The following is a 275000-nucleotide window of genomic DNA, read 5'->3' on the forward strand; positions in this document are numbered from 1 at the left end:
GGCCAATCAATAGCTACAACTCTTTTGAATATTTAATCCTTAGTTTTCCTCATCCAAATTGCAAAGCACTAAAACCTCTTCTGTTTGTTGTTTTGTACCGTCCACCAGGCCCTTACTCTCAATTTTTAGATCAGTTTTCAGACCTTTTATCTGATTTAGTGTTAAATACAGATAAAGTTATTATAGTGGGGGATTTTAACATTCATGTTGACGCTGAAAGTGATAGCCTAAATATAGCGTTTAATGCTATCTTAGACTCAATTGGCTTTGATCAAAACATTAACAAACCTACCCACCTTTGTCTTCATTCTCTGGACCTTGTGCTGACATATGGCATTGAGTGTAAAGACATAACAATATTCTCTCATAACCCTGTCCTGTCTGACCATTTCTTAATAACCTTTGAGTTTAATTTAACAGAGTACTCCACACCTGAAAGAACATTTCATTATAGTAAATCATTATTAGGCGATTCTGTAACAACCTTTAAAGAATATGTTCCACTTTTAATTTCCTCATTATCACTGAAAAGCACAATGCAGGGCAATAATTCTGTTTCTGCCCCTTCATAAATTGATTCTTTTGTTCATAGTGTTTCTTCATCATTGCGTGATGCTTTAGACAATGCAGCCCCCTTGAAAAAGAAGGTAATCATTAATAGGAGGCTAGCTCCTTGGTTTTAATTCAGAGCTACGTACTTTAAAGCACAATGTTAGAAAATTGGAGAGAAAATGACGCTCTACACACCTAGAGGATTCCTACTTAATCTGGAAAAATAGCCTACTGTTGTATAAAAAGACACTTCGCCAAGCTAGAACAGCTTATTTCTCATCATTAATAGAAGAGAACAAGAATAATCCTAGGTTTCTCTAGTACAGTTGCTAAACTTACACAGAGTCATAGCTCTGTTGAGCCATCCATTCCCTTAGCTCTCAGCAGCCATGACTTTATGGGATTCTTCTTAAATAAAATTGATTCTATTATAAAGAAAATCTTTGACATACTCCCGAGGATGATTACTTCATCCTCAGCAAGTGAGACAACATTGGAAATAACTGCAGAACCTGATTTGTGTTTGGACTGTTTTGATCCTGTGAAGCTTCCTGAGTTATCAGAAATATTAGTTTCATCTAAACCTTCAACTTGTATGTTAGACCCAATCCCAACCAAATTATTTAAGGAAGTGTTCCCTCTGATTACCAGCCCCATTTTAGATATGATTAATCTATCTTTAGTAAATGGATATGTACCACAGGCTTTTAAGTCAGCTGTAATTAAACCTTTACTTAAGAAACCTTCGCTTGATCGAGATGACTTGAAAAATTACAGACCTATATCCAATCTTCCATTCTTATCTAAAATTCTTGAGAAAATAGTTGCTAATAAAATGTGTGAGCATTTACACAGCAATGACCTGTTTGTAGAGTTTCAGTCAGGTTTCAGAGCTCATCATAGCACTGAAACAGCTCTGCTGAAAGTCACTAATGATATTCTTATGACCTCAGATAATGGACTTGTGTCTGTTCTGGTTCTGTTAGATCTCAGTGCTGCATTTGATACAGTCGACCATAATATTCTCTTAAAAAGGCTGGAATATGCTGTAGGGATTAGGGGAACAGCACTAGGCTGCTTTAAATCTTATCTGTCTGACAGATTCCAGTTTGTTCATGTAAATGATAAATCATCTTTAAACTCCAGGGTTAATTGTGGAGTACCACAGGGTTCAGTACTTGGGCCAATTCTCTTTACTATATATATGCTTCCAATAGGTCAAATTATCAGGCAGCATAGGATAAATTTTCACTGTTACGCTGATGATACTCAGCTTTACTTATCCATAAATTCTGATGAGCCCAACCAGTTAGATAGACTACAACCATGTCTTGAAGATATAAAAACTTGGATGACTTTAAATTTTTTGCTTCTAAATTCAGACAAGACAGAAGTTGTCGTCTTTGGACCGGAGTCTTTAAAAAAGAAACTGCTTAGTCAATCACTTAACCTGGATGGCATTAAATTGACCTCTGATAATAAAGTAAAAAACCTTGGTGTTATTTTTGACCAGGACATGTCATTTAAATTCTATATTAAACAGGTTTCTAGGATTTCCTTCTTTCACCTCCGGAACATTTCCAAAATTAGAAATATCCTATCCAGGAGTGACGCTGAAAAACTAGTCCATGCATTTAATACTTAAGGCTAGGCTTAAAACTTTCCTGTTTGATAAAGCTTATAGTTAGAGTGGCTTAGGTTATCAGGGAGGGAGCCTTCCTCCCTCCGTGTTGGATGGAGTAAGGGGGAGTCAGGTTTAGCCTCAGTTATGGTTGAGGTGCAAACACACCCTCCATTTCTGCTACCTGTGTGACCCCTTCTCTTTTCCGATGGTTGTGATCAGTCTCACAGAGGGAGGTATCCCATTCCTTGTGGTTTTTAGTATAACAATGACCATCAGTGGGACCCTTTGTGGGGTGCCTTGAGACGACAATGTTGTAAATAAGCGGCGTTTAACTAAATAATTTGAACTGAAACTATCTGTGTAGTTATGCTGCTATAGGCTTAGGCTGCTGGAGGACATAATGACCACTTTCACCCTCTTCGCTACATTCTCACACTACTCTCCAATTTTGCATTATTTGCTGTTATTTCAGCTTTTAACCTTGTTCTCTCTATTCTCTTCCTAGAAGCTACACCTGGCCTGGCTCTGTGTCTACCTGTGACACCTTTCTGGAGAGGGGAATCGTCCGAGCTTCTGCTGGCAACAACTTAATGCTCACCCTCTACCAATGATCCACATAGCCCTGTCTTTTAGTGTTTAACCCTTTCTCTCTCCTAGACATGGCGATTGACTGAGCTTAACTGTAACAAACTCTATGTGCTCTCTTTCAGACTCTAACCTTGAAAACTGGCTCAGAGTTTATCTGTTCTTTCTTTCTAGGTGAAACGACTAAAGGAGCTACATCCATTAACATTTACTTTTCCTTCCCATAGAAAGTACTCCTGGATCAGTGCTTCTGTGTTCTTTTTGTGTCTCTGCTCTGTTCTCTCAAACCCCCAGTCGGTCGTGGCAGATGGCCTCTCACACTGAGCCTGATTCTGCTGGAGGTTTCTTCCTGTTAAAAGGGAGTTTTTCCTCTCCACTGTCGCTACATGCATGCTCAGTATGAGGGATTGCTGCAAAGTCAACGCCAGTGACTGTCCACTGTCTCTACATGCTCATCCGGGAGGAGGGAATGCTGCAAGTCTCTGACTGGATGCAATCTGCTGGGTTTCCTTATAGAACAACTTTTTATCCAATTTGAATAAAAAGCTAACTCCAACTGTACTGTTCAATTGTTAGGATTAATTGGAATGTATCTACCTGACTGTTGTGAAGTGCCTTGAGACAACATGTGTTGTGAATTGGTGCTATATAAATAAGCTGAATTGAATTGAATTAAAACACAACAAAATACACACAAGTTTGTAGTTAGAAGCTGATTTAAATGTGGGAAAGTTCCTGAATACTTCTGCAAGCCTCTGTGTTTTAAAATGTTTTCTCTCGTCGGGATGTCGCGTTAGTCAGAATGAGGAGGGGTCTTTCTCTGAGGACCACACTCAGTGCTGACTTTTAAATTTTTAATGTGGATGTTCGGATTAGTGACCCTCAGTCCTTGTTTACACCCTTCTGGTGTTACAAGCTTCATCTCCAAACATTGTAATGCAGCTCAGCTGGGGATGTGGCCCTATGCATGGAACTGTATGTAGGCTGTGATGGGACAGGGGCGACAGGGATTTCTCAGGATACAGGACTGTAATAGGGGGGCTCACTTTGTTAGGGTGGGTGGAGGCGGTTGGAGGTGTATCAAGGGGGTTGGGATAATTGCTGACTCCATTCTAAGGACACAAAAACCAGCCCGCACCAGCATCTCTGGTCTGAACCTCACCCCTCCTAAATGAAAATGAAATTCTATGATCCCACTAGCTCATTAACAGCAGGCCTGTTAATGAGCTTTCAACAGGGTGGGGGGCTGGGGAGATGAAGAGGAAGGTTAGGTGGCTGGTAATGGTGGTGGCATTGGGGTTATTGCACCAGATGCACACACCCCCACCCCCACCAATTACCACTGTATGATTAAAAACAAGGAGGAAGTGAGGACAGCAGCCCCTTGGTCCGTTTCTGACCACAGAGACAGAAAAACAAGGAGGCAAAATGATGTAACGTAGGGGTTACATCGTCTGTCTCTCCCCGCAAGCTCTTCAGTTCAGTACACTGGGCGCCACAGTCAGCGCCATTTGGTGCTCGTATGGACCCAATTATGTAAGGTAAGGTGATATGGAGCAGAATGCAGCACGCCAGGGCCTGCAGCAAGTGGATATCTTCTTCCCTGCCTGCCCTTTGTCTTCCTACCTTCCACACCTACCTGAGCTGCTCTCAGACCTTCACAGGTCAGGATGTGGGCGTCCAACGCAGCCAATCGTGGCGTTAACAGTTGAACGTGTCAGCCAATGAGTGCGGGGAGTTTCCTCTGACCAATGACTGCCCCTGGGTGGTGGTAATATGGACTTTGAGATGTGTTAGTCTGTGTGCTGATTCGGTGAGGAAGCTGCAGGCCCGTCACATATACTCGGCTGTAAAATGGGCATGTGCTGCTCACACATTAACAGGTTATTGCATTAATGGACGAAGTGAGATTATTGTGGCTGCTTTCATTGTACATGTTGCATTACTGTGGCTGCCTTTTAACTGAATAAAATGCCTGTTTTCACCTCAAAGGGTAAATAGTCTGATTATTATAGTTAGTTAAAGCATTTTCATTTTTAAATGACTGATATGTTCACATTTTAAAGCAAACCTTTACAAACTGCATAGACTGGACTACACATGGGAGGAAGCAGTTGAATCAATGCAGATCAAACTGTAAATAATAGTGTCTACCTTTCGATTAATTAAGCCACTATACTGTTTATGCAATAATAGCTTTTATCATTAGTTGTCTTAATTGCTCACTGATGAAGTCTTGAGATATTTCCCAAGTTCATAATATTTTCTTCCAAGCAGCTGGAGATTATTGAGTAATATTTTAAAGTAGCCTTTATTAACATTTCTTGAAATTTTCCCTGGCTGCATTTTTACCCATTTTTATTCCACTGCTTGAAGATTTTCAAATTTTTATTTCTTTGGCAAGATACCTAACTGTGGCATCTGAATCATCCAGGCCTACAAACTTTAGACAGTGCTCCTTCCTTCATTTAAGAGCTTTTCTGTACTGCTGGGTCATATATTATTGACTGATTGATTTAATTCAGGCCCAGTTGCCTTCAAAGACACATGTCAAAAAGAAAGATTTAGATCGTTCCATCCTCCCAAACTTTAGGCCTATTTCCAAGCGACATTTTCTTTTTAAAGTAATTCAGAAAATGTTTTTTTTTCTTTATTTAGTTGCAAACCTTTCATTAGGAATACTCCATTAATGAAAAATTCCTTCTTTGTGAATTACAACAGCCCTCTAGGAGCTATTTCAGTCCTTTTAGACAGGAATGCTGCTTTTTTATAGCATAGCATCCTATTATCACTACTGCAACATTGGGTAACTATTAAAATAATTGAGCCATAGTGGTTTAATTTGGTCTTGTTTAACCAGGAGAAGCTTCTGAGTTCACGTAGACAATTATTAGCAGCGGCCCCACTTAGGTGTGGAGCTCATTAAAGCTTCTCCTTTTCTGCTTTTAAGCAGAAAAACTCCCCGCAACATGATACTGCCATCCCCAGGCTTCACAGTTGAGTTTAGGCTTGTGAGCTTTCCCCATTTCCCTAAAATGTAACAATGTTTGTTGCGGCCAAGCAATGTGGTTTCACAAACTGTAATTTGGCCTTTTATGCATTCTTATGAGTAATTGCTTCTTCCTTCTTGAGTAGTCTTTCAGCCCGAGTCAGTCATGTGCCTTTTTACACAGCGTGTGTAAATATCTGTTTGCACACTCTTTGAAAATGTAATTTATCATCTTGCCTCTTTAAACTTATCCTTTCAAAAAATGCTGGAAAAAACATAATCATCACATAAAACTGTTCCAGTGAGACAAATATTCATGTCCCTCGGCATCAGACATAATCACTATACTGAAGATGCACAGAAGCCTAAATCGGATTAACAAAGAAATATTACATGCAGCTTCAAGAAGATGAGGACAAAGGGTTTCATCGACACCTTATGTATGAACATCACCTCAAACAGGACAATAAAGGGAAGGGATTGAAACACTTCTTTAGATATAAGCTTGACTAAAACAAGTGCGATCAGGCAGCGGTGGAAGATTCAAACTGAAAACATAAAGGTATTCCCTTTGAATGTTCCTCTGGACATTCTGGATAAGAATCAGAACCAGCTTTATTCGCCAAGTTTGTGCACTCAAACAAGGAATTTGGCTGGATCACTGTCCTGGGTCAGACCAATACCAGTGGTATCATCTGCAAACTTCAGGAGTTTCACAGATGGGTCCACTGAGTTGCAGTCATTTGTGTAAAGAGAGGAGTGGGGACAGAAGAACACACCTCTGGGGGGCGCCGGTGCTGATAGCTCTTAACTACAGATGTCAAGAGGTAAGAGGAGGAAAATGCGTATCCTCCTCTTGCTTTATATTACAGGAAGTGCATAACTTCAATGTAGTATTACCTAACTGAGATAATGTACATAGTAATATGTATATGGAGTCTAATGCAATTAATGATGAATGAAAGTCCGGTTTTCTGTTTTTTGTTCAGTTTATTTTAAATAAAAGAGGTCCTTCTGGTAGGTTAATTATTTGTAGATATCTGCTGTATAAGGTAAAACAGTAAGGACAATATTCTTCAGAAATAACACAGTTAATGCATTTTCTAAGCAAGTTGGGAACATTTTAAATGTTTAACATCATAACACTCAATAACAAAATCAGCCCTACAGAGGAAAAAACCTCCTATGAAATCAGCATTAGAAATATAAAGCAATCACATCTAGTTCAGATTTAAAACTGATTGTTCCCTGAGCCGTCTTCTTCTCCTTTTATATGAATACTTATGAGAAACTGAGAGCTTTTCTAAGACCCGACCAGAAATTCAGATTAAATTTAACATGATTAGCTCTGAAAATTCAACAACAAAGGGGCTGCATGTGTTTGCTTCGCTATGGGGCAGGCCTGTGGCAGTGAGAGGCTTTCACTCATGTATGAGAGGATGATGCTTTATCTTGTAAAAAGCCAATTAACTGTGTTTTTAATTACATTTCTCATGGTATGCTGTGTGAAGGTTCCAGTTGTCTCTGCAGACCTTGCCCTGTCGTCTTCTTCCTCCTCCTCCTCTTCGGAATAGCTGAAGAGGAGGAGGAAGAAGCTTAGGATTAAAGGAGGGAATAACAAGAAGGGAAAAGATGCATTTGTGTGCGGTCAGACAAGCCACAGGACTCTGCTCTTTATCCTTGCACATTTCCCACAATTCCCACTATCTTCCAGTCGTTCCTCCTCCCACAGTGACCGCAGTGTGAAACTTGAACCAAGGAATTACACCTGCATTGTCTCTTCTTCTTCTACAGAACCTCAGCCACTTTACATCTGGTGCGGAAGGAGGACGAGGTGAGAGGTGACAGGGTCCTGGGCAGAGACACATAAATCCTGTTTATGTCTAGTAATGAGCTCTGAGGTCACTGCAGTTTGTTCAGTGGTAGATCTGTTGACACCACAGACAGGTTGCTTATACGAAAATAAAAGAAGATGGAGGGTCCCTGATTTCCCTTTTTTTACCTGAGCAAACTGATGCATTTAACAGGTGGGGACTGATGTGAAAAAGTCAGTCAAAAGACATGATAAAAGGTAAAACATAGGGAAAGCCATTCTTGGTTTATCTAACTGATCAGTTTAACATTGTGTTTGGGCAATGTCAAAAACAGCTTTTATACAAAGAAATCACATTTCTTGAATCAGGCAGATTAACTGACTTTGCTGTTATCAATACATGTAATGATTCAATTTTTCATGTATATCTGCAAAGATCACATTATTAAGCCTTAACTTGGATTTTGTATTTGATAACTACCGTACTGTAAAACATTGACAGTTTTCTCTATGTTTAAGTCTACTTTGGGGGAGGGGTGTCAATTAATCCACAGGGGTTGGGAGAAAAATAAACTATATTTACATCTTTGATAAAAACAACCTTTTGTAGTTTTCAGTGCTTTTTTATCTATCTTAAATGACATAACATAGAATAAAATAACACATTGTACACCACATATTCAAGCTTCTTCTGCATGTGCAACAACAGCTGCAACTGCAATCTGCTTCAGTTGCAACAACTACAAAAATCAACATTGCAACACCTACAATTAAACATGACAGGATTTGCTTCACATACATGTTTGATGCAATTCTATAAAGTTAAAAAAAAATTTGTATGTTCAAATAAAGTTGTTTTACATTATTAAAACATTTTTAACAACAATAATCAACAATTATATTTAAAATCCTTATGAAGTGATTTAACCAAAGTTATTATTTAAATTCCTAGATTAAAAACTACTAAAAACTACTAAAAACTTAAAAAAAGAAAATGTATGCTGTGTTCACAGATAATTAAGGGTAAACAAATTAAAATTAAACAACAAAAGATTAATAAAATGTAAAAGATCTAAACATCCAGAAGTCTGTTGTTGTTTTTTATCATGGATCTTCATTCATGGATGCATATCACTCGCTGACCTTCCTTGTGAATGTGACACGGAGACTTTCTCAGGTGAACACACACACACACACAAAAACTCTCTCGGGTCAGTCAGTTCCTCAGCCTGCCCATGGGGGCTGGTCTATAAATGTTGGAAAACTGGATTCTGACCACTCATCACATTGCTGCCCTCCCCTTTCACTCCACACACCAACCCACACACACTCCCACTCAGACTGCTGGTGTTAGAGGTGCATTCTTAATGGTGAACATAGTAAGTTTGGGATGTAGGGTTCAGTCCTGTGACAGGTGAAAGGCCTGGGGCAAGGTGAACTCCATCACCTAACCGCCTGCACAACAGTGTCCACATGCATCTGCAAACCGTTCTACATTTTTCTCCTTTCTGTCCAAATCAAATTAATTGTGACTTTAAGGAGAATACATGCACTGCAAGCAAAATTAGTAAACCAACGTCTTTGGGGTTACAATTTTTGCTGAACAAATAGTATTTTGTTGTCATATGCACAGACATATGTAAGAAATGCGTAAATAAACACACAAAATACAGGTATAAAAATGTTCTCGCTATTAGAAATCAGGCATTTCTTTTTTCTTCAACTAGCCTGAGTCTATGGTTGATAAATTATGTCAGTTTCTTGATGTGTTAACCACCAAATGTTACAGAAACCATCAGGAGTCCCATATGCCAACCAAAAATGTGTATCATCCACTGTATTCACTTTCGGTAAGAAACCACAAGTTATCAAAACCATGTAAGAACGGTAGGGACGTCTTTACATCCGCTTTTGCTTTATCATCAGCAAAAGTAATTAAAATACTGACAGTTTAGGCAAACCTAAACTTTGCTGCAGGTTAGATGCTTTTTCAGCTTTTCTTCCACTTTAAAGGATTGATGATCGGGAGTTTCTGTAGCTCAAATTCAAATCTTGCACACAGGTGACTTTTGAAGGTAATTGGTTGCATCAGAACCTTTTAGAGGCTTCGTTGTAAAGGTGCTGGCTACATATTTTCAGTTTTTCCTTTTCTTTATTCTTTTTATATATATTATTTTCTCATTTCACTTCACCAACTTATTAATTTGAGAAGATCCATCACATAAAATATGATGAAAAACACTTAAATTACAGGTTGGAATGTAACAAAATAGATGTATGTCTGCATGTATTTTTGTTATTTTCTTGTTTTTACTAGTTTAGATGCTTGTAACAACTGCTGGCAGTGCTATGTGAAGCCCCTGGGGACCTAATAAAGTACACTGTTTTGCTAGAGAAGGATTCCTGTTTAATGAATATTTTCTGTAAACACAGAGATCCATGGGAGTATTATGAAAATGTACACAAAAGCTGAAGGATTGTGGATGGTTACTACTTTCATTAACAGACCATCAAATAAAAAACATTTCGCAGACAGAGTAACAACAGCGACGTTATTTGTTTACTAAATGAGAGAACAAATGTTTACCTCCTATATTTAATATACTGAGAAATAATTTTATGTGAATTTAAAGCAGGTGGTGCTTCCCAGGGAAAATCAGTATTTATCTATGGTGCAAATTCAACAGATGTGGTCGCATGAGATTATTATTTATAAGACTGATGATAAAAAATGAATTTCAGTCAGCACAAAAAGAACAGCGACTCCTCAAAACAGTTTTATGAATCTCAAACTGTGTTTTAAGGAATCTCTGTCAAGGGTAGAATTGTAGGTTTCAGGTTGAACCGTCTACATGTTTTAGATTTTAAACTGGAGTTGATCAAGGTTAGTGTCATAATCAAGTCGATCAGGACCTTGATCAAACCAAAATAACTACAAGAAACCTTTTTATTTACTGGTGTTACATAACCCCATTTCCATAAAGCAGAAAGATGTGTAGATTATTGAAGATTTGTTTTCCATCTATTGTGGAAGCAGCATGAAACATTTCTAGGGTGGGTAGATCTTAGTCCATGGTTGAAATGACTAGCATCCTTTAAACCCCATCAAAGCATCAAGCATTACAACAAATTCTTTGTTTTTCATCATATTGTGTTTGTCACAATTTTACTTGAATTTTATATTGCAGACTGTAAAAGTTCACTGAAAAGCTCTGAACTCAAAGTTAAAACCAAAATCTCTGAAAACTGATATGAAAATGAAATGTATTTTAAACCTGCATGAAGTAAAAAACAAAAAAGGGTTAAATAGGCTTCCACGAGACAATAGAAAATAAACAATGCAAGAAAAGGTTAGGGTTGATACACTGCAAAAAAAGGAAATTCAGCTAATTCAGTCACATCAAGGGGGTAAAAGATTATAAAATAGGATATATATACTGAAAACATTTTCTTGATGTTTTTGTCTGTTGATTGGACCACAGCATTACTAAGCCAAGGTTCAGGTTTCCATCTCCTGATTGTTCACCCTGCTGTGATGTGTGTGAGTGATACGGCAGAAAACGGGTCAGGACAAACAGGACAAAGCAGGTTAACCAGCAGGGAGGGTAAGTGGGGTTCGGGTGTGGGGGCCCGCTGGTGCCGAGGTCGTGGGATCAGAGCAGGTCATGGAGGTGTGGGAGTGCCTGCTCAGCCCTCTGACCTTTGTGACTGAGGCTGCCTATAATCCTGTCCACAAAGAGTGAACAGACATAATGGAGAGCAGATGAATGGAGTTAAACGGTGACCATTAGGCGGTTCTGTGTTGCTATTCTTCGTGTTTGTTTAGTCCAGGTCAGTCTCACGATTTTGGTGCAATCAGGCGAATGATGGAGGGGTCTGCTCAAGACGCCTGAAGAGGACAACAGTTTGTACTGGACATGGCTATCCACCCTAACTTAAAGAGGGGTATTAATACGATGGTCATTGGCGGTTTGTGCAAAAGTGGTACCTCTGGTGAGACTGTCCCACATGCTACCATACATACACCCACTTCCCCAACAAAGCCCATTCTGCAAAAAAAAATTATTTATGTCTCTTATTGGTAACATAATGAACTAAAACAATCATATCATATAAACTGATTTGGACAGGCTGATTTCACAATCAATCCGAAGTTGTGCAATGCCAAAAATTCACTTAAAATACTCCATTTTGCATGTTTTAAAAATCCAAATAAAAGATTCATAAATCTCTAACTGGAGTTTTAATATTCTCTGTTCAGTGCATGCAAAGGTCTGATCAGTCTAAATACGTAAGATTTTCAACTAGAGGTGGACCAGGCGTCTTAAAAAACACAGAAGTAACCCTGTAATTACCTACTAAATCATCCGCTACAAATCAATTTTAATTATTCAAATTTGTTATGTTTTTTTCTCTTGTGGTGCCCACAAGCAGTGCTGCCCTGGGCAGAAAGCCATGTTGCCCATATCAAGAACTACCAGTGGCTATGGTAACTGAAGATGCACTCCAGATCATTTCAGTCCAGCACTCAGCGCATACATTTTCCCATGACTGCTTTGACTATTTACAGAGTACTTATGGTTACTCTGATCACGGGCTGGTTTGATGTCCAAAATTACTCCAACTGTTACATCAGAGACTCTTGATGACTTTGTCTTTATTTGTCGAATTTGATTAACAGACGAAGTTTAAAAGTTTTCAAAGATTATTTTATAACAGCTGCATATAAATTACAATACTGTATTCTGTAAATGTCAGATAAAAACTGCCTAGCCATGTGTTATTATTGTTATCTTAATGTGGTCTCTCTTCGTATAAAATGTGAGGTTTGACCTCATTGTAAAGAAAACCTCTGAACATTTGCATTAGCCATAACTCTAATAGTTTATACGGCTCTTAATTAGTGCTTCTCAGCTGTTTGTGACAGGCACCACCTCAGTATATGCTAGGTTTAGCATAGTGACAGGGAGTGACAAGAAGCAAAGATTAATGAGATTCACCTGCTTATCTTGGTTGTTGGTTCTTATAAGCTCTACGTCAAATTTAATTCCTTTTTGTTTACCTTGCAAACAACTACTACTAAACTTTCTTCTGGGTATCAGTAAAGCCACCCCAAGAACCACCTTGTAGCACAGTTTGAGAACCTTGGCTCCAAATGGTTTATTATGAAGCAGAGTTGGTGCAGCAGGTCTTATTTGTAATAAGTAGTCAAAAGCCAGGCCATAAATGTTGATATAATTTGCTCAACTTTTTACATATTATATTAAGTGTATTGTTCTGTTAATTACCGGTTTAGTTTTACTTTGCTTCCAAATAGCCTTTGGAAGCAAAGCAAAGTACTTTTCAAAAAATATTTTACGGTGGTTTTGATCAGAAGTTTCAACGATGTTCTCTAGATGCTTTTTTTTTTAATTAGTCCAATATCCAACCATTTCAGGTATTTCTTATTGTTTTTAAAACACTTAACTCTGACATAATGGATCATTTAGGCTGTAAAAGTTACTGAAATCAACCCAAGAACCATTTTTGAGTAATAAGCTGAACTTGACTGCATTGTTTGATAACTATGATCAAACAGGAATGTATGTATTTGACTTGGAATTTGTCTGTATGATTGGATCGACCTGATTCTTTTTTTTTACGTGCCTTGAGACGACATGTGTTGCGAACTGGTGCTACATAAACGGACTCCATTGTAAAAAAGCAACTTAACAAAAAATATATTCTAAATAGGTAATTTTGTCACAGCAGCCTGTCACAAAGACACTGTTTATTCCCCTTACTTTGGGAGCTGAAGAAAAATAGCAGAGAAAAGTAGGTTTGACACCAGAGAGGTGATTTTCAAATAGCATTTATGTGGAAACAATGGATGTAATATAGTGGATGATCTACAGAAGGGTGGTGCATCTCTCAGCTTCTCCGTCAGGTCCTTCATGCATTTTTGTCTTTGTCTTAGACACAGCTATTCTGTAAATAGATGTGTAAGACCTGGTACATTTTCTCATTTTGTTCAGTTATTTTAAGCCCACAAATAAAGTTTTGCCGTGATGGCCAGTTACAGGATGGAGATGAATGAAAAAGCAGCCACTATCCAAAGAAAACGAGACCTTCAGTCCGAAGAACTGATCACAAGAAAGTCTTTCTTAATAAATTAGGGCTGGTATCAAATTACTGTACAGAGACATTTAAACAAAATTGGCTTAAAGGAACACTAATTTATTTATATTTTTACTTGTGCTGCATGATCACTTTATCCCAATTCAAAATGAATGCTTGATGTAATATTTGTTAGGCTCACTGCTATGCATTCATACTCTGCATGCAATCAATATATCAAACCAGTCTGACGGACTCTCACTGCCTTTGATGAACACTCCTGAAAGATATTTTACTGACTTAGATGCTGAAGATCACAGAAAATGGTCAGAGCTTTGTGATCATGGAAGAGAAAGAGAAGAGTGAAGAAAGTGTAGGTCAATCATAACTAAATCATAATTAATAGAAATAAAATATCATGCTTTAATAAATTCATGCAGCTTATATCTTTCCAATTCAAAATCCAACTAAGAGTAAGCGCTTTATAATAAGCAGGTGCTGTGTAGCATCTCAACAGCAATGCTAATAGAAATCAGAATCAGAATCTGTTTATGATGTTTATTCCTAGTGTTTTGTATCAGATATGCCGTTATTCAATAGCAAAAATAAAAGTATTTCCCACATACACTGCTGTACTGAAATTAGTCATGTCACCATTAACGGCTATGTCCCACCACATGGTGCAGGTCCTGCAGGTGGAGTAGACTGCCCCCTAGTGCTTGTGGTGAAGAACTGGTAGATGTATTCTTGTTTTTGGACATGATGTTGTTCTTTTGGTTATCTGTGAAATATTTTACCTGTAAATGTAGAGGATTTTGATTATGTTTGTTTAGTTGGTCGCTCTTTGGGAAACTTGTTTCAATGTCTTTAGAACTATTAGAAGTGCTGATTTCTTTTTTACATGTCAATGACCTGGAGTCCAGATGCAAGTTAAACTAAAATCAAACTTCATCCTGGGGGAAAATAATCAAATGATGAGTAGTTTTAAGATGCAGACAATTGTGAGCCTTTTAGAAGGTGGAGAGTTTCCTAAGAGTTAACGGTGGATTCAGGTCCATCCATATCAACTGGTTTATTCTCAGGACTTTCTCTTAATTTAATGGCAGAAGCAGCTCAAAGTTCTCAGCTGAGAAATGACAACAACAAAAAAACACAAAACATGTTGAAAAAATGTTCGCTGGATTACCTTGTCACCTCCCAGACCACTCACAATGCTTGATCTTTGGTGATCAGCCACTCCTGGAGGAAATCACATTACCTTCCAAACTTGTTGGTACTTATTGGTATTTCTACAACCCTCTTTATCAGCAGGGCAGCATTAAGTCTTCTCCTCTAGTAGTTCACCATGCTGGAGCATACTGAAATAGGGATCTTTGATCACTCCTCTTCTCTCAATCTCTCTAAATAATCCAGTGTCCTGGGTCCTCTCTTTTGCTCTTTTCTTTTCTGTTCAGCTCATTGGGTTTCTCAAGTTCTGGGGACTGAGATGGCAGTGGAAGAGAGTTGATCATGCATCTGTTCAACCATTTCTGTTTTAATTTGGCCTTTTGTTTTTAAACTTTATACTACTGAAAGGCCCAATGAGGAGCCATTTTCAGCTTTATGGCAGACCCCACCAGATTTTTGCTTCAAATGTCCTGTTATTTACAAGACCTCTGGATGCCATGCACTTTAACAAGGTTCCTAGGGTCTTTGGAAAATAAAAACACGTGCACCGCATTACAGATCCTTCATTAACAACAGGCTTTATGTGCTTTTCTACATATTCATTAGTTGTTTAACAGCAAAACATCTTGGAATATTTGTTGCTGATAAGTCTCATTTGACCACAAAACAGAGTTCAGGTTTTTTTTTCTGGCGATCAATAACTTATTCACTTTCATTTTACACAACTTCCCAACTGAATTAGAATTGAGGTTGTATTTCTAAATAAAAGGATCAAATAAAGGAAATTAAATGACAGAAAAACTAAGCAGTGACTCACATTCTGTTGCCACTTAGCAAATCTACATAAATTAAATGTTAAAATAATAAAATCATTGGCTTTTGGATGCAAACTATAAATAATAATGGGCATGCAAAAAGATGATATTTATTAGCTTTTCAAAAGTTATTAATTTATTTTTGACTTATTATAGCTTCGCCTTGGTCTTTTCAGAGGTTGAATATTGTCCAGCAACCATTTTGCAGGTGAACAGGCTGTTCTAACATCAGTTCACAGCTGTTTCAGGAGGAAAACACACAATGAAACTTTCAGCCTGTAGCCACAGAACCCACCTGCTAACATTATTTAGCTAAACTGTAACTTAAGGAACATGCTAGAAAGGTTAGTAATTACTGCAAATTCATCCAAATATTTCTCTACATACTTATGTAAGATCAGCGGATTGTAGTGCATCTGTAGGAAGGCTCAGTTTCTACTTTTCAGACCATTTAATTGACAGCCTCGCCGAGGGTTTCCTTTGGAGCTCTCCAAGGTTCCTCCAAAGGTTCCATCACAGTTCTCGAGATTCTCGTTAAAGGTTCTTCCAACTTCCACGATGTTCTCCAGAGCTCCTTCGTGGGTTCAAGTCTCCAGAGCTCCATTCTGGTCACAAGTCTCCACCCCAACTTCCAGAGAAGAATCTTCGAGGGTCCGCCACAGCTCCTGCCCAGCGTCTCCATGGCTGACCTCCAGACAAGGTTCACAGAGGGTCCTCTATGCTCCATGGTCGACCTCCAGACAGGGTTCCCAGAGAGCCGTCTACGCTCCACAGCTGAGCTCCAGACAAGGCTCCCAGAGGGTCCTCCACGCGTCTCGGCCGACTTCCAGACAAGGTTCTTTGTGGTCATCCTTTCATGGATTGTCCCAGTTCTTTGGGCAATCTCCAGACCCTCTGCGTCGACGATGGACACTCCATGGGTTCTCCATGACACATGATTCACTTCTACTTGAGTTTTGAGTTCGTGTTGGTTTCCCTGCATGTTTTCTAGTTGCAGTTATTTCAGTTAATTCATGTTAGATTAGGTTCATGGTTCATTCTTGTGTTTAGTTATTTATGTTTCCTGGATTTCTATGTGTTCCCACTCATCTGTGTTAATTAGCTTCCGTCCTCCAGCTGCTCCACATTTCACTTGATTAGATCTTCTTGTTCTTCTTGGTCATCTCTCCACCCTGCCTCTGTATTTCTACTCTCTGGTTTTCATTTCTCATCACTGGATCCTACTGTTTACTACCCGCTCGACGTCACAGTGTGCCTCCCTGCAACATGCCTATAACTCAGCCCATGTTCCCAGCCCTACGTCTCTGTGTAAGTCATCCATTCTGTTCTTATTAAATAATTTTAACTCACCATGCAACTCCAATGCTCCTGCTTGCACGCTCCTACAAAACCCCAGCATTCCCTGAGAGTTTTGTTTTCTTGTTAAGTTGTTGCAGCTCCCCCTTCAGCAGCTGGTTCCCTAGGCAACCGTCTATGTGTTATGTGCTGAGAAAATAAGTATCTAGATTTTCTGGGAATCTGGGAGTGGATTATCAAACAGCAAAGCCCTGAAATGCATCTACATGGAAAATATATTTGTTAATTGCAAAGCTGTCCAGTTGTATGAGTGCTGTTTTTACACTCTTTTTCCTGTTTGCTCAGGTAGGACTGGTGCTGATGGAGGATAAATTAGAAAGTTCAAAGTCTTCTTTGGCACTATTTCATTTCTAGGACTCCCGCAGCTTGGGCCCCTGGGCGCTCTGCATTCCTTTCTCGTCTGGACCAAGCCAGGGAGGCGCTCCTTGGCTCATCCTTTGCTGTTGGGTCTGGTGGGTGTGTGCTTCTATTTAAATGCCGCCTGCTCTCAGTTTGCATCTTTCACCCATTGTGTTTCTCTTCATCTGCAGGCGACATGGCTTCTGACAGTCTGGCCCCTCTGGGCTCCATCGATAATCCAGTAAAGTTCCTGAACCAGGACTTTGACGCTCTGCTACGGATGTGTCTGAAGAACAGGGAGCTGTTTTCAGATCCCACCTTTCCTGCTCAGCAGAAGTCCATTGGGATGCCTCCAGATCCAAATCCAGGGAAGGAGATAAAATGGAAGAGACCCAAGGTTTGACAGCCATAAATTAACTTATTTTTCAACAAATTAACCCTAAATTGAGAGTATTTTTCTAATATTTTGCTTAGATTCTTTTACATGAAAAATACCCAAAGTTTTCAATTAAATTTGGCAAAAGTTAGTTTGTTTTTTTTCCTCATTTTCAGTATTTTAAGGAACACCTTCAAATCTCTCTTTTTCCTCTGAAACAATTCAGCAGTTTCTTACTAAAACATTCATTTGTTCAGTTACTAATGTTGCTTTTTTTAAGGAAATCAGTGCAGATGCCGTGTTTGTTGAGGACACCATTGGGACCACCGATATCTGTCAGGGCCAACTGGGTAAGTGCATCAGAAAAAGAATAATGATGATAACACTTGCGTCTTCAAGTTTCTGTTGAAATAGATTTTTTATAAACAAGAATTGCATAACACCATGGAGGCTTAAATCTATTAATTACATTTTTAAACAGGCAAATATTTTAAGCGCATGCAGCATGTTTTAATTTGGAGTTCAGCTCTTACTGGCACAGCAGGAAACAGAAATATTTATTGGACTGGACCAGTCCCCTGTGGTCCCCTGTTTTATTATCCCTATTTTTCCAGACTGTGTTTTATTAACGATTAACAGAAAAAAGAATTTCTGCGCGAAAACAAATTATCTCCAGCCGTGGGATTTTTAGATTGAAGAGTTTTCTGTCTATTTATGTGTAAATATCTAAGAGTTCCCAGATTAAACACCTCCTACAGCCTTTTAAAACCAAGATTTATGCAGCTGCAGATGGTTGCTGCAACATCCCTGGACACAGAGCACAGAACAGATGTTTGTTGTTGGGGAGGAATGTGGCTTTCTGTTGTATAACTGTACCCTGTATACTGTACCTAGAAAACAACATTGAACACTTAAATAAATAAAGCATGCAGTCACTTTAGACTAATGTCAGAAGCTTGTGTTATTCACCAGGTAACTGCTGGCTGCTGGCAGCCCTGTCATCGCTCACCGTCCATCCTACGCTCTTTGTTAAAGTGGTGCCCCCCAACCAGAGCCTGGCTGATTCTTATGCAGGGATCTTTCATTTCAGGGTGAGTAAAGAGAAGCATGTCGAGAAGCGTTGTCCACACTGGTCTCCAACATTCTGCAGAGACAATAGCTACAGACGCCCAACCTTCCTGTGGTCTTCAGATTAGCTCAAGGAAAGTGAATAGAGAGCTTTGTTTAATGGTTTCCATGGCCAAGCAACTGCAACCTCATCACCAGTTCTTCCGATTTTACAGGAATGGACAGAAAATAGGTTAAAAAAAATAGGAAAATAGCTGCCCAAAGTCAAATAACAACATTGAAAGAGAGCTACATCCATTAACATTTACTTTTCCTTCCCATAGAAAGTACTCCTGGATCAGTGCTTCTGTGTTTTTTTTGTGTCTCTGCTCTGTTCTCTCAAACCCCCAGTCGGTCGTAGCAGATGGCCGCTCACACTGAGCCTGGTTCTGCTGGAGGTTTCTTCCTGTTAAAAGGGAGTTTTTCCTCTCCACTGTCACTACATGCATGCTCAGTATGAGGGATTGCTGCAAAATCAACGCCAGTGACTGTCCACTGTCTCTACATGCTCATCCAGGAGGAGTGAATGCTGCAAGTCACTGACTGGATGCAATCTTCTGGGTTTCCTTAGATAGAAAAACTTTTTATCCAATTTGAATAAATAACTGAATCTGACTGCACTGTTCAATGGTTAGGATTATTTGGAATGTATGTACCTGACTGTTGTGAAATGCCTTGAGACAACATGTGTTGTGAATTGGTGCTATATAAATGAAACTGAATTGAATTGAATTGAAATACCTTCTGAAATGATCAACAATAGCTTTATAGGTTATGATATAATTTAGATCCATGGAAATAAAATCTACATAATTGGAGATGATTCAAGACTTTTGCACAGTACCAAACATAAAGCCAGCAGACTGTTTATTCCTAAACAATAATGTTTGATTTATTGACCTAATTTACATCTGTTTGCTTCATGTAACAAAAGGCAGATTCTTTCAATTTATTCATGTCTTATCAGATTTGGCTCCATCTTTTCAGACTGACACGATATGTGTTCATTTAGCTGCCATTCCTCAGCTCTGACACTTTGAACAGCAACTTTGAACAGGTATATCATCTTTAAATGATCGCTCCCTGGTGTCACAGATCAGAGGAGAAAAGCATAAACTCATATCTTTATCAACTCTTTAGACTGATTAAAATGTACTTTTACTGGCTCTGACCTGCTCATATCAATAAAATTCATCTCAGTAGACATCTCAAGTTCACAAAAACAATGGATGATTCAGGGATGACTTTACCCTGGAGCTTTGGACCTTCAGAGACTGTGAGAGAGAATGTGGCGTGACTGAACAAGCAGGAAAGAGACTTGTTTTATCCCCAGAGAGCAGTCCAGACATGCAGTGAAAGGCTCCTTCTGGAACATATCCACACACACATGCATACATACAGTTTATTCTAATTTGCATTTCACTTCTACTTCTGTTTTATTCAGAATTTCATCACCTAAACAGATTTATATCCCAACAATATGAGTAATACCAGAACCACACTGAGGACCCAGGCCTGCTCCTAGAATACCAGTTAGCACCATGAAACACACGAGCCCCAGATCACAAACAAAATGCAGTAATCACAAGAAAAGGCGCAGAAAACAATGAGACATCAGAAACCTTTAGGCCCAGAATGTATTTTTTACCACGCATATAAAAAAAAAATACAATCACCAACCAAGACTAAAAGCATGTTTTTCTATTATATACTTCCTGCCCCTCTGCAGTCAGACGAATTAACATGCAATGACATGTTATTACAATTACAGAACTGTTGTTCTGAACCCCTGATGCAGGTGCAACTCTCAAGCGTTCTCCTCTCTTGTCCCAGGTCAAGTCTAAAGTCAAAATGCACAAGTTCCCAGTGAAGTGTCAGGTGCTAAACCTTCAATTTTGAGTCTTTAACAACATGGTTTGACCAAATATGTAACTTTATTACAGCGTGATTTCAAAAATGTATGAGTGTTTAATGGGTATTTATTTTTTCTGTTTATTCTAATGTCTTTATTTCTATCAAAGAAAAAAAGAAATAAGATGTATTATTATTATTATGAACACACCATCCCCAATCTGAAACATGGTGGTGGCAGCATCATACTTTGGGAATATTTTTCTTTACCAATGACAGGGAGGCAGGTGAGAACAGATGGGAAGATGGATAACTACAGGACAACTGGGAAAACCCTTTTATTCTTTGCAGATATACCCAAAAAATCAATAAGTTTTGGTGAAATGCTCAATGTTTGGAGTAAATGTCCCTCAGAGTTTCTCTACAAACTGTATCATACACAACTCAAAAATCAAATTTTTTTGATGAAAACAAAGAAAAATAAATGAGTGTTATCTTTGTCTGGCAGATATCCAACTGGGCAACTATTAGATAAAAATGTTTTATTAAATGTTATAATGAGGCATCGCTGTCAATTTGCAGTAATATGGGAACATCTCGGGCTATAAACAAAAGGTTCACACTCTGCCCTCCTTCCTGCATAATTCTTCCTGACTCATTACATCCAGTCTTCCCCTCCTCTCACCATGTCTCTCCTCTTCCTCTTCCTCTCTCTCTGTCTGTGTCCATGCAGTTCTGGCAGTATGGTGAGTGGGTGGAGGTGGTTGTGGATGACAGACTGCCAGTGCGTGAAGGCCGTCTGCTCTTCAGCTACTCTCGCACCCGCACCGAGTTTTGGAGCGCCCTGGTGGAGAAGGCCTATGCCAAGTCAGTTGCCACTAGCAGCATATGTTCCTGGGCTGTAATGACTGTGATCACCCACAGTCTCTGTGTGTGTTTGTCCCTTCAGCAGTCAGACTGAAGCTCTCAGCTGGTGGAGATAAATGTCTCACCTTTTGTGCAGGTTAGTGGGATCCTACGGGAGCCTGAAGGGGGGAAACATCTCAGAAGGCATGGAGGATTTCACAGGAGGCATCGCATACTCTCTTCCTGTTACATCCCGTTCCCCTCCTGTCCTCTGGAGGATTCTCACCGCTGGTCTGTCTCGAGGTAGCCTGCTCAGCTGCTTCATCCAGGTACGTGACACATGAACCTCTAAGTGTTTTACGCCACACAGCTGGAGGTTAAGAAATTTCCTGCAGAGAGACTTTTATCTTCCTTCTAACAGGCCTCAAACTATAGTGAGGTTGGTAAAGTAACAGCAGATGGGCTGATAAAGGGCCATGCCTACGCCATCACTGACACGAACAAGGTCAGTATAACCCAGAGCACAATGCTGTCTGGATTTATTTTTTATGCAGTTTCTTTTTAAATATATACTTACTCAGGTTCAATTCCAAGTCCTATTTTCATCACATATCTTCTGAAAGAAATGGATATATAGTTCTTAAAGAATTTAAGAAATAAAAATCTGAAAAGTGCGGAGTGTATTTGTATTCAGCCTCAATGAGTCAATACTACCTTTTCGCTGTAACTACCTACCTACAAGGGCTTATAGCTGTATGTTTTTTTGGGGTAAGTAGCTTCCAGTTTGTCCACATCTAGAGATTTTGGATATTAGCTGAAGCTCCAACAGGTTGGATGGAGAGTGTCACTTGAACAAAAACAAATTAGACTATATGTTGAGGATAATTGTCCAGCTAGAAGGTGAACCTTCACCTTTAGTCTTTTGCAGCCTCTTTTTTCCCTGTGTGTATCTTCATCAATCCTCTCATCAACTCTGACTAAGTCTCCTGTCACTGCTGAAAAACACCTTGCAGCATGTTGTTAGCACCTATCAACAGATACTCCCTCCTGAGCTGTGAATCTCTGCAGTTGATGAAGAGTTATCATGGGTCTGGATTTTGTTTAGGGGTTTCAGAGTGAAGAAGCGCTGAATGCAAATGATCGTCACACTTTCCAGAGTTTTATTTGTAAAAAACATTTTGCAAACCAATAATCCCTTCCACTTCACAACTACGCACTACTTTGTTTTGTCTACCACACAAGATCCCTATAAAATGCACTGAAGCAATTAATAAATGCTAATGTTAGAGTCTCTGATTATAAAATAGAACCACCATCTAGCATTTTTCTTTTGTTCTAAAGCAAAAGTTTGAAAATATAATTTCCCATTTATCTGTAAATCCATCATCAGCCACAATGTAGAGATTATGATCTTAAGCATGAAATTCTACTTAAATTTGATGCAATCATCTGATGCTAAATCCTGGTTATCCCACATGTTCAAATATCATTTGATTCATATCATTAATGTGACCTCTCTAATGCATTTAGATTTCATTTATTCTCACTTGTTATTTTAGGTAAAAAAAGGATCGTTGGAGAATTTGCTGCTGAAGCTGAGGAACCCATGGGGTTTTGTTGAGTTTTGTGGATCCTGGAGTGATAAGTGAGCAAGAGACAAATCAGAGAGGAACAGATCATCAAATGTTTGCAAACCCTGAGTTTTTCTCTGTATGTGCTCATCACTGCAGGTGTAAGGAGTGGGCGGACACAGAGCAGTTGGAGAAGGAAAGGATCAAGCTCAAACTGGAAGAAGATGGGGAGTTCTGGTATGGCGGAGATACTAAAACCTCATCTGTAAGAGCAGCAGATGATCTGATTTTAATTACTTCTGTTTTAGGATCAGCGTTGATGACTTCAGCAGAATGTTTAACATTGTGGAGCTCTGCAGTATGAATCCAGACTCTCTGGAGGAGGAAGACACCTCTGTCAGCCAGTCTACCTGGACTATAAGTGAACATAAAGGCTCCTGGGTACCAGGAAGCTCTGCTGGTGGCAGCCGCAAATACAACAGTATGTCTAAGGGATCAGATCTTCCCCATTATCTACTCATACCCACCACAGTTCTGTTTACTTTACTCTTTTTAATTTGATACCAGAATCCTTTTGGAAGAATCCCCAGTTCCAGTTAGTGCTTAGAGACCAGGACGAGGAAGATGATGATGAAGAAGAAGTTGAGGATGATGATGCTGATGATGAGGATGAGATTGATAAGGGTGAAGAGGTTCTGACACCTGAGGCGAAGAAGAAAGCAGAAAAACAGAAGCAGAAAGCAAAGCACTGCACGGTGCTGGTGGAGCTGCTCCAGAAAAACCGGAGGCAGAACGACAAAACTAACTTCCTCTACATCGCTTTCTACATCTACAAGGTCAGAGATAAACTCACAATGTATTAATCAGTCACATCCAGGAGTTCTTCACTAATATTTTCCCAAGAACATATCTGTTTCTGTGCTTCTTTTTTCCAGGTTCCTCCTGAGGTAAGTTATAAACGATCTACTTTAAATAATATTCAAGTATTTCCAGAGAGTGTTTTATTCATTTTTATCTGTTTCTCTACATAGCTGCAAGGAGGCTGTCTGGACCTCAGCTTCTTTATGAAAAACCGTCCCGTGGGTCGTTCTGGAAAATACACGGCCCAGAGGTGAGAGTCTTTTAGTTTAGTCTGAAAATCTGGAGCGGATCTTTATTTAAACAGAAGCAATGAGGAAAGACTTCTTCAATATTAGAACTTCTACGTACAATATAACCTGAACGCCCACAGCCAATAACATTTTCTAGAAACAATTCTAAATTGTTTGGGTTTTTGTTAAAAAAAACGAATTACAGATTATCTATTTGAACAACAAAAGTTCAAATAAAAGTTAAATTAAGCTAATATTACAAAGATTTTCTCCAAATTCAGCCTCCAATCTGTCTTTTAGGATTTGAGCATACACCTGTCAACCTGGGTGTGGTCTCAGACACACCTGATGCAACCAATCAAGGGCTTCATCAGGTGTGTCTGACATAGAGCACCACATATACCTCAACTGTTGACAGTAATAGTCTTTAGGTTGTTTTGTTGTTACACAGATTCCTTTTTTGTCTCTGAGGACATACCTGACATGTTTCGGCGGAGACCTCCGTCTTCATCAGAGGTGTCACTTGATGGTTTATTGTATATTGTATACAGACACAATGAACTTTATAGGAATGTTGACTGTAATGTTTTGTTGCATCTTAGAAATTTGACTAAAACAAGGGAAAACTTGTCAGAGAAGAAGCTTGCATGAACAAGCAAATAGATACAAAAAGAGATAGCAAAGGCCCTCAATGTTCGTAGGGATACAGTTCAAAGTAATGTTCGCCAGCCTAAAGGAACAGGTGGTGTGTTACATTGTGCTGGTTTTAATGGTTGGAGCCTGGTGGCAGAGAGAGAAAGCTGTTAACGGCTGCCACCAGATTCAATAAGACTTGGTGGCAGCAGACACTGAAGTTTTAATTTTTATTGTAAGACACACATTAAACACTGAAGAGCGTCATGTCTAAAAGCTTAGATGTCACTGGGCCTTCAAACAGCACAATGATTCAAAGTATATCTCAAAGTCCACTCAGGCTTGGTTTAAGGAGAAGTCATGGAAGATATTAGAGTGGTCATGGTAGTCACCTGACTTGAACTCTATTGTAAATCTATGGTAGGATTTGAAAAAGATGGTTACAGCATGCAAACCCATGCAAATTAGTGATATAGAGACCTTTGCCCATAATGAGTGGTCTAAGATTCCTCCTCAATGCTGCTAAAACTGGTGTTTGATCATGAATCATGTTCACAGCAGGTCATAACAGAGAATTGCTGCTCTACTAACAAGTGAAGATACTTGTCATGAAAGGGCCTAAACATTATGAGACTGCAGAAGTTGTAAAAGTGGCATTTAGTGTTTAATTTGGAGAAACCCCTTGTAATGACCATATTTTTGAGCTATTTAAACTGATCTTGTTTGGTTTGTTTAATGTGTATTTGTCTGCAAACAGCTGCTAGTTTGTATATTTTACCAATAAACCTAATTTGTTATATAAATTGAATAATTTAGGTGGAACTGTAAATGCACAGAAATCATTTTGTCTACAATAAAGAAATGATTTGCTTTTAAAATGTTTCTATAGCAAAATCAAGAAAAAAAGTTGCTGAATCTCAGGCAGAAATGTAGCACTGTAACCAACTTTCTGGATCCAGCTTGATTACAGTACTGTGCTGTGAGTCTTGAGTCATCCATATTTTCTGTATCTTTCAAGGAGACAGACTTTCTTTACACTTTTTAAGGTTTTCTAAAGGTCCTTCTCCAAACATTTGCTGCTTCTTAAAATAAATTATGGCTGACCTAAAACTTTTGCACCATAATGTGAACTGTTATACAAATGCTTCTTAATTTTGGATATGGAACCAACTTTGCCCCCACAGGGGTGTTTCGAGGAAGCTGCGCCTGGACCCTGGTCACTATGTTATCGTTGGATCCACTTATCGGTCCAACCAGGCGGGAGAGTTCTTCATCCGTGTTTTCTCTAAGACAAGAAACACTCTTGGGTGAGTTGGAGGAAATGTTTCGTTATAGACAAGAGAGAAATACCAAGAGACTAATTAATCCTCAGCTTCACCTTAATAAAGCACTAACAGCTTATTGTCAGAAAAGTGATAAGATCCTCAGTTTATGAGTTTATGCTCAGTGACTTTACATAATAGGCTACCTTTTGGTTTTGGTTTTACTTGAGCGGCCTGAAGATCCACCGGTTGATTCGGTCAACGTTATAAAGATGGATACACACTACACAACTGTCACAGTGAAGACCTGAAGCACATTGGTTCCAGCAGATCTGCATCTGGCGATGCTATGTGACTACACATGACCATGACAGACTACATGGTTCACAACAGTTAAAAGGTCAAACATACCAGGTGTATTGGTAATCAGTTCATACAACCCGATTGGGCCCAGATTTGGTTCAGAATATGCAAAGATGTTTGACTGACTGCCATTGACTGAGTCTGGTCTATTCCCCTCACACACTTGCAGATTTTTGTCATAACTAGCCATACCAACGGTCTGCAAGTAGTGCAGACTTTGCCCAACTGGAAACTTGTGGGTAAAATCTGAAAAAAAAAATCTTGTAGGGTATCCTAAGCTGTAAAGGAGTATACATTTGAAGAGATTCACTGGAAATGTGTTGTTTACTTTCATTTCCAGGGTTCAAGACTTTCCCTGCTCCTCTGACTACCTTCCAGTAAGTTTACACACATTAAACTTCAAGGGATTCCTCATGACTGATCCACTATATTATTTTACAATGTGTATCTCTCTCAGGTTATGGCTGATCCTGTCCTTCCTGAAGACCAAACCAGAGTTGAGAAAACTTTTGATGAGAAGGCCGGCCCAGTAAGAATGACCTCCCTTCATGACCTCAACCATAAAGGTCTATTCTAGGATTTTATTGTGATTTTTGTTTGTCCTTCTGCAGGATGACAGGCTGAATGCTCAAGAGATTAGGAAGCTGATCAACTCAGGTTTGATGTCTTTTTTGTGGCATGTTCAACATTGTCACACAAAGGAAGCCGCTGTGTCACCTTTTGACCACTAGATGGAGCTAAAGTAGTAAAGTGATCAAGTGTATGAACAGTGGAATTACAGAGACCATCAGTCTTGACTAGCTTGCTGCTGTAATAAGTTAAATTAAACTGGACTTCGTTTGTGAATGAAAACATAGAGACTTGTCTTTTTCTTTCACCACTGTCCTGTATTTCTGTCCCAAAAACAGTGTTTGACAAAAGTTACCATCTGCCTCTGGAGACATACAGACAAATAATCTTAGGAGAGGATGTATCCTTTTGTTCTCCACTCACTCTCCTGTCTATTTCGAATTTCTGTGCCACTGATGGTTTACTCAGCTGCACAAACTGTCTCTGTCCTCATAACATCCATTCCTCCTGTCTTCTTAACTCTGCTGGCAGACCGAGGGGCGCTCCACTCTCAGTCGTGAGCAAGCAGAGAACCTGCTGGCTGATCTTCGCACTCTGCAGGTGAAGCTCACAGTTTTAGTTTCAGTGTTTAAGGAAGAAAAAGAAGGCTGTCTTTCTGTCATTGTTTCTTTCCTTTTCAGTCCATCTTTGTCCAGTTCGATGAGGACTCATCTGGAAGCATCAGCCCCTTTGAGCTCAGCTTGGCACTGGAAGCTGTCGGTATGAACATGCACTCACAGATAACTACATGCATCCAAACATGCAGATTGTTGCTGTATTTGCATCTGTGTTTGTCCATTTGTTTGCCAGGAATGACATGTGACAACAAGGTAGTTCAGCTCCTATCTGAGCGCTTTGTGGCCAGAGAACCTCACCTGTCCTTCCATGGCTTCGTGTCCTGTGTTTCCAGGCTGCGCAAACTCTTCGGTAGAACACAAATGTCAACATAATAATAATACATCTGAAAATAATAAAACTCTCCTCTCTGACCCATCAAGGATGAAACATGTTACATGTCCTTGTTGGAAACTCTAGGAATAGATTGTGCTAGATGTATAAGCTATAGCTTTCATTGCCACTTAATGTGACAAACTTTATTTACATTATCTAACTAGTAGTGTCAACTAAGATACACTATCTCTTCTGCCAACGGATCAAAATGAGCAACATACATTTAACTCGCTTTTTTAAAGACAATACAGTAGAAATCAGATATTTATCAACGCTGCTCAAAGACACTCCTTTTCTTATCTAGTCTAATCTTTTAACTTGGAAAAAAGGACAATAAATAAACTAAACTAAAAAACAAGCTATGTTCTAAGCCTTTTCAGACAATTATCAATATACAGTACAGACCAAACGTTTGGACACACCTTCTCATTCAAAGAGTTTTCTTTATTTTCATGACCATGAATATTGTAGCTTCACACTGAATGCATCAAAACTATGAATTAACACATGTCAAATTATATACTGAACAAAAAAGAGTGAAACAACTGAAAATGTGTCTTATATTCTAGGTTCTTCAAAGTAGCCACCTTTTGCTTTGATTACTGCTCCACACAATCTTGGCATTCTGTTGATGAGCCTCAAGAGGTAGTCACCTGATGTGGTTTTCACTTCACAGGTGTGCCCTGTCAGGTTTAATAAGTGGGATTTCGAGCCTTATAAATGGGGTTGGGACCATCAGTTGTGTGTTGCAGGAGGTGGATACAGTACACAGATGATAGTCCTACTGAATAGACTGTTAGAATTTGTATTATGGCAAGAAAAAAGCAGCTAAGTAAAGAAAACAGAGTGGCCATCATTACTTTAAGAAATGAAGGTCAGTCAGTCCGAACAATTGGGAAAACTTTGAAAGTGTCCCCAAGTGCAGTCGCAAAAACCATCAAGCGCTACAAAGAAACTGGCTCACATGAGGACCGCCCCAGAAAAGGAAGACCAAGAGTCATCTCTGCTGCGGACGATAAGTTCATCCGAGTCACCAGCCTCAGAAATTGCAGGTTAACAGCAGCTCAGATTAGAGAACAGGTCAATGCCACACAGAGTTCTAGCAGCAGACACATCTCTAGAACAACTGTTAAGAGGAGACTGTGTGAATCAGGCCTTCATGGTAAAATAGCTGCTAGGAAACCACTGTTGAGGACAGGCAACAAACAGAAGAGACTTGTTTGGGCTAAAGAACACAAGGAATGGACATTAGACCAGTGGAAATCTGTGCTTTGGTCTGATGAGTCCAAGTTTGAGATCTTTGGTTCCAACCACTGTGTCTTTATGGGGCGCAGAAGAGGTGAACGGATGGACTCTACATGCCTGGTTCCCACCATGAAGCATGGAGGAGGAGGTGTGATGGTGACACTGTTGGGGATTTATTCAAAATTGAAGGCATACTGAACCAGCATGGCTATCACAGCATCTTGCAGCGGCATGCTATTCCATCCGGTTTGTGTTTAGTTGGACCATCATTTATTTTTCAACAGGACAATGACCCCAAACACACCTCCAGGCTGTGTAAGGGCTATTTGACCAAGAAGGAGAGTGATGGGGTGCTGCGCCAGATGACCTGGCCTCCACAGTCACCGGACCTGAACCCAATCAAGATGATTTGGGGTGAGCTGGACCGCAGAGTGAAGGCAAAAGGGTCAACAAGTGCTAAGCATCTCTGGGAACTCCTTCAAGACTGTTGGAAAACCATTTCAGATGACTACCTCTTGAAGTTCATCAACAGAATGCCAAGAGTGTGCGGAGCAGTAATCAAAGCAAAAGGTGGCTACTTTGAAGAACCTAGAATATAAGACATATTTTCAGTTGTTTCACACTTTTTTGTTCAGTATATAATTCCACATGTGTTAATTCATAGTTTTGATGCCTTCAGTGTGAAGCTACAATATTCATAGTCATGAAAATAAAGAAAACTCTTTGAATGAGAAGGTGTGTCCAAACTTTTGGTCTGTACTGTATAATGTTAAAGGGTAAGTTATAAAGAAAGAATCAACTTCTCCAGATGAGTACCATATAATGTAGTACCTGAAGGGTTAGTAACTAAAAGGCAGAATTGTGTGAAAACTATGCGTACTAAGTACTAATTTAATCTTGGCTTCGCAGCTTTAGAAATGGTTACACACTGATTGACGAGATTGTTATTGCTGCTTTTAAAGATGATGCCACAATTTATAAATAATTTACTAAAGTGAAACATAGCTGGATCTAGATCTGTCACTAGATTTGAAAAAATAAAAAAAGCATTGATCCCAAGACTCAACCTTGAGGAACACCCGTCTATACCCATCTTGTCTATACAAACACACTGGGTTCTCCAAGTGTTTTCCCCTTTCCCATAACTGATCAGTGCCTGTGGTTAAGAGTTTTCTATTCAAGGTACAATCTGATGTACGCTCCATTACATTTGTGCTTTTCGTCCTAAAACTAGATGGTTTCACTGAGTTTTCAGAGTTGAAATAGACAACTGAAATGTGTTCAAATAGATTAGGATCTGCAGATTCATCTGTTCAGCGCCACCACGACAACTTGCATGTTCAAGTCTCGCAAACTCCCAGATTATTGTATCTAAATATACAGTAATTTGGAGTTTGGTTGTTTACAGTGTTTATATTCATGGTTTTGATCATACGTTCGGGGCTGTATGTTGGCACAGTGGTTTGCACTGTTGCCTTGCAGCAAGAAGGTCTTGGGTTCAACGTTACACCCTCCTTTTCCATAGATGGCTGTAAGCAGACCTCAGTCATTTAAAAAATATTAAAGTTAACAGAAAACATGACCTGTAGATTGTTTTAAACAGAGATGACTCTTAGATAATGACACACAAATTATTAAAAAATGCTTCAGAAAACATCTTTGTGAATGAAAAAGTACTAGCTTCCCACCAAGGTCTATATCCTGGGCTGATTCCTACCCTAGTAACCTAATTTTACCCTGATAAATGCAGTTGAGTTTTTTCCTTCTATACCCTCTCACTGTCGATTATTTTTTTCAGCCGTTAATTACAAATTGTTTAATGATTTATCTAATTAAATTATGCAAATGGAACATTTGCTTAGTGCTGTTGACATGATTAACATGTCTTCATTTTTTGTGAGCCTTTTATAGTAAAACATTTTTAAGAAGACACAACAAGCCTTCATGCATTCTCTTCTCTTCAGCTCTGTTTGAGTCCGAGACTAGCAAAGAAGTGAAAGACAGAGGCATCAATTCTGTGAGTAAACAAATAAATGCTTTCCACATATCATGAGTTCACACAGATCTGGACCTGACCAAGACGTTTCTTCTTCCTGATCTCCTTCTGCTCCTCCTCAGTGGCTGCTTCAGTTTCTGGCACTGTAGAGATGCGGCATGAAGATCAGCAGCAGATGGAGCAAGATGAGCCTCGACATAATAAAATAATCACAAATATAATGTGCTCTTGAAAAAGAAAAAAAAGCTCTCTTCTTTTGTTTCATTGCTGTTTTCTTGTTGAATATTATTCCAATCATTTTTACCTATTTTTACCATTTACACTTAAAAAAGGCTACTTCACACCAACGTGTGGTTAAACAATTCAACAATCCTTTTAAACTTTTCATTCTCCATTATTTCCTCTGAATATGTCATTGTTTTTTTTACTTGCTGGTGTTATTTTGCCAAGTTCTGAACTGACTTGAATTTAAGTTTTCATTATTTTGTCAGTTAAACCTGATGGATCTTGTTTATACTCATCACAATGTTCTGTCCACATCTGAATAAAAGAGATAATTAGGAAATGTCAATTCTTACTTACTTGCAGTACCTAAGGAACCACGATGGAACCATTCTACTCTCTAATCCTAAAGAAGAATGGCTGGCTTTCAGTTTGTGACTTTAAGCTCAAGATCTTTTAGGTTGTGATAAATGACTTAAAGCCCACAAGTTCAAGTAAGCTCTAAGTGGTCAAAGAAAAACGATTTTGTGCGGCCCAGTCAAAGTACAGATTTAAATCCGGTTGAATTGCTCTGGTATCACCTTAAACAGGATGTCCATGTTTGAAATTTCCTCAAATTTGGCTGAATTATGATAATACTACAAAGAAAATCTAAACTAAATTCGCAAACAGCGATGTAAAAGACTCATTGGCAGTTATCGCCACCAAGGGGGAACCAGCTACTAGGTTTAGGGGGTGAAAGGGCCAGTTTGGTTTAGATGGTGCTTAATTCAATATAAATGAAGCCATTATTTTGTACATTATCAGGTTATCTCTGTCTGATATCTGTATATGTTTGATGAACTATAACATGTAAATGTGTGACAAGAAAAGCAAAAGCAGAAGTAGAAGTAGAAGTAGAAGTGCTCTGCAGATGTTGTTTTATTGTGCTGTATTTACAGTTGTTTCTCTCTTTTTCCAGTCATGCTTCATGTCGACCAATCAGGTGCATAAGCTCCTTTCATTACTTCTATCTGCGCACTAATTTGCATATTAACTCTGGTGCAGTGTCTTTTAGTTGTTAAACTGACTTGATATTATAGCACTAATTAAAATAATTGGAATGCAGGTATTTTTTGTAACACAATTCATTCTAAATTTTAAACTTTTTAGCTTCCAGAGAAAACGCTGACTTAGCATTCTCCAATAATTATGATTTCCTATTGTTTGGCCGCAGGCTGGAGTGGTATTATTTTTATTCAAAACGGAATATTGTGTTTCAGTCTTGTATTCATTTTATTTACCCTTAGAAAACAGTGTCCAGTGGGCTTTTTTTTTATTTAAAAACTACGTCATTATGAACCTGATGCAGGATGTTAGAATTTTCAATAGAAATGTTTAATCATTTTATATTATAGTTGAAAAAAAAATGTGTTTCTATACATCTAGTGGAGAAAACGGTCACATAACTGCACTTATATAACAGGGAAATAAATAAATAAATTTGTGTAACAGTTTACTCATCCATGTCCACATGAACATACTGGAAATATCTGGGTGCACACATGTATCCACTGACACACACACACACACTCACACACAGACACACACACACACACACACTCACACACAGACACACAGACACACACACAGACACACACAGACACACAGAGTGAGTACTGCCTGCCCCACAGAGGGTGTGAGGGTGATGTCTCAGCTATACGCACCATCTCTATTCTTATCACGCTGACGCCACGTACAGCGTCAACAAACGCTCGCCCCCTCCTCCACTGCATTCCCTCACTCCCTCCATCCATCCTGCACCCCCCCCTCCTGTTCTCTCTAGTAACTGTCTGAGTCTCACAATCTGCATCCTCCTCCTCCCTGTTACATACTGGCTGCTTTCTCTCTCTTGTACACACAATCACAGGTGCTTCCATCTATACACACAGACACAGATGCATAAGTGAGCCAATGTCCTTTCTACACATGCTGCTATTAATAGCAGCTTTAATCACACAGCACTTCCTGTTCATCGTTAGGTGAGTACGCACAGGTTGCCCTCAGCAACCGTCCATCTACATTGTGATGGAGCAGAGGGAAAAAAAGAAAAGGAAGGACCAACTGTGAGTTTTATGAGTCCTTTCAAGAGTTGGAGCCTTTTTCAGATGTAAACATTTTATTATTTCCTGTGTTGGTCTCAGAACCTTCGCCTTTCTCCTTATTTTCTTGTCTGTGGTTCACATGAAGTGGACTTACAGATGTTCTCAACATTGAACAGCCTCCTCCTGATTTAGCATGATACTTAACAATAAGCGAAAGTTGCAGGTGATGTCATTTATTTATTTTGCAAGTACTGAATCTCAAACCGGCAGATTGGACAAATAAATATTTGGCCGACACCTCAAAGAGTAAATTAAATGAGTCACAACATCTGTTTATTGATTAACATCTATTTATACCTAATGAAGATCAGGTGTGTGGGATTCCCTGCATTTATATTGCCAGGTTTTCAACCCTGCACCTTCCAAAAACAGAACTTTAGAAGTGTTATTTTTAGGTAGGACTTAAATTTAGATCCAAGAAAATCTCTCGCTTTCAAATACTGTAACTCTCTATATTTTTATCCTAATCATTTGAGAGTGGGGCTCGGAGTGAGTGACGGACATTTAAAAAAAGTGGTACAAGAAAGCCTATTAATATTAATGTAAATAAATAAATGTTAGAACTCAACTTAAGTGAACTCAACTATTCAAACTAAAATGAAAGGTCCCTCTATTAAATTCATGCATTAACAATATCATGCATATAAGAATATACGATTATGCAGCCTGACTGTGTGTGTGTGTGTGTGTGTTCCTGTCTTGGCATCACAGTGAGAACCATTTTCCGGATTTCACCATCAAATTGAGGACCGTTTGTACCAAAGTGAGGACATTTTGCTGGTCCTCACGACCTATTTTGCTAACGGTTAGGTTTAGGACTAAGATGTGAATTGAGTTTAGGTTAAGGTTAGGGTTAGGCATGCACTGGTAATGGTTAGGTTTAGGGTTATTGTCAGGGTTAGGGCATAGAAAGGGTTGAAAATGACTGAAAATCAATGGAAGTCAACACATGGTCCTCACTACATATAGCAAAACAAGAGTGTGTGTGTGTGTATGTGTGTTCTTGTACTTGCCGCTGAGTGAGAACCATTTTCCGTATATTACCCACAAAGTGAGAACATTTTCATGGTCCTCACTTTTTTTATGCTGTTCTTGGGTTATTGGTTAGGTTTAGAACTAAGGTATGAATTGAGTTTAGGTTAGGTTTAGGGTAAGGGTCCATATAAGCCCATATAATTAATTTAAATGAATAGAAGTCACTGCGATGGACTGGCGACCTATCCAGGATGTCCCCTGCCTACCGACCATAGACTGCTGGAGATAGGCACCAGCTTCCCTGTGATCCACTATGGAAGAAGCGGTAGAAAATGACTGACTGACTGAATAGAAGTCAAGGCAGAGTCCTCATAAAGATGGTAAAATACAATTGTATGTGTATGTGTGTGTGTGCAACCATGCTTGTCCCCATCCACGTAAACGTGTCATTTAGAGTTACCAGCTACAATACCTTACATATTTTTGGACGTTGAGATAAAACCTGAGTACCCATAAAAAAGCCATGAATTCAGTTGGAGAGCATGCACACTCAACATACTACAAAGGCCCTGATTGGGTTTTGGAGCGTTCATTTTCACTCTCTTTATGGAGTCATCATGCAGTTCAAAGAGATAATATAAGGGTATACTTTGTCAGATTAATATAAGAAAATAGTTTATTTTACTGTGAGCCACACCCCCTATCTACTATTAAATCTAGTCTATAAATGTATAGGCTTTAATATACACTGCCCAGCCACTTTATTAGGTACTCCTTATTAGTTTATTGAAAATATGTGGTCTGTGCTTAATATCTGGGTCTGTGCTAGTAAACCAAACCAGTTTAAAACAAATCTACCAACAGAGTGGGTCAAATATCCAGGCAGAATTATGCCGGAAGCTTGATGATGACTGCAAAAAGTGTGTATTCATGGTTCAACTTCTCAAGAGTCATTTAACTAAATATTAATCTGGGTGTATGTATATATTTAAGGCTGTATGCATAATGTTTACCCTGTGTTAATCAAAAATAAAAACTTCTAATGTGTGTACCCAAATCTTGTTTTAAAATCCAATAACATATGTTGTATGATTATTTCGTACTGGAACAATAACCATCCAAATAAAGGCTTGTATCTTTGCCACATTATGCCAACTATATAGAGGATGAACTGAAGATTTACTTAAAATTATTAAAGTTTTCTATGATTTGGTATTGAGGTGACTGCAGATGACTTTATATGTTGTTTTGTCTTATAAGTGAATCAGAGGCCTGGCGCAAGCTGTCTGAGAATAGGGGAGGTGTTTCATATCAAAGGGAAGAGGAACAGTTTGCATCAGATCTGCCTGGATAACGCCACGAACACAAAGTCGGAGTTTCTCTGTTGATACTTTATTTCTCGACAGCAGCTGTGTTCTTTTCTCCACCTGTTCGCTTTCCTTCTCTCTCCTTCTCAGCTGCCAAGTGGGAAGTGATGATGCTCTGACGGGCTTGGCATCTGTTCTTGGAGATGCTGGTATTTTTGTGCTGGAGGTTGCTACAGGAATAGTGTCAAAGTTGTAGCGTGTATTGTGGGGGTGGGATCCTGGGGAGGGCTGGGATAGTTTGAGATGTAAGACTCTGAATCCATTGTACAGACAGGAGGGAGACCAGGGAGGATTGCGTAACTTGGCTCGCTTGGCAGTAAATTTAGCCTGGGTTTGCTCACACGCATAAATTTGATAAGCAGTAATATCTCAGTCGTCAGAGCAGCAATATTTTAGGATGTGAGTGTGTTTTGGCTTGGGAACATGGGGGGTATTGATTGGACGTTTATTTACATGTCGTGAAGACTGAGGGCTGATCTTTGGAGATGCAAAGAGCACTATTTGCATCTACATATTTGTGTGTCTCTCTGTTTCACTCTGCTCTCTGTTCCTCATCCTGTTGTTGCTATTTATCATCTCAATGGCAGATTGTTATAAACAGTGACTGACCACAGAAATACACAGTGATGTACGTACATCTCACTGAAACTCTTCTACATGGCTACATTTTATCACTAATCTTAGCACAAAGTGACAGCAACAAAATGCTTTACCTGTAATCTGTAGATCTTTTGCTTGTCTGTTTTGATGTATAGAGATTTGTTGTTGAATGTTGGTAGCACTGATGCCTTGCAGCGAGAAGGTCCTGGGTTCAACTCCCGGCCTGATACTTATGTCAAATACTTTTGTCATACAATAAAAAGGAAATTAATTACTTAAAGATTACACAATGTGATTTTCTGGATTTTTGGTTTAGATTCTTTCACTCACAGTTGAAGAATGCCAATGATAAAAATTAAAGACTTCTACATGCTTTGGAAGCAGGAAAACCTGCAAAATCGGCAGTGTATCAAATACTTGTTCTCCCCACTGTATGTGTAGACACAACACTGGTTCATCCCTTGAGTTTAGGAAAGTTTTTATGTCTTAATGATGCATAGGTGTAGAGTTAGGTGATTTATTAAACAAACACACTTGCATGCAATACTGATTGAAGTGTTTTATGGTGAGCTGTGTTTGATTTGCTGTGCAAGTGTGCTGAATCGTGCAGCGCGGATGGATCAGCAAGGTGTGTGTTCATGTTTTTGTCCGGCTGATCCCAAATCAGCCAGGAGTTAGAAGTTGGACTTTTAAAGTTTTCCATTCAAAGCAGCAGCGGTCTAGGTGTCGTGGCCTGACCACTCCTTTGTCCCAGTTTTATGACTGGAGTTTTTCCATTGAGTTCCCGCCTCTGAGTTTTATCACCCTTTGTTCGAGATTTGAGGCAATCAGCTACCAGTGTCTAAGGGCGCAGCCCACCATCTACCAGCTGATTGCTGCCATCGAGACATCTTTCCAAGTAAACCCAAATTGCACATTTTTTCCATAAAACTGCTGGTTTGATCTTCATAGACACTCAATGTGCATATATTTTATTTTATTATTGTTGTTAGGTAGTTATTTTTGTCCCCTTTGTGTAAAATAGTGCTTGTTAGTAAGGTGAAGGTTTTTGGACCAGAGTAGTAATTATATCAGAGATACACACACACACACATATATATATATATATATATATATATATATATATCTATATAAGAGAAGTATCTGTATATATTTCGTGCAAGGGTGATTTTTCTGTCAAAATAAGGTCAAAGTTTCCCCACCGATTGGTGCAGCGGTTGATTAAACAGTGACATTTAGTGTGGTTTATGATTATGATTTTTTATTATAATTTTTGATAAATATTCATTCATCAATAATCATGATCTTTACATTTTGTGTTTTGTGCACATTTATTAAGAGTCCAGTGCAAAATACTGTGGTAAAGTACATTAACATATTTGTTTGTTTTTTGCATATTCAGGTATGATGCTTTTTGTCTGAACAGCCCTACCTCCTTTACATGTATGAGTCTGCAGCCTGAAGCTCACAGTCAGCGCTTTACAGTCATCTCAGATGCTCCACTTTGTGTGTGAGTTTCATTAAAATAAATAATTTTAGAGAGGAATGCTGGTTTTGACCCTGACTTATAATGATCTAGCACTAAACCTTGCATTTTAAACTTCTGCATGAACTTTTCTCTCAGAAAAATGCAAACTATAAATTAAGATTCAGGAATACTCAGTTTAGCTAAACACATCATTCTTAAACATTATGAAATGTCTTACTGTGGCAACAATTGCAGTACACAAAGGAGAGCTGAATTGCTGCATGTGCGTGCACAGAGAAAAATGCACTGACATAAACACCAACCTGCTTTCGTCAGTCATTTACGCCTGCGTTCCTCAATCGCCCCACAGCAAAAAACATTTGAAATTTCATTCATAGCTTGAATTCCATGTCATGCTGCGCTATGAATGTTTGTATACTTATCATACGTATGTGTGGTTTAAAGCCCATCATCGTCTTTCGCACAGTTTACATAAAACCTGCTGGCCTGTTGACAAGTATGCTTGATCATAATCCAGCTGTGATCTAATTATTAACATGTTTATGTGCATGAGGGCCTTTTCTGTGAGACAACCGTAGAATCAAACAGTTGTGGCTGCTTTTGAGGAAGGCTTAGTAAGAGAATATGGCTTCAAAGAGAGAAAATCGGTTGAGAGTGCATCTGTATGCTGCTGCTTTTAAAAGATAAAATCTAACCTCCAATGACAAAAATATAAAAAGAAGTATTCTGACCTTTTATTCCTGTTTAACTGTTAAACTTAATACTCAAAATCCACAGGTTGTACACTATCTGTAATCAAATCAACTTAATCAAGGGTGAACGTTCAGCAGCACTAATCATACATAACTGCTGTAAAAGACCTGTATTCAACTCTTGTTTATCACTGCAGGCCATCTAGATGCAAATTGCCTTTGCAAAAATACCTGAAACTTTAGGTTTTGTAACATTACAGCCAAAAACTTCACCTAATGATATTTGGATTTTATGTGGTTGACCAAAGCAAGAGCACTAATCAGAGAAGCAGCCAGGAGGTCCATTGTCACTCTGGAGCAGCTGCACAGATCTAAAGCTCAGGTGGAAGAATCTGTTTACAGGACAGCTATTAGTCATATACACAAATAGAAGTTTGTAGTGGTGACATGACAAAATGTGAAAAAGTTAAAAGGGTATTCATACTGTTCCAAAGTACCCTAGGCATGTCCTGAGATGATCCCTCTGCTTTGGGCCCAGTGCTGGGATTTAAACAGGGGCATCATGCAGCTGGGAGGTGAATATGGGACCCAGACGGATTGGAAGTTTGCAGAATTAGATTGAACCTCTGACACGCTGGAGGACACCTGGAAGTGTCAGAGGAAAGGTGTGAATTGAAGTGGAACAAGTGTGTCACGAGGAGGAAAGGATGCAGTGAGGTGCACAGAAGCAAAAAGGAAGGGTTAGGAGCAGAAAGGTGAGTGGGCGGGGAAGGCCAGTGAGGTGAGTGTGATGACGGGGACGTGCAGGTTTGTCTTCCTGACGTGTGTAGCATACACACAGTCCTCTTTTCTGCCCCCATGACTTTCTCTTCCTCTCTCCTCATCAGGTCCCAACCCCACATCATTCTCTTCTCCTCACCCACTCACTCGCTTTATTCCTGCCACTTACTGGGCCCTGAAAAAAAATAGGGCAGTCCTTATGTAAGGAGAACAGAAGAAGCGGGGAGGGGGGACTGTGAGCTGAGGGGAAGATTTAAACAAAGAGTTTTCTTTATTTTCATGACCATGAATATTGTAGCTTCACACTGAAGGCATCAAAACTATGAATTAACACATGTCAAATGATATACTGAACAAAAAAGAGTGAAACAACTGAAAATATGTCTTATATTCTAGGTTCTTCAAAGTAGCCACCTTTTGCTTTGATTACTGCTCTGCACACTCTTGGCATTCTGTTGATGAGCTTCAAGAGGTAGTCACCTGAAATGGTTTTCACTTCACAGGTGTGCCTTGTCAGGTTTAATAAGTGGGATTTCAAGCCTTATAAATGGGGTTGGGACCATCAGTTGTGTTTGGCAGGAGGTGGATACAGTACACAGCTGATAGTCCTACTGAATAGACTGTTAGAATTTGTATTATGGCAAGAAAAAGCAGCTAAGTAAAGAAAAATGAGTGGTCATCATTACTTTAAGAAATGAAGGTCAGTCAGTCCAAACAATTCGGAAAACTTTGAAAGTGTCCCCAAGTGCAGTCGCAAAAACCATCAAGCGCTACAAAGAAAATGGCTCACATGAGGACCGCCCCAAGAAAGGAAGACCAAGAGTCACCTCTGCTGCGGACGATACGTTCATCCGAGTCACCAGCCTCAGAAATCGCAGGTTAACAGCAGCTCAGATTAGAGAACAGGTCAATGCCACACAGAGTTCTAGCAGCAGACACATCTCTAGAATAACTGTTAAGAGGAGACTGTGTGAATCAAGCCTTCATGGTAAAATACCTGCTAGGAAACCACTGCTGAGGACAGGCAACAAACAGAAGAGACTTGTTTGGGCTAAAGAACACAAGGAATGGACATTAGACCAGTGGAAATCTGTGCGCATAGATTTCCACTGGTATTTTACCATGAAGGCCTGATTCACACAGTCTCCTCTTAACAGTTATTCTACAGATGTGTCTGCTGCTAGAACTCTGTGTGGCATTGACCTGTTCTCTAATCTGAGCTGCTGTTAACCTGCCATTTCTGAGGCTGGTTACTCGGATGAACTTATCGTCCGCAGCAGAGGTGACTCTTGATCTTCCTTTCTTGGGGCGGCCCTCATGTGAGCCATTTTCTTTGTAGCGCTTGATGGTTTTTGCGACTGCACTTGGGGACACTTTCAAAGTTTTCCAAATTGTTCGGACTGACTGACCTTCATTTCTTAAAGTAATGATGGCCACTCATTTTTCTTTACTTAGCTGTTTTTTTCTTGCCATAATACAAATTCTAACAGTCTATTCAGTAGGACTATCAGCTGTGTACTGTATCCACCTCCTGCACAACACAACTGATGGTCCCAACCCCATTTATAAGGCTTGAAATCCCACTTATTAAACCTGACAGGGTACACCTGTGAAGTGAAAACCATTTCAGGTGACTACCTCTTGAAACTCATTAACAGAATGCCAAGAGTGTGCAGAGCAGTAATCAAAGCAAAAGGTGGCTACTTTGAAGAACCTAGAATATAAGACATATTTTCAGTTGTTTCACACTTTTTTGTTCAGTATTTTATTCCACATGTGTTAATTCATAGTTTTGATGCCTTCAGTGTGATGCTACAATATTCATACTCATGAAAACAAAGAAAACTCTTTGAATGAGAAGGTGTGTCCAAATGTTTGGTCTGTACTGTACTTTGCCTGAGTATGATTGCTATCTAGTCATAACAGTCTAAGGAGTTTACCTAAAGGTGTCTATATGTCAATTTACAGTTGAAACCATATGCTTATATACATAAAAATATATAAAATAAATAATGTTAAGAGAATTTATTTTATTTTATTACATACCTTAGTATTGGTAGAATTGCCTTTTAAACTCTATATCTTAGGTCAAATGTGTAAGGTGTCCTTCCACAAGATTCTAACAATAGTTTGCTGGAGTTTTGGCCCACTCTTCTGGACAGAACCGGTGATATCGAGTCAGGTTTGTAGACTAATGGTTTGTTTAGAGTCAATGCCCATTTGAAAGACCCATTTATGCCCAAGCCTTACCTTCCTGATTGATTTCTTGAGATTTTGCTTTGATATTTACATAGAATATTTTTTCCTCCTAATGCTGTATATTTTGTGAAGTGCACTGCAGCAAAGTGTGCCCACATAACATAACTAGTTTCACTGTAGATAATGACACTATCTTAACAGCTTCAACCAGCATCTTCACAAGCTATTTTCCATTTGTTCATGAGTTGATTCACACATTTCACATCAAAAGAGAATCATATTTGGAACAAAAAAAAAAAATCTCCTTTGTGATTGATGGCTGGACATTTACATGCTGTTATAATAGGGTATAATTGTATGAATAGATAAATGTGGCACCTTCGGGCATTTGGAAGGTTGCACCCAAGGAAGAACCAAACTCCACACTTTAGAAAAAGCTATAAAAAAGTTGAAAATTTTCATTCATTATTCTGGAAATCTAAACCTTTAGGAAATCCTAACTGGCCTAAAACAGGAAAGGTGTGGTCTGATTTAATGGCAGTTGGTAAGAAAAAAGTGTCTTTTTCTATAATGGTTGTAAACTTCTGGTTTCAAATATATCTATTAAATGTCAGTTGTCCTTCAATTCAATTCAGTTTTATTTATATAGCGCCAATTCACAACACATGTTGTCTCAAGGCACTTCACAACAGTCAGGTACATACATTCCTATTAATCCTAACAATTGAACAGTGCAGTCGGAGTTAACTTTTTATTCAAATTGGATAAAACGTTTTTCTATCTAAGGAAACTCAGTCACTGGCGTTGACTTTGCAGCAATCCCTCATACTGAGCATGCATGTAGCGACAGTGGAGAGGAAAAACTCCCTTTTAACACGAAGAAACCTCCAGCAGAACCAGGCTCAGTATGAGCGGCCATCTGCCACGACCGACTGCTGGGGGTTTGAGAGAACAGAGCAGAGACACATAGATAACAAAGAAGCACTGATCCAGGAGTCCTTTCTATGGGAAGCAAAAGTAAATGTTAATGGATGTAGCTCCTTTAGTCGTTTCACCTAGAAAGAAAGAACAGATAAACTCTGAGCCAGTTTTCAAGGTTAGAGTCTGAAAGAGAGCACATATAATTAGTTACAGTAAAAGCTCAATCAATTTCCATGTCTATGAGAAAGAAAGGGTTAAACACTAAAAGACAGGGCCATGTGGATCATCGGTAGAAGGTGAGCATTAAGTTGTTGCCAGCAGAAGCTCGGACGATTCCCCTCTCCAGGAAGGTGTCACAGGTAGACACAGAGTCAGGCCAGGTGTTGCTTCTAGGAAGAGAAAAGAGAGAACAAGGTTAAAAGCTGAAATAACAGCAAACAATGCAAAATTGGAGAGTAGTGTGAGAATGTAGCAAAGAGGGTGAAAGTGGTCATTATGTCCTCCAGCAGCCTAAGCCTATAGCAGCATAACTACACAGATAGTTTCAGTTCAGATTATTTAGTTAAGCGGTGCTTATTTACAACAATGTTTTCTCAAGGCACCCCACAAAGGGTCCCACTGATGGTCATTGTTATACTAAAAACTACAATGATTGGTATACCTCCCTCTGTCAGACTGATTATAACCATTGGAAAAGAGAAGGGGTCATACAGGTAGCAGAAATGGAGGGTGTGTTTGCACCTCAACCATAACTGAGCCGGTTTAGGCTAAACCTGACTCCCCCTTACTCTAACCAAAAGGGAGGGAAGAAGACGGAGGTAAAAAATAAGGAAGATAGCTCAGGATAAACTAAGCCACTCTAACTATAAGCTTTATCAAAAAGGAATGTTTTAAGCCTAGACTTAAAAGTAGACAGGGTGTCTGCCTCACGGACTAAAGCTGGGAGCTGGTTCCACAGGAGAGGAGCCTGATAACTAAAGGATCTGCCTCCCATTCTACTTCTAGAGACTCTAGGAACCACCAGTAAACCTGCAGTCTGAGAACGAAGTGCTCTGTTAGGAACATATGGAACAATTAGATCTCTGATGTATGATGGAGCTAGATCATTAAGGGCTTTATATTTGAGGAGGAGAATTTTAAATTCTATTCTGGATTAAACAGGGAGACAATGAAGGGAAGCTAAAATAGGAGAAATATGATCTCTCTTTTTAATTTTCATCAGAACTCTTGCTGCAGCATTTTGAATCAGCTGAAGGCTTTTAACTGCATTTTGTGGACATCCTGATAGTAACGAATTACAATAGTCCAGCCTTGAAGTAACAAATGCATGGACTAGTTTTTCAGCGTCACTCCTAGATAGGATATTTCTAATTTTGGCAATGTTCCGGAGATGAAAGAAGGAAATCCTAGAAACCTGTTTAATATGGGATTTAAATGACATGTCCTGGTCAAAAATAACACCAAGGTTTTTTACTTTATTATCAGAGGTCAATTTAATGCCATCCAGGTTAAGTGATTGACTAAGCAGTTTCTTTTTTAAAGACTCCGGTCCAAAGACGACAACTTCTGTCTTGTCTGAATTTAGAAGCAAAACATTTAACGTCATCCAAGTTTTTATATCTTCAAAACATGCTTGTAGTCTATCTAACTGGTTGGGCTCATCAGGATTTATGGATAAGTAAAGCTGAGTATCATCAGCGTAACAGTGAAAATTTATCCCATGCTACCTAATAATTTGATCTATTGGAAGCATATATATAGTAAAGAGAATTGGCCCAAGTACTGAGCCCTGTGGTACTACACAATTAACCCTGGAGTTTAAAGATGATTTATCATTTACCGTACATGAACAAACTGGAATCTGTCAGATAGATAAGATTTAAACCAGCCTACCGCTGTTCCCCTGATCCCTACCGCATATTCCAGCCTTTCTAAGAGAATTTTGTGATTGACTGTATCAAATGCAGCACTGAGATCTAACAGAACCAGAACAGACACAAGTCCATTATCTGAGGCCATAAGAATATCATTAGTGACTTTCATCAGAGCTGTTTCAGTGCTATGATGAGCTATGAAACCTGACTGAAACTCTTCAAACAGGTCATTGCTGTATAAATGCTCACACATTTGATTAGCAACTATTTTCTCAAGAATTTTAGATAAGAATGGAAGATTGGATATAGCTCTGTAATTTTTCAAGTCATCTCGATCAAGCGAAGGTTTCTTAAGTAAAGGTTTAATTACAGCTAACTTAAAAGCCTGTGGTACATATCCATTTACTAAAGATAGATTAATCATATCTAAAATGGGGCTGGTAATCAGAGGGAACATTTCCTTAAATAATTTGGTTGGGATTGGGTCTAACATACAAGTTGAAGGTTTAGATGAAGCTAATATTTCTGATAACACAGGAAGCTTCACAGGATCAAAACAGTCCAAACACAAATCAGGTTCTGCAGTTATTTCCAATGTTGTCTCACTTGCTGAGAATGAAGTAATCATCTTCGGGAGTATGTCAATGATTTTATTTTTAATAGAATCAATTTTATTTAAGAAGAATCCCACAAAGTCATGACTGCAGAGAGCTAAGGGAATGGATGGCTCAACAGAGCTATGACTGTGTAAGTTTAGCAACTGTACTAAAGAGAAACCTAGGATTATTCTTGTTCTCTTCTATTAATGACGAGAAAAAAGCTGTTCTGGCTTGGCGAAGTGTCTTTTTGTACAACAGTAGACTATTTTTCCAGATTAAGTAGGAATCCTCTAGGTGTGTAGAGCACCATTTTCTCTCCAATTTTCTAACATTGTGCTTTAAAGTACGCAGCTCTGAATTAAACCAAGGAGCTAGCCTCCTATTAATGATTACCTTCTTTTTCAAGGGGGCTGCATTGTCTAAAGCATCACGCAATGATGAAGAAACACTATGAACAAAAGAATCAATTTGTGAAGGGGCAGAAACAGAATTATTTCCCTCCACTGTGCTTTTCAGTGATAATGAGGAAATTAAAAGTGGAACAGATTCTTTAAAGGCTGTTACAGCATCACCTGATAATGATCTACTATAATGACATTTTCTTTCAGGTGTGGAGTACTCGGTTAAATTAAACTCAAAGGTTATTAAGAAATGGTCAGACAGGACAGGGTTATGAGAGAATATTGTTATGTCTTTACACTCAATGCCATATGTCAGCACAAGGTCCAGAGAATGAAGGTGGGTAGGTTTGTTAATGTTTTGATCAAAGCCAATTGAGTCTAAGATAGCATTTAGCATTTAGGCTATCACTTTCAGCATCTACATGAATGTTAAAATCCCCCACTATAATAACCTTATCTGTATTTAACACTAAATCAGATAAAAGGTCTGAAAACTGATCTAAAAATTGAGAGTAAGGGCCTGGTGGACGGTACAAAACAACAAACAGAAGAGGTTTTAGTGCTTTGCAATTCGGATGAGGAAAACTAAGGATTAAATATTCAAAAGAGTTGTAGCTATTGATTGGTCTGCGGCTAATCAATAAATCCGACTGAAAGATGGTTGCTACTCCTCCTCCTCGCCCAGTAATTCGAGGAATGTGAAAATTTAAATAATTAGTAGGAGTTGACTCATTTATAGTAACATAATCCTCTTGCTGCAGCCAGGTTTCTGTGAGGCAAAGTAAATCAATCTGATTGTCACAAATCAGGTCACTAACTAGCAAAGTCTTTGAAGAGAGAGATCTTATGTTCAGTTAGCCACATTTAATTGTTTTATTTTTCTTTTCGGTCTGAGTTGTGTTTATTTTTATTAGATTTTCCTGATTTCCTCCTTTTAGATTATTTTTTAATCTATTAAATTTTTGCTGTGGGCGAGACACTGTCTTAATAGGGTAATGGGTGGGTAGCAGTACAGAAGCTGCAGAGAGGAGTGTTAAACTACGACCCTGCTTCCTGGTGTGAACCCTGGGTTGTCAGAGTTTTGGAGAACTAATAAATTCGGCCAGATTCCTAGAAAGAAGAGCAGCTCCATCCAAAGTGGGACGGATACCGTCTCTCCAGATCAGACCAGGTTTTCCCCAAAATGTTCGCCAGTTATCAATGTAACCCACATTGTTTTCTGGACACCACCTAGACAGCCAGCGGTTGAATGACAGCATGCGGCTAAACATGTCGTCACTGGTCCGATCGGGGAGGGGACCAGAGAAAATGACGGAGTCCGACATTGTTTTGGCAAACTTACACACTAAAGCAACACTAACTTTGGTGACCTCCGATTGACGTAACCGGGTGTCAGCGTGAATAACAATCTTACTGTATTTGCGCTTATCCATAGCCAGCAGTTTCAGGTAGGATTTGATGTTGCCCGTTCTGGCCCCTGGCAAACATTTGGTCGCTGGTGTCTCTAGTGCCACGTTTCTGACTATGGAGCTGCCAATTACCAGAGTTGGCTTCTCAGCGGGTGTGTCACTGAGCGGGGAAAATCTGTTAGAAACGCAGACGGGTTGGTGGTGACCTGTGGGCTGGGATCTAGGACTACAGGTCCTTCTCAAAAAATTAGCATATTGTGATAAAGTTCATTATTTTCCATAATGTCATGATGAAAATTTTACATTCATATATTTTAGATTCATTGCACACTAACTGAAATATTTCAGGTCTTTTATTGTCTTAATACAGATGATTTTGGCATACAGCTCATGAAAACCCAAAATTCCTATCTCACAAAATTAGCATATCATTAAAAGGGTCTCTAAACGAGCTATAAAACTAATCATCTGAATCAATGAGTTAACTCTAAACACCTGCAAAAGATTCCTGAGGCCTTTAAAACTCCCAGCCTGGTTTATCGTTTAGAAAACGCTGCACAACGAGAAGAGGTGACCGGACCCTGAGGAAGATTGTGGAGAAGGGCCGATTCCAAACCTTGGGGGACCTGCGGAAGCAGTGGACTGAGTCTGGAGTAGAAACATCCAGAGCCACCGTGTACAGGCGTGTGCAGGAAATGGGCTACAGGTGCCGCATTCCCCAGACCTGGGCTACAGAGAAGCAGCACTGGACTGTTGCTCAGTGGTCCAAAGTACTTTTTTCGGATGAAAGAAAATTCTGCATGTCATTCGGAAATCAAGGTGCCAGAGTCTGGAGGAAGACTGGGGAGAAGGAAATGCCAAAATGCCAGAAGTCCAGTGTCAAGTACCCACAGTCAGTGATGGTCTGGGGTGCCGTGTCAGCTGCTGGTGTTGGTCCACTGTGTTTTATCAAGGGCAGGGTCAATGCAGCTAGCTATCAGGAGATTTTGGAGCACTTCATGCTTCCATCTGCTGAAAAGCTTTATGGAGATGAAGATTTCATTTTTCAGCACGACCTGGCACCTGCTCACAGTGCCAAAACCACTGGTAAATGGTTTACTGACCATGGTATCACTGTGCTCAATTGGCCTGCCAACTCTCCTGACCTGAACCCCATAGAGATTCTGTGGGATATTGTGAAGAGAACGTTGAGAGACTCAAGACCCAACACTCTGGATGAGCTAAAGGCCGCTATCGAAGCATCCTGGGCCTCCATAAGACCTCAGCAGTCCCACAGGTTGATTGCCTCCATGCCACGCCACATTGAAGCAGTCATTTCTGCAAAAGGATTCCCGACCAAGTATTGAGTGCATAACTGTACATGATTATTTGAAGGTTGACGTTTTTTGTATTAAAAACACTTTTCTTTTATTGGTTGGATGAAATATGCTAATTTTGTGAGATAGGAATTTTGGGTTTTCATGAGCTGTATGCCAAAATCATCCGTATTAAGACAATAAAAGACCTGAAATATTTCAGTTAGTGTGCAATGAATCTAAAATATATAAATGTTAAATTTTCATCATTACATTATAGAAAATAATTAACTTTATCACAATATGCTAATTTTTTGAGAAGGACCTGTATGCTTTCTACGTACTGTCACCCAGCCGGCCTGAAGCCCCAGCTGCGCGGGCTCTGCTGGAGGACTGCTACGGGGAGCTACCCTCGGTGGCTCCGCGCTGGCTAAGGGGCCTCGGCTATTTGCTGGTTTTTCAACAGCCCGGAGCCAGGCCTCCAATTCCGACACCCTCGCCTCCAAAGCTACAAAAATGCTACATTTATTACACGTCCCATTATCACTAAAGGAGGCAGAGGAGTAAATGAACATCTGACACAGAGAGCAGGAGAGAGGAGAAGACTCAGAGAGAGAAACAGCAGAACGGGTAGCCATGATGGAGCTACGCAAAGCTAGCGACCCCTTACCACTACTAAAAAAAACGTGTAAACAAGGAGAGTCCCCAAACGTTAAAAGTAGCAACAGAAAGTAAGTGTTTTAACATGCTTATGTATTAGAACAAGTAAGAGATATCACAGTAGAGAGAAATCAGATCAAACGAGAGCCTTCACACACCAAACAATCCACCAACAGCGAAAACAGGAAGTGACGTTACCCAGAGCAATGGAGCATTTCTTTTTTACAAAATAATACCAAGGTTGGAACATTTGCAGTAACCTATTAAAACCTTCTTTGGCATAAATTGTCTGTTTTATGTTTTTCTTTAAAGGGTATTATCATGATTTGTTGGTTTTTAAGTTTTGTTTCAGATCTTGCTCATGACTGTTTATGTTCTCCAGGTGGTGCTTGAGTTCATTCCTTTAGATTTAGTTTCTGTCTGGTTCTAGTTATGGTACATTTTATGTTCTGTTACATTTGTGGGATTATTCTTCAGTTAGATTGTTTCCTGTATCTGTTCATCCCAATCATGTTTTGGTTACCTTACTCCCCGCCTCAGTCGGCCCATAATCAGCTTCATCTGGTCCACCTGTTTCATACCAGTCAGTTTCGGTTTTCACCTGTGCCATGCTCCACATATACTCTGCTGTTCTGTTTACTCCTCGCTGATTTATTCTGCTCAAACTTATGCCGTTTATACTGCTCTTCATGCCAAGCCTGTCCACGACTGTTTGTTGCCAAGCTAAGCCTGTGCATGCCTGCTCCTGCCATCTTAAGCCAAGCTGATAGTTTTATTTTTGTAATTAAATCTCTCTGCACTTACCATCCTGCTTTTGGGTCCTTCGTTGAAGGGTATAGTTTTTAATAAAACAGAAATGATTTTAATGTTAATAAAATCGTGACATGACCGTATCACCCACCTCTGGGTTATTTTAACTTGGTAACTCCATGTAATGTTCACATTTCCTTAATATTTTGTGACAAAACCACAAACAAAAGACAATAAACATCTTATATAGTATTTCCAGCTACTTTAGAAGTCAGGCCTCCTCCCTCATTCCAAAAACAAGAAAGTCCGGTTAATTGTCCTCGCTAATTGGTCTGTTAGGTGTGAGTGTATGCCTGCTTGGTTGCTTGTCCTCTGACGGAGTGACGACCTGTCCACGGTGTACCTTGTCTCTCGCACTCTGATCACTGGAATAACAGGAAAAAGACACCAATCCGCCCACCACCCTCCAAGGCAAATTTCTGTCATATAAAGTGCCCGAGATGAATGGAAGCTGAAAGTCTCTGCAACTTTGTATTAACATTTATTTGATGCAATCATAACTACTTGATTTCATTCAGTTTTACAGAACATCCAGTTTTTTGGAGAATTGGGTTCTACGGGGGGAACATTTCTAAAAATGTTCTCAATGTTCACCTCGAGGAACGTTAACTTCTGGTCCATTACCTACCATCGTCTTCACATTATTTATCCTAAAGAGTCTAAACAAAATAATGTACAAACATCAAGAGTGAAACCGTTTGTAAGGGTCCATGTGTAGCCTTTTACAGTGTACTGATTTCTGCCTTGTCACAATGATTCATCAAATTTGTATTACAATAATAATAATGATTAAAGCTGCAAGCAGCATTGAAGGCCCTCGCAGCTCAGCGCAACTCAGCCTGTGCAGCAACCACGAGAGCCTGGCATCGCCGCCTGAACGCCTCCAACGAGGCCACCGTTCAATTCCAAATGTCGCCACTAAGGGGGACTGTGAGCGACATGTCATGTGATCTTCGGTCATGCAGAGTTCTGGTCTGGTGAGAAGCATTTAAAATTTGGGTGAAATCCAACCTTCCAGATGGAAGCTGGACTAAATTTTTTATCAGTGGGCAAAGCTGAAATTATGTCATGAACTGACCGTGGCAACGTGTTCAGCATCGATCCATGATGATGTATACTACATTTCAAGTGGATTCGATGATGTATGAGGGAGATAGAGCACCTGAAATATCCTAGGGGGCGCTGTTGATCCAAATTCCAATGTAATCCAATAGAGCTGTTTAGGGGCTGACAAAGATCAACCATAATCAGTTTGGAGTAAATCTAACATTCCTATTGGAAGCTGCACTCACTTGTTTGTTTGTGGGCGGGGCTAAAATTATGTCAGTTGACTGTGTCAACATGTACTACATTTCAAGTGGATCCAATGATGAGGGAGATATAGCCCTTGAAGTGTCCTAGGGGACGCTATTGATCCATATTTCAATGTTTGTTCCTGTGTGTTTTAGGGCATACCCCCAACAGACTTTTTTTCATGATTTGGGGGGGTCTACCTATGTAGCAAATTTCAACTCTCTAGGACTTATCAGTTGGCCTATCTCACTTTAGGGGGCACTGTAAAGCCGTTTGGCCGCACCCATTTTCAAATCCATAAGAATACAAAAATTTCCTTTGGGGGACAACTTTCTGTGAAGTTTGGTGAGTTTTTCAATATGTTAAGGCCTCCTAAAAGCCAATTCATTTCCCGGATGAATGATAATAATAAGAAACATTGGAATTACAAAAGGCCTTTGCTGCTCGGGCCTAATGATAAAAATGAATGCTATTTGCATGCAAAATTCTAATGTCAAGTACTGCATATTCATAGAAATAATTGTGACAAAAGCAATCTCTTGAATGATGTTGAATTACGTGTTATGTGCTGTTTTGTTGCTTGCTGGCTCATTGTTAGTCATGGTTTCTTGAAAAGGTTTGAATGAAGCAGAGTTATCTGTAAAGTTTTTAGTAAAAATTTACTCTGTGTGAGACTAAACTCAAACATTTATGAACAGATGTTGCAAAAATGTCTTTCTCTCGACACCCTGCATTTAGGTCTCAGACTGAGGACATTAAAGAGTTACTTTGCACCTCTGATCTCTTCCTTGTTCTCGATCTCCTACTCTCGTCCCTCCCTCTCTCTGGCTCTCTGCCTCGGTGACTGGCAGTGAGCCTGCCAAAAGTAGGCTAGGTTTGACGCGCTGTTTGTATCTGAGTCACAGAGAGCTGTGGAGCACTGAAACCCACTGATTGCATTTAACTTTAGGCATCTGACTCCCATGCAGTACATGATACAATAGAGCCATCCACTCCCGTTTTCTCACCTCAGTGCTGACGTTTGCGGCTGAAAGTACAGCAATAACATAAAAAAAGAACTCCAGCGGGACTGAAGATATGCAGTACTTATTTAGAGTTACTACCAGTGTTCCTATGAAGTGAAAACCTTAACACATATAATTCTGATTTAAGACTTTTAATAAACTTTGGTTGAACTGCCGTGTGTTCAGAAAGACAGCAAACTATTTTTATTTTACATGATAAGCTCTCCTGCACAAAGCATCCTTTTTATGAGTTCTTCATCATAAAGTCCTTCTATTTAAAAAAGGTCAGCAATGCCACGGGCAAACATAGCCTTGCACTACTTGTTTACGATTAAAGATTAATTTGTCGTGTAAAAAAACCTGGCGCAAGTAAAAACATATGTGTTTAAGCAGAGCCTTCAGCTGAGGCCATGTATGTTACCTTCTGAACGTATCGCTCTAATTTACCCCAGTGAATGTGTGCTCGATGCATTGAGAGGCTTCGTGTAAACACAAAAAGTTGCTGCTGAACTGAGAGTCAGTCACATGGATTATACCGTATAAACACAAGTACACTAACGTAAACAAGAAAAAAAATTATGTGGGCTGGAAAAGGAAAAAAGATGCTGGAAAGTTACAAGAGTATGTTACATCATGCATCCAGAACTTTGTCTTTTGTTGCCTAAAGTTAGTCCTTTGGTTTTGTTTCGGGCTTACAAACATTTCTTGAAAAGAGAAAAAAAGAGCAGAATAAAATCAGCTTTTTACAGTTTCAGACCCAAACCCATCTCAGACGCGGGTGGCCTGTAGTGGCACTGTGACATTAAAAAGCATTCTTTGGATTCTGTAGCTGGCAGACTTTAGTGGATCTGGTTTGATCAAATAAACTCAGAAGAAGACTGAGGGCCCATTTGTGACTTCCTTAAGCCATAAAGCCAAGCTGATGGTAGGTAAAAACTCAATTTACCAGTATTGTAGAAATATGGCTAGTTTCGGGAAAAAATCCAATCATGTCTATACAAAATCAAAGTAATTTAGAGGGAGATTCACGTTTGAAGATAAATATTTGTGCTTGATTAGTTTAGCAGTAAGGCTGCACAATGGTAGAATGTCATCTGATTGGTAAGAATTGCAATTATGACATGTGCGATTCTTTTCTTTGTTAACATTGCTTTCAACACTATATGTGACTTTTAACATTTTAGGCATTGTAATCTGTGTCAGGTTTGGGCATCTGACACAATGAGATTCAATCTAACTCACCAAGTATCTTAGTGCCATGCATAGTGTGAACCCATGATACAGAATACACTATATTGCCAAAAGTATTTGTCAACTTTTACATGTAAATGAACTTTAATAACATCTTATTCTTAATCTATAAGGTCCAATTTGTTGACGGACCCGTCGTTGCCAGCAATAGCAACTTTTCCTCCAAACAGTCCTTCACAATATGAGTATTGCAAAATACCTGATATTGCAAAGATGGTATATTCTCCAGCCCTATTTGACAATGCTTCAAATATTGATGTATATGGTTGCAAAGAACTTTATGCTTTAAATATACAGTACAGACCAAAAGTTTGGACACACCTTCTCATTCAAAGAGTTTTCTTTATTTTCATGACTATGAATATTGTAGCTTCACACTGAAGGCATCAAAACTATGAATTAACACATGTCAAATTATATACTGAACAAAAAAGTGTGAAACAACTGAAAATATGTCTCATATTCTAGGTTCTTCAAAGTAGCCACCTTTTGCTTTGATTACTGCTCCGCACACTCTTGGCATTCTGTTGATGAGCTTTAAGAAGTAGTCACCTGAAATGGTTTTCACTTCACAGGTGTACCCTGTCAGGTTTAATAAGTGGGATTTCAAGCCTTATAAATGGGGTTGGGACAATCAGTTGTGTTTTGCAGGAGGTGGACACAGTACACAGCTGATAGTCCTACTGAATAGACTGTTAGAATTTATTATGGCAAGGAAAAAGCAGCTAAGTAAAGAAAAACGAGTGGCCAACATTACTTTAAGAAATGAAGGTCAGTCAGTCCGAACGATTGGAAAAACTTTGAAAGTGTCCCCAAGAGCAGTCGCCAAAACCATCAAGCGCTACAAAGAAACTGGCTCACATAAGGACCGCCCCAGGAAAGGAAGACCAAGAGTCACCTCTGCTGCGGACAATAAGTTCATTTGAGTCACCAGCCTCAGAAATCGCAGGTTAACAGCAGCTCAGATTAGAGAACAGGTCAATGCCACACAGAGTTCTAGCAGCAGACACATCTCTAGAACAACTGTTAAGAGGAGACTGTGTGAATCAAGCCTTCATGGTAAAATAGCTGCTAGGAAACCACTGCTGAAGACAGGCAACAAACAGAAGAGACTTGTTTGGGCTAAAGAACACAAGGAATGGACATTAGACCAGTGGAAATCTGTGCTTTGGTCTGATGAGTCCAAGTTTGAGATCTTTGGTTCCAACCACTGTGTCTTTGTGGGGCGCAGAAGAGGTGAACGGATGGACTCTACATGCCTGGTTCCCACCGTGAAGCATGGAGGAGGAGGTGTGATGGTGTGGGGGTGCTTTGCTGGTGACATTGTTGAGGATTTATTCAAACTTGAAGGCATACTGAACCAGCATGGCTACCACAACATCTTGCAGCGGCATGCTATTCCATCCAGTTTGTGTTTAGTTGGACCATCATTTATCTTTCAAAAGGACAATGACCCCAAACACACCTCCAGCCTGTGTAAGGGCTATTTGACCAAGAAGGAGAGTGATGGGTTGCTGCGCCAGATGACCTGGCCTCCACAGTCACTGGACCTGAACCCAATCGAGATGGTTTGGGGTGAAGGCAAAAGGGCCAACAAGTGCTAAACATCTCTGGGAACTCCTTCAAGATTGTTGGAAAACCATTTTAGGTGACTACCTCTTGAAGCTCATCAACAGAATGCCAAGAGTGTGAGGAGCAGTAATCAAAGCAAAAGGTGAAGAACCTAGAATATAAGACATATTTTCAGTTGTTTCACACTTTTTTGTTCAGTATATAATTCCACATGTGTCAATTCATAGTTTTGATGCCTTCAGTGTGAAGCTACAATATTCATAGTCATGAAAATAAAGAAAACTCTTTGAATGAGAAGGTGTGTCCAAACTTTTGGTCTGTACTGTACATCCTGAGCCCAAAAGCACAGAGGATTCAATATTGGTTATTTGTTATCAACCCTTTATAACAAGTACCACCTCATTGAAAATCAGGTTTTACAAAAACAACCAGACAAATTTAAAAATGCATCACAAAAGTACGTGGACGTCTTCAATTTTTTGGGTTACATCATAAAAACAAAACTTTCTTAATCTTGGGCACTGTAAGAGTTACAGTTTTTTTGTTTGAAAAAGTTCCCAGAAAAGTCAGATTTTCATTTGGGTAAGTTGGAGGTTTCTCACCAACCCAAACCTCAAAATCCAATATGGCTGCCATGCACATGACAGCTGGAAAAACAATGCATATCTGTTGCCTTGTATCTTATTAATTGTTCACACACATGTAGTACTATGGAGCCTTATTTATACCCATTTTCAACTAGTTCTTACTCAGCATGCTTCGGCATGGTTCTACTCGCTTTTTAGGCTTTTCTATTAGTAGCGATTAGCTGGAAGCATTACTATTTTAAACACCTGCTTGGATGCAGTTTCAACCTTACTGAAAGCGCAACGTCAGAAGACTGTCGGTCATTGATTGGGTAGGGGGCGGCGTCACTAGTCAGCATCGTTATTATCTTCAACCATTAAATTGTTTTTTGCTGGGCTTATTCTGTGTACATGGCCACTATAGCAAGCTACCATTAGGTAGCTTTAGCTTACCCTCACACGTCCTCTAGCTTGTACCCCTTCAGTTTGATACCCCTCCATGGCTTCCCTTTCTCTCCAGTACCTTCTATACTGTTTCGTCTTGCAGCTTGCAGCCCGCAGCCTTCTCTGGCTCTCTTCTTTCACTCTGAGTCTGATAACAGCCGTTGACTGAGCAGCAGTCGAGGCTGTTCGTGTGTTTGTGTCTCTACAAATCACATCATGTTCCTTTTTCGGACTATGGGACTACGATCCCACATTGCGATAGAGCCGACCCAACCCGAGTCAAGTTGAGTACTAATGGAAAAGGGGCATATGCAAAGAAAGAAAGAACAAAATGCAGATAAATAGATTGTTGTTAGCTTGCATTGCAGATAGCTGTTAGCCCAGTCAGTTTGGGTGATGTCTGATGAAGCAAAGATCAGCTTGTTAAAAGAGCTAATGTTTTGGCTGTTGGAGCTTATGGGCTTTGCATCGTGGTTGATTTGTTAATATTTAACTTGCAAATGATTACTACCAAAATGTATTCTGACTTCTAAAAAAACAGCCTAAGCACCACCAGTGGTAGTTGGACCATGGTTTATATAAGTTTTAATATTAGACAAAGATAACCCGATTAAATACAAAATGCATTTCCAAATGATTATTCCATTTATCAAGTGGTGAAAGTTACCCAAACCAACTTTTTCACATAGGGCCAGGTGGGTTTGAATAGTTTTTTTTCCACTTAATAAATAAAATCTGTAAGGGGGCAAAATACTTTATCAAAGCAGTGTAAAATGTTCCAAATTCAAGTGTTCATGGTTCAACTTGATGCATTAATATAAATAGAACTTTGTGTTTTTAATTTTACATACAGTTCATACAAAAGCCAGTGTTTACAGAGCCAGGCAGTAAGGCCTTTAGCTGTACAAAAAAAGAATTACAGGATTTAGACAAGAACTGATGTGATATAACAAATTTACAACCCCCACCTTACAGATCACATAACAACTGGCCTGACCTGAAAGACAAAATGAAGCACATCCTTTTCAGAAAAAAAGCACACCACTCTCGGTTTCAGTTTGGTTGTGCTGAGTTGGAGGCAACTGCGACTAACAAAATGCTAACCCAGCAAAAAAGCTTCAGCTGCTGAAAGGGAAGCTACAGTATAAAGGTAGGGAGCACTTTGGTTGGCTGGAGTTAAAGACATATCAGATTTCGTTTAGTGGGATGACGAAAGCCTGGGAGAGTTATGCAATGTTGTTGGGACGTGGAGCCAGAATGGGTGTACACAACCCAGTTATGGGACAGCCCTACTCGTTGCCTGGCAACAAGTATTTTGGGCCAGACCAGCAAACACGGCCCGCCTTCCAAGAGGAAATAGGAGCTGGCCTCATGAGCGCAGAGCACGTTAGTGGCTTCCCGAAAATACACTAAGAGACCGAAGCAAGCAAAACAAAGCACACGTCGGGCATCAGATAACCCTCACTGCTATATTTTCTAACCTGAGTCTAGACTACCAGAGGTTGTAAATAAACAAACTGTCACAAAAACAAAGCAGTCTGGAAGGAAGATTAGTCTCACATGCACCACATTACTCCAGAATGCAGCAGTGAGTCTTGGGGCCATAATGAGCCATATAGCATGTAAAAAGAGATCAGTTATGTTGATTTCTCATACAGGGCTATCTAAATAACAATTATTTCTGCAAATAAACTGAAGAAAGTACACCAGTCTCTACTTGCAATCCCTCTGGTACACTTAGGAGTTATATAGATGTTTTGATTTACAATCAAAACATCCCAGAGTTCATTTAAAACTGTGTAGATGCTAACTGTGTTCATTTACCTAAGATAAAAAGCATTAAACGGTAATGAGAAGAAATCTGATCATATGATTTACTAATTTAATTGGCTTGAATTGGATTCAACATAGTTTCATATGAATTAGACTTGTTTACTATGTGAAATGTCTTAAGGTTACTTTTTTTTTTTTTTTTTTTTGGTGCTGTATAAATAAACTTAACTAAATCGAACATAAAAAAAAAACATGCAATTTGTTAATACATTTTAAAACGTTTTTCAAATATTCAATCTGGTACTTTTACTAAAAGTTTATTTTTCCTGTGTTCGCTCTAATGTGTTCGTTAGGTGCATTTTACTATAGATAGTCAAATTCATGATACCTCAAAGCTTCAATTTACGTTTGCGTAAGGTTTACAAAACAAAACAGCCGCCAGCGGTTGTAACAAAAAAAAAAAAAAACACATTAGTTCTATGTAAGCGCCTCCCTGTATTATGGCAAGACATTACAAGATATAATCAAACCACTCTGACAGATTCCTTTTTCCCCCCTTTCATTTATTAGCAGTATCATTGCTCGTTTGGAAGCCACCCAGTTTAATTTGTTAATTAATAAATTATATATATATATATATATATATATATATATATGCTCAACCTTATTATTTAACTCCTCATGCTTGTTACTTGTTACTGATTAGATACTCTCTTTTGTCCCTCAGTGAGGAAATTCATACAGTTGCAGTGGCACTGTGATAGATCAATGTACAAGAGAAAAAAACAGACATTCTGTACATAAGTTCTGAAATGTTAATTAAGTAAAGACAAATTTGCTTTTGCATGGATTAACTGTGTGACAGTGTATCAAGTTAAGCAACATGTTTTACATTATATCCCAAACAAATATAAACAAAAGCATTGAAATCATTTAATAGTATTTATACTAAAAGAGCTGTGGAAAAACATACTGCCTAAAAAAAATTTCTAAATAATGATAAAAATGATTTTCAGCTTTGCTGAACCTGTTTGGTTAGTATATAATAATATAGCTTTCCATACTCCTCTGTTCTCAGAACAGAAAGAATCCGGAAGCCACATTGTGTGCTGCTGTCCGGAGCGTGTCGCCACGGAAACCGGTTGCTAGGTGGCATAACAAAAAAAGACCACATTTATACGCGCTTGCGTCAGAGGGAACGCCGTATCCATGGTGACGGAACGCCACACACACACACACCGTACATACAGTTCCTATCCCTTGTTTTAGCGAAATTAGCTTTTTAAAGGTTGCAATACTGACTTTTTTTTTAATGACGAAACGCATTTGAAGGGATACCTAATGTATTATGGAAGCGTGGCGTGTTCTATGATATATTATACAGTCAAAGGTAGCAGTTTCTTTAAGTTGTTGCTGTAATTCCAAGTCATCATCTGGTAAAATGCTGAATTTCAGGTCGTTTTACTCTCCGTGAGTGTGGGTTGCTCTCGTACGTACGTTATCACCCATTCACTTTAATAACTCCCAATCATGAACAACTTACATCGTCGGAGTTAGTCATCCCGGTTCAGCGGCGCACGGCTCCGTTAACGGCAGTCCGGGACACAGCGTCCTCCGTGAATCCTCGTCTCTGACGTGGTTGCAGCTCTGACTAACAACTTGTTATCCCCAACTCTTCCCTTTTTGCTCACGCCTGTTCACACATCAGCTGCAGCATGGAGCCCTTTCACAGCAGCATGTCCGCCCTCTGACACGTTGTCTGACATCACAACCATGAACGTAGGACTTGTAGTATTTTTGATGGTTTTTTTTTTTCATTCATTCATTCAGGAATTTTTTTCCCGCCTCGTCTTCCCGCGTTTAGCTTAGGGTGCAAGTCCCCCAAACATAAAATACAGCCTCCCACGTGGCACATTCCCGCTGATGTCCGAATGTAGGCTTCTCAATGAATCACTTTCTGTTTGGATTGCAGCGACAGGCTCAAATTTCGTCACTGCTGCCCACTGTCCAGTCAGTAGTTACACACGTTGATTTTACTCTAAGCAAAAAGGTTGTGAATGATGCTGATGTTCTGAGCAATGCCCAAGACAAGGTGTATAGTCCTGAGCAGAGCATTGAAAAAGGGCTTACAAGGCCCCTACTGCCCCTGAGGGGCATTGCTGTCCCTCAAGATTTGAGGTAAAGTAGGCGGTACCTACTTTACCAAAAAAAAACACAAGACATGACATAATAGTGTTTTCAATTTGTCTCTGAAATCAGGGCTCAGATCTGGAAATGACGTGACACCTGGAATGAGCATGTTCTAGCAGCAAGTCAGAAAACTGGCACATTTTGCTATTTCTTCTGCTGCTAATTACTACTAGCAACATAAGGACATTTTATAGATTCAAACACTAAAAGAACACATTCATAAATGGAGGTTGTACATTACCATGTGTGCCTCTGATTTAATGTAATTACAAGTACTAATGAATACTTTATAGCTGGAACGTACACTATGTTTTATGATGTATGGCAGTCACTTTTAATACAAAACCCGGGGGTTATCAATGAAGTATCCAGCAGGCCCCACCACTCTCAGTCCTTTTGCACTTTATTTTTGCTTGTAAGCCCTAGGATCTAAACTCACCCTAACCTTGACAACGAATCCTAACCCTGACCTCTTTCCCTAATCTTAACTTTAAAACCAAACTATATTCATATGGTGGTAATTTACTATTAAAGGCATCGGTGTGAACCGAAAGAAAACTTGCACAGGTTTTCCTTTCACAAAGTGTGAAAGAATTTGTGCATTGGAAATGGTTTCAGACTGCATGGTCCTAAAGTGGTGTTCAGAGTCTGCAGCTGTATGCCACTGGTCCAGCAAATGTTTTGTATTTCCGACTGGGAATTACTACCGAGAGCAAAGATAACGAACCAAGCCTTAAATGTATGCTACACACTACCTTCTTTTTTGTTGTTGTGTTTCAGTGACTGCATTTTACTCCCTCACACAATCCTGGCATAAACCCTACAACATTCTGGGTCATTTTTGAATGGATGGCATTTCTAGAACTAATGTGGTGTTTATAAAGTTTTTCTTTTGAGAAAAGACAATACAAAAGTCATTGAAATATTCTATTTTCACGTGGTCAACTTAAATTTCATGTCTACCTAACTAGCAATCTATTGTATTTTGCATGCATAAAAGACACTTGTATGGGTAGTGCACCAAAACTGTCTCTGGCTCATAGTCTCCTAGGCCAAAGCCCTGGTAGCAAAGCTTTGTTTTCATGTTGTCTCTCAAACTACAGGTAATCCATTCACTTCCTTAATCTGACTTCAGGTTTAGGGAGTGTTCCTGTACTGAGATGAATAGATGGCTTTCCTCTCTTTAGTCATGATGAGTCCTGAGGGTGTGCCCTAATAAACGTTTAAGCAGGATTTCCCTTGCAGGCTGACAGGATTCTGTCTTGGGGAACAACTATAGGCTGCCTGGGCGTAAATAAGTCATGGCGGCAATAACGTTTTGGTGTTTTCCAATATATTTGTATCTTTTGTGGCATGTGTGAAAGCCTATGTAGACTGGTAATAAACAAGCTTGCACCTTAGTCAGTAAAGATTGGGCCAATCTTGGGTTTATAATACATGATTGTAACTTTCTCCAAAACAGGAAAAAACATTTTAGGTATTATAATATGCATATCCATGACCTAATAATGTTCCTATCTCAGACGCATTTTTATGGTCCTAAATAGAAACTTTCCATATTTATCACCCTCGTTCGTCTTAAAATTTCCTCTCAGACATTGTCAGACGGTGAGAAATATTTTTTGCCTGTGATAATATAAAAAAAATATAGAAAAGAAAGTCTATTATTATCCGTCGGCGAGGTAAGCTTCTGGTCCATTCAGTGGGAGAGGGAATCCCTCAACTTCACCAAGGATACCAAACACAACATCTAGTCAAATATGGGCATGTACGTCAGCGGAACTCCGAGGCGGGACTTCGTAGCTAGAAAATGCCTTGCTTATACTCGCGGCTTCATTCATGAGTACAAGATCTACTACGCTGCACCGTGAAAAACCGGCCGGCGTCCACCACAGGCTTTCCGTTAAAGGACAGTACATGGATCTATAATCGCTTTTTTTTAATGAAGAGCGGATAAGTTAGAGCACAACAAGGATTTTACAAACAAACAAATCAACGTAAAGCAGAAGGAGTTCTTCAAAATTTTTAACTGGAGCGATTTCTCCGTCAACGCGGGGAGTTGGATTAAGTTTCTTCATGCAACTGTTTTGGAAAGAAACCAAGACCATCTCACCGGGAAACAACAAGAAGATTAACGGTAAGAGAAATAACATAGATGTAGGAAATGACTGCGTTAGAGTGCGGTCCAAATCAGCTGTCTGCTGCTGCACAACAGCTCTTTAAGGAGTTCTGAGAATTATCCCAATAGATATAAAAACGGAGACTTGTTTTAAAGAAAGATCATCAGGCTTAGGTTTTATTTAACTTCCCTGCCAGTAACATCAGATGTTTTCTCCCAACAGTACCCCTCCCTTAGTAACCTTCTTGCTGCCCTGACGCTGCAGGTGACACCGTGCGCTCTCTGGTTACCGCAGGTGCCGCCTTCTCTTTCAGTCCCTCCGGGGAGATGTACCAAGGGTTCCCCGGCGAACCCGACAGCGGATCCCGTGGAAGCCCGTCTCCGTCCATAGAGTCCCAGTACCTATCCTCCGTGGACTCCTTCGGGAGCCCGCCCACCACTAGTGCTCCGCAGGTAAATTCATGTTAAAACAGAATAAAGCTTGCTGTTTGTTAAGATGGGATGCAACAGATTTGATTTTAACATGGGCTATTATTATTAATATTATTACTATTATTATTGTCTGCATGAATCCTTGTATTTTTAATCCTGTCGTAATTTTTGTCAGTTGAGACAATAGTGGGACTTTAATACCATCGTATATTTAGAAATACTGCAATGGAAACCCGTTTTAGCCCACTGGTGTAATAACGTATAAGCCGGAATTTACTTCAAAAGCCTTATGTTGCTTGTGAGAAGCGTGGATTCAGGCTTAAGTTTCCCAGTGGTCTGTTGCTTGCGGCGGCGGAGCTGCAGCGTTCTCCGACTGCGTGCTCCGTCGACGGCACGCCGCGCCGCAGCGCTGGAACTCCCTACGTAAGCTCCGCTCTCTGCTCGCCGTGACGTAAATGCGTGTTCTATTTTGGAGCGATACGTCGCGTTGCCAAGGGGAAGACGAGGGGGTGTGACGAGGCAGGAGGAAGGAGGAGGGAGATGTTCAAAGAAAGGAACGGTTGGTCGGCGTCGGCAGCTCTCAGAGCCGCCTCTCCCAATGTCTTTAGACGCTTTTAGATGAATATTAACGGCAGTTGCAACTCCTCACGGCGCTAAAACAAACCGGAAAAAGGAGAAGTGACAAATCTGAACTTTCCATCTGCGTTTTGACACCCATATATAGTTCACTTTGTGCAACTTAAATAGAATAAACTGATCCATGTCCCAAACAAAACATGCTTTTTATCCCAGAACTGATTTATTGCAATCCGATTATCTTCATAATCAAACCTTGAGATTCTGTTTTCTAAACCAATTAAATTGAACACAGTACATTTATATAGCAGCAATTTACAGCAAATTTCAAATCAAGGCATTTCAGAGAAACGACTCACATCCAGTAGCAAACATACTTGATCCTTGTTATAATAAATTGCAGTCAAATCCAGTTTATAATGACAGCTGGTTAAGAGTTATCTATCTAAGGAACCCCGGCTGATGGTGGTTCACTTTGCAGCAATGCCTCTTCCTAAGCAGACATGTGGCGAGACTGGAAAGGAACAGCTTGTTTCCACATATTTTAACTATGCTCTTGCATTTTATTTTGACTCACTACTCTATTCTAAAGCTGTTGTAGGCTACATGCTTTTATTCGATAAGATTGCTGATGCATCTGTATCTCTTTTTTTGTTTTGTCTTTTTTAACTGGCCAGTATAGTTTCATGATAACTGAATTTTAAAATCTTCACATTTCTTTGTCAGGAGTGTGTGTCAGCAGGCACTGGCTTGAGCATTGTGGGCAGCGGGCCAGGGAGCATTGTCGGAAGTGAGATGCCCAGTTCATTTGTGCCCACCGTCACCGCCATAACTACCAGTCAGGACCTGCAGTGGATGGTGCAGCCGACCCTCATTTCCTCCCAGGCCTCTGGGCAAAGTAGCTCCACTGGCTCCGCAACCATGACCCAGCCGGTGTCACTGGTGGACCCCTACGACATGCCAGGGCCCAGCTACTCCTCGGGGTCCTGTTTCACCCCTCCCAGTTCAGAAACTCCAGTGCCGGCGCCGGGCCCCATCCGGCAGTCCAGGCCCCGCAGTCGCCGTGCACGAGACGAGTCTGTGAGTGACGATGGCCATGTTGGTGTGTTAGTAAGTCTGTGTGCTTGAGAAGATGTGTCTGTTGAGTGAACATAAACGGCTTACATGAGAACAAAAGACTTCTGATCCAGTCATTGTGCACTCTTGTTGACTTTGTGGGTTATGGTTAATGAATAGAAACCTATCCTGATGGCACTTTGTATAAACATACAGAAAAAGGGTTTTGTAAAACAAGAATCGAAACACTTTGATTTGTCAGCTGGGATTATAATTAGGTGTGCTTGGCGTTATCAATGCAATGTGTTCTTCAGTCAGATGATAAATGAGGTTAATGTGAAGGAAATTCGGTGTGCCCATTACAGGGAGTCCAATACTAATACTTATATTTTAAAGTATAAACAAAAACTTCTAGCCTCTAAATTTATTCTGTGATTACAGTTAACACCTGAGGAGGAGGAAAAGAGGCGCGTTCGCCGAGAGAGAAACAAGCTGGCTGCTGCCAAATGCAGAAACCGCAGACGGGAACTGACAGACAGACTGCAGTCGGTGAGTTCAGCCCTGTATTAGCAACCATGAGTGATGATGATAATTACACTGTTATTCTAAACTCCCCTTGCATTGTGAAGTATGTTAATAATGGTTTACAATGCTACATAGGGACTAGGATAATACTAACTTGTGTTTTAACGGTTACGGGAAAGAAATTATGCTTTAAAGAGGGACTATCGTACCTGCGGTGTTTATGGCCCAATTAGCAACTTATGTGTATGGCAGTTTGCATATTACCTACAAGGGAAGAGAGCGTTCCTGCTGGGAGAATATAATTCCAGGAAGACATTTTCACACACCAATCATGGGAATGAATGTGATTTCAATATTGCTCCTGCCCCCACACTAACTCCTTCAAGCACGATGGAATGAGACAAAGATTGGGCTATTTGGCAACAGTGACAAGAGGGTTGCTTGGAGGAGTCAGGTTGAGCCTTTCAAACAGTATATAAACTGTCAAGCACGAGGGTACTGGTGTATTTCAAAAATTCTTTATCATCACGTCAAATGAACAGCTTTAGGGTTACAACCTTGACACGGCTGGAAGTTCCAGCGGGAAAATGATCCCACACACATGTTAAAACTAACATCTAGTAATGGTTTTTATTAGTGGTCAGAAATCTAGCCTGACCAATTATTGTAAAAGGCTACAAAAAGTCTGTGCGTCCTCTGTAACTTGCAAAGAGAACTTTAATCAAATATTAGTGAGGTATGTCTAAGTATGATTTTGACCCTTTGTGGTTTACATAAAATCCACAGTAAATTTAAACTTGTAGACCCAACTCCAGCGTTTAAAAATTAATGGAAGTTGCTTGTTACTTCACCATTCCACCTTGGGAAATGAAGGATTCAAATGCATATCTGAAAACCCCAAATTATTATGGAAATAATATTGACGAGTGAATGAAAACCTCTAACTATCTAACTGGAGTTGTAGATCTTCTCACAGAGATATTTAAGTAGGTGTTGAATGTTGCTCACTTTTTGTGTTTCTTCTCATCCCCCCCTTCACCCACCTTTGTCCTGTTCTCTTCTGCCCTTCCCTTGTATTTTTCCAATCCCTGTAACTCAAAACAGGAGACTGACATACTCGAGGAGGAGAAGGCGGAGCTGGAGGCTGAGATCTCAGAGCTGCAGAAGGAGAAAGAGCGTCTGGAGTTTGTACTGGTGGCCCACCAGCCAAACTGCAAGATTTCATACCAGGAGCAGGCTCAACAGGCTTCAGCAGCACTCCCTCAACTGCAGTCCCAGCTCACTCCTCAGAGCATGCAACCTCCCATCTCCATTGTGGGTTTGACAGTGAATGAGGACTCTTTCTATCTCCCTCCTGCTTACACGGCCCACCCGACTCCCACACAGCCCCAGCCTCCGGTGCAGCAGCAGCAAGTCCAGCAGCAGCAGCCCCAAGCAGGGATGATGCAGGAGGTAGAGTTTTCTAGTTCTTTCTACGGCTCAGCTGAGCCAGCACCTGGTGGGCCATGCCTTATGGCCAGTGACAGTGGTGGTGGTGTTAACCATGACGATGCGGCCATTGGCAGTTACAACACCTCATACACATCTTCATTTGTGTTCACCTACCCAGAGGGAGCCTGCGGGGTCAGTGCCAACCAGCGGAACAGCAGTAGCGAGCAGTCATCTGATTCCCTGAACTCGCCCTCGCTGCTGGCGCTCTGACTGACAGACAGACACATGCATGCATAGATTTTCACTTGCATCCCATGCTCACTGGATGCAGAGGCTGACACGAGTGCACACACAGTACCAATCAGTCTCCCAGATTGAGGATAAACAATGTGCCTATCATTTGAACCTGATTGGGTGGCAGTTTACTTCACCAGAAATACATTCCTATCAAAACCCATAGAAAAAAAACACATGCGACCGAACCTTTACCATTGAGCTACAACAAAGAATACATTCTTGTTTTGTATTAGTCTAACATTTGTAACAGGGCATGATTAAAAAGTTAAACAAGTTTGTTACAAAAGTCTGCAGAGCCTTGGAAGAGTATTCAAACCCCTTTAACCTTTCCACATTTTGTCACATTAAACCACAAACCTTAATGTGTTTTTATTGGGATTTTATGTGACAGGACGTCGCCAATAATTGCTAAGTGCAAGGAAAAGGATTTGTGGTTTTCAACATTTCTTACAAATCAAGATATAAGAAGGGGTGTGCATTTATATTTAGCACCCCTGAGACAACCCATTGGTGGTGATGCTGTTGTATTTTAGGGTATGTCTCTGACAGCTTTATGCATGTAGATACTATAATTTTTGTCCAGTCTACGTTTCATAATAGCTTGAGCTCAGTCAGATGGACAGCTTCTGTAAGCTCTGGCTGGATGTTTAGAATTACTGACCCGAAGGTGAACCTCCACCCCAATCTCAAGGCGTTTTGCAGCCTCGGAGATGCTTTCCTTCAGGGTCTCTATGTATTTAGCCCCATCCATTTTTCTATCAACTCTGACTAGTTTCTGCCACCCTAAAGATAAACATCCCCACAGCATGATGCTGCCACCACCATGTTTTCTAGTTGGAGGTAGAGTTCAGAGTGTCAGATTTTACCACATGTTGGCCAAAAAGTTCAGTTTTGGTCTCATCTGAACTGAGAACCTGCGTTAATGCGTTTGCTGTGCCCTCTACATGGCTTATGGAAAACTGCCAAGGTGTCTTCTTATAGCTTTCTTTCAACAATTCAACAATCTTGCTATTGTTCTATAAAAGCCAGATTTCTGGGGGTCACAACTAATGGATATTCTGTAAACAGATTCTCCCACCTGAGCTGTGGATCTCTGCAACTCCCCCAGAGTTATCATGGGCCTCTTGGCTGCCTTTGGTTGTAAAGTGACAAAGTGTTAAAGGGTTAAAGCAGTACAAAAACTTTTGTAAGGGGCTGTGTTACCAATCTGAAGTGTTCTGAATTGAAGAATTGATTCACAATGAATTTCTTTATTAAAATACTCTCATTGAGTAAAATACATGTCAATGCTGCACCCCAACACGCACCAGTGCCCCTACCTTGTTCCCTCTGTCGGTTGTTCTTCTGCTAGTGCTCTTGCTTTCATTGTTTTCCATTATCTATTTTTTTCTTGTCTTCCCTTTTGTTGAATGTATTTGTGCAGATCTGAAATAAGGGACCAAGGACAATATGTTCGGGGTCTTTTCTTGTGAAAGACAGACCGCTCGCTCACCCGTAACCCTTCATCTGCTCTGCTGCTCTATATGCTTCTTCATTTGTTGCTTGGACTTGGCAAGTTGAGGATCTGAGTATCACAACCTTCTCTAAATCTTGTGCTTTCTGTAAAAAAAATAAAAGTAAAAAAATCCTTCCACCGTCTGCCTACCTGCCATGCGACCCATCTCTACCCATCTCTGTTTTTTTCTCCTATTCTGTCTCGTTTATTTCTCCCTCTCTCTTTGAAGTCTTCAACTACTGAGAGCCCGGAGAACCCCTCCAGCCCCTGGGACCTTGAGTGAAAAAGCCGGCGCAAATAACATTCCCCATTTTTGCACTCCTGTCTTTCAAGGATCTGGACGTCCAAACAGAAGAACCTCTCCTTGGAGCTCATTGCTTAGATTCCTGTACAATTTGGAACAGCAGCTATTTAACACGCACACGGATCCATAAAGGGCAACATGAAATGCCACTGTCTTCTGCTGAGCCATTTTTCATATTTTTCACACAATGAAGATTAGATACATCTGCTGTGCTGGAGTGTTAAAAGCAAATAGAAACTGAGGAACTGAGTGGAGGCAATGAGGACAGATGCTTACAGAGGGAATCTTGTCATCCGTTTTGGGTCTTAATACAATTAAGCAAAGAAAAAGAAAGACAAAAAAGAGAGGAAAACACTTCTGTGGAGATTTGACCTCAGAAAAAACAGCTTCACATCACAGAACCTTAACGCCCAGGGTCGACACGCAGATACTCTCACCGGCGCTTTCAAGTCTCTGAAATCCGAGGTTTCGCTGCAGCAGCTCAGAGTTTTATCAGATGTGAACCAATGCCTTCATACAGAGGAGGGACTTTAATTATCTTTTTGTTATTTTTAAAAGGTCTTTTAGACAACCTCTAAATATTGGGCTCGGTGGTCTCTGCTTCCTGCCCCCATTCTCTCTGTGCAGAGTTGAGGTTTTGAGGGGGGAGAGGAGGCGTTTATTGTGAGTGGGTCCACTCTGAAGCACCTGGCCCATTTATTTCTTTCTTTATTGAGGTTGAAAAAGTGACCCGGAAGACCGGGAAATGAAAAAAAAAGCAAATGGAGAAAGAGAACACATGGGCGGATGTTGTGGAGTGTCTTTCGCTTGTGAATTTGTAAATTTTTTTCCCTGTATTGCTTGAGTGAAAACTGTTATATATTTCAATGTTTGTTTATGTGACTCATTGTTCTTGCTTTCTCTTGTACTGTTGCCATATTTTTTTTTATTATTTTTTATTTTCCATTTTGTTCAGTTTATTCGGGAGATTTCCTCATAACTGTTACTATTACTGTTGCATTGTAAGTATTTTTTTTTATTTTATTATATTTTTATTTGGCAACATTGGAGGCAAAATATGTGCACTACACAAAAGAAAAAAAAATCAAATTATACATCTATATACATTTAAATGGTAACATGTATAGGTATACGTGTTATGTACCATGATTGTATTGTATGAATGTCTGCCGATATAAATGGGATATTTTTGTCGATGAAGAACAAGGTAAAAGTACAAAAAATAGTATTTGAAATACATATTTTTATAAAGAAACAAAAAATATATTGAATTTAAAGTACTCCCCTGTCCCAGAAAATGAAGCACGATGTCACTGTTGATATGTATTTATGTTTTACAAACAATGTAAAAGCACTATCCAATTTACATTTATTGTATGGTAATAACAATGATGTTGAAAGGTTGTGATTTATGTTTGTGAGGCCTGTCCCAAAGCTACTGACCCCTTAATGCCACCAGCGAGTGAATGTCAACAGATATATTTGTAAACTGGTTCATTTAAAGGTCAAAGTTTCCACACAAAGTATGCATATCTGTCCTGCATAATCTCTTAAACGTATTAGTAGAAATGTTTGTTTGAAGGAAAGCATTTAGTCGCACTTGTTCTTAAAAAAAAGGTTTGAAAAAATGTGATTGTGTTTGCTAAAAAAAAGAGGCTTTATTTTCATCTAATAAACCTGCTTATTGAAAAACAATGGCAAGATTAAAGGGTTTCTGCAAAGTCCTAAAAGGTCATTAAAAATCCTAAGTTTAATATTTATTGTTTAGGCCTTAAAAAGTCTTAAATATACACAGTTTTTTTTTCAGACTAGGTCTTAAATTACATTTAGTTTTGCCTTAAATTTGTATGTTTATTCATTTGTTGCTTCTTTTATGCTGGCAACATTCCTTTCTTCTATTAATTGTTGTTATAAAACTACAAATCCCATAATCCATGGAAGCAGTAGGACTTGTTGAAAGAAATTTATTATTCACTCATTCAGCTTTCCCTGCTTCTGAAAGTGAATTATTGTAAGTTTAGGCAAAGAAATTCAAAATGTTCTAGTTAGGTTAGCCACTATATAAACAGAGATTTCAATATGGCTAAAATCTATTGTCAGCTCCCGTTATAACGTTTGCTATATAGACTAGTTAGGAGGGGATAAAATCACACCACTCACATACCAGAGCCAAAGAAACTCTTAATATAAGTTTATAAAGTTAGATTTGTCTTGTTTAAGCTATCAACTAAGTAGAGTTAATAAAATAAAAACAATTATTACATTATTTTTCAGAATCAATTCAGATCCTACATTTGGATCAGCATTGTCTTAAAAATGTCTTAAAATGTCATACATTTTGCTGAAACTTGCAGAAACCCTAAACAACTAACATGAATGTTTGCTCCAACTTGGCTTTCGGTGGCCAGAAAAGGGGAAGACCTCATGGTTTTTTTTTTTTCTCTCATCTTGACTAAGGACTCTGGAAAAAACCTGGAGATGCCTTTTGTTGACTTCCCCCTAAAAATGCAAATGTGATGAAATGTACTGGTGTCAGAGTAAGCATCAAACATATTCAATAGTTCTCATGTACATAGGTTTTTCGTGGTGCTACTTATGCTATACGAGGCAGATCAGAAAACATTTAGTGGTGGAAATGCTGCCATTGCTTGAAGTGAATGGGAAACCCTGCTAGTCTAATGTTTTTATTTAGACCGGAAACCAGTACTGGGAATTTGCTTTAAAAGAGAACAAGTTCTAAGAGCCAATAGTTTCTTATCAACTGCCTGCTTCATCTTTAAGTGTGATAAACTGCTCTCTGAAGGTGCTTCACCTCAGCTATGCCCCCGCCCAGTCACCACACGTGATTTCATCTGTCTGAGTTTGTTTTAAATATCTGTAAGTTTACAGTGGAAAATTGCTTTGCCAGCCGATTGGAAATGCTGATGTTATAGAAGGAAAACAGAGTTTATAGGCAGCTGAATAAACCTGAGACAGAGAACCCGCCTGCATCTATATGTACTGTAATGCTACAACTGCATTAATTGAAAAAGAGCTTTCCTATTTTTCTATGATGAGTTGAATGTTGCTATGTGTTTCTATTTTTCCACAGTTCTCCGTACGCCGCTCGCATTATCCCTGGTATGAAATGCAATACTTACAGTCTGAACATAATGTAGCATAACCTGCAGTAATTAGACTGACTGCTACTATGTGTCAAGTGTGATGATGTATTGCTTTACCTATCAACTTTTGTTACAGTATTAAATATGAATAAGTTAATAAATATTCAAAGTTACATTTATTTTGAGACAATCTTGGTGAAAAAGAAAAAACTTGGAGATATGTATATATTTTTGCATTTATTGATGATGAATGGAGGGGAGAAACACTCCAACATGTGGGAAAGCTTTTGTTAGAGTCTGTTTTTACTATTTCTATTTCTTTTTTAGGAGCAAAGGTTTACCATTTAGTGCTTTCTGAACATATAGAAATAAAAGCAAATGTGAAATATTTTTGAAATTATGGCCAGAGAAGATGAAATTAAACATGTTATTTGAGGTGCATGGATAAAAGTATATCGGGGTTCAGGAGCGCACTCCAAATTGATTTGTTTGTTACTCCTGAAGCAGACCAGAAATATGTGACATATTTACAGTGTTTCCCTACCTGCTCCAGCCCTCTGACCCTCTGTGTGCAGACTTTAGCCTCTGGTCCTGTTTACCGGTCTGAAAAGTTTACATCATAAGGTTTTTCCTCTCTTCTTGATTGTAAAAGCTGCGGGAGCTTTAACTTTTACTGATGTTTTCACCACATACCATTTAAAATTTGTTAAGAAAAACATAAATAAAGGTCATATTATAAAGTGAATTTCTCTTGATGTTATACACTTTTTATTAATTTATTTATTTTGCACTGTCATTAAATTAACCAGTTCTTGTTAGCTCTGATGTTTTAAATGGCATATTCAATATTTTCATTCAAGATCGGAAAAAAAGCTTTAAAAAATCTTGTATTTTAGCGGCATAATTTCACACAGCAAACAAATCTAGCCTTTAATTTGAGCACATGTATTCACAGCTTCTATTAAATAAACGAGACTGATGGTTTTTTCCTTATAATGTTACTTTTTTAAGTTGATTGGAGTCTTGTTTTTTTTTTTTTTATTATTTTATTTTATTTAATAATAGATGATGTTCTGTGCCCCTGGGGCATATATGATAGAGCGGTCTCTTCCTCTTAGACACTCTTCAAAATTGGAAAGAGAAGAGAACATGCCATTCAAGAAAGGCAGATGCGTTTATCTTCACAAGAGAGAAGAACTACTCCCTTACACTTGCACATATTGTCCAAGCAAGAATTTAAAAGACCAATTTTTGTAACTGTAACTGTGAGTGGGAAGGTAAAGGAGGTTAAAGAAAAATACAACTGGTTGTGCGAGAGGCATGCAAGTTAAAAAGCCTTTTCCATCCTACCATAACAAATGTAAATGTGGGGAGTTTGCTGGGACTTTAACTAGAACTGATATGCATCAGGATGTTTCACTGTTGGCATATCACAGAACGCATGGCTGTGTGGATCTTTTACTTCCACACAAACTGTTTTCCAGATTTATGAAACCTTTAGAAAGGTGACCCATGGTAGAAATTAACCGTACCACTCCTCAGCTGTCCATCCTAGTACTTCCTAGCAAAATAATGGTCTCTCCCCAGTGGACTTGCCACAAGACACTTGGTGTTCTCCACATTCTGTGTGTAGATTCACTCACACCTGCCGGGGGAAGCCTTCTTCACTGCAACTGAATCGCTCATCTTAAAGTTCTTCATAATCAAGGTACCTTTTGAACTTTTGACTTTTAAGTATTGTATTACTCCTAACAATAATCTCACAGCAAGGTCAAGGTCTCTCGGTAAAAAGTGACGATGCAAAAAAGCTCCACGCCTTATTTGTGTAACTGTTTACCTTTCCACATGGCAACATATCACTGGATTCGCCATTGCTGTTCAGCAGGTCCGGGTTGTTTTCGTGTGAATCAGGAGTCGATATCGCCATCTATCGTCAACAAATAAGAACTGCACTCAGTCTTAAACCGTTCGCGTTATTGTACCGGAAACTGCGTCATCCTCGTTTTAAACATGGCGACTGTGACAACAGGTGAGAGCCTCAAGGCCCGGCAAGATAGACACAATACTTGGTAAAAACAGTGAAATATTTATAGACGCGCTTGTGAGATATCACCTCCATGCTAACTGCTAACTTTGCCACGACAGTTGGGGTCTGTGTTGGTTATAGTTTGCACCGCTGACGGATGTTTCCAGCTTTTATTTTGCGGCTACACGATGCTAACAGAATGCTAACGTAATTCTGCTGGTGGTGGGGTTACGTTGTTGTCTTAACGTCTGGTTTCATCTTAATGGACGAAACAGAAGACAACATAGAGCTGTTTAGTCTTTGGTTAGGTCAAGTTGGGGATCTTTTTTATAAGTCATACAGTATTTAAGGTGTTAACTAACACAATTTGCTGTCGACTGGCGAGATTTTCCTCAGTCTAGCTCAAGGTAGCGCAGCATAACAATTATAACATATTTATGTTTTAATTTTGTTTTCACTTGTTCTTTAATCTCACGAGTGTTCATAAATTACTTGGTAACTCAGTAATTGCTACTTATTTCTTGAGCTTTATCTCTTTACCTGCCTGGTATTTTCTTCTGGATTAGTTTGGTTGTAGCAGAAACGCATCTCATAAAGTCTAGACGTAGTTGTATGATCAGAGCTTTACCTGCTTGTCTCACTGTGTGTGGATTTAAACCAAATCTTGTGAAAAGTGTCTGCCCTGTGGCGTTGAATTTTAAAAACTTGAGCCAGCCAAAATGTGGGACAGTGTCTTAATTGTATCTGTCATGTAAGATAAGGACCGGGACACTGTTTGGCTTGTTAGAAAGTGCCCAAGTGTCAAATGGAGATTTAGCCACAGTGAGAGTTTTCTCTCCATCTTAGTTCATCAGTAAGAGTCAAAGTGTGTTGCTCGGTTATTGTTTTGGCAGCTGTTGTGCTTCCTTCACCCTGTATCTGTAACTCAAGCCACAAAATGTTTCATCGTTGGTGGTATAAATAACCTCCAGCTGCTTATGGTCAGCATGTGTTAGTCGTCCCCACGCTGCTGCCTGCTCAAGTTTACATCTTCCTGCTGGTGTGTGGTGAGAGCCAGCTCCCTTGCTGTAGTGTCCAGTAATACTGGCAACCACCAGCAACTTTTAAGGAAGCAGATCGTTAGTATGAAGTTAGAACCGTTATAGCAATAAATTAGATTTTCTTTCCCCAGATAGGGGAACAACAATACAATAATTGTCCATCCCTAGTATGAACATAAACGGCATGGAAAATAATGTTTTAGCTAAGCTTTTTAATTCGTTACAACATTCAAGAGTTCAGCCGATGACTGTTTTTTAGTCATTCTTGTGGTCTTTTTTTGTATAAAATGAAATTAAACGAAATCTTTCAATTCTGTTTGTTAATATTGAATACTGTTTTTTTTTTTTTTTAACCTAAGCCACCTCAGAGTGGATTCAGTTTTTTAAGGATGCCGGGATTCCAGCCGGCCTCGCTGTCACCTATGCAGTTTCCTTTGTGGACCACAGGTAACTTAAAGCCTTCATGAACTCGTTATTAAAGATGTATTGATCAAAAATTTGGTGCCTACTTTCCTATCAATAATTTTCTAAAGCTCTAATCTTCCTAAGCCGATTTTAACTGCATATTTTTATGTGGTTTGTTGCTATATTGAAAATTTGAAAGGTCTTTACAAAATTTCGGCTTTAAAATTAAACAAGGATTTTTCCAACAAATAGGAACAGTTTACAGAGCTCGCTCGCTCTCTCTTTCTGCATCACTCTTATTCTTATACAGTGAAGTCCTCCAGCTTGCGGGACAGAGGAATCTGATTAACCATTCTGAAGCAAATGACAGCAAAAAGACACATTATAGTTTACTTTTTTACACTCCTGAAAAGATTGAATTGCACCTTATAACAAAACATTCATTTTCTTTCTACAAGGTCTTATCAAAATAAATGACTGCTTTGTCCAGCTTAGGATTTAAGAGGAGATAGGCTCAGATTTGCTGTCAGATGAGTAAAATTGTCAAATGATTAATTTATTTATTCTAAATGTACACCGTGAAGAAGCGTGTCTGTGAATGTTCATTGTTTGTATATACTAGAAGCAGATAAACAGGATTTCAGAACAATGACAAAAGGATTACACAGGGATGACATTTTAACATTTTCAGCGTTTAGATTTAGTATATTGCTGATTTGCGTGTTTAGAATTGCTAAGTGTGTACAGTGGTGTTCATGTATTCCTTGTGGACTGAGTCGATCTTTCCGTTAACTGGGAGATTTCCAACAAACTGACATTTTGAAATCCAGAATGTTCCTTAAAAGAAAGAAGATACTTTAAAAGGTTAACAGATGAACTTTGGTGCCTTGCCTTGCCTAAATGAACTTCCAACATGGCTCCATAGAAAACAGTTTCTTTTCAAGAAGTCTCTAATAGCCTTTTTGCTTCCTCGCCGACACTGAAAGCAGCTAATGAGTCTTCCTCCCTCTGTATCAACTTCCCCACTGAGGTATGTTGTTTTCAGCGTAACCCGATGGTCAAAATAAAAGGTCAGATAATCTGTTTCTGACCTTCCAATGACCTATCACAGCCAGTCAAGTATAAAATCAGCCCATTCCTCTATGCAGCCAATTTTGCGTTGCATCTCTGCCATATATTAAACATCTTATGCATTTATCATCTCACACGTTTGCATCCGATGCTTTTTGCGCTGTCATTCCAGGATTCAGAAGAACATGCTGATGGACCTCAGTAAAGATATCATGATGGACCTCGGCATTACAGTCATTGGAGACATCATTGCCATTCTTAAACACGCCAAACAGGTGTACAGGCAGGTGAGGCCAGACATTAAAGGTGTCTTATAGGTTCATGTTGTAGCTGTTCACAGTTTTAATTGACCAAGTACTTCCAAACATAACAATTTTACCAGGGTTTAGGTGACAAAGAAGGCTGTGAATAGAGTTTGCCTCTTGTATATTTCTTTTATTTTTGCTTTTTTTTGTCACGCTGAAATGTTTCACACATGAAACAAATTTGACTTCCAGATTAAAAGCACAATGCAGTTTTTAAATGGCTGCTTTTTGTTAAGGGGGGGAAAGACATTGAAACCCACCTGGCCCCATGTTAAAAAGTAAATTACCCCCTAAACCTAATAATTAGTTGCTGAGATGGAAAACTTTACCAATTGAAATAATAAACCCAACTTGTCTACGGTGTTTAATTACTATAATTAACTTTGAATCTGTTTTTATGATTGTATTTAATTGTATTGGATGTGGTTTTTTTTATATTTATTTAGAATTTGTGCTAAATAAGTAAACTGAATTGAAAAGTGCCAACTTTGGCGCCAGCAACAACCACCAGGCGTTTGTGATAACTGGCAGTGAGTCTTTTACGTTGCTGTGGAGGAATTTTGACCCACTGTTTTTTGCAGAGAGGAGGGTTTGCAAACATGAATGGCCTGATTAAGGTCATTACACAGCATCTCAGCCAGACCCAAGTTCAGGTTTTTAGGTAATGCTAAGATCCCAAGATCATCACACTACCCCCACCATGCTTGACTTAAGGTGTGATGGGAAAACGCACAGCACTAGCTTTGTTTGTTACCTGCTCTTAAAGTCCTTTAGATCGGAGCATGATGTCCTGTGTTTCAAAATCTTTAACCTACTTCATGTTGTCAGACAGGTTCTGTTTAAATGATTTCTAGATCCTACTAGTCAGGTAGTAATCAAGGCCTGCATGGCAATTGAAATTGGGCCAAAACGATCTGATTTACCCCCGTTGAATTTTTATTTGGTAAATGGACTGAACTTTAAAGGGGCTTTTCTGGTTTTACCAACCATTCAAACGCTTTATACTAGAGCCACATTTACCCAATCGCAAACACACACACATTCAAACTGATACACAGATCAGTATGTAACTTGAGGTTAAGTGCCTTGCGCAGGGACACATCAACATGTGGCAGGAGGAAGCTGAAATCTAACCCCAATCGTTCGGATTACAAGGCGACTTCACTCCCCGGAAACGTTTAAGTGTTACAAAAACAAAGGAAATCTGTAAGGGGACAAATACTTTTTCCTGGCTTTGTAGCTATCAACTTTACTCTCTACAACGTTGATACTTCCTTACCATAAAATATAAAAATACATTTTTTACTAAACGAAATTTTCTTGTTTTGGTTTTTTGTTTTTGTATGTGGTTGCTGGTCATTTCGCCATTTTGTAGTTTCACAGTAGCCGGTTTTGGTCAAAACGTTTTTGTGACCTCTTCAGGTTTGAAAACAGCCGCCTGTCGCTACACTTTGGTCGCTGACTGTGTATCAATTTCTTCCCAATCCACATGTAGCGAACTGTAGATAAATGTGGCTCTAATAAGGAATATCGTCCAGTTGTAGATGGTTTACAGTTACTCTGCTTTCTAATACACCGCTCAAAAAAATAAAGGGAACACTTAAACAACACAATATAACTCCAAGTAAATCAAACTTCTGTAAAATCAAACTGTCCACTTAGGAAGCAACACTGATTGACAATCAATTTCACATGATGTTGTTCAAATGAAATAGACAACAGGGGGAAATCTTTGGTGATTAGCAAGACACTCAATAAAGGAGTGGTTCTGCAGGTGGGGACCACAGACCACTTCTCAGTACCTCTACTTTCTGGCTGATGTTTTGGTCATTTTTGAATGTTGGTGGTGCTTTCACACTCGTGGTAGCATGAGACGGACTCTACAACCCACACAAGTGGCTCAGGTAGTGCAGCTCATCCAGGATGGCACATCAATGCGAGCTGTGGCAAGAAGGTTTGCTGTGTCTGTCAGCGTAGTGTCCAGAGCCTGGAGGCGCTACCAGGAGACAGGCCAGTACACCAGGAGACATGGAGGAGGCCGTAGGAGGGCAACAACCCAGCAGCAGGACCGTTACCTTTGCCTTTGTGCAAGGAGGAACAGGAGGAGCACTACCAGAGCCCTGCAAAATGACCTCCAGCAGGCCACAAATGTGCATGTGTCTGCACAAACTGTTAGAAACCGACTCCATGAGGATGGTATGAGGGCCTGACGTCCACAAATGGGGGTTGTGCTCACAGCCCAACACCGTGCAGGACGCTTGGCATTTGCCAGAGAATACCAGGATTGGCAAATTCGCCACTGGTGCCCTGTGGTCTTCATAGATGAAAGCAGGTTCACACTGAGCACATGTGACAGACGTGACAGAGTCTGGAGACACCGTGGAGAGAGATCTGCTGCCTGCAACATCCTTCAGCATGACCGGTTTGGCAGTGGATCAGTAATGGTGTGGGGAGGCATCTCTTTCCATGTGCTCGCCAGAGGTAGCCTGACTGCCATTAGGTACCGAGATGAGATCCTCAGACCCCTTGTGAGACCATATGCTGGTGCGGTTGGCCCTGGGTTCCTCCTAATACAGGACAATGCTAGACCTCATGTGGTTGGAGTGTGTCAGCAGTTCCTGCAAGATGAAGACATTGAAGCTATGGACTGGCCCGCCCGTTCCTCAGACCTGAATCCGATTGAGCACATCTGGGACATCATGTCTCGCTCCATCCACCATCGTCACGTTGCACCACAGACTGTCCAGGAGTTGGTGGATGCTCTAGTTCAGGTCTGGGAGGAGATCCCTCAGGAGACCATCCACCATCTCATCAGGAGCATGCCCAGGCGTTGTAGGGAGGTCATACAGGAACGTGGAGGCCACACAATACTGAGCCTCATTTTGACTTGTTTTAAGGACATTACATCAAAGTTGGATCAGCCTGAAGTGTGTTTTTCTACTTTAATTTTGTGTGTGACTCCAAATCCAGGCCTCCATTGGTTAATAAATTTGTTTTCCATTGATGATTTTTGTGTGATTTTGTTGTCAGCACATTCAACTTTGTACAGAACAAAGTATTCAATGAGAATATTTCATTCATTCAGATCTAGGATGTGTTCTTTGAGTGTTCCCTTTATTTTTTTGAGCTGTGTATAAAACAAGGTGGAATATAAAATCTTCATTAAGTTGTGAATAAATTGTATTTTAGATTTGAATGTTATAGTGTTTGTCTCCATAATTCATCAACATACCTAACTACCTAGAGGAATAAAGTGATACTGAGGATCATATATGAAAATGGTTTCAACATCGAGGTAGGAAGGAAAATGGGAATATGAATCACTTGTTTTTAATGTTATTCAAATATTTAAACTGATATATATGTGTGGTTCTGTTGGTCTTTTTCTTCTAAATTTCTGTGAAATTTCCTGTTTTCTGCTGGCATTTCTTCAGGACATGTGTAAAATGGCAACTGAGGCCATCTCCTCTGGACAGACAAGTGTCCAAGCTGAGCTCAGAAGAACCGCCAACACTCGTAAGTAACAACGATTTTAGTTAGACGGCGTTTTATACGAGGCAGAGACCAGCACACTATGAGCTTCATATGATAACAGATTGTGTTACAGCATTTTAAAGAGAGAGAATCAATGAAGACACAAGGTTACAGAAAGACAAAGGCAAGGATTTGCAATACAAAATCAAACAGACCTAGACGTGGCATTCAGCCACTGATGGTGACATGAAAGGGTCAAACAGCAAATGTTTATGTTAAAGTGCTTTATATTGTTAGAATTTATTAAAAATAACAATTGTTTGAATTTAGCAGAAAACCAGATTTTAACAGAACCTTGTCTTCTGAGTAAGCCTACCTCAGGCTAAATCACAGTAAAATTGATCATTTGTAATAACCGGAGTGATTGAAAGTTCACCCACTCAGTCCAAACATTGCTCTTGTACCGCCTCCCATCTGTACCAACGCTGCAACAGCAATGGCAGCTGCAGATGAGCGGGAGTAACTGCTCTTCTCAGACCACTCCTGTCCCAACATGCAACTCTGCGTAATGTGACTTCACATTCGTCTCGAGAAATACAAGGATGTGATCAATTGGTATGCCCACCCAGAGGCCAGAAAAATAATTGCTTGAACCATCATGTATTGCAGTAGCAGGAATAACACAGGCACAGATGAACCACACGCAGCACCTGTTATAATTTAGGATTGGGGCTAGATAATGTGTTTGTATATGCTCACCGGCCACTGTATTAGGCACACCTTGCTAGTACCAGGTTGGACCCCCTTTTGCCTTCAGAACTGCCTTGATCCTTCATGGCATAGATTCAACAAGGTACTGGAAACATTCCTCAGAGAGTTTGGTCCATATTGACATGATGGCATCACACAGATGCTGCAGATTTGTCGGCTGCATCCATGATGCGAATCTCTAGTTCCACCACATCCCAAAGGTGCTCTATTGGATTGAGATCTGGTGACTGGAGGCCATTTGAGTACAGTGAACTCATTGTCATGTTCAAGAAACCAGTCTGAGATGATTCGGTTTTTATGACACGGCGCGTTATCCTGCTGGAAGTAACCATCAGAAGATGGGTACACTGTGGTCATAAAGAGATGGACATGGTCAGCAACAATACTCAGATAATCTGTGGCGTTGACACGATGCTCAATTGGTACTAAGGGGCCCAAATTGTGCCAAGAAAATATCTCCCACACAATTACACCACCACCACCAGCCTGAACCGTTGATACAAGGCAGGAAGGATCCATGCTTTCATGTTGTTGACACCAAATTCTGACCCTACCATCCGAATGTCGCAGCAGAAATCCAAACTCATCAGACCAGGCAACGTTTTTCCATCTTCTGTTGTCCAATTTTGATGAGCCTGTGTGAATTGTAGCCTCAGTTTCCTGTTCTTAGCTGACAGGAGTGGCACCTGGTGTGGTCGTCTGCTGCTGTAGCCCATCCACATCAAGGTTCGACGTGTTGCCCGTTCAGAGATGCTCTTCTGTATGCCTTGGTTGTAACGAGTGGTTATTTGAGTTACTGTTGCCTTTCTATCACCTCGAACCAGTCTGGTCATTCTCCTCTGACCTCTGGCATCAACAAGGCATTTGCGCCCACAGAACTGCTGCTCACTGGATATTTTCTCTTCTTTGGACCATTCTCTGTAAACCCTAGAGATGGTAGTGTGTGAAAATCCCAGTAGATCAGCAGTTTCTGAAATACTCAGACCAGCCCGTCTGGCACCAACAACCATGCCACGTTCAAAGTCACTTAAATCACCTTTCTTCTCCATTCTGATGCTCGGTTTGAACTGCAGCAGATTGTCTTGACCATGTTTACATCCCTAAATGCATTGAGTTGCTGCCATGTGATTGGCTGATTAGAAATTTGCTTTAACAACCAGTTGGACCGGTGTACCTAATAAAGTGGCCGTTTAGTGTATTTGTTATAATTAGGCTGAATTTGCTTTTGTTTCCTGTCCTTTGTGTCCCAGCGAAGCTCCTGTAGATCCAGTTATGAAGGTATTTCAGCGTGTTGACTCTTCTTTGAGTCATTCCTGATTGCAGTGACGTAGGGTGTGTTGTAGTGCTGGGCGATATGGAAAAAACCATATATCACGATAAAAACTATTTTATATCATAATAACGATATATATCACGATATACCCCCAATTTTTTCTGTTATTCTCTGAAAAATATGACAAAATAATATCATTGCTTACTTTTTTCCAACTTTATTTTAAAGTGACATGTTACGGAGCCCGCAAGGGGACATGGGGGATTTTTTTAACTTTTGCGTCCCCACGCAATACTTTTGATTTCGCTCGCAAAGGTTGTTAATCGCCTTGAGAAAGCTGTGCATTTTGGAACAGCAGCACAGATGACAAACTGCTCTCAAAACAAACAGCACTGATATGGCATTGATATGGATTATTTGTCATATGCAGGTTCACATGCAGTCAACAATGCGATTAAATGCTTAGGATAAGAAGAATCGTTCAAATCACGATAAAAACAAAAGCACTAATGGTTTGCAAAAAAAAGTACACATCATGCAGCAGTAATAAGCAAAGTCTCACAGATCTGGTTTCATATAGTATTATTGTCCAGAGTTCAGTAGTTTCACAGCTTGTGGATAAAAACTGTCTTTAAGTCTGATCGAAAATCCTTTTATTTAAGGCAGATTTCAAAATAAAACTCAATAAATCTCAAAAAAGAGAAAAGGAAAGAAATTCCCCCATGTCTCCTCGCGGGCTCCGTAACATTTAACTGAACTGTCACAAATGAGAAAAATACATTTTAGTGCAGCAATATATGTGTATCAAATGACAACAGATGAGGCAGAGGTAGAGCTGCAGTAGCAGCTTCTTGAACCCAAAATGTATCCAAATCACAGACGTACCCCCATCTTTGGTAAAAGAGCTTCTTCTTGGGTTGCTTGCGTACCTGTCTCTGTTTGTTGCAACCCCGGGTATGAGACTTCAACCTCTGGCGCCTCCATCTTTCAGCACTCATGAGTTAAATAACGTAAAGCATGTCACAAACCGGCGTGTGAGTCACATAACGTAAAGCAGCGTCATGTCGCAAAACCACAAGACGGAACTTCTTTGCGAAAAACCTATTTTTTATTCTTGTTTATCACATATATAAACTGAGTGTATGCAAAGTGACAACACTAATACATTCATCGTAGCCTACTTTATGAAATATTTGCTTGAATAATTGATAAGATTATGTTAGAAACAATAGGAGAGAAGTAGCACAATAGACACTTTTCTATCGTCCCCACGATATGTATCGTCTTTTCGCCCAGCACTAGTGTGTTGTTCTGCGGTGGGCAGATAATTGGAGTTCAGATGTTTGGTATGTGCCAAACCTGTTTGCGACAACCATAATCCAGTGTTGTCGGGTTGATCACTAGAATGTAATATGATGATCATTTTGTCAGTTTGTTTTGCTCTGAAAGCTGAACCTTCAGTTTACTGCTGCAGCAGAGGTCACTGCAGCAAAGGTTTTAAAGTGAGAGATTTTTTTTTTTAAATGAAATAGTCGGGAATCAAATGACGATACAAGATGAATCCTTATATTGTCAAACTATATGGGAAACAGATAGAAACAGGGATATTTTTTTCTTCAATTCATTTGAAAAAGTGACTTTGCCTTGCATCCAAGAAGGAACTTGTGCAATATTCTGTTCTCTTTATGTAAGGTTATGGGTATTATTAACATGCATGAACTCCTGGTTATTGTCCCTGGTCTTTTATTTTATTTTTCTTTATTTTTATTTCACCATTATTTACCCAGGAAGGGTCTCATTGAGATTAAAAATCTCTTTTACAAGAGAGTCTTTGCCAAGACGGGCAGTGGCGAAGTTGCACGTCAGTCACAACATACAGCCAACACATAAAAATACTCAATTACAAACATTATTATTGACCAGAAGAATATCATGCAACATGTGTTCACCTGCAGCAGTGATCATGTGGTGTCTGTAGTTCTTTGAGGCATTGTTTTTCCCAGGGGGACTTCATATTGTATTGGATTTAATCAGCCTGTTGTATAGTCTGTGCCAGAAATGATAAAAAGCCCTGCCTGTGTGAGTTTAATGCCACACAACTTAAAAGGTGAAGCCTAAACAGTAACATTCTCACTCTCAACTTGCACCTTGTTGTTCAAACATGTCCAAATGACAGTTGACTTTCTGGCTTTTCCATAGTTACAATTCATTTCATAATTTAGAGTTATAATGAGGATCCATTGGCAGTCTACTATAACTGTCTCTTTTTCACAGCTGCTACTCGAATGATTGCCAACGCTTTGAGCCACGACTCCCCTCCTGCCACTCCAGCCCGTCGACCCGTTGACAACCGGCTCTCTGTCACAGTGTCCAACTCCCAGGCGACCAAGAACAACAAAGCAGGTAGGTGACATGTGGGAACATATTTCACATGTATCACATGTTCAAAATATTTTCTCTGTTATCCGTTCGTTCTCCTGAGGCGCTGTTAAATCCCTGTGTCTTTTGCAGTGGTAAGCCAGCCGGCCGATGAGGGGAAGCCTTCCGCAAAGCGCCGACGTGTCACAGCTGAGATGGAAGGCAAGTACATCATCAACATGCCAAAGGGCACCACGCCTCGTACACGTCGAATCCTGGCCCAGCAGGCCAAGAAAGGTAGGCCTGACCCCGTGGTCTCGCCGACAGCTTAGTTAACACCGGTACTCAACAAAACTGGTCAACATGAAATTCCTCCTGAGTTTAACCAAAGCTTCACCTGACCCTATTTAAATTCAGTTTACCATCTTCACTAATACGCACTTACAAAACTAATTCTCCTTCCTTCATGATTCATTTCTCTGACGTCACAAACTGTGTCTAAATCTGAAACCTTTCATTTTGCTTGAATTTTGACTTAATCTGAAAATGTCTCATAAGGAGTTCTTCATGGGTTTAAAGAATAATTATGTAGGTTTAAACCTCTTGGGTTTGGAAACTAAAACTGTAATATGGCATCGTAAGTATGTAATAACTCAATAGGTAAAAATGGCTTGTGTTAAATTAAAGCTCCAGAGCTGATTATTGGAGAATTAGAATCAGTTTAGCCCTATTTTAAAATATTTTGCATAGAATTACTCTTTTATTGTCCGTTTTTACTTTTTGCCCTCAGCTGGGCTTTAAAAACTGCATTTCTTTTTACTCCTAATGACATTTGGAAAGACTTTCCTTTAGAAGAGGTGCACCTTTTACGCAGTGGCTTGCAAAAACATTCACACCCTTAAACATTTCTACCTTTTGTTACATCCACACACTACTATGTGTTTTAATGGATTCAATAGGATAGACCAACACGATGTATGATAAGGATCCAAGGTTTAGTAATTATTGTTTTTATCAAATCTAAAAATTGAACCGTGCGGTTGTATTTAGCCTATTGCGTTAAACGTTTGCAGAAAACTGCTTTGCTACAACCCCAGCCGCCAGTGTTTTTGGGCTTCCAGGGACTGACATTTTTGCTCATTCTTATTTGCACAATAGCCACTCTTTCAGATTCAGGATTTCTGAAATTAAAAAGCCATAAAAGTGCTTCATTTATTCATAGAAATTCTAGGCTCTAAAATATTACTTTTGAAAAGTCGACATATAATTAATTTCCACATTTTTCGGTATAGATCTTGAATTTGATTCAGTTATGTCCTAATTGGTGTGTGTTGCTTCTTGCTTTCATTTTTTTTAAGTTACATTTTTGAGTAATGTGTTGATGGCATTTGTTCGTTCTTTGCATCATCGCAGTATTTATTTTTGCAAAGGAATCGCTTGCAACTCTGCATATATTTGGTTTGTTGGATTGACCTTCCCTGCCCTCAATGCTCACAATTATTCGCAGTTACAAGTTGTCAATATATTGTGGAGACCTAACACTTAACAAAAACAGGAATTTTAACAGTTGGAAACCCTGCAGGTCGAATGAAGAGAATCGGTGAACATCAGTCGTCATTTTTATTATTTTTTTATACATTTATTTATTCTAACGTGTCCTGTCTGGCAGAGTAGCACTCAGAATTGTTGTCGGAGTGCCAAGAAGAAGCCCAACAGCCACACAGTGGAGCTTTAGGGCTAACGCTATACATCAGTTTTCAAGTTTTGCCACAGCTTCTCAATTGGATTTAGATGTGAACTTTTTCCATTGTAACACATGAAAATGCTTTGAACTAAATCACTCCACTGTAGCTGTATGTTTAGGGTTGTTGTTAACGGGTTTTCTTCCAGGCCTGCCCTGTATTTAGCTCCATTCATCTTCTTATCACCTCTGGCCAGCTTCTCTCTCCCTGATAAAGAAAAGCATCCCCCACAGCATGATGCTGCCACCACCATGTTTTGCAGTAGGGATGGCGTGGACAGAAATTTTCCAAACCCTGGAGTTTAATGTGTCCATATGAAACAAACAGTGCTAGATTTCTTATCTTGGTAGTTTTTGATCAGATTAAGTAAATAAAAAGGTGTTTGTGTACTAACTGAAAAATAAATGCTGGTCTGTAGTGAAAGAAGAAAAAGTAGGAAAGTTGTACAGTAACTTCGATAAGAAAAAAGGGTAAATAAACTAAATCGAGCCCCTATCTTATATAACTAATAAAAAACAGAACCTTGCATAAGCAGTAACTATTTTCTGAGACGACATAAACCTTTCATGCTTAAGCCGTGGCTTCTGTGTTTGGCTGAAACGGTTTCTTCTCCCAAAACAGGTTTGAAGCGTACCTCAGTCTTTGAAAGACTTGGAGCTGAATCGATGGCAGATACAACAACCAGCAACAGCAAAGTGAGTCTGGTCAGTCTGGCTTCAGCTTCCTACTGCCTGTAATAATGCTGTGATCTAAACCTGTTGTGTTCTGGCAGCCCACTGGGGTGTTTAGTCGCCTTGACGGGGGAGATGAAAGCGAAGAGATACCGAATCAAGCAAATACAGATGCAAACACGGATGAAGATGATGAGGACAGCGACGAAGAGGGCTCTGTCCTGCAGTATGCAGGTGTCCTCAAGAGACGCAATACCTTAAAGAAGAAAGCATCAGCCTCAAAGACACCCCCTACCACCCTGCGTCGCCTGGGTGGCAAATTCAAGCCTCCTCCGTCTGATACTCCCACATCCTCCTCTACCTCATGCCCAAATGGTCTCCCACCTGCCAAAATTAGCGTTCTTCAGAGACTGGGCCGGCCCCCTGCCACCAGCACAGCTGTGACACCAACATGCGCTGACACTCAGGACAACAGAGTGACAAGCACCAGATCCAGAGCGCTGGAGAAATCAACTATAGCCAGTTCAAAGGTCAGCAGCAGCAGCAACAACTCCGGGGTCGGGGTAGGAGGAGAGTCCGTGGGGGCCAAGATGGACGTCAAGGCTGTCAGTGTTTTCAAAAGACTGGGCAGCAAGAAACCCTAACATCTTGATTCAGACTCCTACTCGACGTATAAGATAGTTTTCAGTCATCCTTTGTTTCCTCCATGCAGGAGAGCAAGTTGGTGTTGTTATTATTATTATTAAGTTAATTTTTTTTTTTTTTTTTTACTTGTTTCACGCTGCCATTGACATGTCACTTTTATGTAGTCTTGGGATTTTTATTTAAAAGCTTTAGTGATGCTGTGTTGTATGTTGCTCAGCCTGTAGGTTTTGTATCGTGTCATTTCAGCCAGTTTCTGTATTGTAGAAGTTAAGGTAAGAACATGAGCTCAAGTGTAGTTCTAATTTTCCCTGATTACTCCACATACAGGTGCATTGCAATGAGTTAGAATAGCATCAGGAATTCACTTCAAACAGAGAAGCTCAGGTTTAGATTATTTCCACAAACGCAGTGATCAATTTCACTCCTTTTTTTCTGTTCATTTAGATGGTTGTAATTTACAGCTAATGAAAATCCAAACTTCAGTTTCTACAAAAAATGTGAAAATTGATTAAATGAGACCAATTAAAAATATTTTTATTGCAGAAACGGTGGCCTACTGAAAAGAAAGCCCATGTACTGTGCACTATCTTCACTCAATACTTGGTTGGTCTCCTTTTGCATGAATTACTGCATCAATGCGGCGTGTCATGGAGGCAGTCAGCCTGCAGCACTGTTGAGGTGTGATGACGGCCCAGGTTGCTATTATAGCATCCTACAACTTGTCTGCAATGTTGGTGTCTCTCATCTTCCTCTTGGTAATACCTCATCACTTCCCTAATGGGGTTTATTTGTAAGTCAGACCGGTCTGCTGACTCAGTAACACCATGGTCATTCAACCAGATTTTGGTACCTTCACAGTGTGGGCAGGTGCCAAGTCCTGCTGGAAAATGAAATTGGCATCTGCATAAAGCTTGTCAGCAGAAGGAAGCATGAAGTGCTGAATTACTGTCCTGATAGATGGCTGTTCTGGACACAGTGGACCAGCACCAATGGATGCAATGGCTCCATAAATATCACTGACTGTGGAAACTTCACACTGAACTTAAAGTAACTTCTGTCATCCCCTGAGATATTTCAATTTAATTTTAAAAGGACTTTGGACCACACAGCTGCAATCCAGTTCCCTTTCTCCTTAGCCCAGCCAAGATGCTTCTGACGTCTTTGAATCATAACTTAACACAAGGACCGCGACAGTAGCAACGCATTCCCTGGATAACTTCTGTGTGTGTTGACTCTTGAAGCTCAGACTCAAGCTGCAGTTCACACCTTGCAAATCTCCACCAAACTCATGGATGGACTTTTCTCCACTATCCTTTTGCAGGTACTGCAGGTATTCCTGTTGTTTGTGCACCTTTGTCTACCACACTTTTTCCTTCCACTAAACTACCCATTAATATGCTTGAATACGGCACTTTGAACTGCCATTTTCTTTAGCGATGTCCTTTCGTAGCTTTCCTTCCTTGTAGATGCTGCCACTGACTGTCTGCTGGATGACTGTCCAGAGAGGAGTCTTTTTCCATTACTGTGTAGGCCATAACATGTCTGCATTAAAAATACTTTTTAAAATTAAAGCTATGTAATATTCTCATTTTCTTTATAAACTGAATTTTCTGCTTCAATTAGCTGAGATTCATAATAAATGCTTAAAATATACAACTTTAGTGGTAATGGATAAAAAAAAAAAAAAAGGCTTCACCTTTTGAATTGAATTCATAAAATAAATCAACTATTCAGTGATATTCTGGTTATTAGAAATGCACCTGTATAAGGACTCTGCTGTCTATACTTTATACATCCATATGATCATTTTGTAGACTTTCCCTTAATGTTGAATATTTCCTAACAAAAACTTGTCCGTTATCTGGATAAGTTTAGATTACAAGTCAGCCGTTGGACACAGCACACATGCTGATATGATTGGTGAATAGAATCATGTAGTCTTCACCTGAAAATACCTCCTGTATCATGTTTATCGTCAAAAGCTTCTGAGCCTCGGAAATATTCTTAAGCAGAAACAAAATAGGTAAAAAAAAAAAATCATAGGTGGTTCAGTCCTGAGGCTAGAAAAGCAACATACCTCTGCTTCAGTGCTTTGTCACATGGTAGTAGCACCTTTTACCCTTTTGACCACAAAGAGAGCGTTTTCTAGAGCCTACTTGAAGCCAGATTTGTAGAACACCTGGTCTGCTTTTTATATTTCTATTTGGACCTCTAGTGTAGAACTTCAGAGGTGCCATCAGCTCACTGTAGATAATTCACCTGAATCCACTTGGAGATCATTCAAACCTCAAGTTGGTTGCACTATAAATATTTTAAAATGTTTAAAGAAAAACAAAGAGTGACAACATCAGCATTGATGTTTTTTTTTAAATATAAAATATTGAGGAAAAATGTGGATTTGAACCAAGTGTGCTTGAAATATAATAGAAATGTTATATTTAATGTCTGTGTCTACACCTGTAGAGCACCTCATTTATCAGTAAACCTTTTCAACCTCCTCTCTGCACACAGTGATGTTAAATGGGTGGAAACATAACTTCAATAAAAGATTGCTGCCACCTATAATGTTTCAGTCATGCTAAAATACTCAGAAACATTCAGATGTAGAAGATAAAAACATCTGACTGTTTAAACGGCGAATACCTTCACTCAAAGTCAATATTAAAATTAGTCGGTTTTACCGTGGATTGAATTCATCGCTAAAACATGAAACAACCAATGTTTAAAGAAGAGAAAGTTGCTCAGGGGAAAGACTTGTGTGCATTGTTGCTGCTTCCATAGGACTTAAGAGAGAAGGCATCAGCCAGCTAATTAAAAGCACTTGAATAATTGATTATCTTAAGTTGTGATCACCTCAATGAAAGCAGGAGATTTGCAGTTTGCTGGTTTGTGGTATAATGGTATGTGGGCTTATTTTGTAAGTAGAGAGCTAATTTAAATGATACAGAATCTTAAGATGCATAGCATGAGTACCAGCAAATAGGAACCAATGTATTTATTTACACAGTAAAATTAAACGGTTCTCACCAATAACAAGGAAAACGAACTTGTGTTTCTTTCCTTCTGAACCAACCATGCAATAGTTCAGTTTCATTTTTCTCTTTTTGGTATAGAACATATTAATATTCACTCTACAAATTCAAGCGCAAGCTAAGCTGAAACAACAATAAACATTGATGCGTTCAAATAACAGTCCACCATCAATCAATTTAGGTGTGGTAGAGTAATAGAAAAGCAACAGCCATCAGTTGATGAGAGTCGAAGGCTCAAAGGCAGTAAGGTGTGTTGATTATGGTACATTCCTCTGAAAATCTGAGTAAAATGGGTCAGTCCTGCTTCTGATTCAAAACTTAGTTGGAAAGAGGGGGGGTATGGGAAGTTCAGAAAATCTCGAATGCTTTAAAATGGCAACCAAGACTAGAAGGATGTGGAAGAAGGAAGAACAACAAAAACGCAGAATGGTCCGACTTCAGTAGATCACAGGTGGTCTGCGCCGTACAAGTTGAAAGACACCTATGTGAAGGCCAAACTGTCAGCAAGACGTTACAGTTTGCCAAAACCACATTGAGTGGCCTAAAGAGAACTCATGCAACATTTCATGGACTGATGAATACAGGATTGTTCTTTTGGGTCTAGAGGCCAGTTTGTCAGATGAGCCTCAAAAATTGTATTCAAGCAATAGTGCCTTGTGGGGCATGGTGGCGTAGTGATCATGATATTTGGAGACTTCTCATACTATGGTTTTGGGCCTATTGATTGATTGCCATGGATCAGTTTCAGTATATCAAAAGATTTGGAGAGGTCATGATCCCTTATACCAATGTGTATATGCCCTTGAAACTGTTTCAACAAGACGGCCCCAAACACATCAGTTAATAAGCACCTCCTTGGTCCCAGATAAACAAGATTAATGTTAAGGAGAGACCAGCACAATCCCTGGCGAGAAAAAACAAGAAATGCAGAGGAGTTATACAATCATCCTGGGCTAGAATACCTGTTATTATGTGCTAGAAGCTGGTCAACTACAGGGGTTGGACAATGAAACTGAAACACCTGGTTTTAGACCACAATAATTTATTAGTATGCTGTAGGGCCTTCTTTTGCGGCCAATACAGCGTCAATTTGTCTTGGGAATGAAATATACAAGTCCTGCACAGTGGTCAGAGGGATTTTAAGCCATTCTTCTTGCAGGATAGTGGCCAGGTCACTACGTGATACTGGTGGAGGAAAACGATTCCTGACTCGTTCCTCCAAAACACCCCAAAGTGGCTCAATAATATTTAGATCTGGTGACTGTGCAGGCCATGGGAGATGTTCAACTTCACTTTCATGTTCATCAAACCAATCTTTCACCAGTCTTGCTGTGTGTATTGGTGCATTGTCATCCTGATACACGGCACCACCTTCAGGATACAATGTTTGAACCATTGGATGCACATGGTCCTCAAGAATGGTTCGGTAGTCCTTGGCAGTGACGTGCCCATCTAGCACAACTATTGGGCCAAGGGAATGCCATGATATGGCAGCCCAAACCATCACTGATCCACCCCCATGCTTCACTCTGGGTAAATGGTAAATGGACTGAACTTATATAGCGCTTTTCCAGTCATACAGACCGCTCAAAGCACTTTACACTAGAGCCACATTCACCCAATCGCACTCACTAACGCTCACACATTCATACACCAATACGCAGATCGGTAGGCAACTTGAGGTTAAGTGCCTTGCCCAGGGGCACATTGACATATGGCAGGAGGAAGCTGGAATCGAACCCACAAACTTCTGATTGCAAGACAACTACTCTTCCTACTGAGCCACAGTCACCTCTCTGGGCTTGCAACAGTCTGGGTGGTACACTTCTTTGGGGCTTCTCCACACCGTAACTCTCCCAGATGTGGGGAAAACAGTAAAGGTGGACTCATCAGAGAACAATACATGTTTCACATTGTCCACAGCCCAAGATTTGCGCTCCTTGCACCATTGAAACCTACGTTTGGCATTGGCATGAGTGACCAAAGGTTTGGCTATAGCAGCCCGGCCGTGTATATTGACCCTGTGGAGCTCCCGACGGACAGTTCTGGTGAAAACAGGAGAGTTGAGGTGCACATTTAATTCTGCCGTGATTTGGGCAGCCGTGGTTTTATGTTTTTTGGATACAATCCGGGTTAGCACCCGAACATCCCTTTCAGACAGCTTCCTCTTGCGTCCACAGTTAATCCTGTTGGATGTGGTTCGTCCTTCTTGGTGGTATGCTGACATTACCCTGGATACCGTGGCTCTTGATACATCACAAAGACTTGCTGTCTTGGTCACAGATGCGCCAGCAAGACGTGCACCAACAATTTGTCCTCTTTTGAACTCTGGTATGTCACCCATAATGTTGTGTGCATTTCAATATTTTGAGCAAAACTCTGCTCTTACCCTGCTAATTGAACCTTCACACTCTGCTCTTACTGGTGCAATGTACAATCAATGAAGACTGGCTACCAGGCTGGTCCAATTTAGCCTTGAAACCTCCCACACTAAAATGACAGGTGTTTCAGTTTCATTGTCCAACCCCTGTACATGCAACAGCAATGTGTAAGCAGTTCTCAGTTATACAAGTGAATATTAGCTCAGTAATGCAGAGAAAGACTACGCCTGCAAGCATTTTCTTTGGTTATACAGTAAACATTTGATTTTGTAAAGACGAAAGCCTAATGTTAAACAGCTTAATTATCTCACTTTCTGTAGAGTTATAACAAATGTCAAACATTTTTCTATCATCAGGTTTTTAAACATACTAATTTTATTTTAAACACAACTGTATACAATGTGTTTTGTATTTATTTTTAAAGACAAATCAAATAAAAAGAAACAAACAATCATAAAGACAAAATAAAAGCAACACCAGAGACATTAAGAAATATGAGCCAATTTGTCTTCCTAAACTTAATGCATAGTCTTAATCTTATAGTCTCAAATTACCGTACTACTGAAAAAACAAACCAAAAATAGGAATTGGAGATTGGAACAGTTTTTCTTCCCCCAAAATAAGGAATATCAGACATAAGGACAATAATAACAAAGGTAAAACATTCCCAGAATATGACCACAAATTGAAGATAACAAGCAAATGGTACATAAAAAAGCAAATATTTGTAACACACAAAGAAAATACATTAGTAAATAAACATTTACGGAGAAATCTAAAATGCCAACAAAAGACCACAATATCCTATTAAAAACCCACACGCAGAAATTTCTTTCACAAGTGCCTTTAGTAAATTTAAAGGCAGGATCTTTCATTGTTTCCTTCTGTAAAGCAATTATACATATTTGAGAAAGGGGGCCAATGTCTGAACCAGACATTAACCACCATCACCTTTAAGCCCACACCATTTTAAAGTTGGAGATATTACTGGTTAGTGGGCTCCCGTAGAACTACAAACCATAAATATGTGTAATTTACTCAAAGTCCAGCAGAGGTCGCTGTCTTTCTCTTCATTCTGTTGCATGCAGCCTCCAGCTGTTTCTCAACCTCCCCTTGAAAACATAATCAGGTGAAGTCATAAAAGTTAAATCCTAATTATGCTTATTTTGTTTTAGAACTCATTGTGGGGCATAATTATTAACTAAACAAGGAGGATTTAATGACTATGGTAATAACATGTTATTAGCAGACATCAGATTCGGTTTGTAATAACAATAATAATCGATCTTGTTGAGGAAGTTTTGCATTTTGTTCATTTTACATTAAAAATCTACCGCAGCATCGCCTCACGACTTATTTTTCTCTCCCATCATGCTGTGCGGCTTGAGGGCTTCGTGTGCGCGCGCTGTCTGTGGTGCTGAAGCTGCGCGTGCCATCCACAAGAGCATCCGTCCGCGAGATCAGAACGAGGAATTCTGTTTTCGACGGTTGCAACATTTGGGAATTTCAGGATGTTTACTCCTGCTTCTTTTAGCGCTTTTTCGCGTTTTTGAAGCATTTAAAGTGACAAACACAGCAGACGCGTCTGGAGCCCTTTCCCGTCACTTCGGTGCCGCCTGCCTGCCCCGCAGATACCGCATCCTTTATGCACAGCACGCTGCTCCGGTCCTCCCCGACGAAACACACCGAGCACAATGGCCCGCTCCAGCTGCGTTCACTGAGGGATATGGAAGCCAAACAGCACCCGATAAAAAGCCTCAAGAGCTTCCCGGAGACCGGCGGTCGTAGCCTGGTAGCGGCCGCCGGAGGAGGAGGAAGTGGTGGAGGAGGTGGAGGAGGAGGAGGAGGAGGAGACGGCGGATACCGAGCCGGCTCGGCCGAAATGGAGATGGAGCTGAAGATCCAGAAAGCCATCGACTTCAAGGCGGAGGGTCACCGCTGCTACAAGGAGAAGAAATTCCGGGAGGCGATCGGCAAGTACCACCGTGCCCTGCTCCAGCTCAAAGGGGTTCATTTGGTGGACGGGACGACGGGCTCCGAAGTCAACCTGCTGAGTCAAGCCGCGGCCAAGCTGACCGAGGAGCAACGGAGAGCCGTGGAGATCACCGAGATCGAGTGCTACGACAGCCTGACAGGTGAGCTATGGTCGGCCCGGTAGATGCTGCTGACGGTTCACTGGGTTCATACCGGGCTGAGCTATTTTTGCAGTTTCTCTTGCGAAGCGGAAAATGAAATCACAGTGGGAGCGCAGAGGTGGACGCTGTTGCCTATTGTTTATATCCAGGAATGAACAACGTGTACTGATTTAATGGAAGATAACAGGTTTACCAACCAGTGCACCCATTTTCCGATCAAATCCGTTTTAACCCATTCATTTTCAGTCGAAATTATTGCTATATGCCAACGTATGAAAATTATTGTAACGTGCACGTCTTAGTTTGATTTAGTGAGCGCATTTGTGTAGAAATAGTCAATATTTTCTAAGCAACAAGTTACATATGCTTGAGACAACTTCAGCCCGCACTGTCCTCTACCATCAAGCATTTTAACCTAAAGGAAAAATGTTGAGAATCAAATCAAACCATGCCAGGAACAGCTAAAAACAAGTAGGCATCCTTTGTTTTTTAGTGCGCAGTTGAAGACAGATATTTATATTGACTGTATAAAAATAAACAGCCTTTTATTTCTCACTGTCTGATATTCAATCAAACCCAATTTTTCCTGTTTTTGGTTGGTTTGGGTACATTAATTATTTCTGTTTTCTAAATAACAAAATAATGAGGAAGATAATTTTTAACAAACAGACATGCAAGCCTTCTCCCTTTCCCTCCAAATGTAACCGTTGTCATTCTGGGCAAACACTTTAATTCTAGCTTAATTAGACCACAGGTCGTATCTCCAAAAATTAAGGTCTTTGTCCCTAGGTGCATTTGCAAACGGTAATTGTGGACTTTCAGCCTATGTCCGTACAGGATTTGTTTAACTAATACTCTGAGACCAGCTTTAGCAAACATAAACACAAGGTCTTTTCCTTTTGTTCATGGGTTTATACGCACATTTTGCACCAGAACCTCTGGAACACCAAACCTGTATCTGATGGCTGGATGCTGCTGTTTATCCTGGTGCACAGTTGTTTGAACAGATGAATGTGGCACCTTAAGACATCAATAAATTTTACCCAAGGATGAATCAGACATGTGGAGGTCAAATAATAAGAAGAAGCGTATGTTTCTTTTTATACAGTGTATGTAAATATCTGGTTTGAACTCTCGATCCGAGCATACGGTCACCAAGGGATCTTAAACTCACAGGAATTTACAATTCACCAGCCAAAGTATGGAAGTTGTGGTAACAGAGTCATAATGTAAAGCTCAGCTTTAACTGAAAAAAGATAATGTTATTCCTTTATGAGCTTTTATCCTTAAGCAAGCTGCAGAGGTTAGGTCAAACCACTCATGAAGTTAAAAGATAAGATGAAACTTATTCCTAGACTCCAAAGAAACTTGAATGCGCCTAAAGAAGAAGGAGGAATCAGAAAGTGTATAGCCATTGCACAGAAGTCCAACTCCCATCTTCCTACTTTTAAATGGATCTCAGAGCGGAAAAGTTTTGTCCTGCTTGAAAAGATCACCTACACTCCCAAAAACAACTTTGACACTTTTAATAAGATTTGGGCAGCCTTGCCTGTCCTATATGGACACTACTTATTGGACTCTGCATAAAATCATCATGAATGCCAAGTATTTTTACCTCTCCTTTTTTGTTTGTTGTTGTTTTTTTCCCTTCTTTATGTGGGTAGAGGAGGAGGAAATGATCGTGTCTGATAATTTTCCGTCTTTGTAAAGCACCATTTGTTATATACTCAGTTAAATATGAAAAACATTACAAATGTGAAAATGATTAAACAGAGCTACATATTAATAATGCAAAGGGACTGATGTACTTATCAAGCAAAATATAGTATCACACAGTCAATTGATTTTATTATTGGCTTACCAATTAATTATTAAACAATTAGTGTTGAATGTTAATTGCAAAAATGATTTAAAAAATAGGACAATACATAGGAAAGACGGTCAGTGGTATTCATTGTATAAACTAGACTTATTGTATTTTAACCTCATGATTTATTTTGAATTCCTTGGTGTTTGTTTTGCATTACACAAAAAATGACAAAGAAGAAGCACTGAAAAAGAAAAAAGCAGCAATTGTTGCCAGAGAAGCTGCCAAGCTTAGACAGTGCAGGATGCAGCTTGAATAGTAAGTTGTGTTAAATGTAAAGATGAGGACAGTAGTGATTAATGGTGTGCGTTTCAGCAGCTGTATTACAACATTTTTGAGGACTGCATAAACTAACTTGAGAGTGACAATGTTGTGTGTTGTTTCTGTGCCAGGCATCCCCCACCAGTCAGTTTGCCATGATACATTGAAGGTTGCATTCAGGGCCTGTCTGGAGCCTGTAGGGAGGCCACTGTGGCGTGAAAGAAGGATCGCGGAGGGAGGCGGGGAGGACAGGGAAAGAGAAACACAGAAAAATATGAGAGAAAGTGAAGGGAGTGGCAGGGGGAAACTAAAGACTGAAAGAACAGGCGTCATGTAGCTCAGACTAAGAGAATAGAGGAAAAATGAAGTGATAAGAGGCAAACGAGTGGACTGCTAGCACCTCACAATGTTTTATATTCACCATGGCAACCATCAGTATGATTGTTCCCTTTAATTGTGTTATTATCGCTCATGCCTTTTGTTCTCTGCTGACTCATGGGTGAGCAAATGCACAATAACAGTGGAAAAACCTCAACCGAATGTTTCTTTGCTCTCCCAAAATCTGTTCATGTTCAACAGATTCTCCAGAGCTCCACGGAGCTCTCTGCAGAACCATCACCACTATTTTACATTTTACCTCCAAGGAGACAGACAGTCAAATAAACAAAACTACTCTTTTCGGATTTTTATGATCTTTAGTTGTATTTTCAGTCATCCTCAGTCCAGGTACGTTATGTTCTTTGCTATGAATCATTAAGGCATTAAAAAGCTCCTAAAATCAGTGTTGTGTCTACACTTGAGACAAATTACCAAACAATCAATTTGGAATTAAATTGGATCTTTGGTCTTTTTATTACCTGCAGTCGCAAAGACAAGATTGGTTCTTATTTCTTTATCTGGATCACTAAAATGTGTCAAAGATAAATATATTTTACACATAAAATGTTATTTTATTGCCAACATGGTCTGTCCCGAAGAGCGATCAGCTACGAAACTCAAACAGTAGATGATCAACTGAAAGACGGTCCCTCGTGTCCTGTGTCAGATCTTTTTTTCTGTCTGCGGGAGACTGTCTGTTTGACTTGAGTCTTCTTCTTTTGTTAAGCATCCCACACAATATGCTGCCACAATCAGGTACAATAAGAGTTAGAAAAAGTCAAAAACCACCTAAAAAGCTTGTGATATTATTATAAATAAAATTAATAAGATCTCAGCCTGTGATCTTTCTGCACGAAGTTTTCATGTTCTCTCCAGGTACGCCAGCTTCCTTCCACAGTCAAAAAACATGCAAGCTAGGTTAATAGGTCTCTCTAAAATGCCCTTAGGAGTGGGGGCACACCACCACTGATACTAGGATCGGGTCAACTAGACTACAAATTATGCTCAGCGACGTTGCTCAGAGGAGGATAGAAGTCCAGCAATTTATGAAAACATCAAAATAAACAACATGACGATAAGCTTAAAGACTTTGCTAGCAGCAAGATGTCCAGGGACCACCCCCGTGTGTCTGATAATAACAGAGGCGCTTACCCAGAACATTGCCCTTCATGACCAGGCGTTGTTGATAACACAGTAGCCGAGGCATATGATCTCAAGTTGCCATTAAGTCACTGGCACAGTGTCACCCAAACTACACAACTTCGTGACGAAACACACCCAGCACCTGTTGCAAGGGCTTATTTGCATTTAGCTTCATCACTAATATTTGGAGCGTTAGCCTGGTGTCCCTCATCATTGTAGCTTCACACACACAAGCATACGTTTAGTTTAATATTTAAGTTAAATTTAAGAGCGGTATTTAAATGAAAGGTGTGGCAAGCCTGTTTGTTAAAAAAGAAAAGATTTAGTAAATGTTGACATTTACTTACAATTAGTTCCAATAAACGTTCAATTGTATATATGGAAAATACACTAAAAAGTGCAGTGTACATACATGTGAATGAAGATAAACCATTCTCTAATTAATTACAGGAAGTCTCATAGACAATGGACGGATGGTTCCTAGGAAGCAAACTGTAAAGAAAGTATAACCTGTGATCTGTGCATTCATTCACCATCTCCTCTAAACGTTGATACTGACTAAAACCATCAGTGAGTACAAATGACAATTTGGTTTCATAGCCAGTTTGCTGGGATCTACTGAGTGTTGTTGTACGAATGTGGGCGCAGCTCCCACTCAAAGTCAAACAACGGTTCTCTTGCTATTTGTTAGTGCATGTTCTCATAAAATCAAGCCATAAGAAGAGGTTTTCTGCCTCATGATTAACGAGTGACAGAGGATACTGTGCACGATTCTTCAATGCAGGATTATACCACACCCTGTTACTTTATAATGGTTGCAACTACATCGGCATGTGTTTCAGTAGATTCTGTTCTCTAATAAAGCTCCATGACACTGAAGATGTATATTCGGATGCATAAATAATACTGTTAGTTTGAGTTAAGTGAACAACAAATTAAACATAAGTCTCAAAAGCTTTTATTTAGCTTTAATTAAGAAATTTTCAAACAGTCAGTCAGTCATTTTCTACCGCTTATTCCATAGTGGTTCGCGGGGGAGCTGGTGCCTATCTCCAGCAGTCTATGGGCGAGAGGCAGGGTACACCCTGGCCAAAGTTTCAAACACTTCAATTTAAATTTAATATGAATTTCCAAATTAAAATGTTGCCCATACCTATTTCAAATATTTTAATCATTTTAATCATAAAGTTTGTTATGTGACCTTTTTCTCACCAGAATCAGGTATTAGGTTTAAGATGACTTTAGCACAAAAGACTTAAATACAGGAATATGAAAAGTAATTTTTGTGTTTAACTCAGTTGTGTTTCTCCTTCCCGAACATATACTGCATATGTATTTTTTTCCTGTATTTTCCTGTTATCTGCACATATATAAAAAACTTAAAAACACAACAGACATTAGAGGAGAAAATAAAAAATAATAAATTGGTTTCATGGATTGAACCAGAATATTTAATAAATTGTCGTTAAAATGTGTGGGTTGTTTATACAGAGTTACTGATATAGAAAAATAAAAAGATTCACAATTTTTGGACTAAAGGACAGTAAGGTTTTTAATATATAAAGACATTGGAAGAACTTTTTAAATGTTATTACTCTCACACATTTCTAATTTAAACTCTGGGTTTTGGTTGTAAGGCATATAACTGATTTCCCAGAGTTCTGTTGGGTAGATGCTGCTGACAGTGGTTAGGAGGGCGGAGCTGGCATTTGATTGGCTCGCTGTCTTTGGTAATAACGAATGGCAGAAGGCATGTCAGCAGTTGTGAGTGAGGGCATGTACTGGTGTTCATGCATGTATGGAAGCGTGTTGGTTTATCTCTGCCTTCACTGGCCGCCCGAGGAACAGCAGCTGGCTCAGAGGATGCAGAAAACGTGTATATGATGATGTGTGTGTGTGTGTGTGAGCCTGTTTATCTTATGTTCCTGATGTTATCATGATGAGGACATGCTCTTCCTGTTGCCTATGTGTGTGTCTGGCATTCAAAGAAAGAGAAGAGACACATCGACTCGATTGCCTTAATGGGAAAATGTAATTTTCTCATACTTGTTATACTCAGGATATATACTCCTGTGTGTGTGTGTGTGTGTGTGTGTGTGTGTGTGTGTGTGTGTGTGGCTACAATTATTGTTTGGCTTCATCTGAGCTAAGGTTTCAAAATAAACATGGTTGATAAATCGTCTGATTACTGCCCAAAGCGACTGGTTATAAAGGTTTTCAAAGGATGCAGTTGTCTCAAGTATGGAGGAGATTCATTTTAATCAACGATAAATGAGGTTTGGACGCTATGTAATGTTTTATTCCACATCACAGCAGCACAAGCACTATGCGTGATGAGCAGCTGAAGAGAAGACACTCAGAACCTACTGACCAGCCGACAGAAAAGACAAAGCACTGTACGGTTTGTTTTTAAGCTCCTGAATTCACATTATAAACTTAGACACAATATCTGTCTGATAAGATTTACTCTACATCAGTGTTTATTAGAACGTTTAGAGTGATATTTGGTTGATTAACTCTGTTCAAATCTTTCATCTACAATTTACCTTGTGCTATGCAATAAATGCAAAAATTCATTGTAGAAAGAAATCTTAAAATGGCTTTTTAGGGACCCAAATATATTTATACACACTTTTACCTTTGTGCATACTCATTGTCATGTCTGGGAATGTTTATTCTTCTCAGTATAAAAGGATAAAAACAGATCAGGACAGCTTTGGATTGATTTAAAGTGACCCTTACCCAAAAGACAACAAGCACAACAATCTAAGTCAGCAAAATCTCTAACAGCATTATGGAGCCACTGGATCACTTTGAGGGTCAATCTTCCAGCTGTGTATTACTTGCTTGCTCTGCACCACACATACATTCAGATAAAATACCCCCCTCCCGCAAGTGTTTGTGTTTTTACACAAAGCTAAACTCTGAAATGTACATTCATCTTTCAAATAAGGTGTGTGTGCATTGCATCCATGTTAAACTTTCTCTCTTTTTAGCTTCTCAGTCATCAAATATGCAACCTTGATGACAATTTCTAGCACTATACCCTTCTATGTACTATTAATCATTCTCAATCACTGGATTAGAACAAAGGTCAGGTGAAGACATCTGTCTGTATAGCCACCTGGTAATAAATTACACCACATTCATTCGTTCATCCATCCATCCGTCCGTCCATCCATCCATCCGTCCGTCCATCCGTCCTTCCATCCGTCTGTCCATCCATCCATCCATCCATCCATCCATCCATCCATCCATCTCACACTCAATCATTTACAGACCTAACAGAGCTGATTGCAGATTGTGAATAGATTCAGTAACAGGAGAAGCAGTTTTTACTGGCATCAAACAGTTGTACAATTTAAGAAAGCTGTGACTGAATTAAATGTATCTCAGAAAATGCACAGAGGATGAAAAAGGGAGCATGTTGCTGTGATCCTTTGAAAAACGATCATCATGATTTTTTCATCAACTCCTGCTCACAGATCTCTGCCTTTGTTCCTCCAGACTGCCTCAATCTGTGCATGAGTCATAAGTCAAAGCTTTGAGGGAGACTCAGCAGGAGGTGATGTGTAAAATTGTTTGTTTCATAACACACCAGCCACCTTTTTGTTCCAGTCGTGCAGCTCCATGTCGCTCCTCTGTTCATAATCATGATCCAGCCATTTCTAACCTGCTTGTTCTGGTGAAGTCAAAAGTTACCTAATTGAGTAAAATTTTTAATGAAAACAACATGCAAGAACATTTTAGTTTTACATGGGAATACTGACAATTAGCATCAAACGCATTCGGTCCCACTTAAAGCTGTACAAAGTTAATATTGTACAATCAGTCCACAGAGGTAATTTCCTAAGGTTAAGATAAAACTAATGGGTGTATTGAAAAATGTCAAAGAGATTCTGATTGAAGTCACTGAGTGAGCTGTGCTGTGGCAGCCAGAGTAACATTTGGTATATTTTTGAAATGTAACTAAAAATGTAAAGGGGGATTCATACATACAGGGGTTGAACAATGAAACTGAAACACCTGTCATTTTAGTGTGGGAGGTTTCATGGCTAAAGTGGACCAGCCTGGTAGCCAGTCTTCATTGATTGCACATTACACCAGTAAGAGCAGAGTGTGAAGGTTCAATTAGCAGGGTAAGAGCACAGTTTTGCTCAAAATATTGAAATGCACACAACATTATGGGTGACATACCAGAGTTCAAAAGAGGACAAATTGTTGGTGCACGTCTTGCTGGCGCATCTGTGACCAAGACAGCAAGTCTTTGTGATGTATCAAGAGCCACGGTATCCAGGGTAATGTCAGCATACCACCAAGAAGGACGAACCACATCCAACAGGATTAACTGTGGATGCAAGAGGAAGCTGTCTGAAAGGGATATTCGGGTGCTAACCCGGATTGTATCCAAAAAACATAAAACCACGGCTGCCCAAATCATGGCAGAATTAAATGTGCACCTCAACTCTCCTGTTTCCACCAGAAATGTCCGTCGGGAGCTCCACAGGGTCAATATACACGGCCGGGCTGCTATAGCCAAACCTTTGGTCACTCATGCCAATGCCAAACGTCGGTTTCAATGGTGCAAGGAGCGCAAATCTTGGGCTGTGGACAATGTGAAACATGTATTGTTCTCTGATGAGTCCACCTTTACTGTTTTCCCCACATCCGGGAGAGTTACGGTGTGGAGAAGCAACAAAGAAGCGTACCACCCAGACTGTTGCATGCCCAGAGTGAAGCATGGGGGTGGATCAGAGATGGTTTGGGCTGCCATATCATGGCATTCCCTTGGCTCAATACTTGTGCTAGATGGGCGCGTCACTGCCAAGGACTACCGAACCATTCTTGAGGACCATGTGCATCCAATGGTTCAAACATTGTATCCTGAAGGTGGTGCCATGTATCAGGATGACAATGCACTAATACACACAACAAGACTGGTGAAAGATTGGTTTGATGAACATGAAAGTGAAGTTGAACATCTCCCATGGCCTGCACAGTCACTAGATCTAAATATTATTGAGCCACTTTGGGGTGTTTTGGAGGAGCGAGTCAGGAAACGTTTTCCTCCACCAGTATCACGTAGTGACCTGGCCACTATCCTGCAAGAAGAATGGCTTAAAATCACTCTGACCACTGTGCAGGACTTGTATAAGTCACTCCCAAGACGAATTGATGCTGTATTGGCCGCAAAAGGAGGCCCTACACCATACTAATAAATTATTGTGGTCTAAAACCAGGTGTTTCAGTTCCATTATCCAACCCCTGTACCTGTCCAAAAGATACATTATGGCTTTGCTACATGGCCTTAAATATTGTGTCACCTCTAGGCTACAAAACTTAAATGATGCCATTAGTCTGAGATAGTGTATTACAGGATTTTTTTACCACTTTATCAACAGAAAAAGCTGATGGCACTATCACTCTTTAGGCTGATGCAGTGAAAATTAACAAATTACTTCCTTACAAATTCAGCAAACAAAGCTAAAACATACTGTAGGATTATAGCTCTGTAGTCTCTAAATTGATCCTAAAACGTTAAAGGACATTTCTGTGTGTGTAAAGCCCGCAGAATAACCTGAAACAGTTGTCAGGGTTTGAAACACTGCATATAAACCTGAGAACAACAGCTGCAGAAAGCTACATTTGCTCAAGTTAGCAAACCATTGTTTTACGAATGTGTTTTAGTTGGTGTAGCGAGTTTAGGAAGTTCCAAAGACAACAACTAATAATGCTTGATCAAGTCATCTGTTTCAAAGATCAGTGAAGGGCACCGAGATTGCCTTCGAATAATCTCAGTGATGTTTAATAATAAAGACAGAGGGATTTTTAGCCATCCACTCTGACACGCTGCTCGAGAACATTCAATGCCTGCTTACAAAGGAACACTAGAAAGCTTCTGCTTGTCATCCTCTGCCAACTCAGTCACCAGGGGATATGGTGGAGTGCTAGAGATAGAGACAGAAGAAGAAACTGTAGAGGAAGCAGATGAAGAGAACTGTAAGATCGAGAGGTTAAGATGCGGGTTGTCTGAGCAGCTGGGAGTAGGAGGACTCCTACAGCAGGAGGAAGGAGGAGAAGGAAGGGAGATGCCATGTGAGGGTTAGCTAGGAGAATGGGAAGAGGTTTGGGTGGTATTTTTCCTCCCTCTGTGCTTGTATTGCTGCCATTGGAGGGATGGCCAGAGCAAAGCTGTGAGATGGCCAGAGCTGCAGATGGCACCCCCTCTACTGTACTACTTCTCTGAGTTACCTCAGAGCTGGAAGACAGAGAGATTAGGAGAGCAGGGGAGAGAGTGAGGTCTGCAAGGAACCGGACAGCACTCATAAATTAGAAATGATGTTCTTGCCTCTATGACCTCTAAGCAGTGAAATAAGAGTTCTCAAGCTGCTTTTTGTTTATGCTCATTACTCTGAAAGATCCAATAAAGGCCAGACTGATTTATATCATATCCTTTTACAGGGCTAGATACCTGCTGTCACCAGGGTAAAAAAAAAGATTTAGTTGTTTTTTTGTCAGAAAGAAAAGATAAAAGAGGAGAAAAGATGTGTAAAAATCGAGAGGAAGAGGAGGTTAGAGTCTTTGGCATGGTTATCATTGGCGTGATATCAATTAGACCACAGGTCCACAGATGGCAGTCTAGATCTGGATCCTAATGTAGATTAACTGGAACCAGACTTATTCTAGACTGTACAGCAGCCATCTTATTACGGCAGGAGCTGCAGAGACACTTCTTGTCTCTGCAGCCGTGTTGTGCAGTCAGGTAAGCTCATCATGACAAGTGAAATACTAACAAATACATAATAACATGGTCTGTCTATTATATTCATTGAATGTGTGTGACATGTTTAGGCTTTCTAATCAGCCATGAATGCACAGTGAAAATGGACAGAGTGAGGCAAAAGTACTGTAACCCCATAGAGCCCCATAGACACAAACAACTAACAGGACGTCCCTACCGTACTCTTCAGCTACGCAGAGGGCAGAGGTGTTTTCACTGAGAAGTGCTCTAGCATTACTCTTATTAAATTTGGTGCAACAAAATGGAAGATTACTTCTCAAAACCGGAAAAGGATGTTTCTAAACTGGGTTTTTTAATCGAAACATTAGGTTTTAGAGAGAGGAAGACTACCTCCAAAGCTGAAAGATCTGCTTCAAACAAGTGGGAGAAACTTAATCTGCTCTTTTCAACTGGAGTGGTTCACCTGAAAACAGTGTGGAGTACACGGATTTGACTTGGCATTGAATGGGCAGCACAGACTGAACATTAGCGTACACAACGTAAAGGTGAGGGAGAACCGGGGGATTTTAAAAGACTGATTAAGGCAACCTGCTTCCATGGACTTATATATAAATAAAGATAAGATCATACACAGTTTTCAATTTTAGTTGGAAATCAGCCAAAATGAAAAAAATATTTTAAATAATCCATTCTTTTGTTTTTCTTGCAGTACCATTAAAGAAAAGAAAAACAAACGAATGTTTTATATACTGTCATGGAATTGATTAAAGCAGTAAAAAGCTTTTAAAACAATTGAATGATTCAGTTAAGGTCATAATTGAAATATAAGCCCTTTATTTTAGGTTCATATATTTGTACATCCGACTCCAGATTCTGTGCCTCGCCAGTCATGAAACCCCATCGCATGTCACTGCTCCGCAGAGAAGAAAAAACTGAGGGTAAAGAAGAAACTTTGCACGGCTTTCTCTAAAATGACAAGAAATGAGACGGTAGAGAAAGCTTTCAGAGTAAATGAAGTTTGACACCAATTCTGAAACTTCATATGTTCAAAGAGGGAAAAGTATTAAACTCCTCAATGAGTTTCTTGCAAACTAAGGAAAAAGTAATAAGATGAATCATACCCAACAAAATCTAAACCTAAAACACAGAAAATTTATATTAAACAACCAATTTTGACAGGTACTCCATGATATTGTTACAATCAGACTGCCTATCAGCAAATACATTCACTCTGACAAAGGAGCCTCTTTGGAACGCATGTTCTAATTTATTGAATGAACGGACTGTATAGTTTAAATATGTAAAATAAAAAAACAAGCAGGTTGTCATATAATTTTTATAAATGACTTTATGGTTACAATACAGCAGTCACAATCAGTTAAATCCAGAAGGTCATTTAAAGGTTGTAAAAACAGGTCTCTTGCTTATCACGCTCCTGTTTTTTCCAAATTACCATTAAATATGATACTCTGGTTTATTTTGGAGAAGTTAAACCAGACCAGGTTCTTCATCTTGGTAAATAAATCAGTTGCTTCACTTTCAGTAAATCTCCTGAAAGACACTGAATAAAGTTAAAACTGTAATTGGCCGACTTCCAACCATCCCGATATGACTGCTCCTCAGGAATTTAACATGAAAACTTTTCCTGTGACCGTGATGGGTCCCGCGTGCCTAACGTTCTTGGATTGCGAATTCATATTTGACATAGTCTGACAGCTGGGTGAAATAATGCATAAATTGAAAGTGTTTGTCAAAGCTTTTTTTAGTCCCTAGTTGAAAGTCCTGACATCAACTTAGGGGGAACCAAGACATTTGCCCTTTCCCTGACATCCTCGAAGTGAGAGAAATAAGCCATCTAATAAGCCCTCCGTAATGAGAATTTGCTAAAGCTATTTGCACACATCTAACACCCCAAATAAACCAATTGACTGCTTATATTTTTCCAGCAGGGTTCCCTGTTGATAGAAAGCCGTGGTCGCGGCCATCTTTGCCTTCTCTGCTCGTCCTGCTCTGCTCTGACCCTGAATGCTTTCAAGCCTGCTCTGCTGGAGCTTGACATTGAAAACTCGCTCTTGCTAAATGCTGTTGGAGAGAGCATGGCAGAGAAAATGTTGTGTCTCCAGCATTTTCTATTTGGAAAGGGACTGCATATGTTGATTTTGACTATTGTGGGTTATCGTATTAAGAAGAAACATTAAGAACTTAACATTTATAATTTGTTACCACAGTGGCTTGCAAAGGTATTTCAGTGGTGTGAAATTTTCATCATTTCATGAAGTTACAATAACAAACTTAAAATATTTTATTTGGAATATATGAAATAGAACAATATGAAGAACATAACTATAACATGGAAGCAAAATGATTCATTTCAAAACTTCTGACAAGTATGGCATGTCTTTCTATTTAGCACCATTTACACTGATGCCACTAAAGATATTGAGTGCAACAAATTATCTGATGAAGTCATCTAATTAGTATATAAAGTCAATCTGTGTGTAATTTAATCCCAGTATAAATTCAGCTGCTCTGAGCAGTTCTCAGAAGTTTACTAGGGAACATTAATGAACAAACAGCATCATAAAAGAAGCCACCCAAATTACTCTGGAAGAGCTGCAGAGATCCACTGCTCAGGTGGAAGAATATTTTAAGGGACAGTCATTAGCTATAACACTGCACAAATCTGGCTTTTGTGGAAGAGAGGCAAAAGCAAAGTCATAACAAATCCCACTTGCAGTTTGCCACAAGCCACGTGGAGACAGCAAACATGTGGAAGGAGGTGCTCAGGTCAGATGAGACCAAAATTAAACTATTTTGCCTGCATTCAAAACCCTGTGTGGCAGAAAACTGACAACGTACATCACCCTCAACAAACCTTCCCACTTCGAAACATGGCAGTGGCAACATGATGCCGTGGGCCTATTTGGCAGGGACAGGAAAGCTGGTGAGTTGTTGAGAAGACTGATGGAGCTAGAGAAAGGCCAACCCACTTTTCATGTTTTTATGGTAAAAGGTTTTGAAAACCAAGTATAATTTTCCTTCCACTTCACAATAATGCACCACTTTGCGTTGCTCTATTCGATAAAATGTAGATAAAATACATTTAAGTCTGTGGTTGTAGCTGAATGAGTACTTCTGCGAGACATTGCAGATTGATGATAAATCCATGACCATATATCTGTAGTTGACTCTGCTTTGTAAAGCCTAAACAAATAAATGTCTTGTTTTTCTGTTTGGCTTCATGGTAATTTTCCTGTTCCCATGGAAGCATCAGATAATAAGACAAAATGTGTTATTGAATATGATTTAAACATTTTTATTAAGATATTCATTTTGTTTTGAACTGTCATCTTATAAATTCACTGAATAAATATGACTTAATAAGTAACAACCAATGAAATACTTTATCTGTTGTGCAGTTAGGCCTTCAAAGCTTAAAAGTCCCACATACCAACACGATAAATAAGAAATATCTTATAATCCTGAATTTGTTAAGCATCATGGGTGCTTCAGATGAAAAATCCACAATTTAACCTAAAAGCAGTGCAGCAACCAGGGTGTGAGTGGGACCTGTTTACAGCCTGAGAGTTTCACATCTAAAATTAGCCTGCATCTGTTAAAAGTGGAGGTGATGGAATAAATGTAACAGAGGTCCAGCTGTTACTATCATGCTTTCCTTACCCACGCTCCTAAAAAGCGATGAGAACTGCAGCAGTTTGCTGGTATAAGCACCTTTGTTATTGTTTCACAGCACACATGATGATGTTTTGTTTCTGCACAGGTCAGTCATGCAGTTAGCCGTCAATAACTTGAGATGGTTACTTAACCATGAAGTCAGTCTGATTACTCTAAACAGACCACTGTTGTGTTTGTTTTATTTCCTATGAGAATCAGAAGCTTAAAACATGTTGATTTTCTTTAGAAACCATTTGTGCTCCTGGTCCATTTCTGATTTTTACTGAACTGTAATAACTTATATTTACAAATATTTATCCTGGAAGCACTTTCTTCTTTATTCAAATCAGATTTCTCCCGTTCTCTGATGCATGCAGGCAGAGGGCCGACAAAGCTGTTTGCCAACATGAAGTGATGACCTTTGTGACCTGTACAAGACTGCAGGTGGAAAGTATATCAGAAGTTCCTGGCCCACAGGGATTTCTTTACTTTTCTTTTACTCTTTTCTCTCTCACTTCTAGATAGTAAGACGCTGCCAAACATGGGACTCAAAGACAAATCTCTTTTTGTTGACCCAGAACTGAGAGAATCCTTCAGTCGTTCATCCTTATTCCTTTGCCACCATTGGCCCGTTCTCGTGTGTTTAACTCTTGTGTAATGTGGGAGTAAAGTTAATCACCTCCAACCCACTGGATCACCTTTATCAGCATGCTTGATCTTAAATTTTTCTTTGGATTGTGACAGCAATCTCAGCAATGGCACCCTTATAGAGGCTCCTATTACCTCGTCTGCTCAGTTTGGATGAGCATGAGCGAGCATTTCTCCTCCCGGCCACCTACGTATGTTATCTGTAAATAGATGCAGAACGTTTATACATGACTAAACAGTTACTTTTAATGAGCGCTTAATCCAAATATAAAACTGCTGTGATTCCTCACAGCTGCCAGTGTTGGGCTCCTGAAGGTTAAAGCTGTTTTCTGGCAAAATGATTGGTGTAAATATGAGAGGCTAAAACTTATGGAGTGTTTATATAGTTACCTGATGTTTTCTATGTACACAACTTTTCTAACATGTTTTCAGCAATGAGTAACCAGACATTTAACTTAATGGTACTCTTTACCTTAGTTTCTACTAGTTTGGTTTTAGAAAAATATCATTCATGAATAGTAAAACCTATGGGGAAATAGAGGGCATATTTCTTAATATTTATGCCTTTGCTTTTTCAAATCTGTTTATGCATGTAGAGTATCATAGTTGTAGTTGAATATCTGAAAAACAACCTGCACAGAAGGCAACCATACATACAGAACCCATAACCCAGGCATCAATGTGATATACAACGGCGTCCCATGAAGAAAAGGCTGATAGTAAAGACAGCAGCTTGAATTTGAGCTCAAGTGATGAAGATTTATAGAGTAATTTGTCCAGTAAGGAGGAGAAAGGGAAGAGAAATGTCTGAGATACAGTAGCTTGGGGGCCTGCAGTGCACACAGGGATTTAAAAGCGCTCTGTAGTAAACCCAGTATGACTGCTGTGACAAGCAATCAAACTAAAAGCATTCAGGTACAATTTGTAATTTTTACTTCATCCTATGCCACCTGTCGATGTCGCCTTGGGAAAGGCACAAAACTCCAAGTTGCCCACAGGATCTGGGACTAGAAAAAAGCTCTATAAATTCAGACCATTTACAGTTAGTTTTCCCAAAACATGCAGACTTTCATTTTGCTCAGACACAGAGAAAAGACAACTTGTTGCTGCAGGTGATTGTTGTGAATAAAACCATGCCTGACAGAGCAAACATCTTCTCTTGAAAATGATCTATTGGAGTCTTTTGTATTTAAAAACAGCACATAATTAATGCCTTCGCTCAACCAACATCCGCGGACACATCAGTGGTCTGGTTGCAGATGAAGGCTTACCTCCACATGCTGTCGCTGTGTCAGAAAGTGCAATTTAAACCTCTTGCCTGCTTGGAGAAAGAGCAAAACGGCCACCTGTGAATAATTTATGTTCTTTTATAAGTAAGATTTGTAGATTTTCTGGCACTTGAATATGTTGAAATATGCCCTTTCAGTTTCCTGTGCAAATACTCCCTAAGAGGTGGTCTATCAGAGTGGGATGTCAGCCAAGCCATTTGGCTGCTTTTCATGTGCACCCTTTCTTATCTGCCTTCTTGCTAATATTGTGAACAGAGCAACTTTACAGCCTTTCTTCATAAAGTCAGAGTAGAACATATTAATCTGCTGATATCAAACTAAATGTCTGCTGAGTTTCCACAGATGACATCACCAGTCAGATTACGGCGGCAAAATTATATCAAAGTCAGGGAGTTCTAATAAGGTTGACGTTTTTTACGCTGTATAAAACATCATTTATCTACCATCAGAAAGTCTGTTTTTGCTCATAAAACAAGAGTAATGATTAAGTTTCTTGATTCTTTTTTGGCCGCAAAAACAGAAATCAAAACACAGACAAGAATACATAATCAAAAACTAAAATTGGAGGAAGGGAACATTAAATTATTTCGTCTTGGTCATGTCGTCTAGACCAATAGCTTCTTCTACTGTATAAATATTTAAGTAGATGGGCATTAATCCTGAGAAACTATTTGAGGAGAGTGGAGCAATGCAGCAGGGTGGTCAACTGATAACAAGATAAAGATATTTGTAATGCATACAGAGTCTTTAGAACAACATTGTTTTGTGTCCATAAAGCAGCTGAACAAGTAAAATCTTGTCCGTTAGTTCCGGATCTCTCCTCTCGCTGGAGCAGAGTCACACATTTAACAAGAGCTGTAGAAAAATGTTGAAGGCAGCTGAGTTTAGGAGCTTTGCTTGTTTAAATGCCTCCCTGTGTGCTTCCCCACATATGTCCTACAGAATAACCTGATTGCTCTATTTCCTTTATCTGGTAGGACTAGTGACGCACTATGGATAAACTCTGCAAATATACCTGATGTAGCAGCAGGTCTTATTCACAGTGACCCAATGATTTCCTGAGTGGTCAGAACAGAAATGGTGAAGTGGTCACTGCAAACAGAAGGATTATTTTTAAAGTATTTTAAAGAAATGTTTGTTATTTGTTATGGTTTGCGAGATATAGGACCCCAGAATGCAGACGAGCAGGCAGTGTGATGGTAAGTGCAAAAAGGTTTAATAACAAAAACTCACTCACAGCAGGAGGCAGGATCAAAACAACAAAAGGGCAGGCAAGACAGGCATGGCATGATTAAAAAACAACAAGACTTGGTTTGAGAAATGTTTCCGCAATGACTAACTAAACAGGTGTGTATATATGGAGTGAAAACCAGGTGGTTTTACTCCATATAATTTTAAATCTAAATTGTGCCAGGGTTATAAACAAAATCAGGCTTAACTGTATAATTTTTAAGTCAAATAAACATAAAAGTGTTTTTTTTTTATTATCCACAAAAAATTAACACAGCAGCAGAATATATCTGGATCTAGAATTTCAAAATATTCCTATTTCTCTCAACAAACACAAAACTCATTGATAATGGACTGATTTTCCACAATAAAAAACCCTAAACTCTTAAGCCCAAAATTATTTATATCCCTGTCTCAGGATCAGAAGGATTTTGAGTTTAGTTTGGTAATTTTGGTCCGTTTGTAGAATCTTATGTTTCAGTGGTTTACTAGTATTACTTGTCTGGTTATTTACTCAACTAGTAATCGGTTTTCAGACTCCCCTGTTTAAATACTCCTTGGTTCAGGGACTCCATTGTCAGGTCGTCCTCAGCCTGTTGTTGCCAATCCATTCTTGCCTCCTGAGTTCTGTTATTAAACGCCTTTACTCACCATCCACCTGCCGTCCCCGTCTCTGCGTTTGGACACCAAAACACGACACCCTGACAGATTTAGATTTTAAATTATTATTCAGATAGGAAGTGACAATGATATGTCTCAGAAAATATTAACATAATTTAAAAGGGATATCACTTTTGAAAAAAATTGTTTGTTTTATTTACATTTTTGGCATGTCAAAAATTATTTTTACCCTTCTCCATAATTAATAGAAAACAATCTTGACTGGCTTAACAGCAGTCAAACCCTTCTTATGATTGCTGACCAGCTTTTTGCATGTTTCCACTGGTATTTTGATGATTTATCTTTAGTGAAGAGCTCCAAGTCTTTCAGGGTTCTATTTGAGGCTCTCCAAATAATTAATATTTCTTCCAGTCAGAAGAAACATGTTGGTAAAATTAAAATACTATTTTACACCTAAATGTGCCAGGGGTTTGGATAATTTTGGACCTAACTGTATATTATTTTCAGAAGTGAGAGGCTACGTATTGATGCTAAAGCTTTTTCTGGCCTGCCTTGATCAGGAGTGACTAAATGATCTTGGAACAGGTTTAATGATGACACCCGGTCTTACATCTCTGACTTGTGCCCAGATACTTCGGAAGACTTTATGGGTTCAAGAGTCCATGCTTTAATGGATGAATGAAATCTTCATTTCAAAACTGCATTTTGTCTTTTCCCAATCATCTTTACTTTATGTTCAAATAAGTTTAATCTGAAACATCTAAGTGGAACAAAAAAGCAAAATAGAAAAAATCTGAAATGGGGGAAAGCATCTTTTCACAGCACTATAGTTCTAGTTTAATAACGCAGTATGCCAAATGAGAGAGAAAAATGATGCTACATATGTCCGATGATAAATGACAGTGCTGCTGGTAAAAGCTTTGTCAGTGCTGAGGAGAGTTATGAACTGTGGCCCTGTCCCTCTCAATAACAGCAAGAGACATTTGCAAAAACTGCTTTGGGTGGAGCTATTCTTAGGGAAAGATGAACTGTGACGTCAGCTTCACACGTTTGGGGCACTTTCACAATGATGCATGCTTCTTTTGACTCTAACTAACTCTGTTGAGGCAGTGTGTCATTTATAAAAGGAAGGAGGACATGATGCAGGAAAAAGGTTGGTGGAGAACTTTGGTCTGAGGTGAACAGGGAGGACGTGAAGGAGCAGTAGGTGCCAGAGAGAGTGATGGGCCTCTCCTTCTCCCATTATCTTCCAGCAGAACTAATTGCAAAGTGATGGACAGCAGACTAATCACCGGGGCCACCAGTGGCTTCAAATTAGACTGAGAGTGTTGTCAGGCCTGCTGTTATGATGGAGAAGAGGCAAGGCTGAGGGAAGGACATACGTCCACAGGGAATACATGATGAGATGCAGGGAAAGGAAGTCAGGCAGGATTGAAACATCTAGGACTGGAGAGCTGAAAAACAGGAAATTGAAGTGAAAACAGAAGAGAGGAAAAGTCTGCAGTTTCTGGATTTTTGTTACTTAATCTGTTTCTGTCCTTCATCTTTTGTTTGTCTTGCTTGTTCTTGGTTTTTTACTTTGTGTTCTGTTTATCTGTTATTTCAAACAGTCTTTGATATTGCTTCATGCTGCAGGCAACCTGTGGGGCTCCTGAACTCCTTCAGCTCTATATGCTTCTTATTTCTCGTTATAAGCAATAGGAAACAGACGCATGGCATCCCAAAGCAACCTACAGACAGTCTTTTAGCCCTTTCTCTTCTGAATTTCTAACACATGCTGAAACTTTTTACCCGAAATACCAAATGAGTTGCCCCTTTATATTGCCCCTCTTTGAATCCCTCTGAGCGAACAGCCTTGCATCCTCAGCTCATTCTATTATCCCCTACATGAAGCACCTCATTAAGATAAATCACCTCTGTCGGCACCACAACCCAAACCTCCACAGAGGAGTTCTGTGATTGTTTTTAGTTGGGCTTTGTCCCTTGTTTACAACACTTAATGGCAAGGTTTGCTTGATCTACACCCAGCATCCGGCAGGGTTTTGTGTGAGAATAAGTGTGTGTGTGAATGAGAAGGACAGAGGCACAACAGTAAAGCGGAGTCTTGCAGAGAGACAGGTCAGGTTGAAGACAAAGTTGGAGAGGCAGGCCTGGGATGATTTGGTCATGTGCATAAGAGGGATGTTGGATTAACAGTGACTCATGTCACATTTTGTCATGTTACAAGCAAAAGTTAAATGTATTTTATTGGAATTGTGTGTGACAGACCAACAAAAAGTAGAGCTTAATTATGAAGTTGAAGAAAAACATTTAAAAAGTGGTGTCAGTGTTCGTATGTATTTTCTGCTGAGTCAGTGTGTAGAACTAACTTGTCTTATAATTACAGCTGCAAATGGTTTACTGCATGTCTCTATCAGCTAGCGTGTATTGAAAGTGACATTTTATGTTTTTTTTCATTTTTCTTACTTCAAAACAGCTAAAACTCCATCAGATTGAATAGGGTAAATATGTAATCAACAGGTTTTAAGTCTTGCCACAGATTCCCAATGGGATTTAGCTCTGGACTTTGACTGGGCCATTTGAGCACATGAATGTTTAGGGTCAGTGTTCAGGTGGTAGTTGAACCTGCATTTAGCTGCATTCATTTTTCCCATCAACTCTGACCATCTTCTCTTTCTCTGCTGAAGAAGCATGAGCTGATGCTGCCAGTATGTTTAACTGTAGCAATGATGGTTTCAGGTTGATGTGTGGTGTTATTTATTTCTCACATGTGGCGTTTTGCATGTAGGCCAAACGGTTCGATTTCGTTGAAGTTGCTTAGAGCACCTTCTTCCACCTGTTGCCCTGTCCTCTGTATGGATTGTAACAAACTGCAAACAGGACCTTGTATGACTTTCCCTCAGCAATGATTCGTCTTGCATCTCTTCAATGAAAGCCAGATTTGTGGAGTCCATTACTAATAGTTGTCCGGTCAAAAGATTGCCACACCTGACCTGTGGATCTCTGCAACTCCTCCAGAGTTACCATCAACTTCTTAACTTCTTGACACCATGTCTAGGTAAGCTTGCAGTTCTGCATACTGTTACCATTTTTAGATGACGGACTCAACAGTTCACTTTCAGAGGTTGAAAGTTTTATTGACTGAAGGTTCCTCGTTAAGTCAAGAATTGTGGTGGTGTGGATAAACTCAAGCACAAAAGATGCAAAGTTGGGAGAGCCATAGGGTGACTGTGGCTTAATGGGAGGAGTAGTTGTCTTGCATCAGGAAGGTGTGGGTTCGGTTCCACATATCCAGGTGCCCCTTGGCAAGCTCCCTCCTGATCTCTTAATCGATGTATGAATGTGAGTGTGGCTGGTATAAAATGCTTTCAGTGATCAGTTTGACTAGAAAAGTTTATTTGGTTTAGTCCATTTACCATAATTAACGCTTAAAATCCGCTAATCCTGTGCCAAGTTAAATCAGTCAATTTGTTTTGTTTTTCTAGAGCTTTTTGTCAGTCAAACTTGACCATAATTAAAATGGAAAAACCAAAAAGGATTTCCCATCTTTCTCTCCATGTCGAACACTTTCCAACCTTTTCTCTTAGTTAATGGGAGCTGTTGCCCAGTCGCTGCACCTGCTGCCACATGTCTCCTATAATACCAGACACAGTCATGTCTTTTCTAGTGACAGAGACATTTTGGCTCCTGTTAAATCGTTCTGCTATGTTTCTAGGGCCTGGGCCCCTGCCAAGCCTGGTTTGATGGTCCCATCATTATCATATCCTAATGCATCACACCACACTCTACATTTCCTCTGGCTTTCCATCCATCTGGCTAATGGGCCAACTGGGTGCGGCCAGCCAGTCATCACTTGCACACACTGTGGGTTGTGTATGTTAGTGGCGCCTCACATCTTATCGCCCATCTTGCGTGAATTCAGTTGCTTTGTGTGGATTTTGCTGTTGAGTCTATATTTTGGCTGACCCATTTTGGCACAGGTGGATGTTTTCACAGTTTCGTTGTGTGTTTTCATTATTTCTAACTGCTGTATGCACTGTAGATGTGTGTTGGTTATATATTAGTGTGTCTGTGCAAGTGAAACCTCTAAGTCAGTCATTAAACTATAATGGGCTGTAACCGAATCCTCTGAAAGCTCAGCTCAGCTCCCGGTCCCTGCTGAAAGAAAGATGATGGATGGGCGTGAGGCGAGGAGCACTCTTGCGATTGTTAGGTGGTGGTAGAAACAAACAGAGAAGCAGAGTGTGTAGCTAGGTGTACAGGACAGGTAGGGGGCAGGTGAGGTGAATCATGCTGTAGTAAATGTGAGCAGGCTTTATGTTCACTAAAGAGGGAAAACAGCTTTGACCTTCCTGCTCTGCTCCCGGCTGAGTCGGAGCCTGACTGAAAATAAGAAGTGTCAGGTTTTCTTATGGTCCAGTTATTATTAAAGCTGAGTGTGTGGCTTTTTGTACGCAGGCATTCATTTTATAATAACCGTCTCATATGAGCAACAGTGCTGTGCAAAAATCTTGACTCATCTGTTGTTTCTTTATTTTTAACCTCCAAGGAGCCAGGGCTCCTTCTCTTTTGGGTCTTTTTAACGTTTTCTATGGACTTTAGCTGCCTTTTGTGATGAAACGTTAAAATGTTATGAATACTTTTGCAAGACATTGTATATGTTTTAATTTTTAAAAAATCCACATTAACTGTGGATGGTGGGTGAAGGCTCATCGCCACCACAGGTGTCACCTCCTCTCCCCTGATTTAACCCCACCCTCCCACACAAACACCTCCACATCCCTCCCTGCCCACTCTCTGCCTCTCACTCCTGACTCACCGTGCCTCGCAGCTAACGCTCCCTGACTCATGATTTTCACAGAGATGTCAAGGACAAAGTCAGAGGAAACCAGGAAGATGGGTGGGACTGCTGTGGGGAACACTACAGTGAAAGTGGCAGAAGTACATCTAGGGACAGAGGGATTTCTTTTATTACATCTCCTCAGATTAATTGGCAGAGACAGAGGGAGCAGTGGAGGGTAAAAGCCTGTGTGGTTGTGATCAGCAGAGGATATCTGAGCCATCAGCGCCATTTAAAAGCTCTGATGGACTAAAAGCTGTGTTTGACTTTTCTTGTGTGTCTTTCATAATACAGTTACTCTGGCCTGAGCCTATGTAAGAACTGCTGAGAATTGCTAGTTTGATTTGTAGGATTGATGACTACAATAAAACACAAAGGTTATTTCCTGATGTGATAATCCACTGAGCCCTTCTTCTTCTTCTTCTTTTTCTTCTTCTTCTTCTCTTTTTTCGGGTGCCTGACTCTGACACTATAACATCCTCACTGTCTGCATCGTTCTGTAGCTGCAGTTTCACTCCATCCCTTTATTTTGCATGACAAGTGCAGTTAAAGCAATAAATAAAAGAGACACTATGCTCCCGCCTGGGGGATCTAATTGTACAATTTCTTGTCTTTTCTATGCTCTGTAAGACATTAGAACAGACTATTTATAGTCAGCTCACCGCTACCCAACTGAGGAGGAGAAGTTTTACAGTGGAACTATGGAACAGCATTGCCATCTAATAGGAACTTGTTTAACCTTTGCACAGAGAGAATGACTAAATTGCTAAAAAATATTTAGTCTTTTTTCTGTCATAAACATTTTCTGTCCTCTTCCTGCAGCATGTCTGTTGCAATCTGAGTTGGTAAACTACGAGAGAGTGAAGGAGTACTGTCTGAAAGTGCTGAGCCATCAGAGGGACCACTTTAAGGCCATGTACCGAGCCGGCATCGCCTTCTATCACCTGGGAGATTATGAATGCGCGTTACGCTACCTGCGCGATGCTAAGAACCGCGAACCTACAGGTGAGACTAAATAGAATGACTCAATTATAAGTACATGATCAAGAATAAATAGTTAAATGCAAATAAAAATATTTGAATAATCAAAATATTTGTCCAAGGTTTTTGAATAATTAGGCTTTCATATGAGGATCCTGATAGTTTCTATCACTTTTACTGCTGTAAGATATGTGTTCAAACTATTTTATTTTCCACATAAAGACCTCAGGTAAAAAGATCGCAATAAAGCTATATTTATTTTTTTTACATGGGTAAGAGCAAATTTAAAGTCATCCAAGTTTTTAGGTCTTCAAGACATGCTTGTAGTCTATCTAACTGGTTGGGTTCATCAGGATTTATGGATAAGTAAAGCTGAGTATCATCAGCGTAACAGTGAAAATTTATCCTATGCTGCCTGATAATTTGACCTATTGGAAGCATATATATAGTAAAGAGAATTAGCCCAAGTACTGAACCTTGTGGTACTCCACAATTAACCCTGGATTTTAAAGATGATTTATCATTTACATGAACAAACTGGAATCTATCAGACAAATAAGATTTAAACCAGCCTAACGCTGTTCCCCTGATCCCTACCGCATGTTCCAGCCTTTTTAATAGAATATTATGGTCGACTGTATCAAATGCAGCACTGAGATCTAACAGAACCAGAACAGACACAAGTCCATTATCTGAGGCCATAAGAATATCATTAGTAACTTTCAGCAGAGCTGTTTCAGTGCTATGATGAACTCTGAAACCTGACTGAAACTCTTCAAACAGGTCATTGCTGTGTAAATGCTCACACATTTGATTAGCAACTATTTTCTCAAGAATTGTAGATAAGAACGGAAGATTGGAGATAGGTTTGTAAATGAGTAATTTTTATTTTAATTACAAAACTAGCAGGTTAAACTGTAACATTTTAGGCTCTTTTAAATAAAAAACTGTATTTGTAATCCCTTCTTTAACTGCTGACCAGCCTTTTGTGATGATTTATCTTTGGTGATGAGCTCCAAGTCTTGGAGAATGGAAGGCCTCCATGCCATCACCATAATCTTTAGCTCAGATTCTCTATCAGATTCTAGACAGGGCTCTGGCTGGGCCACCACAAAATGTTAATAGTAGTTTCAGTCAGAAGAAGCGTGTTGGTAAAAAGATTACTTTAAATCTAACTCTGCCAGAGGTATTATTAATTTAAGGCGCCACTGTAAGTCATTGTGTTTGTTTTTAAATTGTATTTTAGGATGCTGCATTTGTTAGAAAACATTTTTCAATGAAAGCTGTTTTTTCTTCATACATTGGGTCATAGACGTTCATTAGACTGACAGCACTGGCATTTAGTGATTTATACTGTTTTGTTGGATTTTACAGAGGGTAAACAGGTGGTTTAAGGCCAAACATATTATGTAATTCAGAGGATGAAATGTGTATTTTTGTTATTGGCATCTTGACAGAAGGCTGGAGTTAACAGCATTATGAAAAAAGCAGCCTGGCTTTAGTAACAGAAGCTGATGTTCTTGCTCTCATGCATCATGTTGTCTTTTCCTTGCAGACACCAACGTGCTTAGATACATCCAGCTGACAGAGATGAAGATGAGTAAGAACGGACAGCGGGATCGAGAGAGCGGCAAGGAGACCCAGGGCTAATCTATTCCAACCTTCTGACCCTGTGTTCCCTTTGACCCTTTTCGCATTCCTACTCTGACCCCTCCTCTTTCCTCCTCTCCTGACAGCAGCACAGACAGAACAGACCCAATCACCCAGCTGGTGGTGACACACAAACAGGGCACATATCAAGCACTGGTCTGCTACTTTCTCCTCTTTGCTACTTTTGGTTTCTCCCTCAGGGGCTTTGGTTTTCCTCCCTAGACACAATCAGCAGCCTAACATGAAGAAAATCAACAAAAATCAAACAAAAGACGAAACTATATTATAATCATAGAAACTGTCCTAGTGCTGGAGTTAAAAAGGAGCTTCAAAAACCTGCATATGAACCACGGACATTCGGTTGATTTAGGAAATGTTATCCCTTTTTTCTCTCTGCCTTCTTTCTCCAAACTCTTGAGGAGAATTTTGGGATTGGGAAGCTGGACCACACTGGCAGGAGGGCAGGGGTGTGTGTGCATGTGGGCGGAGACCGTTTGAAGCATAAGGGATGGGTGTGTGTGACACATATCATGACTGCAGCCCATTGTGATTGTACATCCTAAATGAACAGGGCTCACGTCTGGCCCTTACACAGACTATAGACAGACCAGCAGGAGAATCTTCATCCAGAAGAGAAAAGAAACTGCCTCTGTACTAAATCTGTCATTACTCTGTCCAACTTCTCTGCCATGCATCTCAGTTTCTAGACTGTTTTTTTTTTCAATTTAAGGGCTAATTCAAGCGTTTGTAACTCTTCATTAGGGGTTTCAGTTTGCTGTCATGCTCAGTAGTATGTGAGGTGTTTGTTTGCAGCAAAGAGGCAAAATTCACAAGCGGTTCTTGTCATCATCCTGTATGCTATTGTGGCGAGAAAAAAAAAGTCTACGTGTCTTGAATCTGTCGTCTGAAGCCGCTCCCGGATCGTGTGTTGTGTTCATGTTGCTGGGAACATCCAGGCCCCTCGTCTTCCTCCCAATGACCCCCCCAGTTCACCTGTTAATGATGTCACAACGGAAAATAGCCAATGATTTTGGGAGGTCCACCAAACCTCCGTTGGCTCGTTGGACTCACACTTTTCCTAATGGTCCAACCTTTTACCGCTAATGCTGAAACTTCCCAGTCATTGCTGAGACACTGAGGAGACTCTGGGCAGTGTCAGTGCAGGGAAAACATTCTCTCACCCTCATATCGGTCCAAACCACAACCCTAAAGCACTCTGCTTCAAACCAGAGAGCCATTTGAGATTTCTCTTGCTTTCAGTTTACTGTGTGCTGATAGACAAACACGGCTGTAAGGGCACGCAGTTTAGCATCAGATACTACTGACAGTGTAGTTTTTGCATATCCATTACCGGCTGTCAAAACTCCGCTGCTGCTTCTGTTGTGACTCGTGAAGCTTAATCATTGAAAATGCAAATCTTGTATTTTTTTCTGATAGCTTTTCTGCAGGTTTAGATCTTTCTGAGTTTTTCTGCAAAGGGTTGGAATGATCATAGGTGAAAGCATGACCTTAATTACCCATCGACTCCAATTTAATGAAACCCAGTTTTTCCTTATTCCTTTTGTGCAAGCCCACGTTCTGCATGTAAAGTGTGGCTCCTGAGGGTAATTTCAGAAGTTTCTGATGGAGAATTTATTGGCTCTATTGCTTACTGTCATGGCATGCTGCCACTCAAATGTTTGCTCATGCAATCTGTTTAGCTCTTCTCTAAACTAAGAAGGTGGTGACTGATCACAACAGTAGAAGAGGTATACAATATCTCTGCATTGTATTTGCTAATTTACAAAGGTGGGAGATTATTTTATTTTCGAAACCTGGAGTTAGAGGAGAAAATCAGATGCTGGGACAGAGTTTAATTTATTGGCCTAGTATAAGGGAGAAAAGGACCTACAGTAAGTGTGTCAGTGGCACTCTGGAGAGACGACACCATGAGTTGAGGAGACCAGCATGATACATGGAGGCTCCAGGGGAAGGAGAAGTAGGCCATCATCAGCTCAAGATAAGCAGCTGCACCCCTTAGAAAACATGCAGGGAGGTTTGAAACTTAATGTATCATTTAAAATTGCATGACCAAAAATAAGTGGGTACATGACAATTTTCACAAAACTGATCTGCAGCTAAAGTATCTCAGCCTCTGCTGAGCAGGAAACATCTTTAAAGAGCCTGACTGCTGGATAAAGATTTGTTTTCAACCATGAGACCTTTTTCAGATGTTCAATTAATAGAAAAACTGAGCTGTTTTCCTTGTCAGAAACAAGTATTCATACCCCTTGAGCTTTCTCACGTTTTTTTTTTTTGCATTACAACCACAAAGTTTAATGTGTTTTAGTAGCACTTTATGTGATAGAACAACACAAAGGAGTGTACAATTGTACATTTAAAAATAAAAACGTGACCCATATACGGAGGCTTCAGTCCTCAACACACCTGTCCTGGGTTTGAGTACCAACCTCAGACACCTGTGCTGCATGTCTTCCCCTTCTCTCCATCCCACTTCCTGTCTGCCTACTTTGAAAAAATAACAAAAATAAAGGCCACTAGTGCGGCAAAAAAAGCAACAGTCCGACTTCAACTGGACCATTCTAACACATAGATATGTTGTGATCTAAACCACCCTTGTGTGGCTCTGGCTGTATGTTTAGTGTCGTCCTGATGGAAGGTAATTAGCTCCGTCTATTTTCCCATCCACTCTCAGTACACAGTGATACTGCTTCTGACATGTTTCTCTGTAGGGTGGTGTTTTCAGGTTGATGTGCAATGCTAGCTTTTCTATTAAAGTTTCATCTTACCCGAGCAGCTCCTTCCACGTTTCAGCTGTGGAGGACATTACAGCGCTTGTAGCAAACTGGAAACAGGACTTTATTTTCGATCGCTGTCTTCTTGGTCATCCATAAAAAGGCAGATTTGTGGAGAGCATGACTAAATGTTGTCATGTCAACAGATTCTCCCAACCGAGCTGTGATTATCTGCAGCTCCTCCAGAGTTACTATATGCCTCTCTGATTAATAGCCATGCAGGGAAGCACCACTCTTCGCATTTTCACATGACCACTGAACAGTTGCTCAATGACATTTGCAAAGCTTAGGATATTGTTTCATAATCCTGCTTTAAACTTCTCCACAGCATTATCCCCGACCTGTCTGCTGTGCTTCTTGGTCTTCATGATGCTGTTTGTTCACTGATGTTCTCCACCAAACCTATAAGGCCTTCATAAAGCAGCTGGATTTGTACTGAGAATAAATTACCCAGATGAAGAGTAGAGGTGACTAAAAACAAACGCACACCACACTTTTTCAGATTTTAATCTGTTAATATGTCCTTTTCCTTCCAGTTCACATGTATGCACTGCTTTGTGTTAGTCTTTTACATAAAATCTCAGTGAAAAACCATGAAGTTTATGATTGGGATGTGACACAAGATGTTCAATGGTTATTAATCCTTTCTGAGGGACGTGTAAGTTAGAGCGATAACATCCAAACAGAGGGCTGTTATCGAGCACTTGACATCGATTTGTAGCTTGTTAGGGATAAGATATGAGATGCAGAAGCATTTCTGTGCCTGTGCACTCTCTGCTGTATGTTTGTGCCTCCCTTTTTACCAGAGGAAATAAATCAGCAGCGAGGGAGGCACCAGCAGGCTCGGTCTCCATGGCTGCCTGAGCTGAGTCTCCTCATCCACGGGGCCCCTCGGGGATCAGTGTCCCCCTCATGGTCGTCTCTCCATGGCACCGGCTCATCGTCTTGTTTTTGTCTGGCTGTGCTGAAGTCATTCTAGCTCATCATAGAAGTGATAGGTTAACTAGCGGCACACGGAGCAGGTTTGTTGATCACTGACTGAGCTGACTCTGAGGCTGTTAATGGTAATTAAAGCATAATCCAACAAAGAGCTGTGTGTGCAGAAAGAGATTCCTCATCTCTTTGTCAGTGTAGCTTTGAAAACAAACAAAAAGCACAACAAAAAAATAGACAAAATAAATGGCTGTGTTATTTATTCATGTATTTTTATTTAATTAATTTCATTTCTAATGCTCTTTTTACTTTTGATGTCATTTAAGGTAATGTTTGTCAAATGTCAAAGTAGTTTTTGTGAATATATAATACAAATGTACAAAAAATTACAAAAATGGAAAGTTTTATGGTTGTGAAAAGCTTTACTTTACTGAATTACTTTATAAACAGAGAAGAAAAGAGATAGAAAAGAGAATTTTACTATAGCTCCTCCTCAGAGCTGCATCGTGACTGTGTCTGTATTTGTTGGTATTTCTCTTCTCGTCGAGGGAACCTAAAACGGCTTAGAGAAAGTGCAAAGCAATCAGAAGCCCCAGCTAAAGGACGATCCACGGTCAACACAGGAGCGAAGGAGAACTGGTGGGCCTCGCACCTTCAACCTGTGTGTTTTAAAATGATGGACGAGAAGCTGGTTGGGACAAGGCTAAGACAGTTTTTCATTCAACAATCAAACATCTGAGAGGCCTCCATCACAGGTTTTACTGAACTGTAAGGCCGGGAATGCACTAATAACTGGTACATGAGGATTATGAATAAAGTTCAAAACAAAGAGGACTCCTTGTTGTTGTTGTTAAGGTGAAAATATTTTCTCATTTGACTCATTTAAATCTCTAGAATTGGGACTAGAACTGTTTGTAATGGCCACTCAACTTGCACCATGTTTAATTTATTTATTTATTGGCAGTGTTGCAATAATGCAATTGCGAAAGTGACCTTTAAAGGAACAGTGCAGACATCTGGTAATTCAACATTTTCTGGACCCATTTCTATTAATTACATTACATGATCGACAGCAAAAGTGCAGACATCTTGAGTATCTCCAAGATGTTTTGCTTTCAAGCAGCAATATTTTCCTTTAATATTTTAGAATAGTTTAGATTTGTTGTTCTTGGGTTCCTTGAAGTTCTTTCTTTTGTTTTTTTGCTCCAAATGTTCTGGCCACTTTATTGTCATCAGTGAGTCATTCTTGTCTTAAAAAAAGCCTCCCAAACCTAAACTGTAATTCAAAGCTTTCAAAGAATTGTACAAATTAGCTTCTCCAGAGCCTCACATCAGCTGCTACACATTTGTTTATTGTAATTACTAAAATTTTGGACTGGTCTCAAGGACTATCTCTCCTTCTCAAGCTTAATGTTTTACTTCATGAAGATGATACATGTTTCCTATTTTAGGTCAATTAGGTGTACCAAAATTATTTCTATTGCTATTTGCTAACCACCATGTGAAGTCAAAGGCAAATTTGTATGTAGGAAATAAATATTATTATCATCATTATTATTAAATGCAAGAATAATGAGAAAGAGAAAAAATTTCAAAGACATTTTGGGAATTGGAAATTTGGAAATTCACAAGTTTCTGTACATTCCCTGAGTATTTATTGGCATTGCTTTAAACTGTATGACTTGGGACAAACGTTGTCGATATCCTTCCACAATAGCTTGCAGGTGTTCTGACCCATTCCTCCTGACAGAACTGGTGTTACTGAGTCACTTTGTTCTCACACACCTTTTCAACTCTGCCCAAATATTTCCTATCAGACTGAGATGAGGCGTTTGTAATGGCCACTGCAAACCAATTTGTTTTCTTAAGGGACTTTGTAACTAATTAGGTGGTAAGCTTGGCATCATTTCCCATTGTTTTGAGATGTTGCTTGACTATTTTGTCATGATGTTCTTTCCTCATGATGCCATCTATAAGTGTACCAGTGCCTCCTGCAGCAAAACACCCCCAACAACTTGTGCTCCGAACCGCATACATGACAGCTGGAATGCTGGTCTCTGGCTTACAAGTTTCTGTCTTCTTCCAAATGCAGATATGGTAAATTTGGCTAAATGCTTCAATTTTACTTTCATCAGACCACAAGGCATGTCTGTAAAACTAAGGTCTTGTCCCTGTGTGCATTTGCAAAACATTACCTGGGCTTTTATGTTGCTTTAGGATGTAATGGCTTCTTCCTCTCCAAGTGCCCTTTTAGCCCATGTCAGTACATGACTCACTGTGTATAATTTTATGAATAGATAAACACCTTCAGGCCTCTGGAAATTGTGTGATTATCCAGACTTGTTTGGTTCCACATTTCTCCTCCTGATATTTTGGGAGATTTCTTTTGATTTTCAGAGGTGTTGCCTTAAAATACATCCACAAGCTAGTCTCCATTTAACTCAGTTATGAAATAACATGAAGTTTAGTCTGATTAAATGTATGGAAGAGAGAAAAAAGGTTACGTGTCTTTTTATCTGGTATGTGTAAACACATGATTTAAATCTGAATACTGTGTGGGTTAGAGAAACTCCACAATAAAGTCAAACGTCTGGGCCAAAATGAAGCTTTAAAATCCATTTAGGTTGTATGATTCATGCACTTCCAACAAAGAAAGGAAATGGCTCCATGACTTCATTAAAAGGTGATGGGTATGTGCAAACTCCTGACCAGAACTGTTTGTGTCAGTAACAAAGAGATGGGCCACATCAGTGTAGGATATCTTAATTTAATCAAAACACACCAATCAGGATTGAACCTAGAGACATACATTGATAACATTTAATGACTGTAAGACCATGATTTGTCAATAAGCATTTACTGATGTTTCACAACAACCAGATTTTTGCCTCTGTTAACTTGTGGTCTGCTTTAGCTTCAGTCCCTTGAAATCATTTGAGTTCTGAAAATGTCTTCTCTGATCTCAGATTCTGTTCATTAACATACAGAGTATTTCCTAATAAAATTGCATTAGCGGTTTAATGGGCTACTAAAGATTCAGTAGAAAATGAAGCGAGCCCTTCTGCAGATCTGAGGACACACCAACTGGCAGGCAATCTGGCAAGCCATTTCCTCCAAAGCCGAACAGAAACACACACTCGTATTTTTCTTTGTGTCCAACTAGCTTTTTCTGTGTATCACCATCTTCTGCAAACACTGTCGCCTCCTGATTCTGCCTGCTTTTTGTTGCTGCTAAAATATGTTTTCACTGGCATAAAACATGGGGTAAAATGGAGGGAAATTAAGATAAGAGCTGGTGGAGATGACAATGGAGGGGAAACCAGAGATGGTGATGAATGTTAGAGTGGACGATGAGGATAAAAGACGACAAAGAAAGTAGGTCCACACTGTCCTCCTCTTATAAAAACAACTGTAACCTTTTTGCTCGCACTTTATGACCTCCCTCTCACTTCATTTTCATCTATTTTCCACTTTTTGTTGAATGTGTGTGTGTGTGTGGTGTTGCTTTTAATAGCATCACCATGGAAGTGAAGAGGGGTTGCTTAGTAACAGGCTGGCGTCTGAAACGGTGTTTGATTGGCGGTAACAAGGACAAGAGCAGCAGTGGAGAGACAGAGAGAGCAGGATTGTGTGTCCCCAGCATCTGTGCATGGACAGTGTCTTTACATCCTGAGGTCGAGCTAAGCTGCAGCTGCTACTCTTTATTATGGGAGAGTCTCAGATTAAATCTTGATGTTTCTGTGTAAGGGGCTCCTCCATGTGCCTTAATGATGGCTGCAGGGTCAGGGAGCCACTACAGGAATGCATGACTTGGAGAAAAACAGCAGACTCGGAAAAGAGATGACATCATAGGGCGCAGTGGTGACACCTGGTGGATTGAGTCGGTTACTGCAAGCGCCTTTGTCTGGTGATATAAAGGATGTTGGCAAGAGTAGAAAATGCAAACTAGATTTATGTTTAAGGAGCAAGGTGCTAATATCGTACTGTGTGAGTATTTAGTCATTCCTTATTTCCTCACACGCTCCTCCCAATGAGCCAGACTTTCTTGTAATCTTTTAAAGCGGTCTTGATTAAAACGTTTTCAGGCTTTTTGAGATTTTCTTTGGACTTTGACGGCTTTTACAAATTTAAATCTTACCACAACCTTAAGAAAATAAAATTTTATATCCATTAGACTGAACACGTGACCAGAAATATGCATCATTGCATGCATTGTTCTTTGTTGTGTGAGCATTTTTACCTTCAGGATTCACCTTGCAGACATCAAAATATTATTTTATAACTTCCAGTCTTGCTTATTTTTGGTATTTTTTTACATTTTAATGGAACAAAATGGGAACAAATCATGACTGATGGTCACAAAGTGCCTAAATATCGTGTTTAAAATTGATTCTTTGAAGCCTAAACAATTGATCAGAGCTACGTTCTTAACAATGAAACAATAATATTCAGGTATTGGACAAAAATTGAGTTAAAAACAACCCAAATAAAAAAGAAATTAGGTAAAAAACTTTGAAAGATCTTCAGAAAGTCTGGAAAAATGTTGATCAAGACTAAATGATATCATACAGTGGTGTATTGTTTCACTTACAAACATACACTGAAAAGCACACTGATGATAAAAGAAGCAAAAAACAGCAAATCTTGTGTGTATTTGGGTCAATGACATAATAAGAGGCACAATAAATAAACTGTTTAGATGTTATTAGTAAACATTTTGGCTGCTGTCAATAGTTTTGTTGCAAAATGTCCCTGAAAACTCTGCAGTGCTCTGACATACAGCTCACGTGTTTTAATGCAGCTGTACAGAACACTGGTAAACACATAAAAAATACAAATAGACTTACACTGAAGAACCCTGATCAGTTACCTGTCATCAGAGGTGTCTAAGGGTAGCTTTTATCTTGATTAAATAACAATTTACAACAAAAGAGCAAAACAAATACAATAGAAAACCCAGCCATGTTGTTCTATAAGGGGCAAACTACTGTTTTTCTACAATAATTGGACATATGTGTATTTAAGATCAGTTTTTAAAATATTGAGAGGTTCAAATAATATAAATTTACAATAAAAAAAGAGAGAAGATCATAGCAACTTATGAGTCTGGTTTGGCGGAGCTTTGTTGCAGAAGAACCAGACCAGTTCACAATCATTGAATCCACCATAAAATCAGTGAATCCGAGGTTGATTGAGGAAACTGTGAGACCATCTGTAAAAAAAATACAGCTGAAACAGAACTGGACTCTGCAATATGACAATGACCCAAGACATACCAGATAACCCACCAAGGACTGGCTGAGAATGAAGAAGGTCATGACCAGAGTCAAAACCTGGATCTTGATCTCCATGAGATGCTGTGGAGTGATTTAAAACAGGCTGAACATGCAAGAAACCCTTCAAACATCTCACAGCTGAAAGTGAAGAGGGGGGTAAACATTCCTTAGATCAGTTAGAAACTGTTAGATGGCTACAAACACGTGGTCTTAACCAAAAGGGGTAACAATAGCTCTTAGAGGTAGGGTGTCCTAACTTTTTCCTTAGTCAGAAACCTTTTTTTTTTCATATTTATTTAGTATTAAGTAAAACTAGCTCAATTGTTGGTGTCCTCCTGTAATTAAACCACTTTCTTTTCCAGAAATAAATTAAAAAAAGATTAAACATCATATGATATGTGATCATTTTTCAATAAAGTGAATATTTCATGGGCGTCCTCATTTTTTTTCAGATTAATGTATATCCAATGCCAGTTTGACTGATTTTAGAGAAAGGTCTGGCTCCTTTAACGAAAATATCTTAAATATCAACCATGGTAAATCTGGACTGCTCCCTTTGGGTCGGAGTTCAGTCTTTGTCTCAAGTGAAGAAGTTAAAGTACTGCTATTACTAAAGTACCAAGTAACAAGTCTGAAAGAAAGGGAAGGCTTCTTTGGCTTATTAGGTTATTTGATTCTTACCTCCACTCAGACATGAATAAACAACATGACATTTCTTTATTTTCTTTATTTTATTCACCTCTCATTCGTCACGTTTCACACAGATTCCTCACAGGCAGAGACAGAAGACAACACAAATATTCCAGTACGCAGATTCCCAGGTTGTTTTCTTGTTTACTTTTTCCCGTATTAACAAGTATATACAGATATCACCTAGGGAGAGCACTGAAATAATAATAATAGTAATAATAATAATTAATTCTTTCCCACAATAACAACAATTTTAATAAATAATCAGTGTTCTAAACCGCACAAAAGGAGAATGAGTTTGGGCTCACTCTTGTAGCAAAGGGATTGTCATAGATCCCAAAACAGTCGTACAAATCAACTCTCTCTCACACACACGTACACACACACTAGTCACCTAAAGAAATTTGCACAGTCAAGTAAATACCGTCTGCAGCCAATAAACCATCCAGTGTATGAAAACAACCAATCAGTCTGATGTGACTGTGATTTCACCGACGAGTTTCAAAGAGTTAAGTGCAGCCGATGCTGAAGGTCAGAGGAGCACGGGGCTGACGCTAGAATCAGGGAGGATGTTTCCAGTTCTGCATCGCTGGGATGAGCAGGACTGATGAAGGAGGAATGTTTGCATTTTTAAAGATGACGATATGCGAAGGAACTCAGAGAGAGACAACATGCAGCAGGAAAGCATCCACACAGGTACTGTGCTGGCTACGTTTGTTGATTCCCCTAGAAAAAAGTTTAATCTGTTACCACAGCAGCATAGCTGAAAAATACAACCTTTAATTTCACCTGGGAATATATATCGTATTTTGCCAAGAGGACAGCACTTAGTATTTCATAAAATTTCACAGGGTTACAGCACGCAAAGTATGTGATCTTTTGCCATTTCTCTGGAGCATGCAGAGTCCTTGGTCCTCTGTTATGCTATGCTGTCTTCAGTTTACCCAACAGGTTTTATTTTTATTTAGGTCTGAAGACTGAAATAGCCTGGAACAAGGTTGATTTTGTGTCTGATGAGCCACTTCTGTGTTGATTTGGACCAGCATCCTGCTGAAAGACCAGTTTACTGGAAGAGTCCACAGTATTTTTATATAAAATGTCCTGATACTTCTAAGAATGTATGCTTCCATGCACTCTTTCAAGATTCCCAGGGCTTTTGAAAAAGAACCAGGCCCAAAGCAAACCAGATCCTCCACCATACTTATAGGTCGGCATGAAACTCCTTTCAAATCATAGTTCCTCATTAAACACACAACACGAACCCCCTATCGTACAAGTCAATTGGCTGAGATTAGGGGCTTTGCATGCTTCCAGATCATGCATACGGGGTAGGGGAATTAAAGGGGCGTGGCCTACTGGTCACAGCTTTCATCTGTGGAAAGGAAAACATGTATGAGATTTCCCCTCAGGGAAACCTCACACGCAGTCGCAGTAATGAGATTCTCATACAGGCAGGTGGTCCGAATGCTTTCTGCACTTTAAATACAGATGCTGTTGAACACGATTTATTATCGTCGTTAGATTAAGATCATACCGACATTGGAGGATGATACAATGTCTTCGCTCTGTCTCACAGACTGTGCTGCTCCTGCTATTGTCTGTGCTTTGCACTACATCACACTCTCTCCGCAATCCAGTATTTAACCCACGACCGTTTGTAGAGGGTACATGTCTATGGACCAGGGTCGTAGTATTGGTAGGTCGAATTTAACCCCTGTTCTGTGTCAGGATCTTTCAGATGATCACAAACCATAACAAACAATCTCAAAGGGGCTATTGTTTCACGCCCAACAAGAGCTTCAACTTGTCCCAAGAACATTGAGCAAACTCCACTTGTGTGTGATAATAGGACAGATATGGCATTTTTTCTGGCGTACCTCTAAAACAACCATTTGGCATGTTCATAGCATCTAATGGTCGGTATGGAGACTCTTTGCTGTGGTTCTCTAACAGTGACCCTTTTATACCTGCCTTACCAAATTCCTTACTTTGTCTGGGGGCAAGATAAACCTGGCATGATCTCTTGTTTTTCCCATTTTAAAGAGTGGCTAAGAGAAATGGGCATCTGTTACATGTATCGGTACTCTAGGGAAATGGAAAGTTATGGATTGCTAATAAAAAGTTCCTAGAAACTCTGATTAATTAAAAAAGTAAAGTATAAATTAAAAAAATGCTTCTGTTTCATTTTATTTTGAAAGGATTGTACATGGGATTATTATTATTATGGGAGTATTTGTTCTGAAACTAATATTTGGATATTTTGACTCTTTTCTATGTAAGACTATGCTGCTGCAGGAAAAACGTAATTACAACTTTTCTACACATCTTTACCAGGGGTGCCAGTAAATATGGACAGCTCTATATCATCCAGTATAAACATTCACACAATAGAAGCCCGGTGGGATGTTGCAATCGATAAAAACAGCCACCATGTTGCTAAAAGGTTTAATGCACAAGGCTGAAAATGTAACCTGTCCACCAAAGTTGAGGGGAAAAGGCTTTCTGTCCTATTAGGTTTCGAGATATGAGGATGAAGACCACCATGCAGAAGATGTCTGTGCACCAGCAGAACAAACATGCGCAATGAAACAAGGAGACCCTCTCTGCTCAGAAACAGACCCGCTCCAAACTACAAGAACAAACAGGAGACAATGATTTCTGGTCTTGTTTTACGTGGCAGACAGGAAAGATGAGAGAAGAAATGTGTTGAACTACGCAGACAGAAAACAGCACGAGAAGATGGGCTGAGATGACAGTTGATACCTTTAAAAAGTGGCTTTTTTAGATGCTTTAATGGCTTTAGAGAGAATCAGTCACCCAGCCTAAAGCAGCAGGTGGAGATGGCCTCTGAGGAGATGAAGAGGTTTACCTGGATGACCACACTACAAGGCTTTCAGAGGCCTATTGGACCCTCGGTGTCATGCAGATTAGAGACCAAAAATTGCTGGAAGGTCATGTGATCTTAAAAGGTTTCACACCTTTTAAGATCACATGAGAGGAGCGACTTTCACTAAGTGCAACATCATTAGAAGTGGGATTTACTGAGTGCACTTTGCTCAGCTCAGACAGGAGGCTGGTTCCATATTGATCCCCGGATCTCTGACTTGAACCTTTAAAACGTTTCATTACAAGTACTGTTGTTCACACACAGCGGCCGTCTGTGACTGTCCGCAAAGAGGAATCGTTTGGTCCAAACTTTGGCCCTCCATGTCCATGTCCATCAGGTTGGGCCGTGTGGCGCTGGCGCTGCTGTCTCCCGAACCGAGGGGGCTCTCGCAGCTGCTGCCCGGTGATGAGCTCAGGGTCCGGCAGACAGAGCCCAGCTTCCTGTGGTCCGGTTTTATCCGGGCCGGAGTGGGCCGTGGGCGAGGAGCAAACTCCAGGGTCTTGGGTCTCTCTAGGGGGCTAATTAGGAATGGAGGAGCCGCGTCGGGGACTGGGGGAGCGGGGGCTTTACGCCGATGGGTGACGGGGTAGACCACAGCGGGGTCCGGGAGACGAGGGATGTCCAGCGTGTCTGGTGTTCCTGAGAATTAACGAAGAGGATTCTTTTTGTCATACAATAAACAACATTAATTCACTTGTCTTTAACTCATGTTTAATTTGACCAAAATAGAACAGAATAGAATAGAATAGAATAGAAACTTTATTTGTCATTGTAGGTGCTACAAACATTGACGTTGTTTGGCCACAGACCGTCCATAAGCAATTGTCTACACCTGCCAAACTAGAAATCAGATTTATCCTGGCAAATACTGATACTGATGCTGATTTCTACTTATTTTAATGACTATAACGTATAAACTTAAGCCCAAAATTATTCAAATCCCTAACAGATTAAGGGTAATTTGAGCAGCATGTTTCTTCTGACTGCAAGTGCAGACTCGAGTATGATCAAATATCAGAGGAAAGAGCTATAGATGAAGGCCTTCTAACCTCTAAGACTTCATCACCAAAGAAAAATCGTCAAAATAACAACATGCAAAAAGCTTGTCAGCAACTATAAGGGATTGACTGCTGCAATAACAAGATTATGCAATTGATTATTGGGTAGAATAAAAACAATTTTAATTATTAACATAACATTATTTAATACTATTTAAATAAAAGCAGATCTGCATTTGCTGCCAGATCTGAGATAAAACAGTTTGTAGTCTCTTGTTAATGCTCAAATAAAACACACTGTTTGGTTATTACTTGCATGACTTTTTATTAATGTATTTTATTGGTTTTCTGCTTTAATTACTGCATTTATCTGAGCCTTGTGTTTTCCCAGTGCATCTATCTATGAATGAAACCTTTTATGACTCATCTTGACCAGGACGTCTTAGCAGAGGAGACAATGTCTCAACGGGAACATTCCTGGTTAAAACTCTGAAGTAAAGCAGTCTTACAGTAGTTAAAACAGAAGTGTTTAAAGCATTTATTTGCATACCTTTACGTGTCATGATGACAGGTGGAGGCGGCATTGGCATGCTCCCATCGGACGGGGTCCTGCGGTGTCCCAGAGTCTGCGCTCGGGGTCGGATCGCGCTGTCCGAGGGGGTCCGCCTGTGTCCTCTGTTCAGAGCCATTGCTGCAGACACGTGGGTGGGCGTGAGCGACTGGTTGGGCTCTTTCTTGAAGCTCTCCGCCCGCAGGTCCAGGAGTGGATTGAGGGCGGGAGCCGGAGCAGGCGGAGCCCCAGACGGCGTTTTGATGCTGGCCGACGGGGTCAGAGGGTAATCGTCCGAGTCCGAGGGAAGGAGGGACTTGGTGGAGTTGCAGTCAGACAGAGAGGACAGAGAGAGGAGTGTGACGGAGGGAGACGGGTCCAGGCAGGCGAGCCCAGAGTCATGATGTCTGGAGAGCGTCAGGGAGAGGTTTCTGCTGGTGGGAGAGGTGCTGCGACGGAAACGGCCCGTCCGCTGGAAGAGACCATCCTTCTTCTTCCGATGCTCCTCACGGAGGTCCTGCTCATCCTGAAGCATCTGGGAACAACATCAAAGTTTCAACAAAACTGTACTGAACTATTTTCATCTGCTTTTTTCATTTCTTCTATTCGATGCATATGGAAAATGCTTGGTTGACTAGACTGTGAACATTAATGTTGCTGTTCTGTACAACTGCTTGGAAAAGTATTCATACCCTTTTCCAAACATTATTATAAGCACAAACCTAAATAAACTTTAATGTGATTTAATGTGACAGTTCAATACAAAGTAGTGCATATTTGTGAGGTTGAAGGAAAAGCAGGCATCTTTTTTTTTTACAAATAAATATATGTGCTTGTGCACCCCTTACTTTGATACCCCTAAATAAAATGTAGTGCAGACAGTTACCTTTAAATGTCACCGAATAAATATAGTCTACCTGTGGAGCTTAATCCCAGTATAGGTCCACCTGTTGAAGGTCTCAGACGTGTTGTAGAACACATTAACTCCAAAAGTCCAATTTACAGTTTGGTTTAAACCATATAGAGAAAACAGCAAACATATGAAAGAAGGTGCTCTGGTCAGACAAGAACAAAATTTATCTGCTTTGCCTACAAGAATAACCTGGTGTATGGTGGGAATCCACATCGTTCTCGCATTGAAACATGGTGGTGGCAGTATCATGCTGTGGGAATGATTTGTGTTGCACTAGTTCGTGTTGGTCTGTCACATAAAATCCCAGTAAAATACATTGTCTTGTGGCCCAGTAACATCGCATAATATTCATACACATTGAAAAGTTTGAAAAAGCGCCATCAAAACATTTGCAAGGCATCACATATCTTTATATTCTCACAGTCGTCACAGCAATTCTGTTTTTCAGAAGCTGCTGGTTTAAAGCCTTTTTAGAGAAGATCTTACAAGTTTCGCTGTTCGTTGCAGAAATAATTCAACCAGGACAGATGGGCAAATCAGTGCACATTTCAGGTCTTAGCATTTGTTTTTCAAAATGAAAGCTCAGTCATGAGTTTCACCCTGTTTGATCCATCAGATTATTATCCTGTTGTTCGCACCCACCTGCTGTTTTCCCAGCTGCAGCAGGTCCTGTCCCAGACCAACAGAAGCGAGCAGAGAGGCACAACCCAACAGCAACATGTCGCTTTTCTTCCTCTGGTTGCAGCGGCGAACTGAGTCCTGGTTACTCACGCCTATCCACAGGCCTCCAGACGCCGGACAGGGGCTCGCACTGCAGACAGGGGGCACCGCGTTTGGCCCCAAGCTGCCCCACAGGGGCCCCGAGTCCTCCATGGCCCCGTTGCTGCTGGTCTCTGAGGACAGTAAGAACCCCGGTGATTCCTCGAAGTCGGAACACTCCTCTGTTGTCCATAGAAGGAAAGAAAGAGTCAGACTGAGCAGATTTCTGATCAACGTTCTGCACAGAAGAGCTGAGACTCACCCATCTCTGGCGCGCTGGAATAAACTTTGCCTTTACCGAGAGATTTCAGCCTGCAAACACAAACGCATTAAAAAGTATTCACACCTCTTCAACTTTTTCACAATTGGCCACTTCGCAAGCACAACCAGCAATGTGTTTATTTTATTTGATAAAGTAAGTCAAAGTAGCTCTAAAAATAAAACAAACGGTGGCCTGTAGGTGATTGCAGCCCCTCTGAGTCAATACTTTGTGGATCCCTCCATTTTACTGAAGGTACAGCAGCAGGATTTCAAGGATATTTCTGTACCAGCTTCATGTATCTAGACAGAGACATTTGTGCTCATTCTTCATTGTAAAACAGCTCAAAACATCTGTAAACATCAATTTTCGAGTCACTCTGCAGATCTAAGCCATTCGTCTGGCTGTATGTTTAGGGCCGTTGTCCTGCTGGACGGTGAACCTCTACCCCAGTCTGGGGGTTTTCTTCTGGGTTTGCCCGGCTTCTATATATCCTCTCATTAACTCTGTTGATTGCATCTGATCATTAATGTTCTCCCTGACCAGCCTGTCAGTTCCAGTATTCTCTAACAAACCTTCACAGAATCGTTTTAGTTATGATGAGAATAAATTACACTTAGATGTGCCCTATTTAAGATTTATTTACCTGAAGGAAACTGGTAGCACTGGATTTTATTTAAGGATTTCGGAATGAAGGAGGACCTTTTTTAGATCTTTATTTTTTTTTAAACATTGTGAAGCATGTGTCCTTTTCCTTCCACTTCATAATTATGTGCTATTCTATTACATACAATCCCCAAAAAAACCCAATGAAGGCTTATGAATATTTTTAGAAGGCCCCTAATTCTCTTTAGGCTTGAACAAAAAAAGTTTGTTTGATATTAATTAAGATCAATTTGTAAAGTGAGACCAGAGTAATTTTTTAATGAATTGAGTTGTTAACTTTAAACCATAAAACAAACACAGATGTGTATTATAATCTTTACATTTCACAGCTACGCCCCATTAGTCAGATCAGTTTGAAGCAGCTCTTACTTCTCTTCTCCACCCACACGCTCCCGATATAGGGTGGAGCTCGGTCCCCAGGTGCGCCCTTTCTTCTTATTGCCTGTCAGGTCTTCCTTCCTAGACACAGCGCTGCGGCTCCACGTTTTACTGCCATCGCTTGGGGTCACTGAGACACACAACAAAAATCACTTAGGCAACTTTATATTTGTTGTTCTGTTCTTCTCAGACTTGCAGGTGGTTGAGCTCACGTCTGATGGCTCGCAGGCAGAATAAACCCCTCGGACTGGCAGGCAGGGCGGTGCTCTCGCTCCCCTGGTTCTTCCTCTTGTCAACGCTGGGGGACGCCTGCACCGTGATCTTGTGCTCGAAACCTGCAGAGAGAGACATGCTTCAAGGTTTACTTTAGATTTCTCTATACAAACACTGAAGTTGAAATTTAAATGTCAAGGATGGTCATAAAGCTAGATAACCTTCAGCATATATTTATCTGCAGCAGAAACTACTGAAAATAGGCAAAAGACACAAACCAAGTCTTTAAAACAAGCTAATCTCCAAAGAGCAGGATTGGGTCATCAGAGTAAAACGTTCAGGTTGAGAGTCAAGGAAAACTGAACCATTGACTGCTTGACAGAAAGATAGCTTGATTATTATCATTATGGTCAGAGCTAAGATTATTGTAAAAAACACATATAGTGCTGTGAAAAAGTATTTGCCCCTCTCAGATTTTCCTTGATTTTGCTTAAATATTTCTGATTATCAAAATATCAGACCATGAAAACATGAGTAAATTAGAAATTCAGTTTTCAAATGGTGGTTTCATTTTTTAGTGATAAAGCTATCAAAACCAACTTTACTCTATGTGGAAAAGTAATTGCCCCCTCTAGATGTACCACCGTTGGCAGCAACGGCTGCCATCAAGACTTTGTGATAACTGGCAATGAGTCTTTAAACATCGCTGTAGAGAAATGTTACCCACTTTTCTTTGCAGAATTTTGAGGATGAACTAGCCCGTTTAAAGTCATGCCACTGTATTCCAACAGAATTTAAATCTGCACTTCGACTAGGCCATTCCACCACCGTGTTTGAGTGCTGGTATTACGTTCCTTTCATGAAAGTCTGTGTTAGTTTTATGCTGGAAGGTAATGGCTCTCACTGTGGTCCCAAAGCCTTAGAAATTTCTATAGATCGTAGCATGTTGGGTTGCTTTTTGAAAGCTTTCAGCCTACTTCTAGTTGTCAAAAAGGTTATATTTAAGTGATTTCTTGATTTTGTGGGTCAAGTAGTAATCAGGTCTGGGCATGGCTATTAAAACTTAACCACAAAAATGTGGTTAATCACTGTTAATTCATGATTAACAAGGTGTGAGCTGAGATCAGGTTGGTTTTGATCATTTTTTCCCTTAATATATATATAAATAGTATTTCTCAGTATTGTAGTAGTGATAACCCACCTGGCCTAAACATGAATACATGTATACTTTAGTTTGGTTTGTGTTTATTTATCTTCTTGCGTTGTAAAACACACTATAACAAGAAGTGTGATAAAACCAGTAGACCTATGAGGTTTGTGGACCTGCTTTAATAAACCAGCCAGCAGTTTTCTTCTCCACCCACCAGAGGGCAGACTGATGCAGTTGCTGTCCCTGCCCAGCTTAAGCACCCGGCTCTTCTTGAAGTGGCCCTTCCTCTTCTTGACACTGGGCTTCTCCTGGTACATCTGGTGGATGATGATGTTCAGCTCCCTCTCCACAATGTCAAACTCCCTCTCAGCCAGCTCCTGCTCCCTCCTCTTTAGCTGCTCCTCCTGCAGCTTCTGCTCCTCAGCTGCCCGGGCTAATGCCTCCTCCCAGGACCTCAGCTCCTGCAGACAGGAGCGAAAGGAAATGGAGGAGAAGAAGATGTGTGTGGCATAGCAGCATCCCGATTTAAAACCCTTCTGGAACAATCATCATTGCTGAGACATTTCTAATTAGCAGAAACACCTCCGACTGACTGTGAGATGCTATGAAACACAGCTTCTCCACTGACATTCAACATACAAGCTCACGAGACAGAAACAGCTAAAAACTCTTAACAAGTGTCTGTAGTATTCTTTTATTCAGTATCTGGATGGATGGTTTCAGAGTTCTCACCTTCTCCTTGGCCCTGAGCTCATCAAACATCTGCTGGATCTCCAGCCTCCAGTCTTCCTGTAAGGAGTGGAACGACTCCAGAGGCATCTGAAACATGGAGGACTGCTCGATGGCCTGCAGCCGCCTGAGGATGCTGGTGAACGAAGGCCTGCTGCGGGGGTTGGAGCTCCAGCACTCTGAGAGATAAAATTGTTGGAGGGCCTTTGATAATTACAGCAGGAAGATGAGAGAAGTCACTCTCATCTGATATGGCAGCTTCATTTAGTTGCTTTACAGAGGTACACCCAACGTTACAAAAAGTCATGTCAAATTAAATGTTATAATGTTTATTATAATAACAGATAATGTTTCACATCCTTGAAATCTTCTCGTAAAACTGTACATTTGAAACAACCTTTAACCTTTATATTGTTGCTCATTTTAAGCATCAGACTGTTTTTGTTATTTTGTTATCATCAGAATAATTTAGTTTGTAAATTAAAAAAAGGTAATATTTATTTATGGATAGATCAACTATATAAAGGAAAGGTTTATTTATGAAACAAATTCAAACACTTGAACACAGAAAACGTTTCACCTCTGGTTTGTAGCTAGAAAGCTTTGCAAACATTTAATCCACACAACAAAGGTCTCCTTTTGAAATAAATTAATCTTTCCTGAAAAGCATCTGAGATGAAAATCTCTACCTATGATTTCTCTATCCTGTTACAAAATGACCTGGGAGAAAGGCAATGGAAAAAACAAGTATTTCTAAAGAATTATGGGGATGAATTGCCACAAAATGATCAAATCTCACATTCATTTTAATAGTATTTTATTCTGTAAAGATTTTGCACAACTCTCCATTACTATTTATTTTGGCTCTGATCCCCAGTTTTGAAAATATTACAGATTATTATCCCCTGATAAAGCTGACATATATCTAATAAATAACTTTAATAATTATTAGAGCAATATAATATATTTTTCTTTATTACTACATTGTATGCAGATCATAGAAAATTACCTAAATGTGTTGGCTATCGAAGTTGATATAAAACATGGCCCTTGGCAGGTATGAATCAATGCATAGTGGGAAGAAACCATCCCAGAGGGGAAAAGACCAAAACCCATAAAACAAAACTAAACAAAAAACAATATAAATAAATATTTTTAGGCCGTAACCACTCAGGTCTCTTAATGACGGCTTCTTTGGAGAGGGTTTAAGCAGTCAGTATCTTACCAACAGTAGACTTCAATCAGCGTAGCCTCAGTTTGGGGAAACAGAACAAAATTTAGTTTGAAGGGTCGAGCAAACACAGAGTATTACGCCTGTGGTTATTATCCTTGTTTCGTTGAGGTTTTCTTTACACTGCTGTTTTTTTCATCAGATACTTAACTTGCTTCAAAAAAAATATATTTTTGAAGGTAAGATACTGATTGTTGATAACACCACAGAACTCCAAACTATCCCTTTAAAACAAACCAAACCCCAGAAAATATAAAAAATAATGATCAGAAGAGGAAATAAAAAAAAATAGAAATAAGAGATGATCTGGAACAGTTGCAAGCGAGTAACTGAGCCAACTTTGTTTCAGTTTCACTCATATTTCAGCATATTTTATTTGTTTCAGAGCTTATTTTGAAAACAACTATATGTTGCAATTGTTACACGAAAAGCCCTAAATGCTAATTTTCTTGCAAAAGTATTTAACCTCATTTATGCTCTGAATGCACATGTTTATGGCAAAACACACAAGGTTACAAATTAAATACAATTTTCAACCCCAATTCCAATAAAGTTGGGACATTGTGTAAAACGTAAATAAAAACAGAATACAATAATTTGCAAATCCTGTTCAGCCTATATCCAATTGAATGCACTACAAAGACAAGAAATGTAATGTTTAAACTGATAAACTATAGCTTTTTTTGCAAATATTCAATAATTTTGAATTTGATGCTTGCAACATGTTCCAACAAAGCTGTGACAGGGGCTTGTTTACCACTGTGTTACATCACGTTTCCTCTTAACAACACTCAACAAGCGTTTGGGAACTGAGGACACTAATTGTTGAAGCTTTGTAGGTGGAAGTCTTTCCTATTCTTGCTTGATGTACAACTTCAGTTGCTCAACAGTCCAGGGTCTACATTATTGTATTTTATGCTTCATAATGTGCCTTATTTTCAATGGGAGAAGGTCTGGACTGCAGGAAGGCCAGTCTAGTATCTGCACTCTTTTACTATGAAGCCACGCTGTTGTAACACGTGCAGAATGTGTCTTGATGCTGTCTTGCTGAAATAATCAGGGAGGTCCCTGAAAAAGACATTGCCTGGATGGCAGCAGATGTTGCTCCAACACCTGTATTTACCTTTCAGCATTAATGGTGTCTTCACAGACATGCCAGTTACCCATGCCATGGGCACCAACACACGCCCATACCTACACAGACGCTGGCTTTTGAACTTTGCGCTCATAATAATCTAGATAGTCCTTTTCCTCTTTGACCCGGAGGACACAACGTCCATGATTTCCAAAGACAATTTGAAATGTGGACTCGTCAGAGAGGCCAGCAACATTTCTGGGTGTTGTTTGTGGATAGCTTTCATTTTGCATGGTAGATTAACGTACTCTTGTAGATGTAGCGATGAACAGTGTTAACTGACAAAGGTTTTCTGAAGTGTTCCTGAGCCCACGTGGTAAAATCCGTTACAGAATGAAGTCGGTTTTTAATGCAGTGCCTCCTGGGGGATCAAAGGTCACGGGCATTCAATGTTGGTTTTCGGCCTTGCTGCTTGCTTGCAGAGATTTCTCCAGATTCTCTAAATCTTTTGATGTTATTGTGGCCTGTAGATGATGAAATCCCTAAATTCCTTGCAGTTGTACGTTGAGAAACCTTGTTCTTAAACTGTTGGACTATTTGCTCGCGCAGTTGTGACAAAGTGGTAAACCTCGCCCCATCCTTGCTTGTGAATGACTGAGCCTTTTGGGGATTCTCCTTTTATACCCAATCATGACACTCACCTTTTTCCAATTAATTTGTTCACCTGTGGAATGTTCCAAACCAGTGTTTTTGGAGCATTCCTCAACTCTCACCGTGTTTTGTTGGCCCTGTTCCATTTGTTTTAATATGTTGCAAGCATCAAATTCAAATTTAAGTGACTATTTGCAAACAAAACAAAGCTTATCGATTTGAACCTTAAATATCTTGTCTTTGTAGTGTAGTGTACTACACAACCCCCCAACTTCATTGGAATTGGGGTTGTAAACACTTGTTAATAGAAGAAATGCAGAGAATTGAGGAGTAAACCAGCCCTGAATTATTCCTAAAGGAAATCATATCTAGAAACCCCATCACACTGCCCAGTTGATAATGTAATGCACAAAGACAGGGTGGTGGATTGTTAGACTGGTCATATTTCTCATTTCTGGCAATCGCAGCAGACAACAAGGGAAGAGGAGGAAGCAAGATGGTGTCAGCATATGGCGACTATGATGAGCCAAAACCCTGACTGACAGTGCTACAGACAACATGCTGCACACCACACTGATCAGAAGCGTCCGTCAAAGACTAAACACATGCAAATCTGCTAAAAGTTTATTTAACAAAAAGTCAGCTGACAATTGTTAATTAAGGGTGGTATAAAATGCCTAGTTGGAGGGAGATAAAAGGAGGCTGAATACATCAAGAAACAGAAGAGAGCCGTGAGTGACAAAAAGGAGATTAAAGGATGAACATGGATCAGATGAAGAGGAGTGAGGAGGCAGAAAGAGGCTTTAGGAGTTGAGAAACTACTTCTTATTTGTTAAAAGTTAAAACCTAGCCTCAAACTTCCTCATCTGTGTTTAAGATACAGCACATTAGGTCAGGTTTATGCTGCAGGTGAGTGTTTAAACAGAGATGAACCGAACTGTGAAACAAGAGCCGGTTAATACTCCGCCACGGCTCACAGGTGTTGCTTTCAAGGTGAACAGCAGGAAGATGACCCAAGAGACACAAAACTACCAAGAGATCTACTCTTCACCTTTTTTAACTCATAGCTCTTGTGTATTGCCAGAAAACCTATTTTAAAATGAACAACTCCAAGCTTAAAAAGCTCCAGAACAGTAAGGCCATGTTCAGCAGCAGCAGGGTTTATGTCTATGTCCCTTTCTGTATCATCAGCGACATGCTTAAGGTCATGTTGGATGACTGGTGTAAAGGAAAATCAGAGAGACAAGTACAAGGACAAACAAAGATCTGCTACAGCAACAATGCTCTCTCTCCACATGATTGGGGTAACTTGTTCACAACCACCTGCTAATTTGACATTTTTTGGGAAGGTGTCACCTTGTGTTCAGGTTAGCGCCTGCTTACCTTTCAGCAGCTGAACAAAAGTTTCAGGGCAGGTTGAAGGGATGGGAAGGGTCAGCTTGTTCATGGCGACACCGTAAGCTACCGCCAGGGCATCTATCTCCCGGTAGGGAACCTCTCCAGTCAACAGCTCCCAGAGCAGCACTCCAAAACTGTGATCCAAGATGGCGAGAGAAAGGGTTGGTGAGGTTTTCAATAATACATACAGCTTCTTTTACACATTTTTATACCCCTTGAACGTTTCACATTTTGTCAACCACAAATTGTAACATGGGATATGTGAATACAAAGTGTTGCATAACTAATGTGGAAGGACATAGCATTTGGTTTTCAAAGTTCCCAGTGGCAGTTTGCTGATAGCAAAAGACTCGAGACTAGGGTGGAGGCAGGACAACAACCCTAAACATACAGCAAAAGCTGCAAAAGGATTTAGGTCAAAGTTTATTCATGGGCCTAGTCAAAGTCCAGAACTAAATTCAATTGATGATGTTTGATGAGACTTTACAGCCACTCTCCATCCAATCTGAGTAACTCGAGCTATTTTGCAAGGAAGATTGGGAGAAAATATCCATTAAGATGGTCGAGAGAAACCCCAAAATACATGAAGCTGAAATTGCAATAAAAAGGTGGCTCTGCAAAGTATTGGCTCAGATGGGTAAATGCACTAATATTTTAACAAAATACACTAAAGTTTCTGAATGTAAAGTGAAAAAAATCAACCCTGAACAGAGATCCAGACTTCATGTAGTTGAGTGACCATCCTTCCAAGTAAACTAAATTTATTTTAATCTTTTACAGTGGTTTTGACCAACAGGAATCCTTTCAAAGCACTTTTTTGGACTCTGGCTGCTACTTTACTCATCAATAAAGACCACTTCAACAGATTACAACAATGTCTGGCTCCTTGGAAGGAAATTATAAAGAAATGAGGGATGACTGAAGACTTTCGCACAATACTAAAAATCCAATAAAGAGCAGTAATACAGACAGGCTGTGATACCTCCACACGTCGCTGCTTTTGGAGAACAGAGAGTGCTTGATGACCTCCGGGGCCATCCAGGCGTAGGTCCCCGCCGCGCTCATCTTGGTGGTCTGGTGCCACTCTCTGGCCAGACCAAAGTCCGTAATCTTCAGGGTTTTCCCACTCAGGTCGTCCTGTTCCACCGGCTGCAGGATGAGGACTGAGGAAGAGGAGAAAGGGACAGAGAAGGAGCAAAAAGATTACATTTATAGTTTGGTAAATATCTTTAAGTTATTACCACAGAAAAAAACATTTAACAAAAAAGGACAACAACTACGATTAGACCAAAATACAATAACTTTACTAGTCACCATACCATTTAGCTGAAAACATTACAAATGCACTATAAAAAATAAGATTTGGATAAGATATTAGAAAACATGTCCAGTGAACATAATGTTCTGGAAGTAGACGGGTTCTGTTGCAAAATGTATAGATCAACCCCAGAACAAAAGCAGAAGACCTTGTGAAGATTCTGGCTGAGGCCGACATAGATCGTTATTATTTTAACAGAAATTAATCCTTTACCAACATGAGCTGAAAGGCCACTCAGTAAGGAAGAAGCTATTACTCCAAAAGCAACATAAAAAGCCAGATTTCAGTTTGCAGATGCTCTCAGGGACAAAGATCTTAAATACGTTAAAGACATGTCCTGTGGTCTGATGAAACTAAACCTGATGTTTATTTTTTGCCATAATGACAATGTTTGTATCTGGAGGAAAAAGGGGGACCATAATCATCCCAACTGTGAAGTACGGAGGTGGCAGCATCATGTGCGACTGCTTTGTTGCAGGAGGGACTGGTGCACTTCACAAAATTGACTGCTTCATGAGAAAAGAACAATATTTGGAAATATTGAAGCAACATCACAACAACAAAGACCTTAACCAGGAAGTTAAAGCTTGGGAACAAATGGGTCTTCCGATTGGCCGACTGACCCTAAACACACTCCAGAAGTAGTTACAACACGGCTTAAGAACAAAATGTTATTGTTTTGGAGTGGCCATCATAAAGCCCCAATCTCTGACCCAAAAAAGATTTGTGATCAGAGCTGAAAGGTGTGTGAGAACAAGGCAGTCTACAAACCTTAATTTGTTACATCAGTTCTGTCAGGAGGAGTGAACCAAAAAACAGCAAACTATTGTTAGAAGCTTGAAGAAAGATACTTACAATGTTTGACCCAAGTCATACAGTTTAAAGGGCAATTCTACCAAATTCTAAGGTAATGTATGCAATCTTCTGAATTTTCAGAAAATAAAAGCAGATTTTCTCTTCTTATTCTGCCATTTAGCAAACAGAAATAATTTTATTAAAAGTTTAGTCTGATATAGTTTAGTCTTGTGAGGGAAGAATGGAGCGGGAGATCGACAGACGGATTGGTGCAGCTGCCACAGTAATGGGGGCGCTGTGCCGGTCCGTTGTGGTGAAGAGAGAGCTGAGCCGAAAAGCAAAGCTCTCAATTTACTGGTCGGTCTACGTTCCTACCCTCACCTATGGCCATGAACTTTGGGTCATGACCGAAAGAACGAGATCACGGATACAAGCGGCTGAAATGAGCTTCCTCCGTAGGGTGGCCGGGCGCTCCCTTAGAGATAGGGTGAGGAGCTCGGCCATCCGGGAGGAGCTCGGAGTAGAGCCGCTGCTCCTCCACATCGAGAGGAGCCAGTTGAGGTGGCTCGGGCATCTATACCGGATGCCTCCTGGACGCCTTCCTCGGGAGGTGTTCCAGGCACGTCCCACCGGGAGGAGGCCCAGGGGACGGCCCAGGACACGCTGGAGGGACTATGTCTCTCAGCTGGCCTGGGAACGCCTTGGGCTCCCCCTGGAGGAGCTGGAGGAGGTGTCTGGAGAGAGGGACGTCTGGGCGTCTCTGCTGAGTCTGCTGCCCCCACGACCCGGTCCTGGATAAGCGGAAGACGACGAACGAACGAACGTTTAGTCTGATATAATGTCAGATAGTGAGAAAAAAATGTTATGTGTAATTTATAGTGTATTTAAAATCTGCTTTCCACTATATCCATATATGTATTTGCAGTAGGTTCTAGATGTGTTTGGCTCAGTCCAGTTTTTTTTTTTTGTCCAGCTGTGTTTCAGAGTCAATTCTGTCCACTGACAACTTTCACATCCAGCCTCCTTGTAAATGTCACTCTCAGCTGATCTCCCTGTGACTTCCTCCTCCGTTTCCGCGTGAGAGACGGCTTATGGAAATATTTGGAGTGCTCACAGTTCTGCTGTAGTCAGGTAAGGGTAGCTCTCTCTCTCCCTACCTCACTTATCTACAGGCATATGCAAAGGGCGGTGAAACAAGTTCACACACACAAAATACACAGCCGTGTCATTGTTTACACACATGCACGCCTGCACAGACACACACACAATAAAGAAAACCCTCACGTGATGAAAGGTGTGCCTCCATTTGAGTTTCTCCATCCACAGGTTTGCTAGGAGACCAGTTTCAGCAACAAAACACTAATCTCAGGTCAGGCGATGCTGACAGCAAATGACAACTTATTTATTTAACCAACACCGTACCACAATTCACCTCTACACTGTTTTTATATATTATAAGGACACCAATTAAATATTAATTTCTGTTTAAGAAATGGTTACATATAAATGTCTGGTCTTTTTTCATCTTTGGAAAACAATATTATTTAATTTCTGTTAATGAGAAAAACTTTACCTTGTTTAACTCATTTAACAATATTACCAAAAATGTGTATTCTAAAAAAAAAAAAAAACGTTAGGACACCCTAACCCCCTAAAGGCTAGTTTTATCCCCTTTGGTTGATATAACGTTAGTTGTTGTAGCTAACTACCAGTTTCTGACATGAGTCCGATGAATGTTTGCCCCGCTCCTCACTTTGAAGCTGTGAGATGTTTGAACATGTTTGCATGTTCAGCCTGTTTCAATTCACCCCACGGCATCTCACTGAGATCAAGATCCAGGTTTTGACTCTGGCCAGTCCTTGGTGGGTTAACTGGTATGTTTTGGGTCATTGTCATGTTGCAAGGTCCAGTTCTGTTTCAGCTTTAATTTCTTTTACAGATGGTCTCACATTTTCTTCCAGCAACCTTTGATACATGGTAGAAACCATGGTAGATTCGGTGTTTCTGAGTTGGTCAGCTCCTGCTGCAGCAAAGTTTCCCCAAACCATGACACTTCCAGCTCCATGCTTCACAGTTAGTGTGATATTAAAATGTTGTATTAAGCTTCAGCCAAACAATTCCTCTATTCTCTGGTCCAAATAATTACATTTAGAACCCTTCTGTCCAAAGACAGGTCTTTGCCTATTTCCACCAACAAACTTCAGTCTGGCCTCTATGTTTCCTCCCTAGAAAGTTAAACCCTTGTACTCTGATTGTACAGGCATACACTTTGAGATCAACAATAGTAAGAGTGCTGAAGATCATTTGATGACATTTTAGGCTTTTTGTAGACTTCTTTTAGCATCTTCTGGTCTACTCCTCGTGTCAAGTTGCCTGAATGCTCAGACCAGGAGCCCCAAACTAAATATCTGAGGTTTAAACAGGGCAAACCTTCTTTAAAATGCTGAGTAATGATGTTCTGATCACGTCCACCTGTTATATGTCTGTGTGTAATTTTAGCAGTTTTAGCTGGGAATAAATGTGGGCTTGTCTTAAGTTATTCCTCAACAAAAAATGTACATTAAACATCCTATGTCCAAATACGTTACAAAAACACACAAGTTGTTGAAGGGCGTCCTATGTTTCACTCAGTCACTTTCACTTTACGCTCCATGATTTGAATGATTTCTTCCTCTTTTTTTGACAAATAACCAAAACAAATTAAACGTCTGTTGCCCCACTTGAGCTACCAGACCCTACGTAAACAACTGGTTGTCATGGTGATCAGCAACTCGTAAGGCGTTGTATGCTTCTCGCTCTGCCGCTTGTCACAGTGGCTAAAAGTTAATTGAAATGTTTGACCATTCATTGACTGACGCTACCACTAAGCCTCCATTCACTGCCGATAACACTGTGACCGTTGTAACAGCAACAGGCTCGCCTATAGAGAAGGGGGGATAAATGACTGACAGCACAAGAAAGGCATAGTCAGGTAGGACAGAACCACCTCTGCTTTCTGTAGCTCTGTGACACATCCGACAACAGCCATGACTGAAGCCCTGGAATGTTTTACAGCTAAAGATACAGTAACTTGATAAATTATTTAAGTACTTCAAGGTATTTTATCGGAATTTTATGCAAAAGCCCATGAGAAAGTTGCACAAGACTGTAAAGTAGAAGGAAAATAGAGACTGTGGTTCATTACCTATTCCTGCAATTTCCCAAAACGTTTATACTGATTATATTTGGTACAAATCTCAGATATTGAAACATCAGACAAAACTATGTTAGCCCCAAAGCTGTCAAAATGTCTAAAATAAAATATTTTCATATTTCCAGAGATAGATATTTCCAGTCCTCTTCTGGATGTCTTTTGTGTTCAGATACTTTCATAAGTGAGTGACAGTTATCTTCTTGGAGTTGACTGTTTCTGTCTTTGTGTCTCAGAGGAGCAACAGCTAGAGGCAGACCTGTCCACGTAGACAAATGTTGGGGTGCGTTCACATCCCCATATGGGAGTGCTTTTTTCTCTCACTCTTCCTGTCCTGGTTTGCTTGATGAGGACCATGGGGCCAAACAATTTAGGAGAAGAAATTTACATTTATCAGCAGAGGGTGACAAAAAAGAAAGGAAGGCAGTGTAAATGGAGCAAATTTCACCAAAGCAAATGCCGTGAAACTGACTGGAAACAGAAACTGAATGACTTAGTTCCCACTGTGGCGCTCATATGTAAGTAAACATCATTATCTTCTGTCCCCATATATGCTATTTAACACCTCCTGCATGTGTTCAATCATTCAGCCTCAAGTTTTCCCTCCTGACAGCATCTCTTCCAGATCGGCATGTTTGAGCTCAGCTGACAGCTTTAAAACCTAGACATAAGGCCTCCGAAGGCATGGGAAGGAGGAGAAAACAAAAAAAAAAACGACCTCGAGGAAAGTGTGGCTTTTAAACAACGCGCTTTAAGCACTGTTGGAAATGTTACCTCAAAATAGACTTAGACAAAAAATTTGAAAAAATCCTCCCTAAAACATGTTTTGAAAAAAAGTCACAATCAAAAAAATTTGTCTCACTAATCAGTTTCTTCACCATAAAGATGCAACACAGTCTGATATGCATGTTTCGGCTGCTGAACTGCCTCAATTATGCATTTATGAGATCAGTCCAAACAACCCTTTTTTGTTTACATATAAAGTATCTAGTAGTAAGGATTTTTGTTTGCGCAGTGAATATGGAGGAACGTCATCTTTTTAATTCCTAAACTTGCTCTGCTTCTGCATGCAGGCCCCTTCACACTGGACCAAGAACACACAGTAACGCTAAACATCAGTCAGAATGTGAATGGCCTGTGCAGTGTCTAAAAGAGATCTTCTGGGATGCATCAAGGACAAAGTGTAATGCCAATTACACTGGAAGCAGCATGTGGGTTCTGGACAAGATTTTAACATGCAAAAAAGGTAAACATAATGAGATCATGGTAGCCAGTTAACATTGTGGCTCCTACCGCCTGGTAGGAACAGTAATAGCTCATGCGTGACGTGAGGCCAGCTTATTAATCATAGAATTTGAAAAAGATGTGGCAGCGTTGCCATGGATTCAACCTTATCCACCCCTCATTGGGTAGGCAGCCCTCCATTTATTGTAACCCTTTTGGCCGTGTGCATCGTGTCTGACCACGATTCACACTATTAAATACCGCACCACTCAGGCTCCATGCACATGGAGATACACATGTTCTGCTCCATGTGAAATAGGTCCCCCAGCCGGGGAGAAGCACAACACATTCAAATTACACATGTAGTCTGGGTCCTGGAAAACTCAAAGAAGTTGTGAGTTTTGGTATATTTGGAGAAAATGTAATCATTTTGTTGAATGTGGCAATGGCAATATGACTTGCAGAAAATTAGAAAATATTTATTTTGGTTCATTGCAAACATAGATCCCACATAGTGAGTTATACATCCAGCTGCTGGGGGAAAAAAACCAAAAAACATTTATTTCCTTCTCAACAAAGCAGTCTTATTGAAGAAGTTACATTTGACAACATCTCATGTTTTAGCAAAGAAACTGTTTAGTTGTAGCTTCTTAATGACTTTACCAGAACATCCTAGTACCCATCCTAAAACACTTTCTGCAGTATTAAACAATAAGCATAACCAAATATTACCAGCATAGAGAACCATAATGAATGGTATTTATTTAACTGGCAAATATCTAATGCAGTTCAAGCAATTCTTTGAGATATTGATATTGTGTACAGTAAGTAGAAAGCTTCAGAGCCTTGAAGTGATCTGTTCAGACTGGTGGATAAATGTGGGTGATTTCTATAGACTGAACTTGCTGAGATACACAATATTGCCAAAGTATTGGGTCCCACCACCAAATCAATAAATTCTGGTGTCAGAATAATTTCAATGGCTGCAGGTTTATAAAGTTGGGTGTCATGGCCTGCACAGAGTTCTGACCTCAACCTTCTTGAACACCTTTGGGATGAATTAGATCAGAGGCTGCAATGCTGGTTTTCTCATCTAACTATAAACACACTCCTAAACCTTGTGGAAGATGCTGACAGAAGAGTTAAAGTCCCCGTTGCTGGCATCAACAAACTGGACCTTATAGACTAAGAATAGGATATCATCAATATTAATGTACATGTAAACATGGACAGACTTTTGGCACTATAGTGTATGTGCACAGAGTTCTGTGACTGGTAAAGATGAGTACAGAAAATGGCATGTTCTGCATCTGTAAAGAAACCGTCCCAACTGCTTTCAGTCCCGGTGAAAATACTGATGGTGATACTGATGCTCCTCCACAGCAAGACTGAAACTGATGGAGGAGGCACGGAAATCTCCCAGGGGTCTTGCAAAACGCCACCAAATAAATACAGAAAAGATGGACAGGATTTAGTACTTATCAAGATAACAACTATGTAAAGCTGGCAAGGAAAGCCAAACAATATAGGCTAAAACCTGGGGCAGGGATCTAAGAAATTGAAAAACCTGGGCTGATTCAAAGCCCAGCTCTTGGTCTCAGTTGTGGGGAAACTTGGCTGAACAATCAAGAAACCCCTCAAACATCTCAGAGCCGACAGTGACGAGTGGAGCAAACTTCCATTAGACTGATATCAGAGACTAGTAGATGGCTACAAGAAGCGCCTCACTGAAGTTACTGTAACCAAAGGGAACAGGTCAGACTTTTTTCTCCGAATATACATTTTTATTTTATATCTTTTGTTTAATGAATAAAACAAGATCAATTAAATTTCAATTTCAGAGGAATGATTTTTGAGCACGTCTTTCAAAAGAAGCGAATATTTAACGATGTGTCCAAACTTTTCCACACAACTGCATGTTTTGATCGGCTATCACAAACACTCCAGCCTGTCCCTCTGGCAGCTATGCAGCAGGGGTTGTTTGCTTTTCCTGCTGCTGCTCCTCCCTCCATCCTTGGACCATGATCCTGTCTGAGGGTTGGAAAACGTTCAAACACCCACAGACCATCGCCTACCAGGACTTTAATCTCACTAATAATCCCCTGCACTGGTTAGTCAGTGCTTTAGGAACAGGTGACACAATCACTCACAGCTCCCACAGCCTTGTCGCAGCAGAGGAAGGCAGATACAGGTCTTCTGACAGTTACCAGAAAAAGTTTTATTAACAAAAGAAAACAACAAATCATGTTTGGTATATGGTGGTTATGCTTTGCAAACCTGAGCAAAGGACCCAAACAACTTTAATTAACTTATTTAAACCTACATTTATACAGTTTCCATAATTAAAAATGAGTGACAAATAGTTAAAAATATGGTTTCTAGCAGATTTAAATGATTAACAATGGCTCTACAAATATCCACTTCATCTCTGAAAAGCCCCAGGCAAAGTGCCAGTCTCTCCGTGAGGCCTCGCCTTAAATAAACAATGTTAGAGCCGTCAGCTGGAGCTCTGGGCGTGGCCCTCTGAGGCATCAGCTAAGAGATTTTCATCAGTGATCAGCTGATCCGTTGCTGCAGGTGGATCAGTCTTGTCAGAGAATGATGACACTTAAAGTCAAACTACAAGATCTTCAACCAGCCTATTTCAGACATATGTTTGCAAAGGGATGATAAATGTAGTTTTACCACAATTTAAGCTTGGATTTTCATTTATTTGTATATCTATCAACTGAGGACAGGGGTAAAAGCCAGAGGTAAACCAATGTTTAACTCCAGACAAATGAGGAAGTTAGATGTTTTCTATATCAGAAGATGTGGTCCTGCTGATACCTGGGAGATAAGGATCTTACTCAGTACGTGGAAATAATTACCCAGCTGAGTCTGTGTGGTCCCATTGACAAGCTCTCAAAGAATAACGCAAGGGATACTTCCAAGTTGCCCCTTTCTAAGTAGAGGGGTAATATTTCTTCTTCTGTTACAAATTCCCAGGGGGTCTTACTGGGTGAGTGAACAGGACAGGATCCCAGCATGGGAGTGTTTCCTTTGTCCTGGTGGATTTCACAGCTCTAACACTTGAACAAGCACTGTTCTTCTCTCACATCCAACAGCAACCTTCACATGTCATCCATCCATCTAATTATCTATCCATACATACAGATAAGCCCAAAACTATTCATACCCCATGATAGATGTAGAGTTGAAATTGTTGTCATTCAATCAAGAAGTTTGTTTCTGATAAAAAATTAGACGGGCATCACCTAAAAATAAGAAAATACTATAAAAGGAGAATCAGTTTTGAAAACAAAAATAGATGTTTTATGAAAAACGACATCTTGAAAAATATTTATTCCCTTTTCAAAAGAGGTGTGGACTTAAAAAGACTTACGACTCAACTTTGACTTGAATACTAATGACTTGTGACTTGACTTTGACTCAAGCATCTTTACTTGAAATTACTTGATTTTCTCAATTAGGTCAAAAATTTACCAAGCAAAATATTAACAGTGAAAATCAAATATTTTTCTGCAGCATTTTGTCGCCTCATTTTTTATGTTTCCACTGGTTTCCACTGGTATCTTTGGTGATGAACTGCAAAGTATATATGGCTAGAAGGCCTCCTTGCCATCACCCTAATCTTTCACTTCTTCCACAGATTCTGTGTGAGACTGAAGGCAGGACTCTGGCTGGGCCAGTCCAAAACATTACTTAAGAGTCAGAATAAACATGTTGGTCAAATTTAAAGCTTACATTAAACCTAAATGTTTTCACTGTACTTTCGTGTGACTGTCCATCCGTCCATCCATCCATCCTGAAGGCAACATACTCATGAGTGAAATCAGAAAACAACCCACAGACACATTCCACACCTCACCCCAATGGCTGTCTCCAGTTCTACCTTTGGGGATCCCCAATCTATCCCGGATCCAAACACGAATTCTGATTAAAATCCGGACGGCAAAACCACTTCAGCTGACCCACTTTGATGCATAGAAGCAGTAACTCTGCTCTGGGTTGCTAATAATATGTTAAAGCAGAGCCCAGTCACTCAAAGGACAGCAGTAATTTGCGTTCTTTAAGCCATTGTCCAAATCTCAAATTCAGCTCAGCTAAGCTCATACTTCAACTCAGCAAACCTGTAGTGCTTCATCAATAATGCAGACAAAGCCCTAATCCTTCAGTCCATGTCCCTACACTAAAATACTGTATGTACAAAGTGGAGAGTGGTACTGGTTATGGGATTTTCCATCTTCTTTATCAGACTTGTTCATCCCAGCCTTAACATTTTTTGTATGACACCAAAGAAAATGAAAAACCTGTAAATCTCAGATTTAATCTTCTTCTCCACTTTAATTACTAGCACTATCATTTTGGTGAAAGCCAAATTATTACCAAAGAAAGGAGTTCCTCATTACTTCTTTCCATAGATGATGTTCACATGTGAAATCCAAATCAGTGCTGCATTCTTCACTTGTTCTGAGATTTTTAGAAGAAAGTAAAGTTGAAGATTTCATCTTTGACAGATGAAATCCTCAGTGATGATGGACTGCTGTTCATGTCAAAGAAAGGAGGAACTAATATATATGTAAATGTCTGTGTGACGAGGCGCCATAATGCTGCTCAGTCTTTACCTGGACCGTGATGATTAACTTAGACTAAAGCGGTCAATTCACACCTTACAGTTGTGTTGTTTACGAAAAAGATCCAGTTCAGACTGCTCTGTCATTAACTTGTTGTTATGGTAACAAGGGTGGAGGTCACAAAACAAGATGGTGACTCTGGGAGACAGCTGAGATCTGAACGCCCTCGTGCCCCTTTAAGGATTCACTCCTCTGCTGTCTTTTCCCATGTTCTGATGTCCTGTTTAAATAAAAGGGACACACCGCAGGGTTTCCTCCTGACATTTTTATTTTATTTTGTTTATGTGACAACTGTCCTGTGCCTCATCCTCCTCCACCACGACCTCCACATGTTACACAGCTAAAACAAGATATTTACATATCCCGTACAAAAAGAGATACAACCTGCTTTTTTTCCTTGCTGTTTTCACATTAAATCAGAATAAACTTTTCCTTTTTTAGATCAGTTAGGATCAAAATCATTTCTATTAGGCATATTATCAGTACCATTGTCAATTTGGAAGACCAATTTGTGGATGATTCTGGCTGATGGCCTTGAGATGTTTCTTAATGATCTCCACGTAATGTTCTTTCTTCGTGAAGCCATTTATTTTGTGATGCATACTAGTCACTTAGCGAGCAAAACACCCACACACCATGACCATGATGCTGTCACCCATTTGGCATGGTGTTCCATATTTTTCCATCAAATGTAACTTTAGTCATTATGGCCAAACACTCTTTTTATTTTCCATGATGTCACACAAGGAAGCAGTGTGTCTGAGGTCTTGCCCTAAAATGCATCTACAAGCACCCTCAACTTAGCTCAGCTGTTTTGAATAAGCCAATCAAAAGCTTGAAAAGCCATGACATCATCATCTGGGCTTTCCAACATTGTTCAACGGCATACTAATCTTATAATAAAATATTCAGTTAAAACAGCTCAGGTTTTAAATGAATCTGTTATGTTCTTTCTGAGTTAAAAAAAAAGTAAGATTTTTCATAAGAAATACGAAATGGAAATCTTGAATTTCATTAAATAAACTAGTCTGAAGCTGGGAACCTTTGTATAATTTTACCACTACAATTAAATTGCCTTGAATTAATTGAAGTACAAAACATGAGCTGCTGATACAGAACAAGAAAACAATTCAAACAACAAAACAACTGATCATAAAAATGACCATATTACAGGTCCTTCTCAAAATATTAGCATATTGTGATAAAGTTCATTATTTTCCATAATGTCCTAATGAAAATTTAACATTCATATATTTTAGATTCATTGCACACTAACTGAAATATTTCAGGTCTTTTATTGTCTTAATACGGATGATTTTGGCATACAGCTCATAAAAACCCAAAATTCCTATCTCACAAAATTAGCATATCATTAAAAGGGTCTCTAAACGAGCTATGAACCTAATCATCTGAATCAACGAGTTAACTCTAAACACCTGCAAAAGATTCCTGAGGCCTTTAAAACTCCCAGCCTGGTTCATCACTTAAAACTCCAATCATGGGTAAGACTGCCGACCTGACTGCTGTCCAGAAGGCCACTATTGACACCCTCAAGCAAGAGGGTAAGACACAGAAAGAAATTTCTGTACAAATAGGCTGTTCCCAGAGTGCTGTATCAAGGCACCTCAGTGGGAAGTCTGTGGGAAGGAAAAAGTGTGGCAGAAAACGCTGCACAACGAGAAGAGGTGACCAGACCCTGAGGAAGATTGTGGAGAAGGGCCGATTCCAGACCTTGGGGGACCTGCGGAAGCAGTGGACTGAGTCTGGAGTAGAAACATCCAGAGCCACCGTGCACAGGCGTGTGCAGGAAATGGGCTACAGGTGCCGCATTCCCCAGGTCAAGCCACTTTTGAACCAGAAACAGCGGCAGAAGCGCCTGACCTGGGCTACAGAGAAGCAGCACTGGACTGTTGCTCAGTGGTCCAAAGTACTTTTTTCAGATGAAAGCAAATTCTGCATGTCATTCGGAAATCAAGGTGCCAGAGTCTGGAGGAAGACTGGGGAGAAGGAAATGCCAAAATGCCAGAAGTCCAGTGTCAAGTACCCACAGTCAGTGATGGTCTGGGGTGCCGTGTCAGCTGCTGGTGTTGGTCCACTGTGTTTTATCAAGGGCAGGGTCAATGCAGCTAGCTATCAGGAGATTTTGGAGCACTTCATGCTTCCATCTGCTGAAAAGCTTTATGGAGATGAAGATTTCATTTTTCAGCACGACCTGGCACCTGCTCACAGTGCCAAAACCACTGGTAAATGGTTTACTGACCATGGTATCACTGTGCTCAATTGGCCTGCCAACTCTCCTGACCTGAACCCCATAGAGAATCTGTGGGATATTGTGAAGAGAACGTTGAGAGACTCAAGACCCAACACTCTGGATGAGCTAAAGGCCGCTATTGAAGCATCCTGGACCTCCAGAAGACCTCAGCGGTGCCACAGGCTGATTGCCTCCATGCTACGCCGCATTGAAGCAGTCATTCTGCAAAAGGATTCCCGACCAAGTATTGAGTGCATAATTGTACATGATTATTTGAAGGTTGACGTTTTTTGTATTAAAAACACTTTTCTTTTATTGGTCGGATGAAATATGCTAATTTTGTGAGATAGGAATTTTGGGTTTTCATGAGCTGTATGCCAAAATCATCCGTATTAAGACAATAAAAGACCTGAAATATTTCAGTTAGTGTGCAATGAATCTAAAATATATGAATGTTAAATTTTCATCATGACATTATGGAAAATAATGAACTTTATCACAATATGCTAATTTTTTGAGAAGGACCTGTATATTTTACAGAAAACCATGATTTTGCAAGTTCAATAGAACAGCTGTTTGTGGTAAGTAATAATGAAATAACGGGCAATCTTATCTTTAACTGTCTTTATATGAACTTGTAAAAACATCACAGAAAGCACAACAAAACGTCATCTGTGGTAGATCAGGAGAACAAATTCTCCTGAAATTATATCCGTCATGTGAATAATCAGAGCAGCAGATTTTTATTGAAAAATCCCATTCAAAATAACATTAAAATGAAAAGTTTAGTTTTCTGGACGAAGTAGTTTTGGGGATTTATTTACCTTACCTTTAAGGGCATCAAATAAAGTAGCAAAACATTTTAAAACTTTGCTTAAATGATAAAACTGTTGGCACAGTTAACAATGAGAAAAATCTATTTAAGTAGGATAATCTCTTAATGTAAAATATTAGAAAAATCCAACCATTAGTTTTAGCATAGTTATTCATTGGGGAAATAAAATCTGACATTAAAAAATGCAATAATTCTTGGCACCTTTGAAAATACCTACAAAAAAAGGAACATTGCAAAGATGTATTTTTTAGATTTCCGTTCATTGTCTACACCGGTTTGTCCTTGCTGGGTCACAGGGGGCCTGGTGCCCATCTCCACCCTGGATATGTTATCAGTCCAGAGACTGACAGGACAGGCACCATGCACACACTCTCATTTGGTCAATTTAAACATGCAAACATGCAAACTCCATCCCTTGTCAGGATTCAAACCCAGGACCTTCTTTCTGCAAGGCAACCATGCTAACAACTATGCCATTACGCAGCCAGTCAAGAAAGTAATTACTTGGCTAAAGTTGCTCATCTTTACAGGATGTGACAATCAAAACTGGAGAAGGACCTGAGTTTATCTTTCCACCACACACAGTGAAGTAGATGGCAAAGGAGGTAAAAACATATTCAAACCTCACTGTGAACTGCACCAACAAAGATTCGACAACATCTATGTAGCAGAAAGGAAAAATCCATTTCTGTCCCACCATCACAAATATAGACATGTGGAGTTTGATAAATGACACTGTGACTTAAACCTGTGTCATTTATGCGTGGTCAGGACTGCCTAACAACAATAATAACAACAAACATTAAGGTGGGATTAACATTAAAAACAAAGGATGAACATGTACTCACTGGTAGGTATGGTGGAGGGTTAGTGATGCTCAGCCAGTTTCTCTTCCAAAGGTCCTGGAAACTTCATTAAGGCTTCAAGAACTGTTTGTAATCTGGGGAACCTTTAAATAAGAAGCAGCCGATAAGCTGAAAATTGGTAACTGGGTCTTTCAGCAGGTAATAATGGTCCCTCGGACACAATATCTGCTTCCATAGCCGGAACAGACACCAGACCAAATCCTATAGAAAACCTGTGGGCTGAGTTGAAGAGGAGAAGGCAAAACAGAGGGTTCAGGACTGTGGGCGATAGAGAGAGAAATGGTCAAATATTCCTCTCTCTGTATGCTCCATCATTCTTCTAAAAGGTTCTAGGAGAGGACTGGATGCTGTCCTACTGGCAAGGAGGTCAAACAATTATCAGGTGGGGTTCCAATAATTTTGACGCCAGTGATTTTGATAAAAACAAGTGAAGTTTCTAGAAATGGATATTCTTTAAAAATTTCCAAAATGTATCTGAATAATTTTGACCCTTGTTACCTTTGAAGCAGGGATTTCCCTTAAAAAAACGTTGGATGGTCAGGTTGACGAGCTTTTGTGCCTATTATTTTTCACAACATTTGATCATTTAGAGAGAGAAAAGGGCATATGGTATATTTTTTACCTCTTTCTAATCCACCCTCCAACATTTTTGCTTCAGTTTAAATTTGCAGCCACCCACAAACGAGTACAACCTGCAGCTGCTTTAGAAGAGCAAACACATCATATCAGGACCAAAAGATGCTTCTCTGAGACATCTCAAATTCTGTTCCCCACCTTGTCTTTCTGCACAATGAAAAAGCTGCTGGTTGTTTAGGTAAAGCATCTTATTCCTGGCCCCGGCTGTCTGTCTCGGCACATTAACGAGCACAGCAACTTGACAGACACGACAGGAGGCCTCTGTGGATCAACACAGGCAGGATTTAGGCCTGAGGGACGCTGCGTAGTCCTCGCCGTCTGGTCTCTGTTTTGTGAAGATCAAAACCCAACCAGAAACAAAAGAGATAGAACCAGCTCCTCTAAGATTTCTCCTTATGACTGCCTCTCTTCATCCTCCCATCCCTTTTTTGCCCCCATTATCATCATCACCCCCTCCCTCCCTTCCTGCCTGACTGTCTGCTGTTGCAGCTGTTGCCAGCCTGACTACAATCACAGCACCCTAAGACGGAGAAATGGAAGAGTAGATGCTGGCTAAGCTTGACTGAACCGTGGTTATAAAAACAAGGAGTAATTCAGAGATAGATGGTGACTGAAGAGATGAAAGGGTGAAGAAGCAGCAACAGTGATGGTTTGAGATGAAGAATGGGGGGTTGGAAGAGCTACAGAAATATAGAGGCAAATTTTAAAAATTAGAAAAAAAGAAGCAAAAAGTGAACGAGAACGAGGCAGGAGGTTCAAAAACGGGGAAGAAAAACGAGAGGAGAGATGGAGGTTAATAAAAGCTGTGAGAAAGATAAAATGCATGGATGAAAAGATGCAAGCATCTCAAAGTAAAGAGAGATGACTGGAGGGAACGCTTCGGTCATTTTCTTGGCAGGACACACCACATGTCTTTGTGTCCCAGCAGATCCCTCCATTCTTTTCTTTCTACCATTTTCAAACACTCATCTCTAAAAAGACTCATATCAAAGGAAGTTGTAAAGCATACACAAACATGAAATGCAATAAAATCATCCAACTGGCTCAACTGCGGACTAAGTATATGAATATTTACATTTTATGCACATTTCAAATCACATAATTTAGATTAAAAACTAAGGCAAAGATGTGCATCAAATCCCTTCATGCCTTCGATTTTCCACTGTGCATTGATACTGCAGTAGTAGTAAGCATGCTCCCATGTCATCGATACCTCTGCTTGGCTCTGCTCGGACCACCACGGGCCACAGAGGCTCTAATCCCGAGCCGCTCTGCGGCACGGTTTCCCCCTGCAGCCACCGACTTTGTCTCTGCATGAAAGCAGCTGCCAGATTCGTGTGACCAGGCAGGCTGTCTTTCAGAGGAGATGGTTATTTTAAATGAGCCGGCTTTTAACTGTACGAGGAGGGCACAGCTATCTGTATGTGTGTGTGTGTGTGTGTGTGTGTGTGTGTGTGTGTGTGTGTGTGTGTGTGTGTGTGTGTGTGTGTGTGTGTGTGTGTGGTGTAAATATGAGAGAAGTTTTTAAGAGTGTGGGAATTCAGGGAGAGCCTTCAGCTATTTTCACTCTTCTCATATTCTAGCTTTCTTCTTTTTGTTTGGTAACCGCTGTTTTTTTCTTATTGTTGCTGTAACAATATTGTACGTATTTGCCTTATTTTGAAAGCCTAGCAACTTAATTTTAAGCATCTATGAAGTAGAAAAAGGACATATCCATAGCACTCTACCTGGGATGTTTCTTCTCTTTCAGTCGTCGAGTGTGAGTGTTTTCTGAACATTTTCATTAAAGCCTTTCAAACACAATTTAGTTTTTTCAGTGAGAATAAAACGTGAACACAAATCCTGCTACTGGATCGTCAAATGTATCAGTCTATATCAGTTCAGCTGTCAAACCTATACATTATATGTAAAACTATATGTGCTTTTCTAATTATCCCCCACTGTTAAATTGATATTTAACCATATTTTGTTGGTTCCATTTCTTTAGCCCCATCGCTGTCTGATTAGTGGCACTACTGTAGAATCAAGAAATCACTTGAATCAAACTTATCTGACAACATGAAGCAGGCTAAATCCTCTCATAAACCAACACTTCAGGCCCTGATCTAAAGAAATTAAGAAACTGATGAGAAAAAGACACTGACATCTATAAGTCTGGAAAGCATTACAAAGTCATTTCTAAGGCTCTGAGATTTTAGTGAACCGTAGTTAGAGTCATTGCCCACAAATTAAGAAAACATGAAACAGTGGTGAACCTTCCTAGGACAGTGGTGTATGGAGCTAAATTGGGGCCATAAAGTTTGTTCAAACAAAAAAAATGTAAAACTGAAAAATAAAAGTTTGTTCAAAAGAAAAACATTTCAACCTGAAAAATTATTCTGAACCTCCCCCAAAAAAATCTGAAAACTGGAAAAAAGGTTTTGCAACTGAAAAAAAAAAACAGATGTGAAACTGGAAAAAAAAAAACTACTTTTCAGATTCAAGTTTTTTTTTCGAACTGGCAGATTTTTTTTTTGGCTTCAAACGTTTGGCCCTGTTTTGGCGTGGGGGGCGGGGCCTCAGATCATGGGGGTGCGGAATCATGACTGACAGCTCAACACAGCGGCTGAAAAACATATTCACAGCTGTTGCATTCAGAGACCGTGGGAACTGGAATTATCTGTAATACATCATCGATATTCTATATATATGTGATTGGTTTTGAAAGATAACATGCTTCACCGATAGAAGCAGCTTACGTAAATACACGACGCGCATCTTCAGAGGAGAAAATATGATCTTGACAGATTTGCACAGCATTTTAAGTCCGTGTTGGAGATTTTCCATGCTCTCAATATAAAGCAGAAGAACCGCTACACTAAGCGACGGTATGAAACCAGATGCAAAAAGAGCCAGTATTTTCCGAATATCCTTGCATAATTAAGCCTGGACTTGTTTTCACATGAACTGGACTCTGGTTTCGGTTTCTGGTGCATTTTTGATTAAAACGGGTTTGGTCTTCATTCATTGAAGTGACTCACAGCCAAAGTTCATTATTTTCCATAATGTCATGATGAAAATTTAACATTCATAAATTTTAGATTCATTGCACACTAACTGAAATATTTCAGGTCTTTTATTGTCTTAATACGGATGATTTTGGCATACAGCTCATGAAAACCCAAAATTCCTATCTCACAAAATTAGCATATCATTAAAAGGGTCATTGAAGCAGTCATTTCTGCAAAAGGATTCCCGACCAAGTATTGAGTGCATAACTGTACATGATTATTTGAAGGTTGACGTTTTTTGTATTAAAAACACTTTTCTTTTATTGGTCGGATGAAATATGCTAATTGTGGGAGATAGGAATTTTGGGTTTTCATGAGCTGTATGCCACAATCATCCGTATTAAGACAATAAAAGACCTGAAATATTTCAGTTAGTGTGCAATGAATCTAAAATATATGAATGTTAAATTTTCATCATGACATTATGGAAAATAATGAACTTTATCACAATATGCTAATATTTTGAGAAGGACCTGTACACACATATATATATATATATGTATGTATATATATGTGTGTATATATATATATACACATATATATATATGCATACACATATATATATATATATATATATATATATATATATATATATATGGGGATGGCCCCGGTTTGCCAGTTTGCCCCTGGCTGTGAGTCACTTCACTAAATGGAGACCAAACACGTTTTAATCAAAAATGCACCAGAAACCGAAACCAGAGTCCAGTCCATGTCAAAATACGTCCAGGCTTAATTATGCAAGGATATTTGGAAAATACTGGCTCATTTTGCATCTGGTTTCATTCCCGCCACTTAGTCTGGCGGTTCTTCTGCTTTATATTGAGAGCATGGGAAATTTCCAACACAGACTTAAAATGCTGTGCAAATCTGTCAAGATCATATTTTCTCCTCTGAAGATGCGCGTCATGTATTTACGTAAGCTGCTTCTATCGGTGAAGCATGTTATCTTTCAAAACCAATCACATTTATATAGAATATCGATGATGTCAGTCAGTCAGTCAGTCATTTTCTACCGCTTATTCCATAGTGGGAGCTGGTGCCTATCTCCATGATGATGTATTACAGATAATTCCAGTTCCCACGGTCCCTGAATGCAACAGCTGTGAATATGTTGTTCAGCCGCTGTGTTGAGCTGTCAGTCATGATTCCGCACCCCCATGATCTGAGGCCCCGCCCCCCACGCCAAAACAGGGCCAAACGTTTGAAGCCGGAAAAAAAATCTGCAAGTTCAAAAAAAAAACCTGAATCTGAAAAGTAGTTTTTAAATTATTTTTTCCAGTTTCACATCTGTTTTTTTTTTCAGTTGCAAAACTTTTTTTCTAGTTTTCAGATTTTTCTGGGGGAGGTTCAAAATAATTTTTCAGGTTCAAATGTTTTTCTTTTGAACAAACTTTATGGTCCCAATTTAGCTCCATAGTGGTGAACCTTCATACGAGTTCCAGCCTACAAAAATCATTCCACGAGAGCATCAGCTACTCATCCAGGAGGTAAAAAAAAAACTTAAAACCACATCTAAAGCACTGCAGGCTTCCCTTGTTGCAGTTAAGGTCATTGGTCTTGATTAACCAAAAGACTCATTACCAGGTGACACAAATGGCTGATGGCAGCTGTAGCTGTCATACGTGGCACAGGTTTAGGGGGCAATTACTTTTTGCAGGGCCACAATGCTTCTGTTCTGACTCTTAGGCCAGTAGACTGAAACAGCTCTTCACCTAACTCCATTATCGAATTGGGCGATGACCAATAGGCTCTGTACGGGGGGGCGTGGGGGGCACCCAACGCCCTCTCTGCCTGGTCTTCGCTCTCTGTGTGCCAGGCTGCTGCTGCCGCTGCTGGCCAACAACAATGACCCTCTAACTGCAGAGTCAATGGCCGCAAACATACAGCGGGCCACAGCTCCCATCACGGTTGTTTCCAGCTCTGCCTCCAGGATCTGTGTTTAACGTGGTGCTGGAAAACAGTCATGTGATGCTCATATGGGAGCAGTTTTGTAACATTTGCTTCTGCAAGTGGAAATTAAAAGTCAATCTAGACAGATAAATTTGTTGCTTTTCATGGTTAATTTTCTGCTCCTGTTGCTCCTTGATCTTTTGAGGTTTTATAGCAAATAACATTTTAAAGACTCAAACAATGCTGAGGAAAGACACAGCCATATTTGCTTCAATAAATTTCACCTGGCTGCTGACTCAGAGCAGAAATGCTCTTCAGACCTGCTTTGCAAACAGGTTTTTAGAAAGACAAAGATGATAAGATGTCAGCCTGTCCATGCAAATTTGCCACGATTATGTAATAGGATGTTTACATGCAGTCATAGAAGCAGTTTCAACCAAACTTTTGAACAGTAAAATTAGTAGACAAACTGCAGGTTTTCATCCAGGATGTAAATATTTGGCTGAAACTGTTTGTGAAACGCACGCATTAATTTATGGTAAAACTGTTGCAGTTATCCGACAGAGAGCAGAGCATTTCCACTGTTCACTGGACTCAGATCAATCCTCTATTGACAGATTGTGTGGGTGCTTGTCTGTGTATTTTTAAAGCAGCGATCTGACTGGTGTCACTGTCTGGTTTGGTTTCTCTCAGCAGCTCTCTCAGTCATGGTTGAAAATAAGCAGGAAAACTAACCTACTGACAGTGAGGCAAAGGTCACACAGCGAAAAACACAGTTCAGAGTCCTGACAATCAGAACTGTCATAAACTGTTTTATCAGGACAGGATAGGCTTCATAATGTTATGAACCACCAATAAATACCTCATACACTCCTCCAGAAATTCCTTAAGCACAAACTTATTGTTTCTATGATAAAAAAAAGAAAACATTTATTCTGTAAGGAATTGATTCAATATTTCCTTATTCAGCGTGATTTTGTGTAAATAATTTAGCAGGACCTCTTCCTCTAAAATCCTTAATAACATTAAGATCTGTAGACACAGAACCACATTTCAAAAACAAATTGGGTCATTGAGCCAAATGTAAATAAGAAGATCTTTATATGGACCCCATTTAAATTCAGTAACACAAAATGTCTACCATTTTAAGTTCAATGAAAACCAAACATTTAAAATTATTAGAATAAAGCTGCCTAGAATACATCAACATAATCTGATTAAACAAAATTCGATAGTTTCTAGAAAACAGAAGAGAAAGTTAATATATGGAGGTTTAATGTTCTTGTTCCAACAGGAAGCCATAAAAGGAAATAAAAAAGTACCGGTGCTTAACTGGTCTTTTTTCTTGAAACCATTTGTGGCATTTTAAAATGAAAAACAGAACAGAAATATAGGAAAACTTCACATTTTCCAACACACAGCAAGGAGGTGAAAACAGTTCTCTTCAAATGTGCCATAAAGACTTTGGTCACATGAAGTATAGTTTAAGTAAAAAACGTTAGGTTTCTATTTACATCTAATTTCTCTGCTGATTAACTTACTTACAAGTTAAAGGCACAGATTTTGGGAACCAGGATTGTTTTGTTTAATATATTATGCAGTGTTATGTGTGTGAAAGCTAAAAGTAGGCTTACAAAATATTTTACTTTTGCTGATACTTTACAAATACTTTTGGCAAGTTGTCAGTCCTATGAATACATGCATGTTTTTCTCCTAATTTCTGAAACAATAGTTGATGTTTTTTTATTATAATCATACACCATAAGGGCCATACTAACATTAAACAGTAGTAATGTGTGACAGGTTAACTGTTTTATAATATAGGTAACAAAAACAGATAACTTTGCCACATATTTTTCCAAACAAAAACCTTCATCATCTGTGAAGCTTGAATGATTTGGTAATAAAGACACCTTCACACTACTCAATAATAATTATGATGTTCTACAGACAAGAGCCTAATATATAAGGCAGGAAACTGACCTCTTCTGTTCTGTTTTATTTGTATGCGATTCAATAGAAATATCAACAAGGCATATCAACACAGAGAGGATGAGAGCAAATGTTAGCCTGACGTTTCTCCAAACTTCTCCCTTAGAAAAGATCTTCAGCAGAGCAAGATGGGAGCTTTTTATAGCCACATATGCAAAGTCAAGATGGTTCTCTAAAAATACATGATAAAACTACTCGTGTGGTAGGTGAAATCTTGTTAAAACGTGTTGGGGCTAAAAAGACAGAAGAAACTCTAGAACGGATAAAATATCATTTATTATTATGTAATCTTTTCTACTGAACTGTTGAAATCCTATACTTTAACCCTATGATGAGATTATTTTTAACTTGAATAATGTGTTTACTTTGTAAAGCCTAGATTTCTGGAAAAAAATTAAAATATAGTTGTGAAAACAAATACATGAGTTTTATAGGGCTGTCAGGAACTGTTAAGCCCAAAATTATCCATATCTCTGGCAGCTTTCCTGTCGGTTTAAATTATATATATTTAATTTAACCAACATGTTTCTTCTGACTGGAAGTAATATTGATGTTTTGAAGTGACCCAGCTAGAATCCCAACTTGAATCTGATAGAGAATCTGTGAAGGAAGTTAAATATTAGGGTGATGGTAAGGAGATCTTTCAACCCCAAACACTTGGAGCTCTCTGAGTATCTGTAAGTGTTGGCTCAGTGATCTTGATGTCAGCCTTTTCTCCCCTTAACTAGGTTAATCAAATTTAGGTAATTTTTTCTAATAAAAACAGCATGGTCATTACTGTCAAAAATTAGAGCTGCTTAAGGTCACAAACATACAATTGTAGGGATAAAGAGCCACTGGCTTTGCTTGTAATGCCCACAAACTGAGCAGTGCAATAAAAATATTTGGGGAAAAATGAAAACCAAATCACTCTACGAGATTTGCAATGGGTGCATCATTATCTACTGTAGTACCAAACATGCATAAACTCCTCCTCATATGCCTGCAGTTCCTGCATTATGTGTCCATCTGACTTGAACATCAATGAGAATAATGAGGACTACAGTACAGAAAGATGTACATAAAGACTGCAGCCTGCAGCGGGTTGAGGATGTTGACCTTAATCTGTAGCACTCTCACTGTTTTGAAGAAAAATGGTTTGACCTCCTCTTCTAACTAACTCACCCTCCACCCCCTTCTTTTCCAGCATCCATCCCTTCCTCCTCTTCTCTTCTGGCCGGTTTCCCTACTGAACCTCCAGGGTTTTTTTTCTACAACCATTCTTTTTCTGCTCCTCTCCCCAACCGGCCTTGCCTCCATCCATCTCTCTATCCAGTCATTCACAGCCTACAGTCGCCCCTCACTGCATCCATCTCCCATTCTTCACCGCCCCTCTCCGCTCCCTTACAGTGACTCCAGCCATTGTAACCCCTGCTCCCTCTCTCTGTCTTGAGCTGCTCTGTGAGAATGGCTTCGTTGTTGCTGCTGTGGCAGCGTGCGAGTATGTGTTTGTACATGTGTGATGGAAGACGTCGCAGATCTCTGCCCTAAGAACAGCATGTTCTGCTGCATGACCTTCACTAACACACAGTCCTGCATACAGGCTAAGAACATGAACCAATCCTTATACATGATATCATTACCAAACCAAGAATGTTGACAACAAGTACTGTGCAAAAGACTTTACTCACCTAGCATTTTTATAGCCTTTCTCCCAAGGGAGACTTTCTTACAAATGATTAATAGGTTTTCAGGTTTGTCAGAGATTTTCTTTGGACTTTGGTTGGTTTTTTTTCACACACATTCTATGTCTGGTGCCTAAATATTTTCGTATAATATTTTCTTATTTTGTTAAGCCACCCAGCTCTAAACTATGTCTCATTCAGGCACAAAAAGACAATCAAAGTCTCTGCAATTAACCAGTGTGGAGGCCCCAACATAATAAGCTGGTTAAGAACCAGTTCCACTGCATTTAGCAGGGTAGAAATTTCACACAGAAAAGGCTGTTTTTTTTAGTTCGCAGTATGTAAATGACCACATTTCTCTTCAGGTATGGATTTCTTTAATGTATTCTGTAGTAAATTTTTTTGTGTCTGAGATATTAATTTCACAGTGTGGCTGTTTGGGTATGGGTAGGTGGGGTTGGGTGGGGGTGTCGTGCAACGTCAATATTGGGTTAATAATCACATTGCAACCTTTTGAATCGCAATCACATCAAATCATGAAGTGACCTAAGATACCCAGCTCTGTCTGAGATATGGTTAGGCCATTCCTTTTTTAGGTAAAACACAGAGACTGCTGTTTACACTTAGCTAACAGTGCTAATTGCTAAAATAAGAAGCTAAGATAATCTTAAAAGGACAACTCTAATAACGTTGCCATTGTTTTAGTGTGCAAACAGACAGGAGCTGGATCGGCTGGTCAACTGGTGCTGTCAGAACCACCTGGAGCTTAACCTGCTCTAGACTGTGGAGATGACGGTGAACTTCCAGAGAACACCTCCTCTCCTCATCATCCTCAACAACACTGTGGACACCATACGAACTTGAGATGGTCCTCACATATAGACACTGCTCAGAAGAAGAAGACCCAGCAGAGACTGTACTTCCTGCGGCAACTCAAGATGAACAACCTTCCACAGGAGCTGCAGGTCATCTTCTATACTGCCATCATCTAGTTTGTCCTGGTGTTTGTTCATCACTGTGTGGTTTGGCACAGCCACAAAACAGGACAGTTTGAAACTGTAATGAACAATCAGGTCTGCAGAGAGGATCATCCGAACTGAGCTTCCCTCCATCCAGGACTTATATAGGTCTGTGGTCAGGAAAATGGCAGCTAACATCTCTCCAGACCCCACACATCCTGTACAGAAGCTGTTTAGACTTCTACCTTCTGGTCTGTACTACAGAGCACTGTCTGCTAAAACCAGCCACCAGAGACAGTTTCTTCCTCCAAGCTATCTCTCTGATGAACACAATGAAAACCTTACAGCCTGAGTAGTCAGTTACTCTCCTGTGAAACAAAATCAGCATATTTCACAACCTGCCATTCCTTTTTTATTTTTAAAAATACTGTACATAGTCATACATGTATTGTATATACTATTATTTCTATCCTTTATTTTAAGTTTATATATTAATCCTTAATGTCTACGCTGTGAAACCAAAGTGAAATTCTTTGGCACAAAATCATGGCCAATGAAATAATAGTTAGCTATCGGTGATAACTGCTAAAATATAATGCTAAGAATATTTTAAAATGTCAACTCTAATGAATTTTTCTTTTACTCTTGGGAAGAGCAGTCGTCTTGCAATCTGGAAGTTGTGGGTTCGATTCCAGCTTCCTCCTGCAACATGTCCAGGTGCCCCTGAGCAAGGCACTTAACCTCAAATTGATAACCTAATGAATGCGTGGAGGTTTGTGAGTGCGATTGGGTGTATGTGGCTCTAGTGTCCAGCACTTTGAGTGTCCGGTATGACTGGAAAAAGCGCTATATAAATTCAGCTCATTGTTTTATAAAAGCATGTTTTACATTCACACAACCAGCCACTGGTGTAAAATCTTGATTTATTTAGTTAGTTCATCTCTATCCAAGTCCTCTATAGGTCCTGAATCAAACCTGTATAGGTAATTAATATGGGGCCACTAGCTTACCCATGGTAACTCTCATCTGGGGCCTATTTTTCAGTCCATTTTATACTTGTACGGGTCCCACACTTTGAAACCAGCTACAACCTCTATGAAAAAAGCCAATGTTGTCACCTTCATCCACATTATTCATATCCAGATTACAAATAATCTAAATCCATTTAAAACAGTTTATCCGCAGACACAATTTGAAACAAAAACCCAAAACGCAAGCAGTGGATAGTTATTAATTTTTAATGTTTTCTATCACTTTTACCTTTAGTACTCCTCATCAGTGTAATATGAAAGCAAACTGAGTCATGATTTGTCAGGAGAAGCCTAGTCAGACCACAAACAGGAAGAAATGCTTCCTTTGACAACTGACTGACTGACCGTTTGTACTTTTTGTAATGTAGCTAAGTGTCAAAATCCCAGACTGAAAAAGAGACAAACAAAACTTAAAACATACTGGTTTAAATAGGAGCCAGCACTAGTCATGGGAGTAAAGTCAAAAATGTATTCCAGGTTTTGTTTTTTGTTTTTTTTGTATATTAACATAAAAGAAACAATTTTGTCATCTAGTTTACATTTTGGAACACTCAGATATACATACACCTATAATTTTATGTAAATTTCCAATACAATGTCTACTTGTACATATAAGAATATAATAATAATCCACAAAAATAACAAACATCAGTCATTTTGAATAGGAAACAGAAGTCATAGTTTAAGTTTATTTAATTTAGCTGCCAAATAGTTTTCTTTTCCTATAAACTTACATCAAAATAAAATGCAATTATATTTTTATGGTCATATCTGTTTGCTCAGCCCAATAACAGATGTGTTTCCTTATATCTATGCTCATGAAACCCTTCCACCCTCAGGGTCAAAGTTGGTGTGATAACAGCATTCCCAGTATCCAGCCCAGTTAGTAACAGTCTCTGCCTCCGCTCTGTCTCTGTGGGGGATTAGCAGCCGGCACTGGCCACCGCTTTAATCCTTTCCTCGACAGACTCGCTCTCACGTTCTCAAACACAGACTTTTCACTGACAGCAACCACACACACCAAATCTTGGCCTGCTAATCATGTTAAGTAGCTATTACAGCACTTGTGTGCAGGACTTTTATTGGTGTCACTGTGGCTTCACTTTAATAAGTCAACTATAGTAAAATAAAAAGTTAGACAAAATCAATGGAAATTAATTTATTTAACCTTGTTTTTAATGAAAATATCTGCCTACTTATCAGGCCAGCTGCGAGACTCCAGGCTCGATCTTTTCAGAGGATTGTTAACTGTGTAAACATTGCCTCCATTTGAAGCTAGAGTGGTCAAAACAGCAGGTAATGTCAACCGGCCTCTGTATTTATATACTGTGTTTAAGGTATTTGCCTGCACATCACAGAGGCTCCATAAAACTACCACTTACACAAACTCAGTTTTTATAGCAACATTAACCTGGAGGCATGTTACCTGAGTTTTTTCACACCAGGTTGTCGTTTCACCTGTAGGTGACTCACTGCTTCTACAGATCTCTATATAAAGTTACACAGACTCTTTTTCCAATGTACTATGTTCTCAACAACTATTTGTTTAAAAAAAAGTATTGCCATTATTTTGGATGCTGTGAAAATTTGGCCCACGAACACGCCCACAGCAATACAGATCCTCTGCCATGCAAAACAGTAGGCATGAGGTTATTTTTCACATTTTCACCCATTGTTTCATGTCCGACCTACCTGGACTATTTGATGCCACAAAACTCAGTCTTATCCGGCCGTTCCAGTTATAGTCCAAGCAGAGTTTGGCAAACTCACTTTTACATTTGTGATAGTCATGCAGAAAAAGGTTTCTTGTTTGCATCACGCCCAAAAAATGTGTTGCAATCTAGCAATAGTTGTTATGGAGACATGGATCTCTGGTGAGATTTGGTTTTCTTGCCTTACCATCCTCCATAGTGCATGGTGGTAAAATAAAAAAAAAACTGCTCCTCACCCAACATTGTTTGTCACAGTTCTAGATGTTTTAAATGATTAAATTATTAGTCTAACTCCTTATATGGCCAAGCTAGCGGTCATTTTCTTATAGAGATGTCCAAACCTCTGAAGATCACCACACACTTGCCTTACTCGAACAACATGTTTTTAAAAGCGGATAGGAGGAATGAGCCGCTGTCTCATGTCATATTTAGACCCCAGGACAACTGAAGCTTTGGATTTCTTAAAAAACAATGAACTTACAAAGTAAAACATTCTTTAAAAATCCTTTAGTTACATTTATTTTATTGGACTTGTTAGAGGTTTCAAAAAGTAAATAAATATACTCAAATTAGACAAAGACAAAGACATAATCTGTGCAATATTATGCTACAGTGATAAAAGACTACATTATTTTGATGCTTTTTTTCCACATTTTTACTTGTAAATGCCGAGTAAACTTTACATGTAACTCAAAGAATGAGGCAGGGAAACAACTCAAGGTCTGCAGACCTGTTTGCTCTGGAGCCTTTGAACCATACAAACAGTCCGCGTGAAACTGCAGATGTTAAAAATTTCCATGACACTGAACATACCCTGGAGTCGTTATTTACTTTGATACAAAAGACTCAAAGGACAAAAGCAACAAAGCTGCTGTTTGGTAAACTGCTGATTCCAGCAGTTAGGAGCCATGTTATATTTGAGTTCTGGTTCACAATAACTGATTCTTCATCGTGTTGTGATGGGATGCAAAAATCTGTGGTAAAAATATTTTTGAATGAATGAATTTCAAACTGAACAAGGCTATTTATAACAGTCATGGTGTACTTGTAGTCTGTAGGCTCTCCAGGTGCTGCGGAGATATCTTTATATTCTGTTTGGGTCATATTTTTCAATCTGTTCAGTTTTCCCGATCCTCTGTTACATATTTCCAACAGTTATATCACAGTATTTGTTGCAGAACAGCTAAAAAGGTCAAGGAGCAGGCTTAATATACCGAAGCTGCAAGTGGATAAGTCTAAATGTTCAATTGTTGGGTTTAATAACCCACACAATTAATTGCACCGTCCCCCAGCATTAAAACCTCTTCGAAGTGCCTGGTTAAATTTTGTTTTTCATGGAAATGTACCCACATCAGTGGGGACATTCCTCTTTGTTTGGGCGAAGCACTTAATGGACAAGTTATTCAGGAACTTCCCCCAGTATCAAGAAGGATTTGCTGAAAGACTTAATCTGATTAAGGAATCAGATCTTTCTGTCTATGGAAACGACGGATGCAGCAAAGTAGTAAGCTGCAAATAATGCTAAAATGACAGCAAACTTTATTTTAGACATGAATTTATTTTGTGTTGATATGACGTCCTGGCCATCGTTTTGATAGCAGAAGCAACGTGCGTTCTGCTTATGTTAGTGCTGTACTGCGTGTTTTGAACAGTATTATTACATAAACAGCTTTGAATAGTTCTTGTCTTGTTTCTGCACCAATAGATAATTGTATCTCTGTTATCAAACTGCAAAAATGCCCGAACGGGTTGAAGAGCATCGCTCTTTGCCCTGGAAGGGTGCGGGTTGTGAAGCCCCTCAATAGCATTTAAAGAGACCACACCAAAATGAGTTGCCCTCAGACGCATCTCAGAACAGGGGTATAAGAGGAGCCTGTGGAGCTACAATAACAAGGAGTTCAGACCAAAGCATTGCAGTTCCACTTTATACACTCACCGGCCACTTTATTAGGTACACCTTGGTAGTACCGGGTTGGACCCCCTTTTGCCTTCAGAACTGCCTTGATCCTTCGTGGCATAGATTCAACAAGGTACTGGAAACATTCCTCAGAGAGTTTGGTCCATATTGACATGATAGCATCACACAGATGCTGCAGATTTGTCGGCTGCACATCCATGATGGGAATCTCCCGTTCCACCACATCCCAAAGGTGCTCTATTGGATTGAAATCTGATGACTGACATTCGAGTCTAGTGAACTCATTGTCATGTTCAAGAAAACAGTCTGAGATGATTCGGTTTTTATGACACGGCGTGTTATCCTGCTGGAAGTAACCATCAGAAGATGGGTACACTGTGATCATAAAGGGATAGACATGGTCAGCAACAACACTCAGGTAATCTGTGGCGTTGACACGATGCTCAGTTGGTACTAAGGGGCCCAAATTGTGCCAAGAAAATATCCCCCACACCATTACACCACCACCACCAGCCTGAACCGTTGATACAAGGCAGGAAGGATCCATGCTTTCATGTTGTTGACGCCAAATTCTGATCCTACCATCCGAATGTCGCAGCAGAAATCGAGACTCATCAGACCAGGCAATGTTTTTCCAATCTTCTATTGTCCAATTTTGGTGAGCCTGTGTGAATTGTAGCCTCAGTTTCCTATTCTTAGCGAACAGGAGTGGCACCCGGTGTGGTCTTCTGCTGCTGTAGCCCATCTGCCTCAAGGTTTGACGTGTTGTGCGTTCAGAGATGCTCGTCTGCATGCCTTGGTTGTAATGAGTGTTTATTTGAGTTACTGTTGCCTTTCTATCACCTCGAACCAGTCTGGTCATTCTCCTCTGACCTCTGGCATCAACAAGGCATTTGTGCCCACAGAACTGCTGCTCACTGGATCTTTTCTCTTTTTCAGACCTTTCTCTGTAAACCCTAGAGATGGTGGTGTGTAAATCTCAGTAGATCAGCAGTTTCTGAAATACTCAGACCAGCCCGTCTGGCACCAACAACCATGCCACGTTCAAAGTCACTTAAATCACCTTTCTTCTCCATTCTGATGCTCGGTTTGAACTGCAGCAGATTGTCTTGACCATGTTTACATGCCTAAATGCATTGAGTTGCTGCCATGTGATCGGCTGATTAGAAATTTGCGTTAATGAGCACTTGGACAGGTGTACCTAATAAAGTGGCCCTGCCCCTCCAGGTGAGTCAGTGCAGTGTAAAAAGGTGGAGAGACTGTGTCCTCTTGAGATCGGTTTTCCTTGTACGCAAACTGGTGTTGGTCTAGTGTAACTGAGATGTAGCTTTTAATTTGAGAGAGGACCCATTTTTCAAAGCACTTCATTACTGTTAGTGTGACTGCCACAGGACAAAAGTCATTCAGAGAAGTTGTGTTGGTTTTCTTTAGTACCAGCACCAGGGTGTACCTAATAAAGTGGCCGGTGAGTGTATAGGCCAAGTGTGAAAAGGAAGGATTTAAAACCACATGTCTCCTTAAACGTTTATTAATTGTCTAGATTTAAATGTTAACAAAACTGTTATTTCAATTACCTATGTATTATTACTCATTTTATTATTGTTATATGATTCATATATATTTGTTACCATTTTTATTATTATTATTAATTTAGATTATTCATTATTTATGCAAATTTTTATGCATGTAGATAATAATGCCCTGGCTCTCAGTATCGTTTTGATTTGCTTTAGTTGTCCTTATGAGCCAATTTAAGCAGACTGGAACCCTTTGCTTTGGGAAAACAAAGGCTGTTCAAGGATCAGAGTGGCAGGTAAGGCATGACTCAAGGGCTAATGACCTGCCAGCCAAAGATGCTGTGAGATCACTACAAGGCAGTCAGATTGTCTCCGTTACACAGCAAGACGCTCCGCTGCCGCCGTGAGCACAAACCGTTGGCAGCACTCTGGAGAGCAAAAACGCCCAAATATTAACAGCCAAGAAACATTGAGTGAGATGGGATAAATTTAGAAGAAAGAATCTGAACCGAGCTGAAAAGAAGTAGTCTTTGTTGGGAGAGTTTAACAAAGCTTCAAAGACATGTGGAATCTAGATGTCACATTTTGGTGTTTATTTTTTTCCTTTCAGGTGCTTAAAAACTGTTTACTGATCAGAGCAGCCAGCTGATGGGAGACAGAAGAGAAGCTCGGGGGGCTCTGAGCTGCTCTGTAGCTACACTGATGCCAAGTCGTTGGCGGTTTGAAGGGGACACCTGAGACCGGCGTACCTGAACAATGCACCAAGGTGTAACCCTAAACTTAGACGTACCCGCTGTTTATCCCCCACGCTCTCCTTGCCTTGTTCTTTCCCATCATTCTCCTCTCATACGGCTCCACAAGCTCGTTTTCTCTCCATAACCTGATCTATTCCAGACAGATATTCTATCAATCTTCTTACTCATTGGTACCCTTGTCCCGTGCTTTCACCTTCTGGGCATCACTAACGCACAGTCAGAACATTATGGTTTGAACTGCATTTAATCCCATTTCCATCATTTAGGGGGAATTGGATTCCTACCTCACATATTCCTGCATTATTTTCACACATGCAACAGCTTAGAGGAATTGTCCTTTATACAGCAGCTGAAGACAGCAAGCAGTACTATGACTCAGTGACGCAAAAAGCACCCATGTCACCATGGAAAGGCAGCACTATGGTGCTGTTGCCTAGGCTGTGCTATCCAATACAAGTAGGACTACAAATTTTTAGTGTTAAAGCTGCAAAGGGAGAAAGAAAATGAATAAAATGGAAGAAGGGTAGGTTTAAGAGCAGCTACGCCTTCAGAGGCTTCACTTCCCTCTCCTGTCTCACTGTCTGAGAGACCTTTAGTCAGCATCTTTAACACTCCACCTATATTTGCACTCATGTCGCTCCAGCCGAAAAAGCACCCTGCAAGGCCTGCACATATTCCCAGAAACATGTACTTAGATTCTCATTGTGTATCATCTTTTTTTGGTGCACCAACAACTGTAACTGTGTCTTTAAACAGCAAGTAGCACAAAGCACCAAAAATAGCACAACGAGTTGCAAAGCAGACCTGCACTATTTGAAGAGAAGAGCAGAGAGGAGGACGCCGACGGAGAGCAGTAGGAGGTACAGAGAGAGAAAGAGAGATGACAGGGAAAAGATGGCAGAGGGAGACCAGTTCTCCAGGATTTAGGCCTCCCCGCTGTGGTTAAATTCAAGTTTCTCCTGCAGTGTCTGCAATCTGAACCCAAAAGCGAAAAAGCTTAACATTTCCATATCTCATTTCTTGAAAGTCATTTCTTGTTTGCTTAAGACAATCTCCCACAAAGCAACCATGTACCATAGCTGTAACTACAAATCAAACACCTGTAAAGCAAATACAGGGGCTTTCAAAACTGTATATAACCTTAATAGGAGGTCAGGGCTTTGTGATGGAAAATAACACAGTCAAAAATTCACATTTAATGTGACATCTATCCTCTACAAATAAATTGAAAATCTGTTAGAGGGAAAATATATAACATAAAAACTGCAATAACCTAGTTAAATAATGGTGCACACTATTAAACTAATACCTTGCTGAAGCAAATTTTGATTTCATTTCAGCCTTCAGTCTACTTTGATATGAGTCTTTCAGCCTCCCAAATCCTAACTAAGTAATATTTTCCCTTTCTGCTGTGCAATGGTTCTCCATATTTATCAGAATGTGACAAAATCTCTTGTTCAGAGCCCTCTTCAGGTGACCTGGCAGATTCTCTGTCAGATTTTGTTCTTACATTTTTCTCAGATTAAGTTATTTTTTTGTTGATTTGAATGCATATTTGACTCACTGTAATAGAAAAATAAAACCCCTCTTTAACATCTGTTTTCTAACGGACACCTGAAGGTTTTGGTTCAAAACTGATTGGTATTTAGAACAAGATTTTATCCACTTTGACAAAAATGTTAGATTAATCTGAAGAAAACTAACCCAGTGATGCTGCCACCACCATTTTACACTGAGGTTATGGTGTATTTTTGGTGATGAGCTTTGCTAAATGTCCCTTTTGGAAGTTCAAGTCTGATATATTTAACCCTCATATTTTCTCACAAGGTTTTGAAAGAGTTTAGGTGTTTTCTTTGGAAGCAACAGACCTCTAATTTCACCCTACTCCTTCTTCCAGACATACAGGAGAAAATTGTCATGTATAGAACTAAATCAGTGCTAAACAGAAATTCCTCCAGCTCATTTTGTGTAAATGTCAGGCCCTTGCCAACCCCCGTGGCCAGTTTCCAGTTTGTAGTTTTATCAGTTATGCACAAATATCCAGTTTAAGTATTGCTGCATTTTTGTACCCTGCTCCTGACTCATACCTTGACAGAAACATTCATTTGACCCTTTGTAACTTCTCTGCCCACTATGGCTTTTGCTAAAAGATGCACATGAGCAAATGTCAAGAAGATCCTCCTTGAACAGCTGAACTTTTTTTTTTAAGTGAAACAGATTCACTATAAAGGCTCCCACAGAGTGGGACATACCTGTCTCTGTGGACATTCACACATACTCGAAGCAGACTCAATGACTGTATAGTGCTTTATCAAGTCCCCATAGACCCCAATGCGGTTCACACTACATTCAGTCATTCATTCACACATTCATACACCGACAGTGGTGAGCTACATTGTAGCCACAGCTGGCTCGGGGTGCACTGACAGAAGTGAGGCTGCCATACACAGGCACCACCGAGCCCTCTGACCACCATCAGTAGGCAAGGCGGGTGAAGTGTCTTGCCCAAGGACACAACGACTGAAACAGACATAGTGGGGGCTTGAACTGGCAACCCATTGGCTACAAGACACCTGCCACCATCGCCACGGTTGCCCAACCCTACAGATGTATGCCGGACAAGTCCACACGAAGCTCAATTTTTAAGACAGCGTCCAAACTGTTTTATATGTAACACCAAGCAGATAAGGATTGAGTTCTCTGCGCTGCACTGACAGGTGTGCAGTGGGAGACTTGGAAGAGAAGAAACTAGCCTAGGCATCTGGCTAGCTCATCATAGTTGCTACTATCCATTCAGAAGTCTTCGAAGTGTTTCTCGCTGTCTGCATGTCCTTCACCAGCGTATTGTATTCCCCTTCTTCATCCCTAGCCTGGTTTAATGACCTCATATACCACCTTCTTTTCTTTGTTTTGCTAAAACTACCGGGCAAATTAGCTCTTCCTCTTTGTCCAATGACACCATGGCAAAAAGTGTAGAAAATGTAGGAATTTGTCACAGGAAATGTATGAAATTGGCACGCTCGACAACAAAATCTCAAACGTCAAGTTCGTACCGAAGAAGATTGAAAGCTGAAATTGAATGAAAAGGTGCTTTAATAACATGTTATTATAAAGATATGCAGATTTGCAGTTTAAGTTCAATTGTACATACATCACAATAAAGATAAAAAAGTTCTGAAATTATATTTTATGGTCTCATTTTCTTAAAATCACTAAGACCTTTTAATGGCCACTGTATGTGCACAACATAATGCAGGTTTATTGCTGTAAAACAGGAATAAAAACAGAATACATGATTTGTAAATCTTGATTAACTTACATGCAATTGGATATACTACAACGACAAATATTCCAAATATTGTAAATATTCACTATTTTTGAATTTGATGCTTGCAACACGTTCCAAATAAACTGGGACAGGGGCATGTTTACCACTGTGTTACATCACCTTTCCTTTTAACATTCAATAAGCGGGGAACTGAGGACACTGATTGTTGAAGCTTTCTAGATGGAAATCTTCCCCATTCTTGCTTGATGTACAACTTCAGTTGCTCAATAGTCCAGGGTCTCCATTCTCATATTTTGCACTTCATAATACACCACAAAATCTCAATGGCAGACAGGTCTAGACTGCAGGCAGGCCAGTCTAATACCTGCACTCTTTAAGACACACTGTTGTAACACTTGCAGAATGTGGCTTGGCATTGTCCTCCTGAAATAAGTATGGAGGTCCCTGAAAAAGACAATGCTTGGATGACAGCAAATGTTGGTCCACAATGTGCAAGTTACCCATCCCATGGCCATAAACACACCCCCATACCATCACAGATGATGCCTTTTGAACTTTGTGCTGATAACAATCTAGATAGTCTTTATCCTCTTTGGCCTGGAGGACACGACGTCCATGATTTCCAAAGACAATTTAAAAAGGTGGACTCGTCAGACCAGAGCACACTTTTCCACTCAGTCCATCTCAGATGAGCTCAGGCCCAGAGAACCCAGCGACGTTTCTGTGTGTTGTTTATCTATGGCTTTCACTTTGCATGGTAGAGTTCCAATGTACTCTTGTAGATGTAGGTTCCAACTGTGTTAACTGACAATAGTTTTCTGAAGCGTTCCTGAGACCACGTGGTAATATCCGTAAGAAAATGTCAGTTTTTAATCCAGTGCCTCCTGAGGGATCAAAGGTCTTTTGATGATATTATGGATTGTAGATGATGAAATCCCTACATTCCTTGCAGTTAAGAAACATTCTTAAACTGCTGGACTATTTGCTCACACAGTTGTTCACAAAGTGATTAACCTCGTCCCATCCTTGATTGTGAACAACTGAGGCTTTCAGGGATGCTCATTTTATACACAATCAAGGCACTCACCTGTTTCTAATTAACCTGTTTACCTGTGGAATGTTCCAAACAGGTGCTTTTCTGAGCATTCATCTACATTCCCACTCTTCTGTTGACCTAGTTCTAGCTTTTTTAGAACATGTTGCAAGCATCAAAATTCAGAATGAATGTCTTTGAGTGTATTCAATTGCATGTAGGTTGAACAGGAATTGGAAATATTGTATTCTGTCTTTATTTACGTCCCAACTTCATAGGAATTAGGGCTTTAATTCTTAATAAATCTTCATAGTTTAATAAGAATTTAATAATACAAACTGCTCTCATTTCAAACTGTCTCCTGACAACAGCTTCATATTTGTTTACAGTAAAGACTCGAGAATCGTGTCAGTGTACATTGCTCTCGGAGAGAAAGAGAACAAATATGTGCTTTATTGCTCCACTTCAACTCATAATGTAATATGTAGCAGAAGAGTCTTGCAAATAAAAGTGTATTTTCAACCCTCTGGATGCAGCAGCTACTAAAGGCCGACTGTCTCAGAATGTAGCAAAGATCATATCTGGAAGACATGACCCATTAATTTTATCCAATGTAAGGACAGTTTTCCATCATTAAAATAATTAAGAGGGAGCAAAATACTCTCAGTTCCATTCCTGATTACAAAAAAACGACCAAGTGAAACAGTTCTAACCAATCTTCCATTAGACAAACATGAGTGGTAAAACTACATGATAAAAACATCCCAAATGTAATAAGCCTTTTCAATACAACCAGACTATAAATGTTATCATGTTTCTAGAGTCGTATTTCTAATCATTTCTAGACTCCATAAAGAACATTTATAACATTTTGATCATAAAATGAAAGCCACATCTCAAACTACTTAAATAAAGACAGCAAAACTCTTAAAATCCATTGGTTTTACTGTTGAACTCTGCTATCTCCATTTTCAATTTTTGTCAAAGGAAAAGAACATTTACAAAAGTTAGTTTGTATGTGATTTTTATATTGGAAATATAAATAGTTATATCATGATATAGCATGATATAACACAATTTCTAACACAAATTTTTCCCCCGATAAAGATAAATAACACAGTTATTGCCCATCTATCTTGGTAAGTGTAACTTTGCAAAATGTGGACATGCTCTGAACCAAAATCAGCTGATACCCTTTATTGACTAGAAGGAAAACATCTTTCTAGCTCAAAAGCAACATACATAATTAAACAATAAAAACCTACTGAAAGAACAATTACACCATAAAAGGTTTGATGACAAATATTTTTAAACAGTGCTGTAGTTCTTGTTTAAGATATGGAATAATGGTGAGAATTGGATAAGAGAGTTGCAATCCTCAAACTACTTTGATTGTTCGAGTTAATATCTACACATCATTAGCAAATATGCTGCATAAATAGATAAAAAGTGACATCAAGAGTATAAGAAATGAAAAGTACTTACTATTGCTGGACTTGAGGTCTCTGTGGATGATTGGTACAAACGCCTGGTTGTGCAGGTAATCCATGCCTGTTGCAATCTGCACAGCCCAGTTCACCAAAACTCTTGGGGGAACCTTCTTTCCAGCCAAAGCACGGTTCAAAGCTCCTTCTCTGGCATACTCCATCACCAAGCAAAGGTTTGGCTCCTTCAGGCACACCCCACGGAGAGCAATAATGTTTGGGTGACGGAGCATCCAAAACAACCTGGCCTCCTGCCGCACGCTCTCTGCTGTGACACTTATATCCTCATCTGGATCCTGCCTAGCAGCCTTTACAGCTACCTCCTCTCCACGCCAAACTCCTTTGTACACCTTCCCAAACCCACCAGCTCCTATCACCTCCTCCAGGGTCAGTTCTGAGAAGTCAATCTCCAAGGGGGACTCGCTTACCCTAACTGCCACCAGTCCCCCAACCTTTAGCTGCTGGTAACTAGCAGCATCTCCTCTTGTGACATAGTTACTTGGAAAGATACCCACTTTGTCCTGTATTTTTCCTGTCCACCAACCCTCATCCCCAGACACTTTGGAGTCTTTGGAGAGAACCTCAAGCAGGTCCCCACGTCGCAGGGTTAATTCCTCATCTGCTGTGGCCTCGTAATCAAACACTGCCGTCCAGTAAGGGTTGGGGTTTTTAGCTCCACATCGGCAATCAGGATGGGAATCTGGGGAGTCTGAAGATGAGACCGCAGAGGAGTTCCAGCTGGTTCCATTCTCCACTTGCAGGAACGGGGCAGGGGACATTGACGATGGAGGGGTCATGCTTGGGGGCATGGAGGAGGTAGTAGTAGTAGAAGAGGGCAGGGGGCCAGGCGGGATGAGGCAAGGGGGAGGCGGTGAGCAGCAGCCCCCGCAGCTGTTGCAGGACAGGGGGGTTGCTGTGCTACTCGCTCTTCCGTATGGATTCATGGCAGCTTAACTGCTGTTTGACTCTGTGGGCAAGCCCTGTGTCAACTCAGGCACGAAATCCACACGAGGCCCATGGGCTGAGACGAGGTGGTCTCGACCAACGTGAGGGAGTCCGGATCAGGGGCTCTCCCTCATCTCGCTTGTGAATTTGTGACAAATTGTTGACTTGCAACACAAAGTGCAGGTAACGTGTATTTCCAAAAGGTAGGTTCACCCAGGAGCAATGTACATCAGGTCAAACAATGACAGTCAGCAGGGCAGATCCATGACAGCAATTCCTAGAAAACAGCTTGTTTATATGAACTGAGGAGTTTTTTGAGAGCTGACACAAATTCTCAGTGGACTGGAAAACAGCAGGTATTCTAAGCTATTCTAAAACAATGATTGCCTTCTGTTTGATTTTGCATTAGAGGAGGCAAATAGTTACTGAATTTATGTGCATACCTCACAAGAATTCCTTTCTACGATTTAGGAAAGGTAATAAATAAAAATCTGAGCCTAATTATAACTTTTGGTTCATCCCTTTTGTTTTGTTAATTATAACCAATTAAAAATTAACCCTGAGAGCTCCGAGGCGGCTTTAACAGTCGTTGGGGCGACAATGAAGCCACAGCTGACTGTCAGATTAATTTCAGTACGGAAAACGAATTATTAGGCTGCCAATAACAGCCGCAGCCTGTGTATGAGCCGAGTGAAATCCTCTGTGCAGGGGGCTCACATTTTTTCTCATCCAGCCGATGCACCTCCCCCGCTTTCTGGGCCGCTTTCTCCTCTTCGTCGTGCGTGGAAATATCCGCCGATATATTCGCCCTACATCTCCACGAGCCGGTGCGGGGGTAAATCCTATCCACGCATGGCCACTCGTTAGCCGGTTAAGCGTCCCTTAAAGAATTTCGATAAAAGGGCCTTGTCCATTTTAACACAGCTGAGGGGGGATGAGGGTGACGTGCCGACGGCTGAGTGGCAGCAGGTACTCAGTGACGGCTGCGGGGCAGTGAAATGGCACCATGTTCAGCATCCAGCGCAGTCTGAGCGCAACAAACCCGCCTGCGTGCGTGCGCAGCGGCCTGCTTCAACCGCCTCTGCTGCTGCGGAGAAACATTAGGTCTGCTGCAACACAAATTCCTGTTTGCTGGAGACAGATAAATACGAGCATTTATCATTATCGTGTTGCTTACAGGATGGAGGGGTTTAAATGTCTTCTTTAGTAGAGATGGAGCCTGTCACACTGCTCAGTAGGTGGGAAATGTCAGCGAAGATTTGCATGAAGATGGCATGAGATCCGAGTCCGCTGTAGCCATGTTATTTTCAAAATAATAATAACAATAATCATCTAATACGTGTAATCCGTCTTCCGCCTCTGACTTCTTTATCTCACCCTGACGTTCAATGAAACCTAACCTGGACACTGAAAGCAGCAACATCCACAGTCGCAGGAGCGTCTTCATTAGAATCCGAAGCTCCAATTAAAAGCCAGATTAAATTAAAACGGCGTTTGTCCCTGCCGTTCAGTGGGTGTTATTCCGAAGCGTTTCATCGTATCCAAACGGGCTTTATCCTCCAAATAAGGCGGAGACTCTACTATTCCGCTCCCGAGCTCGGAGCTGTCAGTCCAGCGACCTGCATCCAAACACACCGGGCTGTGGGGTGCACGTACACGGGAGCGAGCGCCTCCGCCATTGTTGATCTTCAAGTCATCCGGATGGTTACAGCAGGCATTTTCACCTCTGTCCCTTCCGTCTCCATCCGTGTGCAAGTTTGCAGCTCACCTCAGCCTGGGCGAAGGGCGGTCCTGCAAGAATAATACGAAACAGTGCTAGTGCACTGCGGGTAATGTAGTTAAGAAGGTCTCTCTTCCTGACCTACATCATTTTGGCAGCTGATATAACAGCTTAATTAGTCAAATAAAGCTTGTAAAAACAAGGGATTAGTAACATTGAAGATATGTTATTTATTCAGCACTATAACAGTTAATATATCCTTATTTATTACAAAATAAATACCACAATAAAGTGCGCTGACATACAAAAAAATGAAATACAATCGTAGAGCTTGACTGCCCGAGCATTTTGTAGGGTATATATCCGGGTTTATTTTACAAATATATTACTTATGTGAAATTAACGATACATACTTGACCTAATTTGCAAACCTAATCAGTTCAGTTAGGGGAAGTTGTAGTTTAACTAACTGAATCCTGCATTTCTACATCATTTTAAAATACATAATCATACGACATCAAAATAATGTTTAAATCTAAAGAATCTGGCAATATACTAGTACTCACACGTATAGACACTGCCCTCTGGTGTGTTTTTACTGAAACATCCATCCATCCGTCCATTTTCTATACCTGCTCGGGGTACACCGTTGACAGGTCTCCAGTCCATCTCAGGGAAGCACAAAGGACAAACAACCATCCACACACCTATTCATACCTAAGGGCAACTTAAAGAGCCCAATTAACCTAACAGTCATGTTTTTGGACTGAGGGAGGAAGCTGAAACACAAATTCAATTCTGTGAAATTCTAGTTTTTTAATACACAGCATGCTTAAAATACAGGCGTGTCTTAGTAAATTAGAATTTCATGGAAAGGTATCTATTTCAGTAATTGAATTCAACATGTGAGACATGTTTTTACCATGGATTCATTACACAAAGAGAGAGATATTTCAAGAGGTTTTTTGTTAATTTAGATGATCACGGCTTAAAACTCTTAAAATGAAATTACACATGAAAATGCAAAATTACACAAGGCCAAATAAGATTTTAAATCAAGAAATGTTATCTATGACCATGTGATGTGATGGCCTACTTTACACAATTGTGGTAACAGCAGTCACTGACATCCTCCACAAGGAGGGTAAGATAAAAAAGGTAATTGCTTCCTGTTCACAAGGTGCCTTATCCAAGCATAGTGATAGAAAGTTGAATGGAAGGACAGAATGTGTTCAAAAAAAGGTGGACAAACAGCAGTGACAAACAGTCTTGAGAGAAATGTAAAGCAAAGACTATACAATTTTTTGTTATGATTTGGGGTTGTTTGGTTTTTGGTTTCGGGTTTCTTCTTATGTTTTTCACAGTTAAGGTTTTGATTCGTTCTTTTGTTATTCTTCTTCTTAGATTTTGAATCATGCTTCTGTTATTTTCCTGGTCATGCTTTAGTTTTGTCGTCTTGTTCATGTTTTGTCAAGTTTGGTTTTGTTTGTATATAAGAGTCTCTGTTTTTGCCGCAGCCACGTTTCGTTCTGTCTGTCAATTAAGTTTATTCGGTTCACCTGTCCAAGTTAATCTGTCCCCTTGCTCCACCTGGTTTTCACTCCACATATATACACACCTGTTCAGTTAGTCATCGTGGAAACATCTCTCATGCTCATGTCTTGTTCTCAAACCAAGTCTTGTTTTTTTTGATCATGTCATGCCTGCCTGTTTGTTTTGTTCCTACCTCCTGCTGAGTGTGAGTTTTTGTTATTAAACCTTTTTTTCACTTACCATCACGCTGCCTGCTCGCCTGCATTGTGGGGTCCAATTTCAAGTAAACCGTGACATTTTTTGGGGGAGATTCACAAGGTGTGGACTGCAGCTGGAGTCAGTGCTTCGAGATCCCCCATACAGAGCATTCCAGGGCATGGGTTACAGCGGTCAAATTTATTGTGTTAAACCACTCCTAAAGAAGAAGTCTTATTTAGACTAAGAATAGGGAGTGGTCCAAAGCCTTTTTTTACTTTAAGAAAAGTAAAGTTTGCATTTCATTTAGAAACCAAGGTACAAGGGACCGGCAGAAGAGTGGAGAGGCACAGAATCAGTGCTGCTTGAAGTCCAGTGTGATGTTTCCACTGTGATGGTGTAGTTTGTCCACTGTGTTTTATCAAGTCCATATTCAGGATAGTCGACAGCCTCAAGATTTTAGAACTCTTCTTGCTTCCTTCTGCTGACAAGCTTTATGGAGATGTTGATTTTATTTTCCCAGACACTGCCAAAAGTATCAGTACAAGCTTTAATAACCAATCACTGTGCCTGATTGGCAGCAAATTCTCCTGACCTAAATCCAATAGAGAGTGTTTTGTTCAGAGAAAGATCAGAGGCACCAGACCCCACAATGCAAAGAAGCTGAAGATTGCTGTTAAATACCCTATAATGACAAGAAAGGGATTTTTCAGTTATATTTACATGTGGCTTAGGTTTTGTAAATTTCAGGTAAGCAATTAAACATAGAAAAGGAAGTTTTTAATTTTTTTAATTTTAGACTGTCATTTGAAATAGAAATGTTGGCACCTTAGACTATACAATGCCTATAATTAAGCATTTGATGCACTTGAAAATTTGTGAGTTTTTCAAGTATTTTAGTCTTTTTTGATTGTATTTCAACAGCAAACGTAATGTAAAAACCAAATGGCAGATATGTAGGTGTTTATCAGGGTATTAAGGTGTGCCATTCAATATTTTTTTTTTTTTTTTTACTTTTGTTTGCTACAGAAAACGATCAGCCTTTCTTTTATTTATACCATATTTCTTTGGGGTACCATTTTGAATGGAGAGAGAAGATCATCAGAGGTGACATTTCGTCCATTCAGGACTTGTAAAGGCCTAGGGTCAGGAAAAGTGCAGGTAACATCTCTATAGACCCAACACATCCTGGACACAAACTATTTAGACTTTTGTCTTCAGGATGGCGCTACAGAGCACTATTTGCAAAAAACAGCCGCCAGCCATTTATTTACCTAGGCTGCCTCTCTAATAAACACTTAACAGTCAGAGTGGCCAGATTGACACCATGGATACTTGCACAATTCAACCATGTTTTTTTTTCCTTTGTAAAAACACTGTATTCATATATAATGCCAAAAAACTTATATTTTTTATTTTCCTTTTTTAAATATCTATATTTAAAATGTCTTCATTGACAGCAAAGTGAAATGTAAGTAAAATTCCTTGTTTGCATGCACAAACTTGTCGATTAATAAATCTCATTCTGTGCTGATTCTGATTTCAATAGAAAGCAAGCTCTTTAAAAAGTGAAACAAATACATGCAGACATTAAATCGAAGTGCAAAAAAACCCCAGAAATTAATGTAAAAGGAGTATTTAATAATATGAATAATAATAAATCAATTTAATTAAATCACTAAACTTTGTCAGTGTCAGCCAGCAATAAAAATGTAGACTAATCTGATAGTATTCTATCAGTTAGTGGACAAATAATGGTTACTAACCACAAGGTGGTGCTATTTACCAATTTGTGGACTGGGAGGGATTAGAATTCAATTCAATCTGTTGATGTAGCATCAGTTACAATTTAAATCCATTTTATGTTTAATTAAATCCAATTATATGCCTGTAATAGTTAGCCATGCTCTCCAATGTAGATATCCATTGTTCAATATCCCTTTTCAAGATGAATATGGTCACAATCTACATTTAAGAAACCTCAATATATCCCTCTTTCCCAGACAAATATTAGTGTAGTGTAGCCTTTCAGTTCTGGTTATATAAGAGTAAATTTATTCTACCTACAATTATCTTTGTGAAATGTAATGTGATATAAAAAAAATAAAATTTTAGATTGCTACAATTGCATTTTGGTAGTCATAAGTTTCCTTCTGTTGACAAGATATCTACAACTACAACTACTGTAAAAACTACAACATAATTATATGAAATCACATTGAGGAAATCCATTTATGAAGTCCACAGTGTTTATTCTTGATAGGTAGAATAATATACTTCTGTTTGCAGAAAACCCATACAATGAGTATAAGAAAAATCTGTCTTCAGAAAATAATGCCTGATCTGCAAGGTAGATTGTTGATTTGAATGAAACACTTCAGGTCCTGTCCATAAAAGGTATGGACAGGATTTCTAGGCGCAGCCAAGGTCCGGAGGGGGTCTAGTTTGGGGACCAGTGGATTTTGTCTCTTCTTTTTGCAGATGACGGAGTCCTGCTGGCCTCCTGTAGCCAAGACCTACAGCATGCGCTGGGGTGGTTTGCACCAAGTGTGAAGTGACTAGGATGAAGAACAGCTCCTCCAAGTCTGAGGCCATGGTTCTTGACCAGAAAAGGGTGGCTTGTCCTCTTCAGGTTGGAGGGGAGTTCCTGACTCAAGTGGAGGAGTTCAAGTATCTCGGGGTCTTGTTCACAAATGAAGGGAGAATGGAGTGGGAGATCGACAGACAGATCGGTACAGCTACCACAGTAATGGGCAGACTGTGCTGGTCTGTTGTGGTGAAGAAAGAGCTGAGCCAAAAAGCAAAGCTCTCGTTTACTGGTCGGTCTACGTTCCTACCCTCACCTATGGCCATGAACTTTGGGTCATAACTGAAAGAACGAGATCCCGGATACAAGCAGCTGAAATAAGCTTCCTCCATAGGGTGGCCGGGCACTCCCTTAGAGATAGGGTGAGGAGCTCGGCGATCCGGGAGTGGCTCGGAGTAGAGCCGCTGCTCCTCCACATTGAGAGGAGCCAGTTGAGGTGGCTCGGGCATCTATACCGGATGCCTCCTGGACGCCTTCCTCGGGAGGTGTTCCAGGCACGTCCCACCGGGAGGAGGACCAGGGGACGGCCCAGGACACGCTGGAGGGACTATGTCTCTCGGCTGGCCTGGGAACGCCTTGGGCTCCCCCCCCCCCCCCCTCCCTCCCCCCCCGGAGGAACTGGAGGAGGTGTCTGGCGAGAAGGACGTCTGGGTGTCTCTACTGAGTCTGCTGCCCCCGCGACCCGGTCCCAGATGAAGCGGAAGGTTACGAGTACGAGTACTTCTGGTTATTTTAAATGTAATTTGTTTTGTACGAAGAATTGAACTATGCACTTTTTTGGAAAATTTGTTTTAGTCATAGGAATATTATTTTAAGAGTGGTGAATCATGTCTCTCACAGTTGGGAACTAATTTGGAACATCCTGGTTCAAAGAGACGGCAGAAAAACAGCAAAAATGTATCTGGTTCACTCATTATAGATGCTCAGTTGAAATAGAACTCACTTTGACCATTTGGATGAATAGATCAATAATGTATTTATTTTAATTTATTATTTTTTTAAGTTGACTAGACGTTCACTGACCTTTTTCCATTTCTGGTTCCATTCAGGGCCTTTTCTGTATACATTAAAGGCATTTGCTGCTGTATTTTAAAACAAGGTTCATTTAAAGCTCTCACAAGAAAGAATACAACAATAAACAGAAGAAATAGAATTACTTCTAACTTAAAATGTAAATGGAGATGTAAGGTTAGTGCATACTGTATGTTAACGTCCTGCCTTACTTGGTTACAGTCACCATAGCAGCAGTGGTGTGCTGCCCCCTTTAGGTACTATCAATGTGTTGCAGCAAATGTGTCTGCGCAAGCGCAGTGGGAGTGCGGGCGCCGTTTGTGCCGTGGTTTCGGGTGAGCATTCCTGGCAACGTCTCGCTCGGAGAACAGGCTGGAGACTGACGGTGAACCAACGGCTGTTTCCTCCAACGTCTGGGGAGTTATTATTAACGGACTAACAGAAACACCGGAGCGAGTTTTAGGTAAGGTTTTCATTAAATCCGTGGCTTTCTTTGGCTTGTTTTAGGTGAACTGCGGCAGATATTCTGAGGAGCTGAAAAGTGACGAGAGAACTGAACGTTAGCGAGCAGGGCAAACACCGAGCGGCAGCTGAACCGCACAACTTCAGTCAGTCTCTGTACTACCTCTCAGCCGTTTGTCCCTCAGTCCAACCTGGAGGCTCTTACCCCCGCTCTGAGCTCCACTCAGACCTGTGAGTTAACAGAGAGCTTCAAATCCACCGCTACCCGCGGTAATTTATTTTACTACAAAATACTCTACAACCTCTCTGATCATTCATGATCCAGTGCGCATGCTCTTTGGGGTTCTATAGAATTCGGTTTTGTAGTTTTTCTGCGGATGAATTAATCACAGTTGCGAGGGCCAGGGGAAAATGGCAAAAACTACAAGTTCCAGACAATGGAGCTTTGTTTGGGAACGGGGGTAGGCTCCTAAGTTAGCCTGGAAACGAGCTTTCAATTTCGCGTAGTTGTGCCGCAATGGGAAGCTGTGGTGGCTGTATGCTCGCTTCGCTGCGAGGAGCGTGACAAATGTTTGGGCTGCGGGGTTAAACGGTTGTTTGCGGCTGTGGTTTGTCATGAGAGGGCGTGCAACACGTTTTAATTGTTGTAGTAAAAGCAGGACTGGAGGAGCTCCTGTGCGTGTGTGGACATGCACCGTTGGTTCACCTGTCAGGTTTGGGGTTGCAAACGCATTGTTGCACAGGTGTGCGTGTGTGTGTTTACACCGACCGAACAAGGGGAGACTATGCCTCTACGTGTCTTTTCTATTGAAATCCCATGTGTTGCTGCTGTATTCTCCTCAGGAAATGGCACCTTGACCAATAGTATGATGATGGATTCCTAGGAGCAGCAGAGCATTGCTGCACTGTACATAATCTTGGCACCATTTACTCTGTTTACCTTCCATCTGGAACTAATAAAATGATGATTATCAAGAAATAAGTGACTATGATATTCAAGTTTCACAACATGTTTTTATTAATGATTAAACCTGTGAGTATGCTGTAGGTATAACCAAGCTTTCAAGTCCACTGTAAGTGGAATTCAGGTGGTTCTGGACATTGTAAATCCAGTTTCTTTAGAACTCTGGTTTTTGGAGGTATGTTAGCATAATATTTAAAAGTTGTATGACTGAACAAACACAATCTTGCTCTGTTTCATCTGAAAGAGCAAGAAAATAATTTTCTATTTACACCAAGCTCATGTGTGCAGGTTAAAAATTACAGCATTTTAAAAGCTAAAATTCTAGGGTATTTCAGTTTGTATTGAAAGCCTGAAAACGTCTGACTCAAAATCACAAAAAATGTTTATTTAAAAAAATATTTTAGCTCTTGCTGTAAAACATTTACCAAGCAGCATTGATCAATGTTCTACCTTTTTGGTTCTTAGAATAAATGTCAATGAATTAATTTGTAATACAGTTTTCACTCAGCCAAATGATTTGGGTTTTTTTGTTTTAGAATATATTTTCACCATTAAAACCAGTGTTAACTTCAGTGTTAAATGTTTAAATTGAAAATTTACAGTTAGATCAAATAGCCATTATGATGTTAGAAACGCGATAGTGATATTATTGTTAAATATTGGATATTGTGTTGAGTGATCCTGTGATATTGATACTTTCCGATATATTATGCCAGTCTATTCTGACCTTGTGTCATTTTGTTAATGTGCACACTGTTATTGCGTTGATTTTTTTCTAAGATACTGTAAAGTCTTTGGCTACTAACTTTTTTTCTGTCTACCTTTAAACTCTCTACTTGTTTGACAACGCAGCGTGCCTCAAACTGACTGCTGGAAAACTGTTGTGAATTAGACATAAACTGTGTAGTATTAGACATTGCACTAGCGTGTCCGTGCAAGCTTTCTTTGATCGCTAAAAACATCAGGAGTTTGTGGTAAACATCTTCCAAAACTCCTAGTGCTGTTAAAATAGATCTACTTAGAACCTTCAACATCGGTTATAGATTTGAAAGATATTGTGCCAATGTGGTAGTCTTTTTCATAATGCATTGTTCAGTATTCTGCCTGTCATTTTGAAATAGTTTTTATCTTTTTAAAGCCAGTTCATCACAGGGCAACACAAGGAAACACAAACAGGACAAAACATGCACGCAAACACACACATACCTTAGGGGAAGTAACCAATTAACATAAATGTCATGTTTTTGGGTAGTGGAGACAACCCTGGTATGCACGGGGAGAACATGCAGACTTCATACAGAAAGAGCCCAGTCTGGGGTTTGAACCTGGGACCTTCCTGCTGTAAGGCAACAGCGCTAATCACTGCATCACTCTAGTGAAATAAAAGATTAAGCTGGTCTGTGTGAAACTGAAACAAGAGTTAGAAATAATCTACAAGTCTTAAAATTCACATTTTCTTTAACACAAAATTTAGATTTTTCTATTTTTTTAGGTCAGTTTATATTGTTTCGCTGCTACATCATTGTTGTACATTTTAGTAAAACCACATTCATGCATATAAACCTCACTTTTCTTCACTTGAAAGTAATGTAACATCTTCCCCTTTGTAATTCCTGTTTGATCCTGATTCATTTTTTTATTTTTTTTTGCTTACAATGTTGTCACATTATCTATTTTCATAACTTTGACCTGATGTCACAGAGTATGGTAAAGCACCTCTAGCCTTCAGCTTGTAGTTGTCTCCACTGGGTGCCAGATAACAGTTGCTTATGGTCTGGAATCAGTCTGAACATCTCATATTTTCTGCTACTTAGTTTGGTGTTTCATTGCAAGCAGCTGCAGGAACAAAGAACGCTGTCTTCAAAGGTAGCTGGATGTGGGCCACCTGAGTGATTTTTGCCTGTAAACATTGCTTTGAATCACCAGGTTATATCTTTGCATGAATGACTCACAAGTTGTTTCCTCTCGTTCTTTGTTCATGAAAATTATTTTTTTTTAAACTTACTGACTAGCACTGATGACCATCTTTTTAGGAAAACTGTGAAAATTTACCACCTGTGTCCCTTGTAATGATTTTATTAAGGCAACAAAAACTACTTTTGGCCCCCCTGAATTGTTGATTCCCAGCTGCGACACCTTAGCACCCCTTCTGCTGCTTGTTATATCATCTCTTGCCAGGTTTCCAGATAATCCTTTAACACATCCGTTAGTTAAATAAAGGTTGTTATAAAGAAGGTGTGTGCTTTCAGAATGCAGTGGGACAAACATACTGTTGTGATTATGAATCTGAGAATATTATTTAATATTAATATTTTAATATTTTATCAAATAATATTTGGGTCTGTTAAGGGTTGTCCTGTGAATACCAGCCCAGTAAGGCGATGGTATTAGGACAAAATAGAAAGGTGTGAGACGAGCTCTGACATTATTGAACAGCATAAACTCTGCACACACATGGAATGAATTCACACAATTTCTTAAAATACAAGAATTTATTAACAAAAATAAGTCAACTCAAAGTCAAACATATTTCAATCAACAAACTCTTTACTATGTTAAAACAATCCAACTAAACTACCAAGCAGAATTAAAGAATAATGAAGACTAATGGACTATGTACAATATAATCAAGTTGATTAAAGATGATTGAAATCATGACCAAAAAGAGTGATGCAACATTACCATGCAATGTTTATGTTTGAGAACCAAGGATTATCTTGAAGAATCTGGAAATGAAGTTAAGTTAGTTTTGGAACTAACTTAGACAATAATCAGCAAACAATTAGACAACAATTCACAATGCAAGATCAGATAAAATATTATTTTAATAGAATAATGTTTTAAATAATGATCTGCTGAATAAAACCAACCTTCTGGATGACCATTTCTCAATGGTGTCTAATTAGCTGCCTTTATTTATTGAAATAATATTTGAAGAAATATTATTAAGGGAGTATTTTGGAAACGAGCCAAATCTTTCTGGAGAAATGGGGCTTAATGGTGTTTACTTAGTTGTCAAATCTAGTAAATGATGTTTAAGGACTATTATTTACTGGATTGAAGACTAAACCTTTCTGGGTAAATATTATTTAGCACCAGAATCAAACACACACCTTTAAAAATACTGTTAATAAAAGGGTTAAAATGCATAAGCGCGGACGGAGCATTATGAGCAATCTTCTGTTTAAAATCACCCTTCAAGTAAAGTTTGACTTAACTTAAAAACAGAATACAAACAAGGCACGTGTGCTGCAGATAGCCTGCTAGCACTAAGATAGCAGAGTTTCACACAAACAAAACCAAACTTCATAGAATGAAAACGTTCAGATCATTTCATCCTAACTGTTAGTCTGCCCAAACCCTAACCTCTGACCATGGTGAGGAAATGTTGTCCAAGGGGCGAAGTTTGAAGAAATGTCCACAGTCAACAAGCGGTTAGCTCGGTAGCTTCGCGGGGGGTTTTAAGGTGCGTTCGCTCTGTGGATAAAAGGGTTAGCTCCGGAGCTGTAGCTGGGCGGCCCATCCTGTCCGCTGACCACACGGGTTAACACGGTGAGGTGGTCTCTGCTGTCTTCCTTCCAGATTGGGAGACCGCGTCTTTGCAAGGGTTTCTCTCGAACACCGTTTGTCTCTGCGGGGCTCGGAGAGAAAGTCAACAATGCTTATACCTTAATTTCCCCTCTTTATGAATGAAATCACCGGGTACACAAACAGTGCTTCACTCATACTTAACTTGTGCATATGATCGCGTGATCTTATGACACTCTTGGATCCAGTTTGAAGAGTTTATGTCTTTTTGCCACCAAAAGACATTAGCGCGCTTTGTCCCCCTCCTATCCCGATGAACACCGGTGTGGAAGAGATCGACTTGTTGGAGAGGGTGTGCTCTTATTCAGACAGAGGGATCATGGGAAGTCTGCTGCTACCCCCCTTTCCTCAGTTGCTGGAAGTCAGTTAAATGCCATTTATTTTGAAAGTTCCAGAAAAGTCCGTACCGGAGTTTAATGTTGAAATCCATGGCTGGGTCCCAACAATACACTCACACACCATCTATCATGATCATGGATGTGTCCCGTCAGGTCAGAGTGGGAGGACAAACCGTTAGAGCATGGATACCATCTGGTCCATGTCAAGGTCCGTACTCAAGCCTCAGTGTGTTTGCACAAGGGTGCATTTCAAGGAGACAGGCATGTACAATTTCCCTTGTTTTGCAAGTATTATTGATTAACCTGAAAATTACAGACTACTTACAGCCATCTTCTATTGAGCTGCATTTTAATCCGGTTCCCCTTATACTCCTCGTAAATGAACAGTTTAAAGCCACATTGACAGTTACTCAACAAGCTATCACACCTGCCGTCACAGCTTCCTCCTTGCTGGGCTGAAATGCAGTTATGACATTAACTGACTCGGGCCAGCAAGTATTTCTGCTTGATTACGGTTGTAATTCTTTCTGCTTCTCTTCAAAAAATTTTAAATAAATGTGTCATCTGCCCTATGCTATAAATCATTTATCCCTTGTTTTTGTTTGGTCAGTGTTACCTGAACTTTTCAACATTTGTCACACTACAACCACAAACATATTTTCTAGGGATTTTATGTAGTAGACCAATGCAAAGTATTGGATGACTGGGAAAGAGATCAGAGATGCCTTGTTGTCAACATGTTCTTAGTATGGAGTGTATTTGTATTCAGACCTCCTGAGTCAATGTAGATAAACCTTGCACTGTAGTTAAACCTGCAAGTGTTTTGGGATATGCCTTGACCAGCTTTATATGTATACAGGCAATCAATTCTGGACACCCTTTCCAAAGTAGTTCAGTCAGATTGGATGGAGAGTGTAGCCACGGGATTTGGCCTTGGTTTAGGCTTGGACCTTGACTTGGGCATTTTAACACATCATCATGCTTTATTGTAGCTCTGGCTGTGTGTTTGGGGTTGTTGTCTTGCTAGAAAGCGAACCTCCAGCCTCATATATTTTGCAGTCTCCAGCAGGTGTTCTTACAGGGTTGCCCATCTTCTCTGGTCCTGCTGAAGTAAAGCATCTCCTCAGCATGATGCTGCCACCATCCTATTACAACTTGCGCATTCTATTCTCAAGGTGATGTGCACTAATAGTTATCCTGCCAAACATGATGTTTTGCATCCAGGCCAAAAGTTCAAAGTTCTTTCACAAAGAGAAGATTTGTTGAGCTCATGAATAAGATCTGCCTCAGCTGTGGATCGGATAGCTCGGACAGCCAAGTCATTCTAGGTTTGCAGTTGTGTTGTACTCTCCATTTTCAGAAGATTGATGGAGCCGATCTCTTTGAATTGTGCAAACTAGGTTATATTTTTATAACCTTGCTTGCTTTAAACTTCTCCACAGCCCTCTCTCTGACCTGTCCGCTGTGTTGCTTTGTCTATATGAGGATGATTGTTTACTAATGTTCTCTAACAGAACTGTGAGGCCTTCACAGAAGATACTGAGATTAAATTACATGCAGATTGAATCTGTCTACTAGTTTGGTGACTTCTTTTTGTTTTTAATTGTTTTTCTTTTGCAGCACTAGTTGCCTTTATTCATTTTTTAAGTGAGTGGAAAGAGAGGGGGATGACATGAAGCAAAGGTCATCAGGCTGGGATTCGAACCCGTGACAGGGTGCTTCAAGGACCAAGACCTGCGTACATGTGTTCCAACCTGGCACCACTGTCGCACCCTTGTTTTGTGACTTCTGAAGAATTTATTGAGGGGTGTCTGAGCAAAGGGGACGGAGTCAAAATACAACCAATAATTGTCAGATTTTTGTTTATTAACATTTTTTAAAACCATGGGTTATTTCCCTTCCACTTCACAATTATGTGCTACATTGTACTGGTTTATTATATAATATCATAATAAAATAATCTGAGGTTTGCATTGTTGTTGTGACAAAATGTAAAAAGGGGGTTCCAATACTTTTCTAAGGTGCTGTATAAAGCAGTGACATAGTAATAAATAAGGACCCCAGACACTTATGCAAATCATTATATAATACTTATGTTTAGATGAAATTTGTCTCGTCTAACCAGGCAGTCTGAGGATACCATAATATCAGAACGAATCACGTGGGTGAAAGCAAGCGTCCGTGCAAAGAGAACAGAAAACTCCATTTTATTTGGTAATTATGTAAGGCAGTGCATATTTATGTAACACTGTGGTTCAGTAGGGATGTGCATAAAACATTGCTTTGTTAGGAATAGATATGTTACCTGAATGCGTGGCAGTTATGCACTTCTTCACATTCAATTCTGGCTAACTCTTGACGTTTTCTGCTGTTAAAATTGTGGCACTTGGGGTGTTCTATATGTTTTAAATGTGATAAACCAGCTTCTTGGTGTACAGTTAATTCAATTCCCTAGATCTGTGTCATGCCCATGGGTTAGATAGGGAGCAGGTGTACAAGATGAAACGGCATTATATAACCAGTATAGCAGTCCCTCCCCCACTCTCTCTGATGAATTTTCTTCCCTTGAGAGTCTTATCCATAAGTCAGTATTCATGACTGTGTCAAGAGGTCAGAGATTTGAAGAAACAGAAGGCCACACAATATTTTTCTCAAATGAGGCTCTGCTTTATGGCCTTTTGTGCAGCTATGAAACACTTGCTAGGTAGGCAGTAGATCTATCAACCCTGTCTTGTTTTTTTCTTCCCACTTCTTCCAAATGACAATTCCCCTCAAGGTGTTGTTTATAATCAGTGTCTTACCCTTATGGAAGCTGTTAAATCATGGACTTGCAGTCCTGCATGTAAATAGATGAAATAGGATTGTATTTGACTGGGTTGGCTATCAGATGGAATAGCCTCACAGTCTCAGCACAGGCTAAGAACCAGACTACATCTTTTTTTCCTCCCTGCTCCTCTGTGCCGCCAGACATGTTTGACCAGAGTAAATATAGCCCATTGGTTTTAGCTAGAGGATAAACACAGATGTTGAGGATGCTTTGCCTTGCCACAGGTTGGCCAGTTTCCTACTAGCGGTCAATACTGGTAGGAACACATTGGGAAGAGAAGCCTCATCGCCCTTCAGCACACCCTTTAACAGTGTTACCGGAGTTAACGCTAAGCTTTCAACAAGATTATAAGAGATACGCTGGCTACAAAGTAACACCCTGACAACATGGTGTATTTAAACTGGTGTCACCAGGCCTGTGTTGGCATCTGTTTAGAGGTTTTTAAAAGTGGAAGCCTTGTTGATGTCCACTGAAGAAAGCATATTTACCTAATCATGCAAGTTGAAGCCTAAACAGATGGCTTTGTGGAGAGATGCACCAATAAGGCTTTTCCTGGCTGATTCCGGTTTATTTCTTTTTTTATTTGAGGTCTAACCTGCTTATATTGATTTTGAACAATTTCAGCTTTTTATTCTAAGGACGTTATTAAACAAAGGGATATTAGGTGCTAAAGGTTCTTTAATAGAGCTAATTCTTTTACATTCAACACAAAATAAAAGGAAGTGCAAGATGATGCCCATTTATGTATCAAATCACATATCCCTAACCTTTATCCCATTGTTGTTGAAGTAAAAAAGTGCACAAAGAACATGCTTCTGGTGGATGCATTTAGAGACCAAATATGATGGGAGTTCTTAATTGTGTGTGCATTTAATGAACAGAAAACATTAAAAAAATTCACATTTTAACCTTCAGAAAATTGGATAATATCTATTTCTGTCTGATCCATTGGTGCTTTTTTTTAAGTATTATTTTGAAAAACATTTTGGTGCTAGTGGCCTTTATTTGTTTTTTAAAGTGAGTTGACAGGAAATAGGGGGAGAGGGAGAAGGACATGCAGTAGCCGTCAACGGGCCGGAACTCGAACCCACGACAGCCTGAGTTGAGGGCTAAGGCCTCTTTACATGGGTCGTGCACTTTATCCTTGCGCCTGCTCCGCATCTATTGGTGCTTTTTTTTTTTTTTTTTAAGCAGAGACAATAATAATAATAATCTGTACATAAAGTCAGATCTGGCTTACTGCATCTGCTTTGGGCCTACTTTGCCCCTAAGCCAATCTAAATGGGCAAATCTCCATTATACCGCTCCCCCTTTTTGATGCTACTCTCTTCCATAGATGCCTCTTTATGAAACATAAGATGTTCTGTTATAGTGTTGTAAAACTCTTGGTTAGGATTCTTGAGTTATTTAGGTCTTCAGTCTCGTTTGGTCTCCATCAGACAATCTTTGTTCCCACAAAATGTTCCAATGTACATTCCTAGCTATGGACACTTATGGATCTTTGAAAGGCAGCTGTCACCTTTCGGTGTTATGTTTCCATTCAAGCAGCCTTCTTGTTTTGTGTCCTGAAGGATTTGTCTGGTGTTCTAAGGGGAAGTGTGTGTTCTTATATCTGCTTCATGCTCGTCCCCAATCGAGATTTTACACACGGGAATAACAGGTGTCGTGTTTCCACAAAGAGCTCTATCATATGCTAGTATGGGAGAAATGCTCGGCAAACAGGAAATCCTTCCTGGCAGGATAAAGAAACAGCTGATTCTGTTTCCATCTGTTTATAGACTGAGAGAATCAAATTAACCCAGTGTCACACATTTACAAATGAGCTAGGCCATCACTGCTGGTTACTGGTATGAAGGTATATCAGCGTTTTAAAAAGTTCTGGGTTTCAAAACCACTAAAACGTTCTGCCATACATTTTAAACCTGCAGGGTTAAGTTCAGATGCACTGATTCCGCTTTTCCTGGCCGGTACTGATTTCTGGATTTCTTTGAAGTCTGACCTGGTTATTTCAATTTTGGCAGACTGGTCAGATTTGTTTTCTCTTTCTAAGACATACATCACATTAAAGTGGAAGAAATGTGCTTCAGGTTTTTGATGGAGGTAGCACTTTTGTAGATTATCTCTATTGCTGGTAAATTTAGCAGGTGATTAATTTGTTGTTGTGCTTAAAACCTATCTAAGTCAAAATAAAGGTTAAAGGTAACATTAATAAAACAAATACTCAATGTCTTGTTTAGCATCAGAAGTAATACTGGTTGCTGTTCTGTTTTTTCTTTTTAAATCATCATTACAATATGTCATAGATTTTTTGATTTGAATGGATATACCATGTAACTGTTATTTTTACTGACGTTTGTCATACTGGCCAGTGCCTTTGCAGGACACAGGAAAGCTGAAAAATCAAGTCTAAGAGACTGAAAAAAGTAAAAATCTGTCAGCTGGAAATAAACATTCTTTTGATTAAACATGAAACTTGTCTGAAATGAGCAGTCAAAAATAGTAATGAGTAGGAAAGCTTAAAAACCCATAATTTCAAGGGAAAATCACTGTATAAACATAACACTGTAATTATTCAGTCCATTTAACACTCTTAAAACTGCCAGGTTTATATGAGTGTAGCTAACATTTTGTCTGTGTATCTCATTAACCATGTTTGCTGGCATTGTTCATTGCATCTGTGCTGCCTATCGGAGGTCAAGCTGTCAGGACAGGAAGTGAGTCCATACCAAAGTATTCATGTGTGGCAGAGATGAGTGTTGAAATGAGTCAGACATTAAGCATCAGAGAAAGAAGTGGCCAAACACTGATGTTCGGATCTGTCATGAAGACCAAGAACTAGCTCACAAAAGATGAGTAATATCCCTCCTTTCAAGATCAGAACCATGTCATAGAGTGCATCTTCAGTGTGCAGCTGAGATCCTGACGGTTTTCTTTGTCCACGCATTGTTGAAATAGTTTCTGAGCTCATTGTAGTTTCCGGTAAGGAACCAGCAGCATGTTGAAACTAAAGGGCGTAACACCAGCGGGAAATGTGGATGGATATGCATGTTTTCCCTTTCTTCTGCTACAGCAGGATCCTTTGCTTTTATAAACATGTTCATCTCTGTAAGAATTATATACAGGTTCTATCCTCTAGTGTATTTCAAGTAAATGTCTTCTTTATTTTTTTTCTTTATTCCTGCAAACATGCTTGAGGTTCATCCACGTAACATCTCCCTTGAGTGTTTCCCTCCATCTAAAATGTCAAGTTATTAGTGCGTACTGTAGGCGCATTGTTTTAATGCTAATTGAGTGTAGCATGTGGTCATTCCACAAATACTTCCTCCCCAGTTTATTATGGTACTGTATCAAAATATGCGTTTTTTTTCCTTTGCTCATTTCCAAATCAGATTTGGAAGGACGCTATTTAGTGGGTTATTTCCAGACAAGTTCATTTGATCTGCTTTGCTCAGAGAGGGTCTGGAATGCTAATTTGTTTGATGTTGATGAGACAGAGCAGGATAGATAGTAGGTCATTATGAGAGGAACATAAGGGGATTTCTCACAAAGATTCAAGTTAGAGCTGTTTGTTATGAATTATATTGTTTATTCTACGTGTGTACTATCATCGAATCCCCGCTCAACCAATGACGGACTGATGTGTATTGTTACAAATTTGCTTTCAGAAAAAAACCCCATGAAATTCTAGTCATTTATAGGAGTACCTACGAGCACATGTACCAATCAGCTATTTATTTAAAGTTAAATTTAGCAAAGATTTTATTGCAACAGTGTCTTTATCCCTCTTACATTTGGGCAAATTCTGAACTGTTCGAGGTCTGAAAGTTTATCAACAGAAGTCAACAAAAACGCACATCTGCTGCTACAAAATACCTCTGGTTGGCATTTTAGATACTGTTAAAAATTCAACATCAATGTCTAAAGAGTGATGATTTATAGAGATAGACTTGATGTACATCTAACAGAATGCTACAACATTTGTAAGGATTTATGTTTTTAAGCTATATTGTTGGCCCCGAGCAGACTGTGAAATTAGTTTGCTTTCATGTGTTGTTTATTCTACAGGCGCTGCTGATGGTGTCCCTGAAAACAGTAGCAGTGTAATGTTTAATCTTTTATTTTTTACTTAACCAGTAAAGGTCAGGATTTTTATGCCAATTTTTGACCCGATCTTCCCCTACTGACATGCCCCAATAACCTGGATGGCTCTTAAAATAATCTTTTGAGATATTCCTGCCGTGTTTGGTGTTTTAGGCGTGATCTGGTCTGCTCAGAAGGATGTCTGGACCGCTCAGACCTCATATCAGGGACATTCAACATGGAGTGTCTTGGCCTGTTATCCTAGCGTGTGGGATGTTCCCCGAGGACAAACGAGCACACAACCTGTTGAATGTGACGTGTAGCCAATCAGAAAGGGAGTTGACAGAAACATGGAGGGGAATTACTCTGAACTCACGTTTGATCACGAGAGGGTTTGCGAGATTTCCCGTCTGAAATCTGAATGTTCGTGAGTGAAATCTGCTCGTGTGTGGTGTGTTGTGCTTGCCGTGTGGCTGGACTCCACACACTGTAAGACCAAACCTATTTTACCTTCGATTTTTCTATCATCTTGTGTGTATCTAAGAGGGGGCTTTTGACACATTTTATACATCATAACTAAAATGACTCTAAAGACAAGTCCAATCAAACAAAATGACATGATCTGATTGCTTTAGTTTGAAACAGAAAAACAGCAATTGCTTCTACTGTTGCTTAAATCATAGAGAATTTTGGTTTTTTACATTAATAATAACGTTGTCTGGCAGATCTATTTTATTTGTTTTTTTTTTATTTTGAAACATCCTTGTGGAAGACCTTTGGAAATGCCTTCAGCTTTCACATGCAGAGTTTAGTTGGAAAGTAAATTTTCAAACAAACTGACATGTTCTGAAAATGTCACACTCACAGTTTGCTTTTAACAGCAAATGGTCCACTGTGTCAAAAGCCTTGCAGAGGTCACTAAAAAGGCCTGCTCCGTCAGTGCTCAGTGCTCTTCTGTCTCAGGGCCAGATGTCTACAGAATCAGTTGTCAGGGTGATTGTTGGTATTAGCCAAATAACTGAAGCAGTAGTTTTTCCAAAAAATGTTTTGTGCTTTTGTTTTCATATGTTTTGTGTCTAAACTTTAAGCAGCAAGGCTCGTTAACTGTTTGTAGGTGTTGGCCAAGGAGCAGAGGAGGGCAGAAGGAAGTGACAGAGGTTTGGGTGTTTCTTTACAGACCTTAGAGGCTGTTATCATCGTGGGAGAGGAGGAGACGGATGGGCTGATAACTCACTGGGAGTGAAATGGCCTAATGAGAGAAGGGAGAGAAGCACAGATACAGAGATGGGCTGAAAGGAAGGCTTGTTGGAAGAAGAAAGCCTGTTCATGTTCTTCCATTTCCTCCAGCACCTCCTGGATTTCATCCTGTCATTTTGTTCCCTTTCCCCCCATTGACCTCTGCAGCTGAGCTCTGATTAAAAGAGCTCGCATTCGCTGTGTCAGCCATGGCTTCACCTGTGAAATAATAATGACCAAAAAGCAGCAAACAAAACAAATTGGATGTGAGTAACTATTGAAAAAGATGTGATAAATCACCCCCTAGAGAGAGATGAAAGCCATGGAGATGGTGGGAGGTTGTCCTATTTGTGAATCTATGGAGGAAAATGTGTGGCTGTCTCTTAATGAATGAAAAGAAGCACAAAAACACAGAAGAGGAAGGAGATGGCGAATATTTTGTCTCCTGTGAGTCAGCTACCTGGTGACTGAATGTGTGTGGAAGGTCTCTGTTATCCCCCATCACTGAAACTGGTTTGACCCACTTTGCTGCCTAAAGGCAAACACCCTCAACACCTCTCTTCTCCCCTGTCCCAGACATGCACTTAGACAACTAGACATGAACTCTGCTTCTCTCAACTGAAACATCTCTAAGCACACATGGCTGCATCCATTAAACACATTTCTGCCACAAAACTACTCTACATGCATTCTTTCTCCTTTGATGCACAATGATCTACAGGGGCGGAGGTTTTTCAGTGTCGTGTAGATTAACAAAGAAATATTAAAAAAAAAACACATTCGGTCAAAATTAAGATGAAAAAGCAAAAATAATGCCTTTGATCCCAGTGTGGTTTTAGAATCAGCAACATCAGTCATGAAAATATATTACAAATATCTCCCTTCTTGACTAAATTCCTTTAAACACTCCCCATCTCCTCCTTTTACCTTTTGTCCTACGTTTCTGCTCTAAATATTAAGCCATTAGTCAAATCTTTTCATTACAGACCATAGCTGCCTGACTGGAAAACAAATGGACCTCTGTGAATACATGTGCAACTCGGTGTGGGTGCACGTGTGGCTGCAGGACCACACCCTGGAATCACACCACAGTTTAAACCAAACACACAGATAGGGAAATGGATGAAGCTTGGCTTATTTGTACTTTGCACTATTTAATTACTTAAGATCACAAGGTGAAGAATTAGGGTTGTGGCATCCACACGAGTCTTAATGTTGCTACTACTCTTTCAGCTGTAGCTATATTGTGTTGTGTTGTGTTGGTGTTTCTTCTGCTGGATCACACAGAACCTTCACTCAGCTGTTTTTACTGGCCAGATTCCACCTCAGAGATGCCGCTTTAAGTCCAGATGCCTGAGATAGCTTTGAGGGGCGAAGACCTCTGTCGGCATGTATCACTCCCCCTCACCGTTGCGGTTTGATCCTGAGGTTCAGGCTGCTGTTCCCATTAACAAGAAATATTGTTGGCACTTAAGCAGTAGATCTATATCCATTAGTTGGTATTTACACTGCCTTGCTAAACTATTTATACACCTTGAACTTTTGTTACATTATAACTATAAACTTCAGCACATTAAATTGGGACTTTATTTGATAGACCAACACAAACTAGCATGTTGACCGATGGAGTGCTGGAAGCACAGATAAGAAAAGGAGGAGAAAGGAAAAAGTGGATTTATCCCAACTGATTTCATCATTAGAATATGTATCAATAATGTCGTCACATGACTTTCAAGTACTGTGCAGCCTTACTCTAGATGCTGAGAACTGGTTGAGACATACCAGCTGAATACTTTGGTTAGGGAGCAGGGATTGGCATTTATAAGTTACATTAATCATTATCGTGACAATGATGAATTCCAATGAATGATGTTTGAAAACCACAATAAAGCTGGTCAGTGAACCGGCTTCAGAAAACACAGTAGACCGACGCCAGTAGAGGACATGGCACCCCAAATCATTACTGACTTTGGCTTCACACAAAGGACTGCAACATTTGTAGCCCATATGTGGGATTTGTTTGATACACTGACTCCGGCCTCAGTCCACGCCTTGTGAAGCTCCCCCAAGTGCTCCCACACTTTTTTCTTCCTCTTAACTTTGCATTGATATGCGTGAATACAGTGAAAACCCAGTTTCTTTAACAATGAACTTTTGTGGCTTACCCTTCCTGTGGATTGTGTTAATCACTGTCTGTTGGACAACTGGCAAGTCAGCAGTCTTCCAAACAATTGTGTAGAGTATAACATGGAATTTATGGATTTAAAAATGTCCTCCTTTTCGCTGATCTGATGTAATATTCAAATTTTCTGAGACAGAAATGTTTGGGTTTTCATTATTTGTAAATCGTAATACTAAAATTGACAAGAAATAAAGGCCTGAAATATGTCATTCTTTGTTTAATGAATCTATGTAATATGTGGGTTTCACTTCCTGAAATGAGTGACAAAAAATAGAGCTTTTTTATATTTATTTATTTTTTCAGATGTACTTGTACATATGCATGCATTTTTTAGATTTATATTTGGGAAAATACTTGGATCCTTTTTCTTACATTTAACAATTTTAACATCTAGAAACCCAATAACATGCATTGATGTTTGTGCTGCAGTTTGTAAGGAGTGATTTGGTTGATCTCTCCACTCTGAATGCAGTGAGTTAAAGGTGTGAACAGGCATCTGTGCAAATGCACGTGTACATGTTGCAACATTTTTGCTGTTGATTCTTCTCTGCTCATGGGATAAGATCACCACAGATGGCAAGCTATGGCCGTCCATGTCCCAAAACTGACAGACCTTTACTAAGATCCCGTCTTCATTAAACTTGAACGGGTTGTTCATTTGTGAAGCTTGAGGACACAAACACACTACCACCGTGAGCCACACCTTTCTCATGTAATCCTATTTTAGGAAGGACAAACCCCTCTTTATAATACCTTCTGAATAGACTCTGCTCACCTGTACACACCACCTGCCTCTCCTTGGCAAGTGTTTGTGTGCTGGCTTCTGTGCAACATTAACAACCTCTACGTTTTGTTTTTGTTTATTTTAAGTCCTGTTTCAGATAGAAGTACAGCTGCACCGATCAGTTTGAAAGAAATCAGAATCAGCCTGTTTTAACTGGATCAGCTCTGATCAGGGACTTTCAAGTCAAATAATAACACCCCTCACAACCCGGACTTCATTACATGCATCGAGACTAAGGCCCTGTCCACACAAAGCCGGGTTTCAGAGTGTCCGCAAATCTTCTGGGTCAGATAAAGAGGCTCGAAGTGGCTGCGACACCGACTACACTTAAAACCTGCTCCCGAAGCCTGTTCGAAGCCCCCCTCTGTGGACGGCTCCGTGTGGATAACTCCAACCCCTTACCCGGCTAGAGGCAGGCCAGCTTCCCTCCCCTCTCCTCTCCATCAACATTCATGCGCTGTCTAGCCAAAAACAACAGCAACAACAGTGGCAGACTTCAGTTATATTGAAGCTAATCCATCTGTTGTGTATTTTACACCAAAATCTTTTGCTCCTTTTATGGCGAGCATGAGCCGGAATGGGAGTTAGAAAACTACATCTACCAATGCTTACAACCTTTTTATCTTTGCTGCTGCACTACTGCGCCACTCACTGCTGTGGCATAGGTATTACTACGCCTAATACGGCACCTGGTTTCATTTCTACAGATATCCGTGAGGATGCTATCTTCGGCTCCATGTGGACATGGCCTAAGAATTCATAATTTTTTGTGTACAGTACAGACTACCTCTTGAAGCTCATCAACAGAATGCCAAGAGTATGTGGAGCAGTAATCAAAGCAAAAGGTGGCTACTTTGAAGAACCTAGAATATAAGACATATTTTCAGTTCATTTTTGTTCAGTATATAATTTGACATGTGTTAATTCATAGTTTTGATGCCTTCAGTGTGAAGCTACAATATTCATATTCATGAAAATAAAGAAAACTCTTTGAATGAGAAGGTGTGTCCAAACTTATTGGTCTGTACTGTATATATATTTATATTTATATACAGTTAGCTACTTTACTCTGCCCAGGTGCTTTCACACCTGTCCAAACGTAGCAATCCAAAGAGCAGATCATACACCTCTGGTGTGAAAGCACCCCTAATATTTATGTTTGACATGTCGCTATCAGTTTCCTGTATGCTTCAACAGCTTTTATATCCAGTCAAAACATGCTAGTTTCTTAGTAGATCAGTAGATTCCCTTACATGAAATCTAATCATTGTAAACGGGAGTGCCCAAACTGAACCCAATGCCTTCTCCATACAAAAGCTGTTGATCTTATACTCCCCACTCTGGACGGATCAGCCTTCTGGCTAGAAGGAGTAGCCTCAAATTAGGATTTAGTGCTTTAGCGGCACAAAGACTGTAAAGAGTGACATTGAGTGTAAAGGTTTTCTTTAAAGAGATGCCAGAAAGTGTAGACAAAGAGCCTGCTTTTCACTTGTAGCATGGAGTATATGTACACATTTTAAAGAAAAATTACCTGTGCTACTGTTTGCGATTTATTTAACACCCCCCCCCCCCCCCCCCCCCCCTCCCCGGGCCTTTCTTCTACTCTTTTTCTCACAGTGTTAGTTTCTACCACTCTGTGTTTCAGCTGGGTCTCAATGGACCTACTGTAGTCTGTTTGCAAAGTCCTGCAGGCAAACAGTGTCTGCACTCTTTCTGTAGCATGGGACTGTACTAGCTCCGCGGAGCTACATTTCTACAGTTTCACCATGGACTCATGTTACCTCTGTGTCTGCCTGGTGACGTTCTGAGAGAAGTGGGGGTGTTCGTGGGCTTGTGTCTTCAGGCATTTGGTAAGGAATCAATGGGGACAGTATTTATATTTTTTTCTGTCTTTATAGTATCACTAAGGTGTTAACCTTTGCTCCACAATGTAAAATATCAGTGCAAAATGTTAAGAGGGTTGTGTGTGTGTGGGGGGAGGCTGGGATGATAGACATCACAGAAGGTGTAAAAGAACAGCGTGCCACGGAAAGGAAAGAATCGCTCCCTCGGGCAGCAAAAACTCACCCTTTGTGCTCAACATTACTAATCCATGTTTCTACCCAACTAAAGCGCATATTCACTCGATGGTCCTCTTTTTTTTTCTTTTTAATTTGTAGCTCCCTCCACCTCAGCATCTCTAAGTATTATGCGGGACTTTAAGTTGCTCCCCCTCGGCTGTTGTTGGCAGACAGAGGAAGAAGGGGTAAAAAGGAGGGGGAGGCCGGAGCGATTATGAGACTTGGGGTGCATTTTAACCCACTTAGGACACCATCGCAGGGTCTTCTGCCAAAACGGTGAGCTTAGTGCTTTAAATCCTCTTCCCAGAGAGAGCTGATAGTTTGCTTGCAGCTGCTCCTTGTCTTAATGCCTAGAAATGTTTTCTGAATGCGTTTTTGTTTTTCATTAACAATTTATGATTATTTGCCTTTTCTGGATCTTTTTTGGCCCTGTGACTGGGCATTTGTTGGAGAGGATCATTCCATCATGAGTTTTTGAGGCAGTTTCCTGGTCATAAACACACTAGTGAAGTAGCCCTGCTGGGGTTTGAAGTGAGCCGACAGGCAGCCATGTTTGTTTGGCCCCTCCAGACTGGCTTTAGCCAGGCTGGCCTCTGGCCCCAGGGGTCTGACTACAGTCTAGTTTGTACTTCAGCTAGTTCATCCTCTCCCAGCTTACTGCCTGCATAACGTGTCCAGTGCCACCCCCACGCACCCCACCCCCTCACCCCCACTATGCTTTATAAAACATGCTCATGAGACCACGTTCTTTAAATTCTTCATGTGCGAGCGCTTCTCATTTTTTTTCACTTGCATGTATGGGTTGCGGAGCGATATGTAAAGCCGAGCTCCAATGAAGCCAAAGTGTGCACATGGTAACTTTTAATGTGACTAAATGCTTTGATGTTTATTAACCATTATGATGCATTCTCAGCATGCCAGACGTTCAGAGGTTTTCCTTCTTATTGTGAATTAGAAGTGCAAAGTGACGACCTCAGTTGGCTTTGTTGGGGGGCAGTAACAAATGAAGACTGATTCAGTGGTGTGGGAGAGTCGTTGGAGCAGCAGCCCTGTCATTGTAGGTTTACGTCTCGACCCCCCCGCCCCCTTCCCCATTTCTTCAAGCACAGAAGAGTCACAGACAGAATCAGGGTCAGACATGCTTCATCATTTGTAACCTAGTCATTGTTTTTGTTCCTTTTTACCCAAACAGTTCTCTCTGTGTCCACCGCATATTGGCCATCTTTCTATTTGACCTTTATTCAGGCCATCTAGTTTCATATCCTTCCCTTCTTCATCTCCTGATGTCTGTCCTAATCTCACACTTGTGCTCCGGGTAATTCCCATGTCTGTCTGTTAGGAGATTTATAATAAACAAAGGCTAAAGCTGGCACTGAAAGAGAGAGCTGTCTGGAGAGATCTGTGTGAAAGAGACAACAAAGTGGGCTTTTTTATCTAATCAGAAAAACATTGACAAAATGAATGAATTGTTTTTTGTTTTTGATCTAGTATCAGCTTAGCTGTTTTTATTGCATGTTTTGGCCAAATCCCTGTTGCAGCTATTGTACTGAATGGCAACAGGCTAACACTGGTTTCACAAATACCATCTCACAGGTTTTGTCAAGAATTGGTATCAAGGTATATATTCATGTTTTAAAAAATTAGGTTCAAAACCTCATACTTTCTATCATTCCTACAGTAAAAAAATTTTTTTAAGAGATTATTAGCAACATGCTGCTTTTTTTCTGTTTTATATAAAAGCAATTATATGATGTTTTTTATTTATTTATTTTATTTTTTATATGGGTCTAATTACTGTAAAACTGGGTTGTTTTTACTCAATGTTATCATATTGTTAGAATCTTATACTGGCCCGTGTGTTGTCAAAAAAAGCACATTAAAAGAACATATGCAAACGTTTTCAAACTATAATCCCCCATCTCCAAAGAAGCAGCCTTACTCTGTGGTTATAAGGCAGGACTTGGCCAAGGTTTGCACTATTTGGTTGGTTAAACAGATGGTCCAGCACAGGTCAATGTGGTGGAGAGTAGTGATCATGCAGACAAGCCTTTAACCATCTGGGCTGCAAGAGACATTGGGATTGTTTCTCTGTCCGTACATCAATTTACTGGTTCCTTAATTGATCTTCAGTGATAAATTATGTTTGTTTTCTTGACACTTCTCAGCGTGAAGATAAATGGATGATCTAAAAGCCCCCAGAAGCAGACGGTCAATATTGAAAGTGATGGCTTGCCACTAAAAGAAAATTAGTTTTATTTAATGAGAGAAAACAGGATGTGTTCCCAAGAGTGATTTATGCTGCTGTTGGTGTAAATGTTTAATATATGATCTGTGAACATGCAGTGTCTAATAAATGCACATACAGACCCTTACACAATTCTGAGAGCACCTCACCTGGCCAAGACATATCTATTTAATAGTTTTACACTTTACAGCATTATACAATACAGCTTACATGTATTTAAATATCAGGGTTCACACTTTGTTGCACTCGTACACGTCGTCTTCCGCTTTATCCGGGACCGGGTCGCGGGGGCAGCAGACTCATCAGAGATGCCCAGACGTCCCTCTCCCCAGACAGCTCCTCCAGCTCCTCCGGGGGGAGCCCAAGGCGTTCCCAGGCCAGCCGAGAGACATAGTCCCTCCAGCGTGTCCTGGGCCGTCCCCTGGGCCTCCTTCCGGCGGAACGTGCCTGGAACACCTCCCGAGGAAGGCGTCCAGGAGGCATCCGGTATAGATGCCCGAGCCACCTCAACTGGCTCCTCTCGATGTGGAGGAGTAGCGGCTCTACTCCGAGCCCCTCCCGGATGGCCGAGCTCCTCACCCTATCTCTAAGGGAGTGCCCGGCCACCCTACGGAGGAAGCTCATTTCAGCCGCTTGTATCCGGGATCTCGTTCTTTCGGTCATTACCCGAAGTTCATGGCCATAGGTGAGGGTAGGAACGTAGACCGACCAGTAAATCGAGAGCTTTGCTTTTCGGCTCAGCTCTCTCTTCACCACAGCGGACCGGCACAGCGCCCCCATTACTGTGGCAGCCGCACCAATCCGTCTGTCGATCTCCCGCTCCATTCTTCCCTCACTCGTGAACAAGAACCCGAGATACTTAAACTCCTCCACTTGAGTCAGGAACTCTCCTCCAACCTGAAGAGGACAAGCCACCCTTTTCAGGTCGAGTACCATGGCCTCGGACTTGGAGGAGCTAATCTTCATCCCAGCCGCTTCACACCCGGCTGCGAACCGCCCCAGTGCATGCTGTAGGTCTTGGCTAGAGGGGGCCAGCAGGACCACGTCATCTGCAAAAAGAAGAGACGAAATCCTGTGGTCCCCAAACCAGACTCCCTCCGGCCCTTGGCTGCACCTAGAAATCCTGTCCATAAAAGTTATGAACAGGACCGGTGACAAAGGGCAGCCCTGCCGGAGTCCAACATGCACCGGGAACAAGTCCGACTTATTGCCGGCAATGCGAACCAAACTCCTGCTCCGCTTGTACAGAGATCGGATGGCCCCTAGTAAAGGGCCACCGATTCCATACTCCTGGAGCACCCCCCACAGGGCATCACGAGGGACATAGTCAAATGCTTTCTCCAGGTCCACAAAACACATGTGGACCGGTTGGGCAAACTCCCATGAACCCTCGAGTACCCTGTAGAGGGTATAGAGCTGGTCCAGTGTCCCACGGCTGGGACAAAAACCACACTGCTCCTCCTGAAGCCGGGGTTCGACTATCGGCCAGACTCTCCTCTCCCAATACCCTGGCGTAGGCCTTACCAGGGAAGCTGAGGAGTGTGATCCCCCTTGTAGTTGGAACACACCCTCCGGTCACCCTTCTTATGTAGGGGGACCAACACCCCAGTCTGCCAATCCAAAGGCACTGTCCCGGTCCGCCACGCAATGTTGAAGAGGCGTGTCAACCATGACAGCCCCACAACATCCAAAGACTTGAGGTACTCAGGGCGGATCTCATCCACCCCCGAAGCCTTGCCACCGCGGAGCTTTTTAACCACCTCGGTGACTTCAGCCTGGGTGATGAAAGAGTCCAACCCCGAGTCCCCAGCCTCTGTTTCCACCACGGATTGCGTGATGGCAGGATTGAGGAGATCCTTGAAGTACTCCTTCCACCGCCCAATAATGTCCCCAGTCGAGGTCAGCAGCTCCCCACCCCCACTGTAAACAGTGTTGGCGAAGCACTGCTTCCCCCTCCTGAGGCGCCGGACGGTTTGCTAGAATCACTTCGGTGCCAACCGGTAGTCCTTCTCCATGGCCTCACCGAACTCCTCCCAGGTCCGAGTTTTTACCTCTGCCACAGCCCGGGCCGCAGCACGCTTGGCCCCACGGTACCCGTCAGCCGCCACAGGAGTCCCACAAGCCAACCACAGCCGATAGGACTCCTTCTTCAGCTTGACAGCGTCCCTTACTGCCAGTGTCCACCACCGGGTTCTGGGATTGCCGTCGCGACAGGCACCGCAGACCTTACGGCCGCAGCTACAGGCAGCAGCATCAACAATAGATGCGGAGAACAAGGTCCACTTGGACTCTATGTCTCCAACATCCCTCGGAATCTGGTCAAAGCTCTCCCGGAGGTGAGAGTTGAATACATCCCTGGCCAAGGGCTCCGCCAGATGTTCCCAGCAGACCCTCACCATGCGCTTGGGCCTGCCAAGTCTGTCCAGCTTTCTCCTCCCCCAGCGGATCCAACTCACCACCAGGTGGTGATCAGTGGATAGCTCAGCCCCTCTCTTCACCCGAGTGTCCAAAACATGCGGCCGAAGGTCTGATGATACGACAACAAAGTCGATCATTGACCTCCTGCCTAGGGTATCCTGGTGCCAAGTGCACTGATGGACACCCTTATGTTTGAACATGGTGTTCATTATAGACAATCCGTGACTAGCACAGAAGTCCAATAACAAAACACCGCTCGGATTCAGACTTTGTTGCATTCAGACTGAAATGAGCTAAAATTTTAACTATTTTATGGTTGTAGCATTCAAAGTACCGTTCTTGCCATAAGTGGTTATTAGTTTTTCATATTACTATGTTTTAAAGAAAAAATTATTCTTGCATTAGTAGCATTTTATAGTAGCGATTACTGCTGCTAGTGTGACTCAATAAGCAGTTGCTGTGTATATTCCTAGAAAATGTAAGCACTTAACTGTTGGATTTCTAAAAAGCTTCCAACATTTCCAAATCAAGCAAGTCCTCAATCGCTTCATCAATCGCTTTTACATTTGTAACATGCTTATAATAAAACCAAAATGGGCTGTTTTAAAAGTTCAAAACTAATGGAGCAGTATCTTATTAAGGTAACCCTGATTTAAACTAGTTTGTAATCTACCAGCAGCGTGTTTGTTGAGCAGCCCACTGCACACTTTACTGCAGCTGACACCCCGACTAATTACCCAGCTAACTTAATGCTACTCCTATTGTTACTCAATAAAGAGCACATTGGCAAAATGTATACTATTCTGCACAAGAGGTGTGTTTACTTGAAAACTAGTACTGAACAAAGTGGGTGCCGAAAGAAGAGTTTAAAACTAGTATTTTTACTCAAGGTTGGCATACCTTGGGAATCTTACACTGGACCAAGCCTGTCGATGACGGACTGAGTTTCAAAGCCCAACAAGATCAAGCAGAACAATTTGCTATACAGGTCCTTCTCAAAATATTAGCATATTGTGATAAAGTTCATTATTTTCCATAATGTCATGATGAAAATTTAACATTCATATATTTTAGATTCATTGCACACTAACTGAAATATTTCAGGTCTTTTATTGTCTTAATACGGATGATTTTGGCATACAGCTCATGAAAACCCAAAATTCCTATCTCACAAAATTAGCATATCATTAAAAGGGTCTCTAAACGAGCTATGAACCTAATCATCTGAATCAACGAGTTAACTCTAAACACCTGCAAAAGATTCCTGAGGCCTTTAAAACTCCCAGCCTGGTTCATCACTCAAAACCCCAATCATGGGTAAGACTGCCGACCTGACTGCTGTCCAGAAGGCCACTATTGACACCCTCAAGCAAGAGGGTAAGACACAGAAAGAAATTTCTGAACGAATAGGCTGTTCCCAGAGTGCTGTATCAAGGCACCTCAGTGGGAAGGAAAAAGTGTGGCAGAAAACGCTGCACAACGAGAAGAGGTGGGTTGTGGAGAAGGGCCGATTCCAGACCTTGGGGGACCTGCGGAAGCAGTGGACTGAGTCTGGAGTAGAAACATCCAGAGCCACCGTGCACAGGCGTGTGCAGGAAATGGGCTACAGGTGCCGCATTCCCCAGGTCAAGCCACTTTTGAACCAGAAACAGCGGCAGAAGCGCCTGACCTGGGCTACAGAGAAGCAGCACTGGACTGTTGCTCAGTGGTCCAAAGTACTTTTTTCAGATGAAAGCAAATTCTGCATGTCATTCGGAAATCAAGGTGCCAGAGTCTGGAGGAAGACTGGGGAGAAGGAAATGCCAAAATGCCAGAAGTCCAGTGTCAAGTACCCACAGTCAGTGATGGTCTGGGGTGCCGTGTCAGCTGCTGGTGTTGGTCCACTGTGTTTTATCAAGGGCAGGGTCAATGCAGCTAGCTATCAGGTTATTTTGGAGCACTTCATGCTTCCATCTGCTGAAAAGCTTTATGGAGATGAAGATTTCATTTTTCAGCACGACCTGGCACCTGCTCACAGTGCCAAAACCACTGGTAAATGGTTTACTGACCATGGTATCACTGTGCTCAATTGGCCTGCCAACTCTCCTGACCTGAACCCCATAGAGAATCTGTGGGATATTGTGAAGAGAACGTTGAGAGACTCAAGACCCAGCACTCTGGATGAGCTAAAGGCCGCTATCGAAGCATCCTGGGCCTCCATAAGACCTCAGCAGTGCCACAGGCTGATTGCCTCCATGCCACGCCGCATTGAAGCAGTCATTTCTGCAAAAGGATTCCCGACCAAGTATTGAGTGCATAACTGTACATGATTATTTGAAGGTTGACGTTTTTTGTATTAAAAACACTTTTCTTTTGTTGGTCGGATGAAATATGCAAATTTTGTGAGATAGGAATTTTGGGTTTTCATGAGCTGTATGCCAAAATCATCCGTATTAAGACAATAAAAGACCTGAAATATTTCAGTTAGTGTGCAATAAATCTAAAATATATGAATGTTAAATTTTCATCATGACATTATGGAAAATAATTAACTTTATCACAATATGCTAATATTTTGAGAAGGACCTGTATGTCCTCCCGTCCAGTTATCTGTGGTAAGTCTTGCTTTCTTACAATCTGAATGAACTGCAGACAGGGATGCCGGATTCTAATCCTGCATGAGTTACTTTAGAAGTGTATGCCTGTAGCTCATCAGATGCTAATAATAGTAATTAGTAATAATAATATAGACTTCATTAATCTCACAATAGAGAAATTATCATCTGGATTTAACCCATCCCTTAGGGGAGCAGTGGGCTGCCATTGTGCGTCGCCCTGGGAGCATTAAGTGGTTAAGGGTCTTGCTCAGGGACCCAGAGTGGCAGGCTGCGGGATTCGAGCCAGGGTATTTGTGGCCTCTCCAGGAAACAAATGCCCTGATCTTTAACCACTAGGCCACCACTCCCCCACTGGCCTCATGTTTGGACGAGTCACTATCTGAATCAAGGCTTTAACCTTCCTTCTTTCTTGCCACTATAATGAAGCTTTCAAGAAAACATGGAACTGTTTCACCTGGAACAGATGCTCATCCCCTTGGGGTTTTCAGTCTGTAGCACAAGTAAAAGTCAGAAGAAGGTTGAGTGGTTTAGGTTCACGTATTGCAACAATTTCAGCTTAAATGAATGGAGCACAGTGGAAGTGCCAAAGCCAGCCCTCAGTCAATATTTGACTGCTGGTGCATAGCCACTGGCAAGGAAAACGGTCAAAATGCTCAAGAGAAAAACAGGAACAAAAGCTGCACAAACAAACGTTTTCTCTTCTCTACCACCTCCACAGTAAAACCTACAACTGACACTGAGTATGATCAGCACTTGTTCTCCATGTTCTCTGCAATTCTGTTGATAAAAAGCATCAGTGCAAAGCCATAGTACAGGATTGTTAGTATATGGCTGCGGCAGTAGCTTCATTAGAGACAGGATGTGTTTGTGTTTATGTGTGGGCTTCTTTAGCTTAGCCTTTATTGTGTGACCTACTGGCCACCCGGTGTGAAGTGGACACTCTGTGGGGTTCGCCACCTTTCTCCTCTCTGTCCATCTGCTAGGGATAAACAGAAAATGAATGGTAAAATACAGATAGTAAAACTGGATAGAATTATACCAAAAAATTAAAGCAAATGTTAGGGCTGGAAAGAAAAAAGACGAGGAAAAGATTAACGTGGATACTAATAGGCTGCAAGATGTATGGATTGAGGGTTAAAGAGTCTCAGTGGGATTCTGCTACACATTTGGTACACAAAGAAGTATTCTCTTGTCTTTTTAACCAGATCCTTCTGAGAGCCTTAAAAGCAACCGATCTGGTCTACTAACATTTCCCACCCTTTAAAAGTTCACTTCCATGTGTGTGAGAATAGCAAGTCCCAAATGCTACAGCGCCAGATTTCAAGACGGTCAAAGACAATGAAATGTTATTACTAAATATTTATTCCAGGCTCGCATTTAACTCTACTTTATGCATTTGCTGTCAGCTTCTTTTTCACACTACCTGGTAAGAATGTGCCCTTATGAGATTCTCAAAGTATTAAAACTTTAAGTAAAAAATAACACAGTATCAGTGTATCATGGTAATAACACAGTGATTTTAAACATAATCTAACTGCTTTTATTTAGAGAACAGCTTACCAACCAACTCAGCTTCCCAGCCGTAGTTTTAACACCACCGTTAATAAGACTGACAGATGGCATTCCTTTTTTAGCGACGTAAAATATTTCTTAACATCTAAATCTGCCTTTTCTGTGACCTTGAGAAAACGTAGTAGGTATGTTTCAGCCAGCTGGTTGGCAGTTCACAGCAACTTGTGGCATTACTCCATTAGCCAATGCTGCATACAGCCGGATAAAACTCTAGTAACTAATTAAAAGCATTTTAAACACTAAGAACAGTATGATAATCTTGGGATATCTTGATGCCAGTAACCCACCCATGCCTACAACCCAGTAACATGCTCTGTCACTGCCTTGAACAAACATGCTCATACTGCAACAGAGAGGAAAGGAGAAGCTTCTCTTGTGTGGCCCATTATATATAAAACTATTTTGTAACGCCACAACTTTAAAGTAATATGTATTTTTAGGGTATACCTTTTTTGAATGTTGGCATTTCGTACATACAGATGAATAAACTATGATTAGTTGAAAAATGGGGGTAAAAGTGTCTTTAAAATACCATTAAACCTAATCTCATTACTGTAAATACTTCAGTTTCATATTTGTTTCCTCCTCCAACGTACAAAAAAATTAAAGCAAATTTTATTAGAACTTTTATTGTACAAATATTTTGGATTTTCTGTAACAGCAGCCTAAAATACGCCTTTATATTATTAGAACTATATTGTCCGGTTGTCATTTTACACCTAAAATGTTGAAAATCCTGCAAATCCCTAGGAATGCAAAAAATTTTGGGTTTTGTTTGTCTGTGCTGTTTTAAGACCCAAATGTTGCCTCAGTTCTGTGGTGTATCTTAGGTATATTCCCAAAGTTGAATAAATAACAGATACATTAATCAGGCATAGCATTATGTTTGGAATGTGCACCCTGAGTGGTCTGTAGCTGTGCAGCCCCATACACATTAAACTGTAATGCATTGTGCTTTCTGACCCTTGTCTTTCAGAACTAGTTTTAACTTATTTAGCTGCAGTAGCTCGTCTGGGGATCGGACCGTACTGGCCGGGCTTCACCTCCTACTTGCTCTGGTCACTGGTTCACCTGCTCCTTCCTTGGACTTCTTATGATAGATACCACAGCAGACCAGGAACACAAGACCGGCAGTTTTGGAGAAGTTCTGGCAGAGTGGTCCGAGCATTACAATTTGGACCTTTCTAAATTCTTAAAATCCTTATGCTTGCATCAACCTTGAGGACAGTGTTCACCTACTGTCCAATTAGGGTTGCAGCTATTGATTATTGTAGTAATTGATTAATCTAGCGATTATTTTTTCATTTAATCTGTAAATCTGTCAAGAGATACTCTTAAGAAATTAACATACCTCAATAAACAACTGTTTGAAACTTAAAAAAAACCAAACATTTATTGCATATTTTAAATGCACTATAAGTACCAAAAGCAAAAAAAACCCTAATGCTTAGAACATGTCATTTTAATAATAAAGTCTTGTTGCAAAGTTGTACAAAACATTTATGAGAACATTAACAAATATTTAGGTGAAACTAAGGCTGTGTTACTTGAGAAGTACTGGATAGAACATATTTACAAAGAAGGTTTTTCATCTTAAATGCAAAACATATTAATTTTTTTGTATTGTTTTGGCTTAATTACTTATTAGTGGGTTGTTTCTTCGACAAATGGCATGTTTTAGAGTCTGTATACTATAGTTAACAATTGTTTGATGTTTCAATAATTAATCCGATTAATTGTTTCAGGCTTATGTCTAATAAATCCATAATTAACAGAAGCCCAGATGAAGAAATAATCTTTGTTATGCCACTGGTCTTGCTGTTTTTGTGGGTCGGTACAACTTGAATTATCTTGCAAATTCACCCAATATTTACACAAGCAAACTTCTTACTGCTTCTGTTTGTATCAAGTATTCAGGTGCCATTGTTTGTGTTTAGGCCAGCAGTTTCATAGTTTCAGTGCCATAAAACAAATAGTTACTCCTTGATCACGGATGTGTTCTGTGACTCATGCTTTAGCGAAACCTGTTGCCTAGTTCACCTTTGTGTTGTTTATGCTTGTGCATTAAAGTTGCGATACCTGTTATGCCTGTAGATCCAGCTGACGGTGCTTTTGCCCTGTTTGTGATGTTGTGTAGCTTGACTGAAAGTGTTAACATGCTGCACCCTGGTAACAGATATATGCAGCGTTATTTAGAAAACAGCCAAGTTTCCACTCAAGGATGGTTTGAAGGTTAATAGTAGTTCAACCAGTTTAACTCTCTTCCAGCTGTTAATGGCGGCAGAAGATAAAGAAGCTTAATCGTCATGTTCCACATAAACGCATAGTAAAAAAAAAAAGCCAAATGAGGTGAGGAGCTCAACTGAAAATCATTATTTTTAATCAGTATTTAACTGGCATACTTATAGTTTCTATCAATTTAATGGCCTTGTTTGTGCCTCTTCAGCCAATTGCAGCTTGTAACATTGCAAGCTGATGCTAATGTATGCTGCTTCTCTACAATCTTCCTTAATGTTATTTCTAGCAGGTTAATTTTCTAAAGAATTCAATTTTTGCTTTAACAAACTGATTATTAATTTTGGATTTTTGTTAATTGCACTGTACAGTTCTGTTTTCACTTAATTTGTCTCTTTCTCATCTTTTTCATGAAATGTAGCTGTAAGTCATGTGAGAAGTGTGTTAGCTTTAATTCAGTCACCACTTTGCAGTGCACTGTTACACATGGAGCATCATATTTAGGGGTTCCCCCATGCATTCCTCCTCCCTGTGTTTTCCATGTTCCCCCCTTGTGCTTCCTGTTAAACATGTCCAAGTCTAACACTCCTCTACCTTCTCTGAATGGCTTTTTATGGCTGAACTCCCAGAAATCTCTCCCCAAGCTAACCACAGACAGTGAAAAGACTCTACAGTAAGAGAAGTGACTCAGACTGTGTTTAGTGAAATACATGTTTTGATGAGTCTTTTTGAGCTTTGAGCATTTTTATCTGTAATCTTGTGGTTCACAGAAGTAATTATGTGTGAAACTGTTAATCATTGACTGTCTTTATCAGTTTAAAGTACAAAAAGGCTAATCCACATGCCTGTGTTATATATAAGGGTTCAGAGATTGCTGCTGTAAAATGTAAAACTCCGAGGGACCCAATGTTGAGGCTTTAGCAGAAGTTCACTGCATTTGGCCTTTCTTGAGAAGACTGGGAGGAAAAGGGAGGAGCAAAGGAGTGGTGGATGTGTTTTTAATTCGGCAGCTCTCAGCCTTGTGCTGTTGCTGTTCTGCTGCCTATGTCTACTCATACTGTGGAGATTTGAACGGGTAGGGGACAGAATCCCTGCAGGAAAGGGTGGGGTTGGCATGGACCCTAATGTTAATGCAGAGAGGGGTTGGATAAGGACAGGAAAGGGATCTTTAAATGTCAGGATTTCTCAGTTTTAGCCCAGTTTTGCTGCAACTATTCAGAATTGCTGTCATTTATTATTATAATACAACGAGAACTGACTGTGCTTGACTTTGCAATTCTTTATCTCTGCTTTTTTCAGGTCATTTTTCCTACTTTAAGACAGATTTCTCCTGTTCTGCATTTGGACTTTACATCAGCCTGCTTTCTGGACATTTGTTTATGGCTCTCTGACATTTATAGGATAGAACATGTACCATTATATAAAACAGCTGTACTGTTAAAAAGGCATTTAATTCAATTCAGTGCAAACAGTTTAAAAAACAGGTTTGGACTAAATGTGCCTGGGGAAACTCTTAGACTAACATTGACAAGTTTTTATTGTTTTTTTGTATTTAGCAAAGATGAGCTTTGAACTCATCTTTTGACTGTAGTTACATTTGAATTATTTAAGTCAGTGTTCAGTGGTTTTCTCTATTTTTCTTGTCAAATGCCCATTTTTGCCCAGGAAAAGGGGAACATCTTCACATAAAATAAGCAGTTAGTAAAATTGTATTATTTTCCATTTCCAAAAAGATTAGGAAGAAGTCATTGCTTTTTTCAGATTCAATAGCAGAACCTGTAGGGATGTCCAGGAGTAGCAGCAAACTTACTGACTTAGACTGTAAGACGCATATTCTCATGCTGAAAAGATGAGAAAATCTGACCCTTTACTTTTAGCGCATTAATTCTGTAGGAACATGATCCCATAAAAGAAATGCAGCAGTTATTGGGACCCCTCCTGTCAATCCTTCATGCAACCATTGTGGCCAATAGGAAAGCGTTTAGTATTATCCCATAACATGTCACACACTCCGAACATACAGTACACACAGAGAGATTTTCACCATCATTTATTGCACATTCTCTCGAGAGAGTCCTGGTTGCTCTCTTCCCTTCAGCTCACCTCACAGTTTTTTTTATAGGATTATTCTCTGTGTACAGAGATCGTAGAAGAAGGCTGATTGCTGTGTCTGGAGAACTATTTCTGGATCAACAGGGATCAATATCTTGCTGATTGAGCCAATGACGATCCATTTTCAGCTTACTGGAAAAGTCCACCAGGTTTTTATTTAGGCCTGCGCAATATTAGGAAATTCATTAATTGCGATATGGTTGTTAATAACTGCAATTGCTATGTCGGTTTTTGCTCTTCTCCTTTTCCAGCATCAGAATTTCTCCATTTCTTTCTTTGAGCTTAATCATTTTGTCTGAAACCTATATCAAGTGTGTTCATCAAGGGCAGTGAAAGTCCATCCAATATATTCTTTGCATGTGAAGCATTAATGCATGTCCATTGAAATACCAAATATTACCAAATATTCCATCCAAGCAGTATCTGATGATTGTTATGGTGCACAGGTTGGAAAAATTAAATGAATGAATGAAATGAAAATCTTGTTTTCATTTTGAAACAACCAGTTGGCATATAGATGGCATCTATGGAGACTTGGTGACCCACTCAGAGACATTTTCTTTTCCTCCTGGACCATCCTGCTAACAGTGCATGGTGCCACAAAAATCTGGATCCTGGTCCACCCTAGGGGATAGTGGCTTAAACAAATGAGCATATGTGTTTTATCATATTTATACCCCATAGGAATAGAAAGTCATGGATTAATAATTAAAGTTCCTAGGAACTCTGATTGGGTTAAGAAAAGTAACCTTTAAATCCCAAAAAATACTTTTTATAGCAATTGTAAAGGGTGCAAATAATTCTTGCACAGATTATTTTTATTTCTTGAATATGTGTACCATAATTAAAGGTTGGGTATTTTTTTTATTGTGAGTTTACAGTAGTGTAATAAAATATCACATTTCCCTGCTAGGGGTGCCATCGGATTGGTCTGGGTCAGTACAGGGGCTGTACAATATTGGGAATTTTAACAGAAAATCTGTTATTTGCTCAGATATCTTTTCTCTTACCAAAAATGTAGCAAGGATATATATTTTTTTAAGCAGCTAAAGTCCCAAGAAATTTGTCACCATCTATATATACCCAGAGCCAGGTGTGGATACTCCTGAAAAGATGAATGAGAGGGATAGAGTTGCAGAGGTAGAGTTGAGCTTGGCTGGCAAAACATTGCAGCTGCACAATAAAACCCATGGTGCTTGAACATTCTCTATTGCTAAACTAGGTTAGTATTTCTGTAAAATGGAAATAAAAGTGAGCCATTTCTGTTCATTACTTAATTTAAAAAAGGCTTTACTTAATCTAAATGGATATTGACTTCAGGTAAACAGTTTCCTTCATCTTAAAGAAATTGGACCTTACTGTGTTACACTGACAAAAGCACAAGCCTTTCCCACACGTTTTTTTGGATCCAACCTTTCACTGTGGTACAAATTGTGTTGAAATCCCCAAAGGAGTCCATCAGGAGCATCAGAGGAACCAGCAGGCATCATTCTCTCTATCTAGCCACCATCTTTCAGCCCAGCTGCGTTCTCCCTCCACCAGCTCAGCATATTTAGGCCATGTAGCTACACAAACGCTGGGTGGAGTCAGCTTCAGTTTACGTTGTCGAAGTCTGACATCGGGCAACATATAGGCTTCTCTCCATTGTGTACTTTGTTGTCACTGTTTTGATTTGCATTGACATTTTCTTAGCTTTTCAAGCGAGTCAGTCTTTTTATTTCTGGAGAGACAAGGAACAACTGAAAAATGATCTGCAGCAGTCTGTGAGAGTTGGTGTGTCCCTTTGGAAGCTCACAAAGTCCTTACAGAATAAGGTCCAATCTGCCTCTTCTTTCAATGGTACCATTCAGGGGGGAAGAATCAAACAGTGAGAGGCCCAGTGAAAAAAGAAACGAAGAGGAAGAGAAAGACTGGTTGGATTTGTGTCATAGACCCTCTTTGTTTGACTGCACTGTAACCTCACCACACATAGATACCCCTTGACCCTGTACTCCCTTGCTATTGTTGATGTGATGTGATGCGCTGGGGAGGTTACAAAAGAGGACACTACTGTCACTTCTCATTAGTGCTAAAAGCTAAACGACGAGGAAGGCTCTTAAGATGCTGCTTAATGTTTAAAAGAGGGTTTGTTTTAACCTCGGGATGCATGAACTCATGCTCTAATGTCTTAACTGCAGCTTGGCATTGTAATTAAGTGATTAAACCTGGAGATTATAAATAAATTTAAAAAAAATGATGTTTGGGGATATTGACTATTTCTGCATGCACATAGTGTTATATTGTTGGCATGATCACAATAAAGTTTAAGTTTTTTCATATTACAGTGCCTTGGACAATATTCTCCTCTTTAGAACCTTTTCACATTTTATTGCATTACAACCACAGACTGCCATATATATTAGGCCTCAGAGGTTTGTTAGAGAACATTAGTGAACTCACAGCATCAGGAAGAACAAAGCACACAGCAGACTGGTCAGAGAGAACGTTGGTGAGAACTTTTTAAACAGGGTTAGGTTATAAAACAACATCCCAAGCACTGTTCGATTCATCATCTGAAAATGGAAAGGGCATGGTACAACTGCAGAGCTATCGAGACATGGCCGTTAACCTAAACAGCTGGAGAGCAGTTTCAGAGTTACCCATGGTAACTCTGGAGGAGCTGCAGAGGTCCACAACTCGGCTGGGAGAATTTGTTGACAAGACAGCTATTAGTTGAGCACTCCACAAATTTGGCCTTAATAGAAGAGTGTCAAAAAGAAACCTAATTTAATGTTTGCCATATGTCATATAGGGGACAAGGCAAACTTGTGGAAGAATGTAGTCTGGTCAGATGAAACCAAAATCGATGCCAACATTCAAAACACCACATGTTGCAGAAAACCAACTGCACAGCATTCTGATCCCACCATCCTTACTGTGAAACATGGTGGTGGCAGCATCATGTGTGAAGATCCTGTTCTTTAGCAGGGACGGGCTGGTCAGAGTGGATGGAAAATGGATCAAGCTAAATACAGGAGGCTGCAGAACACTCGAGTTCCAGGTGGATGTTCACCTTCCAGCAGGACAACCAGCCTAAACAGACACGCAAAGCTACATTGGAATGGTTTAGATCACAGCGTATTCATGTGTTAGATTGGCCCACTCAAAGTCCCTGCCTAAATCCAACAGAGAATATAGGGCAAAACCTGAAAACTGATGTTTGCAGAAGCACACTATCCAATCTAACTGGTCCTCAACCATTTAACTAAGATGAATGTGAATGGGCAAAAATTTCAGTAGATGTTTGTAAAAGTTGGTAGAGACTAACCCCAAAACACTGACCGGCAACTCTAATTAGGGCAGAAGGTGGCTCTTCAAAGTAATGACTTGTCAGCGATGCTGAAAACAAACCATTATCATTTTGCTTCCACTTGACAGTTAAATGCTATTTGTGTTGGTTTGTCACATACAATTCCAATAACTGAGATGACGTTTGTGGTTGTAATGTGACATGTTAAAAAAAAAGCTCAAGTGGCATAAATACTTTTGCAAAGCTCTGTAGTATAATGAATTTCCAGGTAATTTGTTAGAAGTTAAATGTCAGTGAGACCAGGACCACGTGTGGTGGTCCTGTTCTGTGATTTCTGGTATTTGTCAAAGGTTTTATCTGAACTGAAGAAATAGTTTAGCTTAGTTTGATTTTTCTTTTAATTTAATTAGTGAATGTTGCCAGATCTTCTTCTTAGCCTCAAATGCTGCTTTTTGGCTCCATCCTGTCCTTGCACTGATGAAATAATTTATTTAAGTAAATCCCACTGTGGAATGTGCTTTAGGAAATTTTTTGATTCAGACTTGCCTCTCGTTTGACCTTTGCTTATCCGGTCGCGGGCAATAGATAGAGGATCTCTTAATTCTACTGCTTATCTGGAAGTCTGGACAGTGTGTTGCTGAATGAGAGCTTACATCTGTTAATGTCCAAGCTGTTGTACATTCCTCAGAGCTGGAGCTGGTACAGACGTGTTGGAGAGCACTTCAAGGAAGTGGAAGTGGTTAACCCTGACCTCCCAGATTGACCTTTAGCAATGGCTGTCAGAGAGGTCTCCTTTAGGAGATGAATAAACCCATCACATGACAATCATTGCATGACCTTCCTTCATTTACTCCAAGTTTTACCAATATGGGGATATTGTATATAAAGACATCTGCTCTTTGTTGCCAGAAATTGTGTTTCTAAAACGCAAAACAGCAGGGAGACAGCCACATATATTCCCTCAGTTGTCTGATAAATCTCTTTTCTCTCACAGAAGCCTATTTTTCCTGAGGCCTCATCATCATTTAGCTTCATTAGTCTGTCACTACTCTGATTTGGTTCCAGGAAGAACCTTGAAACACCCAACAGCCCCCATACAGACATTAGCTGGCTCCTGCCCCTGCTTTGAAGCAGTGCTATTATGTAGAAATGCCAGATAAAAGACACGTAAATTGTCACATTGCTATCATATTTTCTTTTATAAATTTGACAGAACTTCCAAAAATAAGACTCTTCAATGTCATGCATAGTTTTTTTTTAAAACAGATGGGTGTAAATTCTCAGTCATGCAGGACATGTCAATCCTAAGAGCTTAAGTAGAAGAGGTTATAATTGTGACACCTTCCTCTAATTAAAGAACTAGTTTGATATTTTATAAATTTCCATGTTCTTCTTGCTGAGAGTTTACAGCCTATGTCCATAAAACATGATTGAAATAAAAATCTCTTGCCCAATAGAAAAAGGACATGGCACAGGGGAACTGATTAAGCTGAATCTGGATCAGTATTAAATAAAGGTTCCTCTTGGTTCTTCTGATTATCTGTTGTTGACAGGTCTCAACAATTTCATTACAGATGTACTGTAGACAAACGTGTTAGAACAGTTGCTAGAAAGCAATTAAATTCACAGGAACAGTTTGAAAGTAAAACATGTTGAAAACCTGTCTATCCTCCACTGCTTCAAGTCTTTGTGGGCTCTCATTTGTTTCGATTATTTTATGCATTTAATGGTTATGCTGAAATGATGCTTATAGTTCAACTTCTAGAACAGCTTAATTGGAATCAGTTAGCGGTCATTGTACTTTTATTTTTTTATTGACATCAAACATATAATTAAGTTGCACTTCGGTGCTTGGTTAACTGTCCAGATAGTTCTTATGTTAATATTCTCACCGTTGACCTTTCATAGTTGATGTGACAAGCTTGGAAAATAAGAGCAGAGAAAACTAATCTGCCAGTTCACACATCTGTCTTGCTCTATTTTGTTAAAGGGGAATCATAGACTAATACACTCAACAAATGGAATATGACAGATATATTTATAATAGCTGAATGACTCTCACAGTCTGCTTCTGTGCTGTAATAATTTTGACAGGTGAGCAGATATTAATCCAGATGTTCTTCACAGTTTGTCAAGCACGTATTTCTGACAGGCATGCAGCTTCAGCTGTTCTTCCACAATGCTTCCTAATTTATACAATATTTCTGCATGTCATGTTTAAATCTAATCATGAAGTTCAACCATAGAAAGTATCTTTTTCCTGCAATAGGCTTTAGCAGGACATGACTTGAAATGGGGGATTTCAGTATTTCTGTGCTTTTTAAACTCAAACTGATCACTGAAACTATTTAGAGCTGAGGCGCCAGCTTGTAGTGGTAAATACAAAATCTGTTTGAATTGATATACATTAAATAGGAAATATAGTTTTATTTTAGGCCTTTAGTGACCTTGACATTACTACAACAGGTATAGCAGTAATAGTCCGTCCATCCATCCATTTGTCTATTTGTTGTCCTTTATTAATCCAATAATTTGTTTGGCTGTGATTTATTCATTCATCCATCTATTGGTTTTTCCATCCATTTATCTTTCCAGTTTTCCGGTATGGACCATCCTTGATGGTCCCTTTACAAGCCTCTTGGGTTAATAAGTGTGAAGCTGAAGCAACCCACTGGTCTTGCCTTGTGGCCTCTGTGGGAGCTACAACAGCTGTGATGGTGTAAGTCACCCCTCCATGAACCCCCCCACTATTGCTGTTGTAACAGCGCACACACACACAGAAACCCACTAAGGCAATATGAGTCGTTGATGCTTTCTTGTGTTGCAATATATAATATTTTGGCAAATCTGTGAAATCTGCAGCGGAAGCGTAGTTTAAGGAATGTGCCCTGTGAACTTGGGTAGATAAAACACTGCGGTAGGCGGTTTCGTTTCTACAGAAAGTGGTTGAGTTATCTAGAGCCTGATCTGCATCCCTCTGCACGGAAATGCATCTGACAGTAAGACAGTCAGACCAAATAAAGGCTTGGTCTCCTCCCGCAGCGACAGGTAGCTGACAAAATCTAGATGATAATCGGTGTTCAGAACCTGAAGTCGCATGTTCACAAGGAACATAGTTATTTTTTATCAACGGGGATGTGTGGGGAAATGTGTAGCCCTTCTCCTTTTTCCACTAAAGATGTATAGCTCAATAAAACTATTCGCTTATTTACAGATTTGTTTTCTTGCTTTTTTGTCACATTTACATGTTTCAGATCATCAGGTCGTGGCAGCTGGCCGCTCACACTGAGCCTGGTTCTGCTGGAGGTTTTCTTTCAGTTAAAGGGGAGTTTTCCTTTCCTTGGATGTTCCAGGTGATCAGATGTTGCTTTTCGACATCTTTTAGCCAGCTTGATGTTGACAGACAAGTTTTATTCATGATTTCTTGACTCTAGAGTCAGGCCTGGAACTGGCTAGTGAACCCAAACTCATATTTCCAGCTTTCTGCGTTTAATCACAGTGAATTCATATTTTAACAAGGAGGAGCAGAGGTTTCTTTTTCACATAGGGCAAGGTTGGTTTCGATTGCGTTTTGCTCCTTAATAAAGGAAGTTGTCATTTAATGCTTTTTGTAATTATTTTGGCTGTGTTTGTCTGATGTTATCAACTAAATGTGACAGAAAGGAAAAACAAAAGCAATCTTCAAGAGGGGCAAATACTTTTTCTCAAAGTTGTAGATTAAGTTGGTCTCGTTTATAGCAGCTGGCTTTGGATAATATTTTAGTTTAAAATGGTGACATGTTTCTTGCTGTAAAGTGAACGACACTGATCAATGAGCCATATTAAACTTTACTCTATGAAGGACAAATTGCTTGTTTTTGCTTATTTTACCAATAAATCGTTTAGTGAGCTATCAGTTACCTTTATTTTCCTCTTTTGTCAATTTTTGTGTCTTGCATTGGAAAGAAAGTAGATGCAATGGGAAAGTCCCTTAACAGGCCAGCAGATTTATTTCACATAAACTGCCAATAATTGCTAAAGTTGCTGTAAGAGATTTGTTTTGATTGGATTATGTTATGGAAACAAAAACAATAATAGATGCTGGTAGCTGATTCGTGCTCGCTCTCATGTCTTTATGTAGTCTAAAGCCCGTTTAGGCATGCTTTGAAGCTCACATGGCATACAGTTGTCAGTGGGTTGCTGCTGATGACCAAGGATTCAACAACGCAGGAGAAGCACATCTAAGCCCAGGCATAAATTAAAGTGCTGCTAAAGAACTTTTTTAGATCTACAGTTTAAAGATAAACATCATTGCTCTGCGTGCAGCATATGAGATTTGTTGCAGCCCGCTGCAGTGAGAGGACTTAGCAGTCTACAAATAGTCGACTGATGGCTGCAGTCTATAGATTACTGCTTTGTTTTGTATTACTCTGCTCTCAGGTTATGTATCCTCATCGCTTGCGGCCATCCGCCTACATCATACGTCTTTTTCCTGGTGCACCTTCACGTTCCTATGGTTACCAGCACCAGCATACCCATCGGCGTTTAAAGTGGTTGTGCTGAAACAAGCTCTGTTTAGTGCTGATGACTACAATGTATTTTTGAGCCTATAGCTGAAAAATGATCCACATTAAAATAAGGAAAGCCAGTAATGAATTTCTGCTTGTAAGCACTTGGCTCGTATGAAATCCTCACAATATGATGACATTAATGAAAATCTAAAGGTAACGTATGAACACAAAAACAAAAATGTGTAACATTATCTATTTGCTTTTATCCAAGGCAGGACACCAACAGTTTATAAAGTGCTGCTAAACTAATGTAACATTTGCATTATTGGTTGTAATGTTATCTGTAACATTTATTTCTTATTTTGATTCTGATTCAAGGACTTAATCAAAAATATACATAAAAAATGTACATTGTTAAATTTAATAGTACTTTCCATGTGATTCTGTTTAGAATATTACTTTTTGCTGTTCTGCTCCTTTAGTTTTAACACCAGATTGTATGCTTGTTTGGAAATAGCCTAATGTGTCATTGCTGTAGTGAAATAATTGTGTAGGAGTTGAGGTAGGCTCCCTTGTGAGGTTCATCTGGTGACAGAAATGATGGTGCTGATCCTGTTGGATAGAGGTGTGGCTGTTGTTTTGCCCAGTTGTGCACTTCCCCAGTTTTGTAACGTTTTGTACGAGACACATGGGTTGGGAATCTTTAGGTGTTTGCAATTCGATTGCAGTTTAGAAGGCTACGATGCTGTTATAAATCAATTATTCTTTTATATTTGTCTTCATGTTTGTTGTCTTTAAAATTATTTTAGCTTTTACAGTCTTCCTATGCTCTGGTTCTTCAATCATTTTCTCTTTGTGCAGAGGGCGCTGGGTGCAGTGCATGTGATTTTGTTAGGCGTTCGCAATAAACGTCCTAGTTCCACCTTTTGTGTTCCTTAAAATTGGGTTAAAAATTAACTTAAAATTTGTCTTAAATCAGTACACTCATTCATGCTTATAATTGTTTTACGTCAACATTGCTGTTTTGTTTTTGATTTGTACTTCTGGTTGAGGAATTCCCTAATTGATTGGCCAGAGACTGGTATCGGACCATTTTAATTTGATTGACTGTTGTTGATAATAGATCTAGTTCTGAAGGATTCTTTAAATGGATCAGAACTAAGAACTCAACCAAATAATCAATCAACTGCATTGTTCTTTTTATTTAATACAAATCTGATAAAAGTAAGGGGAAAATGCTTTGATGCATCATTTTTCTTCTTGTATCCTTCATTTTCTGTGTGATAATCCTTAGAATAAAAAAATCAGAATTGGTAGGTCAGACCTCATAGAAAACCAGAAATCAGTGATGACCAAGAAAATGCTTCATTTATAAAATTAAATTAGTGAAATTTGACTTACAATTGGAGTACTTGGATTTATGAATAAATAACAATCTGGGCAGTATAAGTAGCAGGTCAATAACATGAAAGTGAGCATGGATTTTACTGTCAGTATTCGTGTAACCAAACAAAACATTCTTCCAGCATAAGGAAAATAATGTGACGAATATGATCAAAAATAAAACCTGAAAGTGTGCTCCAAAGATGTTTTGTAAACGAGCAATACCAGAATAAATGAACCATTGTTTCCCAATCGGCTTCTCAAAAAGTACAATTTACATTAATATCACCTTTAAATTGCTGAAGGTAGTGGTCAGTTGGACAGAACTTATGTAGCGTTTTAAAAGAAACCTCCTTTACTTTGTTAGTCAAAAATAACTTGTGATAAAAGCCAGACGTTGTCCCAGCAGATGTTTTCAATAAACAACACCCCGTTCTACTGTGGTACGAATCAACCCAGTAAAATGTTAATCAGCTGACGGCTCAGTTGGCTACTAAATAGTGAAGCACTGAAACAAACCAGTGCACCCCTCCTTCTGACAGTCCTCGTTTAGTTGTGAAGGCACTGGAGGCTAATGTAGGTTATAATCATAACAATGGAGCCAGACTGAAGCTAGAATTAAAGGAATAGAATAGTTACATCACTGAATGCACACTTATATAAAGGATAACAACATGTAAACAGTTAACTTGTCTGTTGTTTTGCCAAACAGGGAAGTGACACTTTCTAAATGAGGGCTGAATTGTTCCATACATATTAGTTTGGCTCTAATAAAAGTAGGGAGGGGCCCCTTTTACATTTGACCGATATGGTACCGATGACCAGTACCTGGGAATCAGTATTGGTACTCAATGGTACCAGTCTTCGGTACTGTTGTGTGTGTTTATGTGGTAATAAATGTAGTTTGTTTAATAATAAAATCAAAAAATTTTTCATTTTAACATATTTATTTCTCAATAGGGCTGCACGATGGCGCAGTTTTTAGCACTGTTGCCTTGCAGCAAGAAGGTCCTGGGTTCGATTCCCGGCCTGGGGTCTTTCTGTATGGAGTTTGCATGTTCTCCCCGTGCATGCGTGGGTTCTCACCGGGTACTCTGGCTTCCTCCCACAGTCCAAAGACATGCCTGTTAGGTTAATTGGTAACTCTAAATTGCCCTTAGGTGTATGAATGAGTGTGTGCATGGTTGTTTGTGTGTTGCCCTGCAATGGACTGGCGACTTGTCCAGGGTGTACCCTGCTTCTCACCCATAGACTGCTGGAGATAGGCACCAGCTCCCCCGTGACCCACTATGGAATAAGCGGTAGAAAATGACTGACTGACTATTTCTCAATATATGAACTTTAATGGATATATCAAAACAACATCCAGCTGTTTGTATTGTAACACCTCAGTTGTTACAAACATTTCTTCTCCCATGTTGCTGGCTGCAGACGACGAGTCACTAACGGATCCCAGCGTGCTAACGGTGCCGAATGCAGGAGTTGTAGCCGTAGATCTGAGGCTGATGAAAACTGTGGACTCTTCAGCCTTGAGAAAAATCTTGTGCTTAACCAAGTGCTTCCTCAGATTAGAAGTATTCCCACCGGTGGTCTTACGCTTTACATCACAAATGTTGGAGCGAGCGTAATCTGCATCACATTTTGAAAAGTGGAGCCATACCTTTGAGCGCTTTCTATCAGACATGCTGGCTTTGTTGACGGTACCAGCGGCTACTGAAGTCATTATGCTCTTGTGCATGCAATGCTGTGTTCATGTCCGGCATGGAAAATCTCCCACTCTTCTACTTCCTCAGTGTCGCGATGATGTGTTTAGGTACTGATTCTTATTATCAGCATCAAGTTTAAAATTTTTGTATCAAACGACCCTGTTGTTAAGTGCACTGTATAGTGTTGGAAGATTTTAAAGTAATCTAGGCTTAAAAGCCCTCAAGTCACCTGCCAGTCCTGAAATTCTCCTATTTAAGTTGGCAAATTTCTGTTTAAATTGCTTAAGTTAATAAATTATTTAATTATACATTTCTAAGGAAGTGAATAGATTGAGTAATGAACAGCCAGAGGAAGCTTAGCAAGTTGTTTGTGCTTTGGTTTTATGACTGAACTGTTTAATGTGAGAGGCTACTCAGTGATTTGATTTAACTCTTTTTAACTTTACCCTCACGTGCTGCTGCTCAGGTCTGTCTTCATTGTAATGAAGATCTTCACAGCGGGGACATTTGCATCGTGACAGAGCAACTTATCATTCCTTTGTGAAACTCTCAGAGGAAGGATGAAACCATCCACTCTTCATTTCCGATGCATGCAGTATAAAACAGTGGGGATCGCGGGGGATGGCGAAAATCTGAGGTGTGAACGGGGTGAAAGTGTGGCAGTCTCCACCTCCTAGTGTTGGAGTTTGAATAAGGCAGCACTCCCTGCTCTGTATGGGGTTGCTTTCTTCAACACTTGCACTCATTACCCATGGCAGGCTGCTGTGTAATATGTAAATATGCAAACAAACATACATTTTTCACACTCTGAAGTATCTGCTCTGTTGGATTAAGTCAAACCGTTTTAGCCATCACATTTACTTTAAATTGTAAGTTATAGCACAATTAATCAGTTGGCTGTTTATTAATGAGATTGTCATTCATTTCTACCCAAATGGCAATATTTGAATGTGGTTACGAAAACAGCTTTCATTATATATGTACTATTTATGATTAGTTTATCTATAAAACATGCACACACCTGCCTCCTGCCCTCCATGTAAACACTGGATGTTTGGTTTTAGTTGCTGAAATGGTAAAGCTCAACTAATGCTAAATGCTAATGGGGTGGCAATATTATGATGAAATAAGAGACAAAAGCACGCGGAAAAATGTTGGTTAAACGTAATCAGTGCCGTCCCTATAATCATCAATAGCATTAGTGTCTAAATGACATGTTTTCCTGATATTCTGCAGCCGTTGTCAGAACTAGAATTTTAAAATTAGAATTTTTCATTCACATTTTGATGTGAAGTCACAAAGATATTGTTGTAATCTTTTTATTGCAGTAAGAGTGTTGTTAGTAGGCTGCACTGTGGAGGAGGACTGACAGGAAAAGATTTGTGCACTTCAGTTGACGGTAATCCATCTTAACCACAACAAAATGCCAGTGATGATAAAGGGGCAGACGTGGCTGCAGCTTTCCTTTCATGTCTGCTGTCGCACTTCAGAGTTGTGGATGTCATGATTTTATTTACTATGTGCTTCGGTCATTTTTATTTATGTGTTCATGTGGGTTATTATTTATTTATTCTGCTTTTTTAAACCATCAACCTGCTAGGAACTGTGAGTAAAAATAGCCTGTCAGATTAAATCTGACACATTGCCATGATGGACCCAAGTCCTGTTGTTAATTAATGTTCATGGTCCATGTTTGAGTAAACAAACATGGGTCTTGTTTCATCTTGTCTGTGCAAGCTGTACATCCCACTATAATGAGACAAGATCTGCATGTTTCCTTAGCAAACCCTCTGACAGATCAACTTATTTATTTCTGAAGCTATTTATTCTGAGTTCATCCTTTTCCTCAGACATCCACAGAGGGGGTAAGTCTAGCTCTGTTCTGGCTGTTTGACAGTTACTCTGTCTGGCAGTGCTCAGCGTCGTACAGAATGATTCCTCTACTAAATATAAAGCAGATGCTCAAGACGCAATCAGTCGCAGTCGCCCAAGTTGACTCCCAGACAGTAGAGTGTTGATGCCTGCTGGAACGTCATCTCTGCTGCTGCATTATAGAGGTTCCCTTATGATGTTAAAGGAGCATAAGCTTCAAGCTTGTTCAGGATTCTGCTTCTGTGTATTTAACACACACGCCTCTCTGATCCTCTTAATAACCACTGATCTTGTGATGAGGTGTTGACTCAACTTTGTGTAAACTTGTTGAGACAAAAGTTGTGGCATCCATGTGGTTTAATAGTTAGGATTGCTACTCCACTTGTTTATCATCTGCATCCTTTTGTAATGTTTTAAACCTCAGATCACTCTTGTTTATTTTTATTTTTGCTGGAAAGGCAAACACCCACACAGATTGGTTACATCCTGCTACATCACCTCTTCACAAAAGCATCGTTCTTATCACAACTGCTCTCTGATTCACTGTTCTACTCCTGGAAGTCCAGCAAGTTGACCATCATCTGAAAAGGAAATGAGTATGGCACAAATGCAAACCTACTAAGACACGGGTGTCCACCTAAACTGTCAGACCGGACCAGAAGGTCCATGATAACACTGGAGGAGCTGCAGAGATCCACAGCTCCGATGGGAGAATCTGTTGACAGGACTGTTATTAGATGTTGATTGTACAAATCTGGCCTTTTTTAGAAGAATGACATTAAGACATCCATTGTTGAAAGAAAGCCGTAAGAAGTTCTAATTACTGCCACCAATTATGTAGAAAAAAGAAGACATGGAAGAATGTGGTCTGGTCAGATGTGACCAAATTTGAACTTTTTCATTCACATGCAAAACGGTATGTGTGGAAAACTAACACTGCACAGCACCCTGAACACAACATCCCCACAGTGACACAATGGTGGTGGCAGCTTCATGCTGTGTGGATGGTTTTCTGTAGCAGAGACAGCAAAGCGGATCAGAGTTGATGAGAAGCTGGACGAACAAAACAGCAAAATTCTGAGAGAAAAAACTGTTAAAGGTTGCAAGAGACTTTTGGCTGGGATGGAGGTTTACCTTCCAGCACGACAGTTCTTAACAGAAGGGCAGATCCACAATGGAAACATTTTAGATCAAAGCATTTGCATGTGTTGGAATGGCCTAGTCAAAGTCCAGACCTAAATCGAATTTAGAATCTGTACTTGAGACTTGAAAAATGATGTTCACAGACAGTCTCTGTTCAATCTGACTGAGGATGAGCTGTTTTCTCAAGAAGAAATGGTAAAAATTTAAGTCTCTAGAAGTGCGAAGACTTGCAGCTGTAAATATAGTGAAAAGTGGTTCAAAAATGTATTGACCCAGGGGAGCCGAATGCAAATGAACTCCACAATTTTCAGATTTTTATTTTAAAAAGTCCTTCAAAATATGTATTATATGCTCCTTTTTGTTGGCCTATCGCAAAAACATCTCAATAAAATACCATAAAGTTTGTGCCTGAGATGCGACAAAATGATAAAAGTACAAGAGATATGAATACATTTGTAAGTTGAAGATGTGATCTGTGACATAGTGTCTGTCATGGTTGGAAAAGATTTCAGTTGGAGTTTAATCTTTGAAGGGTTGTTACTTCATGCTGAAGCTGCTGGCTTTGTTAAGAGGCAACACGCTACTGTGTTAAAACAGCCACTCACCCAGTCAGTGACCCTTCTCTGCCTCCACTCTCCTTTTATATGTCATTATGCATTTGTGTGGCAGGATAAGTGGACCCTGATTGATCAGTATTGATTAAAACTGTATTTGCCAGACAGTAATGATGGTCTCCCTCAGGACATTATGTTTGCTTACTCCTGCCCTCCCCCTTCTCTGGTGTCTCTGGAGACCTTCTCTTGAAGATGCCCTCCTCTCTGTTTTTAGGCCCCTCAACTTCTATAATCAATTCGCGTTGCCTCTTCTTCTAGGGCAGCTTTAGACAGGTCAAGGAAGAGTTGGGGAAGGACACTAAAGACACTGAATTTCTGGCACATATATTTGTTTCTGTTTTTCTGTCTTTGCGTGCAGATTATAAGAGTGAATTAATCTGCTGTTGTATTATTGTTGCTCCTGGTAAAGTTTTGATCTGCAGAACCTACACAACGAGGACTTCATACCTCTGTTTGAGTACCAGACAGACTGGTTGTGTCCATTGAGACTTGTTTACGGTGCAGATAGAAAGCCTCAGGCCTATTTGTGCAGAATCCTCAAAAACAATAGATGTACTCATGTCGATGCCATCCTAGCATAAACTGACTACAGCTGCTGCGTTGTAACAAGTATGCACACCTTCAGTTTTTATTACCCCACACAGATAACATGAAAAAAAACACAGCAAAGATGCTTCATATAGCAAACAAGTCCAAAACATTCAGGTAAATTACTTGTCAATTAAATTTCACGTGTGCTTACGATTTTTTTTATGTGTTCCAAAAACAGCCCTGGACTTCCGTGTCCATTGTTGTCAATACAAGAAGTCGACTTCAGTTTTCTGAAACTTTTATTTCACTTTTTTCTCTCTACAGACTAAAGTACAGAGCTTCCTCTGCCTGCACAGTCACACCAAACCTCACCTCATTTGCTCTGTCTGCACAGCTGAAGGCAGAAAAGGTAAGAGTGTACTGCTCATTAGAATGTTTTTGTTAGCAAACGTTCTGTTAAGCAGGCTGGTATATGTTAATTCTGATTGGAGATTATAATTGGCTTGGCAGCAGTGATATTAGGCTTTCATTATTCAAGCTTTTTTTGTCCATCAACAACAGAATTTTCTATGCTTTATTCAAAATGTTATAATTGTTTCATCTTTGAGATTTTTTTCAGTTTTTGATTATAAACCAAGTTTAATAAAAGATATGAATTAAGACTTGATGATCTGGATTTTTCTCCAAAGCTGTAATGTTTTTTTTTTTTTTTTTAGATAAAGCTCTTTTCAGACGCATTTTGATACAGATAATGAAAAGATCAGCTGACATGTGCTGTGATTTCATCATCAAGAGTTCCTATCCTGGGAGCCACATTCAGACAAGCTTTTTATTTAATCAGAACACACATACTGTACATGACGCGCCCTGCTTTAATCATGATCTGGTTTTTGCCTGTTACCAGTATAAAGATATAGGAATTTTCTTCCAGCTGTTTGGAGCATGAGGGGGGAAACGTTCTCAACTAGCGAATAATTGATGTTCAAAACCTTTTTGCAATACTGGACAGGAGTGCAGATAGTTTTCACTTCAAGCATAAAATAAGACAAATCAAGTTCAAGGATTACAACCTCTTCACCATTTTGTAAAAACGTTTAAAGAAAATGGTGACCCCACACAATGCCTGATGGGCCACATGCATTTTCTGTCTTTCCGAGTTTTAATGCCTGCCTTTATCATAGATATTTCCATCTTCTATTGAGAAAATCGAAAAATTATTTCATTGCCCCTCGCTATTCTGAAGAAGCTTATGCTGCAAAGCATGCAACCATGAACCTTAGATTACGGATCACTTTGTCCTTTCACATTGTAAAGGCGGTCTGTCGAGATTACAGGCCATGTGAGCATTCAGATCATGTAGTTGGGATTGCGGATTTAAAGAGGCGTGGCTTACTGCTCTCATTATTCACCCGCTGGGGATTTCTCCTAGGGGTTTTTTCCAGGGCTGGGCTCTCTGTCATTATCCTCTCCACTCTGTTCAACCCCCATTCAATATCTGGACTTTTCAGTGTAAATGTGTAGATCATGGAACAAAAAGATGATCTAAAAACATGCTGTAGGTCCCAGATAGTGGGTAGTGTATCCAGCTATTGAGGGAAAAAAATGAATTAATTATTTCAATCTCAACAACATGGTTTTAATGAAAAAGTTGCTTGCGGCAACGAAACTAATTAGTTGTACTTTCTTAATTTCTTAATGATTTTATCTGAACGTCTTAATGGCCTTGTATTAAATCATCTACTGCATTAAACAGCGAGCATAACCAGATGTATTACTGGCATTCAGATTGTGAATGGAAGGTACTGTCCTAATAAGCTAATAAGTCCAAGCAATTCTTTGTGATATTGTGATAATGATGATGATGCGGTGTGTTATGCAGGCCTGGTTTATATACATGGTTTATTCTTCTCAACAGAGCTATTTCTGCTCAGTTCTGGATCTCACCAATGAGCAAATTTAAAGCATTTGGTTTGAGGAAACATTTTGAGCTGCACCTGGACTGTTGCTGCAAGCGTAGTCTAAATACAGTGATATTGGAGGAGCACAAAACTGTTTTATTTTTTCCTTTCAGCCTTCTGTTTTGTGCTTGTTGTGTCTTTAATTGAGTAAAGGAAGGCTTAGTTGTCTGGGATCTTCTCACAGCACTCAAATAAATATTTAGAAATTGTAATACATTTCTTTTTCCTTTTTAAATCCTTATAACCAAGTAGAACCAAAGTGGGCTACAGTTCATATTTCACTTGGTGACTCCAAATCATCAGAGTTTTTACGTCAATGTTTGACACTGTATGCATGTTCACCCTATCCTGTCTTCCTCCTCCTCCTCCTCGTGAGCTGTCTTGGTGTCATGGGACGGCAACCTGATGGTTTGAAGTGACACTCACAACTTTAGCCGAACAATGTAGACGGAAATCAGCAGAGACTGGGGCAGTGGGCATGGGAACGACTTGAGAAAAGAACTTTGAGCAAAGCAGGAGTCTGTGAGAGAAGTGCCGCTCGGTAACTCACCGGTCTGAGAGGCAGAGATGTCGCCTCCAGATAACCCAAACAGACTTTTAGGTCCAATATAGAGCACAGTCAGAGGCTTCAGCAAAGTACTTCCTTCCAGCCTGTTGTTCACATTTGTCAATATTGTTTTTAGTGTGTCCTCTGAGAGTTTTGTACCTAGGTTTTCTCTCAGTTCTAAAAAAGGCCAAAAGTTCAAATTAATTTTGGTAGGGTAGAAGTCTATGATTAAGCAAGAGTAACATACTTAAGTCATGTCATTACTTGGACTTCTTTATACAGCGTTAAGGTTTTCCAGTAGTTTCTTGTTAAGTTACACACAGAGCTGTAAATTCTCATTTAGCATGCCTGACCGCTGCACATCAATTTGCATATTAAATCTAGTATTGGGGAAGTAAATGAAGTTACTCCTTCAGTCACGTCAGGGGAACACAGGCAGACGCCCACGGTTGTTCTGAAACGTCTCCATGAGCTGTAGGGAACAATGAACTGAACACACATTTTTGTGGTTTGAAAGTTTCACTTAAAAGAGCTCTGACCTTTTAGCACTTCATCAGTGATATCTTTGTTTTTAACACCATCATTGACAGTTACTCGTGATGAAAGTGATGTTAATTCTCTTTCGTTTAAACCCACCTATAGGCTTGAAGGCAAATCTAAAACATGCTTTTCTGTAAACGCTCAGCACTCTAGACATACATTTATTAGAAAATGCAGTCAAAGGTCTTTTTCTTTTTTCTGCTGGTTACAACTTTACTGTTCCAGTGAATTTGTAACCAAAGTGAAAACATCACATTAATTTTGACTTTAACCCACATTTACATTTGTTTATGTTCTGGTCTTCATTTGGTCAAGTTGCTCCTACGAAATATGACAAATTTAAGCTCAAAGGCACCTGCTTGTCAGTATTATTTATAAAGATTATGAAGCTAGATTTGTTTAGTGTGCTGAGTGGATATAAGGAAGTTATGGATCAATGCCTGGTTGGTATAAAAAGTCCTGCCACAGACGGCTTTATTTTATATCTGGAAAACTTACAAAACGGTGAAAACTGCAAAAGCACAGAATGGTAAAGGTCAAAATCACCCACACCCCAACATGTCATCTGAATACATTTTAGTCTGTGCAGTTTTTCCGATTGTGTCAGGTACAGTTGACATTTAATGTAAATGACATCTGGTTTATGACGGCTGTTTCCGTCCTCACAAACAGTATTTTTCAGTGCTTGATGCGAGCGGAGCTCCCCAAACTGGAAGAGCGGCATGTTAAGGTCTGACAGCATTATCAGTTTTATTTGGGATGTGTATGGTTGAGTTACAACAAAGGAGCAAGGTTTATTGCCAAAGTTTTACATAGATTTACCAAATACCATAAAAGTAACACTCCATGGTAGGATTTTGCTGTTGGAGTTGTATGTAATAAAGGCATCTTCTCTCTATTCATTGTTAAATAAAGGCAGATTTTCTTTGAAGCGACATCTCTTGTATGAGTGTCGTGTTTATTAAGGGAAAGTATTATTCTAAACGAAGCATTCTTGACATCTGGATTCCACTTCCTGCAGAGCCATACCTCAACAATCATAGTTGAGAATAAAAACCCTAAATTGCTGCTGGATGTTAACATGTACCTCTGGTAAACATAGAGAGTCTCTGTGACCCTTATTGGAAGAGGTTTTTTGCTTTGAGGCAGATGAACAGGAAAAGCCAAAGGATGCCAATTAGCAGCCTTCACCTACAGATCAGGGGAAACCAAGCCGAGTACAACCTTGGAGGAAGGTCTGAAAGACCGTTGCTGTGGTATTTGAGATAGGTTTTAAAAGGTCAGGAGTCAACATGGCTGACGGCATAAGTTAACATTATCTGGTTAAATTTTTGCCACTTACCGATGTTAGTTCAGCTTGAGTTTACCTTAGAGTTGTTCTTCCTCACCAACTCTGACCCAATCAGTGACTCTGCCCTGCTGTGGATGTGAATTCATGCGGGGGAAACCTCCATCAACAGGCAGCTCCATCAGGTACCAAATGGTAAAGCAGCTAAACGACCAGCGCACCTCACTCTAACCCGCTGTTCAGTATTAAAGGAATTAGCAGCTAATGTCGCCTATAATAAAATGAGTAAAGGTTAACAAATAAAGATCCCAGAAGTTGGTAATTATAGCAGAAAGTAGTCAGAACCCGGAACAACCTACCCTGCTGACTAGTTGATCACCAACAAAAATATGAAGCAAAGTATATTCCCACGGACCAGATCCTTGGTTAGAATGCAGAAAGTTCTGCATCGAGCATATTCTTGTTTACACTGTAAAAATATCTGTTTTCTAATTAATTGCACGACTAGTTCTAAATTACATACCTTTTACAAATGTATTTACTAAATGTTATCTTGGTACATTATTATACCTGAAAGCAGCACGTTTTTTTTTTCTCCCAGTTTAGTGCTGAATTGCCTACTTAATTGTTTTTGTTCTACATAATACAATGAAAAAATGTTTGCACTGCAATTTGATAAAGTTTTCTTATCTCTAGTAGAAAGTGGCTATGCTTTCAAATAGGGTTGCCATGGTATCTAAAATGCTATCTAGTATGTTCTCTTAGTGTCAGTACTGTAGTTCTGTGACAGCTGATACTGGTAAGCGCCATCTAAAGAACTGCTTTTTTTATACCTCAGCCCAAAGTGATGCTGCTTTCTCACTTTTACCCTGAAAAACTCAGAACCTGGTTCTCAGGTTTTGGGTTTATGGGCCAAGAATTACTGTGCAGTGAAGATGGTTCACTTTACCTAGAACTCATCAATAGAGGGTTCTCATCACTATATATGTGCAAAGATCTCAGTAATTTGGAGATTTAAATTCTTTTTAATGCTGAAATGTTGAATGGTTTGCTTGAGTTGCATATATCTTCATGCAGGAACTTCTCTGAATTGTTTATACTGTATTTGGCAGAAGGCATTCATTGGGAAATTTGTTTTAATGATTTCTTGACGTTTCATATGAGAAAACACAGATTGTTTTTTCTTAATCTGGTGTGGTGTTTTGCGTTTGTTATTTAGATTGTGTACATGGACGTTTGATAATCAGAAACCACTGTAAAAGCTTTTTATACTGTTACACAATAGAAATGCTTGAGTTTTAGACCACATTCTCGTCCTTTCATCTGAGATCTTGGGTTTTATATTGAGTTTAATTCCCAAGTTTTCAAATTTTCTTGACATTTTCATCAGCTGTTTAAACCATAAATTGATACTCATCTCTGACTTGTAATTGTTACTTTTTATTCAAAATAGTTGATGACTGGGAACCGTCACACCTGTGTGGTCTGTCCTGGGAGTCCTGGTAGATGTGTTGCCCTCAGACAGGCTGCCAGGGCGGTAATGTGTTGTATGATGTGTGAGGCTCTGCTCTGCTCCTGTCTGCCGTCTGCCAGTCATATGTGCCACCATATGCTCTTCGGAACAGCCCTTAATCTTCATCACATGTTTTTGCTCTACAGGGTCACATGCTTTGGTTGTTGCTGATACGTTCAATCTGAATGGTTTGTTTTTGTCATGATTTGGTTATTTTATATCATATGAAAGCTTGTTGTTGATTCTCAGAAGCCTCTCAATCTTCACTGTCACAACCCTGCATTATGTGACTTCTGATTGTCGGGATGTCCTGCTGCAACATGTGGCAGGTTGATCCCTCGTCATCTCTGATCCAGTGGCTTTTATTTGTTGTTTTACTGTTCTGAGGACTTCTGCGTTGCTGTGACTGAGCAGCAGCAGCACCTCCTTCATGTGATTTTGTTCATTCCTTTGCAAGCTGTCCCTCTCTGCTTGCTCTGTCATTACTAGCATCTAACCAGCGTAATTACCAGCCATGGTGCATGTTTGCGGTGCATGTGCCAAGCCTGCCGCATGCTGGGCAAGTCAGAACCACACTGCAGAGAAAGGCCATTGTGTGAATGGTAGAGCCATAGCATGAAGATGTGGCACCCCTGCTAACTAATCACTGTATGTGAGCAATTAAAAGGCATTAAATGTCTTCTCTTTATGCTCTGAACTCTGGGCCAAACCTTAATGCGCCTGCATAACTCTAACAGCAGTGGAGGATGATTTTTCCTTTATCTTTGTTCTCTGGATCTTTTTTCAGTCAAAGTTTTGCATAATAATGCAAATTAAAACATCTTTTTATGTAACGTTTCAGGCATTGGCACGGTTTTGGTGTCAGTGTTAACGTAGGTGTGTTTCTGACTGATAAAACAGACTGCTCTCTCTCATCAGCCACATAATGAAGCTATTCTTCAAACTCTGCAGCTGGGGAGGATAATCTGGGATCGGGTCTCGTAGTGGATCACAGGATGGCCTTTTGAATGAGGACAGACTCTGTCAGAAAGCATGATCAGAGCAGGAGCCTTTGGCTCGGAAATGCTTTCCCTTCATTATAAACAAAGACCTGACACATTGGTGTGGCTTCTTGGTTAAAGTGAGATTCTGTTAGCTGTAAATGAGATCATTGCTGTTTTTATGTTTTTCGGCATCATCGAATGAGTAATGCAGCCCTAAAATAGATTCAGACATGTAGTATTTTGTAAAATACACACACATACACACACACCTCGTTGAGCTGGATTCAACAATGCATTTCTAAAGAATTCACACAAACCAAGGCAGCTAAAGAAATGCAAACCCATAAAGAATTGTTTCTAATTTGCTCTTTCAGAAGTTAGCTTTTAAGAGTTGTGGTAAATATTTTATAGTTGTTTTTGCATGGATTGTTTTATTGTTGTTTTTTTTGTTCAAAATGTAGAATAGAAATAAATCTTAATTTAATTAAGTGGATTTAAACCTTATAGATCGAGCCAAATGGTGTTTAAAGTATGTTTCTTTGACCATTTGAATGTTAGCGCATGTCTGATGTAAAACCTGCTTTAAAGTGAGCAGTTTGTGGTTGGAGAGAAAGAAAATAGTTGTGGTTCAAGAATGTAATGTTATCCATTCAGGTACACTGGGATTTTATTGGAAATAGATGCAAAATACAAGTATTTTATTGTAATCAGAATGGGGTGGATTGTATAGCAAGTGTTGTAAACTAACAGCACATGATAAAAACTCTACAGTATCTGCAGATGGTGTTCTTATTGGGCAAACTCACTTAGATATTTCAGCAACTTCTGCAATTTCAGGACAGACTTATTGAGATAAGAGCTTTAATCCGAAAATGGAGTGCTGCACAGATGGAAAAATTAAGCACATTTTACATTTTAACATTTAAATGAAGCCCTCATTTGAAATAACCAAACCTCAGAGATTCTTATGAGCACTGTTTTCATGTTTCATCTTTGAATCCTTCCCCTTAAAACGCTGTTTTATTTTTATTTTTATGAGGGTTCAGTCAGGACAAACTTAAATTCAATTCAGTTTTATTTATATGGCGCCAATTCACAACACATGTCGTCTCAAGGCACTTCACAAGGGGTTTGGAATGGTATAGGGTTGTTGGGGAGGTTAGATTAAACTACTGAGTGTTAGAGATATTAGAATGGGCTATGTGTAGGGGTACCAAGTAAAATAATAAACTGATAAAGTGTGTCCATGTAGAGCCCACTGGTGGTCATTGTTATACTAAAAACTTCAAGGATTTGGATACCTCTCTCTGTCAGACTGATTATGACCATTGGAAAAGAGAAGGGGTCATACAGGTAGCAGAAATGGTAGCAGAGGTAGCACCTCAACCATAACTGAGCCGGTTTAGGCTAAACCTGACTCCTCCTTACTCCATCCAACAGGGAGGGAGGAAGGCAGAGGTAAAAATAATTGGAGAGTGTTGTTTCCTGTTGCATTGTGTGAAAGGTGGGTAACTTTAAAATGGGCTAAGTCAATTCAATCGAATCATATAGATTTCAAGTCAGGCACATGCATTCCAATTAATAACTAACCATTGAACAGAGCAGTCAGAGTTAGTTATTTATTCAAATTGGATAAAAAGTTTTTTCTATCTAAGGAAACCCAGCAGATTGCATCAAGTCAGAGACTTGCAGCATTCCCTCCTCCCGGATGAGCATGTAGAGACAGTGGAGAGGAAAAACTCCCTTTTAACAGGAAGAAACCTCCAGCAGAACCAGGCTCAGTGTGAGCGGCCATCTGCCACAACCGACTGGGGGTTTGAGAGAACAGAGCAGAGACACAAAAAGAACAAAGAAGCACTGATCCAGGAGTCCTTTCTATGGGAAGGAAAAGCAAATGTTAATGGATGTAGCTCCTTTAGTCGTTTCACCTAGAAAGAAAGAACAGATAAACTGGTTATTATGTCCTCCAGCAGCCTAAGCCTATAGCAGCATAACTACAGAGATAGTTCAGCATAAACTAAGCCACTCTAACTATAAACTTTATCAAAAAGGAAAGTTTTAAGCCTAGCCTTAAAAGTAGACAGGGTGTCTGCCTCACGGACTAAAACTGGGAGCTGGTTCCACAGGAGAGGAGCCTGATAACTAAAGGATCTGCCTCCCATTCTACTTCTAGAGACTCTAGGAACCACCAGCCTTGAAGTAACAAATGCATGGACTAGTTTTTCAGCATCAATCCTGGATAGGATATTTCCTACAAACAAACTGAAAATATTGTCTCAGCTTTCTACTACAAACATGAAGCAAGGGCAGCTGGAAGGAATACAAGTAGTTTGCAATGAGGGGGGGTTAAAGAAGTATAAGAAATGTACCAATCAGGTTTTTCCCGGACCAATATCGTTGTCTTGTTTTCTTTGGGATGCCGGTTCTGTTTTCTCCTGTTTGGATTTTGTAAGGACAGTAACAAAAAGCATGTTGAATCACACAGAGATTTGATTTTTATTTCACTGAAATAATCGTATCAAATTAAATGCTCTTGCTTAGTGCATTTATAGACTATAAGTTCTTACTTTTAATGCATTTTAATACATATGAAAACATTTTTTGTTATTTTAGAATTAGACCTGGCGATCGCAGCTTAGAGCTAATCCAGGAAAATTCTGATCTCTGGTTGATTGATTGGTAAATCTCAATAAATTATTTTTATGCATTGCGTTAATTATCTCACTTTTCAGGCAAGAGTGCCAGTGTTTAAGCTACAGCTAATACAATTCAAACTTTCACAACAAAAGCTGATTTGCTGGAAAGTTTGGCCTCCCTATGTTTGTTGTATCTCTGCAAAGACAATGACTGTAAAACAGATGAAGTGTTTCATATAAATATCATTAAAAACTAGCCTTTTATAATGAGAACAACACCCTTGCAACAAGTTCTCCTAGCATCGATTTCTTCTCTTTTGTGCACAGACCAACATGTCATCAAGCTCTCCTTTCTTGCTGCATCACCAGTAAGATCAGAATCACGTCAAGAAAAAAAGTCCCCAACTTTTAACAATTAAATAATTTTAAATATAAAAAAATCAGAGTAACACCAGTAACATAATTTAATAATAACCTGTGCCTCGGCATCTAAAACACAACTGGAGACACAACATGCTTATGAATGAGCTGCTGACCTTGAAAGGCCATTGGATTGTTAAGATGTGATGCTGTGTGACTGTCCTATCGAAGCACATGGATGTGGTTCACTGAGCAATGTGTTGTGCTCTATCCTGACTTTTTCCCGCTCTATTTATGGCTTTACCCAACCACACCCCTCCGGCTGATGCTGTGCCACTGCTGCCCTTTTCTGTCTTCTGGTATTTATTCCTCATTGTTAATTTTACAAAGATGTGATTGTCTATCATCATCAGCTCTATAGAAAGAGGCTTCATATGACAACACATTTGGTCAAACATTGCCTTTAACACATACAGTAGCTTGCAAATGTATTCACACCTCTTGAACATTTTCATATTTTTTTCTCACTAAAACCAGAACCTTTGGTGCATTTTATTTTGATTTTATGTTTCAGACCACCCCAAACTAGTGCATAACTGGGAAGACATGGTTACAAATAAAAATCTGAAAAGTGTGTTGGGCATTTGTATTTAGCTTCTTTAATTTGATACTCCCAGCAACTGATAGCCCCATGATCACTCTGAAGGAGATCCAAAGCTCAGGTGGGAGACTCTGTTGACAAGACAGCTTTTATGTTTGCACTCCAAAGATGTGACCCCTATAGAAGTCTGGCAGAGAAGAAAGCCATTAGGAGGGCTGTCTAAAGTTTGCCACAAACTGGACAGCAGACACAGCAAACTTGTCAAAGAAGGTCCTCTGATGAGACCAAAATTTAGTTTTTTCCTCAACATGCAAAATGCCGAGTCTGCACTTTGCACATCAACCTGAACACAGCAACCACACAATGAAACATGGTGGTGGCAGAATTATGCTGTGGGAAAACATATTTAGCAGACACAGATTAGAGATGGAAGTAAGGAAGGAAACAAGGAAGGAAGGAAGGAAACTTGTTAGAGACTGCAAAACACTCGAGACCGAGACATAGGGTCATTTCTGAGTAGGGCTCAAACCCTAGAAATACAGCCAGAACTACATTGACGGTTGAGATCGAGGCATGTTCATGTGTTAGAGAACCCAGTTTCAACAGAGAATCTGCAGCAAGGCTTAAAAAGTGCCAAAAAATAGATTGTTTGTGGTTACATTACATGTGGGAATGTTCAAGGAATATTTTTTAAGAATTGCATTCTTTGAATTATTTTTTTACTGTATAAAGCATGAAATCTTGTTGAAATTTTTCCTTTTAGATTTTTTTGTATGCTCTTTGTTTAGGGTTGTAAAAGTTTCTGAATTCATATTAGTTTAGGCATTTGAGAGGTTTTAATCTGCAGCAAAGTGGTTCTGTGTGCAGGCATAGGCGCCGGATTGAGTGATAATAATATTCCTTGTCAGCCTCTTGAAGATTAGCCTCCATAGGAGGAATTCTGTCATATCCCCTCACCTTATTTTTTCTGTGGCTTATCAATCTTGCAGTATTTTACAGCTGAGTGAGTCGCCCTCCGAAATCCAAAGCTCAGGCTCTCTTTGGTTCTGTGGATAAAATTTGGGTCATGCAAGTTCTTTTATCCTGTATTTCAGATTTAATTTGTTTAATAATTTTTCCATGCTGATTTTCTGTCATATATGTGCTGGAATTAATTGCTTTCTTTTGGTTTTTCCTTTTCTTTCAGGAAACTGGAAATAATCCAAAAGGAAGACTAGGATCCAGACTAGTCCCACTATGAACCTCTGAAAACTTTCCCCATCTCCCTATTAAAAGCAATGCTTCTGGGAGCTAGAGGCCACAACACCATTAGCAGAGTGTGTGTGGGCCCCCTGCCTAGCACCCCTCCTGAGATGGGATACCAGATGCCTGCCCACCGGCCCTGAGCTCTCCCGGGGCGCCATGAACACCTACAGAGACAAAGGGGTAACCTGCAACTCATCAGACCTTCTGGATGGAGGCGGAGGGTTACCCCAAAACACCCCACTTTGTCACACCCCTAATGGCCACCCAGCCCCTGGCCCCACAGAACTGACAGTCCAACCTCGCATTTCTGTGCCCAAAATGGGTGTTCGTGCACGGATCGCCGAATGGCCTCCTCGTCGTGCACAGTCCCGGGAGTCACTGCTTGAAAACGGGCAAAACGGTAGCAATCACTACGATGACTGCTCCATCACAATGTCGGTTTTGTCACCTGACGTCAGGCTGGTGCGAGGAGGGGTCGCAAGGCTGCCCCGTAGATGGTCGAAGGAGATGGAGATCAGAAGCGGAGGGTTCAGCGGTGAAAGAGGTTCGTCTTTCAATCTAAGAGTCTTCCCACCATTGAGACAGCGCTCCAGCAGTGAAGTGACGCTCAGTGAACAGGATGAAAATGAGGTGAGCCTCAAATCTTTCTCAGATTTCTTTTTTTACGTTCCTGCAGTGCATTTCATCGGAATTGAGAAGAATAGGATGTGTTGTTTCCTCGTGGCTACAGTCCAGTTTTTCAACACAAACCTCTTGCTAATGAGGTCCACAGATGGAAATCTGTTTGGTTTGGCCTGCAAAAAGCCATGCTTTGCTTTGCCAGCTGTATTTACAGCATTTATAGGCTTAGAAAGTGTTTCTCCAAATAATAGAACTTGAAAATATTAGCTTATCTCTAATGAGCTTAGTCTGCTATATTTTCTGTTTTGTTTTTAGAGAAATATTCACAATTGTGCTGATGTAGAAGAGGACAATGGTTGTCAGATGAGCTGGTATAGTATTAAAGAAAACATTATTTTACAGATGGATATATTATTAGAAACCCTCAATCTGTAGAAATACTAAAAGTCTTAAAAAGATGCCCTGATTTCCCATACCAAGTCTTAAATTACCTTTAGGTAGACCTTCAAATTGTACAGATATTTATTCACTTCTTCATCCATTGTTTTTTTTTTATATATATTAAAATATACAAGTACACCTCAAAAATTAGAGAATCTAGAAAAAGCTAAATACTTTTTGTCATTTATGTCAGAAAGTGAAAGATTCATTAGACATGGAGGAAAATATTTCAGCCACTTATTTCTTGAAATTTTGATGGTTATAACTTACAGATAATGAAAAACCCAAAATTAAGTATCCGGTAAATTAGAATATTACATAAAATCAATAAAAAATTTAAACAGAAATGTCAGGCTTCTTAAAAGTATATTCATTTCTATGCACTCATTGGTTGGGGCTCCTCTTGTTTGAATTACTGCATCTATGCTGCGACGTGGCATGGAGGCAGTCAGCCCGTGGTTCTGCTGAGCTGTACTGGAAGGACAGGTTGCTTTGATAGTGGCCGTCAGGTCATCTGCATTGTTGGGTCTGGTGCCTCTCATCTTCCTCTTGACAATACCCCATAGATAGTTTATGGGGTTCAGGTCAGGCCAGTTTGCCGGTCAATCAAGCCCAGTAACACCATGGCCATTGAACCAGCTTTTGGTACCTTTGGCAGTGTGGACAGGTGCCAAATCCTGCTGGAAGATAAAATCAGCATCTCCATAAAGCTTGTCAGCAGAGGGAAGCATGAAGTGGTCTGAAATTTGACAGATTGCTGAGTTGACTGTGGACTTCAGAAAACACATAGACCAACACAAGCAGATGACATGGCACTGGCTGTAGAAACTTCACATTGGACGTCAAGCAACGAGGATTCTGTGCCTCTCCACTCTTTCTCCAGAATCTGGGGTTCTTGATTTACAAAAGAAATGCAAACTTTACTGTCATCTGAAAAGAGGACTTGGGCCACTAAGCAACAGCCCAGATCTTTTTCTCTATAGCCCTATTAAGACGCTTGTGTAGGATTCGTCTGTGAGTAGTGACTCTTGATACGCTGACTCCAGCCTCAATCCACTTGTGAAGCTCCTCCAAATTCTTAAATGGATTTTGCTTTGACAATCCTCTGAAGGCTGCGGTTATCCTTGCTGATGGTGCACCTTTTCTGCCACACCTTTTCCTCCCACTCAACTTTCTATGAATGTGCTGTAACCTCTTCACAATATTCTAATTTTCTGAGACATTGAATTTTGGGTTTTCATTATCTGTAAGCCAGAATCATCAAAATGACAAATAAGGTTTGAAGTACAATATATTGCCAAAAGTAGTTGTCTATCTACTTTTACATGTACATGAGCTTTTATGACTTCCTGCTCTTAATCTATAAGGTTCAGTTTGTTGATGGAGCCACCGTTGCCAGCGAAAGCAACTTTAACTATTCTGTAAACATCTTCCACAAGGTTTAGAAGTGTTCATAGTTAAATGAGAAAACCATAACTGCAACCTTTGCTCTACTCCATCCTGAAGGTCTTCAAGAAGGTTGAGGTCAGGACTCTGTGCAGGCCAGTCAAGTTTCTCCACACCAGACATTATATACCTGCAGCCATGGAAGTGATTGGAACACCAGAATCCATTGATTTGGTGGCATGACCCAAAACTGTTTGCAATATAGTGTACTTCACCAAGAATATTGAACGTTTTCATAATATTTTAAATTTCTGAGCTGTACTTGTACTTAATATACTTAATATGTTAAATATTTAACGTTCATTTGTGTTTTATTTCTGACTAAAGAATTTGGCACACAAGTATACAGCACTTGATCCAGGGTACTAAACAGCACTGTCCCAAAACTGGGCTTTTGTAGTTTCTTTTAAGAAGTGAAAACAAAACATTCTGGCCAATATTCAATACCAACTAGTTTGAAAAATGTGCTTATTTACCAAGGTTTGGCTTTAAAAAAGGGATTTTGGTGGCTGGCTAAAACTAGTCATCAGTAAATGCTTGCTGTACAATGTGTGGGAAGCCTTTGAAGCTGTGTAAACCTATATGGTTAAAACCAGATCGACTGCATGTCAACATTTTTGTTTCTTACTGACGATAAGTCAGTCTAAACTAGCCAGTTTTAGACAAGTAAAAATAATAAATAATTTCAGAATTATTTTCTTTTATCTAAAAGCCTAAAAGAGAATGTTTTTAGAGAACTGATTACTTTGATTAAAATTAAAAGTCTTCATACACTAAGATTACTGTGGCTTAAACTACTTGGGAAAACCAGATGATGTTGGCTCTGTAAGCTTGTGATAGGTATGTTCACAATGTCTTGAGTTAATCGAAGAAATACCTATGGATTTATTGTAAGAAAACACCTCAAACACACTGCTTCCTTGATTGACATTTAAACATTCAAAATAAATCAGCCAAGATATCAGGTAGAGAATTATGAAGCTGCACCAGTCTGGCTGATTGGTTGGTACAATTTCTAGATCCCTGAAGGTGTCACTTTCATCTGTTCAAACAATAATATACAAGCATAAACACTATGGAAAAGTCCTGCCATCGTACTGTTCAGGAAGGAGATGGGTTCTGTGTCCCAGAGAAGAATGAGTTTTGGTGCGAAATGTGTGCATCAATCCCACGACAAAGGTAAAAGTCCTTGTGATGCTGGCTGAAGCTGGTAAGAGTCTCATAATGTAGCATTATTTAACACATATAAATCACTTTGGTAATCCTACAACAGGAAAGGTTTGTCTGATTTAATGTCAGACAGTGTAGGGAATAAACAGGTTATGTGTATTTTTCTACGGTGTGTGTGTGTGTGTAAACATCTGGTTTCAGTTGTAAGTGTAAAAGGACTGGAGTCAATGTTGAAAAGCACTACTTGCAGAACCCCTGCATTACTTTCTTGTAAAAAAAAAAAACTCCTATTGAGTGAATTTTTCTAGTTCATTTCTCCTTGTTCTTCCCCTAGGTGGAGGCTCGAGGAGGTGGCGGGTTTGGAAACCGGTTCAGAGAGTATGGCAGCACCTCTTCCATCGACATCCAGGGCATTCCTGAGCAAGGTTTCTTTGAGATGCTTAGTCAGTTCCACCAGGAGAGGCCTGACCAGCGCAGCTCAGCTCCTGTACAACTCAGAGAGCTGCTACAAGTTCCGGACTCATCGTCCAAAGCACCTTTCCATGCTGCTCCCTCGCCTGGTCCCACAGGTGGGGATGAAAAAGGAACAGGGAAGAAGGATAGCACTGAGAGAGTGAGGAAAAAAAGTGGGGGGACAGAGTCATCACTGGGTACTTCCTCTTTGTTCCGGAAACTTCGGAGTTCTAGTCGAGGGGAGCTGGATGGAGGAAAGGGAGAGGGTAATGAGGACAGAGGAGCGAGAGGTTCAACAGATGCCTCCTACAAACCCTGGGTTTGTCCTAAGAGCTTTGTTCATTTTGATGCTCAGAGCGTCCTGTTTGACCTCCACGAGGCAGCGGCTCAGCGTGGCTTTTCTACTCAGAGGAGGAACACTGCCACAGGGGCATCAGCCGCTTCATCCCTATCTGGCTCCAGATCATCAGCCCCGAGCCTGAACGACCCCATTTACTCCAGCATCGAGGACCTGACCCTTAACCTCGATCAGAGCACCACAACCCCTTCCCTACCCATGGACCCTCTGGATGGGCCTGCAGCTCACAGTTCAAGCCTACTGCTCCTCTCCTGTCCCCATTTCCTCAATGAGATAGGAGGGTACAAGGAAAGAAATGTGAGCTTCCTCAGCTCCTCAACAGAGCAAGGCGAAGGAGACGGAGGAAGAGGGTGGTTGAGGAAGAGCAATGCCAGTGTGTCTGCGCTGGAGATCCCAGAAGAAGAGCAGGCGAAGAGACTGGAAAGACTGAAACTATACAGCATAGAGCATGTAGACCAGGGAGCTCGCTACTACAGAGACTACTTCCATGGAAAAGGTAATGCTGAGTTACACTGCAGCCCGTTTCACTTGTTACCCAGAGGTAGCAGTTGGTGTTCCCAAAGGGCCAAACGAGTAACTATGAGGTTGGGAGCCGGATTATTGACTGAAATCAATGTTTTTATTCTGCTGGTAACATTAGTCATTGCAACAGAACACTACAATGTGTCACGCCAATGCTGAGATTATCTCCCAGTAAATAATTATTTTTCAGAAAAACTATTGTCTCTGTGGGGAAGCGGTAGAGAATGCGACCCATATACAGAGGCATCAGTCCTTCATACAGCCGTCCTGGGTTCGAGTCCCGACCCTGGAGACCTATGCTGCATGTCTTCCCCCTCTCTCCACCCCACTTCCTGTCTGCCTGCTGTGGGAAAATAACAAAAAAGGCCACTGGTGCTTCAAGAAAATTTACATATGAAAAAAGCTGCTACTTTCTTTTACTGTTTTTTAAAGCTTTGACGAGTCATAACTAATTTATCTTTACGATGTAATGAAGCATGCAGAATGTGTTTAGCCTTACTGCTAATAACAATTTATACAAAGAGGAGAGACGTCACAACGGCAGCCGCTGTAAAACAGGGTTTTGCTAATATTTAGAAAACTAAGAAAAAATTATTACAGAGTTCACGTTTTAAACTGCCTGCAGCGTCTTATTTTTAAAGAACAGTTTGGTTAGAATGGCTAGCCTTACAAAGACATCAGTCTCCATGTGGATTTTCTAGAGAATATAGATCCTTGATTCAGTTAACTCTGACCTTTCCAAATCCAGCATGTTTCAGGACAGAGGTTGGAGGTCCTAAATCAATTTTGCTGTAATATGTCCAGACTTCCTGTTCTCTGCTGTAAGTCTCACTCTCCATCGCTTTCGGGCAGACATATCTCGATATGTTGTTGAAAATAATTTTATTTAAAATAGCTTCTTATACCTTCTGTGCTTTTCTAACTTCATTTTAAACATCTTACAGAAATTGAAAATAACTAGCTTTGACCTGGGAGGTGCTTTCATGTGATGCATCTGTTGTTTAGAAACAGACGAAAATTTGGTGTTTCCGATTTTTGGTCATTAAATCAAACTAAAAATCTGCTGTTTCTGGTCACCAGGCTGCTTCTTGGAGCATCTCTCCATAGATCCCAGCTGTGGTGACGAGCTCTTATAAGATCTGATAATGTTCAGTCGTTTCAAAATATAAATTTTGTTTTCACCAGAAATGCAAACATGCTCAGTGCTCTGGAAAAAAGTTACTTTTAGCAACATACAACCAAGAAAAGGTACAAATGATCCCAGGAATGTAGCAGCAACTACATGTTTTTTTATGCTGGCATTTAATAACTAAAATGCAATTCATTTTCTTACTGTTAGTTTCTTATATAAAAGCATTTCATTGTCTCTTTGCTCCTTTAAGTTAATACCTTATGGTGCGTTCACACCGAACGTGGATTCTGCGATATGTGCGGCCGATTTACATGTTATCCCTATGTAGAGGCACGTTCAGGAGTGGAGCGGCGCGAGGCGGTGCAAAGGAGACGGAGGACGCGGCGCGGAAGGTGCGCCGAGCGAAGCGGGAGCGGAGCGAGAGCGATGGACTAGTTGAAAAATCGGAACTTGTTCCTAAATTCGCGTCGCGTCAACCTATCAGGGACTGGATGTGGCTGTGACATAAAGTGAAAGACCGCAGCGGAGAAGAAGCGGTTGTCAATGATGGAGGACCAGATCATAGTTGCGGTGTGCGGCAAGCCAGAGTTGTATGACTCAACTAATTACTTTTACCAAGACAAGTACAGAAAGGACCTGGCCTGGTTATGTTTAGGCACAAATATCTTATATTTAGGAGATGTGGTCATCAAAAATCGGCTGAGCTGAGATTTATTTACTCACCGAAGACAGATGGACTTGCGTTCAACAGTGGGGATACAGCGCCGGTAGTTGGCGTCCCAGAGGCCGATTCGTCTCCCAACGTGGGACAGCAGATCTTCGAACTGGGTCCTGGATAGATGGAAGTACCGCTGAAATCGATCGTCATCCAGACGCAGCTCCTGGAGTAGGTGGTGGTAATCTCTGAACTGTACCCGTCCCTTAAGAATCTGGTGAACCCAGGGACGTTGATTTCGGCGGCGTTTTTCAGCTCTCCACAGATAAAACACCGTAATTAGGTCCGTGTAATCCATGTCCGCCATGTTCAGTTGAAACCAGCAAGCAGCAGATGGAAGCTCCTCCTATTTGATGACGCGGCGAAGCGTTGCCGCTTGTTGCCAAATGCCAACGCGGAGTTCACGCGGAATGTCAAGCGGGCAAAAGCACACAAATGAGGCGAAATATTCGCAGAATCCTCGTTTGGTGTGAACGCAGCATTACTCTCTCATGTTGTCTGACCTGTCAGTCTTATTTCCATATATCCACTGGCATTGAATATTCAGCTGGGGCCAAGCAGAGCTGACCAAACTGGCAACCCCCAGAAGTTTTAATTACAGGTGTACCTGCTATTGAATGGTTGGCAAACTGAGCTGATAATACACCACCTGCTTTTCTGCTGGATCAAACATCTGAGCCAGCTCAGCTTTGTTTTACATCTGGCTTTTAGTGTTTGAAGTAACACTTTTCTTCAGTGGGGAAATGGTTAATGTGATCTGTGTGGGTGTCTGTGTGTAGTCAGCATCACCTCTTCAGACACTTTTGATGACACTTCCCCTTTGGCAAGCATCATCTGGCTGTGGACTAATTAGTGACAGATGTTATTAGGAGCATGCGTGCAGACAAGCATGTCTGAGCGAGACTCAGGCCTGCAGCTGCTCAAATAAAGGTTACCGTTCCAAAAATATGTTGATGTTGTGACTCCATACCATCTTGGCTGTCCCCCTGAACGCTAGTATGATTGTGTTTTTGCTGGGCTGTGGCCCCTGTGTATGCCAAGATCTTCATCAACAAGCTGACATTTCCGCTAGAGGACATGGGAAACAAAATAATCACACACGACTCTCCTCGCAGATAGGTTGTCCCAGTTCAGTCCAGTTGGAGGGGGGATCTGCCAAGCTATGTTCATCCTAAAGAGTCTGGATAATTTGTGTTTATGCTTCTGCACTGCCTGTGGCGTTGGCTATAAGAGGACTTAGCTCCGAAGCTTTGGAAGAGGGTGCGCAAGATGCTTGTGCAGTCTGTCAACAGCTTTCTCTCTGTCTAATGAATAGACATATTGTCTCATGCCAATAACACCTACATCGTTTTGAAAACTACATGTTTTTTAAAATCTTATAAAGATGACTGAGGAAATATTCATCCTTGTGGTTGTAAGTTGGTTGGATTTTGTGAGAGACGCACCCATCAATAGGTCATAGATCACAGTTGGGCAGTTTTCTCCCGATTAGCTCTGATCAGCAGGTCAAGTACTCAAAAATCTGCTCCTTTTCCTTTTCATTGAACGCATCAAAACTAAGAGCTCCCAGCATTTTAAGTCTATAAAATGCATCAACCAACAGCAGGTTCTGTGATTTACTGTTTTGAAATTAATAAAATGATCAGATAATGGTTGGAGACCATTGTTTTAAGGTTTTATTCATTTATTTTTGTCTGAATTTGGATAACTTTTATCCTTTATTTTCTTTTTGGTTCAAAACTACAACCTTTATCAAAAAACTATAAGCATATTCTTTCCTACACATTCTTCTAAGATATCAGAAGTCTGGTTTCTCAATGACTGATAAGAAATTGTGTCAGTACTTGATTTTTAGGTCAAGCAAAATGGATCGATATCTCCTGGGTTGTTGCAGCTATAGACATAACACTAGCTTATGTTCAGAAATAAACAGATGGATGCTTTTCCTCAGGACAAACTGTAACCTTGGTTAACTCTGTCCTTCACCAGAGCACTCAAACTACTTTGGAACGGATGATAAGCTGGGCCCTGTGGCCGTGAGCATTCGCAGGGAGAAGGTGGAGGACAGCAATGACCTGAAAGACCAGTACCAGTACCGCATCATCGTCAGGACCAGTGAGGTATGCTCCATGGGCTGCTTATGTGTGTGTTTTTATCGTTAGGATTTCTGATGGACGATGCAGAAACGAGTCAAATTAACTCCTCACCTAGGTTTTCAGACCCTCTCTTCTCTGAATATTGCCTCTAGTTTTTCTCCCAGTGAGAACATTCCACCTGTTCAGCCAAACTAAACACTATCTGCTGTGTCTGAAGCATTAAGACATGCCTCCATGCCTTCAATGGCAGCTTTGTTTTGCTCATATGGATAAAATATAGTGCTTTGCAAGAGTATGCATACCCCTCGTAGATGTTCATGTTTGTCACATTACAACCACAATTTACTGGGATTCTCACAAATAAACCAACACAAAGTACCAGAAAACTGAAGAAGAATAAAAATGGTTTTGAATTTGATTTTTTTTTTTTGCAAATGCAACATCTGCTCAAATGTTTGTCTATTGTTCTTTGCAAAAGAAACTCAAACTTGTTGCCTTGCATAAAAGTGAAAATCCACCCCAAGTCTTTTGCAGTCTCTAACAGGGCTATTCCATGATCAGCCTGCTCTCTCCATCCTCTTGCTTAAACCTTTCCACAACTTCATCCCTGACCTGTTTGCTGTGATCCTTCATTATTCACTAATGTTCTCTTACAAACCTCTGAGGGGGCCATAGGTTGTACTGGGTTTTATTAAGTGGTATCACATTAATGGACGTTGAGTACAAAAGCATTTCCTACTCTTATTGGTTAAAAATGTTACCACAACAAAACATAAATAAATAAAAAGAAGACAACATAGTTGTCTGTCCTTTTTGAAAGACTTCATGTTTTTTTTAATCATCCTAACATTTAAAAAAAACCAAAAACAAAGTGCCCCCTGTTCATTGTTCATGTGGTCTTAGTCGAAGTGTAGTCTTCATTGTGGTTGGCGAGGTGTTGTCTTTAGCTGGATTACATGGATGCCTGGCCTCATCACTTTAGCTCTGTTACAACAATGGAGCCAGTCTGCTCAAGCACACAGAGCTAAGATAACAGAAACAGGCCTGCTGTTCCCACATGGGGAAAAAAAAAAGACATCGATTTCTGAATTTACTCTGTCCCACTGAAGCCGCAGCGCCTCTCAAATATCCTTCCTCTCTAAGTATGTCATTTAATTCTGTGCTGCAGTGCTGACACAGCAAGGTGAAGAGACTTGCTCTCTCTGCCCTCAGCCTCCCGTCACTTTTTTTTAATCATCCCCCTTCTGATATTCCAGCTCAGCGCGCCGCTCTCTCCGTCGTCGCACAGCAGCTGATGAGCTAAAACAAAGGCTTCATAACTTCAGCTGCTTGTCAATCAGGTTTCATTGCTCTGCGACAGATCCCGGTCTCTGAGGTTTAGCTGTCTCTCTCTGGCCCCTGCCAGCTCCAGAACGTGTTATACATTTTTAATGAATCCACATGTGAGTGAGCATGGTGTGAAGAGAGCAGCCCACTCCTCCTGACTGCCTACACAATACAGTATTAGTCTCCCTGTTATTAAGTGGGTTAATTACCAAAGTAGAGCTTTTTGCCCTATATGTAAAATGCTATGTGGAGGAAAGCTAATACTGCTTGTCATCTCTATAGTTCCATGTGGTGGCAGCATCATGCTATAGGAATGCTTTTCTTCTGAAGGGACAGAGAAGTTTTACAGTAGGTTGGAAGATAGCTGGAGCTAAATACAGGACATCCTGTAAGAAAACATGCTAAATGTTGCAAATGATTTGAGTCTGTGGAGAAGACCATAAGTCTATAACCACAACTATGACTGAATAGCTGAGATCAAAGCATATTCATGTGTGAGAGTGGCCCAGTCAAAGTCCAGAGCTCAGTCTAATTGAAAATCTGTGGAATGTTGCTGAATGTTGCTGCTCAAAGACGCTCTCTTTAAATGTGACTGAACGTGAAAGTTTAAGAGTATGAACACTTTCGCAAGGCATTGCCCACTGACGAGGTACTGTATCTCAGTGAACTCTGTTGATTTCTATCATCCAAGCCATTGTAGTCATCTAAGTATATTTTTTCATCAACTGAACGAATGCCTTATTTTTTTTTTTTTTCAATTTACAATAATACTCATGATCTTAATTCTGGTCCTGCTTGTCCTGACCACTTTCTTTCTCTCCCAACGTAGCTTGTGACCCTCCGAGGCTCCATCTTGGAAGATGCTGTTGCATCTACAGGGAAACACGGCACTGTCCGAGGTCTTCTGCTCAAAGAGGTCCTGGAGCAGGTCGTCCCTGACCTCAACGTCTCCTGTTTGAGACTGGCGCTCAGCACAGCCAAAGTCACCGAACAGCTCCTCAAACTGGATGAACAGGGGGTGAGTTTAATGCTTCTTTGTGTGGATTGGATTCAGAGTAAATATTACATTGCTGGTATTTTTTCGAAGCATCTGCGTAAGTCACATAGCTACAATGAATGCAAAGCAAAAATAACATCAGGCAAGGCAGAACGGTAGCTTATGGTTTGCATTTTGTGGACAAAACGAGTCTGAACCCTCTGATTTCATATTGGAGCAAAGTACAAAAAGTGGGCAGTGAAAACTATGTAGAAGCAGGGTGTGTCCAGTTTGAGTATAACTGTGCAACCATCAAATTTAAATGTTGGGCCATGTTATCGCGCCATCACTTCCTAGTGAGTGAAGTGCAAGTCTGAGGTATGTTGCCAGCAGTTGGTCTGCTCTTTGTGTAGGTGGCTTATGCAACAGTGAAACTGTACTGTGTGTGTGAGCAAACACATCCATAAAAAAAATACACATTACCGCTGGGTTAAAGGCTCATCTGCTGACTGCAGCTCAGAAGGTTCAGATTAATGTAGAAGATCTCATCTGCTTGTCTTTGTTCTCTGTGTCCATCCACGTTGTAGCTGAGTCACAAGCACAAGGTGGGTGTTCTCCTGTGTCGTGCGGGCCAGGGTACCGAGGAGGAGATGTACAACAACGAGGAGGCGTCGCCTGCCTTCTCTGCCTTCCTGGAGCTGCTGGGGGAGCAGGTGCTCCTCAAAGGATTCTCAAAATATGCTGCACAGCTCGACACAAAGAGTGAGTCTCTATTATTTACTGTAATAAGTGTATTCGTTCATTACTACTTCCCAGACGGAAAATAATCACCTGGGAAAATGGGAAAATAACACGTGGGGAAAAAATGAATTTTAACAGAAAAATAAGATTGGAAGTTTTATATGAAGGTTAGGGATTTATCAAAAAGTTCATTTATTTCAGTGATTCATTTCAGATATCATAAGAGATTAATTTTGGACTGATATTTGTAAGGGTTTAGTTCTGTTCATTTGATCAAAACTCAATATTTAAGAGAATAAGATTATTAAATAAAACCAGTAAAAAGTATTTTCAACATGTTGGCCTACTGAGAAGTATGCCCATTTACTCTGTAGTATTTGCACTCTACTTGGTTGTACCTCCTTCTGCATGAATTTACTGCAACAATGCGGCATTGCATGGAGGCAATCAGCCTGTGGTTCTGCTGAGGTGGGATGGAAGTCCAGGTTGCTCTGATAGTAGCCCTCAGGTCATCAGCATTGTTGGGTCTCGTGTCTCTCATCTTCCTCAGTACCAGGTCAGGCCAGTTTGCTGGCCAATCAAGCACAGTGAAACCATAAATATTAAAGATAAAGGTACTTTTGGCTCTGTGGGCAGGTGCCAAGTCCAGTTAAATATCAGCATCTCCATAAAGTTTGTCACCAAAGGGAAGCATGAATGACTCCAAAGTTTCCTGGTTTTTGACTGTGCTGTCTTTGGACTTGTTAAAACACGGTTGACCAACACCGGAAGATAAGGCTCCCAAATCATCACTTACTTTAGAAACTTCAAACTGGACTTCAAGCGAGGTGGATTTTGTTCCTCTCCACTCCTCCACCAGGCTGGAACATTGACAACCAAATGAAATGCAAAATTCACTTTCATCTGAAATATTGACTTGGACCACTGAGACACAGTCTAGTTCTTTCTCTCCTTAACCTTGGTGAGATGCTTCTGATGTTTACTCTGGTTCAGGAGTGGCCTACATCTGTGTGTGCCGTCTCTTGAAGTTCTGACCCCAGCTACTGTCCATGTCTTGTGAGTATTTTCTAAACTCTGAATTGGGCTTTGCTTCACGATGACCTAAAAGTTGTCCCTGTTGCTTGTCCATGATTTTCTACCACACTTTTTCCTTCCACGCAACCTTCCATTAATATGGTTGGATACAGCAGTCTGTCCTTGAGAAACGAGTTTTTTTGTCTTACCTTCCTAGTGGATGGTGTCAGTGGCCATCTGCTGGACAACTGTTGAGTCAGCACTTTTTCTAATGATTAAATTTAGGGTTTTCATTAGCTGTAAGCCATAAATCATTTTGTATGTAATAAATTACCTTTTTGGTTCCTCTTTTTTTTAAATGCACCTGTTTTAGTCAGAACAGGTACCAAAATGTCAGGAGAAGATCTCATCAGTGGACTCCTTGGAACACATCTGCCTAAACCGAAAACTCGCTTTTCAACAGCACACATCTGTTATCCGCATTTGACGCTAAATATACATAGCTTTCTTTTTCCTTTCTCTCCGCAGCCGACTCAACAGGCACGCACTCCCTTTACACCACCTACCAGGGCTATGAGGTGATGTTCCACGTGTCCACCATGCTGCCGTACATGCCCAACAACCCACAGCAGGTAAAAGCTCATTATCATGCAAAGCTACCTGAGGCTGTATGCTTTACAGCTGGTCAAACACTGCTGTGTATATGAAAAAAACACTTTCCTTTGTAGCTGTGCAGAGCCTTTCAAAGCATGTCTGTGGTTGTGAGTTCAAACCTCTCTTTGTACTTCAAAATGAGCAACTTGTGACGACTTCTTCCTTCTTCTACTTTGAGTTGCTTTTCTTTCTTTCATTTAGATGTTTGTGTTTTTATAGTCTCAGCTCTCTTTGTCTTTGTGGCTTTTCTGTCCACTCTGCTTTTCCGTCTTTAACTGGCACAGAGCTGGGTGGGGTTTACTAGCGGGTACTTATTAGTATATGTTTTTGTTTTGTTTTTTTACTTTAGTTTTTTTTATCCGGATATAGCTGCTGCACCATTAATTCTCTTGTGCTTACAATACAAGTTTCTGGTAAAATCACTGTATTACTGTTTCTGCAGGGTCATAGAAGTATTGACTCATCTTAATTTTAGGCTTTCATATTATCTTCTAGTTACACCATAAATCGTTGCTCCTAAAGCAGGCTTCTTTCTTTTATTAAAATCAAAATATTCATTACATTATCCACCACCACACCCCTCATCATGGGCAAGTAATTGGATGAAACATCAATAACCCTGATGAGACTTGGTGTATAATATAACAGGGGGGTTAAGTTTAATAATCACTGCATAAAAACACTGAAGTCACATATCTGAGACAAAAAATACCAACTTAAATTGCTGATGGATCTTCTAAAGATGTAGTATTAGACCTGTCTTTGTTAAAACGATATTTAGAAGGTAAATGTCAATATGTCAAAACACAAAAAACAGATTTACAATGGCAGTGGATTTTATATGATGTTCTTCAGGATTGAGTCCTGAGACCAATGTTTCCTTTTCATGTTAATTGTATTTTTAAGGTTTTCAAACTGCTACGGGTTTTACAGGTGAAAAAAATTTGTTTTGTTGTGGAAGAGACTTACATTAACTATTGCAAACAATGTGAAAAAAAAAAGATAATGTTTGGTTTATTGTTAATAGATTTGCTTTAAATTTCATTAAAACTGGATTATTATTTTTGGTACTTTTTGGTCAACTAACTGCAATGAAACATTTGGTAAACGTTGCAACAGAGTGACTTAAAAGACTGTAAATTCTGTTGGAAATCACATATCAATTATTGTAAATCACAAATGTTGAAGTCTAAAATCAATCTATGAAGTGAAACATGAATTTACTCAAGTTTTATCATATATTCTGCATGTTTTTTTTTTTTTTACTTTCATATATAACTTACTGCTTACAAAAGTTTTATTCTTTAATAAATGGCCAAAGGAATTCTAAATAAAACTAATTATAGAGAACCAACAAATTAGCTTTTTTGTCGAATTATTTACATCAGAATTTCAGGCTTTCAGATATCTCAAATTATATAAAAAACTAATAATTATAAATATTCAAATATTTGAAGAAATATTAATGAAAATTATTGAAGGAAAAATCTTTTATTCAAAAAGCTTCTGTAAAGACTGATGTTACACTACACTATGATGTCATAGAGAAGTAAATCTATGAAATAAATTCAATAATAAGCAGAAAACTGTTAAATATTGAGACCATTTAAACATATTTCTAAAAGAATCGTCATCAAAAAGTATAAATCTGCAAGAGTGAACAAGGGCAGGTTAGTATTGAAAGTTAAATAGATGTTAACCTTAAATAAGTTGAAAAATAATCATTTTTAAAAATTTATGACGTCAGAGTTCCTGCGCTTAAAAATATAATTGAGTGTGTGTTGTTAGTGTGTCCAGGTGTTTCCATAAGAGAGTCAAACATCTTGTCAGTTGTTTTCTGACAAACCTTGTAGCTGTTCAGGTTTGGTTAGTGCATTTTAAAGTGTTTTGTGTCTCAATTAAACCCTCAATCAGAATGAGAAGATTGTTAAATGGTACAATGACTCCATCTACAGGGTTAAAGGCTGCAACAGAATGTGATTTATTTTACTCAAATTAACCTCTAGGTGGCAGCATCTCACTACAACGATGATCCACAGTGGAAGCAGTAACCCAGCAACGTGGAAGCTGATTTAAAAGCAGTGAAAGAAAGAGGAACGGCACACAGCAAGTTAGCACTGTGGAATACTTATACAGGAAATACAGATACAACCAGAAATATTCAACCTCCTCACCTCAAAAGATATGTAGTGGTGTGGTTAAAAGATGACAAAAATAAAAAAAAACTCAGTAAACAAATTATTTGTTCACACATATGTGTTTGACCATTCTAGACTTTCCAAAGCCTTTACCTCAGACATGTTTGATAGCTTCCGTGTTGCAAAATCAGATTTTCTGACTTAAATCTGGGAACTGACCATGCCTCCAGGGATCTTTGTTTCAGCCAAGCTGTGGGTGACTTTGTTGTTTACTGGGGATTCTTGTCTTGCTGGGAAGTCCAATAATCACCTAGGTTTAATTATTCAGCAGAATTCATCACATAGTTTTTTTTAAACGGCCCATGTATTTAATGCTACGAGCATGATCACAACCTGCAGTTCCTGCCCTACATCATCATAAACCCACCTCCATGCTTGACCATAGCAATTTTATTCGTCTGGTCATGAAGAAGCGAGGAAACCTTGACTTTTGCACACCATATACACTGTATGGTCCAGGTGTCTAAACAGTTCCAGTTTGGGCTTTCTTCCATAGCCAGGCAGGTTTGCACCTGTTTTTTAAGGATTTAAGCTTCCTTATAATGAATCTTTCTTATAATGATGGTTTCTTCATTCTAAACCCCACCCTTGAATACCTTCATAGGTGGGGTTTAGAAATGCATCACAGCTGAAGCATAACCAAAAGCTTATAATATGGAAGACTTATTATATGGACACTAAATCATTTTGACATGTCTACCTTAACATCTTAGAATATACTGTTGCATACAAATATTACCTAATATTAGTAGATCATGTATTATGTGTGTAAATTGTACGTACTCCTGAACTCAGAAAACTCAGCATAAACAGAATCTTTCTCTTTGAAAAAACTGAGTGATAAATCCTTAAATAAAACCTTCTTTGGGAGTGTTGAATATTTCTGATTGACACTGTAAATCCAAAGCATGGCATATCAATAATATGTTGCAAACTTTAAAATAGGTAAGATAAAATGGATCCAAACCAAGCGAGTTCAACTTGTTTTATGTTAGCGTCCATTACATGAAGTGCATTGCAGATGTTTAAACTGCAGCCTTTCAGTGCGAGTAAATTAGGCTCCTGTCGGCTGCATTACATAATTGGTGCTTTCACACTTCTGTGTGGAAACGAAGAGAGAGCTGGCGTGCTCTACAGCACAACCTTGGCCTGGACCGTGTGCTATGTTCCCTACATGAACACGCAGACACAAATAAACCCACACAGAAGGCGATAAACAAATTACATAAAGAGCTGTCGTTCTGTGTCCCGATAGTGAGCATCCCAGTTTATACTGGTTACAGAGTCAGCTCTGTTCAGTTGTTATATTATTCTATGTTTTTCCTGTTCCCCAGCTCCTGAGGAAGAGGCACATAGGTAACGACATTGTCACTATAATCTTTCAAGAGCCCGGGGCGCTGCCTTTCACCCCTCAAAACATCAGGTCCCATTTCCAGCATGTCTTTGTTATTGTTCGGGTACACAACCCCTGCTCCGACAGCACCTACTACAGGTAAATATTTATAGCACAACACACAAATGTTCTTAAACTTTTTATTTCTGTTTTGTTATTTAAAACTCTGCAAATCCTCCTTTTTCTTCAGTGTTGCTGTAACACGGATGGAAGACGTTCCCTCCTTTGGACCACCCATTCCCAGCGGAGTCACCTTTCGTGACCCAGAGAACTTTCGTAACTTCCTGCTAGCCAAAGTTATTAATGCAGAAAACGCTGCGCACAAGTCGGATAAGTTCCATACCATGGCAACACGAACACGGCAGGAGTACCTTCGGGACCTGGCTGAGAACTACGTCAGCAGCACGCCCCTGGACTCAGTTGGAAAACTGAACAACCTCATCTCCCTTGCATCTAAGAAACGTGAGCGAACGAAAGCAAGAGAGGGAGCAGAGCTGGAAGCCGCCGGGTCAGTGGCCTGGAGAGTCCTGGCCCAGGACTTCAGCGGAGGAGCTGCGGAGCTTCCCTGTGCTTTGGGTATATCAGCCGAATACGTGGTTCTCATTGACTGCTCCACCAAAGAGGTGGTGTTTAACTGTTTCTGTGGGGACGTGATCGGCTGGACGCTGGAGCGGCTGGCGTTAAAGATCTTCTACGGAAGAGGGGACCACATTGCAGTGAGAGTACCAGACGGATCTGCGCAGGACATCAGGGAGATGGTGCAGAGGTTAAAGGTGAGAGTTCAGAGGTTATCCTAGTTCTCATGTAGAGGATAGTACCTGCCAAACATCATGAATGTAGAGTGCAGTGACATTTGTGGCATTATGTGCTTAGAAATCTCAATATTGTGTCCAACATTCAATCATCCAGTTGTTGAATTGAGGTGGACATGAAGAGTTTATAGGTAGACTTCATTTTCCTCAGTCCACCATTTTGTACCAGTGGCAGCAAATCAGACCCTCAGCCTCATGATGTCGCCACAATGTTTGACTGTTGGTACCATGTTCTTAGCTTTAAATGCCTCACCTTAACTCCTCCAAACATTCGTCTTCCCATTGTGGCCAAGCATCTGATTCTTCATCATATGATCATAAAACGTCTGTCGTAAATACATTTGGTTTGTGTTGGTTTGCTCACGCTTGAAAGTTAATTTTGGAGCAAGTGTTTCTCTTAGTCCGTGTCGACGTTAAACTGCCTTCACTGTGAACAGGGACACTGGTGTTCCAGTACCTTCCAGTTTCTGATAGCCTTGAGTCTTGGTGGTTACCGGGTTGTTCCTGATCATTCTAATTGGTCTCATCTGGTGGTGATGGTTTTGGTCAGATGGTTGGTACTTTAAAACATTTGGGGTTTTAAATAGGACAAAACAAGCTAGTTTTGGAATGGATAAAGCAGGTGGACATTAAGCTTCAGCTTAAAAGCAGAGTCTGTACAAGCAAACCAGCTGGTATATATAGGCTGTACCATTTCTGGTCAAAATCCAGTCAGAATTATACCAGAACCAAATATTAGCGAAGATGCTTTTTTTTTTTATATATATATATATTTTTTCGGCACTAGTGAACTTTATTTTTGACAGTAGGCAAAGAGGGAAAAGGGGTAGAGAGAGGGGGAGACATTCGGCAAATGTCGCCGGGTCCGGGACTCAAACCCAGGACGGCCGCTTCGAGGACTGTAGCCTCCGCATATGGTCGCGTGCTTAACCCCTACACCATCAACGCCGCGTGCATTACTTGGTCCGAGTGTAAACTGCCCGTCTCTTTTAATGGGTTTCTTTATGTTTATGACTATTTACATTGTACGTAGATTCTCAATGAAGGCATCAAAACAGTGAATGAACACATACATGAAATTCTGTAGCAAACCAAAAATTGTAAAATAACTTTAAATATGTTATATTTTAGAATCCTTGAAGTAGCCGCCCTTTGCTGTGATGACTGAAATATTAACCTTTGGCCGTCTCTCAATGAGCCTCTGGGAAGTTCTTTCAAGACTGTTTGGAAAACTATTTCAGGTGACCACCTCATGAATCTCATGGAGAAAACGCCAAGAGATCAAAGCGAAGGGCGGATATTTTGCAAGAATGTAAAATATAAAAACATCTAGTTATTTTAAATTTTTTAATTCTATGTGTGTTCATTCCTAGGTTTGTCGTCTCTGGTGAGAATCTACAATTGAAATAGTCATGAAAATAAAGAGACCCATTAAGTGAGAAAGGCGTTCTAAAACTTTTGACCGGTAGTCAAAATTAGCGGCAGGCTTAAAGATTAGAGAAAACTCAGTTCATTCAGATATTTTGTTCGTAAAATGTAAAGAAACTCTGCTCTTTATTATGGATGTTTGTTGGTACATGAGGAGTATTAATAAAATCTGTCTCAAAGTGGCATGGTTATTGCGAGCTAATTACACTTCATAAGGGTGAAAGCTTTATTAAAGTTTTGTTTTGAAAACTGGTTGAACTGTTTACATTTGAACAGATCTTTTTTCCATTAGTGGGAACAGGGTTGTTCCTATTTCCTTGGAATTAGTTTGAGTTCATCTGGAAACCTGCGAAACCAAAGACCCAGTAATTAAATAAGATTCGTTATAATGTCTAGAGATGCACCAATCAGAGAGTTTGTGACTCAGAGTTTGTGCCTGATTTCCAGCTGACAGTTTTCCACAGCTTTGGCTTGTCGATTCAGATTTCTCATTAAGAACTATATTTAGCAACATTCGAAATTAGTTTTTCTTTCCTTGGTGCTGTCATTACTGATTCATATTAGGTGCAGAGCCAACATCACAATGTCTGAGATACACGCCACTGTAAACCAGGGTTTTGTGTAATAGAAAGGGATTGTGAAGCAGACATTTAAAGCTGTCTTTAGCACCTTATATTAGCGATTGGAGAGGCTGGATTAGTATTTATAAACCATTATACATTTATCTCTGTGTATATTTCCTAGAAGATTTAGAGCCTTGATTGGACTCCACATTTTCTAAAAGGCTGCAAACATTTCAAGTCCAGCATGGTTTATGCCAGACAGAGGTTGGAAGGACTGAAGGATAAAACCAACACACTTTTCTGAAATACATTCACCCATCCTGTTATCTGCTGTAGTCTCACTCTCTGTTGTTGTTGTTGTTGCTGCTTATATCACTGTGCTTCATCTGCCTTCATTTTTAAACAAATCACTGATACTGAAAACGGCTGACCATGAGTCTTCTTGTGTCAGTGCCGGCGTCCACATCAAAGGATTGTATCAGGGTAGCTGGGTGGTTTCTAGGTATGTTGTGTTTACCGAATGGAGAAAGATTGGATATTTAATGTCCGATTGGCTGGCCGGGGTTAAACTCATACACTTCCAAATGCAAGCTGATCTCTCAGCGTTCTCTAATAAAGACGGTATGCTGAGTGGTTATCAGCGTACCTTTTACATTTAAGGTAAACAGGGTCATTTTACATCATTATTATATAATTTTGAAAAATAAACCCTTTCTATACAGTTAACCATCTGTCTGTATTCCCTGATGTTGGATGATTTCTATTACAATACTTTCAATGCAAGTTTGAGGCCATGGTTCTCGACTGGAAAAGGGTGGCTTGTCCTCTTCAGGTTGGAGGGGAGTTCCTGCCTCAAGTGGAGGAGTTTAAGTATCTCGGGGTCTTGTTCACGAGTGAGGGAAGAATGGAGCAGGAGATCTACAGACGGATCGGTGCGGCTGCAGCAGTAATGGGGGCGCTGTGCCGGACCGTTGTGGTGAAGAGAGAGCTGAGCCGAAAAGCAAAGCTCTCAATTTACCCGTCGGTCTACGTTCCTACCCTCACCAATGGCCATGAACTTTGGGTCATGACCGAAAGAACGAGATCCCGGATACAAGCGGCTGAAATGAGCTTCCTCCGTAGGGTGGCCGGGCGCTCCCTTAGAAATAGGGTGAGGAGCTCGGCCATCCGGGAGGGGCTCGGAGTAGAGCCGCTGCTCCTCCACATCGAGAGGAGCTAGTTGAGGTGGCTCGGGCATCTATACCGGATGCCTCCTGGTCGCCTTCCTTGGGAGGTGTTCCAGGCACGTCCCACCGGGAGGAGGTCCAGGGGACGGCCCAGGACACGCTGGAGGGACTATGTCTCTCGCCTGGCCTGGGAACGCCTTGGGCTCCCCCTGGAGGAGCTGGAGGAGGTGTCTGGGGAGAGTGCGAGTACTTTCAATGCAATAATTTGCTTAGAGATCTTAATATCTGAAGACTTTCTAGACTACGGGGATTCATAGTGTTAGTCCTAAATAAATGTACCAAAATACTGAAAAATGTTAATGAGTCAATATACCTAAAAGTTCCAGATACACCCAGACCGGGGAGCGAAGGTTGAATGTTGATCATTTTGATTCATGTATGTTGAAGTAGTTCAGTTTCCTGATCAGGAAACAGAACTGACAAATTAAACGCTGTAAGCCTAATCCCTGCTTTCTCTCTCTGACCAGTCATTGACAGTAGGGTGTGAGACGGTGGATATGACACTAAGAAGAAACGGGCTGGGACAGCTGGGCTTTCATGTTCGTGTCGATGGCACTGTGGCTGAGGTACCGTCCGATCAGCAGAACTCACACTGGATTACAGCCTGCAAACCCGCTCGGCGCTGCATAACTTCAGATTTGTTTCGTGCAGGTGGAGGAGTACGGATTTGCCTGGCAGGCGGGACTGAGGCAAGGCAGCCGACTGGTGGAGATCTGCAAGGTGGCCACTGTGACGCTCACTCATGAGCAGATGATTGACCTGCTGAGGACTTCTGTCACTGTCAAAGTGGTCATCATTCCTCCGTATGAAGAGGGCAAACCTCGCAGGTGTGTACAGATGGTAATTTAATTCCTATAAGGCTGAACTGGTGAGTGATTTGTTTCTGAGAAACTGATGTGAATACAGAGCTATGAAAGAAGAGGATAGCGTTGTGTGTAAGTGGGCTGTAGTAGAAGAACCGAAGCGAGCTACAATGAGCACAGGATGCTCTTCACTCAAACACACAAAAGCCTTGGTGAGGTAGTGGCCAGACTCCAGTGTTCTGAGAGGGTTTTGTGTGGGAGTGTGTGAAAAGAGGAAGCGAACTAACCAAGAGAGACGTGTAGCTGGAGTGAAAACAAGTGAAACGAGGCATGGAGACAAAGAGACAGAAGCATTTGTTTACCAGGAATTAGCTAAATCTGTCGTTCTTTGTCTCATTCTCTGGATCTGCTAGTTTGGCCCTTCTCCTTCAGCAATCCTTTGCTGCTACACCCTTTTTTATCTTCTCATCTGTGCTCAAGGTCTTCAGTGAGCCTGAAAGAAGAGGCATCATTAGATGCTGCTGTGGTTTTGCAGAATGGCACAAAATAAAATCAAGCTGTGTGTGTTTCTGAGCATCACGGCTCCAAAAGACAGTAATCGTGGCGGGTTGTGTGATCACTGTGGTTGGATTCCTTTAATGCTAGAGGCAGTTTAATTACACAAGTTAAACCCTTTCCACACACACACACACACACACACAAACGCATAGAAACACTGAGCTGGCCTTGCAGCAGCTGATAATTAGAGTCTTTGCATTTCCATCTTCCTCACTGACTCGTTAGCTGCTCTGTGCCAGGCGAGCAGATTGCTTGAGATTAAGGCTTTTGGCATCTGCTGGGAAGGGGGAAAAAAGACCACCAAAAACAGGAAAAAAAAATAAGAGCTGAAGTGAGTAATTAAAAATGTATGCCTTGTGTAAATGAAAAGAAAGGAAAATATGAAGGGAGGGGTCGAGTGATAGAGGCAGAGAAAGGCTGGGAGGAGCGCTCGATGAGAAGGACGTGTCTGAGCACCACCGAGAGTAAGAGGAGTGGGTGGAGGCGAGAGGAGAAGAGAGAGACGAAAGTTGGAAGGGTCTGTCGTTGCTGCTCTGTCTACGCTGCGAAGCCACACGGCAGATGGATGCAGCGGGAAAAAGGCGTGGGTCTGCTAGTGGATATGTGTGTGAGCTCCAGTCGTGTCACCCCAGCTAATTTGATGGGAGTATTACTGTATGCTGACAGATGTAGGCTCTGCTCGCTCTGAGGTTTGTATTCCCCTTCTGTTTCCATGCAAGGTTGGAGTCTGTGCAGCTCATCGGCACCGATAATGATTATACAAAGTATTCCTTTATTGATTCAAACGGTCTCAGTACAAGTTGCCTTCTTTTACATTGATTTGTGTGTTTTGTTCCTGGAAATCTGCGGTTTTCTAGAGGTGTTTTTGTTGATGCATGTTTTTATTTTTATGTAAATCTGTGTTTTGGTTACATTTCTCAAAGGCTGCACCAAACCATTATCTAATTATTCATCAGTTTGTTAATTACTTTCTAATTTAAGTGATTATTTTGGTCTATGTTGCAAACTAGACTGAATGATTTCCCTGAGCAAACTGTTGTCTTTTCCTCAGTTTTCATACACATACAGTCAACCCTATCGCTTATGATTGTTTCTGTCTGATTACTGGATTAATCTAGCCGATTATCCTCCAAAAAATAAGATGTCTTATTTTTACAATTGACTTTTGCACTTCTTGCCTACAAACAAATTGAATGTACATTAAGATTTGCACTTTAAAGTGTTAAGTATATGAATAAAGTGCATCCTCCAGCATGACAAAAATAAATTAAATTAAGCTGTTATTATTCATTTTTATATACAAATGTAAAATATGGTGAGACTGAGGTGGAAATACACAAAAATAGCCCTCAGTTTAAAAAAAGAAGAGTCTCTTTCTACTCGTACTCGTACTCCTCGTCTTCCACTTATCCAGGACCGGGTCGCGGGGGCAGCAGACTCAGCAGAGATGCCCAGACGTCCCTCTCCCCAGACACCTCCTCCAGCTCCTCAAGGGGGAGCCCAAGGCGTTCCCAGGCCAGCCAAGAGACATAGTCCCTCCAGCGTGTCCTGGGCCGTCCCCTGGGCCTCCTCCCGGTGGGACGTGCCTGGAACACCTCTCGAGGAAGGCGTCCAGGAGGCATCCGGTATAGATGCCCGAGCCACCTCAACTGGCTCCTCTCGATGTGGAGGAGCAGCGGCTCTACTCTGAGCCCCTCCCGGATGGCCGAGCTCCTCACCCTATCTCTAAGGGAGTGCTCGGCCACCCTACGGAGGAAGCTCATTTCAGCCGCCTGTATCCGGGATCTCATTCTTTCGGTCGTGACCCAAAGTTCATGGCCATAGGTGAGGGTAGGAACGTAGACCGACGGGTGAATCGAGAGCTTTGCTTTTCCGCTCAGCTCTCTCTTCACCACAACGGACCGGCACAGTGCCCCCATTACTGTGGCAGCCGCACCGATCCGTCTGTCGATCTCCCGCTCCATTCTTCCCTCACTCGTGAACAAGAACCCGAGATACTTAAACTCCTCCACTTGAGTCAGGAACTCCCCTCCAACCTGAAGAGGACAAGCCACCCTTTTCCGGTCGAGTACCATGGCCTCAGACTTGGAGGAGCTGATGTTCATCCCAGCCGCTTCACACTCGGCTGCGAACCGCCACAGCGCATGCTGTAGGTCTTGGCTAGAGGGGGCCAGCAGGACCACGTCATCCGCAAAAAGAAGAGACGAAATCCACTGGTCCCCAAACCAGACCCCCTCCTCTTGGCTGCGTCTAGAAATCCTGTCCATAAAAGTTATGAACAGGACCGGCGACAAAGGGCAGCCCTGCCGGAGTCCAACATGCACCGGGAACCGGTCCGACTTAGTGCCGGCAATGCGGACCAAACTCCTGCTCCGCTCGTACAGGGACCGGATGGCCCCTAATAAAGGGCCCCCGATTCCATACTCCTGGAGCACCCCCCACAGGGCATCATGAGGGACACAGTCAAATGCTTTCTCCAGGTCCACAAAACAAATGTGGACCGGTTGGGCAAACTCCTATGAACCCTCGAGTACCCTGTAGAGGGTATAGAGCTGGTCCAGGGTTCCACGGCCGGGACGAAAACCACACTGCTCCTCCTGAAGCCGGGGTTCGACCGATAGTCGAACCCTCCTCTCCAATACCCTGGCGTAGGCCTTAACAGGGAGGCTGAGGAGTGGGATCCCCCTGTAGTTGGAACACACCCTCTGAAGGGGGACCACCACCCCAGTCTGCAAGTCCAGAGGCACTGTCCCCGACCGCCACGCAATGTTGAAGAGGCGTGTCAACCATGACAGCCCCACAACATCCAAAGATTTGAGGTACTCAGGGCAGATCTCATCCTCCCCTGAAACCCTGCCACCGTGGAGCTTTTTAACTACCTCGGTGACTTCAGCCTGGGTGATGAGAGAGTCCAACCCCGAGTCCCCAGCCTCTGTTTCTATTACACTTTTATTTAAAATGTGAAAGTTTAGACAGAAACTTACAAATAGTCTTTATTTAATAACTATATTAGTAATGATTTGATTGACATGTTAAGATTATGTACACAATTAAATGTGATGCTCGGCTTCAAAGGTCCGCACATTAACACATGCAAATAGAGCGTTACTTATTCAAACGTGCGTTAAACATTTATTTAGAGGTAATGGAGCAGAAAAGCAACATGTGTAACTTCACAAAGAGCATTGAGCAGCTTTAAAAGAAACTTGTAGTGGCTGTCTTCACTGTCAGCTCATCAGTAGCCCCAGCGTTTGTTCTCTTCAGCTGCAGGTCGTCCGGTTGCTGCAGGTTGCAGGGAAACCCTACAGAGCTTCCAAGCCCTCATTTATCATCACTTAACCTTAAGATACTTTGATACTTTCGACCACTTGGGGCTTTAACTTCAATAAATCAATTCTTTTGATGGTGAATCAGACTCTTCCTCCACCGTGATTGTGTCTCACCATCTTGACCTCAGACAGAGCCAACCAATGACCGGCGAGGCCCCTGGCTGCAAATTGGAGCCAGGGGCCTCTCGTCGGGTACGTTATTATTCATCACTTTATCAACGTTTTTGGATATTACTGTCTAACACAGTCCATCATCTCACTCTTTCCTTTCATCTCATCTTAAATGGCAAATTATCAGCATGTTTAATCCCTGCTGCCCTCCTTTAATAAGCTTCTGTATGAAATAATAAGATGGGGCTGATATGCAAACATTTGACGTCTGTTAATTCCTGAGTTGTTAAATAACGCCCCCCAGCAAGGAGCTTCATCACTGATTTCATAATTGATGAGAATAAATGCCAGATTATCTTCATTTGAAGCTAGCATCCATCAGATGATGTTTTGATTTTGTGCTCATTGAACTGAAAGCTTCACTATTGTTTTTTAATGAAAGGAAGACGTATTTGTGACTTCATGCATTTTATCTTCACAAAGTGTCTTCTGTATTTACATAGATTTTGAGTAAAGAGCTCTTTGATGCGGTAAGAAGTAATTTCAGTCTAAAATACATGTTCTCACAAAGAGACTTGGCTTCAGTCTTCCTGTGGTTAGGATGGATATTTGATGTGTCATTAATCAGCTTTTTATCTCTTTTTCTCTGTCCATTTTTCTCATGGGAGCTCATTAGTGAGTAATGTTACATGTCTGTTGTGTATTTAAGCATCCACGGAGTGCCTTATGAAAAGAAACGTGGAGCATTCAGAGGGAATGTACTGAGCAGCTTTCACACACTGAACTTGGTACAAAAGCCGTGGATCTGGTTCAGTTAAAGTTCAGGCCCTCAGAGAGGAAGTGGCAGTCTTTTAGTTGTGCTTTCTACTGACTAACTGCTGAGAATCCTTTAAACTGGAGATGCAGGATGTGAGGGAGAAATAAATTTAGTGTTTGGACATGTGAGCAGGAACGTTTTTGTGTTGGATGATCTATATTTAAATAGCCCTGCGCTCTCTTCCTGTCTTCAGGGGCTGCACAGAGGAGTACGAGATGAAGACCATGGAGCAGAAACCAGAGCCTGAGCCTCTGGCAGCAGGATACCGACCTTACCCCCGCCAAACGTGGCGATGGGAGAGCTCACCTATTCCTACAGGGCTCCTCAGCGCTCCCAACCTCCAGCGCTGG

General features: G+C 40.2%; 6 protein-coding genes across 12 annotated transcripts in view; 5 read left to right on the plus strand and 1 right to left on the minus strand.

The window, feature by feature from the left end:
• Positions 1-17336: 17336 nt before the first annotated feature.
• On the plus strand, positions 17337-32957 carry capn12 (calpain 12). Its single transcript, XM_047390657.1, has 23 exons — positions 17337-17449; positions 17528-17733; positions 17993-18062; positions 18685-18803; positions 21404-21537; positions 21674-21845; positions 21938-22021; positions 23076-23161; positions 23247-23324; positions 23396-23568; positions 23655-23923; positions 24023-24034; positions 24119-24198; positions 25996-26118; positions 26777-26813; positions 26894-26965; positions 27048-27093; positions 27345-27406; positions 27538-27606; positions 27687-27765; positions 27856-27972; positions 31206-31258; positions 31360-32957. The coding sequence occupies exons 2-23, from the start codon at positions 17533-17535 to the stop codon at positions 31384-31386; spliced, it is 2163 nt and encodes a 720-aa protein (XP_047246613.1). The 5' UTR covers positions 17337-17449; positions 17528-17532; the 3' UTR covers positions 31387-32957.
• A 28488-nt stretch (positions 32958-61445) lies between these two features.
• On the plus strand, positions 61446-71851 carry fosb (FBJ murine osteosarcoma viral oncogene homolog B). 6 transcript variants are annotated; one of them, XM_047390990.1, is made up of 6 exons: positions 61446-61904; positions 62152-62339; positions 63621-64004; positions 64392-64499; positions 65580-65927; positions 66085-71851. In XM_047390990.1, exons 1-6 carry the CDS (start codon positions 61844-61846, stop codon positions 66148-66150), a joined length of 1155 nt encoding a protein of 384 aa, XP_047246946.1. In that variant the 5' UTR covers positions 61446-61843; the 3' UTR covers positions 66151-71851. The 6 variants fall into 6 exon arrangements, with proteins under 6 accessions (XP_047246946.1, XP_047246943.1, XP_047246947.1 ...); XM_047390991.1 differs by having other exon boundaries at positions 61449-61904; positions 67928-71851; XM_047390987.1 differs by having other exon boundaries at positions 61448-61904; positions 62182-62339; positions 65580-71851.
• Positions 71852-73071: 1220 nt separating this feature from the next.
• Positions 73072-89449, plus strand: c18h19orf47 (chromosome 18 C19orf47 homolog). 2 transcript variants are annotated; one of them, XM_047390992.1, is made up of 8 exons: positions 73072-73135; positions 74532-74619; positions 75821-75935; positions 79388-79469; positions 83746-83874; positions 83983-84126; positions 86193-86266; positions 86344-89449. In XM_047390992.1, the coding sequence occupies exons 1-8, from the start codon at positions 73117-73119 to the stop codon at positions 86884-86886; spliced, it is 1194 nt and encodes a 397-aa protein (XP_047246948.1). In that variant the 5' UTR covers positions 73072-73116; the 3' UTR covers positions 86887-89449. The 2 variants fall into 2 exon arrangements, with proteins under 2 accessions (XP_047246948.1, XP_047246949.1); XM_047390993.1 differs by having other exon boundaries at positions 83983-84051.
• Positions 89450-92588: 3139 nt separating this feature from the next.
• Positions 92589-122106, plus strand: ttc9b (tetratricopeptide repeat domain 9B). Its single transcript, XM_047390542.1, has 3 exons — positions 92589-94435; positions 117952-118134; positions 119666-122106. Exons 1-3 carry the CDS (start codon positions 93946-93948, stop codon positions 119758-119760), a joined length of 768 nt encoding a protein of 255 aa, XP_047246498.1. The 5' UTR covers positions 92589-93945; the 3' UTR covers positions 119761-122106.
• A 7370-nt stretch (positions 122107-129476) lies between these two features.
• map3k10 (mitogen-activated protein kinase kinase kinase 10) lies at positions 129477-184083 on the minus strand. The gene is made up of 11 exons (XM_047391211.1): positions 181359-184083; positions 144294-144474; positions 143297-143445; positions 138960-139135; positions 138442-138688; positions 137077-137199; positions 136856-136994; positions 135824-135873; positions 135445-135743; positions 133890-134424; positions 129477-132980 (listed from the first exon to the last, which is right to left on the minus strand). Exons 1-11 carry the CDS (start codon positions 182299-182301, stop codon positions 132580-132582), a joined length of 3243 nt encoding a protein of 1080 aa, XP_047247167.1. The 5' UTR covers positions 182302-184083; the 3' UTR covers positions 129477-132579.
• Positions 184084-189576: 5493 nt separating this feature from the next.
• The window catches only part of sipa1l3 (signal-induced proliferation-associated 1 like 3), a 101606-nt gene continuing 16182 nt past the window's right edge, over positions 189577-275000 (plus strand). The window contains exons 1-13 of the mRNA XM_047391701.1: positions 189577-189811; positions 236401-236485; positions 247689-248377; positions 251760-252732; positions 256595-256725; positions 258857-259045; positions 259591-259765; positions 261287-261390; positions 264945-265102; positions 265194-265776; positions 269500-269598; positions 269684-269859; positions 274844-275000. The exon at positions 274844-275000 is cut by the window's right edge and continues 86 nt beyond it. Of these exons, the coding sequence (XP_047247657.1) occupies positions 247904-248377; positions 251760-252732; positions 256595-256725; positions 258857-259045; positions 259591-259765; positions 261287-261390; positions 264945-265102; positions 265194-265776; positions 269500-269598; positions 269684-269859; positions 274844-275000 (3219 nt within the window). The 5' untranslated portion in view covers positions 189577-189811; positions 236401-236485; positions 247689-247903. The remainder of the gene's footprint in view (positions 189812-236400; positions 236486-247688; positions 248378-251759; positions 252733-256594; positions 256726-258856; positions 259046-259590; positions 259766-261286; positions 261391-264944; positions 265103-265193; positions 265777-269499; positions 269599-269683; positions 269860-274843) is intronic.

This window comes from Girardinichthys multiradiatus, chromosome 18 (assembly GCF_021462225.1).
Source record: "Girardinichthys multiradiatus isolate DD_20200921_A chromosome 18, DD_fGirMul_XY1, whole genome shotgun sequence".
Classification (NCBI taxonomy): Eukaryota; Metazoa; Chordata; class Actinopteri; order Cyprinodontiformes; family Goodeidae; genus Girardinichthys; species Girardinichthys multiradiatus.

What these genes read in the sequence shown, in the direction of transcription:
- capn12 (XM_047390657.1), top strand. Translation starts at nt 17,533, where the DNA reads ATGGCTTCTGACAGTCTGGCCCCTCTGGGCTCCATCGATAATCCAGTA. An exon ending in TTGATGAGAAGGCCGGCCCA is followed by an intron (nt 26,966 to 27,047) that starts GTAAGAATGACC and finishes GTCCTTCTGCAG; the next exon opens with GATGACAGGCTGAATGCTCA. An exon ending in TAGGAAGCTGATCAACTCAG is followed by an intron (nt 27,094 to 27,344) that starts GTTTGATGTCTT and finishes TCCCAAAAACAG; the next exon opens with TGTTTGACAAAAGTTACCAT.
- fosb (XM_047390985.1), top strand. Translation starts at nt 61,844, where the DNA reads ATGCAACTGTTTTGGAAAGAAACCAAGACCATCTCACCGGGAAACAAC. An exon ending in AAACAACAAGAAGATTAACG is followed by an intron (nt 61,905 to 62,151) that starts GTAAGAGAAATA and finishes CTGACGCTGCAG; the next exon opens with GTGACACCGTGCGCTCTCTG. An exon ending in TGACAGACAGACTGCAGTCG is followed by an intron (nt 64,500 to 65,579) that starts GTGAGTTCAGCC and finishes AACTCAAAACAG; the next exon opens with GAGACTGACATACTCGAGGA.
- c18h19orf47 (XM_047390992.1), top strand. An exon ending in GTTTCCTTTGTGGACCACAG is followed by an intron (nt 74,620 to 75,820) that starts GTAACTTAAAGC and finishes CTGTCATTCCAG; the next exon opens with GATTCAGAAGAACATGCTGA. An exon ending in CAGAAGAACCGCCAACACTC is followed by an intron (nt 79,470 to 83,745) that starts GTAAGTAACAAC and finishes TCTTTTTCACAG; the next exon opens with CTGCTACTCGAATGATTGCC.
- ttc9b (XM_047390542.1), top strand. Translation starts at nt 93,946, where the DNA reads ATGCACAGCACGCTGCTCCGGTCCTCCCCGACGAAACACACCGAGCAC. An exon ending in GTGCTACGACAGCCTGACAG is followed by an intron (nt 94,436 to 117,951) that starts GTGAGCTATGGT and finishes CTCTTCCTGCAG; the next exon opens with CATGTCTGTTGCAATCTGAG. An exon ending in TAAGAACCGCGAACCTACAG is followed by an intron (nt 118,135 to 119,665) that starts GTGAGACTAAAT and finishes TTTTCCTTGCAG; the next exon opens with ACACCAACGTGCTTAGATAC.
- map3k10 (XM_047391211.1), bottom strand. Translation starts at nt 182,301, where the DNA reads ATGAATCCATACGGAAGAGCGAGTAGCACAGCAACCCCCCTGTCCTGC. An exon ending in AAAAGCAGCGACGTGTGGAG is followed by an intron (nt 143,446 to 144,293) that starts GTATCACAGCCT and finishes CTTGGATCACAG; the next exon opens with TTTTGGAGTGCTGCTCTGGG. An exon ending in TGCAGCTGGGAAAACAGCAG is followed by an intron (nt 134,425 to 135,444) that starts GTGGGTGCGAAC and finishes TGTTGTTCCCAG; the next exon opens with ATGCTTCAGGATGAGCAGGA.